The sequence below is a fragment of the Peromyscus eremicus genome, chromosome X (genome assembly GCF_949786415.1).
Source record: "Peromyscus eremicus chromosome X, PerEre_H2_v1, whole genome shotgun sequence".
Taxonomy (NCBI): Eukaryota; Metazoa; Chordata; class Mammalia; order Rodentia; family Cricetidae; genus Peromyscus; species Peromyscus eremicus.
Genome location: NC_081439.1, coordinates 28,273,718 through 28,562,075, shown reverse-complemented (window position 1 = coordinate 28,562,075; position 288,358 = coordinate 28,273,718). Strand labels below are relative to the sequence as shown.

General features: G+C 41.1%; 4 protein-coding genes and 1 non-coding gene across 13 annotated transcripts in view; 3 read left to right on the top strand and 2 right to left on the bottom strand.

Moving 5' to 3' along the window:
• Positions 1–33,247, top strand: part of Phka2 (phosphorylase kinase regulatory subunit alpha 2) — an 87,819-nt gene extending 54,572 nt beyond the window's left edge. The window contains exons 18-33 of one of the 2 annotated variants that reach the window (XM_059250061.1): positions 296–465; positions 1,963–2,136; positions 15,016–15,104; positions 16,492–16,625; positions 17,352–17,508; positions 18,247–18,326; positions 18,524–18,602; positions 18,716–18,845; positions 19,412–19,513; positions 22,861–22,979; positions 23,915–23,944; positions 25,458–25,511; positions 27,851–28,021; positions 29,954–30,007; positions 30,690–30,890; positions 31,488–33,247. In XM_059250061.1, the coding sequence (XP_059106044.1) occupies positions 296–465; positions 1,963–2,136; positions 15,016–15,104; positions 16,492–16,625; positions 17,352–17,508; positions 18,247–18,326; positions 18,524–18,602; positions 18,716–18,845; positions 19,412–19,513; positions 22,861–22,979; positions 23,915–23,944; positions 25,458–25,511; positions 27,851–28,021; positions 29,954–30,007; positions 30,690–30,890; positions 31,488–31,658 (1,915 nt within the window). In that variant the 3' untranslated portion in view covers positions 31,659–33,247. The remainder of the gene's footprint in view (positions 1–295; positions 466–1,962; positions 2,137–15,015; positions 15,105–16,491; positions 16,626–17,351; positions 17,509–18,246; positions 18,327–18,523; positions 18,603–18,715; positions 18,846–19,411; positions 19,514–22,860; positions 22,980–23,914; positions 23,945–25,457; positions 25,512–27,850; positions 28,022–29,953; positions 30,008–30,689; positions 30,891–31,487) is intronic. The other variant, XM_059250062.1, reaches the window with a different exon arrangement.
• A 30,320-nt stretch (positions 33,248–63,567) lies between these two features.
• Positions 63,568–189,829, bottom strand: Ppef1 (protein phosphatase with EF-hand domain 1). Of its 2 annotated transcripts, XM_059251016.1 has the most exons (18): positions 189,683–189,829; positions 172,290–172,389; positions 157,199–157,359; positions 129,358–129,485; positions 127,061–127,121; positions 117,276–117,439; positions 110,240–110,354; positions 106,335–106,381; positions 87,289–87,455; positions 84,234–84,270; positions 83,223–83,372; positions 80,555–80,707; positions 76,934–77,119; positions 74,981–75,123; positions 72,208–72,314; positions 66,989–67,152; positions 65,332–65,416; positions 63,568–64,181 (listed from the first exon to the last, which is right to left on the bottom strand). In XM_059251016.1, exons 3-18 carry the CDS (start codon positions 157,242–157,244, stop codon positions 63,982–63,984), a joined length of 1,953 nt encoding a protein of 650 aa, XP_059106999.1. In that variant the 5' UTR covers positions 157,245–157,359; positions 172,290–172,389; positions 189,683–189,829; the 3' UTR covers positions 63,568–63,981. The 2 variants fall into 2 exon arrangements, with proteins under 2 accessions (XP_059106999.1, XP_059107000.1); XM_059251017.1 differs by lacking the exon at positions 129,358–129,485.
• Positions 189,830–202,672: 12,843 nt separating this feature from the next.
• Trnav-uac (transfer RNA valine (anticodon UAC)) lies at positions 202,673–202,745 on the top strand. The gene has a single exon. It is a non-coding gene; the product is annotated as a tRNA-Val (tRNA).
• A 13,468-nt stretch (positions 202,746–216,213) lies between these two features.
• Rs1 (retinoschisin 1) lies at positions 216,214–229,502 on the top strand (the record flags this gene model as incomplete). Its single annotated transcript, XM_059251405.1, has 5 exons — positions 216,214–216,261; positions 218,808–218,913; positions 226,201–226,342; positions 226,791–226,986; positions 229,350–229,502. Coding segments are annotated over 5 exons (645 nt in total), but the record flags the coding sequence as incomplete, so codon positions are not given.
• Positions 229,503–232,886: 3,384 nt separating this feature from the next.
• The window catches only part of Cdkl5 (cyclin dependent kinase like 5), a 190,573-nt gene continuing 135,101 nt past the window's right edge, over positions 232,887–288,358 (bottom strand). For 5 of the 7 annotated variants that reach the window (XM_059251400.1, XM_059251398.1, XM_059251399.1 and 2 more), the window contains 11 exons: positions 285,733–285,922; positions 277,843–277,923; positions 272,820–272,971; positions 266,151–267,117; positions 262,591–262,692; positions 262,216–262,321; positions 261,246–261,263; positions 258,026–258,149; positions 251,762–251,861; positions 246,051–246,170; positions 242,655–243,046 (listed from right to left, as the gene is read on the bottom strand). In XM_059251400.1, the coding sequence (XP_059107383.1) occupies positions 242,660–243,046; positions 246,051–246,170; positions 251,762–251,861; positions 258,026–258,149; positions 261,246–261,263; positions 262,216–262,321; positions 262,591–262,692; positions 266,151–267,117; positions 272,820–272,971; positions 277,843–277,923; positions 285,733–285,922 (2,347 nt within the window). In that variant the 3' untranslated portion in view covers positions 242,655–242,659. Of the gene's footprint in view, positions 233,090–242,654; positions 243,047–246,050; positions 246,171–251,761; positions 251,862–258,025; positions 258,150–261,245; positions 261,264–262,215; positions 262,322–262,590; positions 262,693–266,150; positions 267,118–272,819; positions 272,972–277,842; positions 277,924–285,732; positions 285,923–288,358 lie in introns of those variants that run through there. The other 2 variants (XM_059251402.1, XM_059251401.1) reach the window with 2 other exon arrangements.

Here is a 288,358-nt window from a genome sequence, read left to right as displayed (position 1 = left end):
TAAATGTTTTGATGTTTTTGCTTTTTGAGGCACAGTCTTATGTTGTCCAGGCTGGCTTCAAACTTTCTGTGAGGCTGAAGATGGTCCCAGCCTTCTGGTCCTCCTGCTCCTACTTCCCAAGTGATCGAATTACAGGCGTTCCCCACCACGCCCAACTTTTGTATTGAATCTTTGGGTTTGTTTCTTGTCTTGATAGGGCCAATAGTTATTGACTCCTACAGAGGTGTGAACTAGCTGGTGAAGAGTTTCCCAGTGATTCTCCACCTGCATCCCTAACATAGTACCTTCTTGACAGAGTAAAACTAGGAAACCTAGCAGAGTTCCTCACTACCTCATTCTACACCTACCTGACCTTCCTGGATCCAGACTGTGACGAGAAGCTGTTTGATGACGTCAGTGATGGGAGCTTTAGTCCTGACAGTGAGTCAGACATAGGAGGATACCTGGAGGACAGCACTCATCCAGGTACCTTGCAGCGGGCCTCCGTGGATTGTTGGTTGAGTTGGTTTAAACCTTGACACGATGATAAAATTGCCTAAGACCCAAATACAGAAAACAGTTGACAAGTGAGCTAAAAGCAAACAAACGAAAACAAGGCTTCTGAAGAGTCTGCTCACTCAAACAAATGAAGTGCTGGTGTAAGAAACTAAATTACAGGGATGCCCTTGAAAGCAGGGTTTCATCAGCCCCATAGGAAAGTCTCAGGTGCAAGACTGCTCATAGATTGATACGTTAAAAAATGTCTCCCATTTATTTATTTACTCTCGCTGTCTCTGTCTCTCTATCCCTCTCTCTCTCTGTCTCTCTATTCCTCTCTCTCTCTCTCTCTCTCTCTCTCTCTCTCTCTCTCTCTCTCTCTCTCCCCGTCACTCTCTCTCTCTGTCATTCTCTCTCCCTCTCTCTCTCTGTCTCTGTCTTTCTCTCTCCCCTCTCTCTTTGTGTGTATGTGTGACATACCATGACATATATAACATATGTAGGGGTCAAAGGACAGCTTTGGGAAGGTGACTCTCTTGCTCCCCCATGTGAATCCTGACGATTGAACTGTGCTTGTCAAGCTTGGCAGCAGCAGGCACCATTGCCCACTGACTCATCTCACCAGCCCTCTTTTTACTTGTTTCTGTGTTAATGTGGTCCATTTGCCCCTCAGACCTCGGTGGTTCATTTGCACCAGCTGCTCTCGGTGCTCCTTCAAGGGGTTCGCACAGCTGTTTAAACTAAATCCTGAGCTGAGGGTGAGCCCAAAGCTTCATGCATGCCTGTACTGCTGAGCTGCACTACCAGGCCCTTACGAAATAGATCCGTAAAAGAGAAACACATTGCTTCACTTTTGAAAGGAATGGTAGGAATGACCTAGTTTTGATTAGATATGAGGGGTGAAACCCCACATGTATATAATGTGTCTTCATCTGAACATGGTTTTGGATCAAAGTGATCATTTCTACTTTGTTTGTTGTTTGTTGTTTGTTTGGTTTGGTTTTTTGAGACAAGGTCTCTCTGTGTGACAGCCCTGGCTGCCCTGGAACTCACTCTGTAGACCAGGCTGGCCTTGAACTCACAGAGGTCTGCCTGCCTCTCCCTCCGAATGCTGGACTTAAAGGCGTGCGCCATCACCACCACCGGGCTCTGTTTTTACTTTTAGACAGCGTTTCTAAGTGGCGCAGAAAGCTCCATAAGGCTTAGCTTATTCTAAGATTAAGACAGGATGTCAACTGCTGTTCTTCAGGTTGTTCTCATATTCTACTGCTTGCGTTGGGATGGTATGACTTAAACACTGCCTCATTCTGAATTTCCTTAGCCCACAATGAAGATTTTTAAACAATAAATTTATATATACATATGACATACCTGTCACTAGCTTTATCCTTTTAGTGTGAGTGGAGGTGCAAATTTATGTTTCTGAATGTTGTCTCCTCAACAGCTCGTTTTCATGGATTCTTTTCCTTGGTTGTCCAATTACAGAAAGCCAAGATGAACTTGACCAGTATATCAACCACCTTCTTCAAAGCACATCCTTGAAGTGCTACCTACCTCCTCTTTGTAAGAAGTCAGAAGACAGACATGTTTTCAGCGCTGTCCACTCCACTCGGGACATACTTTCTGTGATGGCCAAAGCGAAGGGTTTGGAAACTCCATGTATGTTATTAAGCTCTTCTGCCCATTAAGATACATTCTTTTATCAAAGTAATGTGTTAATATAATTTAAGTTGATCCTAAAAGGCAAGATGTGCCCTCCTCCCCCAACCTTCTACTTCAATATGACCACTTTCAGCTCTTCTAGATGTTTCTTCTGGCATTCCCATATTTCTAAAATAATGTGTTTACTTCTGTCCTTTGAGGTATCAATTTAGCCTATAATATTCTAGTGTGTGGATCAAGATTTAGCTGTCTTAAATTACCACTCCTCTTCTTTGTTCCCTAGCCTACAAAGGGAATTAACTTTAGTTAAAGCGGTCTTCACACTTTATGGTGCATATACAGATAGTATTCTTAACTGAACAGCATAGTGTACTATGATTACGTTCCTATTTTTACTTTCTGCTTTTCCTGAAATGAACATTGTCCTTTTCGCTTGCTTTTCTTCTTTCTAAGTCTTCCAGTATCCTCATAATAAAATTTCCACAAGGCGAGTCACATTAGTGAATCTCTTGAGTCTATTTCTTTCTTAGAGTCTGCAAAAAGTCTCCCCCTTTCTGGGCCAGCTGTGCTGTAGGCCTGCTCCCTTGACTTGCTTTCTGGGTTAGTTCCTGTTTTCTGGACCTCAATTTTCCCTCTTTCTTAGTGCTATTATTTTGGTTGAAGACATCCAGTAGCCTTCTTAGAAACAACAGGTAGTGGGTAACATTGAGCCTTTACGGGTCTGAAAATGCTTGCAAATGTCTTATACCCGTTTGACAGTTTGACTAGGTGTAGAATCTAGATTAAAAATACATTTTTCTTCAGATTTTTAAAAGCATCACTTCATAGCATTAGTTTGTGTATATGTGTATTTGTGTGCATGTACGTGTGTGTGTGTGTGTGTGTGTGTGTGTGTGTGTGTGTGTGTGTATGTGTCTGTATATGTGAGAAGGCTGATATTCAAACCTTGGGTGTTCCTCAATAAGGATGCTTGCTACCTTGTTATATTTACTTTGTTTTGTGTTTTTGAGACAGAGTCTCTCACTGGCCTGGGGCTCTCTGGTTAGGCTAGGCTGGCTAGTTAGCAAGTCTTAGGGATCTTTCTGTCTCCACCTCTAAAATATTGGAATTCCAGTGCATGTAGCCATGTTCAGCTTTTAATGTAGGTATGGGAACTCAGGTCCTCAGACTTGCGTGACAAGTACTTTTCTGATGGAGCACGCTTCAGTCCCTTGTCAGTATCAGCCTCAGATTTGGAATCCACAGCCTGCACATAAATGAAGGAGAACCATAGAATATGTTACATAAATATAGACAAGAAGATTCTCTCGGGGTAAGATGTTTGCTTTCTGATATGTTCTCACTTGGCTTTTCCAAGAGTTTGCCTTGAGCATACAGTTAGTTTTTTGATGAGTTCTTTATTGGCCACATTTAGTTTTAGTTACATTTTTTTAAAATTTATGCTGTGTGGGTGTAGGCACACATGTAGAGGTCAGAGGGCAGCTTGTAGGGATTGGTTCTCCTTCTGTCATGTGGGTTCCCAGGATTGAGCTCAGCTTATGTGGCTTGGCATTAAGCACCTTTATTCACTGAGTCATCTCACTGGCCTATGTATGATTAATTTTGTAAGTAGAGAAAAGTAAACAAATAATTAAACATAAATCACACCTTTTAGTCACCACATTTTTTAATCATTTATTTTTGAAGTTCTAATATAATTATATCATTTCCCCCTTCCCATTCCTCCCTCCAAACCGTCCTGTATATCCCTCCTTGCTCTCTTTGAAATCATGACCTCATTTTTAATTAATTGTTTTTATATGCATATATGTCCATGTCCCAGAAAGCAAGACCCTCAGCTCCATTAACATTTCCAATTAGTCCCTTCCCTACTCCCAGGCAATCAGTCTTTCTGTCTCTATATTTTGTTCATTTTGAATATATAGAACAAGCTGATGCATACCATATATGGGTTTTCATGATTGGCTTCTTATATATACATATAAATTTCTAAATATAACCTGCTCAATCTGTACAGTGTTACTTGTATGTATGTTTTTAGGGCCAACTGTTTGATATTGGAAAACCAATTGGTATATTCTTTCCTGGAGAAGACTTTTCTATAGCTCTCAACATTCTTTAGTTGACTATAGGGTTTGTTTTTGTTTGTTTCTTTGTGTGTGTGTGTGTGTGTGTGTGTGTGTGTGTAGGACTGATACTTCATGATCTTTCTCCTATTTACTTTTATTGTGAAATATTAGAATGAAGATGTGTTACATTCACTTATGCTGTGGAACATTTGTTTAATGATACAAAGATGTGTTGCATTATTTTATGTTGCATTTGTTTAACTCTGTGAAGCTGTGTTACTTTGCCTGTCTAAAATACCTGATGGTCTAATAAAGAACTGAACGGCCAATAGCAAGGCAGGAGAAAGGATAGGCGGGGCTGGCAGGCAGAGAGAATAAATAGGAGAAATCTAGGAAGAGAAGATCGAGGAGGACATCAGGCCAGCCACCTAGCTACATAGCAAGCCACAGAGTAAGAAGTAAAGAAAGGTATATAGAATAGAGAAAGATAAAAGCCCAGAGGCAAAAGGTAGATAGGATAATTATGTTAAGAAAAGCTGGCTAGCTACTCTGAACCTGCTAGAAGAGAAAGTAGGAAGTAGTCTTGAACGCATTGGCATAGGAGACCACTTCCTAAATAGAACACCAGTAGCACAGACACTGAGAGAAACAATCAATCAATGGGACCTCTTGAAACTGAGAAGCTTTTGTAGGGCAAAGGATATGGTCAACAAGGCAAAGCGACAGCCTACAGAATGGGAAAAGATCTTCACCAACCCCACATCTGACAGAGGACTGATATCCAGAATATATAAGGAACTCAAGAAATTAGACATCAAAATGCCCAACAGTCCAATTAAGAAATGGGCTATAGAACTAAACAGAGAATTCTCAACAGAGGAAACTCAAATGGCTGAAAGACATTAAGCTCAACATCCCTAATCATCAGGGAAATGCAAATCAAAACAACTCTGAGATACCACCTTACGCCTGTCAGAATGGCTAAGATAAAAAACACTGAAGACACCTTATGCTGGAGAGGATGTGGAGCTAGGGGAACTCTCCTCCACTGCTGGTGGGAATGCAAGCTTGTACAATCACTTTGGAAATCAATATGGCGCTTTCTCAGAAAATTGGGAATCCATCTCCCCCAAGATCCAGCTATACCACTCTTGGGCATATACCCAAGGATTGCTCAACCACACCACAAGAGCACTTGTTCAGCTATGTTCATATCAGCATTGTTTGTAATAGCCAGAACATGGAAACAACCTAGATGCCCTTCAACTGAAGAATGGATAAACAAAATGTGGTACATATACACAATGGAATACTACTCAGCAGAGAAAAACAATGACATCATGAGGTTTGCAGACAAATGGATGGATCTAGAAAAAATCATCCTGAGTGAGGTATCCCAGACTCAGAAAGACAAACATGGTATGTACTCACTCATAGCAGGATACTAGATGTGGAACAAGGATGACTGGACTGCTACTCACATCACCAGGGAGGCTACCTGGAAAACAGGACCCCAAGAAAGACACAGGGATCGCCCAATGACAGAGAAATGGAATGAGATCTACATGAACAGCCTGGACATGAGTGGGGGTAGTGAAGGGCGAGGTTCGAGGGAAAGAGAGCTTGGGTGAGTGGGAGATCCCAGCTGGATCAACAACAGAGAGGGAGAACAAGGAATAGGAGACCATGGTAAATGAAGACCACATGAGAATAGGAAGAAGCAAAGTGCTAGAGAGGCCCACAGAAATCCACAAAGATACCCCCACAACAGACTGCTGGCAGTGGTCGAGAGACAGTCCGAACTGACCTACTCTGGTGATGGGATGGCCAAACACCCTAATTGTCGTGCTAGAAACCTCATCCAACTACTGAGGGATCTGGATGCAGAGATCCATGACTAGGCCCCGGGTGGATCTCTGGGAGTCCAATTAGTGAGAATGAGGAGGGTTTATATGAGCGAGAATTGTTGAGACCAAGGTTGGATAAAGCACAGGGACAAATAGCCAAACGAACGGAAACACATGAAATATGAACCAATGGCTGAGGGGTCACCAACTGGATCAGGCCCTCTGAGTGGGTGAGACAGTTGATTGGCCTGATCTGTTTGGGAGGCATCCAGGCAGTGGCACCGGGTCCTGTGCTCATTGCATGAGTCGGCTGTTTGAAACCTGGGGCCTATGCAGGGTCCCTTGGCTCGGCCTGGGAGGAGGGGACTGGACCTACCTGGACTGAATCTACCAGGTTGATCTCAGTCTGTGGGGAAGGCTTTACCCTGGAGGAGATTGGAATGGGGGGCAGGCTGGGGGGAAGGTGAGGGGGGTGGGAGGTGGGAGAACAAGGAAATCTGTGGCTGATATGTAGAACTGAATTGTATTGCAAAATAAAAATTTTAAAAAAAAAGACACTCATAAGATACTGAGTAAGAGGAAAAAAAATGCATTTTTTTGACTCTTGGCCAAAATTTAGAAGATGCTGTGAATATCATTTTGAACTTGTGTAAATATATGAAAGAGAAAAAAAAAAAAGAAAAGCTGGCTAGAAACAAACCAAGCTAAGGCTGTGTGTTCATAAGAAAGAATAATTCTCCATGTATGTAATTAATCGAGAGATGTGTGGTGGGTCCCCCAAAGAGTAAAAGTAAAAAAAAAAACAAAAAAAAAACAACAACATATTTTGGCATGTCTGTTGTGTCGTCTTTGTTCATCTCGTGTTTAGGTAGTCATGTTAGTAAGACTTTGTGTGTGTAGCTTCTGACATAATAAGAGACAGTCTTGATATTTTAGGATTTATAATGCATTGCTACAGGATCATCTGGCTTTCAAAATTTTCTTAGATAAACAATTTAAGCTTTTATGTCTCTCATCCTTACATATGTTGCACCTCTTTTGTGAGTTTCTTTTCTGAATTTGGTAACAAAGAAAACTATAACTAGTTAGTCTTCAACCCCATCAAAGACCCAAGAAGGATATAATATTACCTGAGTAAACAGGAAGTGCAGAGCAAGAAACTTCTAAAACTGTAGAAACGACAGAGACATTTGGTTGCCTAGACAGTCACCCAAGGTTCCTCTGCAATGTTGGGTCATCCATCTTTGGCCTAAAGGCCTAGAATATCTGACAGATTTTTCTGTGAAGCAGGAATTTCAAAGGACTGTCCCACCTTGTCTTATCAAAGGTCAACAGTCACCTTCTTTTTTGTCCTGCTTGTCCAATTTGGACAGCATACTGTCAGCAGTCAAGACAAGGTCAGTTTTTTGCCCAGGAGCTAGCTTTGTTACAGTGGAAGCAGACTTCATATGGAGGTTCTTTGATGCCCATCATCCTTTTTGAAGTAAATTGGTGCTATCAGGAGCAGACATGCCATCCTACTATCATGAAAAGCTTTATGTTATTGAAACATTTTAAATGCTATAATCTGTAGGTCTCTGAAGTGTTTGAAGAACGTCTATCTAAAATATTATCTCTGTTTAACCTTGAAAACATACCTAACATGACTACAAGTTTGATTATTATAGATGACTATTAACCTGGATTTCTTAAATATACATTACATTTTTAAATGAGCTGTATTAGTACAATGCCTTAAATAAGAGTAGAAACATATATACAGTATGTTAAAACAAAAATAACCTTAAATTTGTATCAATATATGAAAATACACATCAATGTAAAATATTTAAGACTAGCAGTTGCTTTTTAGTTTAAAAGTAGATTCAACAATCTACCCTTTTTCCTGTCATTTCTATACAATATCCCCTTTTTTCTTTTCAGAATGACATCCCTGAAACTAATCTCCTTTGCTTAGTTTTCCTCCCTAACTATGACCAATAACAACTTGCAACCCCCTGCCCCAAACAATGACAAACATCCATACTCCACCGAATGACCAAAAAGCACCCACCCCAACTCTTGGGACTGTGGCATCATCATTGTTTTCTAGACTGCTTCTTGTTATCTGGGGATGATAACATCTATAGGGAACCCTGAGAAAATTGGGACCGTGGTCAAGTCCTGGGAGAGCTAACTGTATTATTTTTTGTTTAGTCTCTGTGTGGTGGGAAAGTGTATCTGAAAGTCTTAGCTGGATAGTTTGTGAGGATCATCTCAGCTAGCAGCTTTGAAGTTGCTCTGGATGCAGAATTTTGAGGAAACTGCAACAGAGGCATTCTGAGAGGCTGGATCACCTGGGCTACTTGTTTTTATTGATGTCTGGTTCTTTTTTTTGAAAACACACAACCTTTTAAAGGTAACATAAATATCTGTATTAACACAAGTATGGAATGTGGTGTGCACAAGTCAGCTAAAGGTGATTTTTTGTTCTATGTTTGAGCAGGTAAAAAGCATCTTTTAACTTTATAAGTTCTTTTGGACTGTATAACCAAACCTCTATCCATGCCATGTGAAAGGAAAGCATGTAATAATAAGTCATGAGGATTCTGTAGCCAACAAGATTTATCATGTCTCATCCAGTCTCGCAGCTGTTCCCATGTTGAGGGATCAGCATTTATGTTACCTGTCCTACAGTCTTTCTTGGCTTTTTTTCCTTTATGTCTGTAGCCAAGATTTTCAGGTCTCCCCCAATCAAATCTGATTTTCATTAATTTTGAAGGAATCCTTAGCTTTTCATTTCCTGTGGAAACAAAAGCCTAACATCTTCCAATGCAACACATTTTCTGACCTTCATTCTGAAGTTAAGACATTCTTAAAATATATAAATTGGTTTAATTTAGCATTTTCCATAATTCAGTGTCTCTCAGCAGCTATTGTTTTCCGTTCATTGGCATTTAAAAAGTTCAAAGTTAGCAAAGCACCATACAGGATCCAGACACCCTGTGTATTTCCCATTTTTTTTAAATTTTGTGTGCATTAGTGTTTTGCCTACATGTATGTCTGTGTAAGAGTGTCAGATTTTGGGGTTACAGACAGTTGTAAGCTGCCATGTGGGTGCTGGGAATTAAACCTGGGTCCTTTGGAAGAACAGCCAGTGCTCTTAACCACTGAGCCATCTCTCTAACCTCTGTATTTCCCATCTTTATGTGGCTTTTTCTTTTATATTTCTTTACTCTGTCTTTAAAGGCTTTATTTTATTATTTTGAAACTATTTGGTTTTCTATGACTGTCTATACCCATTTTTTTTTCAGCATCTAGCACATTTTTAAGCATACTCTACCTGTTCAGCAGTTTTCTTGGTCTGGACCTGGCTTTACTGTGTGCCTGCAGTGTTCTCTGACCACAGGAGACAAACCTTGTAATGGTACACTGTGTGGCCTGTAATAATAAGTCATGAGGATTCTATAGCAAACAAGATTTATCCAGTCTCAGGGCTGTTGCCATGTCGAGGGATCAGCATATATGTCACCTGTCATGTATAACCAAACTTCTATCCATGTCATATAAAAGGATGACATGTAATAATAAGTGGCACATGGCACACTGGTAGCTGACTCTACCCTCTCAGTTCTGTGAGAGCCTAGTCTTAAGCTGGCTGCTGCAGAGCCACATTTACCTGTCCCAGCTCTGGGAAGCTGCTATGTCCATGGTGCGGCAGGTGTTTCTATCTAGTCTCCTGCTCCAGTAGTGCACAGGCTACTCGAGCTCAGCTGTATTAAAGGGGCCATGCCTACCCAAGAGACCACTTTCAGGCCCTATGTGGATATTCAAGCCACATGGTGGACACCATATGAAGCATTTATCTAATTATTCTTTATCAATAAAAACTCTGGAGTGAGATATCAGAGTAAGGACCTGAATGATCAGAGAAGTGGCAGAGAAGTGACCAGTGACTTCCCCTTTCTCTCCTTCCTTGATCCAAAAAGGCCAGGAATCTTTCTAAGCCCCACCCTACTACTTCCTGTATCTCTATATGTCCTTGGTCCTCCAAAACTTCTAGGACTAATTTGGTCAGCTGGTAGCTAGCTCTGATCTCTGATTCAAAGTAAACTTTATTGATAGCCTCAGGAGTGTCAGAGTATGATCAGCTATCCCACAACATTGTAACTTGTGTTTTTTCTATGATATGCTATGGTGATTTTCTTTTCTGGTCTTTTCTATTTGGTGTTCTATGTGCTTCTTATACATGCATGGGTATGCCTTTCCTTTGGGGAAGTTTTCTTCTGTGACCTTCTTGAAAATCTGATCTGTGCCATTGACTTTGGATTCTTCTCCCTCATCTATGCCCATAATTCAAAGATTGGTCTTTTCATGGTGTCCCACACTTCCTATATTTTTCCCTTCCTTTGTGTATGTTAATTTTTTTTAATTCATGTTCCTTTTTATTTGGTCTCTAGGCTCTACTTTGTCTTTGAGTACTGATATTCTATCTTCTGTTTGTTCATTCTACCTGTAAGGCTTCCCTTTGAGTTTTCTAGTTAAATTATTGGCGTCTCCAATTCCATCTTCATTTCAGCTTGAGCCCCCCTCAGTGTTTCGTCTTCTTTCTGAATTCCATTCTCAAGTCCTGGATTGTTGGCACCATTTCTACCAGCCTTTATGTTTGTGTTTTCTTGGGCCTTAATCAGACGTTTATTCTTCTTAAGCTCTTTCTATTTCACTTCATTGAGCTGTTTCTTTGTGTTTTCTTCAAACTCCTTGATTGAAGTTTATGGTTCTTTTAAATTCTGTGTACTGGGGTGCACCTAGGTAACTCTCCTCCAAAATTCCTATAGGACTTGTAAGTTTGAGAAAGAAGATACTGGCTTGACCTTCCGTGTGTGTGTGTGTGTGTGTGTGTGTGTGTGTGTGTGTGTGTGTGTGTGTGTGTGTGTGTGAGAGAGAGAGAGAGAGAGAGAGAGAGAGAGAGAGAGAGAGAGAGAGAGAGAGAGAGTTCTTTTGTTAGTTCTAAGTCTGATATGGATAGAACAGCTTGGGACAGAAAAAAAGGATGTGTGGGTGTGATGGGCCTAGAGGTTGGAAATGGCTTGGGTGGAATGAAGTCAGATAGATAAAATATACTGCGCTGGCATATAGGTTGCACTTCCTGGCCCAACCCTGGAGTGTGAGTGTAGATCTAGCTGGGTGGAAAGGTTGGATATGGCATGGGAGTGGCCTTTAGGTTGGGAGGTAGGCAAGGTCCGTCCTGGTGGAAACCTAGAGATCGAATGTGGTGCAGGCTGAGGTGGCCAGGCTAGGCTGGAGCACTGGATGTGAGACCTGAGCTAGGTCTGGTGGGGTGAGAAAGGTAGGTGAATGAGGGAGAGGCTCACCAGGCTAGACCCTGGAGAAAGATGGGAGATCTGGCTATGTTGACTTTTGATCTTTCAAATATTAGCTGGCTTTGAAAAGTTTTAAGATCTTCTGGTCACAGGTTCTGAAATTTTAATTGTATGTCTTGACATGGGAATGTTTTCATCCATTTTATTGGGTACTTAGTGGGCCTTCTGATCTGAAAATTCATGATTTTCAATCCTGTAAAGTTTTTCTAAAAACTTTGAGTCATTTTCTTCCTCATATTATTCCTGTTCTTTTTTCATATATTTATTTATTAACTTCTTGGAGAGATTTTTATCATTTCTGTTCTGTTTTCCATATTTCTGATCTGTTCTGAGTACAATTAGCTCAACTTTTTGTCCTTCCCTTAATGGATTTTTTTCATTTTTGCTATTGTTTTAATTTTCATTCCCCAAATTCCATCTGTTCTTGTTTCATACATGTAATATAATGTGTTATGATTCTAAAAACATTAGAGACAGGGCTTTTTATCTTTATGTTTACACTTTGTTCTCCCTAATGGTTTCCATTTCCAGGGCACCTTTTCCTTTTAGTAAAGGTTCCACTTCTCACTTTAGAGGTCCTCCTGCAGTACAGGGTGGAACTTGTGGCCTTGGGCCTGTGAGATGTAGGCTGATTCTTCAGAGGTACTCTACTGTCTCCCGTTCTACTGTTCTCTTTCTGGAAGGGGAAAGAACTGTTCTTGTGGATCCTTGATCTGTCTCTCTAAGGAATGAACACCGGCCGGCCTTCAGATGTATTAATCAGTCTGTACCCAGGCTTCCTCCCTCATTCACTCTGCAGTCTTCTGTCCTCCTGAAAGAGAGAAAACATCTAGGGAGCTCACTACATCTCACACACTGTCTCTTCAGTCTTCTTTGTTTTTATTCCCTTGGGCTCCACCAGTTCCAGAAGTAAGCAGGACAGCAAATTCCTGAGATGTCAGAGGATTCTCTTAAGGCAGATCTGACTGGTTCGTTGATTCCCCATTGTGTTCTTGGAGTTTGCTGGCACTGTGTATTCTTTTTCCTTTTTTTCAAATTTTTATTTATTCTCTCATATATTACATCCCAACCAGTTTCCCCTCCCTCCACTCCTCCCAGCTCCTCCCACCTCCCCTCTCCCCCAGATCCACTCCATTTCCCTTCAGAAAAAGGCAGGCCTCCCAGGGATATCAACTGAATACGGCATAGCAAGTTGCAATAAGACTAGGCGCATATCCTCATATCAAGGCTGGATGAGGCAACCCAGTAGGAGGAAAAGGGTCCCAAGAGCAGGGAAAAGTGTCAGAGACAGCCCCCGCTGTCACTGTTAGGAGTCTCACAAGAACACCAAGCTACCACCACCCTAACATATATGCAGGTCCTGTGTTTTCTAAATCACTTCTCTTTCAACCTTTGTCTTTCCTATTCCTGAAAAATGCTTCTATTATCTTCTTTCCTGTTTTTAACCTGTTCTTGAAGATTTGTCTTTTTGTTTGGTTTTAGTTAGGTGCTCTTGTTTTGTTTAATGGTTGTTTTGGTTTTTTGGTGACAGTGTCTTGTTGTATCATACAGGCTGGCCATGAACTCAGCTATATAGTCCAAGCTGACTTTAAACTTGGAGTCCTCCTGCAGAATGCTGGGATTATAGATGTGAACCACTTTAGCTTGCTTTATGAATCCCTTTTAAATATGCATTAGTGAGGGAGCTAGAAAGATGACTCAGTGGGTAAAGGGCTTACTGAACAAGCACGAGGATCTGAGTTCATGTGCCCAGCACCCATGTAAAATCCAGGCATAGCAATGTGCATCTATAACTCCAGCACTTCATCTGTGGTGGTGGGAATGGCAAGTGGGGAGTGGGGGGTTGGCGGCAAATCACTGGGGCTGAATGAGTGAACTACAGGTTCAGTGAAGAGACCCTATCTCAAAAAATAATGTGGAAAAAAATTGAGGAAGACACTTAACTGTAGACAAATTTCTAAATGGTCTTATTAAATAAAAAACACAGCCAGTATAGGGGTGAAAGCCTTAGAGAGATCAGGGAAATAGGGAAAGCCACCAGCCAAACTTACCTCACTGCTGTGGATGATTGATTGATAAATAAAGTTCTGATTGGTCAGTAGCCAGGCAGGAAGTATAGGTGGGACAAGGAAAGAGGAGAATTCTGGGAAGTGGAAGGCTGAGGTAGAGAGACGCTGCCAGCTGCCACAATGAGAAGCAGGTGTTAAGATACTGGTAAGCCATGAGCCACGTGGCAACTTATAGATAAATAGAAATGGGTTAATTTAAGATATGAGAACAGTTAGCAAGAAGCCTACCATGGCCATACAGTTTGTAAGTAATATAAGTCTCTGTGGGTTTACTTGGTTGGGTCTGAGCAGCTGCAGGACTGGCGAGTGAGAGAGATTTGTCCTGACCATGAGCCAGGCAGGACCAGGAAAACTCTAGCAACACCTCACCAACTCTGCAGCTTCCAAATGCGAGTTACATCCTGTCTACTCACGTTTATATGCCTTTTGTGTTCTGTTCTCTCATTGGCTCTCTTAGCCCAGCCACATCACTTCCTCTTCCTATACAGCTCTGTCACTTTCTGTCTGTACAGACCTACAGGCCTCTACGGTTGATACTGGAATTAAAGGCGTGTGTCACCACCCGTGGCTCTGTTCCCTAGTGTGGCCTTGAACACACAGAGGTCCTGCCTGCTAAGTGATAGGATTAAGGGTGTGTGCTACCACTGCCTGACTTCTTTGTTTACTTAAAATGGCTTGCTGTTCCCTCTGATCTCCAGGCAATCTTTATTTATTAAAGCACAAATAAAATATCACCACATTTCAGCACAAATAAACTATTACCAGACTTAACACAAAGCCCTGGCTTCCCCATGTATGTGTGCACACATAAAATAGACATGAGCTACTTGTTAGTTTTCTGAGTTGTGATATAGCCTGGAAGACAGAGACATTGTACTGAATGACTACAAATAATAAAAGCATCCAGAGATGATAAAAAGTAAAACTGAGAACAGCCAGCAATGCTAGAGTGAAACTGAGCAGGAAACCCAGACACCTCCATCATAAAACCCTGTGATCTTGAGCCAATGTTCCACCTTCTGTAGGTCCCAGTTTCCTCATCTGGAAAATAAAAGAGAGGAGTGAGGGGCTGGAGAAATGGCTCAGTCATTAAGAGCACTGGCTGCTCTTCCAGAGGTCCTGAGTTCAATTCCCAATAACCACATGGTGGCTCACAACCATCTATAATGAGATCTGATGCCCACTTCTGGCATAAAGTCGTAGGTCCTGAGTTCAATTCCCAACAACCACATGGTGTCTCACAACCATCTATAATTAGATCTGACACCCTCTTCTGGCATAAATTTGTACATGCAGGTAGAGCACTCATACATAAACAATAAATGAATGAATGAATGAATAATTAATTAATTAAATGAAATGAAAGCCAGATATGGTGACAGAAGCCTTTAAAAAGAGAGAGAGAGGAGTGGAGTCAAGCATCACCTCTTTTACATCTGTTTGCAGTCCTGAAATGCCCTGTACCTACCAAAAGGGCTTTGTCATTGTTCTTCCTCACAAGAGCCTTCTTCATTATTTTCTTTTCCAGTTTTTCCAATGGTTTTGCCAACTAAAGTTCTGAGTGGACACCGGAAGTCACTGAATCTTGTTGACTCCCCTCAGCCACTCCTAAAGAAGGTAAAGTATTTTGAATTGTTTTGTTCTAATGTAAGACTTGATAATACTGGCTTAATCCCAAGAACTGTCTCAAATGGTGGCACTTAAAGAGCGTATTTCTTTATACCCAGCGTTTCACAGTTGAGACGTTGTACGTGTTGATGTGAATCCAGGCACTTAGTTGTCTGGAATGCAGTTGGCATCATTGCGTGCTCTGAGTTTGGTGCATACCTGTGTGTTTTGCCTGGAGGAAGAGGTGTCTTATTGCCTCTCTGCCTGCTCACCAGAACACAGGCAGTAAGAGAAGAAATACACTCAACTGCCTTCCTTTCCTCATCTGAGCCAGCTAGAGCTCAGAACAGAGTATGGGACTTTAGTACTGTATTACTCAGACCCTTGGGTTTGCTTTTTTAAGACAGGGTTTCAGGTTTGGACCCAGGCTGGCCTTGAATTCCCCCTCCTCCTGCATTGGCCTGCCAAGGACTTATTATAAACATGCACCACCACTTCTGGCTTCTTCATACTCTTAATGTAATGAGATTCCGCACAAACGTGAAATCTCACGGTGTTGGTCCTTTTTACTATTTTATTCAGACAGCTTTCCTGATTTTACCCATATGAATCAAAATATCCAATTCTGCCTATTGGAGAATATTTTAATCTAACTTCATTTTTAAGGTAGTTTTAAACATGCACTTTATGTTGTTTTACATTCTAAAAATATTTCATTGAAAGCTGGGTGTGATAGCATGTGATTGTAATTCTAACACCATGAAGGCAGAGGCAGAAGACTGCAATTTTTTCAGTCTTTTTGAGTTGCAAAGAAGGTTCTAGGGAAGCCTGGGCTGCATGATGAGACCTTATTGAAGAAAACAAACAAATATTTTATTAAAGTATAACATATAGACAGAAAAGTGCATTCACGAGTAGAATGCAGTGAATTGCCACTGAGTCCATATGCGTTGTCATTGGCCACTTTCTGTGCCTCCTCCTAGTTACCCCCATCCCATAGTCCAAAGATCCCTGCTGGGGCCTGGTGCTGTGACTCAGTAGTAGACTATTTGTCATGCAAGGTCCTGGGTTCCGTTCCCAGTACATGGTGGGGAGAGGCACGGCTGTCATGATCTGTAACAGTAGAAGTTGGTTTTGTCTAGTTTTGAACTTTGCATAAATAAAACTTATATATGTTTTAACCTGTTCAGTCTAGTTCCTTGCAAATGTTGACTGACATAGATCACTATTGAAGATAGTAAATGCCCATAAATAACATAGTACAGAAGATTTCCTGAAAAAAATGAAACCTAGCATAGTGCTACCATTCAAACGCCAAGTTGGTGTTTCCCTTTATGGTCATCTAAAAGTTCCCATTCTCAACTCGTTTCCCTACTTTTGACTTTCATGTGACCAGACTCCTGAATATGACTGCCAGTGGCCCAGAGACGACCATGGTGAAATGGACTGTGAAAAGCTGGTTGGGCAACTGAAAGACTGCTCAGACCTACAGGACCAAGCAGACATTCTGTACATTCTTTATGTAATAAAGTAAGTGCCTTCATCTCTTTGGGCTGCTATAGCAACACACTATCAGCTGCCATCCTAAAGAACAGAAGTGTATCTCACAGTTCTAGAAGCTGGAAGTCCAAGATACAGTGTCTGGTGACAGCCTACTTCCTCATGGACGGTGCCTTTTCATCCTATCCTCACATGGCGGAAGGGAGGCACAACAAGCTCTCTGGGGCCTCTCATAATCTGATGGATTATGAGGGATCTTACTCCATGGCCTAGTTACTTTCCAAAAGCTCTGCATCCCAGTACCATAACTCTGGGGTTAGGATTTTAGTATAGGGGTTTGAGGGGAACACAAGTATTCAGGACAGAGCAGTAAGTTTACGGGCTTCACCATGTTGAACTTAGTTCTCCATACTTCATTTTCCTGGTCTGTTGGCATTCCAACAATGCCAGGCCATGATCACGTTTACCCAAATTACCCAGGATCACCACACATGAGACTTCTGTCCTTTTCTCTGCCTCTTGATGCTGGCCTTCCAGAAGTCTGGGTGAGGCCAGGATACCATAGTGGTGTGTGAACACTAAGCTTTTGTTTCAGAAGACATGGTATAGAAATGTTTGCTTGGACTGAAGCCTCTTGGTGAGACCCAGAGTTACTAGAAATGTCCAAATACTTGGCAAAGTGTACAGCAATCCATGCGTCGTCACCCAGCCTTGACACTCTGACCTTCGTCTTTCTGTTTTCCTGCCTCCTTCCAGGGGGCCCAGCTGGGATACCAATCTGTTTGGACAGCATGGAGTCACTGTTCACAGTCTTCTCAGCGAGCTCTATGGAAAAGCTGGCCTGAATCAAGAATGGGGTTTGATCCGCTACATTTCAGGCCTGCTCAGGAAGAAAGTGGAGGTCCTGGCTGAGGTCAGAATAAGCATGCCTGCCGGGGTGTCTGTTTGTTCTCTCTAGCCCCATGCCTTCTTCTTCCAGTCTCCTCGTTGTGGAAGCTCAAGGCATGTGCCTCTTGTCAATAAAGGGACTCAGGGAAGCTGACCCAGCACTGGCCAGGCCCTCCACTGACTTTTCACTGCTCTGGAAGGAGAGGAGAGAAGAAGAAATTTTCAAGTTGATTAGTTTGGTTCTCTCTTAACCACAGAAAGCCTTACCAAGCAATCGCATGAAACAAAGTACTTATTTCCACATGTCACAGTACAGTGATCATGAATGTTTATATCCCTGAGGCCCTACAAAATCCAGAACCACTTCCTTTGGCTTTAAGCAAGTATTCTGGTAAGATGCCAGTCATTGTTACATGTGACTACTGAGGGGCTCCTAAGCTAGGAACACAGTGTGGCTAGTAACTCTAATCTTTGTTTTCTGAAGCCTCGACCTACCTTGTCGGAATAGCAAGAAGTCTGGAGTGTTTACTATAGTGGGTAGATCAGGTCTGGGACCACACCTGGGAGACACAAAGATTACAGGAATCCAGCCTATGTGGGTTGCTAAGCCTGGGTTTTAGGTTTTAGTTTCTCAGAAGGGCAATGTGGATTATGAAGTCCATAAAGGTAAATTTCTGGTACTGTTGGCACTTAACCTTCTCAGTTAGTTTTGCTAAATTTATGTTCCTTTGTACACCTTCCCCCCCACCAAAAATACATGCAGGCTTGTGCAGATCTGCTGTCCCACCAGAAGCAGCTTACAGTGGGCCTGCCCCCTGAGCCCCGGGAGAAGACCATCTCCACGTAAGTCCCTGCTGGGGGACCTCCAGTCTGCAAAAGAGCACCGAGAGAGCATTGCACTATTGGGGAGGGATGGCAGTGGCTTTGGAAGATACCCTGTCATGTGGGTGCTTGTAGTATAGAAAGCTGGAACTTATACTGAGAGCAAGGGGGCCCTGCTCTGAGGCACCCATTGTGTGTGACCTGCTGCTCTTTCCTAGGCCCCTTCCCCCAGAGGAGCTCACAAAACTCATCTATGAGGCCAGTGGCCAGGACATCAGCATTGCCGTCCTCACACAGGTCAGATGCTGATATAGGAAGGGCCAGCTGGGCCACAGCCTTCCTCATAGAGTGCTCATAGAGTGCCAGTAGGCCTCTCAGGTTCCCTGAAGCCCTATTCCCATCTGCACCAGGAGATCGTGGTGTACCTGGCCATGTATGTCCGGGCCCAGCCTAGCCTCTTTGCAGAGATGCTCAGACTCCGGATTGGATTGATCATCCAGGTGATGGCCACAGAGTTGGCTCGGAGCCTGAACTGCTCAGGTAAGTGGCCATAGCTTGCCACCCTTGACAACTCAGCCTTACCTCAGGGCCTTGGTATGCAGGGAGCCACACTCTAGCACTTCTGAACAGGCTTCCATCTGGGTGAGCTTAGGCTCTCCCAGGTTCCTTTGTGAGAGCTACTTGCTATTAGGCCACATAGCACAACAACGTTCCTCACTGGGGTGGGCAAAGCAGCTGCCATGTTTCCAGGAGAACCTTGGCTGTACCTGACAGCTAAGCTACAGTGATAGCCTCACTGTAAGATGTCACCCTCCACTTAATAACATCTTCACTGAGAGAAAGAAATGTCAACATCATTTGCAAAACACATCCCAACATCAGGGATCAGTGCAATGCGAAAAATTCTATGTCTGGGAATTAAATGCCTCTGTGCTGTCCTAAACAGAGGTGTTTGCATTTCCCAAGGACCAGTGCCTTTCAGGCCTGCAGCACCAGTGAAAGAGTCCTGAGCAAGGAAACCTGCCACCGCCTTCTATATCATCCTCTCCCATCCCGAACCACCCACCAGCCCATGACTAGGCCTCTTATAAGATGTTTGCTTGTAGGAGAAGAAGCTTCAGAGAGTTTGATGAACCTCAGCCCCTTCGACATGAAGAACCTCCTGCATCATATTCTGAGTGGGAAGGAGTTCGGTGTGGAGAGAAGCGGTGAGGACTTCATAGGGAACCCAAGTGCAGACCAGCACGAGCGTCAGTGGGTCCCCTATGAGGAAGGGATTGTGCACGTTCTCTACCAGTAGGAGGAACTGGAGCATGGGCTCTAGGTTCCTGCTTTTCGGGACAGGGAGCACCCTCAAAGGGTTGCATTTCTTGGTAGGTTATAGTGGTAGGTGGGTTAAGTGAACTGTACACCTTTGTACCTTGCATCTCCTAAGTGTCATGAGGGGAGGTGACCCTAAGGGTCAGGATCACAGGTCTGCCCTTACAAAACCCCTTGTGGCCTGGCCTTTGGTTTGCCTCAAAGCGTTTGTAGCCAGGCCCAATGTCACCTTCCGGAGAGTAGAAAGAAATGCTCTATGACCTGTGGGGTCATAGCCAGGCCACCCTTGACAACTTAGCCTTACCTCAGGGCCTTGGTGTGCAGGGAGCCACACTCAAGCACTTCTGAACAGGCTTCCATCTGGGTGAGCTTAGGCTCTCCCAGGTTCCTTTGTGAGAGCTACTTTCTGTTAGGCCACATAGCACAAAGCATTTGTAGCCAGGCCCAGTATCACCTTCCGGAGAGTAGGAAGAAATGCTCTATGACCTGTGGGGGCCCGTTCATTCGCTTCATCCCAGCATTACTCATTTAGTTTTTATCCATCTTGGAAATCTGCTTGCAGTGCTAAGAAATCTAATCACCCAAGTCCTGGTGTGCTTCTTGTTCCCAAATGTTCCCTAATTATAATTGAAGCAATTATCATTTCTCCTCCTCATAAAAAAGCTAAATGATTCGCAGACACATTGGTGAATTTATTTCATCAAGCCAAAGAAACACACTGTGGGCTATCATTCCTTTTATTTAATAAGAAGGACACTGGGTACTTTGTATTTTTCCTGAGTGTGTGCCAGCCTCAGACAAAGCCACCGCATGGGGCAATCAGCTGTCTATTTTCGGTTTTCTCCTTTCTGAGGAGGAGTGCTTGAGATCCATACCCAAAAGTAATTTACAGTTATTTCAACTACACAATCCTTGAAATGTAAATGGAAAAGATAAATATTTAATATGTTCTGCTCATCATAATAGTGTGCATGGCTTGACAGGTAATTGTCATTAAATGTAAAGCTGTATAGATGCTTACAAAGCCAAGACCTGAGGAATGTCATTTGAATGCCATGACATGTCTCATCATGAGTAAGGACAAAAGACATAGTATCTTTTTCAAACATAGCATTTCTTCATTGTCTTGGAACTTGTCTTAGGGTTTCTATTGCTGTGAGGAGACACCATGACCACAACAATTCTTATAAAGGAAAACATTTAATTGAGGTGGCTTACAGTTCAGAGGTTCAGTACATTATCATCATGGTGGGGAGCATGGTGGCATGCAGGCAGACATGGTGCCGGCTACATCTTGATCAGAAGGCCACAGGAAGTGGACTCAGACACTGAGCAAAGCTTAAGGGTAGGAAATCTCAAAGCCTGCCCCAACAGTGACACACTTCCTCCAACAAGGTCATACCCACTCCAACAAAGCCACACTTCCTAATAGTGCCACTCCCTGAGAGCTCATGGGGGCCAGTTACATTCAAACTACCACATAACTGTTTGGTTTTTATAAGCTAGGAAGCTGAAATTCTGACTAAATCCTAAAATTACTATTTCCAAAAAACACTCCCTCAGTCCAGTGGAGCTTCCCACACCCCATTTGGCTTCCATTTTCCATTTCTTGGACGCCACCCCTCCCTCTTGACCCATCGTTGGGTCTCCTTGGGTGCTTCCTCCCTTCAGCTGCCCTCCAGCTTCCTGGCTTCAGCAAGGTTCTATAGAAACTGACCTTGGCGTTGGGCCTACAAAGGGAACAGAGGGTTTCCTGCGGCACCAAAAAGATTGTTTAGGCTTTATCCCGAAGACAGATTTAGACTCAGGAGGACTGATCGCATATGCCTTTTAGAATAATCATAAGGGATTTGTCCTGAAGCTGATGGTATATGATGGAAAGAGGTGTGGCCTGGTGCAGTGGGAAGAGCCCCTGTTCCATAGCAAGACCACGTGTCTGGCTTTGGCAACTGCCAACCTCACCCTGAGCTCTCTAGCCAGCTCAACCCCTGCTTCCTCCCAAAGGCCTAAATTGAGATCTTCTCCCTGCCCCGAGCTCTGTCAGTCCTGGATGCTACTGCCCCTGTGCACCTGCACCCAAGCCCAGACAAGGCCTGATGAAGCGCCCTCAGCAGCTGGCCCACAGCCACAGGCACCGAAGTTCTAGCCCTTGCAGCACTTTTGTCCTTTTACCAGGGACAGCTGGCATTCCAGAGCTTGGCAAGGTCAGTAGGGATAGTACACACTAGTCAAGATGAACCCTTCCGAAAATCACCAATAGAATTGGGTGTGTTACTCATTCTGAGCTCAGATGTCATGCAGTCATTAGACATGTGAGCGAATGTAAAGCTGTGGAAAAACACTCATTACAATATTAAGTGCAGAAACAACCAAACTTGTTTACATATTATGTATGGATATGTCATGTGTAGAATATAAAGCTCATCTTTGTACATGTATGTGATGTTGTATAAGGTAAAAACATGTATCCATAGGGGAAAACTAGCAGGATAATGAGTGAAATGTCAACAGATGGTACTTCTGGCTCCCTTAGGTGGGCTCAGTTTTCCACAAAGAAAATATGTTTTGGATAAGTAAAAAAATAGTTTCCAAAACCAATTCAGTCAGCCAACAGTTTTCTGCCACTCTGTTCTGTGCTGCTAAAGCAGTACCCACATGTGGTAGTTTGAATGTAATTGGCCCCCATAAGCTCATAGGGAGTGGCACCATTGAGAGGTGTGGCCTTATTGAAGTAGGTGTGGTCTTGTTAAAGTAGGTGTGGCCTTGTTGAAGGAAGTGTGTCACTATGGGGGCAGGCTTTGAGGTCTCTTACTTAAGCTTCACTCAGTGTCACAACCACTTCCTGTTGCCTTCTGATCAAGATATAGCCAGCACCATGTCTGCCTGTACACCACCATGCTCCCCGCCATGATGACAATGGACTGACCCTCTGAACTGTAAGCTGCCACCCCAATTAAATGTTTTCTTTTATAAGTTGCCATGGTCATGGTGTCTCTTCACAGCAGTGGAAACCCTATCTAAGACACCACACTTTCACACAGCCCTTCCGGCCTCATGTGGTAAGCTTGTGCTACCCTCAGCACTACAAGCCCTAGCCTGGCTGGGACAGGTAAGGCCTTCCTCTCAAATCAAGTAGGGAAGAGATGTGGACCTCAGAAGCATGTTATCCATGTTGTCTCTCTCAAAACAGGTGCAATAGATTTCCTAAAACGTCATGTATGTGTTTCCCTTCCAGTGCGCCCAATTCACTCCTCCACATCCAGCCCTGCCATCTCCATCCATGAGGTGGGTCATACTGGAGTCACCAAAACTGAGAGGAGTGGTATCACCAGACTGAGGAGTGAGATGAAACAGGTAAGAAGGCCTTAGCGTGGCAGCCATAAGGGAGGGGTATAAATGGTTCTTCTGCCAGGGCTCACTTCAGAAAGCTTCAGAAAGACAAGGGCATGAAGCTTTGGCCTGCTCTCTGTAGAAGTCGTGGGATCTGAACAAAGCCCTGTATCCCAGATAGGTACCCCGAAGCCATTTACATGCACTCACGACCACCAATGTCTAGCCTTCATGTGATATTACATGTATGTACTAGTATAATCCCTTGTCCATGTTTGTTTCTGTAGAGTCATGGGGATGGAGAGATGGATCAAAAGTTAAGAGTACTGGCTGCTCCTGGAGAGGGCTGGATTCACTTCCCAGCATCAACATGACAGCTTTTAGCTAGCTGTCTGTGACTCCATTTCTAAGGGATCTGATGCCCTCCTCTGGCCTCTGCAGGCACCTGGCACATAAGTGGTACACATATAAAGCATGTAGGCAAATACTCAGACAACAAAATAAAAATAAATTTTTAAAAGTGGAATCATGTCAAAAGAGACAACCATTTCTCTATCAGATGTGTCCTTCATCTGAAATAGCCAGGAGGATGTGGAAATAGACTGTAATAATCATGATACCTGTATTTACCACCATCCACAGTTATCTGTTTTCTTTGTTCAATTTAATCTAACTCACAATAGAAATCCTTATGAGCTGACCCTCACAGCTCAAACCTTTTCAGTCCTCCCTCATGTGCCTGATACTGTGCTAGGACATGAACATGACCCCCACCCCACCCCCGAGAAAATCTGGTCATAAACTAGTCACATTGCCTCACTGGATTGGGTCTATGAGGTAATAAAGACCAGCCCCTGAGGCTGGACCAGCATGCCCTGGCTTAGCAGAGAGGGTAATGGAAGCCGTGGGGCATTTTAAACTGGAAACAGGCTTTCACTTTCTGGTGTTTGTACTTTCAGATCATTAGGCGGGCTAGTGCTGATGAGCAGGTGAAGTGCCTTGTTTTGTTTGTCCTCTGTGTTAGCTGCGCGCTCTTTCTGGCTTGAACATGGAAGATGAAGCTGCCAGTACAGAGTGTGGATGTGGGTGCGTGGTGGAATGGTCCAGTAGCTCAGGCAGGCCAGCCCCAGAGACAGAGGGCAGGATGAGAAGGCAGGAAAGAAGACTTTGCCCTGTGCCTTTAAAAAATCCATTTAGGGTAGCCAGTCCGAGCCATCTAAATGGGTGGCTTGTTTTGTTAGAGCATGGTACTGATCAAAAGAATTCCATTTCTCAAGCTCAGCCTTTGTAAAGATTCTTTGTGAAAGAGATGGGCCAGGCTCTGCCTCCACCAACATTTCTATTCTAAAAGAGGGGAATGTAGTCAGTAATCTCAACACTAGAAAGATTATGCCTTCATCCAACCTGGGAGGATTTAACCCTGGAAGGAAAAAATGTCAGGACCCTGTGTACATCACCCTGTGGTATACTCCTTCCCTTTAGAAAAAAATTGGACATTTTTATTTATAGATTTATTTTTGAGATGGGGATCTCCATGTAGCCTTGGCTGTCCCCAAACTCCCGGGCTCAAGGGATCCTCCTGCCTCAGCTTCTTGAGTAGGTGGGACTACAGATGCACACTGCCACATCTATCTTTGGATTCTTATTCCTAATGATTCCATGTCTCTATGACCAGAGAAAGTAAATGTATGATGGTACATAATGCTGATTGCAGGTTTTCTCCGAGCATAGACCCTACAGAAGAGTCTCTCATTTATGCTCCTTCTATGGAAGTGATTTTCCAAACATCTTCCTTCGTCAGCCACTCGGTGGCACCGTCCCTCTGGTTACCCACAGCTCAAAAGCCTAGTGGGTGAATATGGATGGCTTCTTCCATGTAGTGCTGCCCTTGCCTATGATGGGGGTGAAGTAATTACCTTCCTTCTCTGTTGTGTTCATATTCAGTCAGCCAGTACCAGTTTTGTATTTGGCCACTCGTGTCAAGAAAATGTTCTCTGGTAAAAATTTAAAAGGTGTCATGGTGTTGGGTCACCTCATTTTTACAAGCATACCACAGACACAGAGCAGTATGCAAATTAAGGGTGCCATCTAGATTCTTAGATGAGGAAAGATGTAAATGTCAAAGGTCATCAACCTGCTCCCCATGGACATTTAACAATAATCTATGGGATACCTGTTGGATGCCAGGTGTTAGTGGCAGTTAGGGCTATTTTGACCTCTCTGGATGTTCACAGTGCAACAGAAAACATTAGCATGGCACGGCCATGACTTTGGAACATGTGTCCTAGTTTGGTTAGGCCTGTCCCACAAAGGAGAAGGACCTGGGAACACTTGCTATTTCAAGCCAAGCTGGGCTGCAGGGGAGCAGTGGATGTGCCTCTGTCGCTGGTGCTCAGTGAGAACCTCTCTAGGCTTTGTCTCTGCCTTCAGTCTCTGTGCTTTTCGTGCTGCTGTCTCTTGGTGTCACTGCACGTGACTGAGTCTGTTCTTTTTGTTTTGTAGTTCTTTCCTGTGGGCCAGGCTGTGTCCAACAGTTTGCGTTCCTTCAAGTCTGCGGTAAATCTGTATTGGCATCGCACCCCTCCTCCCAGTCTTCTCCATGTCTGTGCTGTCCAAGTTCTCTTGTGGCCTTACCCATGCTCCCACTTCGTCCCCACTTACTTTTAGGGTGTGTGTGTGTGTGTGTGTGTGTGTGTGTGTGTGTGTGTGTCTACGTACGCATGCACATGCACGTGTGTGTGAGTTCACATGCAGTTTTGGACATGGAACTGAGGCCCTCACACATTCTAAGCAAACATTCCAGCACTAAGCTTTGCTACAGCCTTCATCCCTGACTTCTGAAGGTTTGAGTAAAGGTTAAGGCAGTGATTCTCAACCTGTATGTCACGAATCCTTTGGAGGGGTCAAACGATCCTTTCACGGGGTAGCATATCAGATATCATACCTGCTTATCAGATATTTACATTATGATTCCTAACAAGAGCAATGAAAATAATGTTATGGTTGGGGGTCACCACAACATGAGGAACTGTATTAAAGGGTCGCAGCGTTAGGAAGGGTGAGAACCACTGGGTTAAAGGTTTTCAGGTGATGCTGAGGGTATCTTCAACTATAAGTTTGAGAAAATTCTAGAAAAGTTTATATATTCTTGAACTGAACTTGGTTTTCCATCTCATGCTCTCAGATCTTAGCTTGTAAAACTCCTCAATAGAGTGTGGGTGAGGTGTGCTTACCTTACCAACTCCCCGGAGTTTCTAGAGTCTTCAGAACACTGCTTCTAAGGCTGTTACTTGTTTGTTTTGCAGTGTTGAGGATGAACTGGGATCTGAGCATGCTAGGCAGGCACTCCACCACTGACCCACATCCCAGCCCTCCTGCGTTTTTGTTGAGTGTTGAGCTGCAGCCCCCAGGCTAGTTAGCACTTTCTACTCTCCTGCCCCAGCTGAGCATGTGGCCCTCGCTCCAGTGGAGGCCCAGGAAATGTTCTAATTGCAGAGGCGAGTCTGAAGCTGCCTCCCAAAACCAGAAGGAGAAAATCAGCTGAGTCATTGATGAGTGTGGCTGTAATTACTTTTATTTGTAGCTAATTGTTGCCTTATTTAAATGGCAGTAAGGAGCCCGGCAGAATAACCCAGCCTAACTAACTGCCTTTTCAAAATAAGATCTGTTGAAGTCAACATGAGTTCTGAGAGAAGAATCCCACCTCCTGCCCTGCTAATGTGCTTAATATTTGGATTTTATTTTTAAACCTTTAAATTTGAGGTTGCAAGTTGAGAAACAGAAGTGCCAAACAGTCCAAACAAAAATGCATGTGAAGATGTGTGTTAGCCTCATCCCAACCTGAAGAATCCCTCCAAGGGCAGGTCGGTGGGAGCTTCCTCACCTGATCGCTGCCAGGTGGAAGTCTGTCCATTCTGCCCCCAGTGGTCAGCAGCCCTCCAGCACTTCCCTTGTGGAGTCAGAGAAGCCTAGCCTCTCACAAGGAAATGGAAAGATGTCGCCCTCTAACCCTGGTCAGCAGGTCTAAGCTGAAGGCCACCGTAGAAGAAAACTCAGGACCAAGAGCAGGACAGTAGAAATGAGGATTGAAAGGCAGAGGTAGAGCCCCCAAATCCAAGGAGCCCCACTGCTAAGCAAGGGTTCCTAGTTGACTTTCTGTCTTCACTCCTGGTCCCTTCTCCCTGTGTATGTATGCCATTCTCTGTGCTCTTTGTCCCGTGGGGAGGTGATGGTCACTTCTCCATGGCACCGCTGAAGGAAATCAGGCCCGTGGGCGTTTGCCCCTACCCCAGGTCGTCTCTCCTTCCCGTCCAGCTCATCTTCTCTGAGACCACCTCTCCAAGTACTCTTGTGGCTTGCTTCCCTTAAATAGGCTTTGCATGCCTGGCCAGTGACCTCTGAGGGAGTGGCCTTTTGGGTGACAGCTTCCCCCTGAGCAACAGGGACTCTCGGGGGTTTTTGTGTCTTCACCAAGTGGGTGGCAGCAGACAGCTCCCTCCGGGAGATTATGTCCCCATTGTATAGATGGACTGGTGATGCTAGCATAGAGCACAGGCAGCCTCAGCCCAGGTGCTGTCACATGCTCTTGAGCTTGGCTGTGGCAGCCTGATGGCAGAGCCCACACCTGGATCTCTTTGGCCTCTGTCCTGTGAGCTCAGGGCCCCCCGGCGTTATCCTACATCTTAGGGCCTGGGAAGAACTAAGCTAACAAAACAGAGCATGAAACCTAAATCCAACATCAAGTAGGCAACAAATTAGAGTTTAGGAGCCCTGTACCCCTGGCTGGGTGACATGTGGAGGAAGATTTTGACTAGTTTGCTGAGCTGGCCTTCAAGGTGGCCAGTTTTTCCCTGTGGGCACCTGCTTCTGAAGGCCAAATGGTATCTGTCTTGCAGAGGTCCAGTACCCCATCCTCCCCAACGGGCACATCATCTACAGACTCCGGAGGACACCACATGGGATGGGGGGAGCAGCAGGGCCAGTGGCTGCGCAGGAGAAGGCTGGATGGGGCCATCAACAGGGTCCCCGTAGGATTCTACCAGAGAGTGTGGAACATCCTTCAGAAGGTGAGGCGTGTGCTGAGGAGACAGACTCTGCCTGCCTTCAGGAAGCCCAGTGATGGTGCCAGGTAGCGAGAAGCTGAGGGCTCCAGAACATGCAGCCCCAACCTTGAATGGCTCAGCCTAGAGCAAGGTCTCTGTCCTTGGCACGTTAGCATCTAACACTAGGTGACTGTGCTATGGTACCACCGTCTTGTGCACTGTCTTACAGGAAGCAGTGTCTACCTACTGATTGCCAGTGGCATCTCCTTTCCCGGACATGGCCCCAAAAGTAGCTTCAGCATTGTCAAATGTCCCTGCAAGGCATGACAAAATAGCAGCCCTGCTTGTGTACAACCAACTTTGACATAGTTTAGGATCCTAGAAAACTAAAGATAGACAAAAAAAAAAAAAACCAGACAGGGCAGGGCAGACTTTGAACAAACATCGGTGCCCAGAGGACCTGCAGCATTACCTCTGGATCTGGCTTGAGGCTGAAACATGTGGCATGTGGCACCCATATCACTCAACAATGTGATGGAGCCCCTGCTTCCTGCTAGGCCTTAGGAGTACTGAGAAAAGATTGTAGCCTCACCCCAGGAGCCATGTGCCCTCAAGGCACACTCTCCTTCCTGCTCTAGGCTACCCCTGTTTCCATGGCTGGACAGGAGACCCCCCAGAGCCCCCACCCCTCAGGCAACTGCCCACTGCTCCTGTGACAGTGAGATAGGGCTGTGAAAATCTCATCAGTTTGTAGTGTGAAACCGACACGAAGTGACACATCCCAGACCACACTGTGCCCCCCCACACACACACCCCTGAATGCAGGAGGGCCTGCCTGTCTTAAACACCTGCCGCTGAAGTGGGGGTAGCCACTTTGTCCCCTCCACCCTACAATCCATCTTCTCCCACATTCATGCTCCCAAGGCCTCAACGGAGCATGTCATGCCTCCCCCATGGAGGGACAGCATGCCTCATTTAAAAGCTTTGCAAAGCAAGACAAATTTCTTTTTTCTCTGAACCGTGCCTTTTTAGCTCATTTCACAGTAGGAGAGGAGCGAACTGCGAAACTCCCAAATGAGAACATACTCCAGCTCCTTTGTGAAGTCACAGCCACTGTCTTCTTTCTGCAGCAGGTGCCCAGGGCCAGTCACAGAGCTTCAGTGGCTATGCTCTGTCGACCAAGGCCTTGCTCAAGACAGCTGCCGAGCGGGCTAGGAGGGCAGAGCCTGCAGAGGCCCCACGTTCACCCTTCTAGATTTTTGTGGGGAGCCCTCGGGCCAGCATGAGGGTAGGGCAGCTGTTGCCAACTGGAGGGTAGAAGATGGCCAGTTAGAGGAGGCCCATCTATTCCTCGAAAATCTCCTCAGTCTTCCTGGGGCACCATACACTTCCAACCAGACTTCTGTTGGCCCAATACCAAGATGCTTTTCTTACGAAAAAGCAGCATTTTGTGTTGCGCCCCATTGGTATTTATATACATGAGTGTGCGTGTATGTGCATGTGCTCCAGCCTTTTGTGATTGGTGCTTATTATAGAAGTCTCGAAAATAGATGGCTGCAAAGGCGCAGGAGCATAACTTCACCAATGGGAGCCACGAACATCTCCCTTCATTATGGCACCGAAGGGGGCCTGGCAGGCACCCGGGCCCAGTTGCCAAGTGCAACATAGAGCCTCTTGGGAGGAGGACGCAGCAGCTCCCTAGGACATTGTTCCTGCACTGATCTGAAAGATGCCTGCTGGTTTCCCTAGAATTGTGCCATCGAAAACACAGCCTGTGGGCAGTGAGAACAACACTCTAAAAATAACCGACAGTCTGGCATGTTCCAGCCCTTGTGCAGATTTCCAGGGCAAGGAAAGTTGTCTGTGGGGGGGGGGGGGGCACGCGCACGTGTGAGTGTGAGCACACACACACTTGTGGTCTGGAATTGGACCGAAATGTCTGTGTTCTGTTTCCAGTGCCATGGTCTGTCCATCGATGGTTATGTCCTCCCGTCTTCAACAACTCAAGAGGTAGGGTGACATGGCTGATTCTCCTGTGCCCCCCAAGTTTGGTCAGTGTAGACAGGCCATCTCTAGGTCACCCTAACCACCTCACCCTCAAAGTGTGTGAAGCTCCTTCCCTTTCTTATTCCCTTTTCTCGCTCATTCCCCTCAGAAATACCGTTTATAGACTATCGGGGCCCTTTAGACTCCGTGCAGACTCCATCCCCCACACACTAGACCCATGCAGGGGCCACTTCACATACAATGCATTCTGCCCTGTGCTGTATTTGCCCTCCATGCACTATGGGGTAGCTTTAGCCTTCCAAGCAGGAGGTACCACACCTGGCACCTCCAACCATTCCTTTAGAAATAGATTCGGTTTGGTTTGTTTTTTTTTTTACCCTGACCAAGGTACCAGGCTTTATGCCACAGAGAATTTCTCTTCTTTTTAGGAGATTCTTTCTATAGGAAATGGTCCCTGCTCCTTAGAAGTCAGTCCAGTGGGTAGACAAAAGGAACTAGAACAATGCCAGCTGGCTCTTGGGGAAAGCAGTCAGCCTCTGCCCCAGAGGGCTCCTGCTCCAGAGTCAAGGCAGTATCTAGAAGGAAGGTAGCTTTTGAGCTGAGCCCCAACAGCGCTAGGGGCAGTATTGATCCTAGGGCTCTGTCTGTCCCACATCTCACGCTGGAAACCTGATCCCTCTGGCAGATGACCCCGTGTGAGATCAAGTTTGCTGACCACGTGGAGTCAGTACTCAACCGCGTGTCCCAGCCCGAGTATCGGCAGCTGCTGGTGGAAGCCATCATGGTACTGACACTGCTCTCAGATACGGAGATGGACAATATCGGGGGCATCATCCATGTGGACCAGATTGTGCAGCTGGCCAATCAGTTGTTTCTTCAGGACCAGGTGGGTATGACTAGGCCACCCACTCACCCCGCTGCCAGAGCAGGGGAGTCAGTTTGGTTGCCATTTATCCCTGTTGGTGCTGGAGATGGGGTCCAATTGGAAGGCATGTACTCAAACCAGGAAAATGTCATCCCAGATGGTGAACAAATGTCAACCATTTGGTTAGGAAATGGCACAGTGGCCACTTGGGAAATCTAACAAGCTTTGGGGAAGCTGGTCTATGTATGTCGGTGTAGGTTTTATTCCAGACACTACCACTTGCTACATACCTGCCTCTTGCTAAACTGTTTGCCCTGTATACAAAATTGAGTCAGACAAAGAAGCTGTCCTCTCGAAGAATCAGTGCCGAGCAGCACCCAAAGGAGGACTCTGAGAACACGGCATCCACAGCAGAGGCAGAACATTACCAGGCGTTCTGTCCCATTGCCAACATGAGATACCTGCCTCTTGGCACTGGCTTCCTGCCCTGAGGCCTACCCTCCAGCTCCCAGCCCCACCCGTCTGTAGTCTAGCAGATCATCTCCGACATGCAGAGAGGTTTATGAAGGAAAAAGACAGATTCCACTCATTTTTTTCCCCTGCTTTTTCTGGCTGCAGGTATCATTTGGAGCCACAGACATCCTGGAAAAAGACCAAGCCACAGGAATTTGTCACTTATTTTATGACAGTGCTCCTAGTGGGGCTTATGGTACAATGACCTACCTAACGAAAGCAGTGGCTTCTCATCTGCAGGAACTGCTGCCCAGTTCAGGCTGCCAGATGCAATAGGGCCTTACCCATAAACACGACCACCCTCTGAATCTGCACTCGGTCCTATAGCCTCATTGGGAAGTTTCTTCTGCCTTCCCCCTGGGTCCCCTGCTCTGATCCCCACCAGAAAGCTTCCCGGGGAGGAGATGACAGTACTCAAGCCGGAAGCAATGTGTGTTTAAGCCACAGATAAAGCTGATGAATCCCCGCTCCCCTGAGAAGCAGCCTGGGATCATTTTCTAGGTTCATTTCACTGGAACGTTTCTCACAGCAGCTGGGCTCATGGACTCCGAAAAGGAACTGGAAATTGGTCTCTTCTGAGTGCAGAGTGAACGGAGAAGCCAGCTTAAATTGGCTCTCACCGAGAGTTACAGAAATAGGTTCGATGAGCTGGTGACACATGTTGAAGGTGGAAAGATCCTTCCAGCGACAATAACTAGACAAGCAGACCTTGACAGGGGCACAGCCCAACACAATGCAGGCTGTCTGAGAACCAAACTGTTTACCCAACAGAATAATTCGGTCTCTGGAAATCTTTCCTAACCCCCCACTCTATTGAGGTCATACAATTCTTCATTGCCCAGATGAACTAAATTGGCCCTAGTTAATATTGGCTCATAGTCTTCAGAGGATCTTATCCTGACTGTCCACAAATTACAGGAGTCTCCTCTCACCCTAGAAAAATTCCTTATCTTCCAGAATCCAGAACAAAACAACAACAAAAGGAAGGTGAGGCTCTGACTCTTCTGATAGCCAGACTGTTTTAGGAGGGGGTCCCGTGGAAAGAATGGCCTATGTCTCTGCTCCCCCTGAGATCACCACCATGCATGCTCAAAGCATGAGTCAGCATTTGCCATGGAAATTAGTGGTGTGTTCCTGCAGAAACAATACTCCCTTAAAAATAGCCTGGGAACCCAAAACAACTTTACAGAAGCACTCTCAGATGGGTATGGTTGGTACACTATGGCAGAGAAGGCTGAGTCCTGGCAAAGTCTGGCGAATCTTTCGCCATTGTTCTGGTGAATGGAGGTTCTTTTTAAGCCTTGCCTTGCCCATGTTGGGATAAATAACTGAAAGAGTAGTTTCTGTGAATAATCAGGCCTGAAGGACAAAGTCACCTAGTGGCCAAGTGCTACATTCCCATCTAGTTGTGAGAGGTTCCGATTTACAGTGACTCTTCACCTCTGAAGTGGAAACAAGGCTGCTTTATCATCTTCTCAAAGTCTGTGTGGAGAAGGGTCTTGGTGTTCAGAGGTGAACAGTAGCCCTCAGGGTGGAGATTTGGGGCTGACTTCACTTTATTCTCAAAACAGAAGGTGGCAGGGTGCCCTGCTATTCCTAACCACTTCTAGGCATTTCTAAAAAAATGTATTTACCTGTGTGTATCTGTGTGAGTGTGTGCCACCTGTGTGGGAGTCCCTGCAGAGGCCAGAAGAGAGCATCAGATCCCCAAGAGCTGGAGCTACTGGCATTTGTGAACCACCCCGATATGGGTACTGGGCCCCAAACTCAGGTCGTTTGGAGAGCAGCAAGTACCTGCTGAGCTATCTCCCCTGCCCTCTTGGATCTTTAAGACATCTTCAACATAAACCATCTTCAACATAAAACCAGGGTCAGAGTCATGTGGTTGACTGACAGGTTTCCTGGTAGGTAATTTCAAACATACAGTGAGAAAAGAACAAGGCTTGAAAGGCATGGGAGAAGTTCTAGAAACAGAGCCCCTCAGACTGGGCCCGGTGCTAATTCCGAACACTCTTAGCCTGCCAATGCTCTGGCTGTGACGTGAGAAGTGGCAGCTGCTGGGTTGGGCTCAAGATGAGCCACAATAAGCAATTCACTGCAGCCTCCCAGCCACTCTTTGAGATCTCTCTCCAGTGAAGTCCCGAAATAGGACTGCATTTCCACAGGCAGCAAGCTGCCAGCTTCAAAGGAGGAGAGCAGACTTCCGAGATGATCCCTTTAGTGAGCAGCCGAGGCCATGCCCAAGAGGGACAGATGTTTGAGAGGACGATGACAGTCCCATCCTGACATCATCCTTGCCTGGAGGTGCTGGTGGGGAGAAGGCCTCATAGCCCCTGTGGCCTCCGTCTTGGCCGGCTGTTCCCCAACTCCCAGAGGCATGGCAAGGAGCCTCTTTCCTGTCTTCCCTCCCAAAGCTGAAAAGCCAGTTTTTAACCTTTGCAGGGGACTAGAATGTGGTCCTAGAGGACACATCAGTGAATACAGGAGTTCATTTACTATTTAGCAGATCCAACCGAAAGGTGGCAGGCTGCCCTCTGGTCTGCTTGTCCCGGTTTTGCCAAAGGTAAGCTCTGCTGTCCTGGCACTGACACCAGGACTTGATCTTGGGTGAGGGAGTTGACCTTTGTGTGCCTTAGTTTACCCATCTGCCTAAAAGAGTAGGAGACCTCCTGACTGGTATAGAAGCTTCCTTTGGCAGTTAGGTGACCAGATATTCCCTAGGACCACACCAAGCCATCTGAAGCGAAGGAACGCTATGTCATGTCCAGGTTAGTCTACCCTCCTCAGCCATAGGGAAGTGTGGTTGGCAGGCATCAGCTGCCTAGATAGGAAGAATGCAAATATTTCTTGTAGAACAAAATGGAGAGCCCACCAGTCAAGAGGCAAAGAAACACTTGGCCAGTTGATTGATGCCATTGGTTTCTGGACAAGATGACAGGAGCCTTGGCCTCTTTCCATAAACTACAGTGGAGTCATCTCTCCATCCTGTTGCCTTGTGCACAAGTCCAACAAGTCACCTTTGACTTCTCTGCTTCCTTGTTGTCAAAGGGGACAACAGTCTCTCATCTCTCCCTGTGTGCCATTCTCTTTCAAGGTGACTCCAGCTTTTGAAGTCCCTGCCATCTGCCATGTGCAGCTCTGTACTTTGCAGGATGGAAGAACATCATGTTCCCAGGATGCCTTCTGTTCTCCAGACATGGCCATTGATAGTTCTGCTTGTGAAGAAAAAAAGCAGCACTCTGCCCTCACAGAGCCCAGTCCCCCTTGTCTCTCTCCACCAGAAAGCCAATTAGGAAAAGCCATAACCTTGAGTTACTGAGAGAATTCTCAGAGGAATGAGAAGAGCAGTTACTAAGATTAGCTTCCAATCTTAGACTGTGTGCCTGATTGATGGTAGGGAAAAATTCCATCAGAAAACTATCTTTCAAGAGAAGATATGTGTGTGTATTTTTAAGGGACTATAATGCCTTCTTAGAGAGACTGGACTCGGTAGAAACAATGAACTCTGATCGTGTGTGACTTTCCCCTTGCCTTACTGCAGTACATAACTGTTCTGAGAAATGAACAAATGAATCTGAAGGCATGTGCAGCATGCCTTCCATGGCCAGGCATCGCTAACTAAGCACATAGAGACTTGGCCATGCACAGTGGCAGATAACGAGCAGCCCACTCATTTCTGAAACCCTCAGAGGAAGGGACATTGACCAGGCTGCTTATCCGAGAGTTCTTCATGCTGATCTGTTGACATTCACATCTCAGTTCTAAATCTGGTGGCTGCCGAAGCCTTCCGCTTCCAGCTAGTGGAGGTGAGGTGCCAAGCTTTGCAAAGGACAGGGCTTCAGGTTGACCACGCTGCATCTGCACTGGGCACAAGGGATAACTGCTTCCATAGCTCTTTTGTGTGTGTGTGTGTGTGTGTGTGTGTGTGTGTGTGTGTGTGTGTGGTGTTGTGTGCAATTGTGCACATTTAGAGGCTAGAGGAAGACATTGTGTATCCTCTGTCACTCTCCATATCCTCTTAAATCAGGGTCTCACTGGATCTGGAGACAAGCTGAAAGCTAGCAAGCCTCCAGTCTCTACTCTCCCACACACCCCACTTGTGTGTGCATGCACCCAAACACACACATGATGCTGGAGCTAGAGGCACATGTGTGGCTGCACCTGACCTGTTTATGAGTTTGGAGGTTTAAACTCAGGTTCTTCTTGCATAGCAATCACTCTTACCTGCTGAGCCCAGAGCCACCCACATGTCCTATTCAGAAGGATCAGCCCACATTCAGGATGGACTTGCCAAGGAGAAATACCAGTCAGTAATTGACCCTTGGCTCTCATGGCCATAGTGTCACTTTTGGCCGAATGTCTCAGTTCTTACTTGCAAATAACAGAATCACACCCTAGCTCAGTAAATGTGAAAGATATTCCATAAAGAAGATTGACTAAGTCACATATCACCAGAACCAAATCTCTAGATTGCTCCCAGGCTCCCAGATGCCCCTGATGCAGGGTACTGCCACCAAGGCCAGATGGGCCCCCTCTGCCCTTCTGGAAACTGAACGTAGGGACTGCCACCTGTCATCAGCATGGACTGTAAACAGCCACAAGCTGCCAGCACAAGGCGTTGGGCAGGAATGCAGTATCAGCTGGTGGAAGAGGCCATTAGCTGATCTTCTACCTCTACAGTTGAGGCGGACTCAACCTCACAGTGTAGAGATAATGAATAGGGTTGAGGCCAGCCATCCTAAACAAATAGGATTTCAGCCAGGAGTCTAGTTTTTGTTCTTTGTCCAGAAAAGAAGGACCCCCCCCCTCCGTGTTTGAGCCGGAAAACTGGCTGTGGAAGTTGTGTGGAGAGTGAAGAGAGCACACAGGAACGTCGCCCCTGGCTGGAAACAGGACAATTGTATGTTCTCTTTGGAAGTACAGCTGCCAAGCCATGGTTGTTAGATCGCCACTGGTATCCAGGGGCAGCCTCCCCCACCACCACCACATAGCCCTCAGCTTCCAGTGATCTGTCATAAATCAGTCCAGCAAAGCTTGGGGGAGTTGCTGATGGACCACACATTCTTCGTGACCACAAGCCCAGCCCCATTAGGCTTTCTGGACCCTGAGTGACAGCCCATCTGGAACAAGATGCAAATGATTGTCACATCTTTCCTTCTAAGCCACTAGCCAGCTGGGGGATTTAAAAATAAAGAATTGGAACAGAATCATGGTATAAGCCTCTCTCCTGACAGTGTGAATAATTTTCCCCAGCTGTCACCAGGGCCTGCTCCTGCGTTCTTTTGAGCATGGGAGGCCCTCCCCTTGGCTAGAGGGAGGCACAGCTATCTAGAGGAGGCTTCCTCCTCCTCCAGCTCCCTCTCCTTGTCTGGAGAGGCAGGCACGAGCTCCCCTGCATTTCTTTCCCCATTAAGCACGAGCTGCTGAGCTCCAGTGCAGGCTGGCTGAGAGGTTTGGAGCGGATCCTGTATCAGAGGAGAAGCCCTCTCTGTGCAGGAGTTGAAGTAGCTACACTGAGCGGACCCTGTGACCCAGAAGAATTGGGCTCTTGTGGCCTGAGTCCCTCCTTTTCCTGCCCAGGGTCTGGGACTCATGGAAGACCTGCTCTACTTAGTGCACACAGCGGGAGGGTGGCACCAGCTGGCCATCAGCTTGGTCCTGCCAGCACACATGTATGCTGGTGCCAAGATAAGACAGGCTGGGGTTCGGAGGCCCCATGTCTAGTAAGGACACAAACTAGTCACCAGTAGGAGAGGGGTCAAATGTGGGGTCAGAAGGAGTCCGTTGCCTGAGCACTGTATCAGTGCTGGCTTGTCAGCGCAAACAATGCTAGGGCGGCAAGGTGTGAGCCTTGACAACAGAAGAAACGAGCAGATGCTGCAAGGCAGTCTGGTAGCTGCTAGCTCTAGGCCAAGAAGATGCACAGGTTTCTGGGGGTGGAGCACAGCCTACATCCCCTGTCATTCAATGCCAGGCATCCCACTCCTGGGCACATACCAGGGCAGCCATGTTTGCTCAGCAGTGCAAGAGGGTAAGGGAACCACTGGCACTACTGGGAAGAGTTTGCATGGTATCACGTGCACTGCTTCCTCCAAACCCTCCCTGTGTGATGGGTGCAACCCCCTGCAACAGGATTCCTAAAGCACCTGCAACAAGATGGGGACCCTGGAGCCACAGCTGCTTAACATCTGTCAAAGCACAGTGCTCTACAGATAGGACAGTTGGGTGAGGCCAGGCCATCTCTGTCTCCTGTAGTGTAACCAAGGGGGTGAGAGCCAACCCCAACCCCTCCCTCTCCCTACCCCAGGCAAAGGAGGAATGGCTAATTAGATGTGTTGGGGTGAGCTGGGCTGAGCCGTGGACAAGAATAAAGCAGAGAGGTGCAAGCCTGTGGTATGGGAGGATTGGAGAGCATCTCTGCTGAGGCAACACTTGATCCGAGCTAAAAGAAGTGAGGGCCTGAGCCAGGCAATGGATGGGGAAAGGGTGTTAGAGTGAGCAACCAGTGCAAAGGTCCTGAGGCAGAAGAACCCAAAAAATGTTCAAGGAAGCCAGGAGTAAGGGAGCATCCAGTTCTCTTTTTGTCTCAAGTCACTAGGAAGTTTTGAGCAGAGGCCTGACAGAAATACTTCCCTGGCAGACTAGCTTTAAAGGGAATTGGAGCAACGAGGCTAGCTGGAGATAGAGGGAGGAGAGGTCTGCTTTACACTCCACTGGGAGGGATCATGTCTGTGAGAAGGTCAGGAAGGGGCAAGTGCCCAGAGTGGCTGACCTTGCACCGCGTGTGAGATACCCACAGTTTCCAGGGGCAGTGGCTCTGGCTTGGCTGCTGTGTTGGGTAAGATACTGGCAGCCGGAAATGACCCTGAGTAGATGAAAGTGGAGAGGCTGGAGTCCTTCCTACATGCTTCACCCATCTTTCCTGCTCAGACCCCAGTGCTCCTTGTAACCTTTCCAAGCAAACATAGCCATACATGTCCACACGTGCATGCATACATATGGAATGCCTGGTCTGTGCCCCTCAGTGGAGCTGCAGTTACTATGTAGTCAAGGCAGCAAAGGAGACAGTGTCTGGGAACTAACTCTGGGCCCCTGTAAACTTCTGCTCCTTCCTGCCCTTTCAAGAGGTTTTCCTCTCGCCGGATGGACTTCAGACCTCTGATGTCCCTAAGCATCTGTGTGGCCTTCAGGTCAGGAGGCATGAGTTACAGACTTTGAACTTCTTCAATTTGCTCAAAGGCTGCTTCCCATACACTTTAAATAGATGTGCTGGGCTGAGTTTTAAATTTGATGCACCCCACTCTCCCCCCCCCCAAAAAAAAGGCATAATCAGAAAAACAAGAGAAAGCAAGAAAGAAATGTGAGGCACTCACTGAAAGAAGGGAGGCCCTCCCTGACCGAGGTGGCCATAAGGAACATTCCAGAAGGTTAGCCAGGAGCATGTACCTTGAGGGGTAGAGGAAGTGGAGATGGGCAGGAATAGTCTAGGACAAGAAGACTGGCTCTGAAGAGGCCCTGGAATAAGTGCCCTAGTCCTGTGAAGTGTTTTCCTGGTATTCCTTGGGGTATTGGAAAAGAGAGGGAGGCAGCGTTGGTTTCGTACATGGTACACATACACCACACACCCTACACCCTAAATCCAGTAGTCATGGTAGCAAATAAGCTACCAAGAGCACACACGGTGTCCTGTCATGGCTTATGACCCCAGCATGCCCAGCTTTTGCAGGCCTCTAATATACACAGAAACCAGGGAATCCTGGCTCCGTGCCTAGAGCTCTGCTGAGACCATTTCTCCAAGTTGTCCAGCATTCAAGTCTTGGGACAGCAGCCTAGTAAGCTTCTCTCAAATGGCCCACTTGAAGGCCAGAAGAAAGGTAGATAGTGTTTTAGAAACAGCCAAAACTCTTAATCAGGGTCTCAGATGTAATATAGACAAGTCACCCTAGATACCTTTGGCACTGTTGTTTACCATTTAGTTTCTGATCTGGGCCCTAACTTCACCTACTGCCTGAGTCCCATCTCCCATCCTGTCTTCAGAGGATCTGCCAGTAGACAGCACCTCTGAGTAGACATAGTCTCCCAGTGCCTCAGTTTCCTCCTCTGCGAACTAGGGTGATAATACAATCCATCTCTGTGTGTTGTGTCTAGAGGTCAGCAAGACAATGAATGCATGCAACCGTGAATGCGTAACCGTGCTATACTGTACGGGAATTGCTGGCCTACGGCAGAAGCTCAAGAACCAGTTGTAGCTGTCACTCCCTATGGCACCTACCTAGATCTGCAAGCACTTCGTGCTCTGCAAGGCAGGCCGGGATGCTTTAAAGAGAAATTTGCATTCAGCTCAGTGACCTTTGCACTATGACTATGGACGGTGACTCAGCTCTCCTAGTGTGTTAACTCAGAATGCAAAGTGGATGATAATTTGCATCATAGGAAGCTTTGGCTGGTCTCACAAAACAGCTAGTAGAAATAGAGTGTGAGAGGTTGGACTTTGGGAACCCCAAGCTGGCCGGCCTGGTGTGAGGCCAACTTAACCATCTGCTGTGAACACCTAGAATGGCCAAGGCCATGTCCTGCGCCTCACTCTAAGCAGGTCTCTCCCTGCAGCCAGAGGCAGGCCGTGCATTAGAGAAGGGAAGCAGTCCCTAAGCCCCACTTGCAGGTGTGACTGACGGGCTTTCTTCCTCTTGGCACTTGGCACCCAAGGGGCCGTTATTGCGGAGTGGACTGGAGCTGCCTGACTTCCTTGAGAGAAATAGGGATGCTCTTAAAAGGGAGAGTGGGAATGAGATGATCAGTGGGTAATGTGCTTGCCAATCAAGCAGGAGAACCGGAGTTTGGATTCAGGGCCCATGTAAAGCTGTGTGTTGTAGTGCCTCTGGAATCCAAGACCTCTGACAATGAGATGGGAGACAGATAGTAGAACCCCAGAAGCTGTTACGCCCAAAGATGCAAGGAGAAAGACCATTGATGAAAATCATCATGGCCAAATTAATTAAAGCAATCATTTTTAATTGTGTACATGGACTGCCTCCCCCTAAGGTGTTCAAGAGGTCAGCATTGGATGTGGAGAAGATAAGGCTTTTATAGCTCATGGGTAGGGGGCTTCCAAATGGGTTTGGCAGGCAAATAGGTGGAGTCACAGGAGCAGAACATAAACATAACAAGTTAGTCGTAAAGACCTCCTGAAACAATGATGTGGTTGCAAGGTGGTCATAACAACTTTTTGAAACAGAGATGTGGTTGCCAGTCCTGGAGCAGGCAGTGCAGAACCATATGTAGTTAAGGTTACAGGAAGGTCATAGCTGAATCCTTGAGAAACAGAGGTTGAATCATAAACAGGAATGAACCTAGTTTGTCTTTACTGTAAGACGGCTTTCAACCCTAAGATGGAGGTGGGCTGGTTTGTCAAATTCCTGGGCCAGGTAGCCTGGCAGAAGCAGCAGTGAACAATAAAAAAAGACCCTGACTCAAACAAAATGGGAAGCAAGGGCTGACACAGGTTGTCCTCTGCCCTCCACAGTATGCCTCAGAGCATGGGTGCCTGCATTCTCACGTGCACGTGCACACGCACACGCACACACACACCATACCCACAGAGAAGGAAAAGAACTGTAGGAGTGAACCTGGAATTTGTCAGGGAGAAGGCTGAGGAACCAGGCCTTGCCTTTTGTCTGGGCCACTGGGCACCCTTAGAACACATGGGATGGGGTGCTAGACTCACCTGCCAGGGCCAACTGCAACTATGGAAGGTGAGGTCATGAGCACACAACAAACAGCACTGCTTCTGTCCCCGCACCGCAGTCTTGGGTGGGGAGAACTGCCCAGCAGCAGCCGTGCTACAGAACACTTGGTCCCAGACCAAGGACACATGTTGCTGTGCGGTGGTTTGAATGAAAATGGCCCCCATAGGTCCACAGGGAGGGACACTATTAGGAGATATAGCCTTGTTGGAGTAGGTGTGACCATATTGGAAGACATGTGTCCCTGGAGAGTGGCCTTTGAGGTTTCAGAAGCTCAAGCCAGGCCAGTGGCTCATTCTCTCTTCCTACTGCCTGTGGATCCAAATGTAGAACTCTTGGCTCCTTCTCCAGCACCGTGTCTGCCTGCATGCAACCATACTTCCTGTCATGATGATAATGGACTGAACCTCTGAACTATAAGCCAGCCCCTTCAATTAAATGTTTTCTTTATAAGAGTTGCTGTGGTCATGGTGTCTCTTCACAGCAGTAGAACCCCTACCTAAAACAGGCTGCCTGCAGCAACATGGTGACTGGCTCTGTGATCACACCTGTCCTCCCTATGGTTGTTGCAAGAGACAAACATTAATATTTGTATAATGTGTAGATACCACTTGGCACATAGTAAATTCTAAATAAATGTTAAAATTTACAATATAGGAGGGATAAGGCTCCTGGGACCTAACAAACATTCATGAATTCCTTTTAAAAACAGCCCCAAATGCCTTCTGTCCCCTCCACTCATGGCAGTCAGCTCCTGCTGCCTCTCAGACACTCTAATAGCTGGAACAGGGAGTGAGGAAACCAGAGGTCCACTCTACATTTGGAAAATGATACCCTTCCCATGCAGGAACCCTGGTGTCTTCCCACTGCAATGGCAAAGTGCCTGTAAAGTGGATGGGACAGGGTTTGTTTTTTGTTTTCTGTCCACTGTTACCAGGCCTATGTGTAGAACCACCCCCAAGCTCATCAGGCAGCCTTGGGGTTCCCTCCACCCTCGCTTGAGGGAGCTTTGACTCAACCCTGCTTCTTTCTCTCAATTGATCACTCCAAACACCCACACTGGGCGCTTGTGACTCTCAACGCTACACAGAGGGGAAGCCCCAGCAGTACAAACACCCTGTAAGCACATGCTTTTCTAACACCTTTGGGGGGGTCGCCCCTCACTGAGGCCCCTGCAGTAGCTATCCACTGTGTCGTGTAACCGATAGAAACAGCAGCAAACCGTTTCCAGGGTCCTCTCCCCATCTCTCCCTGGGGAGACATTTTAACTGGCAACTCTGGGGGGTGAGGGCCGGGTGCCTCCGGGGCTCACCGAGCCAGTGGCAGACCTAGGCTATAATTAAACCAGACTGTGAACATATTGTTCATGGAAACCTTAGCAGAACATGAGTCATGTCGGCAAAGTGAATCACACAGCCTCAGAGTTTCCATTTATATTTGCTGCATTGGGGGCACTTTATGCTTCAGTTCAGGATGACTATCCCCTATTTCTTCTCCCTCAGGGACACAGCCTCAAGGGTGGACACTGCTGAGGGGCAGTTGGGCAGCCAGGAAGGAGAACTCTGAGACTGGGGCTTAGCAGACACCGAGGGAATCATTTCCCCAGTGACAGGCTTTCCTCACCTGGGGTGGATGGCACCCTAGGCTTACCAGAGACAGGAAATACGATAGGGGAAACCTGACCATTTTGACTATTATAATTTATGAAATTCTTCTCTTAACATAAAACTTGGAAAAAGAAGGAGATCGAGATTCTGGGCTCAAATGAAGTCTTGTGAATAGCTTTTGGGCAAGTCAGGGGCCAGGATGGTACCCAGCAGCATAGTGAGCACATGCAGCCCTCAGTCAGTATCTGCCTAAGCTCTCTGGGTCTCTATTTTCTCCTCCGTGAAGCAGGAGTGATGACAATCGTCTTTCCCTCACAGGGTGGCCATAAAACGTTAATGAGTTTCGGTATAAGAAATGCTGAGAACAGTGCTCAGAGGACACGCTGAGGACCTGCTGGTTTTCATCATTGACATCAGTGCCACCAGCCCTTCAGTGGCATCCCTGAACCCCGAGGAAACGTTGCAGAAAACCACGATCAGGAGACTGGGCAGAGGTGGCATTTGCAGGGGAGGGGAGCTGCTGGGGCCTTCCCTGAAGCCTAGCTCGTCAGTTTTTCTACAAAGCAAGGAAACACTCATTTGTATCACAGGCATTAGCAGCAAGCCTGAGCAGGGCTCCTCTATGCATTCTGCCACACTGGCATTCTGGGAGAAGCCAGCAGTTTTCTCCCATGAGGAGATTTACAGGGTAGGGTTTAGAGCAGATAGTGATGAGGGGAATTGTCTGACACTTTGGGCCGCACCAGCCTACGGCGTAAGAGTCCCTACAACCATGACAAAGCCAACCTCATCACTCAACATATATATCTGAGGCACTTCAAGTTCTAACACTGTCACCTCCTTTGGATCCCTCCATAGGCGGGGGCTGCCCGAACTGCAGATTCCCGGGAGCTGTTTAATCTACTCATAGCAGACATGCACGTAACCTCAAAGAAACCCCCCTCCCCATCCCAATGAGGGATTCCTTATCATCTTATATTTCCTATGCTTTGGAAGATTTTATGGACCAAGCTTCAAGTAATGACTTAACTTGTTCTCTTGTAATTTATTAATTGAAGATGAACATAATACCCAAATGAAGTTTCTATTTGCTGTGGGAAAAATGGTGTTCCCAAGCTGAGGAGCTGGAATTCTTGCCAAGAACAAAGAAATGGGACCTTTTCATTGGCCCAAGATAATCTATTGAAGCTCCGAGAACATTCTCTGACAGGCTTCTTTTAAGATAACTTCCATCCCAAGTGGTCCGGGGGCCCCAAGAAAAGAGTCACATGGCAGGGTAGGGATGGCCTCTGATCCCACCATAGGATATGCTTGCTTAAAGACAATAGATCCGTGTCTTCCTCTGGAGAGGAAGGATGCTAGGGACAAAGCCTAGAACACAAATCCAAGGTAGACTACTGACTCTGACAATCCAGGCCCCACCTCTTGGTGACAGCCATTAGAGGTTCCCCAGAATGTCTCCTTGGTAACCCTCTAGACACAGAGGTCTGTCTGAAGCTCTGCCCTTGGCCTGAGAAGCAGCAAAGCCCATGCTAGGAAAACACATTCCTAAAACATCCAACTGACTTATAATTCTTCCATACCAGTCATGTGGGTCCATTGAACAGTGGTGTTCAGCTGTTCCTACCGTATCTGCTCACCACCTATGACTGTGCTCACTTCCTGATATGCTGATCTCCAAATATGCTCTTAACCTAATATTCTCACTGCCTAATATGCTTATCACCTACTATGCTTCTCGTCTGATATGCTTACCACCTAATATGCTCACTTACCTAGTATGCTCAGTCTGGCTCGTCAGAGCCCCTAGCTGATATACCAGAGCCACCCTATGCTGAGCTAAACTTGAGCCAGGCTCTTTAATTAGAAATGCTTGCCTTGGGGCTGGAGAGATGACTCAGCGGTTAAGAGCATTGACCTGGGTTCAATTCCCAGCACCTACATGGCAGCTCACAACTGTAACTCAAGTTCCAGTGAATCCAACTCCCTCACAAAGACATGCAGGTCAAACATCAATATATATATATATGAAATATTTGTCTTTGCTCTGAATCCCCAATATTGTAGAAAGGGCACTTGGATTAGAGTCAAAGAGACTTCAGTTTGACTTTCTAACTCTACAAATTCATCTGTTACATTTCACTTCAAATGTCCAAACGACTTTTCAGAGCCAGACATGCCTGTAATCCCTAGCACTGAAGAGGCAGAGACAACATGATGTTGAGTTCAAAGCCAGCCTGGGCTGCATAATGAGTTCAAAGCTGGCCGAAGTTACATAGTAGAACTCTGTCTCAAGATAAAACAACAAAATGAAGACTTCAAACTTCATGAAAGGGTTATTTATTAGCCATGGTGGCACAAGACTGTAATGCCAGCACTTGGGAGGCAGGTCAGGAGGGACTGCAGCGTCTTTACCAGCCTGGGCTACTCAGAAAGATTCTGCCAAACAAAACAAAACAGAACAGAAAAGTCTTTGTCTGTAGTGTATATTAATAAGGGGAAAATAAAACAAATGACAATTTAATAAAACTAGAAAAATCCATCTCTAAGTAAAAACATATCAATTTACCAAAGGTGATTAGATTGAATTTGCCCAATAAAGGAGACTGTCAGAGTTCAAAATTAAAATCCAGATACTTAGAGAAAAAATGCATGAAATGATAGATTGAAAATAAAATGCCAAAAAAAATTTTCAGAAAGGGAGCTGGAACAATGGCTCAGTGGTTAAGAGCACTGACTGCTCTTCCAGAGGACCCCAGTTCAATTCCCAGCTCCCACATGGCAGCTCATAACTATCTGCAACTCCAGTTCCAGGGGATCTGTCGCCCTCTTCTGACTTCTATGGGCATTGCATGCATGTGGTACACAGGCATATATGCATGCAAAACACCTATTCAAATAAAAATAAGTAAATCTCAAAAAAAAGTTTCAATTCAGAAAAAAAAAAATTAGAAAAATGCCAATAATAAGAAAATAGCAAGGGCAGAGGTAAGGAGAAAGTTAAGGCTCAAAGCATACTCCAAAAGGACAACATATTTGACAGAAATACAACTAAAAACATACAATATTTATAAACTAAAAGTACTAAATACATAGATGTCAAAAGCATAAAGTAGGAAATCTGTAGAAATACAAACAGAACAAAATAAAACGTAGTTTTAGTGGGCTCATCCAGTTCACATCTTTTAGAACTACATATGCCTGGGGCTGGGGCAATGGTTCTGTAGGTAAAGTACCTGCCATACAAGTAGAAGGACCTGGGTTCGGATCCCAGCATCCACAGAAAAGCAAAATGTCAGTGTGATCTGTAACCAACAGAGTCAGGCAGACCCCCCAGAACTCATTAACTAGCTGGTGTAGATGAATACATGAGCTGCAGGTTGAGAAAGAGATCCTGTATCAAAAGGATAGAAAGCATTAGAGAAAGACACTCGATGTTGGCCTTTGGTCTACATATGGATGTACACATGCATATGTGCACACAGGTGTGTATGCATTAGCACACATACAGCAGAAATAAGAACTACCTATATCTAATAAGCAAAAGTTAGCAAAGGCATAAAATGATTGACACAACTAATAATTTATGGTTAAAAGCAAATGCCGAGTCTGTGTGAGCAAAAAATATTCTTTCTTTTTGCTCAAATTTAGTTTCCACTACCATTCTCTCACAACACAAAACAGTTCTGTTACCAGATGTTTGGGGAGGTCCCATACCCACCAAGAAGCAATTCTGTAGCAGACGCCATCTGGGCATCCTCTAATTCAATTCAATTCTGACACTGTCTACCTGAAAGTAGGGTTAGACTCCCCCAGGCTAAGGGCTCAGTCCCACAAGACTGTACCAATGCCCCTTCCAGATGCCACTCACAAGCACTTCTGACCCACCAGCTCCAAATCAGAGTTGCCACAGCCCTCTCCTTGGGTTTAATTAATATGCTGGAGTGTCTGACATAACTCAGTGCAACACGGTTACTGGTTTAATATAAAAGATGGCATAATGGATATGGAGAGATGCGTAGAAAAGGCCATGCAAGGATGGACATCTAAGAGACTCGACAGGTTTGGCTTGAAGAAACTCTTCAACCCTGTACTTTGGGGATTTCCCAGGAGACTTCATTACATACGCATAACTGATTAAAGTCTCAGCTGTTAGCTATGAATTTAACCCCTCTCCCCTCTCTGGAGCTTGGTGGCTAGAGCTCAAAGCCCCAGGACTCTAAAACTACCCTAGTCTTTTCAGAGTTCAGCTCCCAATCAGAAACTTTCTCAGGCTGCCATGCAGTGAACTCATTGGCATGCAAAAGGGCACATCACTTGAAAGATTGAAAGGGTTTTCAGAATTGTATGCCAGGAAATGGGGTGGAAACAAATATACATTTCATAATATTATATATTCTTCCCATGAAACACATTTTGTCTACATGAAACATTTATAATCATAGATTGGGTTCATGGCCACATAGATAATTAAAATTTGAAGGAAAAATCAAACTGAAAAATTTAAATATGGACTCTTTTAAACATGGAAAATAAGGAACTTGCTTACAGAAAACTGTTAGAGAGAAAAATCAAAAAGGGAAATTACTTCTTAGAAAATGGTGTAAAGGAGAACACTTCACACTAAAATTGATGCATGCAATGAAAACAGTGCTTAGAAATTGTATTACCTTTAATGCCATCATTATTTTAAATAATCTGTACAAATTAAATATCTATGACAATCTTACAAAATTAGAAAAACAGCAAAATTCTAAATCATCAGAAATCAGAATACAGTTTTTAGGGAAAAGATCTGAAGTGCTGGCAAGGTGGAGTATGTCTGTCACCCCAACACTTGGGAGGAAGAGGCCAGAGGATCAAGAATTTGAGGTTATCCTCAGCTACACAATGAGTTTGAAGGCAGCCTGGGCTACATGATATACTGTCTGAAAAGAAAGAAATGAAAATAAGTGGAGTAAAGAACAGGTAAAAGAAGACACCCTCCGTAGCTCAAAGGGCAAATAAATACAAATGGCGGCACTTAGGGTTGAAGTCACAATTCAGTTGGTAGAGTGCTTGTCACAGGGCCTTGGATTCTATTCCCAGGACCACAGAATCAGGGCGTGATAGTATATACCTGGAATCTAAGCATTCAGGAGGTAAAGGCAGGAGAATCAAAAATTCAAAGTCACCCTTGGTTACACAGTAAGTATGAGGCCATTCTGGGCTACAGGAGACCTTGGGTTTTTGGTTTTGTTTTTTAAGTGTTCTGAAAAGACTCGTAGTAGAGGATATTGGAACAGCCACTTAGAAACTGCTTTTAAGCTGGGCATACTGGCATAGGCCTTTAATCCCAGCATTCAGGAGGCAGAAGCAGGTGGATCTCTGAGTTCAAGGTCAGCCTGGTCTACAGTGTGAGTTCCAGGAAAGCCGAGGCTACACAGAGAAACCCTGTCTTGAAAAACCAAAAAGAAAGAAAAAAAGAAAGAGGAAGGAAGAGAGAGAAGAGAGGAGAGAGAGAGGAGAGAGAGAGGAGAGAGAGAGAGAGAGAGAGAGAGAGAGAGAGAGAGAGAGAGAGAGAGAGAGAGAGAGACTGCCTTTGCTGAAAAGTTGGGCCCATAAGGTATCTAAGAGCGGGATGAAAGGCTGGCACCTCTGCCTTCCTCCTTTCTACCTATCTTTAACTTGGAGTCAGATTCCTGCTTGACTTTGCATAGGCATGTTAATCCCTCCAAGCAGGTCTGTCTAAACACCCATTGACACCTAACCTAGTTCATTCCCTTTCAATGCTAAAAACATAGAAATAAGGTATTGCCTTAAACCTGCAATCACCTTGGACTCCAGGAACAGCAAAACCTTGTAGGGCTGTCCACACCACCCTGCCCAGATAAGGGCAGTTACCTAGAATAATGAGGCTGTAACCTAGAGAGATTATATCCTGAGAACTAAACTGGATAAACTAAGCTAACCTAAACTAAACGGCTGTAACAACATACTGGCCCGACTTACAGGATCAGTGCTGAGACAACAATGAGTATCATCAAGTCTTCACCAGGGCTGCTGAAGTCTGTATACCTTTTGCTCCTTGCTCAGATTCTTCCTCTGTTAAACCTAAATTCATGTCCGTACCCTGAAGGTGGACCTGGGGTCACTGGACCCCTTTATGTGTTCTTCTTAATATTGCCACATTTGTTAAATGTCCTTCTCCTTTTTCCAATACTCAACTCTTTGATTGGTATATTGGGATGGATCTATATTGGGTATATATGGGTATATTTGGGGTATATATGGGTATATTTGGGGTATATATGGGTATATTTGGGGTATATATGGGTATATTGGGGGTATATATGGGTATATTGGGGGTATATATGGGTACATATTGGATTGGGTGGCAGCACCTAGTCTGCTGGGGCTTACACTCCAGTTACAAAACCCCTCAAAAGCCAGATCAAGGAGAAAAAAGATTAAACGAGCAGAAGTTTACCAGAGGAGCCGAGGAACATAATTCAGCTAGAGGTTTAGTAAAAATGAAAAGAACTATGAGGACAGGTAAGAAATAAATCTGTACAGTTAAGAAGGAAAGGATGATTGCTTTGCAAAATTGAAGCTCCCAAAATTGACAAATGGACCAATTAGCACAGAAAAATTTTGAAAGGGATGTACCATTAAAAAAGTGTTCCGAGACCACACTGGTCCTAAATTGAATTCATCTGAGCTTGGTGGACAAACGAATTCAGGGCTACTTGCTCCTGCATCTCTCAAACTGAGTGTCTACCACAGAATCCAGAGCTCTTATTCCCAGCACCCATTTCAGTGCCTCACGACTGCCTGAAACTCCAGGGAATCTGGTGCCTTTGGCTTCCACAGGCACATGCACTCACATGTATACACTCACTCATACACACACACACACACACACACACACACACACACACACACACGCATGCACATATGCACACAAAAACATGTATACACATTGTGGAGGTCCAAATTACTCAGGGTCAGAGAAGATGAGCTTGCTTTGCCCGGCAGGGCTGCATAAGGGGATGATTTGACTATGGGCATGGTTACCAGGTGTTTGGAAGGGTCTACACTTGGCTGTGTGGTGTGCTTTGATCTAGCAAGGGGGAAGTCTTTTGCCCTGCCCCTAGGCATTGTTATAAAAAGCTCTTTTGAATAAATGGAAAAGGCCATTGGGTATTGACCCAGGTTCTCCCGAAGCTATCTTGTATTTCTATCTTTCTCCTCTTTGCTATCTTTCTAATATGTTCTTATCCCTCTCTCCTCCTCATAAGAACCCTTGAAAAGGTTGAAAAGGTGGGACTGGCCTACCACAACACATAAACTTAAAATAAATCTTTAAAATACATGATAAAATCAACTATTTAAAACAGGTCTGTTTGCCTTTAATTTCAGCACTTAGGAGGCAGAAGCAGACGGATCTCTGGGAGTTTGAGGCCAGCCTGGTCTACAAGTGAGTTCCAGGACAGCCAGAGCTGTTACCCAGAGAAACCTTGTCTCAAAAAACCAATAAAATAAAATAAAATGGGTCAATTAGGTAGTCATATAAAAGGCTTAGAGGCCATAGGACTGGACCCCTCCATACAACCAACTTCTTGTGAAAACAGAACTTTCTGGTTGGAGGAACAGGACCTGACTTACATCTGTAGCCTCAGGAGGAGTGGTGACATCTTGAATTGTCTGGAAGTTCATTAATTATTTTCTCAACCTGGATCCAAGATCCTCAAACCATGTAAGGAGGCTTTTTAATTTAAAGAAAGGCAAGGAGGGAGGGAGGGAGGGGAGGGGAGGGATGGAGGGAGGGAAAGGACAAACCGTTGCCCCTTCCTCTAAGAGTCAATCCAAATGGGCCTGCCATTCGCTTGGATAGCAGTGTCTCTGGCCAATGTCCACTCTCATTCTGTGAGTGTTTTCCTCCACAGTGGCCCCTATGGCCACTGCCTACTCTTACTCTATTATTCTGTAATAACTGTGCCTATCTTCACCACTATGTTCTGTATGCCTGCTCTGAATTCTTTCAATGGAAATGACAAGGACAGAGGAGCTGGGGAGTCAAGAGTGACATCCCAGTAACAGAAGCAGATGAAAACTATGTTAAACAAAACTAAAATGTGTTTAGTTTTTGGAGAATTTTGTACAATGTGTGTTTTGATCATATTTACTCTCCCTCCCCAACTCCTCCTGGATCCACCCCCCTTTCCTATCCACCCAACTTAGTGCCTGTCTTAGTTAGGGTTTCTATTGCTGTGAAGAGACATCATGACCACAGAAACTCTTAAAAGAAAACATTTCATTGAGGGGGCTCACTTATAGTTCAGAGGTTCAGTCCATTATCATCTTCACAGGAAGCGTGGTAGTGCACAGACAGACATGGTGCTGGAGCTGAGAGTGCTACATCTTTCAGGCAACAGAATGTCAAGTGAAAGTCACACTGAGGGAAGCTTGAGCAAAAGAGACCTCAAAGCCCACCCCTACAGTGACATACTTCCTCCATCAAGGCCACATCCACTCCAACAAAGCCACACCTCCTAATAGTGCCACCCTCTATGGACCAAGCATTCTAACACATGAAATCTATGGAGGCAATTCCTATTCAAACCACCACAGTGTCTTTTTCTTAAAAAGCCATCCAATCTATTTTTTGCTGCCCATATAGTCTTAGATGTGGAGCCTTCTATTGGAACATTTGACAGATTCTTTCGATCTTTATATTTTTTTAAGACAGGATCTCAGTGTGGCCCTGGATGTCCTGGAACTCACTCTGTAGATCAGGCTGGTCTCAAACTCACATAGATCCACCTGCCTCTGCCTCCCAAGTGCTAGGATCAACGGCCTATGCCACCACTCCTGACTTTTGACTTAGGTTCTTTTTTGTTGTTGCTTGTTTTTGTTTTTTGAGACAGGGTTTCTCTATGGAAAAGCCCAGGCTGTCCTGGAACTTGCTTTATAGCCCAGGCTGACCTTGAACTCACAGAGTGCTACCTGCCTCTGCCTCCTGAGTGCTGGGATTAAAGGTGTGTGCCTCCGCTGCCCAGCTTGACTTAGATTCTTAATGCATACTGATATTATTATTTAACATTAAGGCAGTGGCTTTCAACACTGGGTGTACATTAGAATATCTAGGAAACTTTTAAAATGTACATATCCCTAGTTAACCATCTAAACCTAAGGACTTGTCATTAGAATTCTTAAAAAACAGATTCTTGAGGCCAGAGGAGATCGGGTATGTTCAGGGTCTATCCTAAACAAAAACAGAGGAGGAGTGTATTGGGGGAGGGAGAGGATAGAGAGAAGGTGAAGAAGAGGGAGGGGAAATAAACAAATAAAAATAAAACCATAACATCACCAAAAGGGAAACATTTAATAAATATCTCTTGAATATAAACAAAGCAAAACAAACAAAAACCCAGATTCCTGGTTCATGCTAACATGCACCTGAGGTGAGAGGTACAGTCTTTATAGATTTCAGCAAATGCAGCCTAAAAAGAAAGTAAAATAGCTGGCATCATCACTGGTGCCTGATAAAATGCATGTCATCCAGATAAATTGGAATTTCAAGCTAACAATGAATTCTTTCCAGCATATGTCTCAAAAATAAAATAGGATAGAGCACACCTATAATACCAGCACTTGAGAGGCTGAGGCAGGAAGATTGGCAGTTTTCAAGTTAGAGCGCAGCCTGGACTACATAGTAAGACTTTGTCTCCAAACACAAAACAAAGCAAAAAGCACATACTTTCATTTAAAAAACCTTTTCATTGTTTACATGAATTTCAGTTTTCTGATCATTCTTTGTTTTTGCTAAATGTGACAACCTAAAATAAGAAGTGTAAATTAATTCTACTGATGTTGTATCTGATTAGCTTGAAAACGCAAGTGACACTAGAATTAATAGCAGTAATTGGTAAGGAAACTGGAGACTAGATAAAACAATAAACCAATAAACAGCCTAGTCCCTATTTTATTCTAACAGTAAGTACCTATAAATGCAAACTAAAAAATCCCCTTTACAATAGTGGGAAAATATAAAATATTTAGGAATAAATTTAATGAAGGAAACCTAAGACATAAAAAAGAAAACAATATATGAACAAATGGTAGGTATACTTGTTATCATAAAAACATTAAATTTTCTGAATGCAATATATAAATTGTATTCCATTACAATTAGAATCTTTTGGAGGCTTTTGTTTAGTTGGTTGGTTTTGTTTTTGGAGTTCCATGCTGGACTGGAATTCATTGTGTAGCCCAGGTAACACTCAAACTTGCCACAATTCTTTTGCATTACAGGCATGAACAATCACGACCAGCTCAATAACATTAGCGGGTTTTTTTTAATTTCATAAAGTTATATTAAACTTCCAATAGAGAAATAAATGTCTAGAAATAACTAAGAAAGCTAAAAAGGACAGTAGAAAAGTTTTGCATTATTAGAGATCATGGCAGTATATCCAGTCACTAAAATAGAATAAATATAATAATAGTATGAAAATGAACAGAAATTAATGAATGCATTGAGAAATTAGTACATGACAACAACAGCAATTCAGCTCAGGAGGAAAGATGTGGGCTAATCAGTAAATGAGGCTGGCATGACGGGGTACTGTATAGAATAATACAAAACTGAACCATAGGGCTGGAGGGGAGTGCAGCTAGATCAGGGGTAGATTGTTTGCCTGGCTCAAGGCCTTGGGTCCACTCCCCAGTACTGAAAAGGGGGAAAAACATAAAAATATAGAAATAAAGCACATATCGTATCATATAAAAATAAGTTATTGTACTATAAAGACTTGAATTAAAAACAAAGTTCTTGTGAGAACATGCCAGACAATAAATATATCCTCTACAGACATTGGAAACACCTTCTGTAAAAACAGAAATAATTAAAGAAAATATGGACATAATAACTATTTTAAAATATCAGACTTTTATATAGCCAAAAAATAATGTGAACAAAGTTAATAGGGAAATAATAGACATGGTAATAATTTTCAGTTAAAACAACTAATGTGTTAACTTTTTTTAGTTAGCGTCTCACTAGCTCAGGCCACAGCTTGCAATCCTCCTGCCTCAGCCTCCAGAGTGCTGGGATTATAGGTATGTGTCACCATACTCAGCTAGGATTAATTTACAAATTGGTGAGAAAAAAAAAAGATGTTTAAACCAAAAGAAAAACTAACCAAAACACGAAGAAACAATTTATTAAAGAGAAAAATCTAAGCACATGAATATGCTCAAATTCTCCAGCCATTCAAGGAATATAAGAACCTGGTATATATCATTTTCTAGCCATCAGCTTCATAACACATGGAAAGAGCTGTAACAGCTACTGCTAGTAGAGATGAAGGAAAAGGGATTTTCATACATTGTTGATGATAATACTATCGCCACAGGTTTGTTTTGTTTTGTTCTTTTAATATACAGTCACGGAACAGCTCTTAATTTTGAAAGGCAATTGCTGCACTGAGACAAATGCACAACTCACCAGAACATTGCTTAATTTTAATTTCCACATACAAAAAGCACACAGATCAAGAAACAGATTACCAGTTCCCCAGAATCACCATCACCCATGCTTCTTTCCATTTATCTCCCACCTCCCCAACGTAGCCAATTTGATCTAACCCACCATTAGGGATAGATCAACATTTCTATGCATGCTCAATATACATAATACTTACGGAATGTTTACCTTAGTGGTCAAGAACAGGAATTAAAATTAGTAATTTATTTGATCAATTTTCTCATTGCTATGATAAAATACCCGACAAAATCAACCTAAGTTCATTTTGGCTCACAGTTTGAGGGTAGAGTGTATCATGGCAAGGAAGTTAAGGAGACAGGAACATAAAGTTGACTGGTAACACCACATTTACATTTAGGAAGCAGAAAGTGATGAGTGCTTATGCTCAGCCTTCTCCTTTTTATGCAGTCAAGGACCCAATTCTAGGGAATAGTGCCACCCATGGTTAGGGAGGGTAGGTCTTCCCACTCCAATTAACATAATGTAAATAATCCCTTATAGATGTGTCCAGAGATTTGTCTCCAAGATGATTCTCGGTGCTTTCAAGTTGACAATCAATACAAACTATCACAAGTTCATCCCTTGCCAACTTGATACCCCAAACATATCACTTTTCAGACATCACTTTCTACTTCATGTCTCAATAGGCTCATGGTCACCTCATAATGCAAAATACATTCAGTTTAACTTCAAAATTACCATAGTCTTGAGCAGTTCCAACACTATTCAAGAGTGTAACTGCAGAATCTCTTCTGAGACTTTGCTGGGAGATGTCTTTCTGTATGCTGTGAATATGTTGTTCCCATTGGCTAATTAATAGGTTGCTTTGGCCTATGGCAACCGAGAAACATATGGCTACAAAGACTAAGGCAGTCTTTTAACTGTGAACTCCTTTTACATATTCCTAGAATACAATGGCACAAAGGAAACATCCCCATTCCACAAGGGAGGAACTGTGGACATAGTGTTTCGGAAAGATCAAACCCAAAACAAGATAGAAACTGAGATGGGAAAATACCAAATCCTACAGATTCACGTTAAGCATCTGGATGCTAATGAAATAGGGCTCCAAAAGGATTGAGTAGTTAGCTCCTCCTCTCCAGCTCTGCTGCCTGTAGCATATATAGCCTGTCTCATGGGTTGGCTCTACTCCACAGCTGAGGTTTTCCTTGGCAGATGTCCCATGACCCTGGCATCTCCAACATTCTGGACTCTCCATTTCAATTCCTGCTTTACCTTTACAGCTTTATGCAATGGGCTTTCAGGGCCTTCTTACAGAAAATCTGACCATGTTGGGCATTCTCTAGCCTCAGCAGCCTTCTTGAACTTTAGCACAAATTTCCAGAAGCCCCATCATCCTTGCATCTTTCATACCCATAAAACCAGTACCACATGGGTGATGATGCCAAATTCTGCTGCCAGGTTGAGATGCAGCCTAGTCCCCTTAGACCACAGTCACCATGTTTTCTATCTGAATCTGCAGTTGTTTTGGAGCAAAGAACCACTTCAGCATCATTTTCAGTTCGAACTCTCTCAAATGGATTTGCATTCTCATAACCCACAGCTTCAGTGTCTGGGATCTTGCCTTCAGGACACCTTTCCTACTGTCCCCAACTTTAAACTTGCTTATACCCCGTTCCTCACAGAATTTCATCTCTCTGTCTCTCTGTCTCTCTGTCTGTCTCTGTCTCTGTCTGTCTCTGTCTCTGTCTCTCTCTCTCGTGTGTGTGTGTGTGTGTGTGTGTGTGTGTGTGTGTGTGTGTGTGTGTTGTGTTTGTCCTCTCTCTACTCTCTCCATTTTTTCCTGAGAAAGTCTGTCTTTCCCCCTAAAACTCATGAGCTGGGCCTTCAGTGTTGGTGTTTCTTTTAGCATTCTTCTCTTTTAGACTCCCGTCAGAACGGACCATTGATCTCTGCTCAAAGTTCCAAATTCTTACACAGCTATCCTGTAACCCAGTTCCAATAGTGTAAGCACCACATGGTCAGAATTACCATAGCAATGACCCCGCTCTCTGTTCCAAGTTCCTGTATAAGCTACCTTTCTCTCTGCTGTGATAAAATACCTGACAAAATCCACTTTAGGAAAGAATGGGTTATTTTGACTCACAGACGGAGGATACAGTTCATCATGGCAAGGAAGCCGCAGGATCAGAACATACGGTAACTAGCTGATCACACTGCATCCACAGTTGGGAAGCAGAGCATGATGGATGCTTGTTATGCCCAGCCTTCTCCTTTTAATGCAGTCCAGGACACCAGCCCAGGGAGTGGTGCTGCCCACAGTTAACTTGAGTTTTTCTACCCCAATTAACCTAGTATAGATGATTCTTCACAGACATGCCCAGAGATTTGTCTCCAAGGTAATTCTAGATCCTGTCAAGTTTATCGTCAATATACAAGCAGCCCATTAATCAAAGCGGAGTGACTAAATTAAAGGTAGTCCTCCACAACACAGAATATTTTACAGTTGTTAAAAAGTATAAATTAATGAACAAAAATGTTCATGGCAGCACTGTCCATATGCTCCAAGGTCAACCAGTAGATAGATAAATATATTCTGATATATCCATATGATGAGGTATTATGCAGCCATTAGAATGAATAACTAAATGCAGGTGCATTATGAATGCTATACATAATGATGTTATATTATAGAATACTTGTTGGTTATGCACTGGTGCTTGTGGCTGGCCGCCGCCCACGGCGGCCATGCCAGTGGAAGAGAGTGCTGATCAGAAGAATCACAAGCCATGGTTACCTTTTTAGAGCTTTATTGGGGAGGGAGAGAGGGAGGGAGGGAGGGAGAGAGAGAGAGAGAGAGAGAGAGCGAGAGAGAGAGAGAGCGAGCAGACAGAAGGAAAAGAGAGCAGAAAGAGAAGGGGGACATACAGAGGGCCCACTAGCTTTTTAGGCTGGGACACTGTCGCAGGCTGGTGATGTAATTAAGGACAGAATCCTTACAACACTACTGAATGGTTTATTTTCTATAGAATCCCCCCAAAAAAAGGCTAAAGAAATTTATGTTGTTAAAGTCAAGATGATGAGTACCCTTAGGAAGAGTCATAGGTGGGAGAGGCTGGGAAACTGGTAATATTCTACTTTGTTTTAAAATCATTTTCATATTTATTTATTGTATACATGTTTGTGCATGTGTGTGAGTGCACACATGCCATGTACATGTGGAAGTCAGAGAACAATTTGGAGAGTAAGGTCTCTCCTGCCATCATGCAGGTTCCAGGGATCAAAGTGAGGTCACCAGGATTGGTGGCAAGTGCCCTTATTCTCTTAGCCATCTGGACAGTGTAGAGGGGCCCCCAAACAGCTTGACCACACAGCTGCCATGACAGGCTTAGAGGCCCAGACACAGCTTCCGTGACAGGCTTACTGGCAGGCCACACCCAGACCCAGGAAAAGCCATAAGCTGACCCCACCCAGGGAGGGCCTACATCTAAGGGAAAGTACCTGACATCCCAAACATTCCAACCATGAGATACGGTGTCCAAATGTTCCTGAGTTTAGCACACACCTATTTTTGTTTTACAGATACCCCTAGACAAATGTCAGCCAATCAGGTCCTCAACTCAGGAAATTCCTTCACCCCAACCTCTGCTATGATAAAAACTCTACCTTGCCTGAGCTCAGGGCTCTCTGCACTCACTGCTGCGTCGGACAGACAGAGAGACCAAGCCCCAGAGCTTGAAAATAAAAGCTCTTTGCTTTTACATATGGAATTTGGTCTCTGTGGTGGTCTTTTGGGGGGCCCCCAAGATCTGGGCATAACAACAGCACCATATTCTGTTTCTTGATTGGGTGCTGGTTGCATGTGGAAATTCATTAAGCAGTATATTGATGATTTGCACATTTGTCTTGGTCCATTTTCTGTTGCCTAGAACAAAATTCCTGAAACTGGAGAATTTAGAAACAATGGAAGTATATTTGGGACATGGTTTTGAAGGCTGAGAAGTTCAAGAGTACAGCCTTGGAGTCTTTTTTGCATCTGGTGCAGGCCTTCCTACTACAGTATAACACGGCAGGAGACATCACATGGCAGGAAAGCCCTGTACCAGCTGAGGTCTCTCTTCCTCTTATAAATTCACTAACCGCCATCATGGAGCCCTCACTCTGATGGCCTTTTCTAAATCTCCTTACTTACCAGAAGCTCTTTCTCTAGAAATAATTAACATATGAATTTCGAGATTAAGTTTTCAACACATTAACTTGGGGTGCGAGGGGCACATTCAACTGGATCACTATTCAAAAGATAAAAGAGCAGGAACTGCAGCAGCTCCCTGGGCCTTCAGCACCGTAGAATAGTGAAAGCAGAACGGAAAGATGATTATCCAATTCCATTTTCAATGCAACACAAAATAAAAACTCTGTGATTGTCCTGAAGTGTATATGAATACACACATATATGAGGACATAAATGGCTCTAAATAATTTATAAGCAGAGAATAAAAATATGGAAAGTCCTAAAGTGAGTTAATACGGCTTCTGTATGTGAGGAAGAATGGATGAGGGCCATGCTAATGCTGGAGAAGGAAAAGTGAAAAGTGAAAAGAAAAAAGGTGTGGCCTTGCTTTAAAAAAATATACAATATGATACCATTTATGCAAAAATTGTTACAGAAAATCAGAAGTCCTACCAAGGTTTTAAAATCTGTGGGCCAATAAATGACAAACATTATATAATCCAAATGCATTGCATATTATGAACATTTAATCATTGGATAAAATACGAAGTCTAAAGATTATTAACAAACACTAAAAACACAGTGCATTATCAGACTAAAGAATACAAAACTCTATTTATCACTGCTAGTAATATAGCAACTCAGACAACATGAAAATCCTTTTATTATAATCACCTAGATACACTGAGTAAAATCTCTCATGATTATTTTAAATGTACAACTAGGCTCACAAATAATAAACGCCAACCCCTAGGTGCCAGAAACAAAGGGGAAAAAGAAAAAGCAGAAGAGTGAATGCCTGAGATAACAGGGGGTATTTGTCTCCAGAAGCTAAGGGGTTGGGATTTAATACCCTACACAAGCACAGGAAATGAGGCTTTGGACTCTAGGGGGTAGAGAATTCAACTGAGAACTTCACATAAAGCCAAGACCCTCAAAGAACTAGTTTATTTATGAAAAGATTTAAAAACAAGAGAGAACACAGGGCAACTGGGCTTTGGGTGGGAAAATAATAAAAAGCTCTCTGAGAATTTAAAACCACAGGACTACAATTCATACTGCTAAACTCTACCCACATAATTCAGAGACTCCAGACTAAAAAGTTACATAAGAACAGTCTCTTAAGCACTGATACCCCTGGGAACAAGTCAAACAAAGACATGGAAGAAAAGCGCCCACATCCCAAATGTCATGGACTCTTCCAGACATACAGACATGTGAAATAACAACAAAGTGTTACTAATGATGAGTTCACAATGAAAAGTGAGAAAGCCCACAAGTGAACAATCTGGACTGATCAAGTGTCTGCTGCACATAGTACAAACATATAAATAGGTCCTCCCCCACAAATACACACAGATCACACAATAAACACATAAATCAACAGAAGAATAGAGAAGAATAAATCAAACCCTAAAAATAGAACTCTGTGAGTGGGGAAGATTGAAAAAAAATTGAATAATAACAATACCAAAAACTCACATGGTATATCTTGAAATATTTTTTTGAGATTATAATTACATCATTTCTCCCCTTCCCTTTCTTCTTTCCAAACCCTCTCAGGTTCTCCTCTTCAGCATAAATCTCTTGTAAAGATTATAGAAATGACAAAATTCTTCATTAAAGTAGGTAAACAAATTCTAAAATGATTGGAAAACATGTCATGTTTATGAGCAGGAAGAGTCACTACAGTAAAGGCTAATTTATAAATGATGCAGTTCCTCTCAAACTCCAATAGCTGATTCCACAAATTTGACAAGCTGATTCTAATGTGTGTACAGAGGGCAAAAGGACCAAAAAAATTTGAAGAATCCAGGTGAGGGCAGGGTTCATGGTACCAGAAAGCAAGAAAATTATAAATTATAAATATATAGTATTCAATACATGAAGCATTTGTAAGAAAATACCTCCACAGATCAGTGGATGATAACAAGGAGCCTAAAATGAGAGCCACATGCACGTAGGATCCTACCATATGACAGAAGTGTCATTATAAATGAATAAAAACAAACAAATTATTCAATAAATACCCCTAAGTAATTCACAGCAAATTAAGTGGATAGATGCCCTTGAGAAGCAAATTTTTTTTTTAAAAAAAGGAGAAAATTGTTGGGGAACCCACTTAATTCTCATTATTCATAGTATTTTGGATCTATATATTGTAAGTGAACACTAGATTAGCAAATACTGAACGAATGCTCCTTGGGGAAATATAGGGTTGGGTTCCTGTCAGGCTTTGGCCACCATTTCTATGAACTAATCAATATATACCTTGTTTTACAAGTATTTCTCTTTAAATATAATTCATTTACTGTGTATTGTCAATTCATTAACACTAAATTCATGCCAACAGTACTATCACACATGCTCGAATTAGTTTTATTTAACACACGTATTTTCTCTATAAGGTACCGCACAGCTTTCTTACACTTAAGGAATACTAGGCAACACTTCACTACTAGCTTGGGAGCCATTTTCAATAGCAAACTCTCTAAGACACACACACACACACACACACACACACACACACACACATACACACCCCTACATGAAAAGCGTGATGTGTAAGTTTATCTCTAGAAGGACACTTGGTTATGATCTGAAAGCTTAAACAGAAAGGCAGAGTGTCATCTTGTTTCACCTCAACTGGAACCATGCATTTGACTGTTTTTTCCACCACCTTTGCACATGATGATTGCACATATTAATTTTGGAAATAAGTTTTAGTGAGCAGGAAAATTGGTAAATATGAGCTCTGAACATGAGGATCAATTACACAGATTTGGTTTTTCTAGGGTTCCAGAAACAACTCTGAGAATAAATAACCAAATGATATTCACAAAATAACAAAAACGGTCATCTGAGCCTGCCTGAGGCTTTAGACATTTCTCAAACTCTGCATTATCAGTCAGTTTTAATATAAGAGGAAAGGAGTTTTGTACACTTTTTTTTACAGTTGTGATATGTTTTGTACAGTTTTAATATGAGATAAGAGGAAAAGAGTTGAAAACCTCAGGATTTTTTTTTCCATAGCTGCTGTCCAGCCCATTATGAGTGGCACCATTCCCTAGACAGAGGACTCTGAGCTATATGAGACAGGAGGAGGCTACGTGAAAACTAGCACACGCAAGCAAGGGTGTGTATATTCTCTCTTGCTCTTGACTGCAATGTGATGTGACTGGCTGTTTGACTTCCTGCCTTGACTTCCCTGAAAAGATGGGCTGGGACCTGGAATTTTAAGCCAAATAAACCCTTTCCTCCTCTGTGATTCTTTCAGTAAGGGTATTTTATCTCAGCAACCAAAATGTTTTCATGTAGCAGTTGTTGTTGTTGTTAAAATTTAGCATAGAGTTACAGAATTCTTGTGAACTTTTTAAAGTTTTATGATAAATCTATAGTTATATTCCTTTTTAGTCTCTGTTAATATGGCTAGCTTTTTATAATTATATCCCCTTTTAGTCTCCATTAATATAGCTAGCTTTTTACTTTTTTTCAGTACTGGGGCTCAAACTTAGGGCCTTGTGCCTATTTATTTTGAAATTAATTTCATTAGAATCAGAGAATATAATGTTTCTCATTGATTAGTAATTGTGGTCTATTTTGATAAATGTTCCTGTGTGCTTAAAATGTGTATTATTTAGAGTTGATCTTAAAAATCATGTTTCAAAAACTGATTTTAGTCCCATAAACGTGTTTGCACATGTACATATCTATATAGAATATACATATACATTCATACACATTCACATGACACATAGGTTAATTAGTTAGGCTGTCCAATCTTCCATACATCTATTTTATATTTCCATAACAAATTATTGAAAAGATATATCACAAAGCTTCCTCTATCAATTTAGCCTAGCACTTATGCAAATTTCTGCATTCATTTGAAAGCTTTGCTATTAGATGCACATACATCTAAAATTACTTTTTCTTCCTGGTGAATTACTCTTTTTAGCATTTAGTAATGATCTTTAAGTCCTCAACAGTGTTCTTTGTGTTGTGGACTGAAGTTCCCATGGGGGAGGGGAAAAAGAGCTGCACCCGTAATAAAGATTATACAAGGCCAAATGACTTCATTTTATGATTGTGGAAAATTCAAATGTTTCAGCCCAAGTCAAATTATTTTGGGCTGTTTTCAGTCCCTTTAAAAGCCATGCATTGCCCATTCCTAAGTTTGACAGAAGCCATGAATTTGAGAGAGAGCAGGGGAGGGGGGCATATATGGGAGAGGTTGCAGGGAGGAAAGGGAAGGGGAAACAGGATGTAATTACATTTTAATTTTCAAAAAGAATGAAAAAAACCCGTTTAGATGTATTTTTAACAAGCCACTAGCTTCCATCAATCCATTCTAATAGTGTTATCGATAGTGTGTGAGGCCTATGATGGAGAATTCCACACTTTGCTATAACCCTCATAACCGATGTTTCCACCAATGTATTAATGTGTTTTGATATATGACTTTCTTTTTTCTTTCACTGTAAAACTTTACGAAACTGTTGCTATGTTAGAACATAGAATTGGAAGTAAGATAGGTTTCTGGCCATGGCCATACATAGTCAAATAAATTATCACTTATTCTTTGAGGTGAAAGTTGCGTTTTTACATCGATAGCATTAAAACCTATTTTGTCTCATGCTAGTATTACCATGATTTCAATTATACCGTTTTCCTGCCCCTGAGGGTTTCTTTTGCTTTTCTATAAGATTAGATATTCATTTCAAAAGATATGGTACAGTTCATCCATTATTTCTGATATATGTAGCAGGCAGGCTTGTATGATCTGGATTGTTTCTTGATCTTGAGTTCTAAAGCTTTAAAAATAATGAAATATAGCCTCACCCTTAGACAGAAATAAATTGTTTGGTATACAATCAGAACAGCAGAATAAGTTGTATAGTGTACATAACTGGGGCCCTGTCTTATCAGTCGTTGTCAGACCATATTAATTATAGGACTCAACCTGAACATACTGACTTTATATTTCCAGCAAACATGAAAAATAGAGGTACTATCGCTCTCAGTCTTTCTCAGATTCTTATATGGCCCTCATCCCTGAAGGTAGTCCCCCACTGAAGATGGCTGGTTATGGAATCTCCAAAAATGATTACAGTTTGATGATGGAAATATTTTATTTCAATAATATTTTAGCATTCCTCTCCTCCTCAGCCACTCACAGATGTTACACCTAGTGCTATTCTCTCCTGCTATGCGGGTTCTTCAGGATGCTTCCAAATTGCTCTAGCCTCCTGATTAGGTATCATCTGAGACCAGCACTAAGCTCAAGCCTAGTTTATCACTGGCAATGTATGGATCCCAACACTGGAAGTATATTTCATCACGGATATTTAACCTAGTCTTACCAATAATGATTTGCTAAGGGCTACTGACACTCACACTGTGCATCTGCCTGCGGTGTGAATAAGGCTCTACTTTTCTGTACTATAATGGATTTCAAGGGCCCTGGTTAAGACTGGAAGTTGGGGTCAGCTGTTTCCAAGGAGGCTGGGAGAAGTTTTTGTTCATCTTAAGCAGGATGGCTGTCTGGCTTCTCATATTTATGTACTACATAGAAAGCCTTTAAAAACTCATTGAAGTCTATGCTTCCATCTTTGTTGAAGTCCATTGTGTTGGCAAGCTCATCAATTTGGGAATCATCAATATGAACATTGTAGTGAGTATTGAAAAGTTTCCACATGGTCCGGAATTCATCCATAGAGATCATACCTAAAAGGAAACAGGAGAAGGTTCAGTGCCAATGTTAAGACCCCCCTGAAAGAGTAGGGGGAAAGCCACACTGACTGAACAGTCCTAATTACAAGCTCATTAATATGCCTGAGACTCAAAACACTGAAGGAAACAGAAGAATAAGATCATATATGTAAGTAACAGTATGCCACTTGCAACTACCAAGGATCCTGGGAATATTCTAATGCCAGAAAGAGTAACAGGTGAAGAAATAGTGAGCAGATGTGGACAAAAGTGGTGTAGAAATTATAAGAACTAAAATCCCAGGGTGCAGGACACAGAAGGATGTCAGAATAGAGAGCAACATTAAAACAGGAGAAAGTATCCCGAGAGTCAATAAGATGGTGTGTGTGTGTGTGTGTGTGTGTGTGTGTGTGTGTACGCACAGCCCAAGCCATATTGCACATGCTGAGCTCAGAGGACAACTTGAGAGATGCGTTTTGGGGATTGAATTCAGATCATCATAGTCAGCAGCAAGCACCTTTGTCCGATGAGTCATCTCATAAACCCACTGCTGCTGTTTTTATATGCAATAATCTACTTTCATGGATCACTATTGATACTTTTTCATACTCAAATGTCTCTGCACAGAGGTTGGGGTGGTGGCAGGGTGCTGAGGATGATACCCAGAGCCTCATACACAACAGGCAATCTCTCTATGACTGAGCTATCTTCCCAGCCCTGCATCTTTAAGTTAGAAAATCAGTAATTATATATCAAAGCTAAATCAAAATTGATTTTCCAATCCCTTGAACAAAATTAGAACTCTTTTTCATATTAGCTAAGATACTAAAGCAGAAAGTGAATTATCCTTAATTGGTTCTCAGCCTTGTGGCTAAGATCAAGGAAGAGTGAGTTGTCTTTCTCATCTCTGCTGGTGGTTTATAGAAAGGAGCTATTCCAGTGAGACCAGTGACTTCAAAGGCTTCTGTAGAACGCTATGGTCTCCAGTACAGAATTTGTGGCCAAGCTAAATTACTAATGATCTTAAACACTAGTTTATCTTTTCTCTTCTTGTCTCCCCAAGTTTGGATGAAGAATGAAATTGGTGAAAACTGAGTCCTGAGTTCAAGGAAAAAAACCTAGCTTTTGCTTTGTATTACTCCTGAACCAATCAACGTTCACTTACCTGAGTGATCAGTGTCGATGACATTAAATATGATTTTCAGGTCAGATCGGTATCTGTACAAAGTTTCAATTATACTAGATTTCATCTAGAAGAAAGTTTTTTTTAGGTGTTAAAATACTAAGGATTAACAATACAGATTAATTTCAGCAAATGTAACAAATACAAAATAATCTCGCAAATTCTTTTTCCTTTCTTTTTATCTTTTTATGGTGCTAAGGGATAAACCCAGGGCCCCATAAGCATGCTGGGCAAGTGCTTTACCACTGAACTAGGTCTTAAGATCATGGACTCATACACGAGAAGGCAAGCCATCACTTGGCCTAACCACTTTGAGTTAGATTAAAGATTTGCTCATGTGCTCTACTGGGACAAAGAGTCAACACGACAGCACTTGCAAATCTACAGAAAGGTCTTCAGGGATTGTTCAATTTCATCATCTATGGTCTTTTTCTATTAAGAACATTTTTTATTCATTTTACATACCAATCACAGATCCCCCTCTTCCCTTTTCCCACTTCTCCAGCCTTCCCCCCCACACACACACACATAATTCACCCCCCATTCCCTCCTACAAGAAGGCAAGGCCTCCCATGAGGAGTCAGCAGAGCCTGATACATTCAGTAGAGGCAGGTCCAAGCCCCAGCCCCTGCCTCAAGGCTGTTCAAGGTGTCCCACCATAGCTAGTGGGCTCCAAAAAGCCAGCTCATGCACCAGGGATGGATTCTGCTCCTACTGCCAGGGGGCCTCTTAAGTAGATCAAGCTACACAACTGTCTCGCTATGAAGAGGGCCTAGTCCAGTCCCTTGCAGGCTCCACAGCTATTGATCTAAATTTCATGAGTTCCTACTAGTTTGATTTGGTTGTCTCTGTAGGTTTTCCCATGATCTTGATGCCCCTTGCTCATAGAATCCCTCATCTTCTATGGTCTTAAAGAACAGGGACAGAAAACAAAGAAGTAAAGCAACTTTCCCAGAGGTAAGGTAGCTACTGAGTGCTATTTGGATTGTAGCCCCTCTGTGCTGAAGCCTATGATCTGACTCATTGTGGTAAACTGTCTCTACCATCCAAAGCCTTCTTCCTATGGATAGTTTCCCATCTAGCCTACATGATTCTCTCTGTTCTTCCCATCTTCCCTGCAAATGATCACCCAAGTCTTCCTTCCCATTCACTGTGTTATAACTAATCGCTGATGAATTGCTCACTAGTTAGATGGAATCTAATCAGTGTTCATGTGGTATTGTCATTTTAATAAGATATTTTGTATCTTTTAATACTTTAGGGGATATTCTAGGACATGTCAGCAAGTCTGTACATGTATGTTGAGTATGTGAGTGTATTTTTTATGAGAGACTGTTGTTACATTGTTATATCTGCCCTTTTGCTGGACAGCACTTGAAACTAAGAATGTCAGATTTGATGTAGATTTGCTTACAAAGGTTTTGCTTTTTTATTTTGTCTGTTCTATAGAGAATGCACACATTTCCCAACCTCCTCACCATGTTCCTGGGAGATTCCCTTTTGGCCTTTCTTGAAACTGTCATTCCCATTCATTAGATAACTCCACCCTCAACCTTTGAAAGCATTATGTCGCTTAGAGGTTGTCCAAAGGGTATTTTGAGGGAACCCGATTTTTAGCTGGAACTAATATGTCACTCACCTCTTTCACAGGCTTTTCAATGTGGACATCCTGGAAGCTGGACATGTAGTCAACATTTCCATCACTGTCCATGTTTACCAGGTGTGACCTCAGAGATCTCCATGGTAAGTTCAGCCCCAAAATGCTCTCCATAGAAAAAGCCCACTGGGCCAATGAAATCTTCCCTAACAGCAACAACAAAAGCCCATATGGTTGGTGTATAATTTGACAAAATAAAGGTGCATGCTCTCTCGCAGAGCTAGTGGCAGCCTGCGGTTTTGAGGCCCGAGGGCCCCCTTCTCTCCTCCATGATCTATCTGACCAGGCTCTAGAGCCTTGAGGGAACGATAAGTAAAGAAAGTTTTTGTTCGGTAAATCTTACTATCACATGAAAGAAATTCCATTTGTAGCTGGGCACTTGGGAGGCAGAGGCAGGTGGACCTCTGTGAGTTCAAGGCCAGCCTGGTCTATAGAGCAAGTTCCAGGACAGCCAAGGCTACACAGAGAAACTCTGTTTCAAAAAACCAAATAAACAAATAATAAGTAGAAAAAAGAAAAAAAGAAAAGACCTTTTCCCCTTTATCTAATACACAAAGTAAGGTATTACAGAGGATTTGAAAACACAGAAAAAAGACGTACTTTCATTTTTAATATTTTAGCATATCATTCATCTATTTTTCCCAACTAATGATTTTGGTTTAATATTATATTGTAATTTGTCAAACCACAGATATTTTTATTTTTCTGATTATTGAAGATATATATTCATTTGAAGCAACTTTTTGTTGGGGATCAAACCTAGTATACATAATAGGCAAGCACTCTACCACCAAACTATATTGCCAAACCTTGGCTTTTGAGACAGAGTCTCAATATATAACTCAGGCTAGCCTTGAACTCACTATATAGCCCAGGCTGGCCTCAAACTTACAATCTTCCTTCATCCTTTCTGACAGGTGTGAGTCACCATGCCCAGCACTTAAATGCTTTTGAATAATCACTTTTATTATTTCTAGTCTTCCTACTAAGTATATCAATTTTTATACATAAATACATATATATAGTTTGTCTTTCACTATTAGACTTATTTTATGTGACTGAATGTTTTACCTGCATGTATGTCTGGGCACCATATGTGTACAGTGCCCACACCTTGAATACAATATGTAGCTGAAGCTGGCCATGAATTCTTTATCTTCCTGCCTCCACCTCCCCAGTGCTAGAATTACAGGCATGAGCCACCACATTCAACATTGATTCTTACTTGTCTAAATGCTTTTACAAACCATGAAACCAGGTCTCAGGATGGAGCTCAGTTGATAGACTGCTTGTCTGGGTTTGATCGCCAGTACCACATAAATTTGTCATGGTGGCCTAAATCTATAATCTCAGCACCCAGGAGGTGGAGGCAGGAGGATCAAAAGTTCAGGTATTCATCCTCAGCTACATATGGGTTTTGACGCCAGATTGTTGTAGAGACTTGTCTCAAAAATTTCCAAATAAAACTAAACCATAAAACAGGGTAAAATATATCAAATAATTATTTTTAAGTGAATTATAGGATATTTTTATTAAAATATCAAATTACACTGACTGGGTTTTGAATGACAAAACAACTTGGAATTCCCAGTATTCATAGCAAAAGCCAAATTTGGTTGTGATATTCTAATATTTGACTATTTCATTTATGTTTTTTCATATACATTTATCAATAAGATCAGCCCTCTTGCAGGCCACAAGAATACATTATAGAGATTCAGCTCTGTATTAAAGCTATACTTTGATGGACTAAGGGTCCGTCAAATGGGAAGCCATTTATCACAGAATATTTGATGTTATACAGCTTTAATATTCAGCTGCGCCTTGCTATGAATTTCTTGTGGGCCTGTATACCACCAGATCATTTGGCAAACAATTCTGCTTCTCAGACCTGCTGACTCTAGGTAACTAACTCCACCACTGAGCCTAGGAGACAAGCAGGCTGTAGATGCATAGCTTTGCTTCTTGTGCATCCCTTGCCTTCAGACCTAGTGGCTTTCCAGAGCAATCGACTGAGAACAAAGGAGGCTTTTGTATAACCAGGTGCAGTAAGGACTGGAGTGGAATTCCAGAGGCAGACACAGAACTGCATGGCCAGAGAAAAGAGAGGAAGACAGAGATTCTGTAGAGAGTAAGGCAGATCTCTTGTAGAGTTTATCAGGGCCAGGGGTAAGGAGCCAGGAAGGATAGATGGAGGAAGAAGGAACAGACGAGGAAGATGAGGGCTTAGTTATTACCAGGGCTTTGAGGGGACAGAAGAAGTAGGTACAAAGAGGAACTGAGACTCAGGATGGAACTGAAGCTGTATAGATAGAGTTTTGTCATAAAGGAATAAAGTAAATGGACAAAAGAGCGTAGTGTATATAGATTCCTTTCCCTCAGATACCCTACACCTGATGTAGGTCTTCCCCAAGACTCTGGGAGGAATTTTCTCAGGGCTGGAACTTGGGAAATTTCCATTACAGCCCTTCATTGTCCTTCTCCATATTCTTGTTAGGTTTAAGCACAAAGGTTAGACTGACCTCCTAAAATAGTCTGTCCTTAGTCTCTATAAAAGGTGGTGTAAGAGTTTTCTTCAGTGCTTGCTGTCATGCTGAATGAAGCTGTCTGAAATCAGGGATTTTTTATAGAAACTTCCAAATTTTATGATTCAGTTTCTTTAACAGCTACAGAATCATTAAGACTTTTGATTTATTTCTGTCTCAGTTTAGAATGTGTGTATAGATGTATCTATTTTAGGAATATGTCCATTTGATGTAAAGTTCTAATTCAGTGCTAGACAAATTTTCATAATGTATCTTATGATCTTAATGATTATAGATTCCATAATAACACCTCTTTCTATCTTACTATTGCTTAATTGTACTTGAACGTGTGTTCTCTGTGTGCTCGCTTGCTCTTCTCTTTCTTCATTTTATCAAGTTTTCCAGTTTCTTCAAAGAACTATTTTCTTATTAGTTGATAACAGTTTCTTTTTTTTAAAATACATGCATTCAAAGTGACCAATGTTTCTCTAATTTGTATTCTGTAAACTTTACATGGTGAATTTCCATTATCATTCAGTTTGGGTATTTTAATTTCTACTGTGATTTCTTCTTCGATTCAAGGATTATTCAAAAGTACATTTCTCATTTCCAAAGTATGTATGTGTGCGTGCACGCACGCACGTAGGTGTGTATTTTGTTATATATCACAGGCTAGCACCAAACTCGTGATTCCCTTGCCTCTGCCTTGAGTGTTGGGATTATAGGCATGTGCCACCAAAAGGGATTTTTATGGTTAGATTATATTGAGCTGTACCACTGCTCACTATGTCAGGGTATTATCTTTAGTCTGTCTCCTTTGGTTACTGAGGGAGGAATATTAAATCCCACTATGATGGCAGATTTTTCTACTTCTGCTCATTGCTCTCTCAGTTTTGTTTTACATATTTTGAGGCTATATCAGTAGGAACATAAACACGTAGAACAAATTTGACTGGCAAATTAAGTGTTTGCTATCTTGAAGTGTCCCTTTTCATGTCTACTAACATATATTTCCTCAGAGTCTACTTTGTTTGCTATTAAGAGTAGTTCCAGCTGTGTTTCTGTTAATGTTTTCATGCTATTTTTCTAAATATAACTTCCAGTCTTCGTATATATGATCCGCTATCTACTGGCTTTTTTTTTTCTCAGTTGCTGATTAGCCTATCAGTCTAACTGCTGTGTCTTTGTAGCAATGTGTTTCCTCTCTGCCTGGATTTGAATGTCCTCTCCCCTATTGGTGCTTTGCAGCTTCATTACAAGTGAATGCAAGTGCAGATCTAATTTTATTTATCGTGTTTGAGAATCATTGTTCCTCTTTCTCTCTAGGAGTCTGTCATCCATCCTGGAAGAGTTGCACACATTATCATGGTGACTATAGCTTGCCTCCCCTTCAGTCTTCCTTTCTGGTACCCTGATATATGTTAGAGTTTGATCCTAACTAAATATTTGTTAAACCTTCACATTTTGTTGTCCATAACAATTTTTTGAGACAGGGTGTAACTACATAGCTCAGGCTAGCCTTGGGGTTACTGTGCAGTTTAGGCTAGCCTTTAAGTTCATATCTCTCAGTCTAATTCTTGAGGCTAGTCTTCTCTTTAACTCATTCCTTATGAACACCCTCTTTCTCACTCTCCGGGGTTTTGTTTTGGTTTTGAGACAAGGTCTCGCATAGCTCAGCTGGCTCAAATTCCTGACTTCCTGTCACCGCCTCCCAAGTGCTGGCATTACAGGTATGCAGCACCAGCTCCGTTTTCCTCTTTATTTTAATAAACACAGTGTTATAAGTATTTGCTGCTTCTTCAAACCATATCATATTTCGAATCTTTCAAACACATATCCGTGGTTCTCCTTTGTTCCTTTCTTAGACATTTTATATTTGACAACTCCAACAGCTGATTTCCTTGGGGAACTAGCTCTGTTATTTGCTGGGTTTTGTTGTTGACTCTTAGTCATCATAGCTCACCTCATCTGTTTAATAGTCAGTCCTTAATTGCACGCTCACACTAATTGCTGTTAACCTCTGAATATACTAGTGGCTACAATTAAGGATGTTTTCCTCAAAGATGCAGTTGGGAACATGATTTAGCCACTTTGAAGGTACAGAAATTCAAAATTCACCTTTTCTCTCTTCCTACCATCCTGGAATTTGGTGTCAGGATGGTTGCTAGAGCAACATCAGCCTTCATGCCAGCACAGTCTAGCCTTCGGTGCTTACTCATCGTGTCATGCTTGCCATTCAAATCATCTTTTTGTTATGACTGTTGTTTTTCAAAGACAGGATCTCTCTGTGTAGCCCAAGCTGGCCTCATACTCATAATTGTCCTGCTTCAGCCTCAGTCTGGGAATCACAGCCATGTGCCGCTATAGCCGGCTCGACTAATCATTCAGAAGAATGACAGTCATGAGCCTAAGACACCGGAAGCTGACAAACACATTACAATTCTGCATCCTCCAGAATCTGTTTCTTCAAAAGAGAAGTCTAATTCAGGGCTGTTAGTCTCTGCAGTTCAAAGAAGCTTACTGTAAAGGAGATACGTAGTGATATTTTTTAGTGATTAATGGATTCTTTATTTTCCATCATTCCTTTCTAGCAACAAAGAAGATCTAAAGTCTCATTGAAGAAAACCTACTCTGCATATAGGCAGATATGTTGAGAAATGGTAAATAATTTATTACCTGATCTACTATAGTCACGGAGCTGGAAAGCATTGATGAGATCAGTTTTTCGTGAAAGCATTCTTTCTTTTAATATCTTGAAGGCATTGAATTCCATAGCATTCACCCTGTGTTAAGAGAACAGCATTTCAGTGAAACTTACATAAATCATCTGTTCTATTTAATTTTAATGTGCTATGTTATCACATATCAGTTTCCACTTTAAATAAATTATCTATGTTTATATATACTATGCTGCTAGATAGTAAATGTAACACATTGTGTGTGCATTTTCGAGATCTGTTAGACATTTGAAACATTACTATTATTTTTTTATTATTTGTATATTGTTCCTTTTTCACTTCTTAGACATTTTATATTTTGTATTTGACAATTGGATGTGGTGATGTGGTTGTGTGCAGTATATATGTGCAGATCAGAGGACAACTTTATGGAGCTGGTTCTCCTCTTGGACCTTTATGGATGTTCCAGGGCTCAAACACAAGGCACTAGGCTTGCACAGTAAGTGCTTTTACCTGCTTAGCCATCTTGATGATTTGAAAATTCTCTTTTAAAACAGAGCTTAAACTAGCCTACAATCCAAAATCCTCCTGCCTCTGACTCCCGAGTGGTGGGATTACATTTATGTATGGGCATGCTCAGCCATTTTGTTAATTTTTATTTTGCATTTTGTTTATGATCCAGTTTCACATTCTCACAGGGTCAGCAATTACAACAGCCACAAATAGTATTTTCCTGGATTTTTTTTTTAAGATTACAGATCTTACAGAGTTTTCTGGAATTTGAAAGATTCATATAAATAATTATTTGAAAAAAGGAACTTGTTATATGAGATATTGAAATTTACCATTATATTAGTGCTGTGGAGCAATCTTTTTGTACACTGAGAATATTTGTTGCTCTCATTAGTCTAATAAAGGGCTGAATGGCCAATAGCAGGGCAGGTAGAAGTTAAGTGGGACTTGTGGACAAAAAGAGAGCAGGGGGAAGAGAGAGGGCTGAGTTGCCAGGAGACACAGAGGGAAGCAAGGTAAATATGCTGTGCTGAAAAAGGTACTGCCACATGGCAGAAGGTAGGTAAGAAATATGCATTAATTTAAATGTAAGAGCTAGCTAGTAACAAGCCTGAGCTATCAGACAAGCATTTATAATTAATATTAAGGCTCTGTGCACTTATTGGGGAGCTGGCAGTCTCGATGAAAAACTGCCTACACATTAGTGAGACAAAATGGGTTCTGGCTGTGATAAAAGAAGATATGCACATGAGTAGAATATAACAGGAACTTCAAAAAATAGATCCAAGTATTATGAGAACACATACAGCCAACAGAGATAGTATGATTTAGTAGAAAAGACAATCTTTTGATCGATGCTAGAATACTTAGTTAACTACCTCAACATGAATTTCTACCTCAGATCATTCATAAAATGAGTTTGAAGGAGGAACAGAAGAACAGAATAGTCCTGAGACACAGACATCTTCAGTGTTCACGGAGTATAAATTCTAGGATATAAAATGGATTTTAAAAATCTGAGGCTTCTCTCCAGGACAGTCAGGGCTACACAGAGAAACCCTGTCTCAAACACACACACACACACACACACAAACAAACAAAAGGTAGTTTTTCAGAAACTGAATGATCCTAATTTTGCCAGGTGGTCATTGCTGAGTTTATCCTTTAGGTTTTGTGAAGGAAGTGATCTGGTTTCATTGTGACTTTTGTTCTCAGGGAAGCAAAGCAGACTCCCCATGTTCTGATAACCTCAGTTCTTCCCTAACTTAAAGCCATGTTGAGGGGCTCCACTCCCAGTTCCTGGGTCACAGTGAATTAACCCCTGAGGTGGAGCAAACAATGCAGATACAATTTAGAAAGACGTGCGCTAAGTTCTGTCTGTTGAGAAAACGGTCCACCTATGGAAAGTCGCCTTGACACAACAGTTCTGGTTTGATCAGTCATTTGTTTAAGTATGTATGCAAGGTGGATCCTGGCTGAGTCAACACTGCACTGTGGATACATATCTGTGTTTACATGCTATTGGACAGGAGGTACTGTACATAGGAGTGTTGCGCTCAAGCAATATTTGCAAAACATGCAAACTTCTGTATCTGGAAAAAATAATACAGGTTCTTGTTGCTATGTGTCAGTCACATAAAAAAATCTAAGGCTTCTCAATTTCCTCAAATAAACCAACACTGTATTTGCATATAATTGATGTACAACTTCCTATATACTTTAATTTATAGATTATTTATAATATTTAATTTAATATAAATAGTTGGTGTATTGTATTATTTGGGGGATACAATAAGAAAAATGTCTGTACATTTACAGAAAAGACTTTTTAAAAATATATTTTCAGTGTGGAGCCCACTAATACAGTGTGGGCTATGTATTAAAAACATAAAATGGCAGATTAAAATATGAATAATAAGAACATATGTAAGTAAATTAAGCAATCAACCAAAAAAGACAGAGATTATGAGACTCAAATGCGGCTTCAAAATGAGGAGTGTCATGCTAATAGGAGACAAAACAGACATTAGATGAAAACTGTAACTAGAAGCCATAACTGAAAACTAGAATAAAGGGGGCCACTTCTTAATGACAGAAGACAGCGAGCCTAACAGCAGAACCGAAAGCTACATGAAGCACAAACTAAAAGAAACAGATAACTCAATGACGATGGCTAGAAACTTCACTGGCTCTTAGTCACTCAAGACTCATTCTACTTGGTCACAAATACAGTCCTTAGTATTTTCAGAACTATATACCTTTGGTGAAGAGGGCTCAGGCATGATGTACTAGTTACTTGGTACTGGAAAAATTGTGGAGGTGTACCATAACCTACTCTGATGTAAGCTCCTCGGTTGCTGCCTTCTTCATAATAATTAGAAGCAGAAAATACAGTAATAACCTGATTAAAGAAAAAGGGGATCAAGTTCATTAAGTTAATTCTCAAAAGGTCATTCAATAAAAGCCAGAAATAGCTCAATTCTCAAAAAAAAAAAACACAAACAAACCTCATAATATCTGCAAATTATCTGGGTCTGACATGATTTCATATGATTCCCTTGGAGGAAAGGAAAGTCTTCAATCAGTGTCTCTAGTACTAACTCCTAGCTTTTCATCCAATATCCCCAGGGTATGGACCTGAGTTCCTACACACTATTGTAGTGCCAGACCTTAGAATTCTCTTTAATGTTTAGTTTTGTAAATTCTAATTTTCAACAGAGATAAATCCCATATTTTCTTACCTTATGATGTCTGAGGGTTCAAAATAAAGTTTGCTTACAAGCTCATTCTTGTTCTTTTGCACAAAGATGAGTGTTTTAGAGGGCCCAGAGCTGCACAAAACCAATGTTTTAAGAGCAGAGACATAATGGGACTATGACCATCACCTTAGGAAGAAATCAGCCTTGAAGGTATGGTAGGTCGATTACAGAAAGATAATACTTGTTATGAAGAACTATCCCAGGGCAACTGAAGACAAGAATCAGTTTCTTAGTCCTCACCTCTTCTAGCATTATTGACATAACTGAAGAACAAGATACTCCATTTTCATGGCAGTCGTTAAACTGACCACAGTAAGAAACTTGCTAGTGATGACCTCTCAGTGAATTGAAAGAAATGTGCTGCGTGTTTTCATTTTACATACCAACCACAGTTTCCCCTCTCTCCCCTTCTCCCACTCCTCCCCACCTCCCCCACATCCGCTCCTCAGAGTGGGTAAGACCTCCCTTGGAAGAAGAGAGAAAACTACATTGGAACTGCTTTGTAAGGAAAAGTGCTGTCTGTGGAAATTGCCACTGCATATTGTTAGAATTGGCTTGCAATTAGTGAAAAATGAAAAATTAAGTGTGTGTGTGTGTGTGTGTGTGTGTGTAACAGAGAGAGAGAAAGAGAGGGGGAGGGAGAGAGTGCATACTTAGTGTTACTGTTATGGTTTAAAGTGATGTATTTGGGTATCAAGTTGGAAAGAGGTATACTTGTGATGGTTAATTTTATTTGTCAACTTGATCAGATTACTGAAAAGAGCATAATTCATAATTCTGGGGGTGTCTGTGAAGGCATTTCCATAGAATATTAATTAAGGAAGGAAGATTTTCCCTGGATGTGGATGGCGCCATCACTTAGTGTGGGGTCCTGGACAGAACAAAAAGGGGAAAGCGGGGAAAAGGAAGGTGAACACCTTTAATCCCAGTATGCAGGAGGCACAGACAGACAGATCTCTGAGTTCAAGGTCAGCCTGTTCTACAGGGTAAGTTCCAGAACAACCAGGGCTTCATAGAGAAACCCTGTCTCAAAAAAAGGTGGGATGAGGAGAATGTCAGCTGAGCATCAGCATCTCTCTCTACTTCCTGGTCATCTGAGATCTGAGAAGTGGCCTGCCACCAAGTCCTTCTCCATCATATGACTATACTCTCAAACTATGAGTCAAAATATAGCCTTCCTTCCATAGGTTGTTTGTTGTTACTTGGTTATAACAACGAGAAGAGTAATTAATGCAATCACACATCAGAATTTCTGCTTCTGGGAGTAGTAAAGATGAGAAACAAGCCAAATATTTCTAAGGATAAGAGAGAGCTGAGCCCCTTCTGTCTTTGTTTTCTGTTTGGAAGTAGTGAAGATGTTGCATGGCCTTTTAGGTAGGACAATACTGTGTGGAGAAGACCAGGCTTGTGGCAAGGACATCTGTGAGAATTTCAGCCACGATGCTAGCTCACCTTTCCATCATGACAGATTTCATACCCATCGGGTTTACACTCATGAGACCTAATGAGCATCTTCAACTGGTTTCTGCTAAGAATCTTGGAGGTAACGTCTGGTCCAAAATAGCAGCCCCCTCCTCGGCTTGTGTTTGGATAACAGCCTTTTCTTCCTTTAGGGTCACTCCACAGAAGATCAATAATCTTGAAACAATAAAATAAATTAGGCCTCTACTTACAAGTAACAGTCTATCATCTTTTTTCTATTCCAACTTACTTGGCAGAAGTATTAATGGTATCTGGTGTTACAGACATGAACCACCATGCCTGGGCTAAATTCAGAAGAGAAAGCAGTGCCTTCCAGTGAACACATAGTAGGTGTTCTTAATATAGTCAAAGAGATTAGATAGATCTCCGACCCATTGGCCCAGATTTTTTGCCTGGTTGAACATAATAATGAGATCTAATACATGTTCATTAGAAGGTACCACTTTCTCTTCTGAATTTAGCCAGGCATGGTGGTTCGTGTTTCCCTAAGAACCTCCCCCAAAGCTTCTTTTGCTCTTTTGCCCACATAACGACGTCCTCCAATTCAGTAGTACATTCACCCATTGACTGGATTCCACCAGGTATTCTAAACCCACAATCATTTTTTTCAGCTTAATATTTCCTCAGGTGGCTAGAAAAAGCAAATGTAGGTCACACAATACCCAGGACTGAAGACTCAAATTTCTAAGAATGTGTAACACGAATTGCTAAATGGTCTTATCAATAAAAAAAAAAAAAAAAACCTGAGTAAAACCTGAGAAAAGCAGAAGGAAGCCAGCCATGTTCTTACCATTTGGAAATCCTTAGCCAAAGAGACCTACTTCCTGTATACCCATGCCTATATGCCTTTCTGTTCTGCCATCTCATTTCCTCTCTTGGCCCAGCTACATCACTTCCTCTTCCTGCCCAGCTCTGTCACTTCCTGTCTGTCTGTACTCAGACGGATCTCTGCCTTCCGAGTGATAGGATTAAAGGCGTGTGCTACCATTGCCTGACCTCTGTGTTTACTATAGTGGCTGGCTTTTTCCTCTGATCCTCAGGTAAACTTTATTGGGGTACATAGATAAAATATCACCATAAGAACGTTTTCACAGAAAATCAGAGGCTGTGGAGTATCTGATCTACATTGAATATTGAACTCAATTTTTTAAACTACTATTGTAACAAGAACTTAAGAAAGAGTAGTTTAAAAAAAACAAAACACAAGCCTTATTATCACTAAAGACAGTGACAACCTTGAACAAACCATCTGTGTCTCACTTTGAAAGTCCCTCAATCATGTATCAGGGGTCTAACAGACAATGATTCTAAAAGTCTACTATTTTCCATAGTTTTCTCTGTTGTTCTTATGTGTGCAGAGAATTGAATCCAGGGCCAAATGTAGGCCAGGCCAATGTAATACTTCTGAGCCACACTCCCAGGCCCTCCACATCTACATGTTTCTTTGGAGAAAAAGCATGCAACTGAAATTTGTATGTGTGTAGAAGCCAGGTCTACATCAGGTGTCTTCCTCAACTATTCTCCTCTCTCACTGAACCCATAGCTTAACAATTTAGTTAGACTGACTGGCCAACAAGCTCCAGAGATCCACCTATCTTTGCCTCCCCAGTGCTGGGATTACAGTTGTGGACTATCACAACCAACTTTCATGTCAGTGCTGGGGCTATAAGTTAGGAGCTCATGGTTGCCCACCAAGCACTTTCTGACCGAGCCATCTTGTCAGGTCTCTTCAATTGAAAACCTCTGGTTATTCTAGTAAGTTCAAATCAGGTCTTTAGAAGAGGTCCAGATACTGCTGCTCCACTCAACCGGGCTGGGCAACCATTTCTAGGTTTGATATAAAGGGAGACCTGGAGATAAATAAGAGAGGGGACAGAGTGGCAGAAAGAAGAGCAGAAGTGGAAGAACCATTCTGGGATGATCAGTACCTGGTCAGCACTAGAGATACTCTGTACCGGGCTCAGACCAGACAGGGAATTTCTGATGACTAGTTGATGTGAGAATTAAAATAGCCCAGAATCACTCCAAGCGTCTCCTTCCTTCTCACTGAATTCCAATATTGACACAATTGTATCCTACACATAAATATAATGTAACACCTTTAAGTTCTGGTGTTTATGACAAAAACACCACTTGCATTTCAAACCGAGTCATCTCTGGCTCTTATACAATGAACTCACATTGTGTGTGTGTGTGTGTGTGTGACTTGACCTGTAGTATAATAAAGGAGGAAACGTGAAACATAAGGGGTCATATTTTATTAGGAAAAGATTAAATTTTCAATCCCTACATGAACATAGGTAAAATTTCCTCTGGAAAGCATCTTAACTTACCCTTGAAGTACAGCATACATTATGTTATGCACGTAACCCTATATAGGAATATATATAAAATATTTTGTGTATATGATAATGGATGAATATTCCATGATAAATATATGAAAGTAAACTCTCAAAGCATCTTCTTTTCTTTTTTTCTTCCTTTTTACCACTACTACCAATACTCAAAATCTACATAAATTAAATATACATATGAGGGGAGCATGGAGGTATACCTTATAGGGAGGCAGAGGCAGAAGGATTACAAATTCCAGGCCAACCTGGGCTATGCAGCAAGTCCCTGTCTCAAAAAACTAAAGACTAACATATTATATATATATATATATATATATATATATATATATAGTAATATTAGAGTATTAGAGTGCCTACCTAGCCTACACAAAGCTTGTGTTCAATCTCTAGTACTATAAAAAAAATATAAGTAACATTATATGGACTGACCAGGATGTATACAATATTTAGGTCATAGATATAGATATATGCAACAACAATTAAAGCAATGGTTCTCCACCTGGGGGTCATGACCCCATTGGAGGGCTGAACAACCCTTTCACAGAGGTCTCCTAAGACCATTGGAAAACACAGATATTTACATTACAATTCATAACAATGGCAAAATTATAGTTATGAAGTAGCAATAAAAATAACTTTATGGTTGAGCGTCACCACAACGTGAGGAACTGTATTAAAGGGTTGCAGCAGTAGGAAGGTTGAGAACCACTGAATTAAAGGAAAAGAGGTCATGACTTTAAATGAAAGCAATGGGTCCATGGGAGAAGTTTGAGGGAGGAAAGGGAAGGGGGAAATAATGTTATTATAATCTTTAAAAAATTTAAATCATTTAAAAATACATATTTCTGGAACTCCATTGAGACAGAATAAGTACCAGCCAAGGGGCTTCTTCTTCAGTAGTTATTTATGTTACCTTGGGTAAATCACTTTATTCACTTGAGTCTTATTAACAAAACAAAGAAGTATCTATTGTTCATTTTTCATTGACTTAAAATCACAAGGGCTAACAGTTTTAAGAAATGAGTTTCTCTTTCAGAATTCATTCCATGAGTTCTAGATTTCTTTTTTCAGCCCAGAAATATACTTGGTTATATGTAAAACATTGAGATGGACTTAGAGAAGATGATCTATTGTGCTTACAAAGGCAAAGTCATTTTAACCTGTATTTTGTAAAGGACAACATCATCACTGCTGATGAGTTGATGTTACCACTCTGGTAAATGTTTTGGTTACCTACTTGTTCCCATTCCTGCTTTGTTAGCTGTTCCAAAGAGGACTTCTCTAATTCAGCCTTCCTGGGTACACCAGTGATCGAACCTGCTTTATTTCTCTTTAAGTCAATGGCTTGTTCTCGATTTATAGACATTGGTGGCATCAACACAGATCTCATCTGTAAAACATAGAGTTACTTTAGTTAAATACCATACGCAGGGACTTTAGTTCTGGTTGGAAATCTGTCTATACCATGCATCAACTCTGAAAAACCATGCCGTTTCCTTTTTCATCTCACTCATCTCATATGCATTGTTAATTTACTAACATCTGTAAGGTGGACTTATTAAAATGAAAAACTAAAACAAAAAAAAAGAAAAAGAAAAAGTTTTCAAAAATACAACATGATAAGCTCACTTGATTGTCTTACATAATCTGAGATTGGAATTTTGTTCTTGTCTCTTCTAAGCATTATACTTTCATTCAAAGAAATTAAAATGTTTTTGTACTTGTGTGTGTGTGTGTGTGTGTGTGTGTGTGTGTGTGTGTGTGTGTGTCACACTCCACAGAACATAATGGAGGTCAGAGGACAACTTGTAGGAGTTGATTCTCTCTTTCTACCATGTAAAATCCAAGGATTGAGCTTGAGCTCAGGTGGTTAGGCTTGGGGACAAGCATGTTTACCCGTGGAGCTATTTTACTGGCCCACAAAAAGCAACTTTAAATAATACTTCTGCTACACTGGTGGCCATAGTTCAGTGATGGACAACTCTCCATGGCAGATACTTAGCTTCTCCAATAAACCATGGTATGAAAATCTATTTTTATTTTTCAAAACTAAAACTAAGGCTTATTCTAAAGCGTCCTCATAAAGTTGGTTAGAAACAATCTCAGCTACTAATTACTGGTCTATAGCCTACCTTGCCTTCCCCAAGCAAATGATCTTAGGCCTTAGGCAGAAAAGAATATTCTGGGTAGACCTTCCAGCATTATGTCCACATAATTTTCTGATTAGCTCATTAGGCAAGGCCACATGGTCACTTAAGAACATGGAGCTCTGCAGTTCTCAAAGCTATTTAGGATTGGGATACTTTCCCTAGACCCCCATAAGGCACCACACCACCATTTTCTCTTAGGAGTCCTACTAACTAACCATCTTTCTCTATACTCCTGCTTGGAAATTTGAAGACTACTAAACCAGAGCCTTTGTCTTACAGAATCTTATTTCTTGACATTGACCCCTACTCTGCTCACCTTACGAAAGGCCTTTAATGAACTAGAATGGAGGCTGCCATCAGGCTAAATCACCTAGAAGTTTTTATTCTGTATTTTTGACATCTTGAGGCCTTGCTCATGGTGGAGACTGCCCCTCTCAGGGTATCACCATAGACCAGTTTTAAGAAAATCCCTGTCCACTTTTATTTTGCCCTGCTTTGGTCTTAAATTTCTAAAGAAGTATTCAACAAATAAGACATACTTACTACATCTCAGGTACTGGAGTTTTGCCATGGATTGGAGAAGCATGAGAATATAGTAAGAAAATAATATCACCATTCCCTACTTGAATTTGTTAACTTATGAAAGACATGTATAAAGGCCTAGAGAGTGCAGAAAGGGGACCTATCCAGCCTAGAGGTTATAGTAAGGTTAAAGTGAAAGGCCAATGAGAAGATGGTAATTTTATCATTCACATGTGTACTAAAGTAGGAAGGCTCCCAAACCTCAAGGTGCAACTGAGATCACATTCTGTCTCTATCAGATCAATACCAGCTTCAGCCCCACCTTTCCCAGAGTGACTGGATCTTTATTATGGGTCTTTAAAGATACTGGCTGAAGTTTCCCACTTGGACCATATACCATCCTCTGTTCTATAGCTACTATTGATCTTCCTGCCCTCTGGCACCTGGTTAATTTCTAGGCTTGGGGCTTCAGCTTGGCTCTGGTAAAGGAGGAAGATCTGGTAAAGGCTCTAGTTGTGTGTAAAGTACAGCCCAGGAACCCTTTAGTAGGTGTGGAATCTTACAGGCACCATAGAGCCAGTTCCCTGCGAGGGTCTACACAGGCTCTTGTTCTGGCTGTGTTGTATTGAATGATTGTTTAGAGTTAAAAGACTCTGAGGATAGTTATTCTGCTCAGTTGAAATAAAGGGGCAGGATGGCAATTCTATATGAAACAAATCTATATGAGTTACCTAGAGTTCATATGGAAAATGTTGGTCATCAGAGCCAGAAGGAGAGGGAAGGGGGCGTTACTGTTTTATAGGCATGGATTCAGTCAAGGAAGTTCTGTGAATGGATGGTGGCCACAGCGGTGACAGCACACTGGGAATGCACTCACTCAGTGCCCAGGAAGGTTAGACTTATAAAAGACTACAGTGCCAAATTGTGTTTCTTTTGCCACAATGTAAGCGAATGTGTTTAAACTTTACTTCTAAAACAATTCACTTTTAGAAACTATCTGATGTGCTAATGCATCCCCATTTTCCATTTTCAACAGGATTTCTTTTTTAAAAATGTACTGTATATAGAAAAACCACCTAGTTGTCATACAATCAATCACAGCTTTTCTTAAGACTTTTACTAATTTTCTCAGCTACACCACCAAAGCACATAACTATTTAAAATGACAAATGAAAAGAAGCATATGCCATTATAAATCTCTGAGACAAGATCCATGCACATAATACTTCTTACTTTATTTCTTTGTAAGCAGTGGAGTGTATTCAAGTCTGTGGACTCTGATACCCCTCCATGTATGATCAGGATTTCATCGTCAATAATTGTACCAATTGGGAGCCAGGTATAGACTTCTTCCAATATTTGCAAGATTTTTCTTCCATGTAGCTGTAAGTAAGAGCCCGAGTAAGTTTTATTTTCCTGATATGTCCTGTTAAGTAAATAGTCTCAATATATAGACAAAAGCCATGTTTTCCATGTCAACCAAAGGAAGCCGTCAGGGAGCTATCAACCAACCAGCAAGTATTTAGCATGGGAAGTTTTCATTCTGTATTTTTGATACTTTGGCATTTGGGGGCCTTGCTCAGGGAGGAAACTACCCCTCTCAGGGCTAATTCCTAGAGATCTTAAATGACTGTTTTCATGTACAAAGCAGCCATTTCAGATTCCACACTAAAGAATTCTTTTCTTAGACTCTAACTCAGGGCCACTACTCTGGTGTGCTCACCAACCCGGAGCAAGACAGTAGACAACTAGTGATAACCCTCATGCCCCACGGCTGGCTGCCATTGTTCACACTACTCGGCTTTCAACACTCAGGGGCTTTGCCCTTTCTCTCCCCTGAAGTCTAATAAATGTCCTTGTCTGTGTTTTCTTCTGGCTCCATCCGCCTCTGTCTGCCTCTGATAATTCCCCATGTGGTATCCCTAATGTGGCATGCTATGTCTCCTGCATGTAGGTAGCTGAATAAAACCCCCTCCTTCATATTGTTCATTTCTCTGTCTGCCTGTTGTGCTACACCTGAATAAAAAATTCTGGACGGGTACCTTTAAAGCAATACAATATATTCACAGCTATGCTGAAACTGATCCAACAGTCATAATGAAAAAGAAAATCTAAGATTCCTGCTGTGCTTATTATTTTATTGGCACAGTTTCTAACTAATTAGCCCATCACCTTTCTTAAAGCAACAATCTGGTCTTCATTAGCTCTTTTTTTTTCTCACAGAAAAACAAGTATGAGTCTTACCTTGTATTTATGTAAGACTTCTTTTGTAAAGCCGTACCTGAAAAATAGATTTTAAACTGTTAATTATTGCAAAAAGGAGAGCCATTGATGTCTCACTATTACCAAAGAGTAGGTACTCAAGAAACTAGAGACTTCAGTTAAAATGCTTAGCAGAGTCTCTCTGGAGCATCGTGAGAAAGAACCAAAGCGATCAATGGTACAACCTTTATTCTCAAGAAACCTAGAGTATAACCGGGGAAAGAGAACAGATCTTTGTGGAACAACTGTAAGACAACGTAACAAATGCATGCCATGGGCTATGTAAAGGCTCCAAGTATTTGGAGAAGTGTGCAATGACAGTTAGAGGAAGCTGTACACAGAAGACTTCTCATCTAGATAGCATTGCTCAGACATTGGATGATTCAAAATGAATGATCAGGAAAAAAAGAAGAGTGAAAAAGACAAAGAAAAGCACACAAGGCAAGTTGGGTCTTCATGCCTCCCCTGATATGGATCATGTGAATGAATGGTACTAAAGGGTTTAACAGAAAGTATCAGGAATTTTAATGCCTGGCTAAGAAAAGCTAAGGGAGATTTTTCAATTACTTTATAATATTGTGTACCCTTTTTCATGTACCCCTGCCTCCTGAGTGCTGGGATTAAAGGTATGCAATACCACACCCAGATAATAATGTGTACTCTTAATTCCCAACAGGCAAAGTAGGAACAAAGCACACTTACTCCTTATTTTCATACAAACCACATCATGTCAGGTTTCTCCAGTATGACACTGTATTTTTCAAGGTGAATTCCCTTCCTGTACTCACCAAAGGCATCACAGTGTTAGACCAATATACATCTTGCCATCTGTGATGGTTTGAATGAGAATGGTCCCCATAGGCTCATATATTTGAATGTTTGGTTCCCAGTTGGTAGAACTGTTTAGGAAGGATTTAGGAGGTGTGGCCTTGTTGGGGAAGGTGAGGGTTCAAAAGCCCAAACCAGGTCTATTCTCATTCTCTCTCTCTCTCTCTCTCTCTCTCTCTCTCTCTCTCTCTCTCTCTCTCTCTCTCTCTCCGTTTCTGTGTCTGTCTGTCTTTGTCTCACTATGTCTGTCTGTCTCTGTCTGTCTGTCTTTCTGTCTCTGTCTCTCTGTCTCTGTCTCTCTCTCTCTCTGATGCTTGTGTATAAGATGTAAGCCTTCAGCTACTGCTCCAGCACCATGCCAGTCTGACACCATGCTTCCCACCTGATGGTCATGAACTCACACTCTGACACTGTAAACAAGCCCCCAATTAAATGCCTTCCTTTATAAGTTGTCTTGGTTATGGTTTCTAGTCATAGCAACAGAGAAGTAACTAAAACAGCATTCTTACCTTTCTGGCCCGCTCTGAAACACTAAATATAATTGGCTGTAGTATCCTTCTAGAAAACTTCCTTTCTTCCATTTTGTGACAGTAAACTTTCAGGGTATTCTAAAACGACCTCACAAGTTATCTTCTTCCACAATTCTAACCTCTATTGTTAGAATTCTTTCATATTCTGTCCTAGGCTATCCATTACCTTCAATTTCTTCCTTAGTACTCTCACCCCTATCTAGTCAGGGTTTCAATTACTATCTAGTGTCAATACTATAGGGTGATATTCTGGGTTACACTTCACTTTTCTCTCTGGACCTATTTTCAACAATACACCAAATAAACCTACCTCAGACTCAATCCATTCCCATTCAGAATGATGCTGTTATACCCTTAAACTCAACCATGCTCATCCTCTTTCAAGGCCTCCATATCAAGGTATTGGGTGCTAAACTTTCATTGCCTAAAGTCTTCTTAAGTCTATTTTTTGCCATCTCCATTGCTATCATGTTAGTCTAAATAGGAAGCTACCATTTCTTCAACTACTTCCTAGTCAAACTCCCTCTATCCATTCTTGTCCCTCTTCCAAGTCACTCTTCTTTTAAAAACAGGTGTAATAGTCTTCAATGATATTCTCTTATCCTTAGTTGCATGCTCATATTCCTTCACAACACTCAACCATCTTTTACATCTCCAATTCTACCAGGCCTAGTTGGGTCTCTATTGCTGTGATAAAACACCATGACCAAAGGCAACTTGGACAGGAAAGGGCTTATGTCAGCTTACATGTCCCAATCACAGTCCATCGTGGAGGAAACTCAAGGCAGAAACCTGGACACAGAAGATCTCTGTTTGCTGACTTGCTCCCCATTGTTTGCTCAGCCTTCCATCTTATAGCACCCAGAATAGGCTTCCAATAGCACCTCTAGATTCTTGTTCTTTATAGATTTTGCACTTGGGAATTAGAACTGAAACTCTGTACTTGAAGACAAAAGTGATTTGCTAAAGCTTTGATCACAGCACCCAAAAGCCTAAGACCCAAAGCCTGAGACATCCCATAACCTTATTGTTCTAGAACAAATTGATTTCTGTTTTCCATAAAAAGAAAAGAAAAAGAAAGATGGGAACATTTATTACCTACTGTGCCTTTCAGACAGAATTCATAAACCATTTAAGCAGTCTTTATCCCTCAAATCTCCAGTGAGTCAGATAGTCCAAATGCTATGTTACAGCTGTTCTCAAAAATTGTTTATGAACAACTATGCCAGAAGCAATTACCAGGACACAAAAAATACACACAGCAATGTAAAACATTGTGCTCGCTTCTGAGACAGAATTTATAGCAAGCCAAGAGAAGCAACAGAAACTTCCATCTAAGTCTGCTCATACAAGCTACCAGACCCACAACCCTGACCTAACATGCCTACCCAGAATGCAGTTTGGACTGTGAAGGGTACGTATGACAGGAAAAACAAGAATATAATAGAGAGGAAGAGGAAACACAGGACTGGAAGAAGAGATAAGAGGAGAGCTTCAGAGCAGGTGATACTTAGCTGAAAGACTGGGGTTGGTGAACAAGGGTAAGAACTTAGAGATTTTCCTTGAGATTCATCTTATCTCTCCTTCTATACAGCTAAGTGTACACATATCTGCTGGGAACTAAACACAGCATCAATTCCAGAGTGAGATGAAAAGATGAAGTCCAAAGTTAATCTTACCTGAGATTCATCATAAAGTCTTCATGGTTCCCCCTGTTCAGGTGCACGTCAGTGGGGTAGACAAGAAAACTAACTAACAGGATCATTAGGACTTCCATGGAATTGTTCCCTCGATCTACAAAATCACCATTAAAAACATACAGATTGTTCTCTGAAGGCAGGCCATTCTGGGGAAGGAGAGGGAAGAAAACAAGGAGTTAAAAGAATGCTCTTTGAAAAGAAGGGCTATGTGTTTGTTCCTGCAGAAACAGAAAAGAGGTCCAGTCATTTCTTTTACTGGGAAGAATCTGCTCACTGGCTTGAGCTTCTTCCAGGGCACATACCAGCAAGGGACCTGGAACCAAAGAATGAGTTTGGGACAGGGAGATTTCAGGGAGGATGGGGATTGCTTATTCTACCCATCACATACCATGCGTTTTCTGTGGAAGGAGCTAGGATTTGTCCTGTCAAAAGTAGATACCCTTGTGGGAGAAGGGAAATTGTAAGAAGAATATATTGTATGAAAAATCCAATAAAAAAGAAAACACATAATGTAACTACCAAAAAAGTGTATAGTCTTATCCCATCCTTCTCTCTGAAAAGAGGGAAACTTCCACCCAGAGAAAAACACTAAATTAACAGTTGGAGCACTTTCATTCAAAGAGCCCTATATTTAACTTCTATGGGTTGCAATTATCTCAATCTACAAAATGGAGATGACAATACATCCCTTGCCAAATCACCTGTGATAATGGACATGTAAGAACTCAGGCAAGCTGGGCATTGGTGGCGCATGCTTTTGATCCCAGCACTCAGGAGGCAGTGGCAGGTGGATCTCTGTGTGTTCAAGGCCAATCTGGTCTACAAAGTGAGTTCAAGGACAGCCAGAGCTGTTACACAGAGAAACACTATCTTAAAAAGCACAAAACAAAAACAAAAATGAAACAAAATAAAAAAAAAAGAACTCAGGCAAGGGGACAGTTCTTTAAGATATGACTGGGACAGGACCGATATACCAGTGGGCAGATACAACCATACCTGGTACCTCTACTCAGTATGTATTCTGATTGATTGGTTGATGACCAGGCCATATCAGATATCAGCTACTTTGAGTATCACTCCTGAGTATGAGATACTATTTTTTTTTATGATTTATTTATTTATGTATTATTAAGATAAAAACAGTATTTGTATGAAAAGAAACTGAGAGCAGGGGAAGCACTAGTTTTAAAATAGCTATTAACTTGTTCAGTCTTTCACTACAAACTCTAAAACAAAACATGTTTAATATGACATGGTTACATTTTCTCAGTGTCATACTTGATAAGGAAATATCCAAGTGCATTCCTACTGCACAGCAAGATACAGTCAAATGTTTTGAAATGTATTACAAAGAGGAAAGTCATGTCAAAATGTACACTTTCCCCCAGAAATGTTATCTTCAAGAAAGAATACACATATTCTAATTATTTTACTGTTTCAAACTATTTTCAAATTCTTCTTTTGATAGATTTCAAACTATGTAAGAAAATCTTACTACTTTATTTCAACATTCTACCATTTATGGGCATTTTAAATTATCTATCTCAGTATAAAAAGTAATTTAAGCCGGGCGGTGGTGGCGCACGCCTTTAATCCTAGCACTCGGGAGGCAGAGCCAGGCGGATCTCTGTGAGTTCGAGGCCAGCCTGGGCTACCAAGTGAGTTCCAGGAAAGGTGCAAAGCTACACAGAGAAACCCTGTCTCGAAAAACCAAAAAAAAAAAAAAAAAAAGTAATTTAAAACAATTCAGGTTATAACACATGACTTAGGGATTCCCAAAATTATTTTTACAGTGTAATGTGTTCTGAAGGTAAGTGGGGGAGGGAATCAGTGGCGTATTGTAATAAGATGACTAATATCACAGTCCAGCTCCACCTATAACACAGTTATCTTTGAGAAAGTTATTTAACCTTTTCTTCGTCTGAAAAATGGGAATGAAATCCCTCTTTAATTACCATGCAATAACATTTGGGAACTCAACATTATATGTACAAACAATTCCATGCAAACCATAAACACAAAGATTCATTAATTATGATCTCCATGCTATTTCTAATTTTAAGATTGCATTACTTAACATTTTCTTTTTTAACTTGCTTTTCATTTATTCTTTGTGTCTTTCACATCATGCCTCCCAGTCCCCTGCCCCCACTTCCCTCCCCCCAGAATAAAACAAAATAAAATTTAAGAGAAAAAAGGAAAAAGGGGGGGGAAATGGAGGATCTCATCATGGAAGCTGCAGTGTGTCACGCAGTAAATCCTTTTATCCATACATTTTTACATGCGGGCGTTCATCACAAAAAAAAATCATTGGTCTGGTTCAAGGCCCTGGTCTCCGCTACACCATGGACACTAGGCCCTCACTGGGACTCTTCCTGGACATCCCGTTGCTGCCCTGTGTCTTGGAGATCCTGAAGCCCTGAGTTCACAAGACTGACTCCACCAACCCCTACCCTTGTGCTCCAGCAGATGGATATTGGGGTGGGCCAATACATAATCCTGGTTCTGGGCCTTAGTAGTTGCAGGGTGAGTCTTTGCCACCAGGGGGAGCTCTCCAGCATTGCCCTGGTGATAATTCACCACTTGTAGCAATGAGCAAGGGCTGGGCCAGTGCTCCTGCTTTCACATCCTAAAGGTCAGTTCTCCCACACCTACACGTTCAGGGCCGGCTCTACTGTGTTGCCCAGGTGAGGTATAGGGTGCACTCTCCCGAGTGCTGCAGCTGATGAGGGGCAGGGACAGCTTTTCTGCTCTTAGGACCTCAGGGTCAGCTCTCCCACCTGCCTCAGGAGTTGATGGGCAGGGGTGGGGGGTGGGGCATCTCTCCATCCCCTAGGCTGCCACATGACAGATGAGTAATGGGGACAGCTCTCCCATGCTCACATCTTCGGGGCTGACTCACCCACACCTCTGCCAACAGAGTCAGCTCTACTGTGCTGCCCTTTTTCTGAGTGGGCTGCAGCTTATGCCCTCAGGGCCAGCTCTCCCACCTACCTTAGGTGTTGATAGGGTGGGGGGGGGAGAACATTTTCTTAATGGGGCTCAGGTAGTGTAAACTGTTACAAAAATATAAGCTATACTCATCAAAACTTACAGAAAGAGAGAAGGATTCTGTACCTCTGATATTCTTCCTTCCCCCAGCCTTCAGCTGGTTGGAATAAAAAGCTGAGAGGACTGACAGGCTCTGCTGAGATGTACAGTCTCTGAGAGGTTAAGGAGTCAGCATCAGAGAGCTGTGAGGCAAGGCCATGGAAGGACTAAGCCTGAGGGAAAGAAGGAACCCATGACTAAAGGATGATTGCCTCACATGAAGAGGGCAGCCCTGGTTGGGGTTTATAGAGTGTTGGCTCTTACTAGGAAAAATGTGGGAACTGCTTTCAAGCAACAAAAGCCAAAACAAAGAGCGACTTAGTTTCAGAAGAAAATCGCAAGACACATATAAAGCATAAAAAGGTTTCAAAATCCATGGGAAGGGCTGGAGAGATGGCTCAGCAGTTCGCAACAAGTACTGCCTGATACAGAGACCCACAACTGGACAATGCACGGAGAGTGAGACCTTGAAACATCCTGTGCTAAATGAGATGTCGTCATCCATCTCCTTCGCCCAGGGCTCAGGAACCTTGCAGAAGAGGAGGCAAAAAGATTGTAAGAGCCAGAGAGGATGGAGGACACGCAAAGAAACAAGGCCTTCTAGACAGAACAGGACTAATGCACACGTGAACTCCCAGAGACTGTGGCACAGGTCCAAGCCAGATAGCGTTCCAGCAATGGGATGAGCTCCCATGTCTAACCAAGAAGATATCCCCAGTTGGCAACCTCTTGGAAAGGAAAAGCTAGTTTTCTCCAATGGAGTCTCACAGGGTATAGAAACCACACTTAAGGGGAGGCCCCAGGCCCAGCAGTAGATGGCCAACACAAATCAAACTCAATGGTGGTTTTATAGATTTTTTTTTTGTCTCATAGTGCTTATGGGGGGCAATTTTTACCTTACTGCTCTTTTCCTTTGTATATTATGGTTTCCAATTTTGTGCTTTTATGTGGTTTGTTTTTTCTCTTGGTGTGTGTGTGTGTGTTCTATGTGTGTTTCTCATGCTTTTTCTTTTTTTTATTCTAGTCCTTTTTCTTTTTGCCTATTTGTTTTCTAAGGAGAGAGGGAAAGAAGGCATAGAGTTGGATGGATGAGGATGTGGGAGGATCTGGGAGATGAAGAAGGGGAAACTATGATCAGAATATAGTGTGCAAAGAAAATATATCTTCAATAACAAAATATTTAAATAAGAAGTACTGCTCTTGCACAGGATCTAAATTCTGGTCCTAACACCACATCTGGTGGCTCACAATCACTTGCAAAACCAGCTGCAGGGTGATCTGATGTCTCTGGCCTCCAAGGGCACCTGCATTCAACTACACACACACACACACACACACACACACACACACACACACAATACAAATAAATCTTCTTAAAATTCATGACATTAAAATAAGGTATTTGAATTTTAAAAATTAGTGGATTAGAGATAACTAAAGAAGAGCTGAAATATATTACTGGCTTCAGAGAGCAAACAGATTTTTAAAAACCAAAAATGATAGAATTCATAAAGAATAAGTAGGAGCCATGCACGGTGGTGTACGCCTACAATCTCAGCATTTGGGTGTGAGATAGAAGCAGGGGTAAGAGGAATTCAAGGCCATCTTTGACAACATGCTGAGACCAAGACCATCCTAAGAAACACAAGGCCCCTCAAAAAAAGAAGAAGAAACAAAGGAACGAAGAAAAATAAGAATAAAGGAAAGAAAGGGAGGCAGGGAGGGAGAGAGACAGCTCAAAACCAAGAAACTAATATACTAATAATAGGCATTCCATGTTGAGGGGGAACAGATGGAGAAGAAATAATTCAAATAATACTAAAAGGAATTTTCTATGGCTAAAAGACTTCAGGAGCTAGAGTGACGGCTCAGTGGTTCAGAGAGCTTGTCTTTCTTGCAGAGGATCCAGCACCCATATTGGGTGTCTCAAACCACCTGTAACCCCAGAGGAAGAGAATCCAATGCCTTCTTCTGGCCTTTATAGGTGCCCATATTCATGTGCATGCACACATGTGTGCAGAAATACAAACACACAAATTAAAAATACAATTTTAAAAGGAAATTTCAGTTTGATGTTTGAAAGAGTTCATTACTCTTAGGCATAATGAGGAAAAAATTTCCATTACCTGTTAAAGGTCTTAGAAGATGCCAAAATAAAATAACAAAGGGAAAAGAAAGAATAAGCCTGGTATCATACTTATCATTTGAAGTAGAGGAAGGCAGAAGATGGTAGAATAAAAATCTATACTTTAAAGAGAAAAAGGAGACTATGAGACAAGAATTCTATATCAACAAAGACATCATTAACATCTAAGAATAGCAGAAAAATATTTACACAGATATGTGAGGGTTCAAAGGTTCTTCAGGGCAGAAGAAAAATATGTAGTGGTTTAGTACCACAAAAACAATGGGTATGTATACATGTATACCAAGCACAGTTTCAGGTGTGAGGAACAAACAAGTTGATAATACAAAGCCACTGTATTCAATGAGGTTGCACTCAGAAAGATAGCCCTCATATGTTTCACAACGGAAAGCACTCAACAAAATGCTCTAACCAAGTTACAATAACAACTAAAATGTCTTCAAGCCAGGGAAAGATTAAGAGGAAAGAGTACTGTTGTGGAGTAAACTTTTTGTACACATGAAGATGTGTCTTTGCCAAAGTGCTTTGTGATTGGTTTAATAAAGAGCTAAATGGCCCATAGCTAGATAGGAAAAGAGGTTAGGAGGGACTTCTGGGGACAGAGAGGTCTCAGAAGAAGAAAGGCAGAGTCACCAGTTGAATGCAAAGGAAGAAGGACATGTAGGAGGAGAGGTAAAAGCTACAAGCCACCTGGCAGCATATAAATTAATAGAAATGGGTTAATTTAAGTTATATGAGCTAGTTAGAAACAAGCCTAAGCTAAGGCTGAGTTTTCATAATTAATAAGAAGTCTCTGTGTGGTTATATGGGAGCTGGCAGGCAGGACTGAGAAAGACTTGTTACACATGGCGCCCAATGTCTGGCACATATAGCCACATAAGGCCTAAGAAACATTAAAAAAAAAAGTTCAGAGCCAAATGAGGCTTTCTGGTGACTGAGGTCTCTTGGGTAGGCTTGGCATACAGAGATGTAGCTACCGGCCACTGCCTGGGGGCTGGAGCCAGCTGTCAGCACCATGTGCTAAGCTGAGCTGCGCAGGAGCTAACGTGACAGTTTAAGATTTGTCTTACTCAGTCAGAGAACACTGAAGACAGATCCAGATGGAAAAAACCTCTAAACAGGTTACCGTGTGTTTAAAAACATGTGCTTAGGCTTAAAAAAGAAAAGAAAATGGGTATAGAGAGTCATAGAAAAATAGTTCATAAATAATAAGATAAAGTCTTTTAAAAAAGAATAAAATAATATAAAAAGGATAAGCGAAATAATGATGGAAAATACCATATTGGGTCTCTGATGGGTATTGAAGATTAGATAGTTATAGTTTTATAGTTTTCCTTGTTATCAAATTCAGAAAAGAAACTTACATGAAAGATACAAAGTTTATAAGGTTGAGAGACATAAAAGCTTAAATTGTTTATCTAAGAAAATGTTTTGAGGTCTAAAAAGATAGTTTTAAGATGGTAATACAAGCTATGATAGAAAATGTTTTAGGCATAAAACTTTAAATTCATCAAGATAAGATAGATAATATAGTATTTTCTCTGCAAAATGCAAATGGACTGGACATTATAGATGTAATTCTTATCTCATAATTTTTCTTATTGTATATAGTTTTACTATGTTAGAGTTAAAAATCTTTCTTTTTTAGACAAAAAGGGGGAAATATGGAATAATCTTTTTGTACACTGTGAAGATGTGTCTTTGCCAAAGTGCTTTCTAATTGGTTTAGTAAAGAGCTGAATGGCCAATATCTAGGCAGGGAAAAAGGTTAGATGGGACTTCTGGGGACAAAGAGATCTTGAGAGAAGAAGAAAGGTAGAATCGCCAGCCAGACATGGAAGAAACAGGATGGGCAAAATGGAGATGAAGTAACAAACACGTTGAAGAACACAGATTAAAAAATATGGGTTAATTAAGTTATAAGAGTTAGTTAGAAACAAGCCTAAGCTAAGGCTGAGCTTTCATAATTAATAATAAGTCTCCATGTCATTTTTTGTGAGGTAGTGGCCCAAAGAAAAATCTGTCTACAGAATACAACTATGAACAGTTAGCATTCAAATATATTATTAAACATAAGTCAATATGAAATTATCAAACTTGCATTTAATTACTAAGCAAGAATTCTAGAAACAGAAGAGGAAATTGTTTAAAATTACAAATACATTATTCAGATTCAATAGACAGAAATTAAAGTTCAGAATCTCAAAAATGGGGCTGGAGATGTAGACTGCTAGCTTAGCATGTGTCTTAAAGTTTTCTATTGCTGTGAAGAGACACCATGACTACAGCAACTCTTATAAAGGTAACATTTAATTGGGGTGGCTCGCTTACAGTTTCAGAGGTTCAGTCCATTATCATCATGACGAGGAGCATGATGGCATGCAGGTAGATGTGGTGCTGGAGCTGAGAGTGCTACATCTTGCAGGCAATAAAAAGTCGACTGATAGTCACACTGAGGGAAGTTTGAGCAAAAGAGACCTTAAAGTCCACCCCCCACAGTGACACACTTCCTTAACAAGGCCACATCTCCTAATAGTGCCACTCCCTTTGGGGGCCATTTTCTTTCAAACCACTACAGCACGCCTGAAGTCCCTAGTACCACACAATACTGAGCATGATGGCAGTCACCTGGAATTTCAGCACTTGAGAAATGGAGACAAAGTAATCAGATATTCAAAGTCATCCTCAGCTACAAAGAGAGTTTAACACCAGCCTAGGCCATATAACATGAGACTTGGTCTCAAAAATAGATAGATAGATAGATAGATAGATAGATAGATAGATAGATAGATAGATAGATGACTAAATAAATAAGTAAATGCATAAGAAATGAATAATTTACTCAAGTAAAAGAGAATCATGGTGTACTTGCTAGTATTATATCAACTTAACACAAGCTAGAGTTATCAGAGAGAAGGGAGCCCCAATTGAGAAAATACTTTTATGAATTCAGACTATAAGCAAGCCTGTGATTTCTTCATTGGTGATTGATGTGGGAGGGCCCAGCCCATTGTGGATGGTGCCATCCCTGGACTGGTGGTCCTGGGTTCTATAAGAAAGCAGACTGAGCAAGCCATGAGGAATAAGCATGTACCAGCCCTTCACAGTCTTTACATCAGTTCCTGCCTGCAGGTTCCTGCCCTGCTGAGTTCCTGTCCTGACTTCCTTCAGTGATGGACAGTGCTGTGGAAGCATAAGGCAAACCAAAACCAAAGCCAAACAAACAAAAAAACATTCCTCCCAACTTGCTTTTGATTGTGGTGTTTTATCTCAGCAATAGCAACCCTAAGTAAGAAAGATGGTATAAAAATAAATGTTTAACTATTTAATAAATACACACAATGTATTAGAAACATCAAGAATAGGAAGGAAATAAAAATAAATGGGAAAACGTTAAATTTTCAAACACAATTTTAGAAATTAGTTTTACAAACCAAAATATAATAATAATACAAAAGAAAATAATCAAAACAACATAAAGAAAAAACAAAACAAAGCAAAATAAATGGTAAAGAAAAATAGAAGGAAAAAATTCAAACATGTAAATGAGTTAAATTTTCACATTAAAATATGAAAGCTATGTTAAAACAAAAACTCAGGTAAATATTACTTCTGAAAAATATATACATATTAGGTTAGAGAAGATTAAAAACAAGTAGATATAACAAAGAGAAGATAAAAATGGAAATATTATCAGGAGACAAAATAGAATTTAAGATTAAAATGTTAACTGGGTGCTGTATCATAACATCTATAATCCTAGTACTGGAGAAGTAGAAACAGAAGGATCACAAGTGTTAGGCTAACTCAAGCTACAGAACAGGTTCAAGGTCAGCCTGAGTGACAGTGAGACTTTGACTCAAAAGCAGGTGATGGTGGTAATGTGCCTTTGTGGTAGAATACTTGCCTAGCACACAGAAGGCTTGGGTATGACCCCTAGCACCCTAAAAATTAAAGTGTTTAACAAAATCATAAAGTTTCATTATAACAGGATAAAAACCACTTCATAAACAATATACATTTTATGAACTTGTAATCAATATTCAAAGAAGGAATATTTGTTTCATATTCTAACCACAAGTGCAAAAATAAATTGTTTAACAATACAAAGGTAGTGAATATTTGTGTGTAATTATTGCTTTAAAATAACCTTCATAAATTCTTAACACTCTTTTTTTTAAAGGTAAAATCTAATTTTCTTCCCCTTGAGTGAGACAGACTTAATGACATGCTTCTAACAAACAGAAAAAAACAAACGTGATTATGTGAAACTTTAGAGACTTAAATCATAGAAGACAGTGCAGCTTCCTCTTTCTGTCTCTTAGATTGCTCACTTTGGGGAAAACCAACTGCTATTGTCATGAGAATGTTCAGCCAGCCTTGTAGAGAGGCCCATGAGTTTAGGAAGGAAATGAAATGCTGCACCTAGAGCCATATGAGTTAGCCATCTCTTTCTGTACTTTTAAAAGATTTAAAGATTTATTTTGTGCGTATGAGTGCTTGTCTGTACACACACACACACACACACACACACACACACACACACACACACACACACACACACACACCATGTGTGTACAGTGCTCTCAAAGGCCAAAAGAAGCCCTGAACTGGAGTTAAAATGGTTGTGCAGGGCCATGTGGGTGCTGGGAACCAAACATGGGTCTTGCGCAAGAGGAGTGCTCTTAACTACTGTGTTTTCTCTCTAACCCTGAGTTAGTCTTCTTGAAAATAGGCTCTTTTGATCTCTCAGATGACCACAGCCCTGGACAATAGCTTACCTAGAATCCCATGAGAACTCCTGAGTCAGAATCATGCAGCTAAGCTGCACCCAAATTTCAGACCCACATAAACTCTTAGATACTAAATTTTGTCATTTCAAGGCACTAAGTATGAAGGTGACTATTTATTGTAATATATAATACACATACTTAGGCAACTAAAATAGAAAAGATACACAAATTGAAAAAACAATAAACTTTAATAGATATATAGAAAATTTTACAAATACAGTATAATTAATTTTTCAGATGCCCATGCAAACTTGGTGAAAATTAACTTTATATTTAGCCTAAAAGAAATCCTTAATAAATTCAAACTGAAAAATATCTCACAGGGCATTTTCTTATATCACAATCCAATAATATTTGGAGGAAATAATACAATGTGACTTGAAAAATTCTTGCTCCATGAATTGATTCTTAGAAATTAACGGTTGTATTCTTGATAAGCAGTAGCTCAAAGAAAAAAAATAAAGCAAGACTCAAGTTTCACATGAGGGCTGAGGAGAAGGCTCAGTGAGTAAACTAGTTGTTAGGCAAGCGGGAGGGCCTGAGTTCAGACTCCCAGAACTCACAATAAAGATTGGTGTGCTGGTACATGTGTGTAACCACAACACTAGGGGACTGAGACAAGTGGATCCTAGGACTCAATGGCTATCCAGCCTAGCCAACACGAGAAACATCAAGTACTTTGAAAGACCCTGTCTCAAAATATCACATGGAATGTGATGAAGACACTGATGTCAACCTCTAGCCTCCATATATGCTAGCAGAAGTGAGCACATACACACACACACACACACACACACACACACACACGCACACGCACACGCACACGCACACACATGCATGCATGCACAGACACCACTACCACTTCCCCACTTCCACAATTAAAAAAAAAATAAGAAATCTTAAATGTATACTGACCTAACTGTTAAGCCTCTCAAGACAATGGCTTCAAGAAAGGCAAGATTTATTTGGATATATTTCTGTCTTGCTTGTTCAGGATTAGTCAAATTACTTGCATAATCTAAGTTAGAACACATTTTAATCTCCAAATAATAAAGGAACTAAGTCTCCTTAGTTACATGAGTCTCTAGGCTCCTGCTACTGAGAGCTCTCTCAGTTCCTTTCAAATGAGCAAAACTTCTTCACTCAGTTCCAGTAAACTCAGATTTGCGCTGTAGCTAATAAATAACACATCACTCATGACATGGAGATTAAGCCAAGAATTACAGAAAACCCAGGGTAACTATAGTTTTGAAAAGCACTCAGATGATCTGCAAGGGAAAAAAAGAAGCAGAACATAATTAACTTAAATAGACACACACAACAGATGAGATATTTCTATATTCTCGCTTACTTCCTACCGAAGCATTTGATAATAGACATCTGGAGGTTATTTCAACATATCTGGACATACCCTAAAGCATATCAAACGACAACATCTGGACTTTAACTCCATAATATTGCAACTTTCATTTTTCCAACCTTGATTTTCAAGATCTACTCTTCTCAAAAAGGAAATGACTTTATCCCAGTGGCAGCATGGAGTATCCCAGCGATGGGAATAAAGGGTTTGAGTCCCTTCACAGTGGGAAAGCTATGGGCATGGGCTGAGGTGGAGGAGTGTGGGGAAGAAAGGAAGAAAAGTGAAACAAGACAGCATGGAACCCAACAAACAGCATCCGTACGCTACCCACAGGGTTAAGAGTTAATTAGCTGCTCTGTGATCATGGCCAGCTCCTTTTCAGCTCCAGGAGCACCACTCTCGGCACCAATTTAAGAAACTAATTCACTAATACTTGATTTACAGTTCCAAGCTTTCCATTCAGTGAGGGAAAATGTCTTATAATGTTAGCAAGACTGAGGCTCTAAATGAAGTATTTCAAATTGGTCACTCCAATTAAGCAAAAGTGGCTGATTAGACTTAACCTTTTCAGAAAATAAAATCTAAAAACATGACCTAAACTAATGATATGTAAATTGCTTCACTTGATGATAAAATTACATTTGAAGACATATAAAGTGGAGGTGCCCTTTTAGCAAAGGTCTGTTGTGGTTAGGAGTATGGTACCTAGAGGGGAAAAATTCTTTCCCAAGCCAGATAGGATTGTGTGAGCTGAAAATATCTCAATATTAAAGTGCTAAATGACAAAAAAAAATTAAGGATAGTCAAATACTAAACAAACAAACAAACAAAAACCTAAGAACAATTCCTCAAAAATAATCATTGGTCTGAAATTGCAGTATAACACATGAAACTATATGACAAAGTCTTCCCTACCCTTCAAGAATTTCCTTCATGATTTGGGCCCTTACTTAATGATTAAACTTCCTTAAAAGACTTGTCAAAACTACTATCCCTTAACCCAGGTATTGTAGTACATCCCTGTAATCCCACAAGTATTCAGAATGCTAAAGGATAAAGATTTTGAGTTCAAGTCTAGCCTGAGCTGTATAGTGACATTGTCTCAAGAAAAAATAAAATGATAAATCAGGCGAGATGCTGCACACCTGGAATCCCAGCATTTGGGAAGTTGAGGGAAGAGGATTGCTACAAGTTGGAGATCAAACTTTGGTCCACAGCAAGATCTTGTCTCAAACACAAAAACTAGCCCCTTCATCCAGGAAGTCTTCAGTGAAGTTAGTGTCCTGCCAATATGCTCCTTTAGAACTTCAAATTTATCCCAATCATAATACACCTTCTCTCAATTATTTTTTGTTCCTTATGGTCCCCACCTCCATATCTGTGCTAGGAACTGATCCCAGGGTATCATGTCTTTTTTATCAATCAAATTTCCCACTAAACTCTGTCAAGGCAATAATTTCCTCTTAGTCATACTATGTTGCCAAATTTTAGCATATTATCTCATATATAACTGGTATTTAATAGGTATGAAATGAATGAACCCTATAGTCCATCTTAGGATGTTGCTCTAGTTTGTGCATGATGCTTATGCCTTCAGCACCACAGAGAGCAAATAAAAAGCTTACTAAGTGAATAAATTAGTGAAAAGATTCATTTTTTGCACATGATCAGATAGAATGTTAAAAGTTTTGTCCCTGAAATCCCACTACTTAAGAGGATGAGGCTGGAAGATCACGAGTTTAAGGCATGTCTGGGTTCTGGAGTGAGTCTAATGTCTCAAACATTTTTTTAAAAAAAGGAACAAAGGATTGAGGATATAGCTCAGTGGTAGTGTCTGCCTAGCATGTGGGAGGCTCTAGGTTCAATCCCTAGCATTGTAAAACAAAGTCTTGAGCCAAACCAACCACTTGGAAGGGAAAAGTAAACTGATAAGGCATTCCAGTAATGCTACTGTCTGTCAGACTCAGTTGACCTGGAACAAACCTGATATAGCCTTGCTCATATTGTAAGTTACAGAGGAACTGATGAGGAAGAAAGGTTATTGCAAAATGCCACCTGAGAGGTGAATAAGAATTTTTCATTAAAGCAAACCTTCTGGTTTCTTTAGGGTTGATGGAGAAGAATATTTTGGCCAAAGGAAGACAAAAACATCAGGTATTTCTAGCTTTAAAATTTTCCAACAGGATACAGTTGAGCAAACTGTTCTGCAAAATCCAAAATTTGTTTCCCTTAAAGCATAATAATGAAATCAACATAAGTTAAAGTATGACCACTAGCTAGCTCTAAACAAGCTTTGGAGATCAGGGTTCACACCAACATGACTCAACCCATAGCTCCTGCCAATGAGCTGGACAGGGATTCGGTGAACTCTTGTTGCACTGACTGAGAACAAAATATTGCAGTGAGAATCAGAGCCCATCACAGAAATCCTACCATGCCCTGAAGTGATCACTTAGCTCCTAGTTGTGCACCTGCTACAACCCTGAGTAGAAAACCTTTGTATCTGATGCCACAATAATATTCATTCATACTGTAAGCATTGTTTATATTCATTATCCAGGTCATGGAAACTTACTCCTTTAAAAGTTAAAATAGTTTGTGAGTTACTTTAACCTTCTTGGTTGGGAATTTGGAAAATGTGTCATTTGTTCATTTGCTTAACAGACTATATGCCACACAACCTAAAAATTTCTTCGTCACACAGGCTATTGATCTAAACATCCCCTCGAGTGCTTCTGCAAAGTCTAACATGCTTCCTAATATTACTCAGTTCATGGTAATATTGTTTTTATAATTACACACCTCCTCTTACCATAAGGAAGCATGTTCACTTTCTGTTGCTGCCATTGTAGCTGACTTGTACCTCATCTCTTCCTACTGACCAATTGCATGTGGGGTGAGTAGCAAGATAGGCAAATTTATGTGGACCTTGTGTGAGAAAATGTTTCTGTGATATATGATTAATGATCTTTGAGTTAGGGCCTATGGCCTGTCCCATGAATAGTCAAACGGATTCATGACTATTTCAAGAGGTCAAAAGATTAGATTTGAACCCAGTCCTCCGTTTGAAACCACATGAGTGACAGCAAAGAAAAGAACGCAGTTGTAAGTTTGACAGCCTGAGAGGGGAGGAATGCAGTTGTAAGTTTGACAGCCTGAGAGGGGAGGTATCCTTTTCCTCATATGGAAACACAGTTTCTAGAACAGTTTGTATTCTTGGTTTTGGGTAGGACCACCCTCATGCAAAGTGTTACCATTCTGCATTCAAATTACAGACCAAAATGAGACAGAAAGGGTCAAAACGCTGACTTTTGGAAATCAGAGAGTGCTTCTTTGCATGTGTCTTTTGTCCTGACTCTTCACTTCACTGTCTTTATCTCAGTACTCAGTTGTCATAGGCTGAGGCCCTATAGCGTCATCATAAGCTCTTCCTGCCATTTCTTCTCTCAGATACCATTAAACTGCATCTTCTCAGGCATTTTCCCCAATACGATAAAAAAACTTTATTCAATTAGTATAAATGTTTTTCAAATAATAATATGAGGCTTGGCATGGTGGCACATGTCTCTAATCTCAGCACTCAGAGGCAGAGGCAGGATCTCTGTGAGTTCAAAGGCAGCCTGGTCTACAGAGTGAGTTCCAAACCAACCAATGCAACATAGTGAGACCCTGTCTCAAAACAGTAATAATAATAATAATAATAATAATAATAATAATAATAAGCTGAGCATGGTGACTCAGATCTGTAATCTTAGCATTCAAAATAGAATCATCCTGAGTTTTAGGGAAGCCTGGGCTCATTAAGGGCAGTCTGGGTTACAAAGCAAGATCCTGTCTCAAAAACTGAAACTGTACACACACACACACACATACATACACACACACACACACACACACACACACACACACACACACGAATGTAAGGCTTCAGCACTTTTTCTTGTGCCATTGTTAAAAATACTAATGATATTAGTGCCGAACTCCCTTGCCCTCACTACCTTATCATAGTTACTCCTGACTTCCTTTTAAAAGTTTTAAAAGGTTATTATTTCTTTTAAAAAATTTTCTTCCTTTTAAAAGGTTATTATTGTATATGTTTCAGATATATAACATGATGTTACAGGCTACATACAAAGACTAAAAAAGGAACCACAGTGAAGGAAATCAACATATCTATCATCTCACATAGCTACTCATTTTTTTTTGGCACTCACCACTAAAATAAACTCATTTAGCATGAATATCAGACAGAGTAAGTAACTGAGCACAGTAGGTTCACATCTTGGCGAGCATAAAACCAAAACAGGTGTGACCAAGAAATGCACGAGAGGGAAGTTTGCTCCCTGTGGTAGGTAAGGGAACAGCAGACATTCTCTTCCAGTGAAACATCCTCTTCCAGTGAAAGCAGCATAGGGGTTTTACATGGGAAATCTCTGTAAGGGTGGGCATGTTCCTGGAACACTCACTCAGGGAGTACATTTCTGAGTATGTTCAATTTAAGAAGGAAAGAGAGTGGACACATTTTTGAGCATGCTCAGCTCAGGGTTATGAAGCACACATTTCAAAGGTTAAAATGGTAGACGGGGACACTTTTGGGTATGCTTAGCTTGTCTTATAAAGATGGCAGAAAGGAAAGCGTCTGGGCATGCTTACTTCCCATATATGGCTTTAGCTGCAGAAAGAAAAGGACACTTGGAAAATGCATTAATACAGGAGTTTGTCCCTAAAAGCACCTACCTCGTAACTCAGCAGCCAATAAACACAATTTGATTAATATAGTCCTCATGTTGGACATAGATCTCTTTGCAGTTTCTTCAAAGGGAAACCTCGCCATCATCAATGGTCCTTCCCTCCGCTCTCCATTAAGTCAAGCAAGTGATGTAGATGGTTCGTTCCAGGCCCAATCTGCATTTTACCTTCTCACCTTGAGCTTGGCAAAATTCTAACCCAGGGTTCTTATATATCACTCCAAAATGTCCCCCAATCCACGCTTCCTTCTCTGTTTCTTCAGGGCCTCTAATCTCCATTCCCTGAATAATGTCACTGGAGAACTCTTGAGATGTTTCTTGCTTCCATGTGAATGCTATATTTTCACCTTGAGTTCCTTTTATGCTTCTTACCGCCCACCGCCTCCTGTTCAGTCTTTACATTAGCACCTTCCAGTTTTATATGTTCCATGTCACTTTGCCAGTGCAATTAAAGAATGGTGTCAGAATACTCTGTTCTGACCTCTCTACTCCAGGACTCAGTGTCTGATCACACCCCAATACCTTCGGCTCCCCCTTAAAAATGTTTCTTTTCCAAATGCCTTGGAATTTAGAGACCACTTTCCCCATTTAACTTGTTCAACCATTTTCCTCTTTATGTATTTTCTAAAGTCTCTAGGTAAAGACTTGCCAGATAGTTTTGGTTATTGCCAGATAGTTCTGGTTATTGCCAGATAGTTTTGGTTGTTGCTTTCCATATCCCCATCCTCAGATCCTACTTTGGGACATTTAGTATGGGTTATTATGGTAAGTCAGAGAAATATTCCTCACATTGGGCAACCTGAGACTTCCCTTTACCACTCCATCCTTCATCTCCTACACCTTTCCAATCTGGCCAGGGGTATCCCCATATCATAGTAAATAAGCTCCCTCTAATTCACCTCATCCAGAAAGAATTCTCTGCACAATGTGGGCCTCCTTTAAGGATGCTGCTGGACCCCTGACTCCAGCATCACTCTGGAAGAAAAGAACCCATTTTCTGCAAGGATAAACACTTCAGGGTCAGGGTAGGGGAAGGTCTAACACTTTGCATGCCTCCTTTCAAACCCAGAACCTTTGACTAAATCTCTTGCTCAGCTCCTCAGCTCCTCCGCTCTAGCTAGGTCTATGGGGCCAACTCATTCAACACATATTTTTTGCCTGGTGCTTGCCCTCCTTGTTGCCGCCGATATTCTTTTACTCATCCTTGTAGCTTGCCTTCTGATTCTACCTCAGACCTCATATCACCTGGGAATATTGCTCCTGCAATTTCCCACCCATCCTGTTTCCTAAGGCCCTTCCAGCTACTCCCTGAACCTAGTGAGCATTCTAATCCTTCAATACTCCCATTCCTCCCACACTGGTCTCTTCCTTCCTTCCCTAGCTTGACTCCTATGGCCGATATCCAGAAGTTCTCTTTACTAACTCCCTCAGTTCCCTACCAGTAAGCCTTTGTCTGAAATTCCTATACCACCAACTGCCTAGGGAGCTTCCAACTTCCTATCAACACCCTCCTTGCTTAGGCTGCTGGAAGTCTCATGCAAATCTGCTCCAAAGTTCCAGATCCATTGACCTACTTCTAGTTTGGCCTATCCCATTTTCTTCCAAGTTGCCATTATGGATGAATAAAACAAAAGATTGCACTTCTGTTATAATGTAGTTCTTTAAAAATGCTGCTGGGTGAGCCAGGCCTGGTGGCACATGCCTTTAATCCCAGCACTCAGGAGGCAAAGGCAGGCAGATCTCTGTGAGTTTGAGGCCAGCCTGGTCTACAAAGAGAGTCCAAGGACAGCTAGGGCTGTTACATAAAGAAACCTTGTCTTAAAAAAACAGTAAAATTGCTAGTGTGTGTGTGTGTGTGTGTGTGTGTGTGTGTGTGTGTGTGACAGAGACAGAGACAGAGAGACAGAGACAGAGAGAGAGGCAGAGAGAGACAGAGAGAGAACATGAACTTGAAGTTGAATTGGTAGGGACATGGGGAGGATCTAGGAGAAGTTGGAAGAAGGAAAAGAATATGATCAGAATATATTATATGAAAAATTTAAATAAAAATACAATAAATAAGTATTAAAAAATAAAAATGCTCTTGGATAATTCCATTATTTTATCCATAAGATAATGTATGGAATGGAAGCCCAAGATAATATGGAAGCTAAAAAATTAATTGTGGTTAATCTTGCTAGTCACGAGGATAACATAGGTGAATAATAAATGCATCAAACAAAAAGAGACATTTAGAAGAGCAGTGTTAAAAGATAGTCCTGGAGTCCCAGGAACAATTTTCTAGATGTCATCATCCTAGAAGCAAACATTCAGGTAGCAACTGTTGGCTCGGAGAGAAGGGTGAATCCAGTCAAAGGGATCCAGATCTACTCCATGCCAGCCACACTATGTTATACCCTCCGTGAAAAAGATGACACACCACAGAGCCACTGAACTCAGAGCTGATGAATCGAGGGAGAAAAGACAGCAATTTGAAACTTACTAAAGGAATCTCTTTTCACACATAATTAGTGTGCAATCAAGGAGAAGACTCATTATGCGATGTGTTAATTTCCAAGCAAAATAAAACAGACTGCATTCCTCTTCATCCTGTACCAACCACTTCAACCTCTATGGCATAATAAAGGTACACATTCTAACTGATACACAGATAGCCACAATGTTGAACAAAGAATCTAATTACATTTTTTAGCAAATCTCTGAGATGTGTGAAAAAAATCAAAAGACATGTCTCTACAAATCTTTGAGCTTCTAAGATTAAAAAAACTGTTACATTACATTTATATTTGTGTGTACAGACATGCATACAACAAAACTAATATTGTTATATGCCCTAGGACTGCCCTCACTCACCAAAAGCCCAAATAGTTAGGAAAGCAATCATTTACCTTATAGAAGATCAGCAAAAGATCATCCAATTTCCCATGCAAATCACCTGGAATACAAATGAAAAAAATCATTATTCAGTAGGCACCAAGATGCAATGCTTACTTTGTTATGGAATTTTAAATCTCAAATACCCCAAGTATTCTCATGAGATTAGGTTTCCACCTTAAGTCGATGATGCTAATTCAATATGCAGCTTGCTTCCATGGACTCTTTCTTCCCCTCCTCTGGTGCCTAGAGGGGTGGGGGCAGCATCTGGAAATCTGGAACTGTTTGCTTCAGCCATTTATGTAGGGCTTCATTTATTCTGAGCTAAACTCTATACTAAGAATTTTATGTTTATTTTCTTGTTCAATCCTCAACAACCATTCTATGAGATGAGTAGTATTGTCATCATTCTTATATTCCAAAGGAGGCTCAGAGTAGTTACAAAACTTATCCAGTCACCCAGCCACCAAAATCAGAGCTAGAATTCAAACCCAGCATACTCTCAACTCAAAATTAAAACTCAGAGTGATTTCCACTGTATTGCCTACATTTGAATGCTCAGGAGAGCAAAAGTACTTATCACAGGGAGCATTAACTCTCCAAGGACCTACCATAGACCCTAGGAGATTGCAGGCACTCAATACGTGATATGCGTTTAATCACTAAATCCATAGCCATTCATTGTTGGGTTTTGCTTTATTTTATTTTTAACTTTAAAATTTTAAAAATTATGACTAGATAGTTGAGATTCTCATGATGAGACAGTTATAGGAAAAAACAAAATCCAACTAAAGCTATTGAATATATGACTCATTAATTAAAAAATGAGTGGCTATATGAATATTCAACATTTCTATTTGGATAAATAGTTTTAAGTAAAATATCTATCTTTCATAATCTTTTCTCAAAATTTGTTTTCAACTTAATTACCATATAATTTAATTTAGGAACATTTTTCTCAGTTTATTTAAAATCCCACAAACAAGATAAATCAAGTATATGTGACAGAAGACTTGAATTACACCAGAAATAATAAAGTTTAAATCCCACATCACCAGCACTTATAATTTATAAATTTATAATTTAACAATTTATAAAATTGTTATAATATTAACAGTAAGATAAAGGGTATATTGATGTGTCTGAATACTTAAAGGTCAATACCTTTAGATAGTCTCACTCAAAAAGTTAAACAATTAACTGTTTACTATATTTTGCTAATTATTTTGTTCTAATTTGCATCAGAGTCATTTGACTTTTGAAAATATCAGTATTTTGGCAGAGGAGATGATTCAGTGAGTATAGTGTTTGTTATTCAAGCCTGGCAATCTGAGTTTTGATCCCCATCAACTAGGTCAAAAACAAGGTGCATTGGCACCCACCTGTAACCTCAGTGCTGCAGGCAGCAGAGACAGGTAGAGCCCTGGAGCTCACTGGCCAGCTAATCTTGCCAATTAGTGAGCTCCAGGTTCAGAGAAATACCCTGACTCAAAAAGTGAAGTGGCCGGGCGGTGGTGGCGCACGCCTTTAATCCCAGCACTCGGGAGGCAGAGGCAGGCGGATCTCTGTGAGTTCGAGGCCAGCCTGGTCTCCAAAGCGAGTTCCAGGAAAGGCGCAAAGCTACACAGAGAAACCCTGTCTCGAAAAACCAAAAAAAAAAAAACAAAAACAAAAACAAAAAGTGAAGTGGATAGCAATGGAGAAAGACATCCCTCATCAATCGCTGGTCTCCGCAGGCATGCACACACATTCCCGTGAGCACACACACACACACACACACACACACACACAGACACCACCACCACCACAAACACCACCACCACTAATATCACCACATGTAGAGAAATTTGAATATGAAGTACTATGATAGCTGGATGCTAAAATATGAAGTTGTTTCAGCATATTAAAAGTTGAGGATCCTTGGTTCAAGTCACAGCAGATGGGAGAAAGGAAAGCCATACAAATATTTTTAGGGACTTAAGATCAACATGCCATGGGAAGGCAAATATAAAGATATTTTCACTGCAAACAACAACATGAGTACAGAATTGATTATGATTTATAACATGAATTGTAAATTAAAAACCAAAACTCCAAGAAGCTAAGGTAGAAGACCATCCTATATTACACAGTGAGTTCCAGGCCAGAGTCAGCAACATAATGAGACACAATCTAAAACAATTTTTTTTCTTAAAAATGAAGGGGGACAGAAAAAACTAATTTATGTTATGGAAATCTACTGGTTCTGGCGTTTTCTTTACCAAAGGTGCTATGCAGAGGGAAAAAAAATCTGGAAATAAATGCCCCAAATGTAGGGTTCCTTAAATGAATGGACTTGTCCAGTGTACCTGGTCTCCAGTACTTTTCTGTTGAAGATAAGAGAAAAATAGACAGACAAATACAAAGGTAGCACTCTCCTTAGTCTGGAATATAGAAGATCTCATTTTTAATCCCAATCCCATCACTGACTAGTTAAGCAGTTAGGGTACAGGGTACTACGTAGAAATGCATTGATGACAACACGTATTTCTCTCTGGGCCTCTATTTCACCCATATGAACAAGATATAGGGGCTGGGAATATAATTCAGTGACACAGTGCTTGCCTAGCATGTGCAAGGCCCTGGGTTTGATCCCTAACATGGGAAAAAAATTTAAAAACGTAACTTTCAGTAAAGGAACCAGTATATCTCTGTACGAGATTTTCAGTACTGGGGAATTCTAGGACCTCCATGCCCTCTAACTCATTTCTTCTTCTAGGGTGCAGTGGCACACATATGTAACCTCAATTTAGCTAGATCTGCAATGGCAACTGGAGGGTTAATGGAAAACGCCCAGGAGCAGATCCTAACATCTGGTTTGGACTGTTAAAGTATATTCTGCTAGAAAACCTAGCCCCTGGCTTCAGAGGCTTCACAGGTTGGCATGGTTTACTAAGCCTTATGACCCATAGTTCTTTCTTTCCATCCAAAGCAAAGCCTGCTATGGCTTTGAATAAAAGGTCTCTGTGCTTAGGTATATTATTATCTAGAGAGATCTGGTGGCCTGGTAAGGTTGAAATTAAACCATTAGAGACTCTTCAAAAACCGGAGTCAGGCCATGTCATGAAACATACACTGCTACATCAAGTCCCTGTCACCACTGTGAGATGCTGGGAATGGAAAGGGTTTAATTAGATTGTCAAATCCACTTCTACCTGCCAGCATAAGAGAACGTGGGCTAAAAACTGATTTGAAAAATAACAATCACTGTTTTGTAACCTAAAGCCTTAATTAGAAGTTAGGGAATTGCTGTTCCTTCCATGCACCCCACTCGCAGACAGTGTAAGCATGCTGAGCACCAACTGTGATGAATTTCAATGTGTACTGTTTCTTGAAGCAATATCCTGCCAGGCTGGCCTATAAGATAACAAAATCTCAAATCTTGTTATTTAGAAGAACAAGAAACAGATTTTGGGGACATTCCCACTCCTTTAAAAGCTGCAAAGACAAGTTGGAAAAATCCAAAACAGCAGCCAAGGGCAGAAAAGAATATAATCTCCACCCAGCCTTGGGTGTTTCTCTTCCCAGTAGAAGTGGCATGCACACAGAGGCCCACCTGGGAAAAGCAACATGGGACGTAGATAATGAGAGCTAGTCAGGGCAAAGAACACTTATTCTACCCATTAGTGGCTTTCCATATTAAAATGCTATCTGCCTTTAGAAAAAGCTACAAGAGTTCTTTAATTTCCCACATAATTAATTCCTGCCAGCTGGTATGCAAAACAAAGACAAGATGGGAACAGTATTATCATGATAGATAATTCTATATTAACATTTTCCCCTTAACACAATCCAATTTCCATAGTTTTCAAGTTAGGCAAATGATGCAGGACCAAGAGGCTCCTAAATATTAATGTGACAACTCTCCTCTGAAACTTACCACAGATTGTTACCTCTTTGCAGGGAAAGGTTTTGATGTGAGTGAAATTCGGCATTTGCTTCAGGACTTTCCTAGCTTCAAATAGCACCTCTAAGACATAATGAGCATGAAGTGTCTGTGAAGGGGAAGCAGAGGAAATAGAGATAATGAACGAGGGAGAAAGACATGACTGTGTAGAAAACTATAAAAATGAAGCATATGAGCACATTTTAGGTCGCTGTATATCAGGATAATCTTTATTCTCAAATAGATTATTCTAACATAGTGTCTAGTATATAAAAGCCCTCAGGAGATATTTGTAATTAAATAAATGAATGGGTCCTAAAATTATTTATAGTATCATGTTCTTTTTGGGCATTATACATTTGTTTAGAATATTTTTGTTTATTTTTGGTTTTTAGATTCCAAGAGGAGAAATGGGGAAAATGGGGGTGGGGTTCACTTGCCCAAAGAAAAGGTTTAGACAAAAGAGTAACAATAAGAATCATAGCCGGGCGGTGGTGGCGCACGCCTTTAATCCCAGCACTTGGGAGGCAGAGCCAGGCGGATCTCTGTGAGTTCGAGGCCAGCCTGGGCTACCAAGTGAGTTCCAGGAAAAGGCGCAAAGCTACACAGAGAAACCCTGTCTCGGGAAAAAAAAAAAAAAAAAAAAAAAGAATCATTTAAGGCTGCACGAGGTGTCCCATCATAGGTAGAGGCAGGGGGAAGGGCTTGGACTTGCCTCTACTGAATGTGCCTTCCCATGGGAGGCCTTGCCTTCTTGTGGGGGGGGGGATTGGGAGTGAGTTGGGGGGAAGGCTGCGGGGGCGGGAGGAGGGAAGAGGGGGATCTGTGATTGGTGTGTAAAATGAATGAAAAAATTTCTTAATAAAAAAAGAAAAAAATAGTGGACACGAGGAAAAGGACAAAAAAAATCATTTAAAAGGGAGGGGGAAGGAAACAAGGAAGGAAAAGCAAAGCAAAGAGCCTATGGCTGAGGTGTAGCTTTTCATTGGTTGACACGCCTTGCCACTTGCGTAGCAGGTGTTGCTGAGCACAGAGACTTCACTGGGGAACCACACAAGCTCCCAAAACTCCGAAGTATAGCTCCAGAATTGGGTGTACAGAATGCTCAAGACAGCAAGCACATTGTGATAAAAGTCTAACTAGAGAAAATGTTTCAATCTCAAAACACTTGGATTACTTCCTATTTATTACTGCCTTACCACACTCCTCCAGTTACAGCATCAATGGGGTCGTTGCTTTCTACAGACTTACTGTCCTCTCCCTTAAGCTTTTAAAAATCCAGTGTGTCTTTCTCCTTGGTTTTAAATTATGAATTTTCCAAACACATACTCCACAAGAAAAGATTAAAATATGTGATTATCACACAAACTTAACTGATGTCAACATAGCTTTAGTGGTCAGATGGACTTAGAATTGGGATGTTCACTATGGTAGCTATTTGCAATATGAGATAACAGAGTATTTGAAATGGGGGCTAGTGAGAATTGAGATGTGCTATAAGAACAAATTCCAGGCAGGGTGGTGGTGGCACATACACTGGGGAGGCAGAGGCAGGCGGCTCTCTGTGAGTTCAAGGCCAGCCTGGTCTACAGAGCAAGCTCCAGGACAGCCAAGGCTGTTACATAGAGAAACCCTATCTCAAACAACAACAAAGAACAAAATTCAAAGTGGATTTTAAAGACTTGGTATGGAAAAAAAGCACAAAATGTCTCAATGATTTTAATATGATTGTATATTAAAATGTTTAATGTACTAAGGTATACTGAGTTAAATATATTGCTAAAATTGATTTTGTCTTTTTTATGTGAATACTAGAAAATTGTAAATATATGGTTCATATGTTTCTATTAGACCATCATTTCCTGCCCACATAAGCCAATGGACTCATAAATCTTTTCCCCCTACAAACGTATTCTAAAGCCATTCAATTCACAGCCACATTTTACTACTTTTTACTTTTCTATTTATTTAGATTTTTTTTCATTTTACATACCAACCACAGATCCCCCTCTCTTCCTTCTTCCCACTCCCCCAGACTTCTCCCTCCAACTCACCCCTCATTCCCTCATCCGACAAGGTAAGGCCTCCCATGGGGAGTCAGCAGAGCCTGGTACATTCAGTAGAGGCAGGTCCAAGCCCCTCCCCCTGCCTCAAGGCTGTTCAAGGTGTCCTACCATAGGTAGTGGGCTCCAAAAAGCCCGCTCATGCACCAGGGATGGATTCTGATCCTATTTCCAGGGGGCCTCTTAAGTAGATCAAGCTACACAACTGTCTCGCTTATGAAGAGGGCTTAGTCCAGTCCCATGGAGGCTCTACAGTTGTTGGTCTAAAGTTAGATTTTTAACACAGGGCTAGGATCTCACTATGTAGCACAGGTTGGCTCAAACATCATGACATCCCTCCTGCCTCAGCTTCCCAAGTCCTTGAATTCACATTTTATTTATAGTTTTATATTTTCTTATGTATTTTATTGGGGAGCACATGCATGTCACAGCACACGTGTGGAGGTCAGAGGACAACTTATGAGAGCTGATTCCCTCCTTCCACCATATTCCTCAGCTTGTGTTATGTGCCTTTACCCATGATCCATCTCAATGGCCCCTGACTAAATATTTTTAAAGAATGGGCAAAAATGTTGCTGTTTAATGGCTTGTTTCTGTTTGTACATTTAATCTACAGATTTCTAATGCTGGTTTAATGTGCAATTGTAGCTTTTCTGGACCATTGTATCACTAATCAGAGTAACTGCATCTAAAGTCATCTTTATTTTCATTTTGTTTTCTAATGTTAACAAATTTCACTGAAAATACCTTGTAAACAGAAAATTCTTAATATTAATATAGTTTTCTTGAACATCCTTAAGATTGACTAAAATAACTTTGTTACTATTAGTACTTGCTTAGAAAGCTATATATCAACAGGATTATAATTGTTATGTTTATAACCAAAATATTAAATATTAAAAGTAGTTTATTCAAATGTTGGTTTTTACATTGATAAACATATCAGATAAAAGAACCACTTAAATAAAATATTAACATTATCGTAAAGGAGTTCAAAGAAGAAACTTCTACTTTGCAAGGATATTTTCCTCTTTGTGTGTGTGTTTGTGTGTGTGTGTGTGTGTGTGTGTTAATGTGTATATGTGTTTGTATGTATGAGAGAGAGAAAGACAGAGAGACAGAGAGGGAGATGAGACAAAGAAAGAGACTGGCTATCCTAGAACTAGCTATGTAGACTAAGCTAGTCTTGAACTTGGAGCAATCCTCCTGTCTCTGCCTTCATTTCAAGTTCTGGAATGCAGACATACGCTACCATGCCTGGCTTATTTCTGTTTTTAAGTTGTTTGTTGAGACAGGGTCTCACTATATAGCCTTGGCTTGCCTAGAACTCACTATTAAGACCAGGCTAGCCTTAAGCTCATAGTGACTCTATTGCCTCTGCCTCCCAAGTACTGGGATTAAAAGCATGTGTTACCATGACTGGCTCAAGTAGCTTTTAAATGACAAACAACACATTCTTTTGGCTGAAATAAAAAAATCATTAAAAAGGGGTAGAATAACAAAAAATTATTTTCCCCCTTCCCCAGACCTTTGTCTCTTAATCTCTGTCCCTCGAGACAGCTAATGTTGATAATGTTTTTAATATCTTTCCCTAAAATATTCTTTGTTTATGAGCATATAAAAATTAATATAACCACACATTAATATTCAAATGTAGGTATAAATGTTTAATTCCTTAAATAAATGTGATGTTATACATGGAAAGGAACCATACATTAACCTAAAAAATAGGAATAAAGCACTGGTTTATGTAACAACACGGATAAACTCTGAAAGCATTATGACAAGTGAAAGAAGCCAAACACCAAAGGCCACATATGTTCCATTAATATGAAATATCCAGATTAGTGACTGTCAGGAGCTGAGGGCTGGAGGAAAGAGAGTGGCTGCTAATGAGTATAAAGTTTCATTTTGAGATGACAAAACATTTGGGAAATAGGGGCCCTTGCCTGATGGGAGAATGTCTTACTGGACGCTGTGAATATGTGTTGTTCTGATTGGTTGATAAATAAAGCCATTTGGCCCATGGCAAAGCAGCTTAGAGGCAGGCAGGAAATTCAAAGAGAGAGACAAAAGGAAGGCTGAGTGAGGAGATGCCAGCCTGTCGTCCAGAGAACAGCATGTAATAACACACAGGTAAAGCCACATAAACATGGCGATTTATAGACTAACAAAAATGGGCTGAGTTTAAGTGGTAGGCTTGAGTTAATGCCAAGCTTTTTAATTAATATAAGCCTGTGTATGTTTACTTGAGTCTGAGCAGCTCCAGACCAGGCGGGACACAGGAAATTCAACTACACTTGCCTAGTATATACAAGGCTGAGGGTTCAATCCCTAATACTGAAAAATAATTTTTTTTTTAAAAAAAGTTCTTGAAATAAATAGTGGTGACAGTTGTATAGCATTTTAATATATCCAAAACAATATCTTAGTTACTTTTCAATTGCTGTGACAAAACAACATGACCAGGGAAACTTATAAAAGAGAGCATTTAATTTCAGAACTATGGTTCCAGAGGGTTCGAGTCCATGATTGTCATAATAGGGAGCACAGCAGCAGGGAGGCAGGCAGGGTACCGAGGCAGTAGCTGAGCACTCACATCTCCTCAGTCAACAAGAACTAGGCAGAGAGAATGGTTCAAGTCTTTTTAACTCTCAAGAGAGAAAAGAAAAGGGAAAGGAAAATAAAGCAAAATAAATTTTGCCTGATTTTTCAATTTATCTGGAAAGATTGGGCCTTGGAGTTTCCTACACCACCCTTTTCTCTGACATCATCCCAAACCGTCATTCTCCGATTAGGACACTGGAAGACACACCCCAGAAGTCAGAGTGATCTGGAAGTGATAGATTGGTTTTACTGGAACTGAAGCAGAGCTTTGAATCATCTAATTCCTAAAAATGATTTGAGATCATACTAGAGAGCTAGATCTTCGGGCCACCTGCTAACAGCAAATTTAAATTCTCTGGGAGAAAATAGACCTAAAAATATTTTTATAGTTTTTCATATATAATGTCCAGAACTCAGTATAACTGTAACCAGGCCTACGAGGATATAAAATACATGAAATAAAACTGAGGCAAATAATAAGCAACGGCAACAGACTGGTAGAATATTTAAATAATTACATCATTAGAGTCAGAGTTAAAACAAACATGGATAGTATGTTCAAGTAGACAAAATATGCAGCATTGATTCAAGGAACCATTATAGAGATGTTAATTTTATTTACATGTTAATGATCATTTTGGCTCTATAAATATGGAAAAATTATATAAGAGAAGAATCAAGGTTAAGCACAGTATATAATGCATTCTCATTTGTAAAAATAAATCAAGAATTATGTATATTTAAAGTTGAGATAAAATTCATATAAAAATTGGTCATTTTAACTATTTCAAAGTACATGCTTTGATGGTTGTGTTGGTGTGAATGAGAATGGCCCCCATAGGCTCATATATTTGACTATTTGGTCCCCTGTTGTTGAAGCTGTTTGGGAAGGATTAGGAGGTGTGACCTTGTGGGGAAAGGTGTGTCACTGGGGGTATATGTATAATATATGCATGTAACAGCAATTAGTGAAAAAGAGGCTAAGAAATTGAAGAGTGGGGAGGGACATATGGGAGGGTTTGGAAGGAGGAAAGGGAAGGGAGAGATGTTGTGATTACATTATAATCTCACAAATAAAAAATACAAAGTGAAAAGACAAACTAAAGAAAGGAGAAAATGTTTTCAAGTCATATATGTGATAAGGCACTTGTATCTAGAGAGAACTCTTACAACCCAATAATAAAAAGACAACTGATTTTAAAACGGGCAAAGGTTCTGCCTAGATATTTCTCCAAGGAAGTTATACAAATGGATGAAAAGACTGAACATTATTAATTAGAGAAACGTCAGTCAAAACTAGAACTAGACATCACTTCACATACATTAGGAAAGCAATAATCAAAATAAAATAATAAATGTCAAAAAGTGGAGTAAGTAGAACCCTTATATACTGCTGGTAGAAATATAAAACTGTTCAACCACTTGTAGAAAAACTTTAGCAGTTACTCAAAAACTTAGACATAGAGTTAACTATATAACCCCAGAATTCCTCTCCTAGGCACATATATAACCAAGTAAATGGGAACATGTCCATTAAAAATTGGATGTGAATTTTCATAGCAGCATTATTTATAGCAGCCAAAAGGTATAAAACATTCAAATATCCATGTGCTGATAAATCAGTAAACAACTATATAGTACACAATGAAATATTATGTAGCCATAAAAAGAAATGATGTATTTTTTTTGTTGTTGTTTTTCAAGACAGGGTTTCTCTGTGTAGCTTTGGAGCCTATCCTAGAACTCACTCGGTATACCAGGCTGGCCTCAAACTCACAGAGATTCACCTGCCTCTGCCTCCTGAGTGCTGGGAATAAAGGTGTGTGCCACCATGCCTGGCCTAAGAAACGATATATTGATACATGCTCCAACATGGGCAAATATTAGAAACACTATGTTTAGTGAAAGAAGCCAACTATAAAAAGTCAATTTAGTACATCCTCATTTATACATATGAAATATCTGGAATAGGCAAATCATCAGAGACTGAAAATGAATCAGTAGCTGTTTAGGGCAAAGGAGGAATAATAGAGATGGAGATGATGAGAATGTTCTATAATTAGATAGTGCTAGTAAGTATACAACCTTGTGACTACATTAAAATCTTTGAACCATATATTTTTTAAGTAACAAACTTTATAGTTTGTGAACTATTCTCAGAAAATGAAAAGGAACATGCTGTAGGCCTACAAAGAGGAAGTTACTGTGCACCCAAGGAAACATCTATTTATTAGGTTAAACAAAGACAGTAATTGTCACACAATGAAAAACATTCCCCATGGAAATACATGCTACAGCATTTTCATTCATGCATTTGATAGCTCGGAATGAGAACCAGAGCAGCTTCTGCTTGAGGTTACCTGCTGTTGCTTGAAGGCCTGAAGAAGTAAATCAATATCAGTAAACGTGAGAGGAAATTGCAGCCGAGGACCATCATAAGAGTCGGGCACTTCTATCAAACCCACATAGTCCTGTCTAGACTTGTTTTCTTGAATAGTGCTTTCAAGAAGTCGATTTACTAATGCTGAAAAGGAAAAACAAAGAGGTATAAGATGGGGAATCAACATTCTAATGCTTCAAAACACCCTCTTAAATATCTGTATCATACAAGGCACTGTGCTGTTATGAATGCCAAGACAAAGCACATAAAACTATGAGGAATAACTGATTCTGAAGCCAGTAACCACCATCGTCCCTTCCTGGAATCATGTTTTGTCAAAGCAGTGAGTCCATAATCAATGGGGAAAAGACCACGAAGCATGTAAAAATCTGCTCAGTGAAGAAGGTATTCTGATGTTTTGAAGTTGAAGCTCCAATTCTTTTGTCCACTCTTACTTATCAGACTCTTACCAGCAAGGCTAAAAGCATGAACAATGCACTGCATTTGGTTCCAACAGCTGCTGCTACTCATGATCTACACGAAATTAAACTGCAATATTCAATTTTTCCCTTGTTAAATACTTCAGAGGATTTTACTTAGCTTTAATTGATTTGTTTCTCGCTTTATGTACAATATTTCTTCTGTGATTTTCTCTTTTATTCTTGAGAACAAAGCAGATAAAACTTAAAGGACAAACCATAGGCAGAAATGACCAAAGGCCCCTCTCTCCCTTAGATATGTCTGTATAGTAACAGACTGCCTGCATTGCCCATTTACTAAGGCAATTTAGCATGGCTGAGGTCCACAATCATTTCTTGCCAAGTTGCCCATGAAACGGCCCCCTGAACAGAAACCTAGACAATTCAGGCAGAGAAAGATGCAAGAGGATATGGTAGACCAGCTGCAAAGCGGCCTCAATACTGTATCCTAACTTCTATCCATGCTTTTTAGAATGTGTTTTCATCAAGAGTCTACTTGCCCTCGCTTTCAAGATGAGCTAGGCTCATGACTTTATACTATCCTGAACAATGTGGTCCAAGAGCTACCTAGCAGCTCCAAGTCCAGGTCTCAAGAAACCTTATATGATTCCATGCTCTCTGTTTGAGAACATAGCCATTTCCACCCAACCCAGGCTTTTCCTTTTGAAAGGCCATGATTACAATGGAACAGAGCAGATAAACCTAGCCAAGGATGTCCTAGATCAGCTAACAGCCAGCAGACCTCTAAACACATCAGTAAACTCCAGCCAATATTCAAAAGTCTGTCAAATCAACTATGCCAATGTCAGAAGTGTTCAGCTAATTTGTAGGCTTGCTAGGAAAAAAACCCACTTTTTTACTATGTCACTGAGATATTGTGGCTCCTTTGCAGTATTATAACCGACCCAGAGGACAATGACATACACTTTAACCTATTAACACTTATTTATTATTAAGGCTATCACCCTAAGCTCTCTGAAAACAAAAGCAAAAACAAAAACAAACAAAACAAAAACAAAGATTAAAAAACCCAAAGCCTATCTTTTCTGAGTATTGAAAGTTGGTCACCTACAGAAAATAGGATGCTAACTGATGTAGATAGAGTATATGTTTTCCGTGATCAATTATGATGAGCAGTAGTAAGTCAAGAAATTTGAAAACTTGTTCTGAACTAAGAAATAACATTTAATAATTGCATTAAAATATATTCTACATTGTTGTGTAACCCCAGTATATTTTGGTGATAGTTGATAATGCTTTATACAAAGTGGAACTGAAGTATAATAACATCTGTATTCAATGTGGTCAGCAGACATCATTTTTCTCCTTTGGTTTTGGTCTGATATTTAAAAACAACTGAATTTTTCAATTTATGTTAGAAACCAGAAATGCAGGACATCCTGGTAAACTCAATTTCAGGTTCATCATGTAGACAGTGAAGCCTAAATAGTCTCCTTAACTATCCTTAATGATCATGCCATCCATTTCAGTTGGGAATTATCCTCCTGCAAAGGAAAGCTGAAATATTAGCAACTCTTAGGAATATAACACTCCTGCCCAGAGAAACTCCACAAGAATCCCCAACAGTTGCATTGTATCAGCTAACAGAGTCACAAATATTTTGTTATAGACTCTAAGAAAGAAAGTGAACATGGAGCACATGTGATCAGAACTGAGGGAGGGATCTTGTATTTTAGGTGAGGTATATTTATGGCATGACTATAGTGTTCATGGAAAAGGCTGTACTTGACTAAAACATGGATGCTGGCAGAAAAGAGAAAAAGTTGAATATATAGATTTGTGTATGCCAGTACATATAGAGACCCACACACTCATGCAGCCCCTTTCTAAGTCCTCAGAAGCTTGGCAACCTTGGGAGTCACTTTCTGTTGTCTGTATCTTCAGTATAATCCTCTCTTCAGGCTCTGTAATACAATAAAACATGGCCAAAGACATGGCTAATTTGAAACACTGTCCTTGGATCACATGTTTGCTTTTACTGACATTTTTACATTTATTGTTCCTAGTTTTTTTTTTTTCTACCCTTGGACAACCCTTACTTCTTTATCTTTCTACTTTGGATAATTTATATTCATCCTTCAAAACTCCACAGGATTCCCATGTTGAGTCCCAAACTCTACCTTTTCAATAACAAAATGATGATGATGATGATAGATAGATAGATAGCTTTAACTTACTAAATGCTTATTATGTACCAGGCAATGTTATAAGAAGGTAAGGATTGCCATTTTCTCATTATATACATGAAAATGAAGCAGAGCATCTAAGTAGAAAAATGAAATTGTGTCTCTAAACTCTCTGTGTGTCTGTGCATGTGTATGTATGTGCATACACATATACACATATGTGTACAGGTGAATGTGGAGACCAGAGGTCAACATCAGGAGTCTCCTTCAATCACTCTCATCTCATTTTTTTAAAAGATTTATTTAATATGTATACAGTATTCTGTTTGCATGCCAGAAGAGGGCACCAGTTCTCATTATAGATGGTTGTGAACCACCATGTGGTTGCTGGGAATTGAACTCAGGTCCTCTGGAAGAGCAACCAGTGCTCTTAACTGCTGAGGCATCTCTCCAGTCCTCTATCCCATTTTTTGAGACAGTGTCTCACTGAACCTGGAGGTCACTGATTTGCCAGGCTGATTAGTTAACAAGCCCCATGGATCTTCCTATCTTGCCTTTCCAGCACTGGAACTACAGGGGCACACCACTGTGCCCAGATTTCTATGGGAATGCTGGAGATCCGTACTCAGGCAGGTCTCATGCTTATGTGTCAAGTACTTTACTGAGTCATGGATCTAGCCCCCAAACTTTTAACCATTGTGATTTTTACTGTATATGAAAATACATTTATAGTATTTACATATTCTTAACTGATATATTAAGGAAACCCAGCTTTGTGAGACCTAAATAAGAAACATCAACAATAAAAACTGTTTATTTGTGCATTAACCAAAAGAATTCATTTTAATAGATCATGAAAAATGTTAACTTTTTTAATTGAAGGAACTATTCCATTTTCCTGGTCACTGCCTTCACACCTAATGCCATTTGTCCCCTTTCCATCGGCTAATAACAAGTACATTCTCTCAAGGCCAGCGATGAAAACTCGAGCTCAATAGTTTCAAGAACAAAACAAAATATTTTTTTTTAAATCAATAGCTCAGTATAGTTCTTCCTGCCAGAGATTTAAAAACATTTAAGATAAATTAATGAAAATACCACTTCTCTAAGCCAATTCTTCAGTAACACTATGCAACATAATTTATTCTAATTTTGGTTTATGTGTATGAATTTCTGCCTGCACACATGTCTGGTGCCCACAGAGGCAAGAAGAGGACATTGGATTCCCTGGCATCGGAGTTACAGAAGGTTGTGAGCTGCTATGTGGGCACTAGGAAATGAACTTAGGTCCTCTGCAAGAGTAGCAAGTGCTCTTAACTGCTGAGCCATCTCTCCAGTTCCTGATATGAAATATTAATCTATATTAAATCATTATCCTTCTGTCGGGTTTTTATTAACATGAAAATTAGTAACAGATTCTCTTCTAATAACTAGTGTGTATCATGTACGAAAATTAAGCTTTAACATTTCTTTCTTTTTCTTTTTTTTTAATTTTTTTTTATTTTGAGACAGGGTTTTTATGTGTAACAGCCCTGGCTGTCCTGGAACTCACTTTGTAGACCAGGCTGGCCTGGAACTCACAGAGATCTACCTGTCTCTGGTTCCCAAGTGCTGGGATTAAAGGTGTGCGCCACCATCACCCAGCAAGCTTTAACATTTCTAATGCATATATTGTCGTTGTGGCCCACAACTAATAAACAATAATTCAATAAATGTAAGCAATATATGAAGATTTGTGCAACATTTAATTGGAGCTAACCCTTAGTTATTTGATTTATAACTTTGTGAACATGGATCTAAAGTAATTAAATATAATAAAATATTAACAACCAAATGATACCTCTACGAGGTTTTTATAAGAAAATAATTTTTAAACCCTTGCCTTAACCCATGCTGCCGTTTCTCTTTCTCACTAGCTGATAACAAGTAAATTCCATCACTGCCAGCGATTAAAACTCAAAGAAAAGATCTTTTCTTTCATCTGAAGAGGAATAAAGTACATTTTTAGGGAAAAATTAAATCTGTAATTTTTTTCACACAGATAATATCAGCTTATACTAACCACATATTCCTTTGAAAACAAGGCCCACATGTTTCTGGACAAGGAGAAACACCATTTGACAACGTTTATAGTTATTTCATTTCCTAATTATAAATCTGAGTCAAAATCATTAGTGTCCATACATTAAATCCAATGGATGCCAAAATGACAGTTAATAAAATTAACCATCAATTTTTTATTTAAAAAACATGGAATGGAAGGATATATTCTTGACATAATTTTTTGACATAATTTTTAAATTAGATAAATAAGCGATATGGGTTTCCATTAAATCATCAACAAAAAAGGCTACCTACTTTTATTGGTTTTTAATATACTTCTGTTATCTCTAACTAATGCAATAGGACTTGAAGCTGAAACAAGAATAGTATTTATTATACAAAAATAGATAACAATAAAATCTGTTGATATGATTAAAAAATAAACTCAAGAAAAACTCTAAAAACTGATAAGAGAATTAAACACAATACAGAGATTAATTTCACAGGCTTGAATCATATTTGTATTACTTATAAGATAAATAACCTTGGAAGGGTACCCTCAAACCCTCAGATTCTACACTTATAAAAGGTAAATAATTAATACTAGTTCTCTTATTAGTTTGTCATGAATACTAAATGAAATGACATAAATTATGGTACATGGTAAAGTTTACTGAAAAAAATCAATAATAATATATATGAACTACTAGTAATATTCAGTAGAATCACAAGATGAGGTATGGATATAAAAATTTAATGGAATATTACAAATAAGTAATGAGAAGATAGCATGCTAGAAAATATCATATTCACCATAGCAATAAAAAAATTTAAATACTCTAGCACCACAAAGGTTAAAAATATAAATACATACACACAGGTAGTCCTAAAGAACATATATGCAAACTATGTGGTCTGAGGGGACATTTTGGCTGATAGGGAGGCAGAAGAAAAGTCTAAACACCACTTGCATATGACTCAGCCTACTCCCACCAGCCTCTGCTTAAACCTATGGCAACTTTTCCTTTTTGACTGTAGAAGGAATTGTTATAAAACACACACCGGGAACTTGTATGTGGATTCTACTCTCTCTCTCAAGTTTATGAATCTGTTTGAGCTCTGCAAGTAGAAGAACAGGGACATAAGCTGGCATGATTGAGTTTTGCATAAGATGTAGTGTGCTTGCCGGCACAAGTACTACGTTAGGACCCCTCTTTCCTTTGGAACCAAAATGTTTTGAGATACTCTGCATTTCAAAAATCACTCACTAACCTGGCCTCTTTTCTAGGGATGCTAAATAACTTTCTGGCTGCTAAGAGATCTTAGCACTTCAGTTAAACAGGTCAAAGTAGAGGTTGTCTAGAATCTCCCACCAAAGGTGTGAGAAATCAACTTACAAAGTATATACATAATGGCATATGCCTGTCACTCCAATGCTCAATATGCTGAGGCAGGATGATTAAGAGCTCAAAGTCAGCTTGATCTACATAGATAAAGTCACCTCACACATACTGACATTCTGCCTCAGGGAAGGAGAAGGAGAAGGGAGAAGGTGAGGAGGAGAGGAGAAGGAGGCAGGAGGATGGAGAAGGAGGAAGAGAGTGAAGAGAAGAACGCATGTTCACCCAAAGGGACATGTATATAAATATGCACAGCAGCACGACTGTACTGCCAAACTGAAAATAGCTCTAGCACTATAAACTATAGAATGCAGAAATTATAGTATCTGGGTAGAATGGAATGCTATTCAACAATAAGAATGACTAAATTACAATAACATGAATGATCTCACAAATACAATGTTGAGTCGAAGCTAGATTCAAGGTCTATTCTGTATGTTTCTACTCATACAAATAAATTTAAAAAGCAAGCATAATCAATTAACTTATGGTATAGACATTCAAAACTAGTTCCATAGTGTTGTGGAAGTTGGGTTGTAACTACAAGAGGCGGAAGGGAGGCTTCTGTGGCTCTAATAATGATTAAAGGGTGTATTTTTGTTTTTTGAGACAAGGTCTCATGTAGCAAGGATGACCTTGAATTTCTAATCCTCCTACCCCCTCCTCAAAAGCTGAGATTGCAAGTGTGTGCCACCATGCTTGATTTATGCAGTGCTAGGGACTAAGCCCAGGACCCCTGCATGTTAGGCAAGCACTCTACCAACTGAGCTCCATCTCCAGCCATCGTGTTTCATTTCTTGTTCTGAGTACCTATTTTCTGGGCATGTTTTCTTTGAGAAAATTTCAGTCATATATTATTTGTATACTTTCCTATAACATATTTTATATTTCAAGGAAAACACTCTTCCCTTCTTTGAGAAGAAACATTCTGTTATATTTTTAAATCATCTGCAATTTTTTTTCAAAATGCAGATTTTGAAAAATGGAGAATCTGAATAAATAACTCTGAGCTGTAACCCAGCCATATGTGGCTCTAAAACCCCATACAAGTGACTATAATCGAGTCTAGGTTGAAATATTAGATCATTAGCAGAAAGAGTCATGTTTCATTTCATCATTATTATATTTTCTCCCCAAAACATTTTTGACCAAGAACATGAAGCAGAAACGACTGTCTTCAAAATGCAGCTACCTAAAATGAAGAAAATGGCAAAGTACCCACTTCTTTGCAATTTCCTCTCATCGGGTTTGGCTATTCCACCACTCAGAAAACCTCTATGGATCCATAAATGCCTTCATTATTTTCATACAAATATACGCCGTGTCTCAAACCATGCCACTAAAATACCACTTTTCTTACCACTTTAAAGAGTATTTACGGGCTGAGGAGATGGCTCCGTGGGTAAAGTGCCTGCTGCCAAGCCTGAGGACCTGAGTTTCATTCCTAAGATCCACATGGGAGAGAGAACCAAATCCTGCAAGTTGTCTTCTGACCTCCACACACATGCCAAGGCACATGTGTGAACTCTCATTCTCTCTCTCATTCTCTCATCCTCTCATTCTCTCTCTCTCTCTCTCTCTCTCTCTCTCTCTCTCTCTCTCTCTCTGTAAGAAAATTTTAGAAAAAAGTATTTATTGGCGTATTTAAAGATGCTCTTAGGGGGTTAGGCAGATGGTACAGTGGGTAAGAACACTTCCTGTGAAAGCTTGAGGATCTAATTGTGGCTGCATGTGGATTCTACGCTCCCACATAAAAAGCCAGGTGTGGCTTCACACTTCTGTGACTCCATCACTGGTAGAAGCCAGAGATATGAGGCTTGTTGGCCAGGCAGCCTACCTGAAAAAATGGTGAGTTCCACATTCAATGAGAGACTATGTTAAGGGGATAAGGTAGAGAGGGATAGAGCAGGTAACCTTAGATCCTCTGCTGGCCTCTGTATGCACACACACACACATACACACACAGAGGCATATGTACACATGCGCATGCATATACGGGGATATGTCCTAAATACTTTGCGTGTTGTTAGAATTAAAAATGGTTTGCTCAAGGTGGTTTTTTTTAAACAGCTTTTAAGTTTGGCATCTACCTTGGAAGTAACAGGCAAATTTTATTTAGCATGAAAAATATGTCTTATGAATAATTATAATTTTAAACTCCTATACTGCCTGCATCAATTCAAAATGATTACATAGATGATAGACAAATAGATGATATAAACACATCACACCAAGTACCTTAGTCTAGTTTTTGCTATTATAACAGAATACCACAAACTGGATAATTTAAAGCAAACACAAGTTTATGAATGGGCCTAGTTGTTTTTGGATTCTTTGACATTCTGGTTCAGACAAAAATCAAACTAAAATGAGTTCACATGTACCTTAAGTCTGAAACTGTTGGCAATGTTTAAAGGGAATTATAAAACCAATTAGCATATATTACAGAATTTTAAAAATTCAGATATAAATGAGAAATGAAATAAAAATCACCCACAGTCTCCATACCAAAAACCAAATTACTGTCTAAGGGTTCTAAAGTCTGGGAAATCTAAGACCCAGGAGAAATGTTTGGTGAGGACTCATGCTGTAAGTCGTAACATGACTGAAAAAAATCACAGCAAATGAACAGGTGCAAGGAAGGGGAGTAGGGGTCCATACTTTACAAGGTCACCACTGTTCAAATAACGAATCCATTATGGGGGAAGGGCATCTAACTTAAACAGCTCTTACAGGTCCCACTTTCAACATGTTGCATGAACTTTAGGGAAAAGATTGAAGACACAGCAGACATACAGAGTGGAGAGAGGGGAAGAGATTACATTTTCACCTACACTCCACTGCATGAAATATTCAAAATACTTTGGTTTCTTTTTTCTTTTTCTTTTTTCTTTTTTTCCTTTTCTCTTTATTTTTTCAAGATAGGGTTTCTCTGTGTAGTTTTGGTGCCTGTCCTAGATCTTGCTCTGTAGACCAGGCTGGCCTTGAACTCACAGAGATCCACCTGGCTCTGCCTCCCGAGTGCTGGGATTAAAGGTGTGAGCTACCACTGCCCGGCTTACTTTGGTATCTTAACATAAAACTTCTGTGGGTAAAACACAAGATACTTATTACTAAGCTACTGTTGTGTATCAACAGATTGTGGTTCAAGACAAAATATTTAACAAAGGAATGCTGAATATTGTTATTTTCTAATTAAATACTGATTTAACAAATTCCATCCATGCTGGTGTGTGTGTGTGTATGTGGTGGGGAACAAGTTGAACCAAATTAAGTTGCTAGGTTTCACACAGACAAGAAAGGTGAACATTTTTTAATTGCATAGCATCTACCATCTTCATTTACATTTTTAATGAAGACAGTTCAATATACAAAACTGCTTTTCAAAAGACCACGCTTTAGAAGTGGAATGATTGTTTGGCACTTAGGAGTACATACTATTCTTGCAGAAGACCAGAGTTCAGTTCCCAGCACCCACATTGTGTGGTTCATAACCTCCTGTAACTCCAGCTCCAGAGAATCTTATGTCTCCTTTTGGCCTCCACGGACTCTGTACTCACCTTCACACACACACACACACACACACACACACACACACACACACACACACCTCCCCACTCACTCCCCTCCCCCACATAATTTAAAAATAAAAGTGAGTAAAACCTTAAAAGGCTAAACTTTTTTTTGGTTGCTTACCTGAATCTTCCTTGGGTGTCTTGGTGTAGTTTTCCAACATGAAGGAAAAGAAGTTGGACAGCTGCACAAGATAAAATGATATAAATCATTAATAAAGACTGAGGAGCTGCTGCAGCAAATATCGGAGGTCTATGCAAGTCCCTTGTTCTCCTGCTGTACTCATCTTCCTGCTACAGCACATGCCAAGAGTCACAGATGGGCAGCACCACACTGAGCTGCATAGAAATGATATATGCACCCCTCCTGGGAAGCTGCCCATACATGACTGACTGAAGCAAAAGTGTAACAACCCAGTCCTCCATCTCCTTGCCATGCATGGGACAAACGATGGTCTAGTTCACATTTAAACACTTCTCATGGGATCAGGCTGAAGTTAGACTTGTCCAGAAAGTATAGTTCTTCCTGGCTTCTTTGTTCCTTATGGTCTCCTTTTTATCTCTTTGGTAGCAAAATTAATACTGTTTAAATTGACAGCCTACATGGGTTTGGAGAGATTGCTCAGTGGCTAAGAGCACTGGCTGTTTTCCCAGAGAAACAGGGTTCAACTTGCAGTATCCACATGGCAGCTTACAACTATCTATAACTCCAGTCTCAGGAATCCAGTTCTCTCTTTTGGGCACTGAACACACACGGTGAACAGACATACATGAAGGCAAAACACCTATACACAAACAAACAAACAAACAAACAAACAAATAAATAAATAAATACTTGAAAAAAGACAGCCAACACTATGAGCTCCTAATAAAAGCAAAGGGAATATTGAATACCTGTCTCTTTTGTTGTTGTTGTTGTTGTTGTTGTTGTTGTTGTTTTGGTTGTGGTTGTTTTTGGTGGTGGTGGGTTGTTTGTTTGTTTGTTTTTTGAGACAGGGTTTCACTGTGTAGCCCAGGCTGTCCGCAGACACACTATATAGACCAGGTTGGCCTCAAATTCAGAGATCCTCCTGCCTCTGCCTCCTGAGTGCTGGGATCTAAGACATGCACTACCATGCCTGGCCTAACCTGTATCATTTTAATAGCTACCAAGAAGAGATTTGCCAACTTAACTCTTTATGAAATTTGCTTAGTTCTTTTTAAAGACTATAATCTGATACTTAAATATGCTTGTTAAAACTTTAACCAATACCAAAGGACCATGACATCTCTCTTAATATCCCTACCCACTCCTCAATGCCACCCTTGTTCCAGCCAGCAGCCATTATGCAGAGTTTGCTGTGTATCTTTTTTCAGAGTTGGTTGAATGCTTAATTTTCTTTTACAGGCATGGGACAAACTCTAGGTAGTACTCTGTAAGTTGGTTCTTTCATTAATAACTATATTGAATATTTTTCAAGATCATTTTATGGTTAAAAGGTACTCATTTTTATTAGTGAGTATTAAAGCTAGAGTTATGAATTTGTGCCATCATTTTATACAGGACTTCCACATTCACATATTTTCTTTTAGAATTTTCATAGGCTTGTTCCCTAGAAAACCTTCTCTATTTAAGACCTAAAAGTAGCCTGTCTGAAGGGCTTTGGAGATAACTTAGTTGGCAAAGTGCTTGCTATGAGGACCTGAGTTTGATCCGCAGAACTTATATAAAAAAGCCGAATGGTGGTATTTTTGTAATCCCGGAACTGGGGAGGCAGAGATAAGAAGGTCCCAGGAATCACTTCCCTAAAAGCCAACCCAACAGGGTGGTATCCATTTGTAATCCCAGAACTGGAATGGCAGAGATTTTAAAAAGTCACCAGGAATCACTTCCCTAAAAGCCAACCCTATTGGGAAGTTTTAGATCTCACTGAAAGATCCTATCTCAAAAAGGCCAAGGTGGACCGCTCTTGAGGACTGATACCCATTCCACACACATACACATGGATGTGCACACGCTCCTGCACCTACACACACAACATATGCAAACACAACTATTTTTTCTGGGCTGAGGATATGGCTCCATGGTATAGTGTTTGCCTAACATGTACAAGGCTCTGGTTCAACCCTTCCACTTCCATTTTTTTTTAAAAAAATTCCATTTATAAAGTAACAATTTTATTTACCATTATGGAATATGCTCAAGAAATAGAAAAAGACTATTTTTATTAGTTAGCTAGACATCTGCCATTGCTCTAAAAAATGTGAACTTCAAAACTGAGAAATACCATCTCCCTAAATGACAATCCCTTAACAACTAGTTACAAAACAATGTCATTACAGCCTCTAAGAAAGCATTTCATCAAGGTTCCTCAGCTTCAAACAGATCCACAGTTTCATTCCTTCAATAACAAGAAGGGGGTAGACACTTGCCAAACAGACCTGCATTTGGCCTTGCTCATCAGCATATTCGATAGACTGGAAGATGGCGAGGGCATAATGTTGTCTAACCCTCAGTCGGGCTCTGTACCGTCGGTACCAGGTTTGGATGATTAATGCGGCTTTCAGCGCTGCAGACCCACAGGATATGAAAGGCAGAGAAAAACAATTACATACAGCTTTAGGGGAAGCAGGTGTTTTAACAAAAAACAATCAATTTCTTAGTCCTAGAAAATAAGAACATTATAAACAATGAGTTTGACCTTTATGCTTTTTATAAAATGTTCTTAAGTCTCAAACACTCAGAGAGCTCAGAGAACAATGATGTCATAACCATTAAGGGTAGAAGTTTTAAAGTAAGATTGCCTGAATTTGATGCTTCCTGGCTGTCAGTCACTAGGAAAAAAAGTGTAGACTTGCAGTGAATACATACCATGGAGTATCTTGCCACCATTAGAAACAATGAATTAAATAAACCCTTGGAAATATGGGTGTGCTGGTTGCTTTTTGTCAATATGATAGAAATCTAGACATATATGGGAATAGGAGAAACTTAATTGAAAAAAAAAAAACGCCTCCATAACGCCATAGGGCATTATCTTGATTCATGATTGATGTGGGAGGGTTCAGACCATTGCGGGTGGTGTCACCTCTAGGCACGTGGTCCTAGGTTTTATTCTAAGGCAGGACAGAAAGACAGGGATGTGGAAGGGAAAGGAGCCTCTCATCCTGGAGTCTAGTTAAAGTCTTCAGCCAGCTGAGAGTCAAATACTCCACAGGTATAGGATATCTCCCTATGGTCAGAGAGACCCACAGGTATAGGATATCTCCTTATGGTCAGAGAGACCCCAGAGGCCCTCCAAATAACACAGCCTATTGCTATTATTCTTGTTTACTCACCCAAACTAGATGATAAGAACCTATTTCTGGAGGCACAATGTGTATTTGCTACATCATGTACGTAATTCAGTTGGTAAATCAAGTTGGAAGCTTCCTCCCTGATGGCTAACTAGTTTAGTGCTGAAAGGTACTATGTAGAATTTGGGGGGAGAAAAGTCATCCATAGTCTTACCCAACTGTGAACTGTGAGGGCTACAATACACTACCCCAAGCAAGACATGCTCACTGGAGCAAGAATGGCATGATGGTTATGGGGGTAACCAGTTTCTGATTGGATTTGAGGTCCACTCCAAAGGAAGAAGGCATGCCTGGTACTGTAAATCTTGCTGATAGCTCACAGCTGAGGAGGTAATAAGGCCCCAGGAGGAAATTCACTACTATTATTTGACTAAATGGACATGATATCAAACTGCCTTCTAAATATTTGTGTTTATACCCATAGATTGGTGCTACCTTTAGTCTGGGTAGGAGAAATTTCTGTGTACAGTGGGAAATGATTAATTCAAAGACTCATAACTAGTCAAAGTGCTAATAATAAATGACTTTTAAATGCAAAGTCTCATAACTAATCAAAGTGCTGATAATAAATGACTTTTAAAAGATATTTAAATTTTTATATGTATGGGTGTTTTGCCTACATGTACATATGTGCACCATATGTATGCCTGGTGCCCACAGAGGTCAGAAGAAGGTGTTGGATTCCTGAAACTGGAGTTATGGGTAGTTGTGGGTCACTATGTTGGTGTTTAGAACCAAACCTGGGTCCTCTGTAAGAACAACAGGTGCTTGTAACTGCTGAGCCATCTTTCCATCCCCATAAGTGACTTTTGAGTGCTCATCCCCAAATGGGACATCTTATATTACCCCCTCCAAGGCTAATGAAGCATCAACTAAAAAGGAGTATAAAGAATGTAAGTGCTAGAGGATGGAGAAGAACATCGTGAAATGATGTCTTTTGGACTTAACTGGATGTTACATCCATGAACTCACATCAGTGGGGATTACCTGCACATGACTGGGCTCATCAACATTCCACCATAGATGGAATAGGAGTCCCTGTAGTCCCACCCCTCCATAAGGAGCTATATTCAGTTAATGACTGCTATGGGAGGGGGAGTCATATTCCTCAATGGTATAGCCACTGGTAAGTTGTTCTCACTCAAGTAAATAACCCCCAATCCATGCTCATGCAAACAACCCTAATTAAATCTCTCTCTCTCTCTCTCTCTCTCTCTCTCTCTCTCTCTCTCTCTCTCTCTCTCTCTCACACACACACACACACACACAGAGACAAGAAAGTAGGAAGGGGATTTGTAGGGGAAAAGAAGTTCAGTGTTGGGGGGATAAGAGAGAAAATAGGGGGAATATGACAAAATATATTTTAAATGAAATATATTATTAAATAAATAAAAATAGTTAAAACAAAAAAAAAAGGAAAGAAAGAAAGAAAGAATTCCAGCACAGATCACATTTACTGTGAAGGTTGCCTACAGAGAGAAGGCATTCCTCTTATATAGGGATGTTTCTACGGAGAGCAGTACAAGATATGATGAGAATGGGGAATGTAAGGTGAGCATCATACAGAGCCATTCTATGTGCTGCCTTGTGACTTGTGGCTGATCCCAAATGCCATGTTGGGTTCTATAGCACAATGATCATGCACCTAAGTTCTAGATTAGAGATCTGAGTCTTGCTCTGCATTCTCTCACTGACAAGCAAGGTGACCACAAACAATTTATCTCAGTTGCCTTATTTTGCAAACTATGGCTAATGACAATTCATAGGAAGGATTAAATCAAATCAAGTTATCTACATCATGATGTCTGCACAAAGTAAATGTCCCTGATTTGTCTTGCTCACCCACCTCTTACCTGGATTTTTTTTATTTCTGGCAAAATGCCACAATAATAATCATCACCAGAGACAAGAATCTATTAAAAAAAAAACAAACAAAAACAACTTGGCAATAGAAAAACCATTCATGCTGGGGGAAAAAAGTTGGATAGGTAACTTACTAAACCCATGCTGTTGCTTTCCAAGGGATACATATGGCAGTAACTCTTTTCTCCTCCTGCATAGGATTAATATGATCAGGAAGACAGACCGTCTTACACATCGATACAGCAAGATCTGAAGCAGCTTTAAGCTATACAACAAGGTGAGAGCTAGACAACACAGATCTCCACCTCCTTGGGCTGGATGTATCAAAGCTAACAACCCCTCGGGTAGTCTATCACATCTGGGTTCTACCTCATGCTACTTTGGAATTTTCCAATCCAGAGGAAGGTCATCAGTTGGCTAGTGTTGCCCTGCAGTGTGTAGCTGGACTCTCAGACACCAAATAAGGTTTTAGAGGCCTGCTGTTGGTATGCCTACTCCTGCCCTATCAATCTCCTAACCTCTCCCCTGGAGAGGTTTCTGAGGAAGTTGAATGCTCAAAAAGACAACAGTAGGGTATGGATCAAAACCCATTTTATTGGTCAACTGTGGCCCAAGTATTCAAAATACCAGTATAGAATTCTAGAAGGGCCTGACTTGGCGGACCCAGGAAGTTGAAAGCTTGAGATCTAAGCAGGTCCTGTTTTTTTTACTCCACTGACATTAGCCCCCACCAAATGCCCTCCAATTCCAGTCCTCTCCCCCCATACTTTCTCCATCCATTCCTCCACCACCACCTGATCCTTCCCATTCCCATCCCCACCCGCCCCTACTTTACCCAGGAGATCTCTTCTATTTCCCCTTCCTAGGGAAATCCATGCATTCCTCTTTGGGCCCTCCTTGTTACCTAGCATCTCTGGGGCTGTGGATTGTAAAATGGCTATCCTTTACTTTACAGCTAATATCCACTTATGAGTGAGTACATACCATGTTTGTCTTTCTGGGTCTGGGTTACCTCATTCATACATTCACTCTTTCTATATGTGTTTCTCTTTATGGTGAATGGTAGAGATGTCTTATCTTGCTTGGTTTTTGTTTTTCAAACAGGAGCTTCCTTGGCAGGCAGTTCTTTAAACCTGACGTTTCATATTTGGAATGATAAGGCATTCAGACTCTGCTTTTGAAATTCTGCTGGCAAAGGTCTTCTGAGGAAGCACCAGGATGAGCAAATTGCTAATGTACTTTTAAGGAGCCTGGCAGCCAGTCAGGAAGACATGGAGCACAAGTGCAACAGAGCTGATTAAAAAGAATTTAAATGAATTGGAAAGAGAATGGATCCTCTAGTGGCAAAAGGCTTTAATTGAGAAGGAAACACACCCATTCCCTCAACTGCTCAAAGCATGGTTAAGACTAGAGTATGGCTCACCTCTTTCTGGGACTACAGGTGTCATTATTGTTAGTTTTGATTATCTATATTCTATAGCTGCCACCTGCAAGAGAGCGAGGTTATTCTAGTCCTTCTTCCAGCTCCACTTGTGAGAACATTAAGCACATGCTTTGCAGACATGAGATGGCCGCAAAGCCTACTTCTTGAACAGTACCATGGTTTCTATGTTAAATATCATAGTCATACAAAGCATGGTGATTCACACTTGTAGTGCCAGCACTTTCAAGGCTAAGGCAGAAGATGACCGTGAGTTCAAATCCAGCCTGAACTACACAGTTAGTTCTAGGCCTTCCTGGGCTACAGAATGGATCTCTCTCTCTCTCTCTCTCTCTCTCTCTCTCTCTCTCTCTCTCTCTCTCTCTCTCACACACACACACACACACACACACACACACACACACACACACACACTAAAACAAAATAAACCAAAAAAAGGATATGATTGCTAGCATGACAATATTAAGAGATAAGACTTCCGGGGTGTCCTTAGGTCCCTTGTGAATGAATTAGTCCTGTTATCTTAGGAGTGGGTTCCTAAGGAAAGGATGATGCAGCCCCCATTCTTCTCTCTGCATGCACAGGTTCTCTGACCATATGATGTCCTTAGTCATGTTATGAGGCAGCAAGAAGCCCTTCATCAGATGTCAATACCTTAATATTAGACTTCCACTTCTCCAGCACTGTGAGAAATGCCTTTTCTTTATACATCACACAGTCTGCAGTATTCTGTTACAGCAGCAGAAAATGGACTAAAATAGGAGGCAAGCAAAGCAAAGAGCTTATTGAGCCCCGCTCGTCCACAGACTCTGGCTTCTCTGCAGAGGAAGGGACAGTCCTGAAGGACACACTTTTACATTTTTAAACTACACTTACTTATTTACTGCTGCTGCTGGTGGTGGTAGTGGTGGTGGTGTGTGTGTGCAATAGTACACATAAGGGAGACAGAGGACAACTTGCAGGAGTCAATTCTCTCCTGTCATCATATGGGTGCCGGGATCAAACTCAGGTCTTCAGCCTTGGCAGCAAGCCCTTTACACACCAAATCAGCTTGCCAGTCTCTGAAAGGCATTTTTAAAGGGTTTTTTTGAAGTGTGTGTATGTGTGTGTGTGTGTGTATGTGTGTGTGTGTGTGTGTGTGTGTGTGTGTGAGAGAGAGAGAGAGAGAGAGAGAGAGAGAGAGAGAGAGAGAGAGAGAGAGAGAGAGAGAGAAGTGCCTGTGGAGACTAGAAGCATTAGACCCCTGGAGAGGGAGGTGCAGCTGAGCTGTCTTACACCAGTGCTGGGTACATAACTCCATCCCTCTACAAAAGTACTGTGTGATCTTGACCACTGAGCCATCATCCCAGCTCCAGACATTTTCTTAAAAAAGAAACTAAATCATGAAGCCCAATCTCCAAATGATGGTAAGTGTTTTAAGACCATCACATCAAGTGACAATGGAGATGATAATTTTATCTTTGTCAGAAACCCCTGGCTTTCCAGTTAGAGAAGAGTAAGAATTAGAAGTCATTTATATTACATTTTATTTACTTGTTCATCCACTTAACAACCCTATCTATAAGAGTTTAAAAAAAAAAAACAACGAAGTTCTGAACTTGTACTTAGAAGACTTCCATTTTGGTCTTTACTGACCCAGGTGCCAGCTGTGTAACTTCAGGCAAATCACGTAACCTCTCTGGTCATCATTTCTCCTGTGAACACTGACAACTTCGGGTTTCTGTGATCTCTAAGATCCTTTCCAATTAGAAAATATTCAAACCATCGGCTTTTTTAGTGACACAGCTGCAGCCAACCTATTATTGCAAAGTTGAAAATAGCTGTCGAAGGACAAAAGAGGACGAGTAAAACTTAATGCTCAATCAGAAACTTCTGGAAAAACAAGACAAATTCCACAGGCTACTCAAAACTAAGAAAAACTTGATACAGATGTAGCCTAGTGGAAGAACACTTGCCTAGCATGTATAAGACCCTGATTTTCATCCCTACTACTGCTAAATAAAACTAGATAAACAATGAATAAATAAATTATCCCTGTAGAAAAATATAAGTAAAACTACAAAAACCTCTTGTTTTGCCATCAAGTTGTTTCAGGAAAATTATTTTTTTCATAGTATGACCTTTTGTCTCAAGTCTTGTTTTATTTTGTTGGTTGTTTGGTTTATGGCAGGTTCTCTCTCTATAGTCAAGGGATTTGCAATCCTCATCTCTGCTTCTAAATGTTGAGATTACAGGCATGTGCCACCACTCCCAATTTACCTCTTTAAATACTCTAAAGTGTGATTGCCGGGGCTAATCTGTTAACTAGCATGGTCAAGGGTGGGGAAGGATAAATGGAGAAGAAAATTAAGCCCAGAGGGAACTGAAACCAACAGCCACACAGGCAGAGCCTAAGGTATAGAGGTTTCAATGTAGACAAAGAGATAAGAGAATGAGACAGTAACTGCAAAGATATCAGAGGTAAGCCACTGTGGCAGGAAATGAAAGTAAGCAAATAAATCTCAGTAGTGGAGGAGGCTGCTAAACTCCGGAGATCAAAGAACTGAGGTGTCACAAAACATTTTAGGGGCAGGGGAGGGTATCAGTATGATGAGGCTTGGAGAAAATTCTTGGAAGAATTAGAAGTTAAGGGAAATTTCCCCACTGAACCATCTCTTCAGCCCAACACTGAAATTATTGAAGAGTATAGGATAGTTGTTTATAAAATATCCCTCAATTTTAATTTTTCTGCTATTTCTTCTCAATTCTATTTGGGTTATATATTTTGCTAGGATAAGCAATGTGTCCTTCTTGGGACAGTTATATCAAGAAGCACATGATGGAGCCAGAAAATTGGCTCAGTAGTTATGAGCACTTACTGTTCTTGCAGAGGACCAGGGTTCAGTTCCCAGCATCTACATGATGGCTCACAAGCATCCATGACTCCAGTTCCAGGAGATCAAATACCCTCTTCTGACCTCCCTGGGCACCAGGCATGCACACAATGCACATGCATACATGCACATAAAACTACCATACACATAAAATAAAAAGTGAATCTAAAAAATGTAAAAGGCAACCTTTAAAAACATAAACACACGATGTTCAGTCTCATCAATGATTATGCTAACTTGGATAACTTGGTAAAGGTGGTATTCAAAGGACCAGAAATCCTCTATCAAAGATACATACACTGTTTTGTATCCTTTTTTTTTTTTTTTCTTTTTTTGGTTTCTCGAGACAGGGTTTCTCTGTGTACCTTTGTGCCTTTCCTGGAACTCGCTTTGGAGACCAGGCTGGCCTGGAACTCGCCTGGCTCTGCCTCTCGAGTGCTGGGATTAAAGGCGTGCGCCACCACCGCCCGGCCTTGTATCCTTTTAATAAACAATTTGCAGTAACATGCTTGGAAACTATGTATATAGTCTGTCCTACAAAGTATCAGAGTTTTGCTTAAAGCAATTGCTTCTGTTGTGGTCGCAGAACAGTCATGTTCCAACTCATTCTTTCTAGATTTATTAGGACTTGGATTTTTAAATACTCCATTTAAAGCCCCATTTTATCTAATAGGGAGATGGCACAATGCCATCTTATGAAAGTTTATATTACAAGTGTAATCCTTGGCTACACTAATGTAGGAAAATGTGAAGATGTATCTAGGTAATACCAAAATAAAACAAGATAGCTCAATAAAACACTCAGAACAGGACAAAAGCAGTATCAAATTTTCTAAAAGAATCATTATTGTGAAGATATCTAATTTGTAATGCTATTATATTCTTAACTATCTAAAAGAAATGTAGAGAAGTATCAACATCATTTTTAATTATTTTAATTTTTTTCTCATAGGAAATGTACCCTATGCAACAGTCCAGTAATGATCTTCAATCTTACTTAGAAAAATATTAACTATCTTGATAACAATTCTGTTTTGTCTCCCTTGCTATTAATTACTAATCTGAGTTATATTACCACATTTGTTATTCATAGGTCAAATACAATTAGCATTTTGTCATTTACACCTGCTAAAAGCCTAATAGACTATGAATCGCAATTATATAAATGTTCTGATTATGAAAAATAACTGGCAACTGGAGCTTAGGTACTGGCCTTTATTAATTTGAAATATGTTCTCTCTGCAACAGGATTTTCTAATGATTAACAGGATGCAGCCATAGAGATGGCACATTGGCCTAGTAAAAACTTGAAGCTCGTGAAAAAAAAGTTACTTAAATAGATAATGCCACATCATTTAAGAGGTATTTTGTTTTCTGCCTTCTAAAGACTCCTGATTCAAAAAAAATGATACTTAACCTCTGTCAGGGTCTGAAAATAATGAGGATTTTAAAAGCAAAGATGGGCTAATCACACAGAAAATAAAGAAAAAAGTGAAAATCCATTTAATTGGTATACAGAATAAAAAGGTTGTTGGAACTAGGCTGTTATTTTGGCTTGATTTGGGATTTTTGCCCATTTTACTCAGACAATAAATGTTTGGAATATCAATCCTACACAAGTCTCGAGGCAAACATATTACCATATCAAAAAGTGATTGATTCACTATTATTGAGAGGGACTACAATTTGAAACGGAAAAACAAGTGATCTCCTTTTACAAAGAAAAGTCCTTATGATAATTCTCAGTAAACTAGGAATATATGATGTGGTGAAAAATGAAGACTTATGATTAAAGTCATAAAGCCACCAAAGGGGAGTATAAGGGTGACAAAGTAAGAGGCCTAAGAGAAACCCACAGGAATTTCAGTATTTAAAAGTTGGAAGAAAGTGGAGCCAGTGTGAACATTTAAGACAAAGACATAAAAGGAAATCCAGGAGAAGGTGTTGTCACTGAAGCCAAGGGCAATGGCTATTTTAAGAAAGGGGTGTGCAGGAATGCCATGTTCTGCCAGGAAGTTGAGCAAAATCAGATCAGACATGCTCCACTGAATTCTGAAGAGATTTAAGAATCTATCAGATCATTTTCCCTGGTCTAGGACTGATGAGGAAGAAGGGAGACAGCAATTTTGGACAACTGGGAAAGTCTGAATGCAATGTTATCTATTTGTAGATATCACCGATGTTAAATTTCTTCAATGTGATTCGGTTTTGTAATTATGTAAGAGAATAGCGCTCTTTTTAGGACATTCATAGCGAAGTATATATAGGTCAACATCATAATGGCTCTAGTTTTTTTTTTTTCTTTTCAAATGGAAAAGAAGAGAGAGGATGGACAGAGAGAAAGGATAGCAAAACGTCAACAAGTGAAGCTAGCCAATGAGTATATGGGGATTCACAGCCCTTGTAGGTTTTAATTGTCAAGAACAGGAAGTTAGAAGGAAAGCAAAGTGAAGCAAATGAAAATTTCATGAGAAAAGGAAGGGGGCCGGAGTGATGACTCAGCAGGCTAAGAGTACTCACAGTACAAATCTGAAGAGCTGAGTTCAGACCTCAGCACCCAAGTTAAAGACCAGGTTGAGCTGTACTTGCCTGTAAGCCCAACACTGCAGGGAGTGGACACAGGAGGATGGGGTACGCATCTCAGCTGCCAGCCTAGATCCAGATTCACCAAGATACCTTGTCTCAGAAAAATAAGTCAGAAAGAGGTAAAACAAGGCATACTCTATGTAATCCTCCTGGCTTCCATTCATGCAGAGGTGTGTACATGTACACACATACACACATACCACTCACATACATACAAACACATACACACAAAAAAGAAAAAAAAATTAAAGAGCAGGAACTTAACATACCCAGAGGCTTATGGGTAACAGCTAGTGAGGGGACAAGCAAAAGAGGCAGAATGGGGAAAGCAGTGTCCGTGCAGCTCTCTGCAGTCCAGCAGAGTGTCAGTGACAGACACCAGTTACAACGCATCTTATCTGGTGTCTGTATTTCATGAGGAAGGGAAACAAGGGAGGTTCCGGCGACACTGGCTGCTGCTACACTTCCCAGTGCTTATGGCAACTACAATAACAAATATAACTGGGGAGAACATTCTTTAGGGAATGCCAAAGAAATATCATAATTCATTTTCCATATGGTCCTAAATTTAAATATACATTTATAATGGATAGCGAGGGGCTGGGGGACATAGGGCTAGAAGTAACCACAGAGAATCCCTCCAGCAGTTGTGAGCAGCTTGTGAGATTTTTAAATAACTAAATTTAACTTTAAGTTAATGAACTCTTTTTTTCCTAAATTTATTTTTTAAAAAATTATCAAGAATTAGAGAAATGTTTGGTGTGCTACTTAGTATTTTTCAGATTTTAATTGTGTGTGTGTGTGTGTGTGTGTGTGTGTGTGTGTGTGTGTACGTATACATGCATATGCATGTGTGTGTGTTCAAATGCACCTGTGTGGGTATGTGTTCAAATGCATGTGCATGCACGTGGAAACCAGAAATCAGCAACAGGTATCTTTCTTAATTGCTTCCTGCCTCATTTTTTGAGACTCAGTGTCTGGCTGAATCTGGAGCCCACTTATTCAGTCAGAATGGTTGGCCTGTAAGCCCCAGGGAGATCCTTTCCACCTCTACAGTGCTGAGATTACAGTAACTTGCCATTCCATTTTTCATATGGGTGCTGGAAACTGAATTTAGGTCCTTGAACTTACATGGCAAGCACTTTATTATGCTGTTGCTCCAGCCGCTCCCCATTTTTTCAGATTTCTAATGAAAAACAAAGAACAAATAGTTTGATAAAAAAAAATAATCTCCATTAGAGAAATTTTCTGTTATAGTTTAAGCATCAAACTTCAAAGCCAAAGAGGTGTTTGCTTTCTGATCTTTAGCATTTAATGAGATCTATTTCTAAGTGGTTTCAAGGGCAGAAATAAAACATATTAGTGCTCTTAGAGTGCTCTGTGTAGAACAAAAAGCAATAGATCATTAGCTGAAAGCCCATCAACATAAAAGTTTAAGTGCAAAGTGAATTTCAGCAGAAATAAATTATATTTAATTTCTGTTCATTGCATAAATTCCAGTTCTCCAAGTCAGGATAGCATATGACACAGGACTTAAACGTTGGGACTGGGATAATAGCCCAGTCACTGTAAATGTATGAGGACCCAAGTTTGATACCCTAGAAAGCTGGGCATAATGGTATGTATGTACTTACAATCTCAGAGCAGAAGAGGCAGAGACAGGCAGATCCTCAGAACTCAATTTGTCCAGCCTAACCTACTTTGTGAGCTCCAGGTCAGTCAAAGACTTCATCTCAAAAATAACATGGATGACATTTGAGGAACAACAGCCAAAGTTGCCTTACGGCCTCCACATGCATATACATACATGCACCCAAACACACACAGATGGAATTAAACTCTGGACACTGTAGAGCTGGCACTAATTCAGCCTCTGCCTACAACTAGTGGCTAATACTTAATAATTCTCTAATCCAAGTCTAAGTTTCTTTGTCTATGACTAATCAGAACTTCCTTTAAGAGTTTTAGTGAAAATGAATGAATGCAGTAAGTATTCAATGAATGATAGCTATGACTTGTATTCTCTTATCTATTACATATCACAAGAGAAGCAAAATAGTAACAATAATAGCAATAGTACAAGTCTAGATGCTATTTATGTGTATAGATGGTGCCTAACCCACAAGAAGAAAATGGCTTTGATTTTTTTTTCTTTTCTTTCTTTTTTTTTTTTTTTTGGTTTTTCAAGACAGGGTTTTTTGTTTGTTTGTTTGTTTGTTTTGCGTAGCTTCTGAGCCTGTGCTAGAACTCTACACAGACTATTCTTCCTCAAAATTGCCACAATACACCACAGGCAGAGTACTGTGATGGAGCTGGGTGATTACACAATAAAACAAAACAAACACTTAAGCAGTCAGACCCCAAGAAGTAAGTATTAAGTTTTGGCCATGGCCGTGACAATTATTGAGCAAATCAGTTTCCCTCTCAAAACCTCAGTTTCCATTCTGACAAGAATAAACCTTCATACCAGGTTATTAAGATCAAATATACATAAAAGGGCCTGGCCTATAAGTAAGCACTACAGAAACAGAAGGTATTTTTACATAAGTAAACTTAATGAAAGCTAATTTTAGGGCTGGAGATGTGGCTTGGTTGGTAGAGCACATACCTAGAATGTACAAAGCCCTGAGTTTGATCCTCAGCGCCAAGTAAACCAGATTTAGTGGTACATGTCTGTAATCTCAACACTCCGGAGGAAGAGATAGAAGGATCAAAAGGAGTTCAAAGTCATCTTCAGCTATACAGTGAGTTTGAGAGCAACCTAGACTACACGAGACGCTGTCACAAGAAAACAAAATAAAATGAAAAGATCATTTCTGAAAGGAGCAACTGTAGGGGGCATAGGAGGGTGGCATGGCTGCAGCAAAACCACTTTGTAGCAAAAATGCACGAGCTCTAATCCCAACTCTCATAGTTGAAAGCTGTGCAATTTTGACAAGTATTTGCCATCAGCTGCTTCAACTATACGAAGAGGAATAATGAAACTTTACTCAAGAGCAGGGCTTGATGGCTCTCGCATAACTCACAACACTCTGGTAGGCTGAGGCAGCAAGATTAACACAGATTTGAGGCCAGCCTGGCCTACAGAGTAAGACACTGTCCCAAAAGAAAAGAAAATTAAAATATTTTCAGGTTTACTATAAGGAGTAAAGAAAACGAGTAAATAAAATGCATGTGCAATATGGTGAACACTTTCTAGAATACCCAGGAACTAAAAACTATTTATTATTTTCTATCAAGAGCTTTCAAATTATCCCTAGCCTTTGACACAGTAATTTCATATCTAATCACTTGATTGTAGAAGTAATCTAAAATAAACAGCTTTGCATGAAGAAATTCTTCCAAGTGTTATTTAGCATAAAACTGCAATATTAGAAAAATACTTCAGTATGTATAATTTATCTCTGAAATGATATATTTATCAATGGAGAAAATGTTGTCTACAAAACACTTATAAAAATTGAGAAATATTTTTATATAGCAATATTTTGTGTTGCAAGCAAGGCTTCAAAAAAACTAACATTTAGGATGATTAAAATACCTCAAGAAAATATCTGGAGCCCGTAATCTATGGGGAGCAGAATGATGAGTCCTAGTTCTATTTGCTTTTATATCTTCCAACATTTCTAAAAATGTGAACATTTATGGGGACAGGGTGCTGGTTCAATAGGTAAAGTGTTTGCTCCCCAAACAGAAGGATTGAATTTGGATCCCCAGCACTTACACATAAAGATAAGTATGGAGACAGAACCTGTAACATCTCTTGTTCAGGAGGTGGAGACAGAAGGATCTCTGAATTGGTGAGCTACAGGTTAACTGAGTGATCCTCTCTCAAAACCTATGGTTAAAATGACCAAAGAAGACAAAGAAAATCAATCTCTGGCCTCTACACACAGGCACACGCACATGTGCACACACACATCACAGATGAAAAAAAATCTTTTTTTAAATAAAATGTTCATCTATGGATAAATGGGGGTAAACAGCATTGTATTAGCATTTCAGATAGTTATTATATGAAGTCATAATAAACTTTGAGTAACACATTGAACAGGAGATAATGAAAGAATAAAAAGAATTGTAAGTAAATAGCCTTGTGGTGGTTAGTGTGGTCATCTTGACAGAATCTAGAATCACCTGGAAAATGGGCCTCTGGATAGGCCTATGGGGAATTATCTTGATTACTTTAATTGAAACAGGAATATCCACCTTAAATCTGGGCAAGGGATCTTGCTCTGTACAAACGGAAAAGAGGAGATGAACTGCACCATGCATTCAGCTCACTCTGTTTCTTGTCTGAAGATGCAACCTGAGCAGCGGCCTCAAGCTCCTGTCTCTATGACTTCCCCACCATGATGGATGGCAACCTGGAACTGGGAGCCCAAACAAATCTTTTCTCCCTTAAGCTACTTCTCTCAGAGTATTTTATAATTAAATTATTATTTAAGCATTGAAATTCATTGCAAGTATTAAAATTTATCCCCTTTCCAGACTTACTCTTAGTCCAGAGCCCTCCTCCCACACCACCTCCATACCCTGGAGAATCACATTTTGGCACAGACCCAGGGTTTCCCTAGATTTTCCCTTCAGACCAGCTCAGTCTTCCCTTCCAGCCCATCTCCATTCCTTTGTGTTATCCACTGACCCTGAGAAACACTCTACCAGGAAGCCCACAGCCCTAAAAGCTATTATTTTCTATCCAGAGCTTTCAAATTATCCCTATCCCTTGACACAGTAATTTAATATCTAATCACCTAGTGGTGGAAGTAATCTAAAATACTTGGCTAAGATCCAGAGTGGGCAACAGCAATCAAAGAACAGAACACCCACCCAACAATGACAAAACCAGATATCTACACCAAGGAACACCTCAAACATCATAACTCCAGATGCCTAGATCCTGGCACAAAACACAAACATAAACAGTAAAGCCAATATGCTGCTTACAGAAGCCAGTAACATTATGCAGTAGGCCTTGAGAAAAGCAATTTAGCTGAAGCACAAGACAAAGACTTAAAAATAGCAATTGGGAATATATTCAAAGACATTAAAGAGCATATGAATAAATGCCTTCATGAAAACATAAGAACTGAATAGAACAATGAAAACAATTCAAGCCATGAAGGCAGAATTTAACAAAGAAATAGAATCCCTAAAGAAAACTCAAACAGAAAAATACAACTGGAAATGAAGAATTCAGACAGTCAAACAAAAACCTCAGAGGTAAGCCTCACCAACAGATTATAAGACTTGAAGACAAGGTAGAAGAAAGATAGCTCAGCCAGAGAAAATACTAAATCTTTAAAAAAAAAAAAATACAGGCACAATAGTTCCAGGAAATCTAGGACACTATGAAAAGACCAAATCTATGAATGATAGGTATAGAAGAAGAACAAAACCAGGTTAAAGGCACAAAAAATATTTTCAACAAAATCATAGAAGAAAAAATTTTCCTAACTTAAAGAAGGAGATGCCTGCCCACCCATCACAGCCCCCCAGGAGCCGGTCAGCAGGTAAGACTTCTGCAGTCAGGCCACTCCACCACCCCTGCCACCCATTGGACCCTGTAACTACAAGTCCCACCCCAACCCCCAAACACGTGGGACCCATCATCCTCCCCACACACACACACAACCATCCCCCATGGCTTCAGAGGCTGCCCGGATACACAGGCTCCACCTGCTATGATTGGAGGAAGAGCAGCCCCCCAGAGGTACAGGCACCACCTCCACCAATTGGAGGAAGAATCAACACCTGTATCTATAACTACCCCAACCCAGATGGTAGATGGCAGTGTAAGAACACATTCAACAACATAAATAGCAATATCCTACAACAGCAAGACCTGAACATACCAATGCAGGTGAAGCAGAAGAAAATGACCTTAAAAAATAACTTTATGAAGATGATAGAGGTCTTTAAAGAGGAATTGAAAAATTCCCTTAAAGAAATGGAGGAAAATGCAAACAAAAAATTGGAAGAAATCAAAAATCCCTTCAAAAAAGCCAAGAAAGCCAAGAAAAAAACAATCAAACAGGTGAAGAAAACAGTTCAAGACTTGAAAACTGAAATAGAGACAATAAAGAAAACACAAATTGAGGGAATTCTGGAACGGAAAATCTTGGTAAACAAACAGGAACTATAGAAGCAAGCATAACCAACAGAATACAAGAGATGGAAAAGAGAATCTCAAGAGTTGAAGATACAACAGAGGAAATAGATTCATTGGTCAAAGAAAATGTTAAATCCAAAATATTCCTAGCACAAAACATCCAGGAAATCTGGGACACCATGAAAAGACCAAACTTAAGAATAATAGGGATAGAAGAAGGAGAAGAATTCCAGCCAAAGGCACAGAAAATATATTCGACAAAATTAAAAAAAAAAAAAAAAAACTTTCCCAGTCTAAAGAAGGGCATGCCTATGGAGGTACAAGAAGCTTATGGAACACCAAATAGATTGGACCAAAAAAAAAAAAAAGTCCCCTCGCCACATAATAATCAAAACCCAAACATACAGAATAAAGAAAGAATATTGAGAGCAGAAAAGGAAAAAAGCCAAGTAACATGTAAAGGTAGACCTATCAGAATCACACCTGACTTCTCAAACTGAAACATGAAACTCTGAAAACCAGAAGGTCCTGGACAGACGTTTTGCAGATGCAGACACTAAGAGGCCATAGATACCAGCCAAGACTACTATACCCAGCAAAACTTTCAATCACCATAGACGGAGAAAACAAGATATTCCACAACAAAACCAGATTTAAACAATACTTATCCACAAATTCAGCACTACAGAAAGCACTAGAAGGAAAACTCCAACTCAAGGAAGTTAGCTGCACCCATGAAAACACAGGCAATAGATAATATCACACCAACAAATCCAAAAGAAGGGAAATACACACACTGCCACCAACAAAACCAAAAAATAACAAGAATTAACAATCACTGGTCATTAATATTTCTTAATATCAATGGACTCAATTTACCTATAAAAAGACACAGGCTAATAGGATGGGTACAAAAACAGGATCAATCCTTCTACTGCATAAAAGAAACACACCTCAATTTCAAAGACAGACATTGCCTCAGAGTAAAAGGTTGGGAAAAGATTTTCCAATCAAATGGACCTAAGAAATAAGCTGGTATAGCTATCTTAATAACTAACAAAAAGACTTCAAACTAAAATTAATCAAAAGAGATGGAGAAGGACATTTTATATTCATCACAGGTCAAATCCATCAAGTTGAAGACTCAATTCTAAACATTTATGCCCCAAATACAGGGGCACCCACATTTGTAAAAGAGACATTAATAAAGTTAAAAATCACACATCAAACCCCACACACTAATAGTAGGAGACTTCAACACCCTACTACCACCAATGGACAGGTTTGCCAGACAGAAACTTCACAGGGAAATAGGGAACTAACAAATGTTATAACTCAAATGGATATAACAGACATCTATAGAACATTTCACCCAAATACAAAAGAATATACCTTCTTCTCAGTACCTCATGGAACCTTTTCTAAAATAGACCACATACTCAGGCACAAAGCAAATCTCAACAGATACAAAAAAAATTGGAGTTAGCCCCTGTATTTTATTGGATCACCATGGGTTAAAGTTAGGATTCAGCAACAATACAAATTACAGAAATCCTGCAAACACATGGAAACTGAACAACACCCAACTGAATCACCAGTGGGTCAAGGAAGAAATAAAGAAATTAAAGACTTCCTAGAATTCAATGAAAATGAATGCACAACATACCCAAACCTGTGGGTCACTATGAAAGCAGTGCTAAGAGGAAAGTTCGTAGCACTAAGTGACCACATAAAGAATTTGGAGAAATCTCACACTAGCAACTTAACAGCATACCTCAAAGCTCTAGAACAAAAAGAAGCAAAGTCACCCGGGAAGAATAGACACCAGCAATTATCAAAGTGAGGGCTGAAAACCAATAAAATAGAAACAAAGGGGACAATACAAAGAATAAATGAAACAAAGAGTTGGTTCTTTGAGAAAATCAACAAGATAGACAAACCATTATCCAAACCAACCAAAAGGCAGAGAGAGAATATCCAAATTAACAAAATCAGAAATGAAAAGGGGACATAACAACAGACACTGAGGAAATCCAGAGAATCATTAGGTCATACTTCAAAAACCTATACTCCACAAAATTGGACAATCTGAAAGAAATGGACAATTTTCTGGATATGTACCACATATCAAAGTTAAATCAAGACCAGATAAACTATTTAAATATACCAATAACCCCTAAGGAAGTAGAAACAGTGGTTAAAAGTCTCCCAACCAAAAAAAGCCCAGGACCAGATGGTTTCAGTGCAGAATTCTACCAGATTTTCAAAGAAGAGCTAATACCAATACTCTTTAAATTGTTCCACACAATAAAACAGAAGGAACATTACCAAATTCTTTTTATGAGGCTACAGTTACCCTGATACTCAAACCACAAAAAGATGCAACAAAGAAAGAGAATTACAGACCAATCTCCCTCATGAACATTGATGCAAAAGTACTCAATAAAATACTGGCAAACCGAATCCAAGAACACATCAAAAAAAGCATCCACCATGACCAAGGAGGCTTCATACCAGAGATGCAGGGATGGTTCAACATATGAAATTCTGTCAATGTAATACACCATATAAACAAACTGAAAGAAGAAAAAACACATGATCATCTCATTAGATGCTGAAAAAGCCTTTGACAAAATCCAACACCCCTTCATGATAAAGGTCTTGGAGAGATCAGGGATACAAGGAACATACCTAAACATAATAACGGCAATTTACAGCAAGCCAACAGCCACCATCAAATTAAATGGAGAGAAACTCAAAGTGATTCCACTAAAATCAGGAACAAGACAAGGCTGTCCACTCTCTCCATATTTATTCAATATATGCACTAGTACTTGAAGTTCTAGCTAGAGCAATAAGACAACAAAAGGCCATCAAAGGGATACAAATTGGAAAGGAAGAAGTTAAACTTTCACTATTTGCAGATGATATGATAGTATACGTAAGTGACCCCAAAATTCTACCAGGGAACTCCTACAGCTGATAAACACCTTCAGTAATGTGGCAGGATACAAGATTAACTAAAAAAAAAAAAGCCCTGATAAATGGGCTGAGAAAAAAATCAGAGTAACATCACCTTTTACAATAGCCACAAATAACATAAAATATCTTGGGATAACTCTAACCAAACAAGTGAAAGACCTGTATGATAAGAACTTTAAGTCTTTGAAGAAAGAAATTAAGAAGATATCAGAAAATGGAAATATCTCCAATGCTCTTGGATAAGTAGGATCAGCATAGTAAAAATGGCAATCTTACCAAAAGCAATCTACAGATTCAATGCAATCCCTATCAAAATACCAACACAATTCTTCACAGACCTCAAAAGAAAAATACTCAACTTCATATGGAAAAACAAACAACCCAAGATAGCTAAAGCAACCCTGTACAATAAAGCAACCTCTGGAGGCATCACCATCCCTGACTTCAAGCTCTACTATAGAGCTATAGTAATAAAAACAGTTTGGTACTGGCATAAAAACCGACAAATGCATCAATGGAATCAAATTGAAGACCCTGACATTAATCCACATGTCTATGAATACCTGATTTTTGACAAAGAAGCCAAAATTGTACAACGGGAAAAGGTAAGCATCTTCAGTAAATGGTGCTGGCATAACTGGATGTCCACATGTAGAAGAATGCAAATAGATCCATATCTATCACAATTCACAAAACTCAAGCCAAGTAGGTCAAAGACCTCAACATAAATCCAGTTACACTGAATGTAAGTGCAAAGTAGCTTTGAATGCATTGGCACAGGAGATCACTTCCTAAATATAACAACAGCAACACAGACACTGAGATCAACAATTAATAAATGGGACCTCCTAAAACTGAGACGCTTCTGTAAGGCAAAGGACATGGTAAATAAGACAAAATGGCAGCCTACAGAATGGGAAAAGATCTTCACCAACCCCACATCTGACAGAAGGCTGATTGTAGTTGTAACCAACCGTCTTATTAAATAAGAAACACAGAGCCGATTCAGAGAAGAAAGCCAAGAGGTCAGAGCTAAGAGCCTCACCCTTTCTGATTCAGCTATCCTCTTCAGCCAAGAGAGCTCTCCGAAAGGGACCTACTTCCTGTGTGTATGTCTTTATATAGTCTAGCTGTTCTGCCTTCTCATTGGTTGTAAACCCAAACACATGACTGCCTTGTCACTGCCTGTATGTACCGCCCTCCAGGTCCTTAAAGGCGTGCGCCACCGCTGCCACGCACTTGCTATGGCTCTAATAGCTCTGACCCCCAGGCAACTTTATTTATTAACATACAATTAAAATCACATTTCAGTACAAGTAAAATACCACCACAGCTGATCTCCAAAATATAAAAAGAACTCAAGAAACTAGACATCAACAAACCAAATAATCCATTTAAAAATGGGGTATGAATCTAAACAGAGAATTCTCAGCAGAATAATCTCAAATGGCCAAAAGACATTTAAGGAACTGTTCAACATCCTTAGCCATCAGGGAAATGCAAATCAAAACAACTCTGAGATACCATCTTACACCTGTCAGAATGGCTAAGATCAAAAACACTGATAACAGCTTATGTTGGAGAGGATGTGGAGTGAGGGGAACATTCCTTCATTGCTGATGGGAGTGCAAACTTGTACAGCCACTTTGGAAATCAATAGGGCAGTTTATCAGAAAATTGGTAATCAATCTACCTTAAGACCTAGCAACACCACTCTTGGGCATACACCCAAAGGGTGCTTAATCATACCACAAGGATACTTGCTCAACTATGTTCACAGCAGCATTATTCATAATAGCCAGAACCTGGAAACAACCTAGATTCCCATCAACCAAAGAATTGATAAAGAAAATGTGGTACATTTTCACAATGGAGTATTACTCAATGTTAAAAAAAAAACCACTAAAACAAAACAAAACAAAACAACAACAAAAACAAAAAACCAATGAAATCATGAAAGTAGCAGGCAAGTGGATAGAATTAGAAAAAAATTCATCCCAAATGAGGTAACCCAGACCCAGAAAGACAAACATGGTATGTACTCACTCATATGTAGATATTAGATGCAAAGCAAAGAATAACCAGGCTACAATCTAGAACCCCAGAGAAACTAGGTAACAAGGAAGACCCTAAGAGAAACATGCATGAGTCACCCTGGGAGGGGGAAATAGATCAGATTTCTTGGGTAAACTGGGAGGGGGGAGAGGATGGGATGAGGGATGAGAACATGAGGGATTGAGATGGCCGAGTTGGGGGAGGAACAGTGAGGCAGAGCAATGAAAAAGATACCTTGATAGAGGGAGCCATTATGGAGTTAGGGAGAAACCTGGTGCTAGGGAAATTCCCAGAAAACCACAAGGATGGTTCCAGCTAAGACTCCTAGCAATAGTGGAGAGGGTGCCTGAACAGGCTTTCCCCTGTAATCAGATTGGTGACCACCCTAATTGTCATCATAGAACCTTCATCCAATGGAAGCAGATGCAGAGATCCATAGCCAAACATTGGACTGAGTACCTGGAGTCCAGTTGAAAAGATGGAGGAGGGATTGTATGAGCAGGGGTGGGGGTCAAGATCATGATGGGGAAACCCAAAGAGACAGCTGACCTGAGCTAGTGGGAGCTCATGGACTCTGGACTGATGGCTGGGGAACCTGCAGGGGAAAGAACTAGGCCCTCTGCATGTGGGTGACAGTTGTGTGGCTTGGTCTGTTTGTGGGGCCCCTGGCAGTGGGACCAGGATTTATCCCTGGTGCATGAACTGGCTTTTTGGAGTCCATTCCCTATGGTGGCATACCTTGCTCATCCTTGATGCAGGGGGGAGGGGCTTGGGCCTCCCTCAACTTGACTGCAAACTTTGTTGACTCTCCATGGGAGGCCTTACCCTCTCTGAGGAGTGGGGGGGGGGGGGTTGCGTGGGGAGGAGGGAAGGGGGAGCAGCAGGAGAGAAGAGAGGAGGAACTGTGGTTGGTATGTAAAATGAAAAAAAAATTAAATAAAAAAGGAGATGCCTATAAAGGTACAAAAAGTTTATAGAACACCAAATAGACTGCATCAGAAATGACATTCTCCACAACACATAATAATCAAAACACTAAATGTACAGAAGAAAGAAAGAATATTAAAAGCTGCAAGTGTAAAAGACCAAGTAACATATAAAGATGGACCTATTAGAATAATGAGAGAGAAAGAGAGAGTGAGAGAGAGCACAAGCCAGCATGTAAAGTTGGGTGGGTATGGATATGTAGGTGAGGAGGATCTGGGAAGAGTTGGGGGGGGGGGAAACATGATCAAAATATATTGCATGAAAAATTAATTAAAATAAAATAATGTATTCTATCAAATCTCCAACCCATGGGATTATGCTACCCACATTCAAAGTGGGTCTTCTTCTATCAGCTAATCCATCTTGAAATGCCCTCAAAGATAAACACAGAAGTATGCTCAGTCTACTAAGTGATTCTAAATCCAGTCAGGTTGGCAATGAAGACTGGACAATACAAGGAAATTTACCCTCTTGTTTCTGTTCAGTATTTAAACAAAGTATCTGGCTAGAATAATTAAGCAATAATGTAATATGAAAAGCATTGGAAGAAAGTAAAACTAACCCTATTTTTACATGAAAGGACATAAATAAAAATCCCTAAATAACTAGCTCTTCATGCTAATAACTCAAGTTAGAAAAACTTTGGGGGATACAAAATTTAGTTATTAGTCAGGTTGCGGTGGCGTACACCTTTAATCCCAGCACTCACTCTGTGAGTTCAAGGCCAGCCTGGTCTATACAGCTAGTTCCAGGACAGCCATGGCCACACAGTGAAACCCTGTCTTGAAAAATAATCTGTTATTTTATACACACTTGGCATGAATATTTTTAAAAAGTTAAGAAAATAATTTTTTTTGTTTTTGTTTTTGTTTTGTTTTTGGGGACAGGGTTTCTCTGTGTAGTTTTGGTGCCTGTCCTGGTTCTCGCTCTGTAGACTAGGCTGGCCTCGAAATCACAGAGCTCCGCCTGGCTCTGCCTCCTGAGTGCTGGGATTAAAGGCGTGTACCACCACTCTTATTTATAGTAGCACCCAAAACTAAATAAATGGGAAGACATACTATGTTCATAGATTTCATGTTTCAGTTGTTATGCTGGCAATATTCCCCAGACATATTCAGTATAATCCCCCCGAAACATTTCATATGGATTTTTAAAATATATTGATAAATTAACTATAAAATCCTTATGAAAATACAAAAGACCCAAAATACCTACAATAACCTTGTAAAAGAGAAACAAAGTCTAAGCGACAGCTTTCATATAAAACAAGCTGGCCTCAAAATTGCAAGGTAGCCAAGGATGACCTTGATCCTCCAGTATCTGTCTCCTAAGTGCTGGGATTATGGATGTGTGCTCTCTGCCTGGCTTTATAGCACGCTATTGATCAAAAACAAGACTTTGTGCATGCTACACAGGTACTCTACCAACTGAGCTACATCTGAAGTCCCATATTTTTTTCTAGTGCTGAATACACAACCCAGGACTTTCACACACACTAGGCAAACAGTCTACCACTGAGCTACATGCCCCAGTCCTCCAGTTAATTCATTTTGTGAGAGTGTCAAGACAATTTTAAAAAGTAGTCTTTTCAACAAATGGTATTGGGAGAACCAGATATCCACATACAAGGAATGTATTTATACCCATAACTCATATATGTGAAAATAACTCAAAATGGATCAAAAAATCTAAATGTAAGAACTAAAACTACAAAGACCTTATGGGTTAAACATGAGCATAAATCTTCTTATATTTGGCAACAATTATTATAGGTGACATCAAAAGCAAAAGAAACCAAAAATTAAAAATAAGCTATACTTGGTCAAAATTGAAAAGTTTTTCACTGCAAAGAACACTATAAAGAATGTTAAAAATCACCTCTGCTTTGCAGAGAGTCTTTCTCTCTGTGTGCTTGCTGCAGGCACACATGCCTCACCCCTAATAAAGGCCTTTCTTTAGCAGATTTCTTTAGCAGACTGCTGTGTTTGAGAATTCCCCCCATTGCTACCTATTGAGCTTGAGTTTTTCCCTGCCTTTTAATTTCTTAATTGGCAGAGAAGATGAACTTGATCAAGACCCCTACATGGTAACAGAACTGACCTCAGGATTCAGATGTAGAGTGTCTGCAGCCCCAGTCCATCATATGCCCTATAGGAGGAGGTGGGTTCACCAACCATCAAGTGTGGGGCTTTGGAAATGGAGCCTTTATTCTATCTTAGTTCTTTAACTCATAACATTTCATTTGGAATTACTTTCTGGTATTAAACCTATATTGAAATCCAAAAGATTTCAAAGATTCCCTTCAGGAAAAAAAAAAAAAACGGATTCTTTGTCTGTGTGCGTGCGTGTGTGTGTGTGTGTGTGTGTGTGTGTGTGTGTGTGTGTATGTATGTATCACACACATACACACATACACACACACACACCTACCTCCCCACCAGGGAATATAAACCTGGGTCTCCAGGCTGACACCACTAAACTCACAAGGGGGGCAGTTAAGTTAGATGGCAGCTAGAAACCATGCGCTGCTCTTTGATGTTATATTTTAACTGCACAGTAAAGGAATTTAAAGAGGAAGAGTTGATGAGTACCAGGCCCTCCCTGAGATCTATAGGCAGTTAACAGTTACAGAAGAGAGAGATATTCTTCAGCAGTATAGCCACTGATAAATGGTCCATGCTTCTGTAAATATCCCTCACCTGTGCTCCAGTAAGTAATCCTAATTAAGCATGTTGGTTCACAAACTAAATGAAGCAAAACACTGTTATTTCTCAATTCAAAAGAAGAGGAGGATGAGTAGGGGGAAGAGGAGAAGGACGAGGAAGAAGAAGAAGAAGAAAGAAGAAGAAGAAGAAGAAGAAGAAGAAGAAGAAGAAGAAGAGGAGGAGGAAGAGGAGGAAGAAGAAGAAGAAGAAGAAGAAGAAGAAGAAGAAGAAGAAGAAGAAGAAGAAGAAGAAGAAAGAAAGAAAGAAAGAAAGAAAGAAAGAAAGAAAGAAAGAAAGAAAGAAAAATCGAAAAACGCATCATGCTAGTAGGCAAGTGCTAAAAAATACAAGGCATAAAGTTCAGTATTTCAAGACCAGCCTGGACCATGCCTTAAACCAGACATGGTGGTGCACACTTGGGAAGTAGAGGCAGGCAGATCAGGAGTTTAAGGTTATCCTCAGCTACATAGTAAGTTCAAGGCCAGCCTGAACTACAGGAGACCACTTCGAAAACAATAACAAAAAAAAATATTTGAAGACAAGTCATTGAGTGAGAAAAATACTTACAAATTATATATTGAGTGATAGGTGGGTGAACACTGATAAGCATAGCTGCTTTCCAAATTATATATTTGATAATAACTTTGTATATAGTATTCATAAATAACTCTTACAATAAAATGGTATAAAAATAACAATTCTTAAAGTGGGTGTTTGGACATGGCAGCACATGCCTATAATTCCAGTACTCAGGAGGCAGTAACAGAGGGCATCTATATTCCATAGCAAGTTACAGCCCCATGGGCTCCCTAGTGACATCCTGTCTCAAAAAATTGGGAGTGTAAATGTTCTTAATAGACACTTATCTAAAGAGACTGGTACAAATGGTCAATAACCACATGAAAAGAAGCCCCAAATCATCAGTCATTAGGCAAGTACAAATAAAAACCACAATGAGATGCCTCCTGATACCCACTAGTATGGTTATTATTTTTTAAAAACACAATAAAAATGGAGCCAAGGATGTGGAAAATTTGTTGCACTAACATATTGCTGGTAGGAACACAGAATGGTGTAATCATTTGAGGAAGTAGTTTGGAAGTTTCTCAAAATGTTAAGCATTTTGACCCAGCAATTTTACTCACTTGTATATTCCTAAGAAAACTGAAATCCTTTGTTTACACAATAACCTATACATAACTGTTCATAGAAGCATTGTTCATAATAGCAAAAAGGGGGTAAAGCATAAACAACTTATAACCTAGTATCTACTAATTAATAAATGGGATAAACACAACATGGTCTATTCTCACAGTGAAGTATTATTCAACAATAAAAAGGAATGAAATACTGATAGATGCTACAACAAGAATGAAGCCAAACACAAAAGGCCACATAGTATATGGTTCCATTGCAATCAAACATCTGGAATAGATAAATCCATAGAGACAGATCACAAATTGACTGTTGTTATACATTGGAAGGAGATGGAAATAGACAAAAACTATTGGGGTTTTACCTTGGAGTCGTGGAAACATTTTGGAATGAGACAAGAGTGGTGGTTATACAATATCATAAATACACTAAATGCCACTGAGTCGTTTACTTTATGATGGCTAATTTCATGTTATGTGAATTTTTACCTCAATAAATTACTTAAAAGAAAAAGCAATACAAAACCTAAGCTAGTATTTCCATTTATAAATAACATTTTAAAAGTTGAAAAGCAATTCAAAGAGCTAGAAGTCACTTAGGTCCCCCAGAACTGGAGTTACGGATGTCGAAGACAATATGTGGGTGCTGGGAAACAGGCCTGGGTCCTCTGGAAGAGCAACAAGTGCTCTTAACCACTAAGCCATCTTTTCAGCCCTTAAATATATGATCTTTTAAAAAGATTTATTAATTTTTATTTTATGTATATGAATGTTTGCCTGCATGTATATATGTGTACCATGAGTGTATAGTGCCTATGGAAGCCCGAAGAGACCATCATTTTCCCTGGAACTGGAGTTTCAGGTGGTTGTGAGCCACCACATGGCTTCTGAGAACCAAATCCAGGTCCTCTGCTAGAGTAGCAATTCCTCTTAACCACTGAACCCTCTCTCCAGCCTGAGCTTAGTGTTTTATTAACCTAAGAAATCCGACAAACTGTGAAGGAGTAGGCAGGAAAAGGTAATATGAAGGTGAATATGAGCAAAATACATATGAGTATGGCAAAGTACATGATGTACATAGAATGGTATCATAATAAAACACTTTATTTGTTCACTCATTTTGTATAATCAAATAAGGTAATAGTCTCCTCTGTGTTAATAAACTACTACCATGGAATTAGTTTGTGGTACACTTAGATTCCAAACAGTTAATACACCTGTCATATTCCTTCCTAATATCAGAAATTAGCCTACAAACCTAGCACAATTCAGCTGATGAGAACAACAGTTGACTCCCCAAAGAAAATACCCTAGACTAACTAGCATAGAATACTCCGCCTCCTAAACTCTCTACCATAAACCTGGGTAAACTTTGAACCGAGATATAGAATAAAAACCAATGAAAGAACCCGTAACTTAGATAACAAAAGAATGGAGCTTAATAGCAAAGTGTTCATATAATTGTCACAGCTTGTTATTTTAGTTTGCTTGCAGAAGCTAGGTGTCTTAAAAACATGCAAGTGAGTTTCAGCTGGATTCCAGTAGCTATGGAAAAGTATCTCTGTACAAAATAAACAAAGGCAACATTTAAGTCTCCAACTACATGGAGGTAGAAGTGGGTATGTCATCTATGCAGAAGCAACACACTTCTTTTGGAAATGAATATCTGGCATTCTCACTAGAATATTTTAAAAACATAAGGCAAATCTCATGAAGTTCTACATTGAATAGATATTTTTAAAATGTGATCATTGAGCTATAAAATCCAATTAAATTCAATGCCATCACTAAATGTCATATAGGTATAGTATGCCTATTACATGAGTATAGAAGAAGTAGATATATAAATTCCATTGTCTTTCTGGTTCCTTGTCACTGAGTTATAAATTGATACTTTATACTGGAACATTTTAACTGAAATGAAATCAAACACATCTCTTAAATAATACTTTATAGTATATCATAATCTCAAAGCTGCATCTTTCTACAGATGGTTTCCCATGTTCCCCTAATATTTCACCTTCAGTCCACATAATGATGTTTTAGTACAGAAACACACAGGGCAGCTTGAGAACCATGGGAATAATAAACAAGAAACAGGAAGGAGTGTGCATTCAGCTTGATCCCTCTTTTTCATTCATAAAAACAGGCTTGTACCCAGCACTCACCTTTCTCGGTGTTGTTAATTTTTATTGAAGAACTGCCACAGCCCATGACTCTAAATCGTATAGTGCTTACAAATTCAACTTCTGGCTCCAAGATTGAGTGTGAAGTCCCTCCCTTTGTGCTTCAAGAAGCCGCTTAACGGATTCCCTTCAGCACATGGATGCTAATGAGGAAGACAGAGCAGGGAGGGAGAGAAAGCACCAGTTAACAACATGGTAGCTAAGGGCCTGCTCAGCAGGACTCACTTTATGCTTCTGAATTGCTGTTCATCACTTGATGTGAAAAGTGAGCACATATAATCTGATCCTTGTTTATTTTTCAAACCACAGGAATGGCCACAAAATAGCTGTAGATAGTTTTTGCTGCTACACCAAAATGATAGTTTCCCATGTTCAGGTCAGTTCAAGCTTTGTGTAAAATTGGGCACTAAAAATGAAGAGAAACACTGAAATGCAAGAGTGTATAATTTTCTAATTAAAATACAGGGGATGGAATATGGAGGAGCTAACATAATTCAGTTGTTTTGGCTTTAAAACTGAAAGTAATTAAATCTATCTAGGCTTTTAAGCTCAAATTGGAGGCTATGAGACAAAAACAACACATTTAACTATGCCAAAAATCAAATCAAAGTGAGTTTTTGGCAATATTCCTTAGAATCAGTCAAGAAGGGCCTTCCTTACAAAACAGGAGACTCAAGACCTCTCCTAAAACTTATAAATCATAATTTGAGTGTGTCCTTAAACAAGCTTCCAGATGTGGCAGAGGCAGCTCCAAAGCCTTGCCATCTCCCCTCATACTTACTACATCCTTCAGAGAAGGCCACCCAATTAATCCTTTTGGAATCACCAGATGAAGGCTTCCAACAGGGTTCCTCTGCAGAGCATAGCATCTGCTCATCTCATCCCATTGTTTGCTGGGGGGCAGGGAGGGTATTTCTTCTATTTTGTGATACATTCAGATGGCCTATTTACATTTATTGATAAGAACACAGAGAACAACTGTATTTTTTCTTTTACTTCTACACTAAAAGCTTAAAAAATTTTTCAACTCGGAGGCCGGTCCCCAGCTCCCATCTTGCCCCGGACTTCCCTTCTGGAGCTCAGGTGAGTCCCCTAGATTGCCCCGGACCCCATCCCTGGGCATCAGCCACTCCGGGGAAGACCTGCCCAACTTGGCCCCTGGTTCTGGCCACCGGGCAGGTTCCCTTCTAGCCCCACCAGGAAGGATCCCCTTCTCCAAGACCCCTGGCAGACCCTGCAGTCTCCACACCTTGCCCCCACGCCCATCCGCCCGAGCCCCAAGCCTCTTCCTGAGACTTAGAGACGGGCCCCCAGCTCCCATCTTGCCCTGGACTTCCCTTCTGGAGGAGAGAGAGAGAGAGAGAGAGAGAGAGAGAGAGAGAGAGAGAGAAGAGCTCCCATCCTGCCCCAGACTTCCCTTCTGGACAAGAGCTCCCATCCTGCCCTGGACTTCCAATTTGGACAAGAGAGCTCCCATCTGGACAAGAGAGCTCCCATCTGGACAAGAGAGAGAGACTCCCTGAATCTGTCAGCTCTGTCTGAACCAAGTGTGCGGATAAGGCCAAGAATGAACCACAAGGAGATGGGCAGACGTCAAGGCAGAAACGCATACAACAAAATGAATAGCAATACAGCATCACCAGGCCCTAGCCCTCCTCCAACACCTAGACCTGAACATCAGAAATTGGAAGAAGCAGAAGAAAATAGCCTTATGAATGACATCATGAAGAAGCTAGAGGCTTGTGTAGAGGAAAAGACAAAAAAATGTGAAGAATGCTGTAAACAACTAGAGGAAAGGGCAAACAAATTAGAAGAAATCAATAAAGTCCTGGAAGAGAACAATAAAATACTGAAAGAAAATCAAGAAAAATCAATGAAACAAATGAAGGAAACAGTCCAAGACCTGAAAAGGGAAATAGAAAAAATGAAGAAGACACAAACAGAGGGAATGCTGGAAATAGAAAATCTGAAAAAACGATTGGGAACTTCAGATGCAAGTATAATCAACAGAATGCAAGAGATGGAAGAGAGGATCTCTAGTGTTGAAGATACAGTAGAAGAAATAGATTCATCAGTCAAAGAAAACACTAAAGCCAACAAAGTCATGAACCAAAATGTCCAAGAAATTTGGGACACCATGAAAAGACCAAACCTACGAATAATAGGGGTAAAAGAAGGAGAAGAATACCAACTCAAGGGCACAAAAAATATATTCAACAAGATCATAGAAGAAAGCGTTCCCAACTTAAAGAAGGAAATGCCTATGAAGATACAAGAAGCCTATAGAACACCAAACAGACTAGACCCCCAAAAAAAGTCCCCTCGCCACATAATAATTAAACAATTAAACGTATAGAATAAAGAAAGAATATTAAGAGCAGCAAAGGAAAAAGGCCAAGTGACATATAAAGACAAACCTATCAGAATAACACCCGATTTCTCAATGGAGACTTTGAAAGCCAGAAGGACCTGGACAGATGTAATGCAGACACTAAGAGACCATGGATGTCAGCCTAGACTAATATACCCAGCAAAACTTTCAATCATCATAGATGGAGTGAACAAGACATTCCATGACAAAGCCAGATTTAAACAATATTTATCCACAAACCCAGCCCTACAGAAAGCACTAGAAGGAAAATTCCAACCTAAGGAACTCAGATACACCCTCGAAAATACAGGCAATAGATAAAGCCACAGCAGTAAACCCCAACGAAGAGAAGTACACACACATCACCACCAAAAAATAACAGGAATGAACAATCACTGGTCATTAATATCCCTCAATATCAATGGACTTAATTCACCTATAAAAAGACATAGGCTTACAAAATGGATACGAAAGCAGGACCCATCTTTCTGCTGCATACAAGAAACACATCTCAAATTCAAAGATAGACACTACTTAAAAATAAAAGGCTGGGAAAAGACTTTCCAATCAAACGGTCTTAAGAAACAAGCGGGTGTAGCCATCCTGATATCCAGCAAAATAGACTTCAAACTAAAATCAATCGAAAGAGATCAAGAAGGGCATTACATACTCATCACAGGAAAGATCCACCAAGATGAAGTCTCAATTCTGAACATTTATGCCCCAAACACAAGGGCACCCACATATGTAAAAGAAACATTACTAAAGCTTAAATCACATATAAAACCCCACACATTAATAGTGGGAGACCTCAACACCCCACTTTCACCACTGGACAGATCCCCCAAATCGAAACTTAACAGAGAAATAAAGGACTTAATTGATGTCATGACCCAAATGGACTTAATCGATATCTACAGAACATTCTATCCTAACAAAAAAGAATATACCTTTTTCTCAGCACCCCATGGAACCTTCCCTAAAATCGACCACATACTTGGCCACAAAACAAATCTAAACAGATACAAAACAATTGGAATAACCTCCTGTGTTCTATCAGACCACCATGGTCTAAAGTTGGATTTCAACAACAACAAAAACTACATAAAACCTACAATCTCATGGAAACTGAATAATACCCAAATGAATCACCAATGGGTTAAGGAAGAAATAAAGAAAGAAATTAAAGACTTCCTAGAGATCAATGAAAATGAAGACACCACATATCCAAACCTATGGGACACTATGAAAGCAGTACTAAGAGGGAAATTCATAGCACTAAATGCCCACATAAATAAGCTGGAGAAATCTCACACTAGTGACTTAACAGCACACCTGAAAGTTCTAGAACAAGAAGAAGCAAAGTCTCCCAGGAAAAATAGATGCCAGGAAATTATCAAACTGAGAGCTGAAATCAATAAAATAGAAACAAAGAGAACAATACAAAAAATTAATGAAACAAAGAGTTGGTTCTTTGAGAAAATCAACAAGATAGACAAGCCCTTATCCAAACTAACCAAAAGACAGAGAGAGAGTATCCAAATCAACAAAATCAGAAATGAAAAGGGGGACATAACAACAGACATTGAGGAAATCCAGAGAATCATCAGGTCATACTTCAAAAACCTCTACTCCACAAAACTGGAAAACCTAAAAGAAATGGATAATTTTCTGGATAGGTACCACATACCTAAACTAAATCAAGACCAGATAAACTATTTAAATAGTCCAATAACCCCTAATGAAATAGAAACCGTCATTAAAAGTCTCCCAACCAAAAAAAGCCCAGGACCAGATGGTTTCAGTGCAGAATTCTACCAGATCTTCAAAGAAGAGTTAATACCAATACTCTCTAAATTGTTCCACACAATAGAAACAGAAGGAACATTACCAAACTCCTTCTATGAGGCTACAATTACCCTGATTCCTAAACCAAACAAGGATGCAACAAAGAAAGAGAACTACAGACCGATCTCCCTCATGAACATCGATGCAAAAATACTCAATAAAATACTGGCAAACAGACTCCAAGAACACATCAAAACAATTATCCACCATGATCAAGTAGGATTCATTCCAGGGATGCAAGGATGGTTCAACATACGAAAGTCTGTCAATGTAATACACCATATAAACAAACTCAAAGAAAAAAATCACATGATCATCTCACTAGATGCTGAAAAGGCATTTTACAAAATCCAACACCCCTTCATGATAAAGGTCTTGGAGCGATCAGGAATACAGGGAACATACCTAAACATAATAAAGGCAATTTACAGCAAGCCAACAGCCAACATCAAATTAAATGGAGAGAAACTCAAAGCAATTCCACTAAAATCAGGAACGAGGCAAGGCTGTCCGCTCTCCCCATACTTATTCAATATAGTACTTGAAGTTCAAGCCAGAGCAATAAGACAACATAAGGAGATTAAGGGGATACAAATTGGAAAGGAAGAAGTCAAGCTTTCCCTATTTGCAGATGACATGATAGTATACTTGAGCAACCCCAAAGATTCCACCAAGGAACTGATACAGCTTATAAACACCTTCAGCAACATAGCAGGATACAAGATCAACTCAAAAAAATCAGTAGCCCTCCTATATACAATGGACAAAGAAGTGGAGAAGGAAATCAGAGATATATCACCCTTTACTATAGCCACAAATGACATAAAATACCTTGGGGGTAACACTAACCAAGCAAGTGAAAGACCTATATGACAAGAACTTTAAGTCCCTGAAAAAAGAAATTGAAGAAGGTGTCAGAAAATGGAAAGATCTCCCATGCTCATGGATAGGCAGAACTAACATAGTAAAAATGGCAATCTTACCAAAAGCAATCTACAGATTCAATGCAATCCCCATAAAAATATCAACACAATTCTTCACAGACCTGAAAAGAATAATATTCAACTTCATATGGAAAAACAAAAAACCCAGGATAGCCAAAAGAATCCTGTACAATAACACAACCTCTGGAGGCATCACGATCCCTGACTTCAAGCTGTACTATAGAGCTACAGTAATAAAAACAGCTTGGTACTGGCATAAAAACCGACATGTGGACCAATGGAATCGAATTGAAGACCCTGACATTAATCCGCACACCTATGAACATATAATTTTTGACAAAGAAGCCAAAAGTGCACAATGGAAAAAAGAAAGCATCTTCAACAAATGGTGCTGGCGAAACTGGATATCAACATGTAGAAGGCTGCAAATAGATCCATATCTATGTCCGTGCACAAAACTTAAGTCCAAGTGGATCAAGGACCTCAACATAAATCCAGCTACTCTGAACCTGCTAGAAGAGAAGGTAGGAAGTAGTCTTGAACGCATTGGCATAGGAGACCACTTCCTAAATAGAACACCAGTAGCACAGACACTGAGAGAAACAATCAATCAATGGGACCTCTTGAAAGTGAGAAGCTTTTGTAGAGCAAAGGATACGGTCAACAAGGCAAAGCGACAGCCTACAGAATGGGAAAAGGTCTTCACCAACCCCACATCTGACAGAGGGCTGATATCCAGAATATATAAAGAACTCAAGAAATTAGTCATCAAAATGCCCAACAGTCCAATTAAGAAATGGGCTATAGAACTAAACAGAGAATTCTCAAGAGAGGAAACTCAAATGGCTGAAAGACATTTAAGGAATTGCTCAACATCCCTAATCATCAGGGAAATGCAAATCAAAACAACTCTGAGATACCACCTTACGCCTGTCAGAATGGCTAAGATAAAAAACACTGAAGACACCTTATGCTGGAGAAGATGTGGAGCTAGGGGAACTCTCCTCCACTGCTGGTGGGAATGTAAGCTTGTACAACCACTTTGGAAATCAATATGGCGCTTTCTCAGAAAATTGGGAATCCATCTCCCCCAAGATCCAGCTATACCACTCTTGGGCATATACCCAAGGAATGCTCAACCACACCACAAAGAGCACTTGTTCAGCTATGTTCATATCAGCATTGTTTGTAATAGCCAGAACATGGAAACAACCTAGATGCCCTTCAACTGAAGAATGGATAAACAAAATGTGGTACATATACACAATGGAATACTACTCAGCAGAGAAAAACAATGACATCATGAGGTTTGCAGACAAATGGATGGATCTAGAAAAAATCATCCTGAGTGAGGTAACCCAGACTCAGAAAGACAAACATGGTATGTACTCACTCATAGCAGGATACTAGATGTGGAACAAGGATGACTGGACTGCTACTCACATCACCAGGGAGGCTACCTGGAAAACAGGACCCTAAGAAAGACACGGGGATCGCCCAATGACAGAGAAATGGAATGAGATCTACATGAACAGCCTGGACATGAGTGGGGGTAGTGAAGGGCGAGGGTCGAGGGAAAGAGAGCTTTGGGGAGCGGGAGATCCCAGCTGGATCAACAACAGAGAGGGAGAACAAGGAATAGGAGACCATGGTAAATGAAGACCACATGAGAATAGGAAGAAGCAAAGTGCTAGAGAGGCTCACAGAAATCCACAAAGATACCCCCACAACAGACTGCTGGCAATGGTCGAGAGACAGCCCGAACTGACCTACTCTGGTGATGGGATGGCCAAACACCCTAATTGTCGAGCTAGAAACCTCATCCAACTACTGAGGGATCTGGATGCAGAGATCCATGACTAGGCCCCGGGTGGATCTCTGGGAGTCCAATTAGCGAGAATGAGGAGGGTTTATATGAGCGAGAATTGTTGAGACCAAGGTTGGATAAAGCACAGGGACAAATAGCCAAACGAACGGAAACACATGAAATATGAACCAATGGCTGAGGGGTCACCAACTGGATCAGGCCCTCTGAGTGGGTGAGACAGTTGATTGGCCTGATCTGTTTGGGAGGCATCCAGGCAGTGGGACCGGATCCTGTGCTCATTGCATGAGTCGGCTGTTTGAAACCTGGGGCCTATGCAGGGTTGCCTGGCTCGGCCTGGGAGGAGGGGACTGGACCTACCTGGACTGAGTCTACCAGGTTGATCTCAGTCTGCGGGGAAGGCTTTGCCCTGGAGAAGATGGGAATGGGGGGCGGGCTGGGGGGAATGTGAGGGGGGCGGGAGGGGGAAGAACAAGGGAATCCGTGGCTGATATGTAGAACTGAATTGTATTGCAAAATAAAAATTAAAAAAAAATTTTCAACTCAGCTAAAGAAGGGAAACATTAAAATGACAAAACTAGAAATATAGCTCAATGGTATAGCATGTTCGTGGCATTCTTGATGCTCTAAGTTCAAGTCCAGGCACCAAAATTAAATAAATAAAATTTAACTATAAAATTATTTGCAATCAATAATAACCTTAATAACCAGACTTTCTATTCAGAACTGATTTCATTATGTATTGAGTTAATCAACCTTTCTAAACATTGGGTTATTTCAAGTTGGATGGGAATTTCTTTTGTGGATTGTTTTGTTGGTGGTAGTTTTGTTTTTGCATTTTGGGACTTGTCTTATTTCATTTTGAGATTGAGTCTTATGTGGCCCAGGGTTGCCTCAAATTCCCTATGCAACCAAGCATTATCTTGACTCCAAATCCTCTTGTTTCACTTCACACGTACTAGGATAACAGATATGTACCACTCAGTTTATTCAGTGCTGGAGGCTTCATCCATGTTAGGGAAGCACTCTACCAATTGAGCTAACATAAATCAGATGCTTTGGCTTTAAGCTGAGAGTAATTAAATCTATCTAGGCTTTTAACCACAAATTGGAGGCTGACTATGAGACAAAAAAACATTTAACTATGCCAAAAACCAAGTTAAAGTGAAATTTTTGGCTGTTCCTTAGAGTCACTAAGGAGGAGGCTCCTTACAAACAACAACAACAAAAAACCCCAAACAAACAAACAAAAAAAAAACAAGGCCCAAGACCTTCCCCAAATTTATTAATTATAATCTGAGATCCTCAGTTTCTCCTTTTGCATATTTGTTTTCTAAATCATGGTGTTATATAACAGTTTCCTCCAATATTGAAACATCATATCCTGCAGGGAAGCTCTTTAAGCAGGGAGGTAAACAACTCAAAATAGCTTCAGGAAGTCCCTGAAACTGACTAGATTCACTAGGCTCCTCTCAGCTAGAGTAAGCAAGAAAGACTACCAAGAGTCACTCTCCAACAAGCTGCTCACTCTCAGAGAAGCCAAACAGTAAAGACTCTGAGACCATACCAGCTGCCTAAAAGAGGTTTAGACTGACTGAGACATCTGGAAAGGACACCTTCCAACTTGTTGAGCTGCCTGTAGACTGTGCAGTATACTCCAGGTTCCCAGCTTTTATAAGTTGTCACTCATGCTGGGGTGGGCTTTGGTGATGCAGCTGTCTTTGAGTCATTCCTGCTCTTGTAAGTAACCCTTCACCCATAATTGTAAGTAACCCCAATTAAATTCATTGGTTCACCAAGTTGGACTTTGGTGGTATCCATACGTTGGTCTACCATGGGCTTGTGTGTTGCATCTCCCCAGGAAAAGTTTTATCACACAACACATGGATAAAAATGTTAACAAGCTCAAGTTCAAAGGCTGAACAAGCCTTGTGACACTCCACATCATTCTTCAGGATCACCACAGATCTACTACATTCATAATCTATCAGCCTAAGCTTATTTGTTTAGGAGGTGGGGAGGAGGAAGAAGAGGAGATGAAGAAGGATGTGGTCTGGGGAGGGAGGAAGGAAAACAGTCAGTTTGGAGAGATTTTAATGAAGGAATCACAGACATTTAAAGATGTGAAAGATCTTTACAATTAGTATGTATACACAGTGCAAGAAAGTTAAGCAACTTGCTTAGTGTCATACAGACCTATAGTTGTCAAAATTTGTTAGCAATTAGAATTATTGAAGGGGCTTTTTAAAACTCCCAATCTCAGCCTGAACCATTAAATCAGAATCTCTAGGAGTTTAAAAAAGACTGATGCCCAGGACCTACCAATTGAGATTCTCATATGATTGTTACTGGATGGGATGATTGAGCATCGGATGACGGGGTTAGGGAGATGGCTCAGTCAGTAATGTTCTTGCTGTGCAAGTATAAGAACCTGAATTTCATCTCCAGTACCCGGGTTTAAAAAACAAAACAACAACAAAAACCAGGTATGGTAGTATACATTTGTAGAGCAAGTAATGAGGAGGCAAAAAATGAACAGACTCCTATGTCTCAGTGACCAGCCAGCCTAGCCTAACCAAGGATTTCTAGGCCTGTGAGAGACCCTGTCTCAAGAAAACAATGTGGACAGCGTCTGAGAAATAATACATAAAGTTGTCCTTTGGCCTCCACAGCACATACAGTATACCTACACATAGATGAACACACACACACACACACACACACACACACACACACACACACGAATAAAAATGCTGTTAAAGTTTTCTAAATACTTCTAATATGCAATAAAGTTTGACAGTCTCTACTAGAGGGCGTGTGTTAGCAAACCCTTGATTCTACCTAGCAATCATTTTCCTAGAAGTGCTTTCAATCCATCTATTTGAAGCTGAATTTTGCAGTCATAATTACAAGCCTGTAGTTTGGGGCATCTATTCTTTTCTCACTTTTTAAATTAGTGTACCATTTCCACTCTCAGGAATTTCCCAAAGGTCATTTGTGGTTACCTATGAGAAAGCAAGTTCTTTCATCCCCCTTTGAAGTTATTATTCCAGACCTAGCAGCTTTCTCCAAGTCAGTACTTTCCAGTGAGGGAGAGGGGTTAAGACGCAGATTCCCAGGCCTTACCAATAAAGCTAGACATCTTTTTAAAACCTAGGGTCTTGGAATCTGCCTTGGAACACAGCCATGGGCTGGGGGTGTAGCTGAGTGGTAGAATTCTTTCCTAGCACGCCCAAGAACCTCAAGTTGAATCCCCAGAAGTATAGAAATAAACAATAAAGTGTACCCTTCAGGGAACTTTGATGTTGGCAGTCTACATATCGCAGATCAAAAACCACTATCTTCCCATAGTATCCATATTTCCTTATGCTACTTCTTCTATCCATTTTTATGAATTATAAGAGTAGGGCTTTGAGGGGTTGGAGGCATTGGCTTAATGGTTAAGAGCACTGGCTGTTCCTCCAGTGTATTCTGGCTATATTCTCAGCATCCACATGTTGGCTTACAATCATCTTTAACTCCAGTACCAGGATTCAATGCTCTCTTCTGGCCTCCATGGGTACCAGGCATGCACATGGTACATAGACGTACATGTAGGCAAAACACCCACAAACATAAAATAAAATAATTTTAAAAAATTTTAAAGAGTTGGTCCCTGAGCAGGCAACAAACACTGATTGGATAACAGGAAGTGATATAGTTTAATCCTGATGTTTTTCTTGGCCAGAAAAAAAGCAGTGCATCTCCAAAGACATTTGTATCAAGGCCCCCTCAAAGTTAATTCATCACATAACAAATTTACATTAGGAAGCTGGGCACAGTAACACATGCCTATAATCTCAGCACCCAGGAGAGGGAAAGAGAAGACTCAAGTGTTTGGGGCTCTGGAAAGAACTAAAGCTGTCAGTACCCAGTCCCAGGTGGAGGATGGGCACATGAAGCCCATTTCCTCACAGCTGAACCATTGGCTACTGAAGGATTCTGGATGAGGTCAGTCATTGTCTTCACCCATCAGGCTTCATCAGATAGCTCCAGACCCAAGGACACACCAATGGCCCTGGTTAACCTCAGTGGGTCACGAAACAAAATAAAAAGACATGAACATGGTAAAGGGACCAATAGGGAGAAAGGAGTTTGACAGGGGTGGGAAGGCAGAAAGAGACAGTGAAGGTGAGAGTAATCAGAGTGGATTCCACGCATGTCTGAAACTCTCAAAAAGGGCTGGCAAGATGGCACAGTGGGGGAAGGCACTTGCCACGAAGTCTGAGGACCCGAGTTCAATCCCTGGAACCCACACAGTGGGAGAAAAGAACTAATCTCACAATCTTGTCTTCTGACCTCCACATACATGTTGTAACAGGTACCACACATTTACACAAAATAAATATATGCAATAGAAAATTTTGAAAGAACTTGTGAAAGAAGAAATTTCATTAATTTGTAAAACTAAGAGCTGGAGGCCATCCTAAGATACAGAGGAAGAGCCTGTCTCAAAAATAAAAACAAAGCAAAAGAGTCACTAGGAACTTCAAAAGCACGAAACTTGAGTTCATTTCTGCACACTGTGAGCTCCATACTGATAACTTTCTTCCTGAATACCCTCTGAATCTCCAGCACCTGTACAGTGCATTCCCATAGAATGTGTTTGATAAGCGCCGAAAAGATAAGTAAAGAAATGAATATTTCTAAGCTAGAGTTCCTTAAAAATTAATTACTAAAAATCATTATTATTGCATCATTGCATACACAGATATGTGCTATTTTGATGGTATAAAAGCTTTTTATTAAAGTAGAAATAGGTGGTGCTTATCAAGCCTTTGTTAAAGCATATTTTAAAATCAGGATGGAAAGAAATGGTAATTGTTCTAGAATCATTTGGTTGTCTGTTAGAAACAGTAATTGACTGCTAGAATTGTATGTTATTAATTATTAAATTATTTTAAATCTATTATTCTCTCCCCATTAATGGACGGAGGGAAAAGGGAAGGGAGGAAGACAAAGAAACAGAGTTCTGTTTAGCTCTCACCAAAACATGAGCCAGTTCAGGATTGGAAACGCTGTTTTAGGCTGCCCAACCTAGACTTTGAAGCAGAGGGGGAAATAATTTGTGAGCCGTGCCCATGTGCCTCTGAGGACACCTCCGACTGTATAGCTGATAAAGATGATGGAGAGATTTCCCACTCCTCAGTGCAGCCTAAGCTGCTTCTAGCCCCACCCTCTGCCAGCATTAGCAGAGCACTTAACGCACTAACAAAGCCTGAAGAAGCGATTCCCTGAGGAGCTCTCGGGCTCAGGGCGCCATGGGTTTCTCAGGGCTTCCTAAAGCCCTGCTCGAGTTGACACGTTGTATCATGAAAATTTCTCTAAAACCATACCACGGATGGTTTTAAAGAACAAACATAAAATAGTGAGTCATCGGCCACTGGTGGACAATCTGTAAAAGGAAAGGGTTCTATTAGAAGGTTTGTACAGTGTATCCAGGGGAGGTCTGGAGGGGGGAACTGCTGGATGGTGTTCATTCTTCTCACTTTACCACTGTAACTGCAGAGCTGAAACTGTGCAGAGAACAAAAGATGGCCCCTGGAGGCAGCATCTTCACCTCCAGCTCTAGGGGCTTTCCAAGTGTCAGCCCAGCCTCCTCAGCTTGCTCTTATTCCGTCTTAGCATTCTTTTTATTACAAAGTGCATCTCTATCCAACTCCCACACCGTGGCTCAGCCACCCTGATAGAAGTCCACTTCTGACAATGCCTTAGATGTCAGCTTTGCAGCTCCCCATGTCAAAAATTCAGCTTTTCCTAAAGGTGTTGGTTTTGTGAACAATTACTACACAAGCTCTGGCCCTACAGAAGTAAAATCCGGAACCCGACTCTGTCCTCAAGTCCTTCCTCACCAGCATAGTGGGAATTCGGCAGGAAGGTGTCATTCATCCTCCATGAAATGAGTAGACATTCTCTGGGAAGAAAGAGGGACAGGTGCCTCATCAGGCCGTGCATTTTTATTGGCACTTGCTGCAACGGCAGTTCTGAGCCTGCTGTCTATGGCCTAAACATACTTAATGGAGATAGGGTGGGGTAGAGAAATGGCCATCAGATGCCACTAAGTACGTCCTTTGCACAGCTTTCTTCTACCAAGAATTTGCCTGTGTCCAGGGTCTTAAATGAACAAGGAAAGACATGTAAGACTGACGTGGTAATTCTTCCTTGATCCCATCAGATGAAACGGTAGAAAAAAAATAAGAAAACTTCTATCAACTGTCAAATGCCTGAAAGTACCTGTTGGTGCATCTGAAATTATTACAGCCAGGCAGCAGCTTGCACTGGCAGCATGTTGTCCAAAGTTGGACCGTCTCTGTAGTTTATGATTCTAGAGATACAGGTGAGGCCAAGGTCCCCCCATCTGAGAAGTTCAGGAAAGGGCAGGTTGAACAGGTTTCCTTACTGTAGGACTTCTCACAATAATAGGCATTGTGAATCTCTAAGCAATCCACTGTTTTCCAAAGAACTCTTGAGGGAAAGCATCTCACAAAACAAACAAACAAACAAACAAACGAACAAATGAACAAACAAACAAACAAAAAACTGTTGTTCCTAACTGCTTAATGCTGGCTCAGGGAGCCTTGGTTTTAGAGTCTGACAAACTAGAATTTGAATTCAGCTTGTCCTTAAAACCCCTATAGCTCAGATTGTGCGTAAGAAAACTGGGTAAGAGCACTTCACCTGATGGGACATGTACTCAGTACTTAGTGAAGAGCTTCCGGAAGGAATACAGAACCGGCTCGAACAAAGAGCAGCCCTTCTTAGTGGGTGTAAAGTTAGGAGGGGCTGTGTGTGCAGGTACCCACTGTGATTGCTCACCTCACTTCCTTCAGAATGACTTGTTTGGGGTCTCTCAGAGGCTAAACCCCCAGGGGTAGCTAGGGAATCTGGGATAACTGAAGATTCACAAAGAAATGGGCTCTCCTAGTCCCCACCAGGGTGCTAAGTTCTGAAACAATGCTATTCTAACAGTAATGATAGTAGCTAAGATCACTACTATATACTCACCCAGTGGTGCTTTATGGTTAGAGTATTCTAGTGAATTTTCAACACATCTTCAAGGTAGTATCATCATCATTCCATGTTACGAAGAAAATAAGGCTCAAAACTAAATACCACATTCCCTGGCACAGGTTATTGGTGGCAACACTAAAACCTCTTAGCAGTCATTAAAGAGTGATAGCTGGGCATGGTGGCCCATACCTATGATCCTGGCACTTGGGAGGTGGAGGCAGGAGGATCAGGAGTTTGCAAACAGCTTCAGTAACACAGAAAGTTTAAAGCCAGAGTGTTCTACATAAGCCATGGCAAAGAGGCAGGCAGGGAGCATAGTGAGGTGGGAAGAGTAGACCTACACTGGACATGGTGGTTCACATTAGAATCCCTGAACTTCAGAGAATCACCTGAAGCTCCAGGCTAGCCCAAGCTACAGTGGAACGTCCAGGCTAATCTGAGTTATAAAGTGAGACTGTGTCTGGAAAACAAACCAAAAAAATGAAATACAAGCCTACTAAAGGATAGCTAGGTCTTGGTTTCAGGATCTGGTCTATCATTCTATATAAGAACTAAATCAGTAAACAGAATTCTTGACCACTACAAGGTACTAGTACCAATTCTTAACACACAGATAGAAATGTGGTGGTCTACTAAGATTATATGAGGACAAAGGAGAGAAAGGGAAAATTCTACACATGAAATTGTATAGAGGAATGTGGAAAATACTCCATGAAGGACCTGCCTGGAAGGTTCTTCCCTCATTTATCTCTTCCTCATTTCTTAGCCTTCACCCAAGGAAACCATAGAGTTTTTCCAAAAATCAAATTCATTTGGAATAGACCACAACTCTTCAGAGTGCAAAGTCATCTGCATATTCTTTTTAAATGATGCTACTTGCTTTACAAACAGCAATGCTGAAAAAAAATCACCCTGAGAAATTACAAAACCATAAAACAAACTGTAAGGAGTACATATTCCCTCTTTCCAGATGAGATATGTTTATAGTATATGATTTCACTGACCCATAATGCCTAAGTACAAAAAAAATATTACCTGTATCTTCTGCTTGACCAGTGTAGAAGTTTTCCTCACTCCAGGTGTTTTGGGAGAAGCAAAGATGAGAAAAGCCTTGTGTGTGAAATAATTCAGAGGTCTGAAAAGAAAGAGGTACAGTTTTAGAACTCTCTGGAGCGCCCCTCACACGTGTACACACAAAACCACACTTCACATCTTTGGACGGAAAGTTCTTGCTTAAATAACCACAGAGACAGAGAGAGAGAGAGAGAGAGAGAGAGAGAGAGAGAGAGAGAGAGAGAGAGAGAGAGAGAGAGAGAGAATGAGCAATAGCTAGAGAAGGCCCAAACTACTGTGCCTTTCAGTGTGGAAGAAAAGCCAGGATATACACACCCTGGGGAAGCTGATCAAGCCTCTAAGGCGTGGCTGTCTGCCACAACCCTGCTGTTACTGGCCTGGACATAATAGGGCGTGCCCAAGTAATGGTCTGCAATCTGCAGTCACATGACTACTTCCAAGGGGACCATACTCCATCCAGGCAGGACCAGACTGCTGTTTGCAAAGGCAAGCCACATCAGCATAAAAGAGAAAAGAGAAATTCAGTAAATAAGGGCAGAAAAATTGTTCTTTGTGTCCAATGAAGGTGAATTTTAGGAAGCATTGATATAATTTGTATGTAATTAGGAGAAAGAAGTAGGAAAATATTCCTTAAGACTAGAAAGACGTGAGTTTAAAGGAAATGCATTTGAGAACACTCAAACACTATTTCATATGATCTTTATATTGCTTCAGCTGTTCAATTAGCTCCTTTTTAGAGAACCTACCTATGAAAGAGACACAGTCTCCTTATTATCAAAAAGGAAACAGAAAATCGATCTGTAGTTCTGCAGGGTGGGTTTTAGAAGGAAGAGGTGGAAGGCACACGTGAAACCTCAAGCAACAATATCATTAACAGATGCCAACGGCAGCAGCTCATCTACCTTCTGGAACAATTCAAGGCCCTTGTTCCCAGAGACTCTATTCCCAAGACTCATGCTGGCTTCAGGCTACATCACCAGCAATTTTTCTCTCAAACTCTCACGAGGTGGTTACATCAGTATATGTTTTCACACTTAAGTGTCTTTAGGCTTTGGCAACCAAGATTGACAGGACTCTGGATATAACCATTTCGTAACCCTCCCCAAACTGCTCTTTAGTCCAATATCTTTCTACAATTGAGAGCCACAGGAGAGTTAGCAAAATAGTGACTAGTTTGCTATTTAATCTAATGGAGTCACTTCAAAAATAACTGGGAAGGCAGTCTGAAGTTTCTGTATTTTATTAGCATATTTAATATTACCAGAGAGTCTCCTTATGAGGCACTACAACCATACAGGTTTTCATGGCAGGAATGCCAAAGCTAGGATCTGATGAGGCTGCCACACACATTGTAAATGATAGCATAATTACCCAGGCTCCCCCGCAAAATTGTGGACCATGTAGCTCCATGGGCAGCTTTCCAGCCAAGTGCCTGTTGGATCCACAGTGAGTAAATGATGGCTATGTCTAGATGTAGTTGTTCAGATGTCACCTCCTCTGTGTGAAGCCTTCTCTGAATCACCAAAGGGGAATTAGTCATTCTGTCTCTTGTCTCGAAAAGCCATGGGCGTGTCCAATCACAGAGCTTCCCAAAGTGTGCTCTAATTTGTCCTTTACAAATTAAACCCTAAAGAGAAAGAATTCATGCTAGTCCTCTTGGCATCCATAGGCTTGGATACACAAGAGGTACTCAATAATTATTTGTTTAATCACAGAAAGAAGGAAAAGAACTCGGATGGTTAATTTAACAGCCAGCCTCTGCACCATGAATTAGATTAGCTATATCTTTAATATAATTTAAAAAAAGACATAGGGTGACTTCTAAGGTAGGATAGGAGATTAGAAGCTGCCTCCATGGGAGGAGTAAATGAGCACAATCAGGGTGACAGAGAACAGACATGAGAAATCACAAATAGGATAATTAGGGCAGCTGAAGAGTTTGGAGAAACAGAAAAGGAAAATGAGTGACCACCACATGGCTCCCAGCATAACTCCCAAGAGGGGAGGGGACGGAAACCTCATATAGAGGCAGTTTGCCTTTGCCCCAAGTGGTCCTTTATGCACATATACATATATTTGTGTATACACACATATGTAACAAAATAAAGAAAAAGAGGCAGTAGATTTGAGAGGAACAGAGGAGAGGGAATGAGCAGGGTTAGAGGGAGGAAATGGAAGGGAGAAAATTATGTAATTATATATTTTTTATTTTATAATTTAATTTAATTTTACATATCAGCCACGGGTTCCCTTGTTCTCCCCCCTGCCGGCCCCCCCCCCACCTTCCCCCCAGCCCACCCCCCATTTCCATCTCCTCCAGGGCAAAGACTCCCCTGGGGATTGAGTTCAACCTGGTAGTTTCTGTCCAGGCAGGTCCAGTCCCCTCCTCCCAGGCTGAGCAAAGTGTCCCTGCATAAGCCCCAGGTTCCAAACAGCCAGCTCATGCACTGACAGGACCCGGTCCCTCTGCCTGGATGCCTCCCAAACAGATCAAGCTAATCAACTGTCTCACTTATCCAGAGGGCCTGATCCAGTTGGGGGCTCCTCAGCTATTGGTTCATAGTTCATGTGTTTCCATTCGTTTGGCTATTTGTCCCTGTGCTTTTTTTCAATCTTGGTCTCAACAATTCTCGCTCATACAAATCCTCCTCTTTCTCGCCAATTGGACTCCTGGAGCTCCACCTGGGGCCTGGCCATGGATCTCTGCATCCGGTTCCCTCAGTCATTGGATGAGATTTCTAGCACGACAATTAGGGTGTTTGGCCATCCTATCACCAGAGTAGGTCAGTTTGGGCTTTCTCTCAACCATTGCCAGTAGTCTATTGTGGAGGTATCTTTGTGGATCTCTGTGGACCTCTCTAGCACTTTGCTTCTTCCTATTCTCATGTGGTCTTCATTTATCATGGTCTCTTATTTCTTGTTCTCCCTCTCTGTTCTTGAACCAGCTGGGATCTCCCGCTCCCCTAAGCTCTCTTTCCCTCGAACTTTGCCCTTCATTACTCCCACTCACGTCCAGGTTGTTCATGTAGATTTCATCCATTTCTGTCATTGGGCAATCCCTGTGTATTTCTTAGGGTCCTGTTTTCTAGGTAGCCTCCCTAGAGTTGTGATTAGCAGTCTAGTCATCTTTGTTTTACATCTAGTATCCTCCAATGAGTAAGTACATACCATGTTTGTCTTTCTGAGTCTGGGTTACCTCACTCAGGATGATTTTTTTATAGATTCATCCATTTGCCTGCAAACCTCATGATGTCATTATTTTTTTCTGCTGAGTAGTAGTCTGTTGTGTATATGTACCACATTTTATTTATCCATTCTTCAGTTGAAGGGCATCTAGGTTGTTTCCATGTTCTGGCTATTACAAACAATGCTGATATGAACATAGCTGAGCAAGTGCCCTTGTGGTATGATTGAGCATTGCTTGGGTATATGCCCAAGAGTGGTATAGCTGGGTCTTGGGGGAGATGGATTCCCAATTTTCTAAGAAAGCACCATATTGATTTCCAAAGTGATTGTACAAGCTTGCATTCCCACCAGCAGTGGAAGAGAGTTCCCCTAACTCCAGATCCTCTCCAGCATAAGCTGTCTCCAGTGTTTTTGATCTTAGCCATTCCAACAGATGTAAGGTTGTATCTCAGAGTCGTTTTGATTTGCATTTCCCTGATGATTAGGGATGTTGAGCAATTCCTTAAATGTCTTTCAGCCATTTGAGCTTCCTCTGTTGAGAATTCTCTGTTTAGTTCTATAGCCCATTTTTAATTGGACTGTTGGGCATTTTGATGACTAATTTCTTGAGTTCTTTATATATTCTGGATATCAGCCCTCTGTCAGATGTGGGGTTGGTGAAGACCTTTTCCCATTCTGTAGGCTGTCGCTTTGCCTTGTTGACCGTATCCTTTGCTCTACAAAAGCTTCTCACTTTCAAGAGGTCCCATTGATTGATTGTTTCTCTCAGTGTCTGTGCTACTGGTGTTCTATTTAGGAAGTGATCTCCTATGCCAATGCATTCAAGACTACTTCCTATTTTCTCTTCTATCAGGTTCAGAGTAACTGGATTTATGTTGAGGTCTTTGATCCACTTGGACTTAAGTTTGTGCATGGTGACAGATATGGATCTATTTTCAGCCTTCTACACATTGATACCCAGTTATGCCAGCACCATTTGTTGAAGATGCTTTCTTTTTTCCATTGTACAGTTTTAGCTTCTTTGTCAAAAATTATATGTTCATAGGTGTGCGGATTAATGTCAGGGTCTTCAATTCGATTCCATTGGTCCACATGTCGGTTTTTATGCTAGTACCAAGCTGTTTTTATTACTGTAGCTCTATAGTAGAGCTTGAGGTCAGGGATCGTGATGCCTCCAGAGGTTGTGTTATTGTACAGGATTCTTTTGGCTATCCTGGGTTTTTTGTTTTTCCATATGAAGTTGAGTATTATTCTTTCCAGGTCTGTGAAGAATTGTGTTAGTATTTTGATGGGGATTGCATTGAATCTATAGATTGCTTTTGGTAAGATTCCCATTTTTACTGTTAATCCTACCTATCCATGAGCATGGGAGATCTTTCCATTTTCTGACATCTTCAATTCCTTTTTTCAGGGACTTAAAGTTCTTGTCATATAGGTCCTTCAATTGCTTAGTTAGAGTTACCCCAAGGTATTTTATATCATTTGTGGCTATTGTAAAGGGTGATGTATCTCTGATTTCCTTCTCAGCCTGTTTGTCAATTGTATATAGGAGGGCTACTGATTTTTTTGAGTTGATCTTGTATCCTGCTATGTTGCTGAAGGTGTTTATAAGCTATATCAGTTCCTTGGTTGAATCTTTGGGGTCACTCAAGTATACTATCATGTCATCTGCAAAGAGGGAAAGCTTGACTTCTTTGTAATTATATTTTGATTGAAAAGATTTTTAAGAGAGAGTAGATTGCTAGCCAGGCCTGATGGCACAAACCAGTATTCCGAGCAGTTTTTGTAGGCTGAGTTAAGAAAATGGTCAAAGTCTGCCTGGCCTACAGAGTAAGCTGAAGGCTAACCTGGGCAACTTACTGAGATATTCTGTCTCAAAACAGCTGAGGATACAGTACAGAGGTAGAGTGCTTACCTGGCATGCATGAATAGCTAGGTTGAATCTCAATACTGGGAGGAAAAAAAAAGAAATTTCTAGGTTTCTCACTAGTACTATTTCCAAAAAAGCTAGATAAAGTACTCAAGCCAACACATGCACAAATCACAACACAGAAAAACAATAAGAAAAAGTATACAACCTGATCCCTCCAAAAATCATTATTGAATCCAAAGATACTGAAATGGTTGATATACTGAACAAAACATTCAAAAGTCTGTTTTATATAATTAATCAATGATGCTGAGTGTGGGAACATACACTTTTTAATCCTAGAGCTTTGGCAGCGGAGGCAGGAGGATCTCTGTGAGTTTGAGGCCACCCTGTTCTACATAATGAGTTCTAGGACAGCCAAAGTTATATGGTAAGACTCTGTTTCCAAAAAAAAATTGATCAATTATTTCAAAGAGGAAACTAGATGAGTTAGGTAAAGAAGTCAGTTCAAGACATGGATAGGTAAGTCAGCAATTGTGGTGGTTTGAATTAACATGGTCCCCATAGACTCATAAGTTTGAAACGGTTTGGGAAAAAATAAGAGGCGTGGCTTTGTTGAGGAGGTATGACCCTCGGGGTAGACTGGCACCATTCCCAGTTTTCTCTTTTTGCTTCCTGTTTGTGGATCAAGATGAATGCTCTCAGCTGTTCCTGCTGTCCTGCCTTTGCTCTGCCAGCATGGGCACTAATCCTCTGAAATTATAAGCCCAATTAAGTGTTTACTTTTGTAAGTTTCCTTAGGTATGGTGTTTTACCACATCAATAGAAAGTAACTAAGACACAAGAAAAAGAAACTAGAAGTAACTAAAAGAAAAAGAGAAAGAAACATGGATGAAAATTTCATCAAGGAAAAATGAGCTTGGAGGTAATATTGAAAATTGAAACTCAATTTACCAAGCAAAATTACAATGGGAAGCATCACTAATAGGCTAGATAAAAATGTCAAAAAGAATATTAGAGATAGAAGACAATGGCAAGGAAATATTGCATTAACACATTGACAAAGAAAAATAAACAAATGTGACTACAATGATCAAGAACCCCGGGACATGAGAAAAAGAAAGAAGCCAGACATGAAGTAGAAAAAGGAACTGAGGTAAAAGCTAAAGAAATAGACAATCTATTCAATGAAATCATCGTATAAAATTTCCTAAGTCTGTGGATATTTAAAACCCTAAATAGGCATGGCCAGAGAAGAATGTCTGTCTTAGTTAGGATTTCTATTGTTGTGGTAAAACAGCATGACTAAAAGCAACTTGAAGAGGAAAGGATACATTTCCACTTACATTTGAGATTACAGTCCATCATTGAAGGTGGTCAGGACAGGAACTCAAACAGGGCAGGATCCTGGAGGCAGCAGTGGATGCAGAGGCCATGGAGGGGGTGCTCCTTATGGCTTGCTCTGCTCAGTCTGCTGCTTTGTACAACTCAGTACCACTTTCCAGGGGTGGTACCACCCAAGGTGGGCTGGGCCATCCCATATCAATCATCAATCTAGAAAATACACAAGCCAATCTAATGGGGGCATTACTCAATTAAGATTCCCTCTCCCCAGATATTTCTAGGGATATATCCAACCAGCACACTATCCATGATGCTAAAGTGACACAATAAATAGTTAAAGGCCACAAAAGAAAATTCATAAAAGCAGACCTATCAGAGAAACATCTGGCCTTTCATCATAAAACCCCAAATCCAGAAAGCATGGAATGATACCTTTCAAGCTCTGAATGTAAATCACTACTAACAAAGATTATTCCATCAAACAATGGTATCATTTTAACGTGATAGCGAGTCAGGCTTGGTGGTGCATGCCCATAATCCCAGAGTTTGGAAGGCACAGGTAGGCAGATATCTGTGGTTTTGAGGCTAGCCTGTTCTAAACAGTGAGTCCCAAACTAGCCAAAGCTACAAGTGATACAAGTGAGAACTTGTCTCAAACAACAACAACAACAAGTGATAGTCTCCAATTAATCAGTGCTGGGGAGATTGAATATACATACGCACAAGAATCAGATTGGATCTCTATCTTACACTATACACAAAAAGTCAACTCAAAGTGGATTAAAATCTTAAATGAAAGACTTGTGTCCATAAAATTCGTAAGAAGAAAATAAAGAAGAACTTCTTGGAATAACAACAAAAGTTTCAAGATTTTAATCTTGACAGAGATTTCATAGATGTGATGCCAAAAGCACAGGCAACAAAAACATCCAAATGGGATGGAGAGCTGGACATAGTGATACACACCATATGATTGGGAGGTGAAGGCAGGGAGTTGGGAGTTTAAGAGCATCCTGTATACATAGTGAGTCCCCAGGAAAGCCTAGACAACATGAGACTCCCTCTCAAAAGACAGACAGACAGACACAGAGGGAGCTAGTTCACTCAATTATGCTGAAGGAAAGGACACAGATGGTAACTAAAATACAGTATTTGGTGGAACAAACACATAAGTAGATGAGAAATGGCATAAATTTACAAACAAAAATCCTCCTTACTGTTTTATGAACTTCAGGTACCTCTAATGGTGAGGGGCACAAAAGCAATATTACATCAATAAATAAAGTGATATGGTAAGATAGAATACCTAATAGGACAAATACAGGGCACTTCAGGGGCACAAAAAACCCATAGAGGGGGATGTGAGAAGGCTTTCTAAAAGAAGAGACACATGACCTGAAGACTGAGAAGAACTTAGAAGAAGTGAGAATAAGAGAGCCAGCCCCGAAAATGTGACCATGGGAGAACTGTCTCCACTACCTATCTGGTGGTGGTGACATGGGCAGGGGAGAAGTGCTCCCCCACCCCCCATCAACACCTGGGGCAGGTAGAAGAGCTGGCCTTCTAGTCATAAGTGCAAGAGAACTGTCCCTGCTCCCCACCAGCTGCAACAGTTGGGAGAGCAGTCCCTGCACCTCACCAGGGCAGCACAATAGAGTCAACGCTGTTAGTGCAGGTGTGGGTGAGCCAGCCCCAAAGTTGTGACCATGGGAGAGTTGTCCCCATTTCCCATCTGGTGGACCAACCCTGCAGCTGCCTAGGCCCAGACCCAGGATTGTGACTTGGCCTGCCCCAACATCCACCCCATCTATGATCTGCTGAAGCACATGATAGGACCTGACCCACAGACCCAAAGCTGCAGGATCTCCACAACACAGGGCAGCAGCGGGATGTCCAGGAAGAGTCCTAGTGGAGGCCCAGCATTGACAGTGTAGTGGAGACCAGATGCCTCGAACCAGACCAATGACTCTTTGCAATGAATGAACACTTGCAAGTAGAGATGTATGGACAAAGGGGTATGTAGCGTGACTTGTTGGGTGGCACTGCAGCTTCCGTGACGAGATTTTTAATTTCTTCCCCTTTTTATTTCCTTTTTTCTCTTGAATTTTGTTTTATCCGGGGGTGGGGGAGGGGTGCAGGGGCGGAGGGCGGATACAAAGGGATGGGAATAAATGGGATCAAGATACATGATATGAAAAACACATAGAATTAAAAAAAAAAGTTGACTGTTCTCACAAACATGCACATTCTACAACACTTAGCAATGAGTTTCTCTGTGTAGCTTTGGAGCCTTTCCTGGAACTCACTCTGTAGCCCAGGCTGGCCTCGAACTCACAGAGATCTGCCTGCCTCTGCCTCCCAAGTGCTGGGATTAAACGTATGTGCCACCACCGCCTGGCATGAACTGCATTCTTGATAATAATAATAGAAAAAATATCGTGTCCATCTCTACAGGAGGAACTGGCTCTTCACTGTCTCCCTCTTCTCACTTCTCCACTCCCCTCCTGGCTTTCCTTTCACCTTACAACTAAACTTCTTAGACAGGCATAGTGGCTTGCACACACACACAAAACTTTAAACCCAGAATTTGAGATGCAGAGAAGCAGATCTCTGTAAGTTCATGGCCAGCCTGGTCTACATAGTGAGTTCTAGAACAGCCAGGGCTACATGGAGGGACTGCACCCTAAAAAAAGCCCACAAAAAACAAATTTATTATCCTAAAATGTTGGTTTCAGGCTCTGCTACTGAGGGACCCCAAGCTAGGATATTTGGTTAGTTGGATGGTAGTAACAAACTCCAAAAAGACAGAAGGGAATAGAAAATGTTGGCTAACAGCAGAGGCAAGAGGGGGCATTGCAGGAAAAGCTCTCTTATTTCACTTCTTGGAACTGGCCACAGCTCTAATTTCTGCCAAGGCAAAGTACTTCTAATAGGTATCTGCCTTTATTAATCATGACACACCCTGAGGAATATGGTAGCATCTAGGCACAGCAACAGGTTTGAATAGACTGAGACATAACAACATTCACATATCTGCTTAGCTGGGAGTGTTGAAGGAGTCTATCTACTCATGGTCCCTGTTACCTTCAAGTTCAATAGCACCAAAGTGATGAGAAGTCAGGACAGGCTTCCCAACCCTAGTAACTAGGAACTATCCTTCTAATTCTGGGGCCACAGTAGTATGCAATCACACCCAATTAATACATCCTGATTCCTAGTAGTTTCCTAATTGGGGTGCTTTTCCCAACAAATGCACAGAGATCTGTTAGTAGAAAACAAAATATTAAAACATGTCTTTATCCGTTTTCTTTATCACTAATTTTTTATTTCCATGTGCATTTAATTATGTATACAAAATGTGACTTTAGTAGTCTAGCTGTAAATAAACATAAATGTCTATATCATAGGTCCATCCTCAGAAAAAATTTACTGCAACAGGGTTAATTTATCCAAAAACACAAAGAATTTTTATATAAAGGGCCTGCTTTCTTTTGAAGAGACTAAAGGAATATCAAGTAATTGTATTTAAATAAATAAAATGGCTCAAGCATATCTCTAAGGATGAATTCTAGGTATTGAACAAACAAGGAGACTGCAAAAGACAAGGGAGAGGTCATATTTGATTAGTATTTAATTACAGGAAGTAATTAAAAGAGCTCTTGCCACTGACAGGTAAGGGCCCTCCTGAGACCCAACCATTCACTTTACATTCCTGGTCCACTGAGCCACAACCCCACAGTAGGTAAAGGCCCCTGGCACCAACAACTCTGCCCACACTACTCGGGCAACCCAGTTTCCAATACCAATATGTAAGTAATGCCCACACCCAAACCAGTGGACTCAAACTTTCCCTATCTGCCCAGCTCCTGGTACTGACTTATAAGCAGTCCTCTACCTCAAACCAATTGTTCACACCTCTGCAGTTCCCCTAGTTCCTAACACTGAAAGGTAATGGTTCCAAGACCATTAGCCCCAGCCCCACACTCCCATTCAAGCAACTAACTCCAAATGTACAAATCTCAGTCCAAACTAGAAACATGAAAATCCAAGAAAACATGTCTCCTCCAAAAATTATTAATCCCACAATATGGACCCAAATGAGAATGACTTCAAAGAACTCTCAGAGAGAAAGATTTCAAAAGAATGATTATAACTTTGTTCCAACAACTCAAAGAAAACAAAAGCAAAGAGACGAATGAAATAAAGAGGTCAATACAAGATTTATCAATAGAATGGACCTTGAGGAAAAGAGAGTATCAAGGTTGGAAGACAAGGTAAAGGAATTGTATCAGTCAGTAAAAGACAGTAACAAATTTATAAAAATCTGTGAGCTGAACATGGGAGAGCTTTTGGATACCACGATAATCCTATTACCATCATAGAAATAGAAAAGAATACTCCCATGCAGAAAGGTATGGAATATATTTTCAGTAAAATCATAGAAGAAAATTTTCCATACTTAGAAAAAGAAATGTCAATCTAAATACAAGAGGCCTAGAGAACTCCAAATGGCAGGGCCAGAAAAGAAATTCCTCATGTATCATTACTTTTCTAGTGCTGTGAAGAAACACCATGGTCAAGGCAACTTGTAGAATAGTTTACTGAGGCTGACAGTTTCAGAGGATGAGTCTATGACCATCATGGTGGGGAACATGGCAGAAAGCAGGCTGGTATGGTGCTGGAGCTGTTGCTGAGAGCTTATATCCTTATCAGCAAATAAGAAGCAGAAACATGGGGGGGGACTAACTAGGAATACCCTGGGCTTTTGAAACACTCAAGCCCACTCCCAGTGATTGTCACACTCATCAAGGCCACACCTCTTAACCCTTCCCAAACAGTTCCACCAAGTTTGCAAACATATGGACATAAGGAGATAATTCTCATTCAAACCACCACATCATGATATATTATAGTTAAAATACTAAAAACACAGGATAAAGAATGGGTATTGAAAGTTGCAAGAATGATCAAGTCATTTGTATAAAGGCAGACCCATCCGAATAACATGATTATTTAACAGAAATCTTTAAAGACGAAAAGGCCTGGAAAGATGTATTCCAAGTTCTGAAAGATTACAATTGTCAACCCAGACTATTATAACCAACAAAACTGTCCATTAAAATTGAAGGAGAAATAAAAACCAATGATAAAAACAGATTAAAGGAATTTATGACCATTAATGCAGCACTATAGAGGATACTTGAAGGAATACTTTAGTGTGAAGAGGAGGAGAAACACACCCAATAGGTCACAGACAAAAATAAACAATACCAGGAAAGTCAATCAAAAAAAAAAAAAAGGTCAAAGGAAACACCACAAAATCAACAAAAGGATAAGAATTAACACTCATCATTCAATAATAACTCTGAATATTAACTATCTCAATTACCCAATAAAAAGACACAGACTAGCAGATTGGATCAGAAAGCCATAAGTAGGCACAACAAGAAACCACCAAATATAGCCAAACTCATTGGAAAAGAAATAGCAGCTTTAGTAGAGAAAATTCCTGGGTCTCCTCGGATAGTACAGGACAGTGCTCAGCTAGGAAATCTTGTTGGGTTATATAGGGACAAATAGGGGGAGGCGGCATCTCAGATACTAGAATAGCCAGGTGGGTTAGCACGGAGTTGCAGACGAATTTCTAAACAGTCTTATTACATAAGAAACACAGAGCCAAATACAGAGGTAAACACAGGTTACACAGGATGGAGACTCTGTCAGACAGAGGAGATGGGGCAGTTGTGGTCAGAAGCGTGCAGGTATGGATAATAGGAGTACTCAGTCAGCCATTAAGAGCTTTCCAAGAAATGCTTCCGGTTTCTGATTCTTAGCAAAACCAAGTCTCCTTAGTAGGGCCAGGCCCTGGTGTGTTGTTGTTGGTTTTTTACTCTTTTTTGATAGGCCCACCACCCAGCTCCCAAATAAATCATATACAGAGGCTTATTCTTAATTATAAATGCCTGGCCTTATTTTGGCTTGTTGCTTGCTAGCTTTTCTTAAATTATCCTGTTCTCTTACTTCTGTAAATCTTACTCTTACTCTGTGGCTTGCTGTGTAGCTGGGTGGCTGGCCCCTGGAGTCTTCCTCCTTCTTTGGCTACTTCTTCCTCTTTCACAAATTTCTCCTCCTATTTATTATTTCTGACTGTCAGCCCTGTCTATTTCTCTCTCCTGCTTTGCTGTTGGCCATTGAGTTCTTTATTAGACCATCAAGTGTTTTAGACAGGCACAGCAACACAGTTTCACAGAGTTAAACAAATACAACATAAACAAAGATAACACACCTTAAAATAATATTCTACAACACTTGTGGGACCTGGACCACCACCCTAAATATGGCCATCAGCACTGTCATTTGGGGAGCCCTGTCTTGAAGGCCTAATAAAAACAGGATCTAGCTTTCTGTTGCCTCTAAGAAACACACTTTACCGTCAATGACAGATACCAGTACCACCTTAGGGTGGGAAAAGGATGTAAAATCAAACAGGTCCTGAGAAACTTAATCTTGCCAACTACTAAATGATCTTAAAAATGAGTCCTTCTTCAATCAAGCCTTCAAATGACTGCACCTCAGCCAACTCCTTGATTGCAAGAGCTCACTTTCTGAAGTAGAAGACTGGATAAGCTGTGCCTGAGTCCTAACCCACAGAAACAGTGTTATCATCAGTTTGTGTTACTTTCAGTCACGTCTTAGTTAGGTCTCTACTGCTGTGATACCCTGACCAAAAGGAAATTGTGGGGGAAAAGGTTTATTGGTTCATCACCAGGGGAAGGTAAGGCAGAAACTCAAGCAGGAACCTGGAGGCAAGAACTGAAGCAGAGGCTGTGGAGGAATGCTGTTCATTGTCTTACTCCCCATGGCTTGCTCAGCCTGCTTTTCATACTGCCCAGGACCACCAGCCCAAGATGGCACCACCCATAGTGGGCTGGGCCCTCCCACATCAACCACCAGTCAAAAAAGAAAATGTTTTACAGACATGCCTCCAGGCCAATCTAATGGAGGCATTTTCTCAATTAAGATTCCCTCTTCCCAGATATGTGTAGTTTTGTGTTAAGTTGATAAAAGCCAACCAACACAGTTACCGAAATGTTAGTCTGTTCCTCTGGAAATTAAGTAGTAAAAGGTAGATTAAGTCAACAGATCAGTTTGAAGTGCCTCTGAGTTTGCCTTGTTTTCTCTTTCAGTTCTTTCAGACCGGATTCAAGGCATCAGAACTTAAAATTTAGACCCCAATAAGATACACTATTCACCTACTAGTATGGTTCATTTTTTTAAAATATTAACAATGCCCAGAACTGACTAGAATGGTAAATAACTGAAACTTTAGTACCTTGCTGGTAGAAATGCAAAGTGGTATTATCCTCTGAAAAAGAGTTAGGTAGTGTACCTGTTAGCTTTTCTATTGCTGTGATAAACACTATTACCAAAAGCAGCTTGAGGAGAAAAGGGTTTATATGGCGTGAATGCCAGGATGACATTAGGATGCCAAGGTAGGGACTAAAGCAGGTCAGGAACTTGGAGGTAGGAACTGAAACACAGACAATAAAGGAACACAGCTTCCCATGGTCTGCTCAGCCTACTTGCTTAGATAACTCAGGACTACCTTCCCAGGAATGGCACTGGTCTCAGTGGACCGGGCCCTCCTACATCAATCATTAATCAAGAAAATGCCCCACAAATTTGCAATCTGCAGGCTAAACTGACAGGGATTTTCTCTTCCCTCTTTCCTGATGACCTAAGCTTGCGTCAAGTTGACAAAAAACCCAACTAGCACAGATAGTTATTTATAAAGCTGAACATATACCTACCATATGACAACAATTTTACTCCAGAGCAGTTCCTCTAGAGAAATCAAATGGCTCACACAAAAACCTGTCTACAGGTTCAGATAGCAAATACTGAAAACAACCAACGTAGGCAGCCAGAGTAACACACGACTGTAATTCAAGCAATTAGAGAGTGTGGACGCAAGACCAGGAGTTTAAGGCTAACCTCAACTATATAATGAATTTTAAAAAGTCAAAACAAAACAGGCTGGAGAGGCAGCTCAGTGGTTTAGAACACTGGCTGTTCTAATAGAGGACCTGGCTTCAATTTCCAGCACCTACGTAGTGACCCACAACTGTGTGTAACTCCAGTTCCAGGGAATCCTATGCTTTCTTCTTACCTCCAAGGACACTAGGCATGTGTATGTGATACACATACATGCATGCAGGCGAAACACCCATACACATAAAACAAAATAAATAAATCTTTTTTAAAAAATTCAATGCAAAAGAAGAAGAAGAGGAAAACCACAAGGAGCGCAGCCCATCTTTTTCTCGTCTAACAGATACTTGCTGGATCTGTTCCAGCTATGAAACAGTGAGACAATGATGAATCAATTTATGGTGCTCTCCACTACATACTCACAGCAGGATGAAGGGCATGGGCAGGCACACATTTTAAAAAAATGAGCATAGAAATATGCCCACATACTACTGGAGTCCACAAAGAAATTAGCTATGCCTGGGAAAGCCAGGAAATGTTTCATGGAGCATAAAAGGTAGGAAAGCCATCCCAAGGGTCATGAAAGCATCTTAATATGTAATTCTTCCTGTGATTAAGGAATAAAATGTGTATAGAATGTGGGGACATTAACCTGGGGAGGTAGGTTAGTGACAACTGTGAGCATTCTTATAAATCACAGCCAAAAAAAAAAAATGGAATTAACCTACTGGTCAGGCAAGGTAATTTCAGGATGTTTAATGGGGCTGGAGTAGATAACAGCCTGGCTAGAAACTACAGACGCTGCAGAGAATTTTTTATCTAAATAAGGCAGCCGCTACTTGCCAACAGCTCCATCTCAGGCTACCATCCAGAGATTTTGGCCCAGTGTTGCCTAATGCAATTTTTTTTTCAAGAAGAGCTAAGCATACTTCTATATGCATGATCTTCTATTTTTAAATGTCCACATGAGTACATTTCAGCACAATCGGGATGCCATAGATGTCAGGGTACATCACTACTTTATGTACTAGTAAGAAAGAAACCCATCAGCAATCAAACTATGACACTGTCAGTTTCAAGGCATTCCCAAATCAGAGATGCTAAAATGTGAAAAAATATGCATCTTAGAATCAACAAAATACAGTAATTTCCCTTTCCTCAAAACCATGAATAAACTGTTTGGATTCATTTTGAAGCTGCCAGATTGCACTCTGTTTAAGTCCAGGGGATCCTGAGGGTAATCTGATTAAATTCAAGCTTTAGGACTGTCACTCTGGGGGTCAGCTGGTGATGAACCAGGAAAAAGCTGGCAGCAGGAAGACCAATGATGAGGCTCCTGCAATAATCCAGGAGGCTGAATTAAAACCCCAGTTGTGGGCATGAAGAGGAGGGAAGGGTCAAATGTAAGAGTTTTGTGTAACAAGTCCCACAAGTCTACAAGTGAGGACGGGAAGTGAGGAAGACAGAAACATCATGGAGGAGTCCAAGGTTCCTAGTTTGGAATATACAGATTCATTATTTGTCCAACAGTATTTACTAAGTGTCCACCATGTGCCAGGTGCTGTGGGTGTAATGGTGGGTGGACAAACATGTATAACTTACAGTCTAAGAGATAATAACTAGATTTGGGTGCTGGTGAGACTTCACTGTTCCATGTCCCATAGGTAGTAGAGGCCTAGGTTTCAAGGCCAGGAAAGTAACTAGGTCTGAATAAGGAGCTCATGGGTTGTAGATAACAGCTGAAATACTTAGGGAAAATAAGATGGCTGTGAAGAGCATGGATATAATAGGGTGAAAACAGAACACTAGGGAACCAAGACGAGAGAGAGAGAGAGAGAGAGAGAGAGAGAGAGAGAGAGAGAGAGAAGGAAGAAGAGGAGGAGGAGGGAGGGAGGAGGAGGAAGGAGCAGGAGCAGACAGGGAGGCTAACAAAGAATAATCTGCAGATAGGCTGAGGCAAGTGGTATCTGTCAGCCAAGGGAGACTCTCAGTACCGTGTGAGTGACACCTACCTTTATCTACAATTCAGCACAGAAGTCATTACTTGGCAACGTACAATTCCAATTTTCAGAGTCCATGGGTGTTTTGCCTGAACTCCAAGTAAGCTTATCAGAACTGCTTCTTATTTAAAGAGCTATGATATTTTAAGTGTTGCTACAATCTGTTCCTTTATCCTGTAAGTGCTTACATTTTGCACGTATCTCAGTTTGACATCTAGAATATGAGTCAATAGCAGAGTGATGGTAATTCCCTATTTCTTCTTATTTTCCTTCTGTGGGAGCTCAAACCTGCCATTCCAAGACAAAATCGAAGCAGAGCTTATGCAGGAAGGCATGTCCCTTTCATGTGAACACAATAGGCAGAAGTGACTTAGGCACAGACATCAAGGTAGCATTGCAAGACCATCATGACAACATTCTTGTACCTGAGATGTGAGGCTACTCTGGTCCTTCAGACATCAGGAAAGCCCTCAGACATCTCCAATTCAGAAGAGTGAAGAAGCAGGCCTAGAGCTCTGTGGGTAAAGGCATATGCTGCCGAATCTGATGACCTGAGTTTGATTCCTACGATCTAGATGGTAAAAGGAGACAGCTAACTCCCACAAATTGTCCTCTGACCCACATGCACTTGGGCTCATGCACAAGCGTGTGCACGCGCACGGACACACACACACACACACACACACACACACACACACACAATTTAAAATATTAAAAAAGAAGCAGGCCTAGAGAAGTTACAAAGATTCTCCAAAGTCAAAGTCTTGTAATTTAGTAGCTAGTTGGTACTTTTTCCATCCTATCAAGATGATGCAATTTCTGTCCTGTACATATACATTAAAGCATATACTTAAAACATAAAGTTCACAAGAGTTGGGTCCAGTTAACCAGAGAGGAAGCAGATTAAAAGCTCAAATGGTCCCTTGCCTCACTCACTGCATCTGTCTACTAAGGGCTCTTACCATTCCCTCTAGGTTTTATGTTCCACACAATTTCAAGGAAGCTAGACTCCTAGATCTTCATTTTAGCGGTGGCGGAATCTTTCAACCTGGAGGTTCAGGACACAATCCATCATCACGTTTACAGGTCTTACTTAGGTTTCCCTGGCCTTGTTTGGATCTTTTTGAGAAGAATTCTAGAATGACTCTTTAATAGGTTGCCTTGGCAACCCCACAATGTGGGGTAGAGCTATGACAATATCTGCCAATGAAATATGGGCAACATAACCCAGATGAGAGAACTACTTTTGGCTTATGAAAAGGTTCCTTAAGCTTTCTTTGCTCATCATTACCTCCCTGTCAACCATGTGTGTGTGTTTGTTCATGAACATGGAAAAATAAAGAACAGTTTGTTTCTTAGGAAAATGTCAAAACCATTAGTTAAAACATGCCCTATGGAAGAGCCATAGCTTTGTGTTAAAAATTCTTTCTACTTCTTCAGATGACTAAGAGTTTATGACAAGGCCTTTGAGAAAGTTTTTAAAGCATTTTCTTTTAAAGCACTTATTCTTGTCTTGGTGTCATTCATATATTCATTCAACAAGTATTTGTTGAGCATCTTTTGTATGCTGCATACTGTTGTACCCCCTAAGGTAGAACAGTTAATAACAATTAACAAGGTCTCTTCCCTCTTGAAGTTTAAAGCCTTGTGGAGAAAATACATATTAAATAATTAAAATTTGAAGTTGCAAAAAAAAGAACAAACAAATCAGGGATGCATATTGCAAGACTAAATTAAGAGCTAAGGGAAAGCTGTGCATGATGGCATACACCTTTACTCTTAGCATTGGGGAGGTAGAGGCAGGCAGAGCTTTGTGAGTTCAAGGCCAGGCTGGTCTACAGAGCAAGTTCCAGGACAGCCAACGTTACATAATGAGACCCTGTCTCAAAAATTAAAAAAGAAGAAGAAGAAGAAGAGGAGGAGGAGGAGGAGGAAGAGGAAGAAGAAGAAGAAGAAGAAGAAGAAGAAGAAGAAGAAGAAGAAGAAGGAAAAGAAAAAGAGGTAAGGGAAGACTCCTCTGAAGGATGAATAGGGTTTAATTAAGTGAAAGGGATGGAGTAGAATGCACACACCGTAGGGGAAAGGGGCCAGCTAAAGAAACCCACCCTGACCCTGGAGCCCAGAATCAGGGAAAGAAGTACAGCCTAGATTTGGGACCTGAGCCAGAGGAAGAAACACTTTATCCCTGAACCCAGAACCAAAGAATCATGCCCTGACTCTGAGACCATTACCAAAGAAACACTCTTTGTCCCTAGAATCAGAGCCAGTGAAAGGAATATGCCCTGGCCTTAGAATTAGAGTCAAAAAGCTAAGAAAGGCCCGTGAAAGAAACACAGTTTGGCTCTGAGATCAGAGCCATCTCTGCCCCTGGTCAACTGACCAGTGAAACCAACCAATTACAGAGCAGGAAATCAAGCACCCTGACCCTGGAGCCCAGAACCTATGAAAGAAACACACCCTGGATCTGAGACCTGAGCCAGAGAAAGAAACACTTTATCCCTAGACCCAGAACCAAAGAAATGTGCCCTGACTCTGAGACCAGTGCCAAAGAAACACACTTTGTTCCTAGAATCAGAGCCAGTGAAAGAAATATGCCCTGGCCTTAGAATTAGAGCCAAAAAGCTAAGAAAGGCCAGTGAAAGAAACACAGTTTGGCTCTGAGATCAGAGCCATCTCTGCCCCTGACCAACGAAAGTAACCAATCCCTGAGCAGGAAAAACTAATCAATCCCTGAACAGAAAATCTTCTCCCTGGAGAAACTCTGTCCCTAAGAAATCCTATATAACCACCCTGCTTGTTCAGCTGTGGGCTGTTCTTTCCCACCCTGGTAGAGGCAGCCACTGTCCTGGATTCCTCCTTCCCAAATAAATCTCAGTCTCAAAAGAGTCTTGGGTGTGAACGTCTTCATTTGCTGGTGCAGAGAAGAACCTTGGTAAGATGTCCCTTAGTAAACTGCGCAGAAAAAAACTTGCAGAGACATTCCCTTAGCCAGGGCTGAGAAAGGGGGACCTGAACAGGAGAACCTTGCTGAGACATCCCTTAGAGGACTAAGCAAGGTGAAGCAAAAAAGTAACAACTTTTCAGAGCCGGAGGACATAGCTACATTCCTGCAGGGGTTTCCCCTTTAACAGAGTGAAGCAAAAGAGGCAACATCTTGGGCCGGAGAAGGAGCAGAGCTCTGCTAGGAAGCCCCCTTAAGTGGGGGCTGAGCAAAGCTTAGCTGTAGTGGCTCTCCAGGAGAGGAACAGGATTGCTATATAATGTGGGGAGACCATCCCCCACCGCACCCCAACTCCAGGTATAGCCTGACTCCGGAACAATCAGGATACCTTTCCCTCCAGAGCTGAGCTATCCTAGCAGCTCAAGCTATTGCCTGATTCCCCTGAACAGTCAGGATTCCTTTCCTTCCAGAGCTGAGCTGTCCTGTTGCAGCTCCAGCTGTCAGAGCTGTCCTAGAAGCTTGAGGTGTCACCTGACTCCTGGAATAGTCAGGATACCTTTCCCCCAGAGTTGCAACACTCACCTACACACACATGTGTAATGAGTCTTTTTCTGTCCCGCCAGCCAGCTCCCAAATAATATCAAGACTTCTTATTAATTATGAAATCTTGGCCTATAGCTTGTCTCTAACTAGTTCTTCTAACAGATTAACCCATTTCTATTAATCTATGTTCTATCACATGGTGTTACCTCTCTTCCATCTTACACCTCCTGTTTCTTCTCTGTGTTTTCTGGGGTCTCCTGCATGCATAGATTCATCTCCTACTTCCTCTCTCTCTGCCTGGCAGTCCCACCTATACCTCCTGCCTAGCTATTGGCTGTTCAGTTCTTTATTAAACCAAATCACAGCAATATAGCTTCACACAGTGTACAAATATCCGACAACACATAAGTCAAGGCCTCTAACCTGGCGCAGGTAAATAGAGTCTCTAATTTGAGGTCTTTCAAGGAGGATGTTTTCTAAGGCTGAATTGTTTGTTTTCCAGTATGGGAGGGTTGAATCTAGGACGTATACATGCTAGATTAGCACTCTACCACCACCACGACCTCCACCCCCTCCACCCCCTCCCACCCCCACCAGTGCTTGCTTGCACTCTCCCCTCCCTGTGGATCTCTGAGACAAGATCTCAGTTGTTTTCAGAGTGTTGAACACTGAATGTTCTCTGAGTTCACTCAGGCCATTCTCAGACTCACTAAGTAGCACAGGCTTGCCTTGAACTCACAGTGATTCTCCTGTCCCAATCTCCCTAGCTGGGACTGCATTTCCGTAGTACACAGCATGTCCATCTTTTTCATGACTTTTGAAGTCAAAGTATATTACACAATTGTCTTGAGAAATGTTACATTGTATAGTTAATCACCAAAATAGGGTATTAGTAATGTTTTGAAACTTCATTAATTTGTCCCAGTGAGATGGACTGTCATTCTTATTCAGTGAAAGGCTCAATTTACAAAATAGTTGTAAGGAAATGGAATATAAAGTAATCTGATGTTATTAACTGCTAGAAAGCTCCTTATATTTAATGACCTGTTCCCCTTAACAGGCCCAGAAGGGCTACTGGTAACTAGAACTTTCATTTTCTGGATGAAGCTCTGATTTTATGAAGCTAAAAGAAATGGCCCTTTAAATTGTTTTGTTTACTAAGGGTCTTGCTGTGTAGGCCTCGCTAGCCTGGAATACACAGTGTAGCCTGGGGCTGGCTGAGACTCATTGCAACCTTCCTGCTTCAGCCCATCTAGGATTAGAGTGTGACCGACAATGCCTGGCTCCCTCTAAACATTGTTACACTTATTTAGTGTGTGTGTGTGGAGGGGGGGGCATGCGTCACAGCATGAGTGTGGCAGTGAGAAGACAACTTGCCAGAGTCTGTTCTCTCCTTCTACGATGTGGTTCCCTGGGATCAAACTCAGGTCTTCAGGCTTATAGTGAAGCGCCTTAACTCACTGAGCCATCTCTTGGGTCCCTCACCTCCCTTACTACTGAACACAGTTCCTACTAATGTGCCATGTTCTTACTAGTGTGGCAACATGAAAAGAACACTATGCAACCAAGTTGGTAAGAGATTCAAGATTTTTTTCTTAATTGTTTTTCTTTCTAAGAAGATCATGAAGTTAATAAAGAGCCTAGACAGATCTCTGTGAGTTCGAGGCCAGCCTGGTCTATAAGAGCGAGTTCCAGGACAGGCACCAAAACTACACAGAGAAACCCTGTCTCAAAAAACCAAAAATAAACAAACAAACAAATAAATAAATAAATGGCCTAGAACAAAATACTGTCTTTTTTTTTTAAATTAAGATGAAGTTCATAGTACATGAACAAGTAGGAAGATTAAGAAAGAGAACTAGAGCCGAGTGGTGGCACATGCCTTTAATCTCAGCACTCAGGAGGCAGAGCCAGGTGGTTCTCTGTGAGTTCAAGGCCAGCATGGTTTACAGAGCAAGATCCAGGACAGGCTCCAAAACTACACAGAGAAACCCTGTCTCGAAAAAACAAACAAACAAAAATTGCCACTTACAACCTTTAACAACTTATATAATCCCCTCTGGGCCTCAGCTTCCTCATTTTAAGAATGAGCACTGGCTGTCTGTGCAGAGGACCTGGGTTCTAGTCCCAGCATCCACATGGCAGTTCACAACCATCTGTAACTCCAGTTCTAGGGAGTGCAACACCATTGTCTGGCCTCTGAAGGCACTGCATGCCCATGGTGCACAGACAGACATGCATAAAATAAAAATATTTTTAAATGAAGATAATATTTAAAGAGAACATTTTCAGTAGAAATTTATTATAAGTGATAAAGTGCCACATATGCCTCAGATATTTCTTGACTTCATATCACATAGGATTAAAAACAACAACAACCCTTTGGTGTTCAACTTCTACTATTTTATTATTTGAAGCCACATACTTCCTCTAACCAATATACTTGTAAAATGGTGTAAGTAGTACCTTGTTTATATTAGTCCATAAATACAATTATTGTTATAAGACCAGCGAGTATTTCCTTGACCTCCTTGCAATAGAACCTCAATTTTCCTTTTTGAAGTCAACCTTGTCCAGATTCTCAGATGTATGTTTTTGCATTAGATTAATACCACTCCACACTAACTGTGGGTCCTGATGACTTATGCCAATTAATATACTCCACTTCCCAAGCAATGCCAATTGTTCAAGGCTGGGCATATATCTCAGACCTAAGGCAGTTAGCACATCCTCTTCTACTAGAAGGTTTGGACAAAGCACCTAACTAGAGAGGGAACATAAGTGAATCTCAGGGCTCCTGAAAAGAGAATTGGGACCAAGATTCAATGTACTCAGCCAAGTCTGGTGCTCTGAGCATTGCTGCCACAATAAGGACAGTCCACTGAGAGGGTAAACTTGATACTTGGGGAAGGGAAGACCAAAAGAAGGCCAGAGAAATGGAACTGGCTCATAAATCTCTGCATCAAATCTTACCTTGGGAATTTCAAATCAGATTTTTTGAAACTTGTTTTGCAAAGTCAGTTGGGATGGGATGTCCTTTCGTTTGGAATTACAGAAAGTGCTGTACTTGTATGTGTAAGATCATGCATGTGCACATGTGTAAACCAGGGTCAAAGTCAAACATTGGGTGTCTTAATCATTTCTCCATCTTATTATTTTCTAAAATGTCTTCTTCTTCTTCTTTGTTGTTGTTGTTGTTGTTGTTGTTGTTGTGTGTGTGTGTGTGTGTGATGAGTGTGAGTGTGGTGAGTGTATGTGGTGACTGTAAGTGTGTGTGGTGAGTGTGTGGGGGCTTCCATGTGCCATGGTGCATGTGTAGAGATCAGAGGACAACTGCATGGAGTTAATCTCCTTCCACCTTTATATGGGTTCCAGGGGTCAAACTCAAGTTGTCAGGCTTACATGGCAAGTGTCTTTACCTGTTAAGCCATCTCACCAAGCCTCCATCTTATCTTTGGAGAGTGTCTCTCTCTGTCTCATCAGCACTAAGACTACAGGTGCACACCACTACACTATTACAAGAAATCCAGAGTCTGTTTAAAGGGTAAAGGGATGTATTAGGAAGGAAGACTCACTACAGAACAGACGTAGGGTCCTGGAAGGCCAGGGTACAGTCCCATGCTGTTCTTCTGCCTGAGTCCGTCCCAGCATCCAAGCCCACAAGAGGGAGAAGACAGCAGCATCCACACATCTCAGGTCTTAAGGGTAGCCCCGAGGCCACACCCCGGGGGCAGGTACTTCAAGGTGTAGGTAGGTAGGACAGTTACCTGCTACATCTCTAGGGCGGTGCTTCAAGTGCTTCAAGGTCATAGCTAGAACAGATATGAGCTACACTGTATCAGGCTGTTTACATATGTGCTAGGAATCCAAACTCAGGTCCTCACGCTTGCATAGCAGCACATACTTTACCAACTGAGCCATCTCTTTATCCTCAAAATCTATTTTTTTAAACACATGGACTGCTTGTCTAAAAGGAAACTTCCTTAACTCTGATCGAGTGCACCTATTTAATGAAAGCTACAGTTGAGCTCAATATAAATTTATGTCCAAATCACCTTTTCCAGGAGAAAAGTAAAAATCAGCAATGAAAATCCATAATCAATTTGCAATTGTATATATTCATTCAAATCTCTCTTTGAAAGGAGAGCGCCAGCCAGTTGAAAGTGTGGTTTTGTTTTTTGTAAACATGTCCAGGAGAACTCCATTAAGAATGGATGTGCATCTGGGTTTTAGAATGAACATTGGACCCAGAGGCAGCTACTGGAAACTAATGACGAATAGTAAAATAATATTCGCAGACAGTTGTCATGGCAGCTGGCTCATTTTGCACAAAATAGAACCCATTGCATTTTAGCAGGCTTTAGCAGAAGAAAACTGCTAGCCTGAAGACAGCCTTTAACTGAGTTTTTTTGTGTTTTGTTTTTAATCCATCCATTGATCTTGGTTTTATTATTGCACATAGCTTTCAGACGATACTCTAATTGTATTTTTAAATCCCAAATATTTTAAATCACTAATAAAAATACACATATGATTTGGGTTGAAGAACACCTGCACCCCTCTTGAAATCTTTCCATCAGGCTATGGAGATCAGTTTAGCAGCAGGTTTGACTGTGTGCACAGTTGAATTCCTGTGGACACTGGAACAAGGCAGTACGTGCTGAGGAAGTAGAGGGACCAGCATATTTCACTGGTTGCTTTCAGGTGTTGCCCTTTAAGTCGTGCTCTATGGAACTGGGGAGTAGCCAATTTTTCTTGTGTCTCCTTACATGGTCCCGGGGAGTGACCTTAGGAATTGGAGGTAGCTCAAGACAAGTGAGAAAGGGGGTGACGAAGTATTCGGGGATGATCTATTTCTAGAATGTCTGTTTATATATAATCTCATCTCATTGAATGTGATTGTAGATAATTTTAAAAATTATAAATAGCTAGTCTGGAGAGGAATATGATACAGAGTACTTCACTATTAAGACAGGCTCTTGCCTATCAATCACACTGTCTCCTATCCCATCTGCCTTTTCCTCTTTGCATTTCTTCTTTCAGATAAAGGACACATGACCCTAATTATTATAAAAATCAATTTATCATTCTAAATTAGGAAACCCATACAAGCCATTATCTTCCATTAACATCTTAGAACAAATTAATCCTTTGAATTAACTAATGTTCTTTAAACTTCTTGAAATGGGCCATGTCCGAGGCTTAAAAAAAAAGCCCTCCCACACCATCCAACACTGTGATCCAAGACATATTCCCCACATAAGCAAGGACACAAAACAGTCCATCAGCAGCTGGTGAGCAGATTAAAGACAGGGTCAAAGTGATATAGGAAAGAGCTACCAGTGGGAAATGTGGGAATCATCAATCATTAGGGTTGGATTTTCCCTCATATAACTGAAACTCCCACTAAACAGTGAAATTACAAATTAGGGGGTTTTATTTTTCACCATATAACAAGGAGTCTGCTAGTAGGAAATGCAGCTGCTTTCCTTCTTTCAACCAAACCATGTAGTTTTTTTCTTAATACTTGTCCACACATGATCACAAATGCCCATCCGCTGCCAGCATGACATGCACATTCTGGACAGAATGAGAATGGCCACTTTTAGCAGGATTATGTTTTAGTTCACAGCGGTTCTCATACAGCAAGGTCAATGTGCAGAACTAATGCAAAAATGGCACATGCCAATAGTTTACTTCCTTTTAAAGAAAATGTTTTGGACGCCCACAGTCCTCTGATTGGCCAGAATTATGTCACATCATCTCTCCCAGCTGTGAGGGACATAGGAAATCAAACTGTTTTAGTGAAACATTGCAAAATCAAAATTAAGCTGTGTAATGCCAAAATGAAACACAGCTTAGGGAATTTAAACATGGCCTGGTTTTCAAACCCTGCTCCTTTATTTATCAGCTGTGTGACTGAGTTGAGTTGTCCAGTTATTCTGTGCTTTAGTTTTTTTAGTAATCGTTTTTTCCTAGGGCTGTTGTGAGAATTAAAGGAGTTAATTCATTCTCTGACCTCTGCCCCCCCCTCTCTCAATAAATAATGTTTTTTCTCCAAAAAGAATGAATACAATTTATCTAGAGCAGGGTTGTTCAACTGTGACACTTCTGTCATTGAGGCCAGGTAACTCCTTCTAGTGAGGAAATCTGTGCTTTGGAGGATGTTGAACAGCATCCTTGCCCTTTATCCACTAGATGTTAACAGCATAACAGAAGGATCCCAGGCATTAGCAAAGAGGCCTTATAAGACATCCCCTCCCCCAGGGCATTTGAATTGTCACAAGGAGGTGCTGAGGGTGGGTGCTGTAGTCATTCAGTGAATAGAGGCCAGGGATGCTACAAAACACATTAATGCTTATTACACAGTCCAGTCCATGGGGCTGTGATGAGAAAACACTAAAGAAAGAAGTATATGAGACAGGGGCAGGTGGTCCTTGTAGTTCTCTTCGGATTGCTTTCATTTTTTCTCTCTCCAGATTTGGGGAGGAGATACAAGTGGCATAGGGAGAGGAGACTGAAACTGTCTTGTGGGGGAGTGCCTTAGTTACTGTTCTATTGCTGTGAAGAGACACCATGATCAAGGCAACTCTTATAAAAGAAAGTATTTGACTGGGGACTTGCTTACAATTTTAGAGGGTTAGTCCATGATCATCATGGTGGGGAACAGACAGGCATGGCACTGGAGCAGTAGCTGAGAGCTTTACATCCTGATCCACAGGCAGCAGGCACAGAGAGAGAGAGAGAGAGAGAGAGACAGAGACAGAGACAGAGAGAGACAGAGAGAGAGACAGAGAGAAAGAGACAGACAGGACAGACAGACAGACTAGGCCTGGTGTGGGCTTTTGAAACCTCAAACCCCACACTCAGTGACACACCTCCTCCAACAAGGCCACACCTCCTAATCCTCCTCAAACAGGTCCACTAACTGGAGCCCAAGAATTCAAACATATGAGTCTATGGGGGCTGTTCTCATTCAAATCACCATAGGGAGGTAGAGAACAAATGCCAAAAGCAGCCACCATGCTGGACTACAGGGCTCACTTGAGGTATGTAATAATGAGTTTAATATAAAACTACTCAGCCTGGGGTTATGTTTTTCTTGGACCAGAGGCAGTGTATCAAGTTGAATTGAAGAGATTCTACTTTTGTCAAAAGTTTAAGGAAGCAGCCCAGTGTACACACCTGTAATCTCAACATGCTGGAAGCAGAGGCAGGTGTATCAATGCAAGTTCAAGGCCATCTGGTCTTCATGTCAAGTTCCAGGCCAGCCATAGCTTTACAGCAAGACCCTGTTTCAAAAAATAAAAAAGAGCCAGGCATGGTGGCACACGACTTTAATCCAAGCACTCAGTAGGCAGAGTCAGGTGGTCTCTGAGTTTGAGCCCAGCCTGGTCTACACAGCAAGTTTCAGGCTAGCCATGTTTGTATAGAGAGACCCAGTCTCAAAACACTAATAAAATGAAAACATGTGTGTGTGTGTGTGTGTGTGTGTGTGTGTGTGTGTGTGCGTGCATATATATCTGGAAGCAATGAAGCAGACAAGAAGTGATAAAAATGGCCAGAGAACCTGAGCTGAATAAGAAGACAGATATAAGGGACTGTGGAAAAATGAGACTCAAAAGCAACAAGAGTGTGTTACAGAAGGTAGTTTCAAGGTGTTTTGAACATGGTGAGTTAGAAGAAATAAGGTAAGCTCTGTCATGCTGTAGCAGTGATTTGCTTTCCCGACTAAATTCTCAGCTCTCATTAAGGAGGGAGTGAGACAGTCTGCAAAGGCAATTGGACAAACTAGGCTTCCTAACTGGGGCTAGGGTTTCTTAAATGAAATTGCTTTCCATCAATAAAGCCAAACACTAGGGAAGTAACACAAACCATTGCGAAATCAGGGAACTTCAAACAAACCTCTGAGGTGACTTCTAGTCTTCATTATTAATTTATTTACATATTTTTTCCTATATTTGTTCAGATACTTGTAAGTACACATGGGGGTGTCAGGTCTCACACATTTAACTTACAAAACTGAAACTCCAGGCAAAACTATCACCGTTGGTGACCTCACCAAGTTAAAAGTCACGAGCAATTGTTTTAGTATGCTCATAGTTCCTATTTCTGAGAATCTCGTTTAAAAATTGCAAAAGAATAAAATATGCATCTCCACTTCCCTACTTCCACACAAAGAAAATACACAAGAGATCAGACCACTCTTAGGAGAACTTGATCCTTACACAGCCTCTTAAGCATCAATCAGCAGTGTGAGTACCAACCCAGCCCTACCACTCATCAGCTGCAAGGTCGTGGACAAGGCACTTCAACTCCTCTGCTTCAATCCCTCCAACTTAAAAATGGAGATAGTAATGCACGGCTACCTCACAGGGCTATCACCCAAGAAAAATGTGAGAGTCCTTTGTAAGCTATCTTGTACTTGGCTGATAATAGTCATTGTGACCACACTTTGAGAGGGACAGGGAGTGTCTTCCCTTCCAGCTAGAATGGAGAAAAGAAAGAGAAAACAGTTTCTGCAAAGGCACAAATCTCTATTGCATGCATTAGTGGAGCTCCGGCTTCATTTGTCCACAAAGTATAAGTGTAGGGACGTGGCTAAAACTTGCACCTGGCAAATGACCCTTATAGACAAGGGCAGAGTTGGAAATCTGGGGACAAAGCAAAGCATTCCCTAGAGATACAAACTAAAACACAACTGGTAGGTATAATTTTAGGGCCAATCCTTGGCCATCTTATTTTGAATTAATAGAGGGTTTGGAAATAGGTGGGTCATAGCCACCAAGGAGTAGGAAGAACGGCTTCTGCAAACTCATTCTTCAGCTGATGGCTGGCCACTCATGACTATTTCATAGCTAACAACTAGGCATCAAGTACTCAAAAGGCCTCACAAAAATGTGTCAAAGAAAAGGCAAGCTGGAGTGGAGGACATAGCTCAGTTGGTACAGTGCTTGCCTAGTATACATAAGGACCTCATAAAACTGGCCATGGTGGCATGGGCCTGTAATCATAGACCCCCGGAGGTAGAGGCAGGAGGATTGGAAATTATCCTTGGCTACACAGCCAGCTTGAGGGCAATCTGGACTACATGAGATCCATCCTTAAAAACAACAAATTCAGATAATATCACTAACAGTAAGCTTGCCTTTAACTAGGTCTGTGAAGAAAAAAATGACAGTCTTCATTTTTCTGTCTGGAAAATGAAGCTGATATTTAGATTCACTGTGAAAGTAGAGATGTCTAGTCCAACCCTTGTATTTCATAAAGGAGATGAGAATTAGCATGTTGAACTGACCATTTTGTGTGTACAGCTGGTGAATAGCAACAAGGGGACTAAAACTCCACTCATTCTCCACATTTATGTTCGGCCCACCCTCATCCCCACCCTACCCCTTTTTTTCCCCCTTCAGCGTTATCAGAAAAACAAGGGTGTTGTTTATAATCAGTATCCTATCTCCATTATCCTGCCAGCCTCAGAGGAAGATGCTGAGAGAAAGAACAACTGCCACTCCACAGGTCATGTCCACCAGGATGGCTGAAGACATCTTCAAATGGTTTTTAGTAGGTTTTCAAGTTTGAGGGTGGTGAGCAATCCTACGATGGTGACGAAGATCCACTCAGAAGCCCTAAAGAAGGCAAAATGCACAAATAAGCAAACAACCCACCTGAGATGGGGATGGGGAGTCCCGAGATCTTAGATTCCTTGAAGCAGGGTCAGAGCGCTGGGTGTAAGGCTGTGTGGTCCCCATTTGAATTCTTCATAACCTAACAATCACGAAATAATCATTTTCATTTGGCACCAGGCCTCTCAAGTTATGTGATGTGGCTGGTGCTCTTTTCCTCTGTGACAACCACAAAGAGTTGGCCTGCATACAACCACTGCTTCTAGCCCTAGACAAGCGGGACCGAAGGAAAGCCCTGAGAATTTGATCCCCTTGGTGACTTCAGGAAGGGAATAATGTTGGGAAAGATAAGGGGGCTGCAGCCTTGGACCATTTCCAATCCTGGCAAGTCAGATGCCATCATAAACATGACCCCAACCACACTCTGCAGTGCCTGATTCTTCAGCTTGGGCAGTTGTGTTCTGGCCTCATGCCCAGAGCTAAGAGCCTAGACGCTGCCGCCAGCGGCGGACTTTTTGATGACTTCAGTCCGGTCGCTCTAAGTGGGAAAGAAAGACACAGCTGAGGATAGGTAAAACCCCACCCTTCGGAGGGCCTCGCCACTGCGGAGGGAAAGTTTGGAGTCAGGAAGTTAGAGGGACCCAGGTTTCAGGTGGCCGCGACGCTGGGGCCACAAGGTGGGCTATCTGCTAGAATGCCTGAGCCTAAGGGTCAAAATCTGGCTTTGAACTCCGCGCCTCTGAAGAGGGGCGGGGCTACGGCAGAGGGCAGGGTTTCCTGTGGTGCTGCTGCGTGTGGCTGCACCCTCTGAAAAGGCTTGTAATCAAAGGAGCAGGCATGTGGGTTCCATAGTGTAGCGGTTATCACGTCTGCTTTACACGCAGAAGGTCCTGGGTTCGAGCCCCAGTGGAACCACGGTAGCGATTTAAACGTTTTTCATAAGTAGCCTGCATAAAATAAAAAACCGGAGACTATTTTTCTCTTTCATCTACCTATATTATTCCTAACAGCTTTATATCGCAGCCTCTATCGCCAGATCCGAGGAATAACCCAGAGTGGAGGCAGGGCGGCTTGGAGCCTCAGCTGCTGTTTATGTCACCTCCGAGGTCTGGGATACTTCACCAGGAGCGCCCTGCAGCAGCCTTTCTTCCTGAGCCAGAACAAGTTGACCGCCAAAACTTCCCACGAAAATATGTCAACAGAGCCACGCTTTGATTGCAGCTGACGTTTTTAAAGGTTGATTATGATTAAGTATTTAATATCTTATTAAACTCTTTAATATCTTATTCAGCTCTAAAATACAGAGCAAGAACAGTGTAGCTGGAGGGTTAGTGGAATGAATATTCCTCTTTTTAAGAATTCATATACAGTTTAGAATAAGTGTCATGCTTTTAAGTTTATTAATTAAATGTAGTTTTGGACAATTTCATGCATGTATATAATGCATCCTGATTACTCTCACTCCCACCCATGTGTTGATTGATGATGAAATATTTCTCTAGTTCATCTTTGCTCCCATTATTACAGTTCTGTTGCAGGGAGAACTTCTTTCGAGGGGGTGAAGGGACGTTTTTATCTTTGACAAAAGTATGAGTGAAAGGTTTCTGGGGTCCTGGGGGTCAAGGGTGAGATGATGGTAGCAGAGAACTAAACGGGGAAAGAGAAACTTTTAGGTTTTTGTTTGTTTGTTTGTTTGTTTGTTTTTGTTTTTTCTTGGCTTCTCTTACCCCCAGTTTTGATTATACAGTATATGAATTTACATCTTTTTCTAACTCAAAAAAAAATAGGTAATGTGATTTTCTGGTTAACAGTCAATTTACTCTTTTTAAAACCTCAACCATTAAAATGCACAGTTAGTTACTGTTAAGTATTCAGGTTGCTGTGAACTGATTTCCAGAAATTTTTCTTGCAAAACTGAATCTCTACATCCATTCACCTTGTTCCTCCCATCAACTTTATTTTTAATGGCCATGTAATAATGGTAGCTGAGTAAGCCAGACATTGACCTAAGTACTTTGTTTTGTTTTGTTATGCTGAGAACCAAATGCGTGCCGTCCCCCATATTCCTTCCAAACAAGGCTCTCCATCCTAAACTAAGGTACACCTACAGCCTTACTACGTGTTTTGTGGCATCATCTCATTTCAACTTCAACAGAATTCTGTGAAGTAGCTATTATCATCATCATTTTACAGACAGAAAATTTGCCTCGAGGTCACACCATTACAAGTGGCTGCTATGGGATTTCCTCACAGATCAACTTGGGAATCTGTGCACTTAGCCAGCTTCCTAACCTTGGACGTTCTGATTATTTCCATGTTGTCATTCTCGTAAGTAACTCAACACTGCACATCCTTGTGTAGAACTGAGCCGCCACCACCAAAAACAGTGTTTTCCTGAGTGAGCGGGTGTCAACATAGCACCGTGTTCTCCTGGGAGAAAATACTATGACACTTCCCTGCAAATAGAGTCTGTGAAATTGTTCAAGGTCACTCCCTAGAAAATGATGTCGGAGAAAGAATTAGGGACCCACGTCTGACTATAGTTTCCATTTCCTTCCATTACTTGTTTTACATTTAAAGGGACTAACACCAGTCTCTTCTTGCTAAACCAACCTTCAGGCCAACAGTATCTTCTGAGACTTCCTGTTGAGGCAGGGAACTATGCGGGTTAACTAGAGGGGGGCTGAGTGGAATAAGATGCTTAGTGGGGCCAGTGGCTCAAGTTAATCGCCTGCTCCTAGGCCAGCTCCCCACTTCAGTTAGGCAGAGCTGTGGCCAAGGACAAGGAGAAAATGCAACGCAAGATTGAAGGCTTCTTCTTATTACTTCTCTTTGGCTATGAAGGTATGTGCTATTCTGCCATTGACATTTATTAAATATTTAATAATGTGATTTAATAGAAAGTAGTTGACAAATAGAAATACAAACTGAATAATAAAAATTATTGGATAACAACATGTAATTAGTTAACAGGTTATTAATTTTAAAAGTCATTTTTGTGTGGCTATGTTTGTCACTGTCTTGCTACTGGCTTCCTGGTTCCATGAGGAGCCCTCTAAAGTTCAAATGATGTTTATAATCCAACAGAAAGAAAGAAAGGCCTCAAAATCTGTATATATAAAACAAGTATAAATTGGGACAATTAATGAGAAATCGTGTATTCTTGGAATGTTTAGGAGGCAAAGTTAGAGCAATTGTAGAATTTAATATTCTAAACCTGGCTATTACTGAGGGTTAAGGATGAAGCTATTAATAGCTCTGCTGTGGCAAGGGTAAACAAGGACTGTCCCTGGCAAATCAGGACAAAGGGTCACCCTAGTTTAAATATGGATTAGCATAAGGCCAAGTACCACTGGAGTCTAATAGAAGTCTAATAAAATAATCCAAAGAGAGTCAATAAAGCCTAAATACTCAATATACTCTGTCACTTTTAAATTTCTAAATGTGGCCCCGGCAGCCATGATATACTTAAATAAGAACAGATTAAAGCCATGTCAATCAAATAAACTTTAAATTCTCTCTCAATCTTAGAAAGAATACTCTTTCATGCCTCTCTCAACTCTCAAGCACCCATCAATTCAGAATTCTTTTTAAAGTTCATACTTTCAAATACTAAAATTTGGTTGAAGGGCTGGGGATGGAGCTCAATGGTACAGCCCTGCCCAGTCTTCATGAGTCCCTGGGTTCAATCCCCAGAAGTACTATAAAGCAATCAAACAAAAGCCCTATTTCATCCTTTTTCTGGGGTAGCTACACATACTTGCAATCCTAGTACTGGGCAAACTAAAGCAGGAAGCTACTTTAGTTTGAAGCCAGCCTGGGCAACCCGAGACCCTGTCTCAAAACAGGGAGGGAGTCTAGACTATATAGGAAGGTCCTGTCTAGGAGGGAGGGAGGGAGGGAGGGAGAGAGGGAAGGAAGGAGGAAGCGAGGAAGCAAGGAAGGAAGTTGGTTGAATTACTTTTTGTGGACATTGTGTATTTATGAGTGTTAGAGGGAAGAGAAGGCCTCACTCCCCTGCAAATGACTTGTCAGTCTGACAAGATGAATACACATAAGGGTCAGAATTCCTGGCTTATACCATTCTCCTCTGTTTTCTCCAAATATAAATACACAAATATAATATATATATAATACATATATATATTATATTAAAGTACCCATTTTCATGAACTATCAATCTTGTGACTTTCATTATCTAGTTGTATTTCTAGTGTTTGGAAGGACTTATGAAAATAAAATCTCAAGGTCATACTACAAACCCTAAAATATAGGGCTTTTTTTTCTTTAATTCTTGTTGTTGTTATTTGGGGGCAGGGTCCCATACAGAAGCCCAAGCTAGCCTTCAACTCACTGTGTAGTCCAGGCTGGGTGTGACTTCATAGCAATCAGCCTGCTTCTACCTCCTGAGTGCTAAGATTACAGGCGTGAGCCACCACACCCAATTTCTAAGATGTTTTTAAGGAGGGTTCATGCAACCAGTTGTCAGAATTCCATCCTTGCCCTTTGCAATTAAGAGTCAGAAATTTGGGCCTTTTATTTATTTATTTATTTATTTATTTATTTATTTATTTATTCATTCATTCATTCATTCATTTATTTGGTTGGGCATGGAGATGGAGCCCGGAGCCCCAGGCATGCTAAACAATGGCTCTATCCCTGAGATATATAGCCCATTTTCCCCATGAACTTTCCCAGGCTTTTAGATATTTTCTGTTTTTGTTGCTTCTCTTTTGTTCCTTGTCCTTTTCTCACACACAAAAAAAGCTCTAAGCAAAGTCTTTGATCCAGACACCCCTGTTTCTCAGACAGGAATTCACAGTGCTCACACTTAATTTCTCTTACAGACAAGCTGGCGTTGAGATTCATTTGTTCACTACTTTGTTCTTTCAAGAGCCTTTTGTCTGGGGTTGGAGAGAAGCTTAGTCTGTGAAGTGCTTACAGCTCATGCACCAAGGGTTCGATCCCCAGAACCCTTGTTAAAAAAAATCCAGGCATGGGAACTAAAAAGATGGCTTAGCACTTGTTGGAGAGGACCTAAGCTTGGTTCCCAGTGCTTTCTAACTCCAGTTCCAGGGGCTCAGACAGCCTCTTCTAACCTCATCTGTCACCAGGCATGATGCATTTGTATGCAGGTAAAACACTAATACACATAAAATGAAAAATAAATAAGTAAAAAAAAAGCCAAACATAGTAATACATGCTTCTAATCTCAATGCCTGAGCCTTGCAGGCCTGCCAGCCTAGCCTACTGGGTGAGCTCCAGGCAACCCTGGAGAGTCCCTGTTTCAAAAAATGGGGTGGAAAGTAAAAGATGGCCCCTGAGGAATGACATCCACAATTGTCCTCTGGCCTCCACAGGTATAACACAAACCCATGTCTGAATATCTGTAACAGGGTAAACAGAACTTGGCACTCAGAATCAGAATAGGTCCCCTTCTCTGACAACGCTGCTCATTGGCCCTCCCTGCCTGTGTAAGTTACTTTTCTATTGCTGTGTTAATGCACCATGACCAACGCAACTTATAGAAGAAACATGTTATTGGGGGCTTACAGTTATAGAGGGTGAGTCAATGACCATCATGGCAAGGACTTGGCTGCAGGCAAGCAGAGTGCTGGAACAGTAGCTGAGAGCTTATATCTTGAGACAGTCACAAAGCTGAGAGATACCTAACTGGGCCTGGTGTGAGCTTTTGAAACCTCAAAGCCTGTCTTCAGTGACACACCTCCTCCAACAAGGCCTCACCTCCTAATCCTTCCCAAACAGTTCCATCAACTGGGAACCAAGTATTCAAATATATAAGCCTGTGGGGGCCATTCTCATTCAAATCAGTACACTGCCCCAATGGGTAGAAGTCTTCTAAATGTCTGTGTGTGTGTGTGTGTGTGTGTGTGTGTGTGTGTGTGTGTGTCCCAGTGATCGGATCCTCCTGTGTATGTGTGAATCCCAGTGAGCTGATCCCCCTGTGTGTGTGTGTGTGTGTGTGTGTGTGTGTGTGTGAGAGAGAGAGAGAGAGAGAGAGTCCCAGTGAGCTGATCCTCCTGTGTGTTTATGTGTGAGTCCCAGTGAGCTGATCCTCCTGTGTGTGTGTGTGTGTGTGTGTGTGTGTGTGTGTGTGTGTGTCCCAGTGATTTATCCCCATAGCACTGGTGTTGCAGGCCCAGCTTTTTACATAGGTACAAGGATCCAAACTGCAGTCCTCATAGCTGCACAGCAAATGCTCTTAACCAGGAGCCATTTCTTTAGCCCCAACGCATCTTTAAAGTAGACTCACCCTCTCATGATCAGTAACAAAAGACAAACTGTTGAAAGCAGAAGAGGACAGGACTTTGACCTGTTCTACAATTTACTACTCCTGATGCATGGCTGAGGAGCTCCAGATATGTCTACAAAGACCATAGATAGCATCTGTCCAAGTAGAAGGGTTGAGTGGGGAATGTTGGGAAGTATACATTTTCTTGCCCACCTAACCCAGGCCCTCCACCCCTTACCCCACTTAGAAGAAAATAAGCCTACCCCAAATGGACAGTGTGACCTGGTGGCCTTCTGTGCACTCTACCCAGAGCCAACATGGATATTGTGGGAAACAGGGAAAATACAGGACACAATGACGGCACTTACTCAGTTTATAGTCCAGATGGAGACATAAGCCAACACACATGGGAAAGACATGTTCCATTGGACAGTGGGAACCCAAGCACAAAGGTTATTTGGCTCATTTATTCTTTGCTGTTTCTATTCTTTGGTGACAGCAGCTTCTTATTATTGTGAAATAAGATCAGTGGACGGGCTTTGTTTCTGCACTAGAAGAAGGTTCATTTGGAAACACACATGTGATCACATTAAGACAACCACTGATGTCATAGAACTAAGTTGGGGTCCTATTTATCTTCTACTGTGCATTGTGGACCCTATGCTCTTCATGATTATTAAAATATCCATCCTATTAAAATGTGTTAGTCCATTATTTGGTTATATTTATTGTACAAAGGCAGAGGGAGCTATCTAGCTCCATTTTACAGGTAACTGTCCCTTTTGAAGGTGTAACAGCCATCAGGCATTGCAGATCTTTGTAAAAAGCAACTTTTTTAAAGATTTATTTTTAATTATGTGTATGGGGAGCGGTACATGCATCTGCAGATGCCTGTGGAGGCCAGAGGCATCGGATCACCTGGAGCTGGAGTTCCAGGCAGCTATGAGCCACCAGACATAGGTGCTAAGAATAGAGTCTCCTACAAAAGCAACCTCTAAACCTCTGAGTCATCTCTCCAGCCAAAAGCAACTTTTTTTGAGATGTGGTTTATGTGCCATTTAATTCACCCACTTAAAGGGTACAACTCAATAGTTTTTAATATACTTACAGGTTTATGGCATGTAAGATCTAATTTTAGAACCTTTTCATCACTACAGATATTAAATACTCACTCCCTGTTCTCCCCACCCCACCCCCAGTCCCAGCCCCAGCCACTGGAATCCACAAATTCCCCTTCTGTCTATAGATTTGCCTCTTCTAGACTTTACACTGAAATGGTATTGCACGACATGTGGGCTTTTGTCTTTTTGCTTGCTGTGTGCCTGTGAGGTTCATCTGTGTTGAAGCATGAAAGGATAACAGATTTACCCATGAATATGCCTGTCGCCTAAAATAGCAACACTTTCACACCAGAAGCAATTTCCTTCTTTCTTCTTCCCAAGAGGGACATTATTGCAGCCTGCTGCTTTTCTCCTGTGTCTTTATTCGTGTTTCTAAAGTAGATTAAGGGGCTGGTTGCTTTTTTTTAATCATTCATAGTTTTATGCCTTTCTCCACTGCTTTGTCTGTTTCTATGGGGGTGAATACGGTATTTGGTGATACCCAATCAAAAAGAGCAAAATGATTTCTCTGTGTCTCTAATGTACACCTTTTCTCTTGGGCTTTGCAAGGTCCAGAGGTGTGCAGAGAAATAAGCATGCCTTGATTTACTTTTTTGTTTTGGTGGTGGTAACAAGGGTTTCCCCTTTGGATAAAAAGGGCACACTAGCCCATATTGCACACATCTAGGATGAACAAGTGGCAGACATCACCTTTAATCATGTGCTGGGGGCATGAGAACCGCCAGAGTGGGCTGAAAAGGATGCAGCTAGCTACATGATAGAAATGATGCCTTTTCTTCTAAAGGCCTGCCTCCCTCCCTTTCTCTCTTTCCAAACAGTGTTATATTCTGCTCTACAGTGTAGACAAAAAGAAAAAAGCCTTGTGCTTTGATTCCCCAGTTGTTTTGGTGATTAAATCATTTTGGGGGAACTGCACAGCTACTTTCGTTCCTTGCTCCCTTGGTGACAGCGTTTTCTGTAAAATGCCTGCTGTTCCTTCTTTCTCTGCTCATTTTCATAGGAATCTGGCACCTTAGAATCCCAGGCTGCCTGCAGACAAATGCTTGCTAAGAAGGGGAGCCAGTGGGTGGGGGAACCTGCAAGAAATCAGCCCCCAATTCAATGAACCATGGGAATAAGCTCCGACACCATACCTGCCTAGTGGCTAGGTCCCACCCCTACCCCTCCAGGCATAAGGAAGGATGCAGAAGTCCCTGAAGGCCATTTGCTGAACCTCTTGTGAACTGTGGGTTGGCTCACCTGAAATTCAGTAGCTGTTCTTCAGTGACAGATTTGGGCTTTGATGCTCTCTTCTATCTCTCCACAAAAGTCTTGGCAAACTGACATTTGTGCAACCAGCAGGACTTCTGGGAAGCTGTCTCTTAGCTATCCCAGCTTCATTTGAGGGTGGGAGGTAGAGCACAGTGCCTCCTGACTGACAACCCCTAAGTCAGACAGGTGCTAACCGCTCATTCTCTGGTGCTTAGGGACACAGCTCAGTGGTCTCATATAGCTCAAGCTGGCTGCAGGCTGGTTTTGAATTCACTATGAAGCAGGGATGGCCCTGAGCTTCTTGGCCCTCCTACTTCATCTCTCAAGTGCTGGGATTATAGGAGTGAGTGCCACCATGTCCTGTTTATGTGGTGCTGGGATCAAATCCAAGAGGTCTCTAGCTTTCTGGGACCTCATATTCAAGCACTCATTCCATTGATGAAGGCAGACAGCCTAACCACAGCTCCGGAGTGATTTAATCACCTCCCAAATCCTCCATCTCCTGATGCTATCTTATTGGTGAACAGATTTCAACATAGGAATTGAGCAGGAGGGAGGCAAATCCAAACAATTAGAACACAATGAGCACTATGGTAAACTCCTACAAAAATGGCCTTCACAACCCCAGCTGCATGTCTGTAATCTCAGCCCTCAGGAGGTAGGTGCTGGGTAATTAAGACTTCAAAGCCAGCCTTGGTTACATAGTTAAGTTTGATACTAGCCTGGGCTATATGAGATCCCACATCAAAAAATCCAACACAGAAACAACAAAAAATGGCATTCCTCCACTTCCACTACTACCCTAGAGGGTCAATTCTGCCTGTGCCAGATGACTAACAGTGGAGGACTTGAAGACCTGGAAGGAGATACACCAGAGGGCACTGCCCATGGTGTGTGCTTTGATGCTGAGGTTGTAATGGAAATCAAGGAAGCATATCTCTTGAATCCAGTAAGATTCAGGATCAGCAGCTTCACTGGCAGCCACCACATTGCTAGCTCTTCTAGGACCTTGTTCCACTGTAGCAAACTTATGATGCTCCAGTGCCAGACTCACAGTGAGTGCACCAATGTGGCCACAGAACAAGAAACTACGTATTCATTAACTGGTAGCTTTTATAATCAGGATGAAAAAGATGAGTGTCTACTCTCAAGCTCTAAGTTTTCCATGGACATCAGATTCTCTTGTTAAATAGCAAAGAGGATAACAGAGGAGCTTCTAGTTCCCATTGTCTACATTCAGGGTTGTTTTTTAATTTTACAGTAGGTATGTATTGTTTTCTAGTCAGAACAGAAATAAAGGGATTTGTTTTGTTGAAAAGAAGTGGGGCTTTGGCACCAACGAGGAGAAAATGAACATATTTTACTTATTCCTTCTAAGGTTCATGGCTGAGACTTCTTATGAAAAATGACAGATTAATAAAAGCATGCAAATTTAGGCTGATGAGAGCTCAGCCGACAAAGTTCCTGACATGCAAGTATGAAGACCTCTGTTCAATCCCCAGAAGTCAAATAAGAAATCTGGGCACAGTGTGGAAGAGGAGACAGAAGGCTCCCTGGGGCTTACTGAACAGCTAACCCAGCCTATATGTCCATTTCCCAGACCACCAAGGGAACGTATCTCAAAAAATATAAAAAGTAGCCGGGCGGTGGTGGCGCACGCCTTTAATCCCAGCACTTGGGAGGCAGAGCCAGGCGGATTTCTGTGAGTTCGAGGCCAGCCTGGGCTACCAAGTGAGTTCCAGGAAATAGGCGCAAAGCTACACAGAGAAACCCTGTCTCGAAAAACCAACAACAAAAAAAATATATATATATATATAAAAAGTAGATGGCTCCTGAGGAACATCTGAAGCTGTCCTTTATGTTCACAGGCACATGCACAGTACATACAGGAACACACGCAAGCATGCAAATTTACTTATTAAGTTGAGTAGGGGAAGAAGAACACTTATTCACTGTTGGTGGCTGTGTAAACTGGTGTAGAAATCAGTGTAGAGGTCCCCCCCAAAAATAAAACCCCTTAAACTAGAACTACAATATGATCCAGGTCTACCACTCCTTTTACCCAAGGGATTCTAAGTCAACCTGTGACAGAGAAACCATATACGAGTAGGTGGTGCATGACTTTAATCCCAGCACTTGGGAGGCAAAGGCAGTTGGATCTCTGTGAGTTTGAGGCCAGCCTGGTCTACAAAACTAGTTCCAGGACAGCCATGGCTATAGTGAGACCCTGTCTCAAAGTGAAACCATGACATTTACAAGAAAATGAATGGAACTGGAAATCATTATGTTAAGCAAAGTAAGTCAGACTCAGAAAGACAAATACTGCATGTCTTCTTTCATAGGAAAGGCTGAGAAGAAAAGGAGAGAGATATTGGATGGGGATAATGTAGAGGCCCACAAAGGTTTCCTAGTGAGAGCTGAGCTTGCTTTACCCACCAGAGCTGCATTAGAAGATTGCTTGACTATGTGCATGGTTTCTAGGTGATTGGAAGGGTCTACACTTGGCTATGCTGGGGGGAGGTCTTTTGCTCCACCCCTTGGCATTCCTATAAATAGCCCTTTAGAAGAGACAGGAAGGGCCGGTGGATAAGGAGGATCCAGGCCCTCCCGAGGCTATCCTGTGTTTCTATCTGTTTCTCTACCCTCTATTCTTCTATCTAAATCTCCTATCCCTCTCTCCTCAAGAGTACCCTGAGGTAAAAGGTGGGAGCCAGTCTCCCAGCTTGGCTCCCACCAGATAACAGCATATATGTTGACAGGAAAGCAGAAGAGGAGTTAGTTATTGGAGGGTTAGAAAGGGGACCAGGGGCATGAGGGGAGCAGAAAGTATGAGAAGGGAGTGAAGGAGGAGGGCCAAAAAAAATGTATGGGGCTAGCTAGGTGTGTTGGTGCATGTCATTAATCCCAGCACTTCAGAGACAGAGACGGGGAGAGCTCTGTGAGTTCAAGGGCAGCTTGGTCTACACAGTGAGTTCCAAGTTTGCCATGGCTACATAGTGAGACCCTGTCTCAGAGAGGATGGCTGGGGGAGGGATGCTAATGCTTACAGTTTACTTTAGCCCCCATAGCTGAAGGACTCAAACCTGTTCTTGCTAAATTTGTACTTTCCACGTCCCCAGATTACTTGTATGGAATTCATATTTTATTTGGTTTAGTATCTCTTGTATACCATAGACAAACCTCAAGAAGGCCTTCTAATAGCCCAACCCAAAATAACCATTTGGTTGTTGTTTTACTTATTTTTTTTTATGTGTGTGGGTGTTTTGTCTGAATGTATGTCTGTGTGCCACTTGTGTGCCTGGTACACTCAGAGGCCAGAAGAGGGCATAGGGTCTCCTGGGACAAGTTATAGATGGTTGTGAGCCACCATGTGGGTGCTGGGAATTGAACCTGGGTCCTCTGGAAGAGTGCCCAGTGCTCTTAATTCTGCTCCCAGTTGTTTGTTTATGAGACAGGATTTTGCTAGGTAGAGCAGGCTGGTTTTCAACTTTCTTTTTCAATGAGACAGGGTCTCCTGTGTCCCAGGTTTGCCTCAGACTTACCTACCATGCAGCTGAAGATGACTTTAGCCCCTACAGCCTCCTGCCTCTTCCTCTTGGAGTGCTGAGATCACAGTCATGTGCCACCACACCAGACTTTTCTTAACATGAATGTGGCACAGTGAGGGAAATGGGAATCCATCCCTGGGTAGTCTGTTTAGGCAGATGCTGGAGGAGGAGGAAAAGGAAGAGGTGGAGGGGAGGAAAGGCAGCAGGGGGAGGAGGAGGAGGAGGAGGAGGAGGAGGAGGAGGAGGAGGAGGAGGAAACAAAGGTGGAGGAGGAAGACTTAATCAGTAAAAGAAAAAGGTAAAAAGAAAAGGGAAATAGAGAAGAGGTTCTCAACCTGTGGATCATGATCCCTTTGGGAGTTGAACAAACCTTTCACAGCGGTTGCCTAAGACCATCAGAAAACACAGATATTTACGTCATGATAGTAGCTAAATTAGTTATGAAGTAATAACAAAAATAATTTTTATGGTTGGGGTCACCACAACATGAGGAACTGTCATCAAAGGGTCGCAGCATTAGGAAGGTTGAGAACCACTGGTTTAGAGAGTAAACTCCCCAACATATTTTTTAATGATGTAACTTCATTATTTATTGTGCATACATGCCACATTTTCTTTCTCCATTTCTTTGTTGATAGCCATTTAGACTGGTTCCGTATCGTGGCTACTGTAACTAGTGCTCAATAAAAGTGGGTGTGCAAGTGTCTGTGGTATGTGGGGTGACCAGCTGCCTCAGGATCCTGCTACCACGGCTCTGCTGCTCTTACCACCACTACACCTTGTGTGCCATGATAGACTGTACCCTCAAACTATTAGCCCAAAGAAAGCTTTCCTTAAGGCGCTTTCTACAGGAGTTTTGGTCACAACAGTGAGAAAGGAGCAAATGCAGATCATTTTGTTCAATGACAGGTCTATACCACTAAAGAAGAAGAATCAAAATTTCTTCCTGTCCCATATGTCTCCTGAGACTGTGTTGATTCTGATTCACCGTTTAATTCCCGACACCAAATGTATGTTTTAAAATGCACACAGAAAACTGTCTGAAGGGCTGGGGATGCTTGCCTAGCTTGAATGAATTAAATCTCCAGGACCACATAAACCAGGTCTGGTGGTGCATGCCTTTAATCCTAGCAAAAGGAGGGTGGAAGCAAGAAGATCAAGACTGCAATGTCATTCTTGGCAAAAGAGCGAATTGGAGGTAAGCCATGCCACATGATACATGCGACTCCGTCTTTCAAAAAAGTGAATAAAGGAAGAGAGGGAGAAGGAGAAGGAGGAAGAGGAGGAGGAGGGTGGCTGAAGGGGATGAGGATGTAATTCAGTGGTAGATTGGAGGCTTAGCATGTTCCAGGCTCTGGGTTCCACAAAACAAACCAAGCAAACAAAACTAACTGGAGGCAGCTGAGCAGTGAGCAAGGTGGCCTGCCCCAGGGAAGAGCAGTCCAGTGTCAAACAGTCAGCCCTGAAAGCATACATACGAATAACATCATACAGAGCAAACAGGTTATATTTAGGAATGTATATGTATATATACACATCTATGCACACAATAACAATTAGTGAAAAAGAGACCATGAATTTGAAGGAGAGTGGGGAGGGGTATATGAGAGGGGTTTGGAGAGAGGAAAGGGAAGGGGGGAAATGATGTAATTGTATTATCATCTTAAAAATAAAAACAAATTTAAAAAGGCTTTTCTGACAGAAAGGAGGGGACTGGAGAGCTGATATTGGGATGCTAATGGTGTTGACAATAGCCATGAGAAATAAGGTGTGCTGGGGCTGTTAGATGGCTCTGCAGGTAAGGCCAAGGCCGATGGGCAGAGTGGAGTCCTTGGAATCCACACGGTGGTAGGAGAGAAGCAGCCTTCTGCAAGTTGTTTTTCCATCTTTACCCTGGTGCAAAAGTCCCCTTACTCCCCTACACATAAATACATTAATAAACAAACAAATAAACAAGTGTACTTTACAAAAGAAAGGTCTATTGTGTCCTGCTTTATTGATGTATTTTCCATAATTCTATAAGGAACAGCAATAATAATTGCCCTCCTTTTCTTACCTCATCTCCCAGCATCTGTGCAAGTTTCTCCTGGTGGACGTGCCCTCAGCCAGAATGAGCTTCTAACCTTTCATGGCATTATTTTCATTTTGCTTTTCCATGCAATTAATGATTCTGTGGAATTTCTATCTTTCTTTCCTTAATTTCATTTTTTCTTCTCCTGTTCTTTTGCTCAGCCACATTGGGATTATCATCGACAGAGGTACGTTACAGTAAGGAGGCTGGATTTTCCATCATCATTATTGCCTTTGAAGTAAAACTAATGGATGAGTCCAGCACTATTTGGGGGAGAGTGCAGGGGTGAAACCTAGGGCCTTGTGCATGCTAAGAAAGTGATTTGCATTGAGCTACATACACCTGAAGCTTGGGAGATTTTTTCAAATGTGTATTATTTTGTATGTGGGGTGTGAGGGGTGTGTACATGAGTATAAAGGTGCGCACACCTGTGCACATGCATTTGAAGGTGAGGGGAAGACTTTGGATGTCGTCCTCTATTGTTCTATCCCTCATTACCTTGAGACAGGTGCTCTCACTAAACTGGAAGCTTTCTTTTTTGGCTGGGTGGGCTGGCCATGAGCTACCTAAATCACCTGTCTCTATCCCCTAAATAGATTTAGGGGATACAGGCATATGCAGCCACACCCAGCTTTCTACTTGGGGGCTGCATATTTGAACTCAGGTCGTCCTCATATTTGCACAGCCGAATCCTCTTACCCTCAGAGGCATCTTCCCAGCCCCTTTTCAAAGGTATTTTTTAAAAAGTTTTAGACTGAGATTAGGCCTATCATTCAGCACTCAGTAATCAGAGACACTCAAGGCTAGCCTGGCTACACAGTGGGTTCCTGGCCAGCCTGGGCTACAAAGTAAGACCCTGACTCAAAAAGAAAAAAGAAAAAAGAAAAGAAACGAATAAAGAAAGAAGAGAAAAAGAAAAAAGGAAAATAAAGGAAGGAAGGAAGGAAGGGTGAGGGTGGGGGAGCAGTTAGGAGCATAACTCAGGTGTCAGAGTGCTTATCTAGCATCCATGGTCCAGCACTACATTAAACTGTATGTGGTGGTACATGTCTCTAATCCCAGAACTCTAGAGGTAGAAGTGGGGTGTCAAGGTCTTCTTTGACTACAGAGAGAGTTCAAGGCCAGCTTGGAATATGTGAGAACCTGTTTCAAGGAAATAAGAAAAACAAAAACAAACCCAAAAATCTAAAAAACACCCACCTAGACCTATTTTAGGTACCTTTGCTCATGCTAGGCAATGATTTAACACTTAGTTACACCCCTAGTAAGATTGAGGGGCTTCTTTGTTCTTGGGATAGGATTTTTCTATGTAGCACAGATACCATACCCAGTTAGGTTGGCATCTGTTTTGCTGTTGTTATTGTTCCTTTTTTATTTTTTTTTTATTTTTTATTTTTATTTTTTTTTTTGGTTTTTCGAGACAGGGTTTCTCTGTGTAGCTTTGCGCCTTTCCTGGAACTCGCTTTGGAGACCAGGCTGGCCTCGAACTCACAGAGATCCACCTGGCTCTGCCTCCCGAGTGCTGGGATTAAAGGCGTGCGCCACCACCGCCCGGCTGTTCCTTTTTTAAAGGCAGATTCTCATCTAGCCCAGGCTGGCCTGGAACTTGATATGTAGCTGATGATAACCTTGAACTCTTGATCCTCTTATCTCTGTCTCCAAAGTGCTGGGATTACAGTCATGTACTACCACAGGTAGTTTTTAAAATTGGATGCCTAAATAGGACCCTCCAGGGAGCATGATGAGTCCAATCTTGTATTGGAACTCCATCCCCAAGGTGAACATTACCCTTGTGTACAGAGGTAGTCCTGAGAGATAATTAGCTGGTTGCCTATAGCGACAGGCATTTACATATTTAGAGTCAAAGATGAGAAGGGAATGGCGGAACATGCCTTTAATCTCAGCATTTGGGATGTAGAGGCAGGAGGCTCAGGAGGCTCAAGGCTATCTTTGGCTACACAGAAAGTTGGTTAGTCAGCTTATGCTGAATGAGACCCTGGCTTGAAACAATACAAAAAGGGCATAGGAGGATGGCTCATTTGGTAAAGTGCTTACCTTTCATGTACAAGGACTCGTGTTCAATCAATAGAACTCATAAAAAAAATTCTGGGGCATGTTGGCAGGAGCTTGTAATCCCAGTGCTGGGGAGGTGGAGACAGGAGAATCCCAAGCCAAGCTGGCCAACCAGTCTAGCCTAATCGGTGAGCTCCAGGTAGATAAGAGACCCTGCCTCAAAGGAAGTAGATGGAATTCCTGTGAAAGACACCCAAAGTTGTTCTCTAGCCACCACATGTATGAATATCCAAGCACACGTGCACCTGAACATGTGCACATGTACAAACACATTTTAAAAAAGTAATATAGAGCTGGGGTGTACCTTAGTTGGTAGAATGTTTGCTTAGCATGCATGAAGAAGGTCTTGACTTGATCCTAAGCACCATATAAACTGGACAAGGCATCCATCTATAAACCCAGCACTCACAGGTAGAGATAGGAGGATCAGGAGTTCAAGGTCATCTTCTGCTATGTAGTAAGTTTAAAGTCAGCCTGCGATACATGAGAGAGACCCTGTCTAAAAACAGCAGCAGCAGCCACAACCCAAGTAATACAGAATCAAAGAGGCACACACTGTAAGGAGTGAGTCTGACCTTTGCAAACAAACTTCTTGTGGTGCACTGGCCACTTGTCTTTGACTATGACTTTTGTGACTTGTGCCACTCTGGCTACCTGCAGGATGAGGTCGAGGACCCCTGGTACCACAAAGCATGCAAGTGTGATTGTCAGGGAGGAGCCAATGCTCTGTGGTCTGCGGGAGCTGCCTCTTTAGACTGCATTCCAGGTGAGTGGCTCAACACCTGAGCATTCCTCCTCCCCAAACCCAGTCCCTCTGCTCTGCTTGTGTTTCCTCTCATGCTCACTTGTCAGCTTCGAATCTCACACTGGCCACTGCTTCAACATGCTCCTTCCCTTCCTGGCTTGCCTGAGATGGTCAGGTGAGACCCAACTGTCAATGCAATCTGAAAATAACTCAGAGTTGGGGGAGTCCTCTTCTTATGGGTATCAGAGGAAGGGGCGGGTTCTATGTCCTGTGATTGATGAGTAGTCTATAGTATGTATGGAATCAGGCTGTCTCCAAGTTAGCTTTGAGAGTAGGGAGAGTAAGAATCTGGAAAAACAGGTTGCTTCAGTTCTAGAAACCAAATTATTATTGTTTCATGGATTGTCAGAGTTCAGCTAAAATAGAGGGGCTCTACAAATGGTATGGTCCTGGCTGACACTTAATTCTGCCATTGTGGGTTTGGAAGTAGCCACAGACATTATGTAAACACATAAGCATGGCTGTGTCCCAATAACATTTTATAATAAAGCAGACAGTGGTGAACCCAGGCATGGTGGTACAAGCCTGTGATCCCAGCACTTGGGAGGCAGAGGCAGGAGGATCATGAGTTTGAGACCAGCCTGGGCTTCAATAGTGAGACACTGTCACTAACAAATAGGTGATGAGTCAGACTTGGTTTAGAGGTTACAGCTTGGTGACTCTGCTCTGTGGGGCTGTTAGGAGGAATAAATAGGACAAGGCATCATTGTGTTGAACTTGGCCAACTTCAGCCTTTAATAGACATTGGTTCTTTTGTTTTGTTGCCTCCTAGGAGTTCACACTGAGAAATTAGGGCAGACTTGCAGAGGCTTGCACTGTCCCTGCAAATATTTGCAAGGCTTAATCCTTTCCATGGCCCAGGGCCAATTGTGCATGAAGCTGGCCTGGCCATCCCTCTCCTGGTTATGACAGTGCCCTTCCATCTGGTTTTCTCAACATAAACTTAGTCTCTACAGAGAACTGTGAAGTCAGGAAGGGAAACTGGGGGACAGGAAGGCTGTTCAGTGAAACTGGGATTTTCCTCAGGGATGTCGTCCCATTATGTTTGGTGGCAGGGACTCCTGCAGCTGTTAAATGTTGTGATCTGCCCAGTCTTAAAGGACCTTCTCTATCTGGTCAATGACTTTAACCACACACCTACTGTGTGCTGGGCACTGATAGGAAGCCAGGAACCAAGGCTTTGGCTCCACCATGGTGAGATTTACCATTTGGTGGAGATGGATATTCTTTTCTGCTGTGAATGGGAAGATATGCCTCTTCCTGATGGATGATCCTCTAATCCAGTGATTCTCAACCCTCCTACTGCTGCAACCCTTTAATACAGTTCCTCATGTTATGGTGACCACCCCCCCCAACCATAACATTATTTTCATTGCTACTTCCAAACTGTAATTTTGCTACTGCTCTGAATCAGAATGTAAACATCTGATATGCGACCCCGTGAAAGGGTTGTTTGATTCCCCAAATGGGTTGAGACCCACAGGTTGAGAAGCGCTTGACTAACCCCACCTGCTGCAGCACTCTCCATTCTTGTGCCCGAAGGGGGAGAATCACACTGGGGCACAGATAAAGGTGCCAGTGGTCACTAGCAAGCCAAAGGATGTTAGAGGGTGAGGAAGCAAAGCAGAAAGGGAGTCCACCCTCTAGAACCTCCTGCGGTGACAAAGGGCTGTTTCTATTGTCTAGTCTTCTAAGTCTGGGTCTACCATTTCCTTGCCCTTGCCAACCCTTGGGGGTAGCCTGAGGTAGTCCTTTTCCTGTAATAAAGAGTTCAGTCTGCTACACTTAGATGCAGTAATATGTATAAAAGTATAACCACCCATAAAGTGAGAAGCTGACTCGGGAAAGAGCTTTTGCTGGAAGCCGGCTGGAGTCTGTTGTTTCCCTCAGAACCCTGTCCCTTCCTTCTCTTATCTGGTCAGCCTGACTGTCACACACACACACACACACACACACACACACACACACACACACACACACGCTGCTGTCAGCACTCTTACTTTCTCATTGGGACTGACCTCTCCATTTTGAGCCTACCATCTGTTTTAACCAAAACATTTCCAGTAGAGACATGCGATCTAATGGAATTTCACTCTTAAGAAGCTTCTTGGAAAGGAGACAGAGGGCTGGGGATGTAGCTCTGTTGTCAGAGTGCTTGCCTAGCACATGCAGAGCCCCGGGTTCCATCTTTGGGCTCATGATCCCAGCACTCTGGAGGTGGAGGCAGGAGGACTGTCACTTCAAGACCACACTCAGTGCTACAGAGGGAGTTTGAAGCCAGCCTGGATTACGTAAGACACTGTCAGAAATAAATGAAGAGGGCCAGTTGGCTAAGGTGCCTGCTGACTGGACTTACACAATGGAAGGAGAGAGAGACTGCTTCAAGTTGTCCTCTGACCTCCACATATGCACTGATTTCCACATGTGTGCTGTGACGCACTCCCCCTCCTGCCCCCCCAAATAAATAAATATATTAAAAATACAGAAGAAAGAAACCAGAAAAGAAATTGGACAGGGTCTGTTTATGGAGATCGGCTTTATTAAGTCAATCAACTGAGGAGCTGAGAAGGTCCTACTTTGGCTATTTGGTCCCTTATGGAGTTGCCATGAACTTGAGGTTCTAACATTATACTGTATCTTAGCATAAGTGCTCTCCTTACAGTGTTTATTTTTTAACAACAAAGATACTTCAGGGAGGAAGAAAAAACCACGTCAGTGTGAAAGAGTTGTTCACTGTGTTAACTGGCTGTTCTGTGACTGAAAAGATTCAAGGCAGCAGGACTAGTCTCAAGCTTCCAGAAGTCATTTGTTGGTCACTGTTTCAGTTTCTCGTGGAATGCCAAGAACACGACTTTGTCTGGATCTTGATATTGAGTGCTTCCATCAGGGCCTGCCTTAGGAGGGAAGATCCTAGAAAGCACAGAAGCATGGGTGCTGTCACTCAGAGATGCCCAGAGATCCCACAGGGGTACTTAGGTTAAAGTCTAGGGGCTCCACCCACAGACCATAAGGCCAAGGACCTGTAGTTTCAGGTGAAACTATTACAAATACCAATTCTTCCTTCTCCACAGGCTGGCTTGGCCTCCTGAGGATGGGGTATAGCAGGGTGGGGGCATGCAAAAACCTAAGAAATCCAGGGGTTCAGGCTGGGGATCTGCCCTTTGAAGGTTGCAACAACTGCCTGGTGGTGAGGTACACAGGCAGTGCACAGCTGGTTATGGTGGAACCTCTCTCTAGGCCACACTTCCTTAAAATCTCTACATGGTTTCCTGGGGGTGTCCAGAGGGCTAGTTCACCCTTGGTCCCATTCCTCAGTGGAACCATGTCTCCAGTGAACTCAGGCCTCCCTAAGGTCCCTTTGGCCTTAGCCGAGGCTGTCACCTCATCATTCAACTCCCTAATCCTGAAAGATGCTGCCAGTTGGGTAGGTGGAGGGGAGGACAGACAAGCACAGGGGTGTTGGATTTCTGCCATGGTTAAGTCCAAAGAAAAACATGCAAAGCCAAGAAAGAATCCATCTAGCTTCATGAATTTACCCCACACCACCAACCAGTATTACAGCTTGCTTCTTTTTACCTAGACACTGTATTCTTCGAAGTCTACAGTTGCCAAACATGATTCCACTTTATCTTTGCCAAGTGTCTCCAGGCAATATTACTATGATGCTCATTCACAGGTGACGAAACATGCTCAGAGGGCGTTAAGAGCTAAGTGCGCTGGCACTGGGCAGGCCTCCTTATTCTTGACTGCTCACTATAATCACCTGTGACTCTGGGGCCCTACTCCGCTTCAATCCCAGCCAACAATCTACGGGAATGTGTTGGAGCACTGGAATGCCCGAAGCTCCGTGGGTGACTAGAAGGTGCAGCCCAGCCTGAGCCCTCTTGGTCTGTAGCCTTTGCTTTGTGGATTAAAAATGTCAAGGCCTGAGACCAGACAGGAAGTAGGATGACACAGAGCCACTTTGGATTATAAAGGACACCAAGCTTCTTTGGGCTATCCAAGTGGAATTATTCAAGGGATAGCAAGACAAGGCTTGGAGCCTAGCAGTTGGGCATAGGATCCTGGAGACCACATGAAGCCCAGTTACTTACCCTGGAGAGTGAGTGCAGCCTAGATAACTGTGTCTGTATTTGCTTGTTTTCTTTTCTCTTTCTCTCTCTCTCTTTTTAAATTTATTTTGAGACAGGGTCTCAGATATTCCAGGCTGGCCTTGAACTCACTATGTAGCCAAGGATGTCTTTGAACTCCTCTGTCCCCCTGCTTCTAACTCCCATACAGGCGTGTCCAACTATGCCCAGGCTCTGAGGATGGAACCTAGGACTAGGTAAGCTAACAACTGAGCTGTATCCCAGGCCTCCAAAACACGTCTTTAGAGCACAAGTGAACCACTCAATCTTGGCAGCTGGAGCAGCCCTTCCAGGTCCGGGAGGACACTGCCTCTGTAGGTCTTTAGCTTATTCCTGTCACATGGGTGATGTGGGAAACAGCAAGAGAGTCAATGAAAATGGAAAGAGCAAATGGAAGGAGCAAACTGCCCCAAACAGGGACTACAAAGTGCTACCAAGTCTCCTCCTTTTCTGTCCCCCTACCCCCACCTCCCAGCCCTTGGCCCTGAAGAGAAAGGGTGAAAAAGCAAAGGAATTTGGCCATTGGATGTTCAAAGCAGAATTGACTTAGAGATAACTGGTTAGAATTTGACAGAGTAAGGCTGCAAATGTAGCTCATTTGGTAAAATGCTTGGCAAATTTGCCTTCATGGCAAACAGACAAACAAAAAAATCCTGACAAATGAAAGAACCTGAGGAGGCGGGTGGGTGTATACCTATAATCTCAGCATTTGGAGGTGACGGCAGGAAGACCAAGGCCAGACTTTACTACATAGCAAGGGTTCCTAGTGAGTTTGAGGCCAGCCTGGGCTACACGAGACCTTGTCCCTTCAAACCAAACCAAACAGGTTAAGTGACAGGTGAAGAAGGACCATTAAAACCCTGTTTTCTACCCTTGGGATCTTTTCCCACCTTCTGGTAGCTTGACACTGTCTTGCAGGCTGGAGGGCTGTTAGGGGCTGGGTGTTTGGCTCTCTCAATCCACCAGCCCACAAAATGCCTTCCCTGGCAGGTGAAAGCTTTTAAAATGCACTTGGAAAGTATGCTTGTTAAAAATACTCCACTCCGGGAGTGGAGTCCTAGACACTGCATTCCTAATAAGCTCCCCTAATGATTCGGCCACACCAGGTGTGATTGAGTGGCTCATAAAAGCACCGAGCCTCTCTCCCGAAAACTGGCATGATTTTAATAGACTCCAAGGCTTTGAGTACTTGATAAACTACAAATGCTGTCCCCTTAGCCCTGGCCCCGCTGAGATGTACATACAGGTAGAAAGGAAGCTGAGCCATCCTGGCCTGAAGTCTGCAGCTATTCTGCTATGGCATCCTAGGACAGGGCATGGCCATTTCTGAAGGTGGGGTGTGTGTGTGTGTGTGTGTGTGTGTGTGTTGGAGATGGAACCTTGTGCATGCTACAAAAACACAACTACCACCGATCTACTAGCCCAGCCTGTTTTACTGAATTTGGGAAGCTCATCCCCAAAGAAGACTCAAACATTTCCTGTTAGTTAAGGTTCCAGGTGATGATGCCACAGCAAATGCACATCTTTTGCTTGAACTTAGATTTACACATGGAGAACATAATTTCATTTGCCTTATTTGGAATTTATCATTCCCAAGTAGAGGACTAGGTGAATGGATGTATATAAAGTTATCTTTTGTTTTCTATAGGACTTCAGTTAGGAACTGGATTAGGATTCCAGTAAGAGGTTGCCTACATAAGTAGCTTATGCTGTAAAAGGACTAGGGGTTAGAGAGTTACCTAAGGATAGCAGGCCTAAGGATCCTGCAGGCTCCCTCAGAGTGCAAGTGACCTGCAGTGGCACCAGCTATCGTGACTTCCTTCTGTCTAGGCAACAGAAACAAAAAGGGGACAGAGAGAAAACTTGATCAGACAACTTTTACAATCTCTTATATTAGACATTACGTCATGTAGTCACTCCTAATTTCGAAAAAACTTTGGAAAAGACTTCAAAATTTGTGTATGTGTTTCATCTATTTATTTATTTATTTTGTTTATTTATTAAACAAGTGATATTGCTGCCCTTAATAATATTGTTTTGTTTTTGTCAAAACAAAAGGGAGAATAGATGCTTGGTTGTCAATTGGCAAGGTAACCCAATGCCGTTTTTTTTTTTTTTTTTTTATTTTTAGGGTTTTTTTGTTTGTTTGTTTGTTTTGGTTTTTTTTTTTTTCGAGACAGGGTTTCTTTGTGTAGCTTTGCACCTTTCCTGGAACTCACTTTGGAGATCAGGCTGGCCTCGAACTCTCAGAGATCCGCCTGGCTCTGCCTCCTGAGTGCTGGGATGAAAGGCATGCACCACCACCGCCCGGCTCCCATGCCAGTTTTAATGTGAGGACTTACTTACAAAGAGAAGGGACTAGTAGCAGGCAACTAGCCTATAAGGACCACTTTGGCTGTCCCCGTTTGGAACAAAGTAATCCCCTTCAGCTGTTGCCTGTTCATAGTCGTCCATTATTTTCCTTCAGACAGCGAGAAAATGACAATTTACAAGTAGGAAGTCAGTCTCAGTATATAATTGCCATTTTTGTTGCTCACCATTGTTTTCTTCCTGTAATTGGCTTCATCTACTGCTCAAGAACAATTAGAGACCCTAATGTTCTTATGCAGCACAGTTCAACCTGTGATAATGAGGGAACTAAAGCTGGATGCCTGGCATTTCAATATGCTATTTCGCTGAGCACCTCTTGGCATTTAGGTCTCTAAGTTGATGAGGGAGGCGATGCTTTTCTCATACACCCCCATGAGGTTGCCATAGAACCAGCTCCCCTCCCCCCACCTGCTTTTATGGATGTTGAGTGAATGTCTCTATGGCAAATCATCTACTTCAGTTCACTGTCATTCCATGTGAGCACTTAATAGAAGCAGGTCCAGCTCTCTGCATCCAGTACTATGCTGAGAAATGAAATGTCCTCCACTTGCGAAGTGCCAACATTTCTGCTTTGTTCTTTAAGCCATTTCCTGTTGGAGTTCTGGGATAAGGGGTTCATACCTTCTTTTGGATTTTGAGATGGGATCTCCATACTTTCTCAGGGCAGACCAGAGGACCTGGGACTCCACACATACACATGCCACTACACTATTTGGGTGTTTGAGTGTGTGTTGTCTTTCCTCCTCAGAATGTCCATATCACAAGCCCCTGGGTTTTGAGTCAGGGGAGGTCACACCGGATCAGATCACCTGCTCCAACCCAGAGCAGTACGTGGGCTGGTATTCCTCATGGACAGCAAACAAGGCCCGGCTGAACAGTCAAGGCTTCGGGTAAGTAGGGCAGGCAGCCCAGGTGGAGTCAGTCATTCTTCCCTTTATTTTTTCCTTAAAGATGAGAAATTAGGTCTGTCTCATAAACGGAGGGCAGAGAAAGCACTTATTCAACAAACCTTGACTGAGTGCCTTGTTGTGCCAAGGACTGTTAGCACAGTGGTGGCAGGATGGGTGAGTTCCTTGACATTGGAGGCACACACTGAAGAGGGGAGACAGAACTGTAAGCCCATCTCTGCACACCCACTGAGCTTAAGGGATGAACACTGTTGGGAAAGACCCCATCAATTAAACATGCCAGGGAAGTCTTTCCTAAGGAAAAGATCTGAGGATTCCCAGAGTTGGCATGACCTCTTGGTGCTAGTAACCCCTCAAAATCCGGCACCTGTGGGCTTTTTGCAGACATTTATAGAGGATGGCTCCTGGTAATTTGGTGTGTTCCCGGCAGGTGCGCTTGGCTTTCCAAGTATCAGGACAGTAGCCAGTGGCTACAGATAGACTTGAAGGAGATAAAGGTGATTTCGGGGATCCTTACCCAAGGACGCTGTGACATAGATGAGTGGATGACCAAGTACAGCGTGCAGTATAGGACTGATGAACGCCTGAACTGGATTTACTATAAGGATCAGACTGGAAATAATCGGGTAAGTGGGACTCACTCCAAGTCTTCTCCAGCTCACATCCATTGAGACTTGCCCCAGACCTAGGCTCCTATTATCCATGTTTGTGTCAGAGCACTGATCTCTCTGCATGTTGGGTCATCCATGTTCTACCTCCACTGTATGATCTGTTCTCTTTCCCAGATATAGCCTGGGCAACTAGTAGTTTATAAATGAATGCTGCTCTTTTGTGCAAAAGAGGTATTTTTCTAGTTCTCAGTGTTAGCCTAGAGTCATTTGAAAACACTACCCTGGCTATTTGGACTGTTCCAAACTCACTGGATCATTGACTGTGGGGCTTCATGGGCCTGACTTACCTGTTATCACTCATTTGTATAGTTATGGCCTCTTCTTACTATTGACTGAGACTGACAGCTGCAAAGGAAGCCCAGCAAGTTAGCCACTTTGATGCTAGAGAGATGGCTCAGTGGTTAAGAACACATGCTACTCTTGCAGAGACAGAGTCCAGTTCCCAGTACCCAGATCATAACGTTCTGTAACCCTAGTTCCAGAAGATCAGATGCTTTCTGGCTTCCGAGGACATCCGTACTCCCTTACACATAGCTACACAGAGACACACACGAATACACATAATAATAAAAGCAATATTAAAAACAAGTTTGAAAATGTTAGTAATGGCTAATATTAAGATGAACTAATATTAATAGCCTAAATGGCTATTTAAAAGATGGTGTCAGTCCAGACACACTTAATCTATTAATCCTTGCAGACTGAGTTCTAGATCTTCACTAGGAACTAAACATATTAAGTGCCTGGCTGTCTTTGCAGTCAATAAAACTGAATCAAAAACTCACTAGCTGTTTGGAAATGCTAACCCATTTTTTTGCCCAACAGCAAGGGATTCTTCAAGCTATTTCCTTATCTTTCTCCTTCCCTCTCAAGTGCAGTCCAGGCTGGTCCTGATTCTCTTGCCTCACTTTCCTGAATGCTGGGATTATAGGCACATGCCACCACTTCCAGTTCTCCTCAGACCATGTTGGACATTTAATCAGATTAGGTAGATATATGTGACTGATAATCAGAAGGCCAACAATTTGCTCAGTGAGACAGTCATAGGTTGAATTTTGAGGAGTTTGACACAATGGGAAAAACCATTTGATGCTTATTTTTTTGAGACAGGCTCTCATGTATCCACGCTGGCCTCCAATTTGCTATGTGGCCGAGGATAACTTCTGCTCCTCCTGCCTGCATCCATCTCCCGAGTGCTGGGATTATAGGTTTATGTATCATGGACAGTTTATGTGGTGCTGGGAGCAGAACTCAGCACTTTGTGTTTGTTAGTCAAGCACACTACCAATTGGGCCACACCTCCAGCACCTCCTAATTTCAGTTTCTGGTCTTCCTAGTCAGTTACGTCCTCCAAAAGACATTAGAATTCTTTGTTAAGCCTTGTGCTTGTGAAGAGCTCGATGGTGCTCTGAAGGAGACACTCCACTCCATTCATGAAGTCTCAGGTTGTATTCCATCAACTCCCTCTTCACCTCCTTCTGACTTGAATATGCTCAAGGACAAACAGCTTAAAGAGAAGGCAGCTCAGGCCTTGTTGCTAGGAAGAAGGACAAGATCACTGCAGACAAGGCCCTCTTATTTTGTGGCTGGATAAAGCTAAGTGCAGCAGTTAAATACTTTTAGGAGAAAGTTACAGGAGGAAATGAAACGCTTTTATGCCATGGAGCAGAACACCATGACCCTGGAAAGAGTATGAAGAATTCAGAAAGTGTCAAGTACCTGCCACATTTTACGTTGCTTCCTGCAAAACATTAAGTGAAACTTTTATCTCTTTATGTCAATACCACCTTCTCCATGCCAGAATTTCCCCTCTGGTTTTTGTCTGTTTGTAAAAAATATTTTTCCAAGCCTAAAAGGCACTTGTCACTTGGAACAAAGTAGAAACACACATTTAAGCTTTGCCTTCCAACTTCAGAGCACAGGTTTGACTTGAGTGCTTCCTGGATATCTTCAGAACATGTGAACACCTCTCTTGTGTGGGATGGACCCTTTCAAACTTTTCTGTCGAAGTGTAAAGGATTAAAATGGAAAAGTGGTGAAGAGTCAAGAGGCATATTCTAGCAACTATCCAACAGGACTATCTGTGATGACAGAAATACTCATATCTGAACTGGCCACCATGGTGACTACTGGTCATGTGGAGCTGCTGACCACTTTAAATGTAGCTAATGTGGGCTGGGCATGTGGTACTGTGGTAGAGTGCTTGCTTGGCACATTCGAGGCCATGGCAACACACACACACACACACACACACACACACACACACACACACATTTGCGTGTGGATATTATATGACCAGACTTCCTCCCTCTGTCTAGGTCTTCTACGGAAACTCGGACCGGAGTTCTACAGTCCAGAATTTACTGCGGCCCCCCATCATTTCCCGCTTCATCCGACTGATCCCTCTTGGCTGGCATGTCCGAATCGCCATCCGGATGGAGTTACTTGAGTGTACCAGCAAGTGTGCCTGATGCCTGTTTCAGCTCAGTCAGTCCTGCCACAATGGGGAGAGCTTGGTGGAGGTGGGGGGCTCCTGACATGCCATTGTGATGAACAGGGCTGGAGCTTATAAGCACTTCCAAATTCAGATCTTGGTAGAGAATATTTCATTTTTCAAAAGATATAGTTTCCAATTTCAGTGGAAGAAAGAAAAAAAAGAGCATTTCCTCAACTCAGCCAAAGAAAATAAGAACAAAGAAAATATCCCTCCAACCAATTTTCTTCCATAAACCTAAATAGCAAGGGTAATTTGCTGCTCTCGCTCCCTCTCTCTTTTTCTTTTTGTCTCAGTGACACTGTCAAAGGTGCAGACCCGGGGGAACACAAAGCAGCTCTGATAATTTGAAAATTCTTTTTGGCTCTTACCACATTCAGAACAGGAGCATACGATTTTGCAAAGCCTCACATGAATGCTGAAGGCTTGCCCTTAAAACTTTCATTAAATCCCGACTAGAGAGGACTGGAGACAAGCAGGCAGGCATGAATAAAGCCGAGGGGAGCCTGTAGCATAGCCCAAGAGTCCATAAACAGCAACCAACCAACCAACGTACCTACCAGTCAAGGCTTCCCCCTCTTGTTTTTGCCTGGAAGGGGTTTGGGCTTTTAGCCATAGACCTGAGGGAACTAGGGCCGGCTGGAGTTCCTTTTACATATAGTTCCAGTCTACGACCCATTCAGCAAGCTGTCCATCTGTGCTTACCAGGAAATGAATGCAAGTAGCAGGCTGCATGTGTGTGGGTAGTGAGGCTTCCCTTACATAGAGGAAGCCCAAATGACTAGACTATATCACACCTTCTTTATCTATGGCTACAGTTTTCCAGAAATTGAACATACTTTGAAAACAGCTGAGGCAAGACATATCTCTGACTACTGGGAGAGCATGCTTTGTGGGAAGGGGTCAGAGCTCATGTCATAGAGGGCTGTGTGGGGATGGCTCAGTCAGTAAAGTGCTGGCTGTACAAGCATGCGGAAGTGAGTTTATATTCCTAGAATCCATGTAAAAAGCTAGGCATGGACAGGTATGGTGGCGCACGCCTTTAATCTCAGCATTTGGGAGGCAGAGGCAAGCGGATCTCTGAGTTTGAGGCCAGTCTGGTCTACATAGCAGTTCCAAGCCAGTCAAGGTTACACAGTGAGACTCTGTCCCAAGAAAAAAAGCCAGGCATGGAGGGCCATCCCTGTAAATCCTACGACTAGGAGGCAGGTAGACGGGAGGATTCCTAGAGCTTGCTGATCAGTCTAGTTTAATCAGTAAGCTCCAGGTTCACTGACAGACCCTATCTCAGAAATAAAGTGAGGAGCAACTGAAGAAGACACCCGATGTGGACTACACACACACACACACACATGCAGGAAAAGAAGAGCCTATAGCTTCTCTCTGAGATGCTTCTCCCCTCCAACCTCTGCCTTTGAAACTTCTTTGGGTAGAAATGGACTTGGCTCATCACTCTCTGGCTGGAGTAGCTCATTTAGCGAAGAGCTTTGGAGCCTGAGAGAATGACTACTGGTCTTGGTCTCATTTGCCTCACAGCTCATGCTGTGTTTGAGGCCCATCTCTGGGAGAGGCACGTAGGGAGAAACTGACAATCCACAGGATGAGGACCCTCCAAAGACAAGGGCCTGGCCTCACACACACAGTGTAGCCTTGGCTAGCAGCTCTTTTCTCTGAGATAACTTTCCATTTCCAGATATTAAAGGGATTTCATGGACCCACACTAAAATGGCTTTGGATGGCTGGACTTGTTGGCTTACATCTTTAATCCCAGCACTTGGGAGACATGGACAGGTGGATCTCTGTGAGTTCAAGGCCAGGTCTACAGAGCAAGCTCCAGGCCAGCCAAGGCTACACAGTGAGACTGCCTCTCAAAAATCAATCAATCAATAAAATGACCTTGGATGTCACATTCTTCTCAGTGAATGGAACAACTTCTCAAAAGCCTCCAATTTCCTACCTAGTGTTTTGGAGTTTCACAGGTGTGTGTGTGTGGGGGGGGTGGCATTGCACAATGACATTCCTAGTATTACAACATATGTACAAATCCATTTTGGATGAAATTCCTGAAAGCAGACTCTTATTTGGAAAACTGAATTACTTTGTTCACCACACTGAGTAATTTGTCAGAGAAAATGGCAATAACTTAAGAGTACTGATCAGGGAAAAATTAAACAAAAGGGTATGAGGCATGGATAAAGACTTGTCAAATAACAGTTCACATCATAAATTTAATAATACTTTTATTAAGTTCACATAAACAGCCCTTATCCATTTGAGGTGTATAATTCAACGACAGTATATTCAGACTTGTGCAATCATTACCACAAGTAACTTTAGACTATTCTTATCACCCCAGAGAGAATCCTCAACCATGAGCCATCAGCCACACCAGCCCCAGGTTACTTGTAATCCATTTGCTGTCTGTATGTAGATTTTTCCTGTTCTGGGCATTTTCCCACATAAATGGAATTCTATGATATATAGTAGTTTGTGGTTTCTTATACTTACCATGTTTTTTGTGTTTTTTTTTTTTTTTGGTTTTTCTGTGTAGTTTTGGTGCCTGTCCTGGACCTGGATCCCACTCTGTAGACCAGGCTGGCCTCGAACTCACAGAGATCTGCCTGGCTCTGCCTCCCGAGTGCTGGGATTAAAGGTGTGCACTACCACTGCCTGGCACTTATCATGTTTTTAAAGTCCATGTGTTGCAGAAGTACTTCTTCCCTTTTTGTAAATATCATTCCATGTAGGGATATTCAATTATTATCTAGCCATTCATCTGGGTGGTTTCCACTTTGGGGGCTGTTAAAAAAATAATGCTGCTATATGAATATTTGTGTGTAAATTTTTCATGGACATGTTTTATCTTGAGCATACACACAGTTAGAATTATTGGGTCACTTGGTGACTCCATGCTTATCCTTATGAAGAACTACTTTACCAGGTGGCTGCACACACCATTTTCTGTTCTCACTAACAATGTATGAAGGTTCCAATCTCTCCACATCTTCAGCAATGCTTCCTGTCTTCCATTAGATCCATCCTAGCATGTATGAAGTGGCATTCCATGGTGATTTTGATTTGCATTTCCATAATAACCAATGGTGTTGAGCATCTTTTCAAGTAACCATTTGCATACTTTTGGAGAAACATTTATTCAGACCCTTTGCCCATTTTAAAATTTCAATTCATTGATCCATTAAGAGTTCTTTGTATATTCTACATACAATTCTCTTATGCATACATCTGTTCCATCCTGTTTTTGTTGTTGTTTTGAGACAGGATCTTACTATGTAGCCCTGGCTAGCCTGGAACTCACTATGTAGACCAGGCTGACCTGGAACTCACCGAGATCCTTTTGCCTCTGCCTCCCAGGTTCTGGGATTATGGATCACCACATCTGGCCTTTCTTTTTTAAAACTCTCTTGGTGAAGTCCTTTGAAGCACAACACATTCCAAATTTTAAGGAAGTTCAACTTTCCTGTTACTTCTTTTGGTGTATTATCTGCTGCCAAGTCTAGAGTCAAGAAGGTTTACTCCTGTGTTTTCTTCAAAAAGTTTTGAATTCTTTAAAAAAAAAAAAGAGACAGCTTTAAAGCACGAGCCGAATTCCATTCTTTGCATGTTAATATGCATTTGTCCTGGTACCTTCTGTGGCAATCCTTCCCCTAATGAATGGTCTTTGTACCCTTGCCAAAACCAACTGGCCCAGAATATGAGATTTTTCTTCAGGCCTCCTAATTCTATTACTTTATAGTCTTCATTACTGTATAGCACTGTAGGAAGTTATTCTGGTCTTTTTCAAGGTTGTCCTGGCTATTCTTAGTTCCTTAAATTTCTAAATAAATATATCTGAAGCCAGCCAGGGGTTTCACAATGGAAAATGCTTACAATTATAGAATTTAATAGAGAGTGAGACACTACGATCCGCAAAACATGTATCTGTAGTTAATTTACTTTCAACAGCACACAGATTATTTACTTCATTAAATTTGTGACAGGATATATTAAAAACTAAACTATTATTGAAGGAAACCTGAAGCCTAACAATCTTGCTATTAGACAAAAATATGCTTGCAGTAGCATTTCTTTTAGGGTGTAATCCAATAAAATTATATAATGGAGCAAAATCACTCCCATTTTAGCATATATTGTTTATTTATTTATTTATTTTTTGGTTTTTCGAGACAGGGTTTCTCTGTGTAGCTTTGTGCCTCTCTTGGAACTCACTTGGTAGCCCAGGCTGGCCTCGAACTCACAGAGATCCGCCTGGCTCTGCCTCCCGAGTGCTGGGATTAAAGGCGTGCGCCACCACCGCCCAGCATATTGTTTATTTTTAATACCAGACTTTGGGCTATATGTGGGGGATTGTTTTTTTTTATGATTTTGAGGACCTAACCCAGGGTCTTCATACATGCTAGGCATATGCTCTACCACTAAGTTCCATCAGCAGCCTGCAGATTAAAACAAAATAGTAAACCACCCAACATTTTGCATACTTTTAATTAATTATGAAGCATTAAATAATTCTATTAAGAAAAACAATTGGAAGTGATCCTTGTACTTGACGTGGGAGGTTATATGGACAAAGCAAAGGTATTTCAAAGTAGAGGAGCCGCTATGAATCCGGTTTCAGAGCCAAGAAGACTACATCCCACAAGGAAGCTTTTGAATGACTGCTGACAGCGTCCACCTCTCTGACTACATGAAGTGCAGCGGGATAGGACAGCTGAAGAACACCTTATAAGGGCTTCTGCTTCCCCTGCAAGTCCAAGACCAGCCCTAAGTTGGATCTGTTTTTTTATATGAAGAGCAAATAGAATACATGTACCTAATATACTAACCACAGAGATGTCTATAGCCAGCTTTCCATAGTCAGTGAAATTTCTTCCCAGTTTCTTTAAGATTGACGATTGATTGATTGATTGATTGAGAGAGAGAGAGAGAGAGAGAGAGAGAGAGAGAGAGAGAGAGAACAAATGTGTGTGTGTGTGTGTGTGTGTGTGTGTGTGTGTGTGTGTGTGTGCATGTATGCATCCATGGAACCCAGAAGAGGATATCCAGATCTGGATCTGGAGTTATAGGTAGTTGTGAGCCACACAATGTGGGTACTAGGAACTGAACTCAGGCCTTCTGGAGGAGGAGCAGCAAGTGCTCTTAATTAGTAACCATCTCTCCAGCCTCCCTTCCCAACTTGGGAACTAGCAAATGAGGCACAAATACAAAACATGATGTTATACTAGCCAACATTTACCAAAAATTCTGTTAAATGTTTGGCAGCATCTCATTAAATGCTCACAACAGCCCTATGTTATAGATACCAGCAGTGTTTCCATTTAAAGGCAAAGAAACTGAGGCACAGAGAAGCTAAGTAAGTATGTTGCCTCAGGTCATATCAGAATTAAGTGATAAAACCACTAAGGTCATCTGTCTATTTAACCACTTCATTAGCATCCCTAGATGTCCAATAAGTTGTTTCATTGAAGAACTGTTTCATTCTTATATCAAATCAGTCACTACCAGCTGGGAGATAGAGTGGAAGATGGCACATGAATTGGTGTGAGCTTTTAGAAAAAAATTGTTATGCTGGGCATGATAGCTCATGCCTATAAACATGGGAGGTGGAGGCAGGATGATCAGGAGTTCAAGAGTATTCTCAGATAATTGTGAATTGAAAGCTAGCCTGAGCTACACAACATCTTTCCAAGATGAAACAAAACAAACAAAGAGCCCCATACACTTGTTTTAGTCTTCCATTTCTTATGAAACAGGGCCCTCTGACTTCCACACACTTGCTGTGGCACATACATGTCAGTGACAGACGGACACATAGAAGATGAGTTCTGAGTTTCAGCTCGTAACCCCTTTTAAAGAAAGATATTTAAAACTGGAGAATAACTGACATATAAAGTACCACGGATTTGAAGTTTCTGTCTCCCAACTGAGAAGTACACAGTTATAAACTGAAGAGGTGCAGCCATTGTGACTGTATTTATCCTGTCTCCAGTAGCATCCCCTTTGGCTCAGGAGAGTATGCACGGTTGGCCTAAACCTGGCATCAGTCAACTTGCTTGTCCATACTATCTAGCTGTCTCTGTGCTGTATGCACAGAGTTCTGTGGAGTCAACCAAGTTCTTATGGCCCACAGAGCCCATTTACTATTTGACCTTTCTGAAAGAGTGCCAACCCTTGCTCTAGAACAAGAAGCAATCTTTCAGAGCTGACCATCTTTTCTTCATAGCACTAAGCACACCAGGTTAGCATCTCTCTTCATCTTCAAATTACCAAGTGAGCACCAAACAATACAGATGACAACACTCAAGTGTGAAAGAAACCAAGGTTTTCACAATGCCATAAGGGGAAAAGAACTTTATAAATAGGAAAAAAACATTTAAGTAACAGGATTTGCTTTGCTTTACATTAATTTCTCTCCTTGAAACTGATTACAACTTCAAAGGCCCATTGCCCCTCATTTGAATTCAAACACATTCATGTTTACAAAGAAAGAATTAAAATGGAGCTGCTTTCGTATTCAAAGGCAAGAAGGACCACAGTGCTCAAGATTGGGAAAGCCTGGCAGTCACATCAGTCAGTGCAAAATCTGCATTTTATTAAAGACATGTGGGAAGATCCATTCAAAAATACATTGTGCTCAGTAAAAATTAACTGTTTCATGCTGTTAATGAAGGTTACCACGGAGTAGATATTTGTAGAATATGTACAGCAACAATAGAAATTTTACAGAAGTTCAGAATGGAATACATGCCAGAAAAAACTTGATAAGATGTACCAACACATGATACAAAGAGTTATAGAAACACTTTACAAATGGTTCATAATTAGCTTGTGAGGAATTTTAAGTATTCAACACTTTAAATTCAGTTTGGATTCAAAAATTAAAAAGATTAACAACCACATCACACCCTTGCCACAGTAAAAAGTATGGAATACATTTTATATAATGAATTATAAAGTCTGTGCAATTAAGAATGTCCACTGATTCTTTATCTACCACATATCAGATGGCATATCCCTCTGGCTTATCCCTATTTTTTTATTTAAGAATGAACAGGGCTCTCAATGTTACCCTGTCCTGTGCCTTCCCAGATTACCCCCTTCAAACTTAGTAAAGATTGAAGAAGTTCTGATAATTGTCTAAGTATATACAGAATAACTACCTGAATTCAGAATGGCACAAAGCAATTCTTGGAGCTTGAACTCTGGGGTAACTATTTTGTTTGGCTTAATTGTCTCTGTTCATCAATGCAAGTTTACAGTAAGAATTTACTTCTTTCTACCACCACATCGCCACTCCTCCCCCAACCCAACTCCATCACTGACAAGAGAGTAAACAAGGAGAGGGAGAGAGACTGGTGACTAGAACCCACTGGTCATCCCTAGGGAAAATGGATTTTCTGCGGCGAGCTTTACTTTCCACTTTTGGAAAATCGTAGCCAGTGTGGAGAACACACATTCTCCAGAAGGAAAAGCATCGTCTTTCTCACGAAACTCTACTGAGTTTAACCAGAGCTTTTGATGATTCTGGCAAGAAACACTTTAATCCCCGAACAGGGACAAAAGTCAAGGCATCTACCTTTTCGATTCCTGGGTTTCTTCGGATTAGACCTGAAGCACAGCACTAGGACAAGCCTGTCTATGCCTGAAATGACTCACAGCAGCCTTCCGGGAAGGGAAATTCCCAACCAAAGGAAGTCCTGAGGGATTCTCAGCAGCTCTGCCAAACAGGAGGGGACACGGAGGAACAGATAAGGCCTCTTTCTCCCTGATACTCTGCCTGGGAAGAGCAGCAAACAAGGCAACTTCTAATCTGCATACAACACGGAGACTGATTTCAGATTCCCAAGGAGGACCAATTGGACCGAGGATCAAAGGGGGTGGAGAGAGCTTACCCTTGTGAGAAATGAAGGGCCTTAGAAGTGAAACCAGTTTCACTCCTGGCAGGTCTGCTGGCCCTGTAAATCCAGCCTACAGACTATGACAATTTCATTTTTTTTTCTGGCAAAACAAGAGACAACCCTCCCTTAAATGTGGGAGTGGACAATTGAATGAAAATACAAGGCAGGTCAAGATCATATTTAACAGCCTACAGCAAATAGAAAGAAAGATGGATCATGCCCAGAGAGGAGAACGATGGAGTAGGGACCAGGCCAAATGCTGATGAATTAACAAAGCACTGTGGGCAACGATGATTTATGTAAGTAACTGGTTTGCACAAAGTCTACCATCTTGTATAGCTACATTCAGTTAAAAAAAAAAAAAGAATCGCATGGGCAATAGGCCCAGAGTTTCCTAGCCACCTGGCTTTTCCCTTCGGGTGTATACAAACAGATAATGGGCTTGATTTTCTTGCATGTCTCCTCATTCATTGTTTCCAAGATTGAATTTTTTAATCAGTTGAACCAGACCTCAAGATAGTCTAGATTTCAGCTGGTCAAGAAGCAAAAGAGGAAACCACAACCACTTACAAGTTTGGATTTTTTTGTTCGCTTGCTTTTTATTTTCTGGTAATCTGTCCTTTTATAATTTGGTAGGGACCTTCTCCTAAGAGACTGGTCCCGGGGAATAGTGACATCTGTACTGTCTTTTCTGCAGTCGCTTTTCAAGAAACCAGAACTGTTATTTCTTAAACCATAAATGAGCTTCAATGAACTTTGATTAGTGACGAACTAAAGAAGGCAAGGATTAGTTAAACATACCACAGTCCCAGTTCACAGAAGTAGGCATCTATAGATCTTTACACCCACATAGTGGAGTTCAATGGCCCACTCTAATGCAGTAGGTAATGAACTTCCAGATGCAAAAGTAACGGCACCCAGAACATAAGTTCTGAGCATAAGAGAGATGCAGTTTTGCTGAGTCTCAGCTGAGCCCCAGCAGTGACTTCCAATGAGCTATTTATTGTCCTTGCCAAAAGTTCTGTCACCACCAAGAGCTAGGTGAACAGAATGGACAAAGCCTTCTACACACTGGAAAAGTAATCCTCTGGCCTTTGAAAAAAAATTATACACATATGAGTTATTCTCAATACATGGCTAGAAGAAAATAAATGGCTTTTTTCCTTATTTACTCTAAAGACTAGTTTAAGTGAGGATACTATGATATCAACTAAGAGGTACTGGGAAGGGAAAATGGGATAGCATTTCCTAGTGGAGTCCACTAATTTTCTGATTAGGAACATGCTAAACTGGCTAAATCTACAACCACAACATACTTTTATAAATACACAGCATGACTAGAGACTGACCAGCATAGGTCTGCTTAGAATTAAAGTATACAACTGCATATGGTGAGTCTTAAAGCATGTTTTAAAACAGATTTAACCAAAGCATACAGCACAATACTTCTAGAATAGCCACATCACAACCACCAATAAAGAGTTTTGCTTCTAATCAGTCTGCCATATGCTAATATTTGTAAAGAGCTATTAAATGACTTGAATAAGAAAACAAAGACATTTTCTTTCGGTAGACACAGCTGAAAGCCATGATGCCTTTGAGCAGTTGGTAAAAATCATGCCAATCTGCCAGGCTGTTGCTTGCTTCTAAATATAAGCCTCATGGCTAAGAAAGATTTCCTAAGGCTGCTAACCTAGAATTTAAGTTCTCAAACATATGTAAAGTAACTCTGGTTTCCTCCCAAAGTGTGCACCTTTTAGAAGGTCCAAGACAATGGAAACGAACAATAGGGTTGTAAAGATTTGAGAACAGCAGTAGAGGATTCTTAAAGAGAATATGATGTTGAGGAATTCACTCTTGCAGTTATGTAGCCTGGAAAGCCCAGGGCCAGAGGCAAGTTCTGCAGAGTGCTTTGCCTGGACTGGTTTTGGGCAAGACTTCTAAATGTTGGTACTGTTTATGGGCCGGAACACTCTGGAGGATGTCTAGCAACATCCTTGGTCTCTACCCACTAGATGCTGGTAGCAGCCCAAGACAACCAAATGCCTCCAGACATTGTCAATTGTGCCCTGGGGGACAAAACTGCCCTTGGCTGCTGTAAAGACAGCTCACTTGAGCCTCTTGGCATGGGGCACTCTCTTCTGGTCTGGGGCTCTGGAGAAAGTCCTAAACTTCAGTCACGACCGAACAAAGATTAGTTAAAGTTTACTTAGAACTTCGGAGAAGAAAAAAGAGGATGATAGAGAAGAGAAAATAGAAAAACAGCAGAGCCAAGGTTCTTTTCAAAAGATCAGCAGTGATTTCCTAATGCTAAGTACTCCATAAGCCTTCAGTTCAACCTGTGTGTCCTTTAGGATGTCAGGGCAGATAACAGAACATGGATGTCATCAATTCCCCCTCCTAAAGAAAATGTGGGGGGTTTGTGACTTTCAGTCAACTCCTTCCTGCCATGGATGGCATCTTTTGGAGGCCACCTAATGACCTACCAGAGGGGAAAGTGACAGTTAAAAGCTAAGAGAGGGCCCATTCAATCTGAGAGGAAATGTTACTGTCCCCATCTGTGAGCAGGAAGAGAATAAACGGGATTGTAGATTCACTTACAGCTTCTTGAGGATCAAGGAAAAGTCAGAACAGACAAGAGCTAAGAAGGATAAAAGAGCTAGCTCAAAAACACTGGTTGAAAACATTGTAGCTATTTTCTGGCTCAAATCTGGGAATGTAGGAAAAGTAAGTATTGACTTCATCAGTTAGGATTAGTTTGTTCTAGGTAGAAGGCAATTATTCTAGCCCTTCTTTGAAGAACCACCATGAATATAAATGTTCTGCAAACATCTGAGATCCCAGTGTTAGCAAAGATGACAACATGGGAAACCAGCCCCTTGGTGATGACGAGCCACTAATGCCACAGCATGGCAATGGGACCTCACAGTTCCTAAGCACACAGCACAGTGAGAAGTCTTTCCAGAGGAAACAAAATGTAGTTTCTGGTTTGCAGGGGGAAGGGGGGAAGGGGATACAAGGTACAGATCTAGTATGAAAAAGAAGAGTTAAATATACACATTTTTAGTGTCACTATATCCAGGCAAAAACTGCTGAGGGTCTACCTCACTTGGATAATCAAAGAGTTGCCTGGGAAAAGCCAGAATTCAGAGCTACCCAGACAGTACTGAACTGGTAACAGAAACGAGATAGGAAAAGAACTCAAGAGCATGCAAAATGAATCAAATTGTTTCCATGATAGTACCCAGTTGAGTTTCATTTTAGTGCCTATTATACTTATTAAAATTAAATAAAAGCACCTTAAAATGACCTCTATATATAATCAATACACATCATTATAGTATTTATATAAATATGCAATATGCACACAATTTAAGCTTCAAAGAATCTAAGACCTTTATAATCTTCATAATCATCAGTGCTACGATTCTCAAAATCTCAGGGAAGGGTTAACAGTAACTCAGCATATTTCAGTGACAGCTGACTTTATTTGGGGACTGACACTCTCAGAATTCTGGAACAAGTAGCAAATACTGAAAAGTTACCTCTTTGAGGGATGGGAGTGATCTCTAAAAGTCTTATTGCTAAGAGACTACTTTCAAAACTATGACTATTGATAGATGATGGTGTTGAGGTGTTTATTTTTGTCAAAGATGGTCCAGAGACAGGTGGGTATAATGCTTGCTGGCCAGAGGCCTTGATGATACTTGATACTAACTCGGGAGTTGAAAGTGATCAAATGAGGGAAGGATAGGTCCTGTTCTGATGGATGAGGTGTATGTATATACAGGTGTGCACGATGACCTTTTATCAATGGACAGTCCCAGGAAGGAAAAAAGGATACAGCAATTTTCTCTACATCTGGAATTGCTTCAGGAGCCTTTTAAATATATTAGAAGAGCAACAACAACAACAAAGCATTTAGAAGAAGAAATGCCATACACGTAGCTCATATCCCACCTGGAAGCAAGAATCTCCAGGAGGGCAGACAGCATTCAGGAGCATAGAGCTGGTTTGCAAGATCCGCAGACAGGTGCCTCTTACAACCTCACAACAAGGAATGTCCACTGGCAAATCTTTGGTCTACACTCTAACACTAATGCTAAGTGGAAGAGCACATTCTCTGTAAAGACCCATGAGCACCACTTCTGTCTATCCTCTCGTGTGCAAGTTAATGTCCCTGGACACAAATGAGAGCCAAGTGTCTGAGGACAGAAGTGAGGCCTGCTGGGATCCTTACTGGCTTATCTAACGTTCTTCTCCTGTGGGCCTGGAAAGAGATGCTGCATTTGTCTGCTACCAAGGATCATGTCTAGAGGCTACTGCTGGGGCCAAAAAGTTGAGCAAAGTTCATACTGTTACAGTCACATGTAGCCACAATTCAACTCCCTTTATTATAAGTATAATACTCACTTCATATCACAAATGTATAAAAATATGGCAGATAGTGTCATAATGATACTTTCTTTAAATGAATATATTTATAAAACAGACAGTTATTTACCATATATATTTATATATATAGAATAAAATACTCCTGATGCAATATATAAATGTTACTGTTTAGTTTTTATAGAAACTACTGTAGCTGTCCCACTGCTTCACAATGTTCCAAACAGCTCAAAATAACTTTACATTATAACATAAAAGGTATGATTATAACAGTACAATATTAATTATAAATAAATGTTACAAATCCTATCAAATATGGAAGCTTAGAAAACAATTTAAGACATACAGTTCATCTGCTAACCCTTCAAAGGGATACTCCTAGATTACAATAAACCCCACATTTAGTCTAGTCAGAAAAAAATATGTGGGAAGGGCATCGGTCAACATGAATTTTCTATCCCTCACAGCCAGGACATACATACCCTGGCTACCCCAAGTTCAACAGAGATTGCACAAAAGCTGGAATGTAACGGGGAGAAACTGGCAAGAAGTTCTTCTTCCTCAATGGCACACTCTATCCATTCTCACACAAGACCTGTGGGGAGTGGTGATCCCTAAGGAACTCCCGAGGCTCTAAGATCCCTGACTAGCATTTGTGGCTGCGAGGAGCCAAATGGCACCCTCCACACACAATATTGCACACACCTTCATAAAGCTGAAAATACTGGCTTACTACCCTGGCCCAGCCCATTTCCCAGCCCACCCTGAACCCTCCCCTCCCGACTGTCTTGTCTCCCCCCCACCCCCGCCCCCCCCATGCCAGCATAAATTACAAGGCTGTCTCTTTTAAATCATTCAGATTTGGCATTCGTGAGCGATTTGTTCTGTTATAAGGGTGCCCGTTTGGCCCACTCTTGGCACCCAGCTGTTCAGAATAGGAAGGCCCCTCTGTGGCACTCCTGGTCACAGAGGACACGTGCCATCCAGGATCCATCTGACCTGGCAGCTGAAGGGCTGGCCTGCCCTTTGGTGTAGGCTCCTGCCGGATGTTGCTGCTCCCACCAGAGGCCTGGCTCAGGGGGTGAATCCGAATTTCTGAGAAGGAATTTTTGGTTTGTTGAGCTGTTAAGGGCTGGAAACGAGGATCTGAAGAAGCCGGGTGATTGGTCGATGAAGAGAGATGCAACAGCTTGCGAAGGGATTTTAGTGGTTGGCTCTGAAAGAAAGATTAAGGTGCAGACAAGATTTCATTTAGAGTAGGTGAGGGAGCTGTGAGGACATGGAGCTCAGGTTCAAGATAAGATAACTAAACAGAGCTGGGAAGGGAGAACATGTGGCTGGAGGGGCAAGTCCAGCTCTACCTGGTCTCTGGGTTTCCTCAAACAAGATTTTAGTCACTGCCTTTGAAATGAAGGTCTAGAAATCAAGAGAAAATAACTAGAGCTACTCAAAGGTAGCACATGAAAGTCAGGGCTCCTTTGATCTGGCTGCTTCCTGTCTTTACCCAGAAAGGAGAAGCAACAAGAGATATGCCTCTCCTTTTTCAGAAGACTTCCCAAATAAGTCTTCCATTTATAATTCACCGGTGTTAGGATTAATCTTAATTGTCAACTGACTGGATTTAGAATCCCTGTGGAAATACACCTCTGGGTGTGTCTGTGAAGGTGTTTCCAAAGAGATGTAACTAAGGTGGGAAGATCTACCCTGAATGTGGGTGGCACCATCCCATGGGCTGGTGGCCTTGATTGAATAAAAGGAGAAAGTAGGCAGAACACTGGTATTCATGACTCTTTTTCCTGACTGTGGATACAATGTGACCTGCTGTCATGCCTTCCCCACTGTGATGGACTGTACCCTCAACATATGAAGGTATTTTGTCACAGCAATGGGAAAAGTAATTAATACAAATTTGATAGAACTTGGGCATATAACCATATTTAGCTGCAAGAGAAGCTGGGAAAATGCAGTGTTTCAGGTAGCTTGAAACAAGTTAAAAATAGCACTTCTTTCTTATTTGTTTAATGTTCCTTTTCTCTTGATACTACATCTTTACATTCTATGCTGTACTTTTACTTTTTCATTTCCATCTTTTTGAGGTGGGAATGGGTACATTTTGGACACTAAAAATACAAAGCATTTATTTCAACTGCTCACAGAAAAACTGGCTAATGGGCTTCCTGCCTGCAGAATGGCTGCTGGTCAAAGGCTCTACAGGGTACAGCACTGTGGAGGGATACTGGTGTGAAAGTAGAAGGCCAGGTCTTGGATGAGACCAGCCCCTCACTGGCCAACTATTTTCAGGTAAGTCCTAAGCCTTAAGTTTCTCAATTGTGAAAGGCAACCCTTTCTCCTGTTCTTCTACCTTTAGCACGAGGTGCAGGAGAGTCACTATCAGAAAAGGCATAGAAAGCCAGGTATGGTAGCATATGATTGCAATCCCAGATAGATACTTGGGAGGGTGAGAGAAGAGAATCACAAGTTTGAGGATAGTTTGAGTAACTTCTTAAGATTCTCTGAAAAACAAAAAACAAACAAACAAAAAACACCACAGACACATACACAGACACACACACACACACACACACACACACACACACACACACACACACCAACTAACTTGCTGTGAAGCACCTCTAGCTAGTAAACCTCAGAGTACTTTTATCCTGAGTGCCATGGTAGTATAAGCCACATGCATTTTAGCTATCAGTCAACTTTGAATAACACTGATGGTCTCTAGGAAAACTGCAAGATTTAAAGAAACAGGGTGCTAACAACCAAGGTAAATGAATTGAGAATCAACTCAAGGAGAAAGAGCTTCTAGAGATGTACCCTCCAAGAATCCTCCAATGTTTTTCCAAGAAAGCTGTGAGGTCCCCACAGGAGGTGGCAGAATATTCTACACACCAGAGATACTCAAAAGGGCTCTTTCTCTACAATCATCTCTTTTATGTTGCCCAGGGTAGCCTCCAACTCTTGATCCTCTTTGCTCTATGCCTTTATGTAGCCCAGGCTGGCCTGGATCTCTGTACAAAGCCCAGACTGTTCATACTCCTGTCTCCAACTCCCAAGTGCTGAGACTACGGTGTGTGGCACCATTCCTGACTACTTTTTCTTTTTTATTAAAAGGATGAAATGAGTCTTTCCTAGTGAATTTTATAAACCTATCAAACAATCATAATGATCCAGAATCAGCTGGAGATGTGAAGTTCTCAGTTTGAATAATACAAAAAATTAGGATATCTGACTCTCTATGCCCCCTTAACCGTCAGAATAGACCATGCTCTAAGTAAAAGATATAAATGGCCAGGCAAAGAGAATGGCAGTTCTGGGGAACTCCTGTTACAGCTCCAAGTAACAGACTACAGCGAAACAAATCAGATCTATAACCCTACAGGTGGGATGGAAAGCCAGTAGGACTGTTAGTTCTAGGACAGTCTGGGTTACACAGCAAACTACAGGCCAACCTGGACTAACAGCTGAAATGTTTTCTTAAGAATGAAAGAATAGAACACAAAGCCTATAAAAAGTAGAGCCTCTGCTTCTAAATCCCTCAAGTTTGGTTAAAATAAACATGGTAGATTATGTTATCATGTTTATTACAGAATATTGAAGGGATCCAATACTGAAACATTTCTAATTAGAATAATTGTTTAAAATTGATACATTAGTTATTTGAAAAAAAATTAAAGTTTCCCATTATGGCAAGGAATTATAACCCTATGTTACTATGTAATATGTAATTCCTAATATAAGTGTTTGGGTGTCTTTATAGAAAAAACAGTTTGGATTTCAGAAGTTAAAATGTTCTTTCAAGAATGCTTCTAGTATCTGGTTTTCAAGGCCCAATTTATATGCTAGCATCTTTAAGGTTAATCCTCTCATGACCTCGGTTTATCATCCCCAATAATTCATAACATACCTTACTTTTTACTAAGATCTTCATGAATCTTTGTCTCCTGAGCTGCAGCCTATTTGTGGGCTAGGACCATTTCTTCTTCATCTCTCTCCATTGCCCCACTGCCCTCCACAGCTAGATGAAGGATAGTGGGGACTAGCTGTGCCCAGTGGGAAAGGAACCACTGACAGGATTCATCCTGACTTCTAAAATGCATCAAGGCTACTCATTAGGGTCTATTTGGGGGAGGCTATAATTTTTCTTCTTTGCCCTCCCATCCCAGGACACACTGTACGTAGCATGAAAATCGGTGAGCACAACTTACCTGGGTCTGTAGATCTGAGAGCTTCTCAGGTCGCCACTCCTTTGGTCTGCTGCTTGCAGTGCTAGAAGAATGAATGGCTTTCTGTAAAGTCAGAAGATCGGGACCATCAGTATTGGGTACCTAGAGGGAAAGATGGAGAAGGACTCAACAAGCATACCAATAACCCTAATTAAGATATACAACAACACCCAAGAGGAGACCCAAACCGAAAAGTAAATTGAACTAAACCAAAATTCAAAAGAGGGAGGAAAAAACCAAAAAGACCCAGTAAGTAAACCAAAAGTCTCCAAATGTCCATGATGCAGGTGGTGCTAGTTAAGTTCTGCTGCCTTCTTAATAATTTTCCCTGCATTAGGAAAAATTGGCAGATGTCATGCAGCTTGGTTAAAACCTTATCCCTTAAGGCATTCCCATGCTGTTAGTTTCAGTAAGCTGTAAGAGAGAGCAGTTAAAGTGGACTGGACCAGGAACTGCTATTGTATCCTCATTCCATACTGTAGTTAGGTTATGAACCAGTTCAATAAAAAAATGTTCATGCTGGGAATATGATGCAAACTCTGTATTTGATGTTGTCAAAGAAGTCTAGGGGCCTTTCAGGGAGAGAGAAGTGGGGAGGTATGGTTTGAATCATAGCCCCAAACTGCCCAGTAAATCTGGGTCTGGCATTGTACACTCAGAAAGTGCTAGAAATTTATGCCACAAATTCCAAATGAATGCAATTGGTCTATTCAATGACTCTGGTGGACAAAGGAGAGTTGTGCCAAATGCCAAGCAAAAGCCATGGCTTTACACCTAGTGACCAGCAAAAGCCAGAGGCAAGGAAGGAAAGAGCAAATTATCAACTAGTACAAGCTGCTTTTTTCATGGAGCCTGCTAGCGCAAATAATTTGGTCAGTTCGAACTTGGTTTCAAAGAAACAACTGCCAACCCAATGGTAAGAAAGCTCGTGTGGTGAGCCAAGAGCAAAGACACTTGCTGACTGTAAATGTTAATCAGATCCTTTACAGGAATTAAAGGACTTCATGAAGGCTGTCTGCCAACAACTGGCTAATCAGTTCATTCAATTCAGACTTACTAGTTTGTTTAGCAGGCTTAAACGCTTTGGCATCTTTAACTGATGCAGAAAACCCAGACTAGATATAGATATATAATAGATATCAAATATATGTATTATATATATCCATATATCCCAGTGAATTTATGGAACTGGCTCAGGCACTTAACTAGCACAAAGAGAATATGACCCCATGAAAATAAGACATGCTGATGTCATCAGTAAAACAAGTTTACTGGAGCAGTTTTCAGGGCTACTATATGTAAAAACGGGTACCATGGGTGGAGTGACTACAGGAAGCTTTTTCAAAGAAGAACTATGCTTTAAATGATTCTTTGAATTAAAAAGAGGAAAGAGGGATTTCTTGATGCTTGGATTCTCCCCGTTGGTGGAGTCTGTCTGTAATATAAGATACAAATGAGCTAATTGCAAAAAGAAAAAAAGTAAGTAAAATAAATAGGTGCTTTAGTTGAAACTACTAGCCCTTGGTGGTCCTCAAATGATTAAATATTAACACCCATGGAAAGAATCTCTGTGCTATGCATCTAGAGAGATTACTTGTTATTTTTCAACTGGAAACAATAATGTAAGTTTAGATAAGCACAAAATTTTCACAGCCTATACCATGGTTTTGAGCAATAGTCCAGGAATGCCTGGAGACCTTTGGGCATCTGCTTATATTATGCTTACTTAAAAATGTATTTATTATAAAAATAAGACTATTATGAAGAATTGTGTTTAATGAGTTAGTGATGAACTTCAGTCATTTTCTAATTGTTAGGACTTCAGTAACTAAGAGATTCTACCATATGGCTCGGTTATTATACAAGAAAATATACTTGAAGTCACTTTGAACTGATTGGTCACTTATTTTGAGGCAGTAAATATCACGTGGAAGGGGATTACCACTGTTGTGGGATACTAAGGTTAATTAAGTAGCCATATTCTACACTGTTAGAAATATATACCTCACTTAAAACATCTGGCACAACTCTGAATTCTGGTTTTCCAGCAAAGAGACAAAAGTTTAATCTTCAGGACTGGTAAGATGGATCAGTGGGGCACTTGGCAACCTGAGTTTGATTCCCAGAACCCACATAAAGGTCAAAAGAGAGAACCAACTCTACAAAATTGTCCTCTGACCTTTATATAATGTGGCTCCTTTGCACCCTCCTCCCCAATATCATGCACATACACACACAATAAATCCTTTTAAAAGTTCAATCTTCAAACTGAAGTATCATTTCAAGTTGCGATACTAAATAAGATACAATTACCAAGTTGGCAAAGTCACCATATGCTCTGAGGGCTTATGTAACTCCCTGGATACACAACTGAAGCCAGATTCCCCAAGGCAGTTTCCATCCAGACTTCCTTGAGTCAAAGCAGGCAGCTTTACAACACAGAATTCGTTTGGGCACCTCTTTTCTCTCTTTCGGCTGCCTCGATTGTCAGAGAACAAAAGTGGATAGCAATGCAGTCGGATCATCTTCTCAGTGGTGTGTGTATGAAGGCGTCTGGGTCAATGTCTGCGTTTTCCCGCGTTAATGATACTAACCCTGTATAGGACTTTAACTTGGACTGCCAAGAAGGCCAGCAGGGAGCTCTCAGAGACCGTTCACAGGGGAAGCCAGTTTTAGTCCTTACCTCTCATTGTGTGACTTTGGACAGGTCACCTCTTGCCTGGCTCAGCTCCTATACTAGTAAACTAGATTTAGGATACACCTGAATTTAGGATGAGCGGCATCAGATTTCAATTTCTTGGAATCTTATGTAAAAGTTTCAATGCCTTCAATTTTTTTGGTTTGCTCGAATTAGTTTTCTTGTTAGTAACCTTTGGAAAGTAAAAGCAAGTTCTCCTTAGTTACAATTGAATGCTCATTCAAAGGAAGCAGAGTTAATTTAATGCTAGGCCTCAGTGCTTGAGGTCTGGCATTCTGTATGTAGTGCTCTTTGAAAATCTGACTCTAATAGACTCCAAAGCCCTTATAGTGTTTCTTAATTAAAAAATGGAGAGGTTTGGAAAATTTAAGGTATTATGATCTACAGTTAGTGTAAATATTTAATAAAAACTTTAAGTGGAGAGGATGCTAGTGAATAAGAATTTTTCTATTACCCTAATTTATTTAACTATTTAAATATCTAAAATTTGAACCAAATCCTAAATAATCAAGTTAGGCAAGATGTAAATACTTTGCTTAGCCACAGTCAGGCAAGGGCTTTAGGTTTAATGTTGGTCTAAGGCAGACAACCATTAAAATCCAAATATATATACAAGACAGCCTCAATTCTTCTATCCTTACTATTTTCTACAACTTAATCATATCACAGGACTGTAAGCATGTAGTTAACAAAAACTCACAAAATTTACAGCAGTGACCAGGAAAAAGTGTCTGAAGGGTAATGTTTAGGATAGATAATATGTTCTATAGACAATGAGCAGAGTTTAAATGTTTTTAGCACTTAAAACTTTTTAAGCATCCTGAAGCAAATTCAAGCCTATTTCTTCATTTCTTTACCCAGTTTCAGCAACAAATGTAGTTGAGTGGCATTTTGACTTGACATTTCAATCTAGGCAAGTTTCAGTAAGAGATATAAGTACCCTTTTCTACCCCCATGAACATTTCAGAAATACCATGTAACCATTAAAACAAATAGGTAAAACACACACACACACACACACACACACACACACACACACACACACACAGAGAGAGAGAGAGAGAGAGAGAGAGAGAGAGAGAGAGAGAGATAAAAGCCAGAATACAAAATTGCACTAAGATGGGTACTATTATTTAAGACAAACCACAGACATTAACTAACACACACACACACACACACACACACACACACACACACACACACCTTTCCTTGCTTTAGTAAAATATTGTATTGTTTAGTCCTTACATCTCACTGTGTGACTTTGGACAGGTTACCACTTGCCTGGCTCAGCTCTTATACTAGTAAGGTAGATTTAGGATATGTATATATACATATACATACATATCCTAAATGTATACATAGACTAAAAAGCTTTAGGGAAATACTAAAATCCTAATATTATTTGTGGTAGATTTGGGCAAGATTTAGAATGATGTTTTCTTTTTTCACATTTTCTTTTCTATAATGAAATCTGCTGCTGCTGCTGGTGGTGGTGGTTTGAGACATGGTTTTCCTATGTAGCTCTGGCTACCCTGAAACTCACTATGCAGACCAGGCTGGTCATGAACTCTCAAGAGATCTGCCTCCTTATGCTTCCTGAATGCTGGGATTAAAGACTTGAAATATCATGCCCCAAGCCCACTCCTGGCTTGAAATCATTTATTTTGAATGAAATACTTACATTTAATAAGCAAGTGAAAGAATGTTTTACCAAGGTCTAGATGTAAATGGGCCTTAAAAATACTTTTAGGGGATGGAGAGATAGCTCAGCTTTTAAGAGGTCTTGGCTGCTCTTCCAGAAGACCTAGCTTTGAGTTCTAGAACCTATTTGGCAGCTCACAAAGGTCTCTAACTTTAATTACAGAGAACCCAATGCCCTCTTCTGGTTTCCATGGGCACCAGGCACACAAATAGTGAACAAACACATATGCAGGCAAAAGAGCCAAACACTTATAATAAAAACAAACAAACAAACAAACAAACAAAACTTTTAACATCTTTTAAACATCTCTGAGACAAATCTCCTTACTATGAGATACATACTTTCCTACTGTTAACTAAAGAAGACATCTTTAGTCACCACTAAGCTATAACTTCTAATTTTCACGATGGCTTGAAGGGCCTCAGAAGCACCTACTAATCTTATAGACAAAGTCAATGAAGCTTATGTGAACAGGTCATTCTGGTTAGGCAATTTTCTTCTTAAATGAATGAGAGTAGATCTTGTGTGAAGTAAAGCTGAGACCCAAACCCAAACCATTGACAATGGCTAACTCAATGTCACTTCGTTGTGAGTGTACCATGACATGAAGGGAAGCAGGTTTCTTTTGCGTGAACTGCCCCTACTGCTCTCCTGGAGGCCTGTTCCTCCTGCCCACTTTCTCTTGTTACTAGCTAGCTGAGAATTTTTGCTTATGTGGTTCCACACACTGGTAAATACAGTCAAGTGGAGCTGGCCCATTGTGCAGATGCAGAGCTTCTCGGATCTGAGGTGCAGCCTGTCTCCAATGCCCTCATAAGTGAAACTCATTTTCTTACTAAAGCAAGTGCTGGAATGTAAGATGACATTGTATCTCTGTGACTAGACAGTCCAGAAGTCAGGGAAGGATAAGGGATGATGGTTACTTATGAATTTCACAATTTAGATGTAAGCTAAAATCATTTCCTAAGTTTTGCATATCTTTATGCTCCCAGAGAGAAACAAATCCCATGTCTCCATAGTTTTTACAGGAATCTAAAGTCACATGGATAAGTAGTTTATTGAGAGAGGCCTGAAGCATTTTCTCATCCAAATTAAATTTCTTCTACTCCTTGAGAGTCTGCTGAATCTAGAAAAGGCTTTTGCAAAGGACAGTAGTGCAAGACTTCAGAAAGAGGTAGCTACAACATATTCACATTAAGAAATTAAGTCTGATTGTTCCATGCAGAGTATACAATGTACCCACAGAATAATACAGAAACTGAGGTCATATATAGAAATTAGTCATGTACTTACTGTTTGAGATTTCTTCTTTTTCTTTTTCATTGACCTGAAAAAACCTTGCTTCTCCTTTTCTTTGAGTTGATCAGAATGACTAATATTTTCAGGGCTTTTCCTAAATGAGAAGACATTTTTGTCATATGGATCTTTGAATCATTCTCTTGCTACTGTGTGACAAACATAATGAAGGCTGAAAACGTGTGATACTAGATTCAATCAGCCATGAACAATCAAGCCCACAGGTAAAGGTCCTCTAAAAGGCACAGGAGGAACCAAGTCTAATCAGCATGGGGAATGGCTGTTCTTTAGCTTGATCACACTAGCAATTTGAGCATTATTACAAATGGTCTGTAACTGCACGATGGGACCATTTTCCTGGTGTTGTTAGTCTCTGAATTAGAGATTAGTAAAATGCATGGCTTAGAGAACACCTCTCTGTAACCCTCCAAAGAACAGAAACATTTTCAAAACCTTCAGTTTTTTATTTACCTTTTAAAAACAAGCTCAACAAGTTTATTATTAGTAGCTTGCCAAGTCACTAAACACAAAAAAATCAATGCTGCTATAGAAACATTATAAACAGAAGCAAAATTTGCCCCAAACTGGAAAATTCCTATTTATTTATTAAACCTTTAATCTGTTACACCTAAATAAAAAAAAGTACTCAAGGAAAAAATGTAGACACAATGAATGCTCTAACATAGTATGTTGGGGGTGGGGGAGAACCCTTCTACCTGAAAATCCTGATGTTAAGATTGATACCACAGATAGCACTAGGTATTTTAATAAAAATAGAAAATACTCAAAATAGGAAGCAAGGCAGGTGTGGTGGCATATGCCTGCAATCCCAGCACTCAGGAGGCTGACATGGAGAGAGTGAGTTGAGGGCTAGTCAGGCTATCTGCCAGGACTGACCCTGAAACAAAAACCCACTTTTCAAAAAAAATCCTAAAAGAGAAGGAACAAGAAAAAGGAGAAAAAAAGGGGCAGTGGTAGAGTGGGGTGTGTGTGTATGTGGAGGCAGAGAACATCCTGGCTTTTGGCTTACACTCTTTAAAAAGCAAATCAACTGGTATTATTCTTGAAAAAAAACACCTCACATATTTACATATTCCCTAAAAGTAAGAATGGTAGAATTGTTAAAAGTGACAGTTAATTTATATTCATGGTTTCAGAATACCTAACAGTGATGAAGTGATTATAATATCTAAGAAAATATGAGCAAAGCAGCACCCAGCTTATTTTATTAAAATATGTAAGCCAGAAAACTTCTAAATAAACCATTACTGGTTGCATGGCAGAAAACACAATGAAGCTATTAAAAATAAATCACATCTTCAAAGAATATTCACTGACATGAAAGAATATTTAAACTAAAATATTAAGCAAAAATAATGATTTCAAGCTTTCTACATCAGATAAGTCCAACTACATGACAATATAGGTTATACACATTCACTTTCAATATTATTTGTTTATTTAATTTTTAAAGATGTATTGTTTGAGTGTTCATTCTGTCTGTCTGTATGTGTACTCCTTGTGTGCCTGGAGCCCACAGAGGTCAGAAGAGGGTAGGAGATTCCTTGGAACTGGGGTTAAGGATGGTTGTGAGTCACCATTTGCACTGGGAACCAAACCTGGATCCTTTGCAGGAACAATGAGTGCTCTTAACTCCTGAGCCATCCCTCCAGCCCTTAAATGCACTTTTTAAAATGGAGGAAGAAAGTACAATAAACATCTTGGCTGGAGATGTGGCTCAGTGGAAGGGCATTTGCACAACATTCACAAGACCCTGGGTTCCATTGCAAGCACTGGGGGACAAAAATAGGCTCGGCCTTATGGCATATACTTGTATTCCTAACTATGACTCAGGTGGGAGCACTTTAGTGCATGTGTTTGAGAACAGTAGGTAACAAAGCGAGATTCCCCCTTCTCAAAAAAGACCCCCCCAAAACCCTTCAAAGCTCTATCTATATAATAAACTTATTGATATTCTTTTTTAATTTCTGAGAACAAATACATCAACGAAGTGTTATATAGCACAGACTATTTCAGGGTTGGGAACATAGCTCAACTGGTGCTGATGTAGCTCAGTTAGTGGAATGTGCACCTAGCATGCACAAAGCCCTGTGTTTGACCCCAGAACCACAAAAACCAGACATAATGGCACACACCTGTAATCCTGGCACCCAGGAGCACCCCAGGTGTTCTGGAAATCCGTTAGAACTTATAATTTTAAGCACCACTTAATAAGTTCCAAGTTCTGAAGCACAAGTTCTGTGATTCAATCCAGCCATACTGTAACAAATTTGGGAACTCAGAACAGTGCATTTATCACTTGGAAAGCTAGAAGCTTTAGATGTGGTTGCATGGGTGCGAATGGGATGATGGAAAGTTACAAGTTCTCTGGATGCAGTTGGTGTGTGGTTGGGGAAAACACTCTCTTCATGAATGCAATCTCAGGGGGCAAACTGGCATCAGGGCAGAATTTTAGTGCTAGCAGGAACAGAAAGAAGGCTGGAGATGCCATTCCTAGGAGGAAGTAGAATTCCCCCTGGGAAGATAAAAGTCTAGCCAGAATGAAGTAGAGAATAATATGCAAGTGAGAGGCTGGAGAAGTGGAGGGGAGGAAGAGGAAGGGGCAGGAAAACAGTTCAGAACTTGCACTTTGGCACTGCAGAGTTGGTTCTGGGAAAGAGAAGATGGATCAAAGACCATCCCCAGGGTCTTTAAGGCACTGAATAAACTACAGTCCAGGTGGGGCAGGAGAACTGAGTTAAACAATTTTCAAACTGAAGCAGAGCAGGTGGTAGGGCTGAGAGGTAGGCAGGGAAAGATTCTAGGGGCCAAAAGAAAAAGGGAAACACATTACCCTTGAACGAGATGAAAGCTACGACTGGAGCCTGAGTATGTCTGCATCACAAGGGACAGAAGAAATTAAGCCTGAGCAAAGAAGGGGAGACACAAAGAACAAAGCAGAACTGCACAGAAACATACAGAGAAAAACCAAAGCAAAAAGCCTGAGCGAGGAAGAGAAAGGGAGAGCAGCTATGGGGAACACAGGCACTTGGAAGGCTGTGTGGCACACAAAGGAAGAAAGAGCCTCGCACAAGCAGCACTGAGCCAACCAGACAAGAGTGTGGCAACTATTGCCCTCACTGTCTGGATTTGGGGCCTCTCTAATTTTACCCAGTACAGTGGGCAGCTTTGGGTGTCACACGAATTTCAGAGATGGAAGCTTTGAGAAGAGTTATGTATCCAGTCACCTAGCTCATCCCCTTGGGTAGTAGCTCTGATCAAAATAGTATGGCTATGGGGTGGAGGGAGGACACACGATAAAGGATGAACAGGAGTCACAAAACTGTGACTCCTACGTCATCTAGTCCAAGAACTATTCCCATTAAAGGAGTCAAGACAAAGGAGGGAAGTTCAAAGACTCACTGCAATCAAGGAAGGGAGGAATTAAAGTTGATCACCATTTACTGAGTATTGTATTAGGTATTAGAGATAGAGAGAACGCGATCAAGGAGCTGACCTCTCACTCAAACCGCTCCCAGACTCATGGTGCAGAGCAGAGGGGATGAGACAGCAGGGCCTCTGGACTTCTGTATAATCCCTCTGGGAGCAGCATAGACAGGGAGTGGAAGAGGTGGGGAGCATCGCTCTGTCACTTCCCCTGCCTCATCCCCTCCCCTGGCAGTAACTAAAGTGGTCAGCTCTTGTGTGACACAGGAAAGTCAGACAGACTGCCAAGTTATAATGGACACAATATATTCATAACCCTGTTAAAAAAAACCCTGTCATTATTCAAGTGAGCTTCACAGTTCGTTACTTCACCAGCTGGATTTTTAATGAACTTAAAGTATCAATTTTTAACCCAATTTTGATGGCAGTTTTTCTAACCCATTTACATACTTTGTATTTATTTATTTATTTGTTTGTTTGTTTATAGTAAATGTCATTCATTTTATGAGCATGCACTCTAAATAAATACCTATGATGCAGAGGATTTTCTCAGGTCTGTGAAATGATGAAACGCACCTGCTTTTACCCCATAGCTATTACTTGTGACCCTTCTCCCCTCTGCACACTGTGCTGTTAGCTGCAACCACAACTCATTCTAACGACCTCAGTTCAAACCGCTAAAACTGGGCAGAAGGAGGAATAAATAGCTTCCAAGTGAGGATTGAAGTGTCATCCTATTAGTAAAGATGATGCATCTGGCTGTATTAAGTCTATTTTTCTTGTTCTGAGATATTTTGGCTTATCTCCCATTTCTTAAGTGGGTTCAAGACAACCGAGATGGCCAGAATAACAGCTCTGGGTGTTAAACTACAATATCTATTTATTGTTTTTTAAGTATGACATAGTACCTTGATCATTCCATTGCAGAAAATATGTACACTGTACAAATACTCTCTTCCCAGAAGAAATTTAAAGTGGTACTATCAAAGAAAAAGACTGGCCTGAGGTTATGTGATAGTTTAAGAACAGGATTTTACCATGTTTCTCTAATAAGACTTTTATGTTTGTGTTATCAAATGCATAGTTCTTTCAGATATAAAAAATATGGCAAACCAAAGAGATCTTAGTGAAGAAAAAAATCAAGATGAGTCAAGCTTAATTAAAGATTAGATCATGTTAGATGTGATGCATAAAGGAGACATGCCATAGAAACATTACCAGAAGGAGTAGGGAGCCAGTTCACAGCTGGGAATTCTGGAACCTTCTTGAACCACATAATAGCAATATTAGAGTAAGGATGACTTGATGACATCTTAGCTAAAGATTAACATCCCATCTGTACTTCTGATTCTTTTCAAAACAATCAACTATGTATGTATGTATATATATATATTATATATACACACACACACACACACACACACACACACATACTCATCTAAAGTTCTATTCAGACATGTTAGAACACATGGTTATCATATACTAGGCCCTACATTCAAGTCCCCATAACCAAACCAAATCAAACCCCTAAAGCACACACACACACACACACACACACACACACACACACACACACACACACACACAAACACACACACACACCCCTGAGAAACACATTGCTAACAATGCCTACCCTACTTTTAGATTTCCTTTTTTGGAGGGGGATGGCATTGAGATAGAGTCTCACTACATAGCTTGGGCTAGCTTTAAACTGGCAATCCTCCTATCTCAGTTTCCCAAGTGTTGGAATTATAGGCCAATACTACCATGCCAGGACAGTCCATACTTAAATTTTGATCTGACCAACCTAATTTTTAAAGGACTATGCTAGTCTATAACTGATACTGTTTTAGATTGTTACCACCTCATTATTCAACAATGAAGCAAAAACAGTTCCCTCTGTGCATCTGTATTCTGATACTTCAGATATTATTCTCGAGGCTTGTCCAAGCCACAACTGAAAACGTCAACACTGAAAACTAACAAAAGCTCTACCTGTTTGCTCATATTTTCTACACACTAGGGAGAAAAAAAAACAGTCACAAAGAGGCATGGAAGTTTATGAGCAAAGCTAGAAGCCAAATGGTCAACAAACCGTGGAAAGATTAAATGACATTAAGCATAATAATCACAGCTACTAATATAATGAGCCTTTACATTGTTTTAGGTGTCTTTTATATACACTTAAATTTTTTTTTTTTTTTGGTTTTTCGAGACAGGGTTTCTCTGTGTAGTTTTGATGCCTGCCCTAGATCTCACTCTGTAGACCAGGCTGGCCTCGAACTCACAGAGATCGCCTGGCTCTGCCTCCCGAGTGCTGGGATTAAAGGCGTGTACCACCACCGCCACCCGGCTACACTTAAATTTTACACCACTTAAATACCCTAACAATTCTAGGTGGGAAGTGCTACTGTCCTTTGTCCCTGACCCCTGTTACAGGGGTTTAGTACCAGTTAGGTTCTCTAACTTTGAAGCTTCAGTGTGTATGGAATGGGAATAGCCCCCACCTCAAAAGGGGCAACTATGAGAACTGAGACAATGCAAAGTGACAGTATCAAGTTCACTGTCAATAAAAGAATGAGTATGATAAAAGACTTATCTGATAATTAGAGTTTTTCTTTTACATGCTATTTAAGAGAAATTTCGAACTTGAAAAAAATTAGCCGCCCCACCCCCCGCAACATATCATGTTTTCCTTATTCTTAAGAAAGACCTAGTGGGTGAAAAAACACTAAAAAGTTTATCCTGCATGTCTTTGAATTCCCAAATCTACAATTAGTAAAAGGAAGAGTAAGAACAAAGCAAAACACTCACCATGGATCGAATCCTGGTTGTCTTTTTGAATGATTGGTACCAGAACTGCTATCAGATGGCAGAGAAGAAACCCGGGTAGATACATTATTTTCATGGAAAGAATTGTCTGGTCGTGGAGATGGCACTGAATGAAGGAGAGAGAAAAGTTATTGAAGTACTTTTCTGCTTGAAGTAGCTCTAATGTTATTTCACTGCATTTTCTTTCACATAAACAAAGTCAAAGTCCTCAACTGCCTTTCCAGAACTTATTTTTTCCCTGAGGGTGGAAGTGGTTCAGATAAGTTTCTCTCCTCAACTCCTTACATATTAACCTGCAGGGGTCAGTTATAAAGATTTCCAAACAGAACCCTGGGCTGTCAGCTGATACACAGCAGAGCATTTGAAGACAGTTTTAAATGGGACATCATTTAAAGTATGATTATTGTAGCCACCCCAACCTCACACCATGGTTTTTGACATTCTTTGAAGTTGAGTCTTTCTTATTACAGATCCAACTATGCAAAATCTATTCTTAGCCCAATATCATCCTTAACAATATGTGTACTGGGACACACAAATTACAGTTTAAGCCCTGACAATGCAATGGTGTGCTACTTAGATCTTTAAATTATAAGGAAATTTGGTCATTTGCACAAAAATACTATGCATTTTCTATACATTCTCATGCAAAAGTAAGCAGAAATAGAAACTATAATGTACTGAGTGATTTTTTGCTTTGGGGAAAAGGGTAACCATGTTTTTTTGTCAATTTCTAAAGTTAGCTGTATTGTAAATTTCATTACAAAAATAATATGCACATTGTATATCAAGATCAGTGACACCAAGTAAGGAAGGGCTGTATGTAATTACAGTGCTCAAGAGGCTGAGGCAGGAGGATTGACATGAATTCAAGGCCAGACTAGGTTAGAGTAAGTTCCAGGTCATCCTGACTGGGTTATAATATGGGATGTTGTCTCAAAACAACAACAATATATATGTGTATTTATATAGTGAATTACATACATGTATTGTAGTTTTTTAGGTAAATAGTTAATAGTATGATTCCTTGTCACTTTTTCAGATGTTATTACTGCTATTTTACCCACCTTCTTCTGTATTTACTTCAACTCTCCCTCCTCAAAGAGGCCCCCTTTTACATTTCCCTGCTCAGATCACTTATACCCTGCTCTTCCCTTCTCTACTGCTCCCTAACGCTCCTATCTTGGCAATGGTTCCATTTTAATTTCCTAGCTGCTGACCAGAGCACAGAGATCTGTGAGCTGGAACTGACCTAAATGCCCCTCTTTGAAGACAAGCTTTCACGGTATCAGAAGATGCCATCTAAGTTTCCAAAGGAGCACCAACAGTCCTGCTGTAGTGGTTTGAATAAGAATGGCTCATAGATTTGAATGCTTCGTTACCAGGGAGTGGCACTATTAGAAGGTGTGGCCTTGGAGTAGGTATGGCTTTGTTGGAGGAAGTGTGTCAATAGAGGATGGACTTTGAAGTTTTCATATGCTCAAGCCTATTCCATTTCTCTCTGCTCCTGCTGCCTACAGATTCAGATGTAGAACTCTCAGCTATCTCTCCAGCACCATGGCTGCCTGCATGCCACCATGCTTCCCGCCATGATGACAATGGACTAAACCTCTGAAACTGTAAGCAAGTCCCAATTAAATGTTTTCTTTATAAGAGTTGCCGTGGTCACAGTGTCTCTTCACAGCAATAAAATCCTAACTACCCCAACTAATTATCCTAAAAATCCCAACTAACCTAACAGCTACCCAGCTATAATGCCTATGAATCACATCAAGGACCAGCATTGCACAATAATCCCAAGGATGCAATAGTGGTATGCATACCTTGCCAGTAACCAATAGCTCTCTAATTACACTGAAGACTGGCTCAACAAGAGGAAAACCATGCCTGGTACTAGAAACCTAGCTAACTAATGAAGTGCTAGTGAAGTAATAGTTATTGGAGGAGAATCTACAACCACTAATTTACTAAATCATCATAACCCCTAACAACAATCTATAAACATTTGTTCTTACACCCACAGAGTAGTGTAGTCTTTACTCCTCATCAAAGAAACTTCTCTTTGCAATAGATGGAGACCACTACAGAAAACCACAACCAATCAAAATACAGAGTTGTGGAGCCTACTCTTAATGGATACATCTATAATACACTCCTGAACCTGATGCTTCGGAAATATTGTAGAAGAGAGGGTGAAAAGATTTTAAGAGGCAGAGAATTAGGAAATCTGCTGTGAGATTATGTCTCCTAGGAACATAAGAAGCTATACCCATAAAGTCTCACCAACGTGCCTAAACATGAGTTGAACAATGACAACACCAAAGGACACATTAAAGTGGACGAGGAAAAGCCCAGGAGGCCTCGAGCCTACACCAAGAACTATAGGCAACTGAGGAAAACTGGGAGCAGGAGAAGTGCCAAAAGGTCAGCCCTGAAAACATATATACAAGTAACATTATAGGACTGAGCAGGCTTTATTTAGGAGTACATATGTATATACACATACATATATACATACAATAACAATTAGTGAAACAAGAGACCATGATTTTGAAAGACAGCAAGGTGAAGCATATGGGAGGGTTTGGATTGAGGAAAGAGAAGGGAGAAATGTTGTAATTATAATCTCAAAAATAAAATAAAAACAACAAAAAGTGACACCATTTCATTTGCCTCTGGATAAGAAAGAATGAACCTATTCTAGAAACATCGGTCTAGATATATCTGGAAATATTTGTCATTTTTTTAAACCACTATTTTTCTCTAGGACTTCCCAGTATTGTTGAAATAACAGATGTTTCCAGGTGTTTCATTTAGTTGAAACTTTCCTCTCTATTTCTGAACTTTTAAAAATTGAAATGTTCTACTTGCCAAATTTCCAAGTAGATTATAAGATAGATAAAGAAGGTATTTTTCCCATATTAACCAATATAATCCATTTGTAACCAAAATAGTATTTCCAAAAGTCAAAGACTAATTCATTGATTTAAAACTCTACTTCCACTTTATTTTAAAGTATTTCCTCTACGGGGCCTGATAGCACACATCTATAATTCCAGCACTTGAAACATAGAGACAGGAGGGTAGAAGTCAGCTGGAGCCCAACCTGGTCTACATTGTTAGACCCTCCCCCCAAAAGGATATTTTCTCCAATCATCTGTAGAAACAACGAAGTATAGGATATTTTTGAAGAAAAACTTACTTGAAGATGTTCTTACTCCTGTATAAGACAAAATTTTTTAATTAACTTTAATCTGAATTAAAAGTTCAGCCTTCTAAGATTCTAAAGTCATCATGGAATGGGGGCAGTCATTAAGAAGCATATTTGATGCCTAATGCTTTTCCAAAGATAGAGCTGGGAGGGACCATAGTAGCCTAATCATTTAATACATATATATTCGTGAATAACACTTCTGTGTATTCATTCAGCTCAGATCCCAAATTTTAACAACCAAACAATTATCTGTGTCCCCTCTGACCCCAATTTCTGACCTTCTCCAGTTGTCTCTGTAAGACACCAGAAGGAGCAGGAAGTCAGGGAATGTGAACTTAAAAGTCAAGGCTGTGCTGAGTCTTACAGGCTTTGTACAGCTGAGCCTCCTGTCCATTTCTCCACCAAGGCACTGGGATTCTCAAATATTTGCTACTTTATCATTGCACGGTTACAAGCCAAAGGGGTTGCCTTTCTCTATTAATTCTTTCCTAAATTCAGAGGACCTCAAAAACATCTGTCTTAGTTATCTGTTCAACAACAAAGTACATTTTTAAAGCTATGTAAATATTCTTGAATTTCTTCTTTAACTCAATTAATAAATATTTTGAAGCTGTGTGAGGTCGTCAGTGCCTCCCTCTTTCCTTTCCTCCTTCCCTCCCTCTGTCAAATGAACAAATTGGCATGGTGATTATCTACCTTCAGAAGGGTCGTTCTGAGGACTGTTTGGATGGGTACATGGAGACAGAGACCAGTCAAGGGCTCAGACAGAAGAGACAAGGGACTGAACAAAGATGGCGAGACCAGTGGCCAAGAGAACTGTTAGATGGTGGTAATGCAGGCAAGACTGCTGTTGGTCCAAAGTCCACTGGGGCAGTGAAAACATAGCGGTGGACGAGGAAAGGAGATGTACTCAGCAGAAAATAGAGGAGGACTCTAGGAAATATGGGGGGTGGCTTACCTCTATAAAAGCTACCAACTCTCCGTGGAACAGGATCATTGTACAGATGCCGATTTTCTTTGGGAGCCGTGCCATCGTCAGAGTGTGGGTCATGGTACACTCCAGCCTGAGGCAGGAAACAAGGTTATCAAAACTAAACCATGGATTGATGATGGTGCTGCTTAGAACAAAGTCTAACCAGTGTCTACTATTTTTTTTTTATTGTTTTAAAGGAAAACTTGGGCTTATGTCATGAAGAAAACTACTTACTTTCTAAGTCAGTTCAATTTATTTATGGGAAATTGGGCATGGATAAAGTTTAAGTTAGGCTGTAATGCCACTGAGTGAACAGTCCTTACAGATCACTATAAGATGTAGCAACTCTAAAGCTCAGACCTCAGACTTCTGACGGGTGTGGAATGAAGAGGTGCCTTCTCTGGAGGACTCTTTAACAGAAGGTCTTGCCACAGTCATCTCTGGAGGGAGCTGTTCTCCAGGCTGCAAGTCAAATACAAAAAGATTTATAGGAACTTCCTACCCCTAGGGAAGACTCATCTTCATTTAATATAGTTAGGACCTAAACATCTAAAATAAAGATCATGGGGTGGCTTCAACCTAACCCATTTCATAAAAAAGTAAAGTATCTGATGGATGTAAAATAAGGCCAATAAATTTTAACAGATAGAAAGTGGGTTTCTCATTAAAGTTAAGGCAAGTAAAGAATACATTAGTCTGAAAATAGTTCAATTAAATATTTAAAACAACAAAAGAAATCACCTTTCTATCTAGACAGTTACAGCTCCAAGCAGCAGTATGCTTAGAGAGTCTATCCGTCAATCTAAAAGTGCTCTTATAGACTTTAGGCTGAGTTCTCCAAAAGGAAAGATGCAGAGACAAAGTATTTTCCTAGGAGACTAACACAGTAGATGCAGATGAAAATGTTTTTTTGTGAATGCAAAAAAAGAAAAAGAATAATCCCTCTTAATGATTTTTGTCTTAAGAGTCCCCAACTCCTATAGTCTCTGGTGCTTCCTGCTCCTTCATATGCTCCAGGACAGCAGCTTATCTGTTCAATTCGTGGTTTAGGAATGATCATGATGGTGCCTGTCTCTAGAGATGCTCCTACTTCTTAGCTCCTTGTCAATTAGGTGAGTCACAACCCCAGCACAGCATTGGGTCCTCAACAATACTGGAGGGAAAGACAATAAATCACATTTTCTACCCTGGATGGGAATTAGAAGGAATTAGATGCATTTAGCATCTATATATTATGCACAAAAATTATCTCAAGCCTAGATGATATACATAAAATGTTTTAATTTAAAAACTGAAATAAGATTTGGTATTTTTCCCCCTTCCTTCCCACCACTGTATTTAGAGGATTCTGGAAAGAATTTCATTTGGTATAGCCTTTCTTCTTTCTACTTTGCCACCTGTACTATTGACAAAGGCCCAGAGAAAGACATTATTTTTTTAAAGAAATGAGTTATTTACAATCAAACAAAACTCAGTAAGGGTCCCCATGCTTTTGAAAGAGGCTATAATAATTTACATAAGAATGAATGCCATGATTTACTCACCACTCTTGTTACCTTTCAAACATTCCAGCCACCTTCTAGTCTTTAATTGTGGCCTTTCTTAAGGCTTGGCACTGCACCTCTTGAACTGGACTTAAGTAACAGCTGGATCTGTGCTAAGCCCTAGCAATTGTTTATAATTAGTTTATGACCACTATGTTCAGAAACTCTGCTTTCTGAATTCCCAGAGAGCCGGTCAATTCTCCATTTTCCAAGGGAGACTGCCTTTTGTTTTTCTTTTCTGTTTGACACTTGCCTAGATGCCAACGCAATCTGCTTGGTTCTGACCACCAAGTCCCTCCTAGGAGCAGTGGTCAGGTCCTAGAGATCTTTCTAGATATTCCAGGTTCTCTTATCTCTGTAGTAAGTTCTCAAGGCCTCTTTGTCCATTCCCATAACTCCATTTAAAGCCCCTGCTAATACTCATCTCCTGCCCCACCCTTAACCAGGCACCAGGCCATCCTGCCAACATTTTATACTTGGGGACCTGAAGACTGCCTCAGAATCCCAGTTCCACTTTGAACTACTAGTTGGGAAAAGTTGGGCAGCTCAGCCATCTCCTGTGAGCCTCATCTAAGAGGAACAATGATGGGTTAAGGAGCTCATAAATCCCGGTTCCAACTCTGAAAAGGAGCTCCTAGGAAAAAAACCCCGAAGGCTTCCTTCAACACTGCAGTGGACAAGTCCTGTTGTGTCTACTTTTGCACAGTCCTTGAGATCCACTCCGCTTTCATACTGGCACTCAATCCTGAATACTCTTCTCTTTACTCGTGTGAGAATTGTGCACCTCTTACATTTTCATTTCAATAGCGTGAAACTTGTTGGGATCCATGTAGCAGCCAGTCTCCTTGGAATATTTTCTCTCCCTTCAATCCTCTTTCCTGCCTCTATCACTTTCCTCCCCAAGTGAAATCACAACCTCCTCAGAAGTGTCTGCTCAGATTCTACCTCCTGTGGGAGCCTCCAACAGGGCCCAGGCTGGACGGACAGAATTGCTTCCATCTTTCTTTTGACACACAAGCACAGTTCTGCATGGCTACTGGAATGAAGTTTTACAGTATTCGAATAAATCATTTGTTGCCAAATGTCCCCTGCCATTTAACATACTTCAAAATGACAGGGACACTTTAATTTCATCTTTCCAATTAGGGCTTCCTGTGGTGCTTAGCTCTGCTTCACTCTACATCCATTCATCTGTCTACACAGGGCAGATGGTTAGCTGCACTGACGCCCTTTCCGCCTGTTCCTGCTCACAGTGATTTCTCCCTGTTTTCTATGCCTATGTGTAGTCAGTACACTATTAATGTAGGCTTTAACGATTTCATAATTTAGCAGGTAAAGTGCATGTCATGCAAACCCAATGGACTGAGTTAGATCCCTAGAACCCACATAAAAATGGTCGGGGAGAACCAACTCCACAAAGTTTTCCTATGGCTTTCACACGCATGTCATATGTACATTCCTTGCCCCATGTCAGAGACATGTACACAATAATGAAGAAATACATAATTAAAAAAACCCCAAGGGGCCAGAGAGATGGCTCAGCAATTAAGAGCATGAACTGCCCTTGCAGAAGACCTGAGTTTGGTTCCTAGGACCTATGATGGGCAAGCTCACAACCACCTATAACTCCAGTTCCAAAGGTATGCGGCATCTCTGGCCTCTACAGGTACCTGCACTTATGTGCACATACCTAGACACAGATATATACATAAATACATAATTTAAAAAATCTTTTAAAAATAAAAAATACTGGGGAATTATCATTTACCCTGGCCTGAAGTTATACTTGTCTAGTTTAAGATAAATTTAAAATTCAATTAAGATATTTGGTATTAACAAAAAAGTTTAAACAAATGTGGTTTAGAAAGATTATAGAAAAACAATGCAAAATTTTGAAATAACTAAAAGCTAATCCATATTTCTAATTTCAATAAAAAATGGTCTGTCAGCCAAATATGTCAGAAAGGAACATTTAAAAAATAGATTACTAAAACCAAACTTGAGATGCCTTGAGCACTCAACAACTGATTTAAACATTTAAATAATAAAAATTATTATTATTGAGACAGGGTTTCACTGTGTAGCTCTGGCTGGCTTGGGACTCACTATGTAAACAAGGCTAGCCTTAAACTCACGAAGACCTGCCTGCCTATGTCTCCCAAGTTCCCAAGTGCTGGGATGTGCCTTTGTATGTGCTACTACTACACATAGATACATTTTATTATTTTTTTTAACAGAAATAATCCAAAGATTGCTTTCATTCACTGTCCCAATGAAAGCAAGGCTGATTGCGGTAGGAAAAACTGCATAGCAACCTTATAAATATTCCCTGTAACACTTCCCCAAGATAAGTCACCGGACAGATCAAAGTGGTACCTGGGGTGATAAGAGCTGCAAGCTGTTTGCTCTGGCCGCCATCCCTTGCCCTATGCTCAAGCTTCCATCAAGGCCTTTAGCTCTCACTTTGTCCCGGGTCACATACATGGAATGCCTGTGAGGACGTTGCTGAGAGGAGAAGGGGCTGGTGTAGCCTAGCCCATAAGAAAATGATTCATGAGGTGCAGACAGCGAATGTGAATGGCTGCTGTCCATGTGTTCAGGCAGCTTCAGCTCTTCCATGGTTTTTGAGTGTCTGGTGGTAGTTCGGCGTGAGTCCAGTGTGCCCTCGTTTCGGTTATTTCTACCTGAAGGGCTGAGTAAAGTTCTTGTGTCACTGTGCCTGGTGGGGGTTGGGCTGGTGGGAGAGTTCAAGTCCAAGCAACTGGATGGGAAGTATCTACTGGTATTGGTCTCCGTGATTTGGGCTCTGGCTTCTGAAAGGTTGCTCACAGACTTGGAGTCACTCAACGCCCCATGGCTTTTGGCCTTCGTCCTGTAGGATGGACTCCTGGAGGACTGGGGAATGGTGTCGATATAGCTGTGCCGACTCTGCTTCTCACTAGGCTGCAGCGTCCCAGCTTTGCTCTGGGAGCTTTCCATGAACGAGTGCCTGTTCTGCTGAGATCTGCTGCTAGACTTGAGGTACTTGGTGCCTGGACCTTCTGAAGGCTTTGGGTCAATATTGAAGTCAAACTCTGTTTTGGACTTGGCTTCTTTTGGGCTGAGAAGGTGTGGTATGTTGTTGTTTGTGAGATCTTTGCTGGAAGACCCAGACTGGGTGCTTGCTTGGTAGGTTTTGGTGTGCATCGGACTGAGAGTAGCTCCAGCAAGGTTCCCATTCAGGAAGCTTTCATTTGCAGGAAGGCCTTCATCAGCCCGGGGCAGACCCACACTTAGGTTCTGAATGTCCTTGCTGTTGGATCTGTGGTGAGTCTGTAAAGCGGCACCCTTGCTGGACTGGCTTCTATGTTTAAAACAAAAGAGGCACATCAGTTTCCTTCAACAGGGGGCAAACAAGCATACTGCTGAAAACAAATAAGCAAGCCAACAGTAAAGCCAAAGAAAACATACTAAAATGACTGGAAAGGCTTAGGAACACTGCGAAGGAAGGAGTGGAAAGAATTTAAGAGCTGGAGGATGTGAAGGAGTGCTGCTTTCTGGATCGGACATGGCTGTTCCACTATAATCTTCACCCGGAGAGGGCAAAGAGAAGGGGAGTCATAGTCTTTGATGGGGTAGCCACTGGTGCATTGCTCCCACTCAAGCTAACAAGCCCTTACCATGTTCAGGAAGGCAACCCTAATTAGATGCAGTAGGCTGGGCCCACACATGGCATGAAAGTCAGACAGGGACTTGGGAAGAAGGGGGTTGTTAAAAGGAGTAAGAGGGTGAGGAGATAATAGGAATATTTTGATCAAAGAATACTGTATGTGTGTGTGTGTGAGAGAGAGAAATGGGGGAGTGGGAAGGAGAGACTGTAAAAGAATAATTTTCTAAAGAGGTGAAAAATGACTAAAATCACTAACCCTCTTGAATATGTCTCTATCAAGAACAAGCTAGTTTCTCAGACTAAGTCACTCAACAATAAAGCACTTCCTATGAAATTGTTTTGGCATCTTTAAACGCTCGTCTGCCTTGCTGGCTGCCAACACAGTCACTGAGAGAGTCAGGTAAAACATGCTTTGGCTAGGAGGGTCTAGTCCAGCACAGCTAGTAAGATTAATAAGACAGTCAGCGGGCTGCTGGCCACGCATCTGCTCGAATGGCAGAGGGCAACACTCAGACTGGAGGGTTATTGTCTTCCTTGAACTTCACTTTGTTTGTAGACCCTGGAGGCTGCCTCAGGTACACACTCACAGTACCTACAACACACATGCCAACATCTCCATCTTCAGCTTGTATGGTCAATGAGGGAGAATTCTGATGATGTAGAAGAAAATGACACTCTGAAAGAAATGTGAACTGACTAGTGAGGGTTGTTGGAAAACATGATGACCTGTGTTTATGTTTTAGAGAAGTGGCAGTTACTTGGGGCTCTTGAGACAGCTCCTTGTACATTAAACAGAAATGCATCACTAACGGTTCAGATATTTCTGTGTAAACTAAACAGGAATCCTATACTGGAACACAAGGTCTTAAGTGCTAATTGCTTGGTAAAAGACACAATTTAGTCTCTTCTTCATTTCACACTTCATTATTCCAAAGTGACTGAGCCCTTCTTTAGGACTTGAAGCTTCATTTCCTACCTAGTGTAATATACAAACAGTCACCCAGAGAGAACCCTTGTCTTCTGTTTGAAAGCCAAAATTGACATTCTAGAAGTCAGCTTGTTCTATTATAACTAACCAAAAGATGAGATTGTGGGCTTGAGATAGGTCCCAAAGTTAGTAATGATTTACAAAATTCCATTTTTTTACTATGAATTCAGAAAATGTTGCAAGTATTACTACTGGTGAAGATGGATGGATTTGGAAGAATTTTTTTCCCCATCAGACACTAATTGGAAGAAAAGTCCTTTTGGGCTGTTGTTACTATTTTATAAGAATGGCAAACCACAAAACTCTGCCTTCTCATTTCCCCAGATTTAGAAAGGAATTACAAAGCCTAGTTAAGTTTTGTTTTCTGTTAAATGATGTACAGAACGATCCTCTAGATCAATAAAGTACAGTGCCATACATGATAGTGTCTGCAATACTGATTCCAGGGATAGTAAAAGAATTTATCACACATATACACACACAGTATGGGGGTAGAAAGAAAGAAATGAGGGGGTTATTGAGGTACATTACAAAAAGTACCTTGGGCAAGCTCTGGGACAGACAGGATCTAGTGTTGGAATGAAGGATAAGTTTTTTTTTTGTAGCGTCAAAAGGAAAGTGGCTAGGTCTTATTAGATGGTGTATCTGTGTCATATCTAGATGACTAGTGCACATTTTATAAATTCGCTAAGAAATAATTGTGTTTTTATTTAATGTTGAGCCTAGCCCTTAACAGCTGAGCCATCTCAGCCCAGCTGTTCCTTCTCCTTAATATTGGTTACCTATGTAAGGACATTGGGCATTACTAGGAGCCAGGCTCTAGATAGTTTGCTCTAAGACAGAGTGGAACTAGGGCTTATTATGCTTATTATGGTGAACTCTGACAAGATAATGGTCCTGCTTGCAGACAGACAACAGTCTTTTTCTGAGCTCCACCTGCTCTGATGTTATAATAGCTCAGCAGTGTACTCCATCCAATAGCATACAGCCAGTCTATGTACCCTAAAGGCATCAGGTTTTAAACCACCAGAGTTGCCTGATTACTTACATCTTGGTAACCCAAATATCTCAGCAACTTCTCAAAAACTCAATTATGATATATAGTCTTATCCACAGATACAGCTGGGTAAGTATGCTGGCTATTCTCCACTCCTCTATCCAGTCCTAGGCCCCAAGAGAACAGCACTGGAGACTAGGCCCCTCAGGCTCCTGGCTGGCTATCTTCTGGAAGGGCTGACCAGGGGAAGGAAGTATCACAGGAAAAGGGAATGGAGGCTGGGGGTGGAGGCTGACTTCCCTCTGTCTTCCTGACCAGGCACCCTTACTCAGGTCCTAGTTCAATCCTTCCACAGGGCTCCTTGTGCCAAATTCTAGCTCCCCTGGAATCATATTTTCTTCCTTTTCCCTGCACGTGAAGATACATCAATGGCAGAAGTACTCTAACTTCAAAAGAGGACCAGGAAGGGGTGAAGAACAGTGAAGAAGTCTCTTAGAGCTGCAAGAACCCTTAGAAGTACTACTACATGAGACTACATGTGATCTTACACACACTTACAGCAACAGAACAGAAGGGAAGCTATAAAGTAAGGTGGAAACAGTTGTTAAAAATCTAAACTTGTCATAAATAAACAGCTACTCTTCATGTTTCCATCTCAGGATTAATTGGAAGCTACTGAGCTTTAGACATACAATAATTTCTATGTAGAAAGGGCATCACATTATCTTCACATTGGAGTTCTGCCAGAGCACAACAACAAAAAGCAGCTTTGAAAATTGCATAGATCTCATCAACACACACTGCGAAGAATCTGTATTAAACTGCCAGCCACTTAAAAAGATTTCATGTATAAATCACTCAATCACTTGTTTGTTTTAGAGACGGGTACTTGTGTTGTCTACATTAGCCTCAAACTGCTCAAGGCTGGCCTTGAATTCACGATTCTCCTGTTTCCACTTCCTGAGAGCTGGAATTACATGTGTGCACTACTTGTGGCTATAAATCACTCTCAGATGGTTGGCAGAGTAGATAAATGGATAGACAGTTAGTGTGTTTATTTAAAATAAGTTTAAAAGCAAAAATAGCCAGGCATGGTGATATAAACCTATAAACCCAGCACTTAGAAGGCTGAAGGATAGCTGCAAGTTCAAGACCAGATTGGTACATCCCATAAATGAACAAGCAAGCAGAGACAGAGGCACAAAACTATATTAGTAGGGAGCAGGTGGTAAAGCAGGACCATTGAGAGGACTCACAGTCAAAATGACATCACACCATGCACAGGGTGAAAGGAACCTTAGAAGAGCCTGCAGGTGACATGCAGCGACTGAAGAATGATTGAGTCTACTGCCTCCTAGAGAGAAAATGACTTGGGATGTGGGGTGACAGTGCATCTCCAGGGACAGGGTAGAGGAGTATGTGAGCAACAACCAACAGATAGAGTGTTATGAACGCATCTAAAATGGTCTTAGAAGGCCTGTGTTGAGACACCAGCTAGAATTCATATCCCTGGCAAGATAGGCTTCTGTGGAGTAAGTATGGACCGCAGACTAGAGTGGGGAGAAAGGCATCAGATGATGTAAGATTACTAAAAGAGAAACCACTCAGGACTTGCCCTTTTGATATATTCAACATATCACCGAGACCTGAAAACGAACTCTTCTAGAAATCTTTCTTTCCTTACGATTCCTACTGTCAAGTTAGTCTTTGCAAGACTAACAACATACAGGTCTCCGTTCAGACGACAGATTATACCATTGATGACTACAGTACAACTCACAAATTTATCACTGCTCTACCAAACTTTACATCATTGGGATCATTTTCTTTGTAAATGTAAATTTGAGAAGTCATGTGGCAATTCAAGTAGAAGGGAGACTAAAAGCCACAAACCAAGCCAGGCATGATCCCAGAGAAGATACAAGAATAATGGTAACCAGCCAAGTGCAAAGGAGCAACCAAATGATGACAGTTACTTTGAGGCTTAGTATACTACAATCTTGCAGATGGGAACAGTGAACAAACCAGGTAAGAACAGCTGAAAGCTGTGCCAGAACAAGTAGCTGTTTCGAAGAGGGAACAGCTCTGCACCAGTTGGGCTTTCATGGCTGAGGAGAACAAACTGGGGACCAAGGCTTCTCCTAATTTATGCATGCCCTCCCAGGCCTCAAAGTGCTAGTTCTTGGCCTTTCAAAATTCCAGCCTATTAAGAATAATTTTCCATATACAGAAGGAAAATTTGTGTGTGTGTTTTTGGGGGGGTAGTATTCAAATTTTAAAAGCTTCATTGTTTTTGATTTCTTACGTGAAATAAATTACTTCTACATCCCATATATAAAAATCCTCAGATGCCAAAATTGGGTTCTAGAGGATGAAGGAAGACAGGGAGGTTGCACAGAAGACCATTCTCCTGGAACGGCAGTGACAGAATTGGGGGATGTCAGCATAGGAAAGGCAATCTAACTGATCCAATAGAGGGGAGGAGGAGGAAGAAGGGGAGGGAGGGAGGGAGGGAGGGAAGAAGGAAGAGAGGGGATGGAGAGAGGGGAGGGACGGGGGGAGAGAGAGAGAGAGAGAGAGAGAGAGAGAGAGAGAGAGAGAGAGAGAGAGAGAGAGAGAGGGAGGGAGGGAGGGAGGGAGGGAGGGGGAGAGAGAGGGAGAGAGAGAGAGAGAGAGAGAGAGAGAGAGAGAGAGAGAGAGAGAGAGAGAGAGAGAGAGAGAGAGAGAAACAAGTTTTCAGCCAGATGTGGTGACAAGCCTATAATCCTGGCACTCAGGAGGGAGAGGCAGGAGGAACCAGCCAGCCTGAAGCCTGTTTGATTACCTAATGAGTTTCTCGGGGCTAGGATTACAGGTGTGCCCAGGCAAGAAACAAATATTTAAAAATACTATGCTCAAAAAGCGATTTTTAAAACATACTACTTTTAATTATTGACTTCGCTCTTTTCATATACTTATTTTTATAAAAAAAAAACAAACCCTTATTTCTCAACTCAATGACTGAAAGGCAAGAACAATCAAATCACAAAACCCTTCTAAAGAAGCTTCCTATTTGGTTCAGTTGCACTGTCCCCCACATATGTGTTCAGTGTCTTCTTTTCCTTCCCTGTCATTTACACAACATCTGCTAGGTCTTAATGCTGGAAACCTCCTGAGTTGCTAACTCAGTGCTACCTTTCCAAGGGAACACATAGGTTTTCTTCATCTACTTGTTAAATACAAGAAAGTCTTTAAGAGTCCCACACGACTCTTTAATTATAGTTCTGAATCATGTAATAAGCATGCAGAAGCTATTTTTGAATAAAGAGGGCTTTCCTTCTTTTCTCTAATTGCATAATTTTAGCAGCCACCTCCTCCACTTACTTATAAGACCACGACTGCATTTGTATTTCCTTAGAAGGGAATATTTACCTATTAGACAGTGTGCTGCTTTCCACATGATAAGGTTTCCTTTTCGTTGACCTTGAAGGAGACCGATCCAAAAGTCTCTGGCTTTGAAATGTAGGGTGATTCAAACACTGTTCTGTCAAGTATCTGTCAGCTGGGTCCAACTTCAGTAAATTCTTAGAAAATAAAAGTTTAAGAATGGAAAGAACAAAGTTGAATTTAAACTCTACCAAATACCTTTTCCTCCTAGAAAAGAAATATGTAGTCACTGCAAAATACTTAGCAACAATAGCTCAAGGAAAGAAAAACATCATCCAAATCACCCACAGTCTCACAATTATAATCCTCTCGGTAGAAATCTTTCTAGCCCTGCTTGTGAATACCATATATAGTCTTTCTGCTATAATACCAGGATCATGGTATACACTTGTTTTTATATCCCATTCTTTTCACTTACTTATAAAAAACATTTTTGCAATATAACTTCAATATTTAAAAATCTTTTTAATAAGCATATATTTATATTCTTCATCTTTCTACTGTCTTCAAGATACCCAGTTATTCTCTCTGGAGACAGCTCACATCACTAGTTCCCTGTGCATTATATGAAGGATATATATATATATATATGGTATATTCTGCACATACTTTCATCTGATTGTTTTCATTTTACCACAGTAGTTTAAGCACATAACTGTATGTATTTAGTTTCCCTTCCACTTAGCACACAATGTTGAGTTCATTCCATAAAGTGCAGAGCTTTAACTCTGTGTGTATACTTTATACTTTGTATCCAGAATTCCCAAAAGACAAATAGTCAGGTTGTTTCCTTTTCCTGAACCATCTGGCAACACACTATCTTAGAATATGCTTTTTGGGAAGGGTGGAGTGCATTACAACTAAGCTACATCCTCAGACCTTTCAAGGTTTTCAATGATTGTGTAGAAGCTTGTGCTATGGATCTATCATGATTTACTTAGGAAGCATCCTACTACTAGACATTTGACTGATAGTCACTTTTCACTATTATGATTAATGCTATGACAAAAAATACTTGAAACCTAGTGGATTCTTAAAGGTGGCAATGGTAGGTATGCAAAGCTTTAAAGAATCTTTCCTCCATCCTGCTAAATTACCACTTAGGAAGGTTGTCTCAAATTATGCTCCTCTCACAAAGTATAGGAGCCTATCAATTTCTAGACACCCTCACCAAAAATAGGCATTCTCATTCTTCTTAGTAGTTGTAAATCAGATGAGGTATTTTAAAAGATACTATCTCACAGCTGTTTGTTTAAAATTATTACTTTATGCGTGTGTGTGTGTGTGTGTGTGTGTGTGTGTGTGTGTGTGTAATTGCCCTCAGAGGCTGGAAAAGGACACGATCCTCCTGGAACTGGAGTTACAGGTGGCTGTGAGCCATCCAATATAGGTGCTAGGAACTAAACCTGGGTCCACTGCAAGAGCTGCAAGTGCCTTTAACCCTGAATCATTGCTGCAGTCCCTCTTACAGACGTTGTACCTCCTGTCTTTGGCTGTTAGCAAGGCTGAATACTTTTACATGCTTACCAGTTACTTACATACTCTCTTCATGTACTTTCCTGTGTCTGCAGCTATCTTTCCTTAGTTCTGAATCATCTTTGTTCATTAAGGCACTAACCCTCGTTTTATGTTGAATGCACTAGAACTTTCACAACTGAAATGTTTTCACCCAAAATTGTTTATCTTAGCTAGATAGGATTTTTTATTTTGATTTATAAAATGATCAAATATCTTTAAAAAAATAACCAACATACACAGCATAATGAAGTACTGAAATTCACTCTTCTAGGTATTTGTTATTTTCTCTCAGAAAAAGGAGGAAGGGTAAAATTCCATCATTTACAAATTCACTTCTAGTTCAGTTTGATCTTATCCATAATTAACATTTTTAGTTAACTAGTGAGAGCAAATTTGCTCCCAATAAGCCAGACTTCAATTTTAACCGAGCACCACAGAACATTTCAATTCTGGTCCTACCAGATACTGACATATTCATTTTGATCCAAAGATTCTAATTATTGAAACTCAACCACTAATTATGCTCCAGTGAATTTATGTCCATATTAATTCAGACACAATTGTGAACTTAATTCTTTCCCCCCTTATTACAGAACAAAAACTGTGATGGTTTTAACTAGTATTTCCATCAAATATAAGATGCCGATTAAAAAGAAAAATCAGCCTCCAAAAGTCTTTTTCAATTCAAAACACCAATGACCTTTCAGAAGTGTTGGTGCTGTTTTAACTTACTTGATAGCATGTAGAAGTTACTATACATATAAAAACTGAATTCATATGCCATGAATGCAATTACTCTAAAGCATGAAGACCACAGAAGCAAAGTATGAAATTTATCTAGCTAACAGATAAAAAAAATTAGCATGTGTGTGGGGGAGGCATCCTCATTTTTTAAACTAATGTAAAGCAAATACAATTATTGTCGTTATTTTTTAAATTATTAAGGGCATTGGTGTGCATTAATTCCAGTGCTTGTATCTTTACTAAAGTGGCAGCTAGAAAGAGGCACAAAATGAGATAAACATTTTAAGTATTAGATGTGGACACTGTTAACATACACTTAGGGAGCAGCAAAGAGGCTAGCTGACAGGACAATGGAGGCTCTCCATCTCTAAAATTCACCTCCAAAAAGAGATAAAAAGAATGGCGATATTTGTGTGTGTGTATAATTCTATAATAATTAGGCAATATTAATCAGTGACAGAAATCAAAATCATGGTTTCTGAAGGAGGCAGAGTGGGCCAGGATGGTAAGACCTAGGAAGGACCCAAAGGAGGCTTCTAGGATATTAACTAAGTTTCTATGTCTCAATCCAGGTAAGATAACAAAAATATGCTCACATTTATAAAAACTCAGAGATGTAGACATAATTTGAATGTGTAGTTCGTGTGTGTGTGTGTTTGTGTGTGTATGTGCATATGTGTGTTTTGCATGAATGTATGTGTGCACACTTACTTGTACAGTGCCTGCAGTGGTCAGAGGGTATCTGATTCCCCAGAACTGGAGTTAAAAATGGTGTGAGCTGCCATGTGGATGTTGGAAATTGAACCTGGGTCCTGTGGAATAGCAGTCAGTGCACTGAGCCATCTCTCTAGGCCCCTGAATTTGTATTTCAATAAAAACACTTGCTTAATTTTAGAGAGCAGTGACAATAAACATATTAAATAATAGGAATTAGAATGTTTACTTTCCAAGCCCTTTCCTCCTTCCAAACCCTTCCTGATAGCCCTCTTCACTCTCCTTCAAAGTCATGGCCTCTTTTGCTCACTAATCATCATTGCATTTTAACTAAAGAAAAAAGTCAGGAAACATAAAATTGTATTTAATTCCATTTTTCTACTCTGTTCTAGTTATATTTTAAAAGTTACTAAATGAGTAAGGGCCCAAATTGACAAGTATTGGCTACATGAAAGAAGGTATTGACAAAACCAACTGATTTTCCTAATAATTTATGTTGAATTAAATTGAAAGAGTGTTGAGGGGTCCTTAGAAAAAAACTAGCAGTTCTCAATCTGTGAATAACATCAGTGCTTTATTAGAGCTTCATACAACACAGTATTTGGTATTTAATTAAATTTGGGAAATGTTGAAATAGAAATGCTTCACTGTAAGACTCAGAAATCCTTTATAGGTTAATAAACTCTGTGCATCTCTAGAAAGGTTATATGGTATGTGGCTTCTCCTAAATGCCAGAGCCCTTCTTCCACATCTGCCCCCACACCTACTTGCAATGTTCACTGGGACAGATGTGAACATACCATAAAACACAGCAAAGTTCTAAGAACACAGCTCAGTAACTTGCCACCATGCTAAACATGCCTTTTACAGTTTCTGCACACAGTGTAGCTGCCACATTTTGACAGCTGAATGAATGAGCATAAAACAAAAACTGATTCATAATCAAGCATTGAAGTTCTACTCTGAAACAATCAATGTTTGCCTGTACATTTACTACCTGCAATGGAAAAAGGGAAACTAGGAAAAATAGTTTGCACTCAAGGGACTACCATCTACTGAGGTGGAAATATCTTTATTTGCTTGCTTATTTTTGAGACAGGGTCTTTGTAGCTCAAGCCAGCCTCAAACTTAGAGAGGCCTTCCTGTCTCAGCCTCCCAAATTCTGAAACTACAAGCATGTGCTACTATACCCAGCAAGAAAATCTTTAATAAATAATTTTGGGGCTGAAGAGGTGGCTCAGTGGTTAAGAGCACTGCCTCCTCTTCCAGAGGACCTGGGTCTGATTCCTAGCACCCACATGGCAGCTCACAACAGCCTTTAACCCCAGTCCTAGGAGATCTGATGCCTTCTTTTAGCCTCTGTAGGCACCACATGCCATGGTGTAAAGACAGATATGCAGACAAAACACACACACACACACACACACACACACACACACACACACACACACATCTTTAAAAAACGGGATTTTGAGGATTTTTTAGTAGTTTGGAGTAGGATGTCTTTTGACAGGAGGAACGAACACTCAGGTCATGATGTTAGTAATGATCCTGATACATCTAAAAGAAGTCAGAAAGAGCAATCTTTCTAGGGGAGAAGAGGCTCAGTCAGAGAACAAAAAAGCATTAGATTCACTGATTAAATCTGCATAAACCATGAGGAGCCTTCAGTGTTGGATAAAAATAATTATAGAATCTTTTTGTCTTACAACATTCACTTTAAGATTTGTTTTAAAATGTAAACGTGAGTAGTTCTTGAGTGCCAACAGATTTTCATCATTCTGTCCATTTTAGGAAAGTAATTTAGGGATTACATGCTCTTCTCTAGATGGACTGAGACAACACCAGATTTCTGTTGCAATTACAAACAAATTACATGCCTTTTAACATGACATACTCCCCATTAATCATCTACTAACAAAACATTTAATTCATAAAAGCAGGCTATGGTCCCAAGTAGGCAGAGGAGAATTCACAAACCAAAGGGCTTTTTTTTTTTTTTTTTTTTTGTAGAAACATATACTTTTCTTACCTTCATAAGGTCAAGTAAAACACTATTTAAAATTCCAAGGTATCTTCTCTCTAATGACTGAGGATGGTTAACAGCCGGAAACTGTAAAGACAACACAGTATGGATATTAGCATTTGGGGAAGTATATGTGCACATACATTTGTGGGGGTTACACAAGGCAGCATTTGGACAGAAATCATTGCCCTTGTGTCAATCCAAGTCAAATTACTATTTGTATATTACTTTTTGTATCTATATATTTTAGATATGAATTAATAGGACCAAATATTAAATATTAGGAAAACTTACAGGTGAAAGATGATACCGAAAGCTAGATAGACAATATTAAAGCTCAAAAAATGAATGAAAGTCTGAGCCTGTATATTTAATAGAATCTTGTCTGCTTATACAACTTGCTTCTAAAACAACTTATAGACAAACTGTCTGTTTCAACAGACAATTATCAATACTGACAGACTGGAGAACTAACAGAAAGGCCATGATATGATATCATATAAAGATGTATTGGCTTTTCCACAAGAATATGTAATTTACTCCTGAAAATGGAGATATAAGAAAGGAAAAAAGGCAGCAAGAGGCCAGAACCTGAAAGGCTCCATTTGAAATGGTGAATTTAGACACATGTCCTATTATTGTTTTTAATATACTCTTCTAATGATTTACATTAAAAACCTTACGTTAAAGTTGTAACAGAGGGCAAACATAGGCACCTATATCAACAAATGCATTTCTAAATAAAGTAAGGGGTTGGTGCTTATTTTGATGCTGTTTCCTTTCTTCTACCAATTCCCACTTGGCAATACCTTGAGTGGTATTGAAGCAGTGGGTAAGACACTGGCAGAAGCCAAGCATTTATACACCTTCCAAATGTTGAGTGCTAGTTTGCTTACAATACATATTTCCTTTATACCAACATAGGAACAGTTCAAAATACACAAATCTTTAAATATGCTGAATAGAAGGACAGAGGAACTAATTCTATAGTAACATCAAACAAAATATTAAGAAATATTTATGCTACCATTCCCACATTATAGTCTGTAGGGCAAGAGACACACTTGAGAAATTTGTTGCCTGGTTGAAAAGAAATTAACTGTGCATCTGTAAAAGAGAGGCTGAAGACAGGGATGGTAGCATACACCTGTAGTCTCAGAGCTCAAGTGGTTGAGACAGAAAGATCTTGGGTTCGAGGTCATCTTGAGATACACAGTGAGAACCTATGGCTGCAGAAGAACCTGTGGATATCTTGAACTCGTGTACCACATACGCTTCTTTTCTTTCCCCAGGAATGACATTTCAGTGATAAGAAAATTAATTATGAAAGCTCAAAGGTCTTAGAAAGATCAGAATAAACAAAATTGACCAGGACAGGGAGTTTTCTGTGAGATTGTGTCTCCTAGGAATGTCAGAAGCTACATGCATAAAGTCTCACCACCATGACTGTCGAAACATGAGTTGAACAAGGAGGACATCAACAGACATGCTAATGTGGACAAGGAAAGCTCACATGGCTTCAGCCCTATACAAGGAATTACAAGGAACTAAGGAATGTTGAGAGCAGGAGAAACAGGTTTTCCTAGAGAAGAGTGCAAAAATTAGTTATACCATACCAAACTTTGGTGAGCCTTGAAAACATACATACAAGTAACAATATATAGATAGAGCAGGTTATAAATAAATATACACAGACACACAGACACAGACAGACAGATACACACACACACACACACACACACACACACACACACACACATGCACGCATATCCCAACAATTAATGGAAAAAGAGGCCATGAATTTGAAAGAGAGCAAGGACTGGTACATGGGAAGGCTTAGAGGAAGGAAAGGGAAGGGAGAAATGATACAATAGTTTGGAGGGAGGAAAGGGAAGGGGAAATGATGCAATCACATTATAATCTTAAAACATATAAAAAATTAAATTTTAAAAAACAACCAGGCAAACTCCCAACTTAAAAAAATATAATGTATATGCTGCTGAATGAAATCTGTTATTCTAATATGAGATAATTCAACAAAGAGCCAAAGCTCGAGCATACAGTTTAAAACTATATCCTAGGTTTTTTACTTTACTAATCATTTGGCTAATAAAATACAATGTGAGAGAGTACCTCTTTACTGAGCACTATCTATACGCTGCATGCTGGTCTGGGAATTTTGTTCATTTTCAATGCTAGAGATGGAACCCAGGGCTACAGGCATGCTAGGCAAGCACTCTATTATGTAGGTATACCCTGGCACTTAGGGGATTTCTCATAGATCATTTCATCTTCATCACAGCCTATCACTATTTCACACGTGAAGAAAAGAGAGACACAAGAGAATGAAATAGCTTCTGGAAGTTATTAAAGGTAGTAAATATGGGGACTCTAATGTTCTCCTTCCATTATGGTACATCAATAATTACTTTTCCAAATAATGAATATAAGTAGAATGGCATGTTGTGGATTTTCCAGTCTCTATACTAGTGGATCCAAATCCGCATCATGCTGGATTTGTTCCTGGTTTGTTCCTGGTTTGCAGCAAATGCAATTCATAGACCCTATGTGCTTTGCTATCTATCACAGACAGTCTCAAAATATATCATAAAGGAAAACTTTTCCCTCAAAAGATATTTAAACCTCTAAAGAGACTGCACTAATTGTGTTAAGCCGCCATGAACACTTCAGACTGAAATGCAAACATAGTAAAGTCTATATAAAAATCCCTCCCTGAAGCAGCAACCTCCCCAAAGGCTATTTACAAACAGAGCTGTCACATGCTATCTAGCCTTCTACAGACATGTTGTTTAGGAGGAGGTCTGTGAACAGACAGGACTACAGACAAAGAGAAAAAGATGATTTTTGTGGGTCCTCTAAATTTGAATGCGGCCTCTACTTCAAATGTGATTTATTCTTCAAAGATCCACCTTAAATTTCAAATCTGCCATAAAGCTGTTCTAATGAAACGCCAGATATGATTTCTAACTTTCCAGAATGTGAGACATGCTCATGGTCCAAAGCACAGTGAAATATGTTAGAAGCAGAATAATGAAGTGGAATGTAGTGTATTATGCTTTCCTATAAATTTCTAGCTTACTAATTGATGCAGTATGAAATTCTTTTTGTGCTTTATACTAGTAGTTTGGGTTTTCTTTTCCTCTGTGAAATTCTCATATCTGTGCGGCATAAGCACAGCCTATAATACCTGCACTGGCGATGTTGAAATCATGAGGGCAAGGCAGTCTGAGCTACATAGAGTTTCAGGCCAGCCCTGGATATTTAGTAAGACTCTGTCTCCAAAAACCAAAAAGAAAAATCTAGCATCTATTAAGAACTAAAAAAACAAAAAACAAACAAAAAACACTAGACATCCAAACCCCAGATCATTCAATCAACAAACGGGTAAATGAACTGAACACATTTCTCAAAAGAAAATATATAAAAAGCCAATAAATATTTTTTTAAAATGCTCAACAACCTTAGCTATGAGAGAAATGCCAATTAAAAGTGCCTTGAGATTCTATCTTATCCCAGTCAAAATTAAGAAAATGACAGCAAATGCTGGTGAGGATGTGGGGAAAAGGAATTCATAGACACTGCAAATAGGAATGTCAGCTTCTGCAGCTATTATAGAAATTAGTATGGAGGGTCCTCAAAAAAGCTGAAAACTACCATCTGACCTATCAGCTATATCACTCTTGGGTATCTGCCCCAATGGAATTGACAATGGCATACCACAGAGTTACCAAAATATCCATATTTAATGCAGTACTATTCACAATTGCAAAGATACAGATCCAGCCTAGATGCCTACCAAAGATGAATAGAAAAAACATGACATATATGTACAATGGAATCTTATTTAGTCATTTTGAAATTGAAACCAAATTGAAACGATGTCAGCTGTAGAGAAATGGATGAATGGAAGATAATCATGTGAAACAAAATAAGCCACATTCAAGAAAGCAAATACAACCTTTCCTTTCACACGTGAAATGTAGATTTCACTATGAGGCAGAAAGAAGCAGTCTGGACAGAGCAGGAGATGAGACAAGCCAGGATAGTGGGGAAAGAAATAATATATCACATGTTTTCTCTTGTATGCAGAATCTAGATGCGTGCGTGCCTCTGTGTGTGTGTGTGTGTGTGTGTGTGTGTGTGTGTGTGTGTGTGTGTGTGTAAAAAGCAAGAAGAGGACTATTGGGGGGGTAGGTCTGCTGTGGATATTGCTCTGTATGCTGTGAATGTGTTGCTCTGATTTGGTTGATAAATAAAAATGCTGATTGGCCAGTAGCCAGGCAGGAAGTATAGTATAGGCGGGACAAAGAGAGAGAAGAATTCTGGGAAGAGGAAGGCTGAGTCAGGAATCGCCAGCCAGACACAGAGGAAGCAAGATGTGAAGGCAGAACTGGGAAAAGGTAACAAGCCACATGGCTAGACATAAATAAGAATTATGGGTTAATTTAGGTGTAAGAGCTAGTCAATAGTTAGCCTGAGCTAATGGCTGAACAGTTTTAATTAATATAAGCCTCTGTGTTTTTACTTGGGACAGCGGGGCCACAGGAGCCGGGCAGGACCAGAAAAACTGCAGTTACATAGGTCAAAAGGGCCAGCAAGAGAGGGGATGGGGAAGGGCAAGGAGGGTGGTAAATAAGAGCAAGATACAATGATACACATGCATGAATACATTTTATAAAATTATTTTACATGCGAACTACAAGAATAGGAAAAATAAAGTTGGGTGGGGGGAATAAAGAAATAAATACATCTTAATTCCTTAGTTTCTAAGTTATTGGGTAGACCTAGAAATGTCAAAATCTGCTCACCATTCAGATTCTGTGGCACAGACCTTCTAACCAGGCCTGTAATAAATCAACTAGCAGACCAAATTGAATGACATTACATAGCAACCAACTATTTATTCAATACTATGCAATCTAGGTGATACCATTTTAGGTGTGCTATATGAATGGAACAGTTTCTTTCCTAAAGAAAGTCATGAGTCTGGTGAGGAGGCATATTTGCAAACAGCTACTTAATTGAGTATGAATGGGTATGACAAAAAAGAAAAATGTGATTAGAGTGCTATAGGAACTTAAAACAGCCTCTAGAAGAGAGTCACAGGCTTTGAGGTCAGTGCCCGGAGCACTAGAGATGTGTAGTGCAGCACTACAGGAGACACATGTCATGCCAAACAAATCGTGGGAGGTTCCCAGTGGCCTGAGAACATAGGAAAGAAAGTAGGACAGGTGATGATGAGGCCAGAGGGCCTTTACTGCCACCCTAAAGAGTCTAAACTTTTAACAGAAATCACAGAAAGTTTTAAGCAAAAGGGAGACAGATTTAAATGTGTGATTAGAGAGAAAGTTTAAGAGATCAGTTTGGAAATAACTCAAAGCTCAGGTAAGGTTGATGGGGTGAAAGGAGCATTAGAGGCAGAAAGAAAGGAAATGCAATTGAATTTGAGTGCTGATGGCACAGACTGACTCAGTCATTCAGTGAATATCTACCACACACATGATGGTTAAGTGTTCATTGTCAACCTGACAGAAATCTAGAATTTCCTGGAAGAAGGGCCTCTGGGCATATCTGTGTGAGTTATCTTGATTAACTTAATTGATGAAGAAAGGCCCATTTTAATTGTGGGCATGACCATTCCTGGACTGGATAACATGGAGAAAGGGAACTGAGCAATAGTTTGCCCCTCTCTGCTTCTTGACTAAAGATAAAACATGGCCAGCTCCCTCAAGCTCCCCCAGTTGTGACTTCCCTACCACAGTGGACTGTAATCAAAACTGTGAGCCAAAATAAAGGCCCTTCCTTAAGTTGCTTTTATCGGGGTATTTTATCACAGCAACAGGAAAAGAAACCAAGACAATGTATACTAGGCTCTATGTTTAGTGTTCTAGCATCTAGTATAACATTAAACATTAAACTGATAACATAGGCGATTTCTGTCCTTGGGAAACTTAGGAGCTAGTAGAGGAAAACCTGACATTTATAAGGAACAATTAAGCAAACAGATGAAATAATTCCATGTTATGTTAAGTGGTGTGATGGGAGAAAAGAAAGGTACCATAGGGGAGAGCATAGAGGGCTGTCGAGAGAGGAGAGACTCTTTGGGTTGAAATCACAGAACGAGAAGAGGCCATGCAAGGCAAGAGTGTTCCCAGGAGAAGAAAGCACTAGTCCCAAGTTCATGAAGTACCAAAACCTTGGGATGCCGATAGAGGTCAAAGAACAGGCAAGTGTGGCGAGAATGTGAAGGGAGGTGAATGGAGACAGGTATGAGACATGGTCAGGAAACCAAAGGCCCCCATCATACAAATCCTCACAGGCTATGATAGAGAGTATGGAATGCTTCTCAGTGAAAACAGAAATTCAGTCATCATGACTACCTTTATGTTATTTGTGAATATAATACTTGCCTTTCAGTTAGACCAAGAACAGGTCCTATTTATTGACACATTTTCAGCATTTTCTAGTATGAGAAATGTTCCATGACTGTTAAATTAATTTGATGAACTACATACTATTTGTAAACTAATCAATGGCCACAATTTGGCTAATACAAGCAAAAATAAAAGGAGAAAAACTAGTCTTAAGTAACTTAGGCACATTTGGAAGAGGATGTGAAAGGAGAAGGAGAGAGAAGAATGAAAAACTATTATATATACACCTCACTTTGTTCACTTCTTCCAAGTGTGCTGATCTCAGCAGGAGCTGGGGCTGTGTTGTACATTCACATGTGAGCAGTAGTGTTCTTAAACAGAAACTGAGGTCCAGAAAGTCAAAGACAAAAAACAAAGTGCTTTACAAAGGGTAAGTGACATCATGAACTTGTCATACCATGATCGTTGATGGTTGCTGAGGGAAGAAGAGTCACTTTCCTTTGGGGACATAGCTGCTAGTAAGTCACTCAGACACACATGGGAAGTACTAACTGGACTCAGAGGGTGATCAATAACAAGGACAAAAGTAACAAAGGACACGAAGTTTAGAGGGAGGTAAAGTAGGGAGACCCTAGGGCAAGCTGGAGGGAGGTAATGGTGGTTGGACATGATTGAAATATATTGTATGAATATACAACATTTTCAAAGAATAAAAAATATTTAAAAAAAGTAGCATGGTTTGAGAATTATACATTTGCACTGGAAAAGAAAATAAAAGACTAGGTATGATGAAATTGTTTATTAGTGTCTACAATGACTACAAATTGACACATTGGCAGCTTTTGGGGTAGATGGAAATGAGGAGTAGTCTGTAAATCACTTATCATTCTGATGAGGTACCTCTGGCAGTTATATGTTCCTCATTTGGGCAAAGTTCATGGTTTTGAAAATGGTTTCCATTATATTTTCAGCAAACAAGTCTTGCACTAAGGTAGCAAGTCTAAGAAAATCTGTCCAAGACAGACTTCTACAGAGATTTAATGTTCCACTGTCAATGTACAAGAAGTATCTGTGGAGCAGACCCTCTAAATGTGTAGGATGCAAGTATTCCTGGCCATCTTCAAGTCACCACCAATACAGGCACCTAAGTAAACAGCAGCACATTTCTATCTTTTGGAGATGCTTAATATTTTGAATAAAGAGACAATATGAGATAAAGGTTTGGAATATAATAATGTACATACTAAAAAGATTTTGAAAAACCAAACTTTACAGATTAGAAAAAAAGACATTAGCAGCTCCTGCTTTCCAATTGTGGCTATTTTTAAATTTCACAATTACTATTTAAGATTCAGAAATAAAATATTTCAGTGAGAATTAAAAACACTGTGATGGGAAGGGAAGAGTGTGCAATGTATAGCTTAGAAATCCACTATGCAATGAACAGCACGTTAAATACTGCCAGACTGATTCCATTTTGGATTTTAGCAAAGCCTCTTACCCGGAGCCCATGGAAACGAGGATTACTATAGAAGAGCTTCATCTGCTCAGATGGAAGTGGTCCTAGCACCTTCTGAATAGTAAAGAGTTGGTCAATTTCACTTTCTCCAGGAAATAAGGGCTGTCCATCACTAAGCTCCCCAAGAATACAGCCCACTGACCACATGTCCACAGATTTTCCATAGGGAGCTCTGAAAAGCAAAAGAAGAGACGAGCTTAGCAACCAAAGACACAAAATGGTTTAATAATTCTCAACTTAATTTAGACCAATTTATGATTTAAAATATGCATGTACTTAAGGAATTTAAAAGGGCCACTAGCAAAAATGAGACTAGAAATAAGGAATTAGAGCTATCTACATAAAAACTCTGAACACAAGTCTGTAACCCACCCTCTAAAAGAAATCAATTTAAACACAATTGAGTTAGTATATACTGATTTGAAATCTAGGTCTATCTCGACACAAATGGCTTTAATAAACCCTAATGTAGTGTACACAGTGGGTGAGAACACCTCACTTAGGGAATGAAATGTTCCCAAGAAATATTTTCAAATAATGATACTTTAAGCTCTAGTCTGGTACAATGTGCCATTGCCTTATATACCTTAAACAAATACTGGATGTCATTTTACTTCTGATTGCTCAGTATCACAATTTCCAACAGCTAAGATGAGTTATGTGAATATAACTATTGTATATAAGGCATTCTGATAGTTACTTCTTTCTTTTTTCTTTTCTTTTCTTTTCTTTTTTTTTTTCTAGACAGAGTTTCTCTGTGTAGTTTTGGTGCTTGTCCTCTGTAGACCAGGCTGGCCTCAAACTCACAGAGACCCGCCTGGCTCTGCTTCCCAAGTGCTGGGATTAAAGGCGTGCGCCACCACCGCCGCCGCCGCCGCCGCTGCCACCACCACCACCACCACCACCTGGCTTCAAATAATGTTTTCATGTACTTAAGGGTTTGTAGCTCTCTTTTAGGACCTAAATCCCTAGAGAGAGAGCTTTACAAAGAGAGTTTGCTACAAATGGAGGCCATAAATGAAAATCTAAGGCCTTATAGCTTGGTACCTAAAGCCTAACATAAATTATTTATGACAGATTAAACAAAAACTATATATACAGTTTCAAACATAAATAATCCAAGCCTAAAAAGGGAAAGCCAAAATAAGATATATGAAAAATAATTTCAAATGAAATTCTAGAATGCCATAATAATAATATAAAAATTTAAACTAAAGCACTATTAGCATACAGAATATATTTAGGTTAATGTAAGTTACTGCAACAATAACTCAGTATTTCATTTATCTCATTTCCTTCTCACACAAAAAAAATATCTAAAACTATGAGGAAAGCTCATTTAGACATTTTTGGTAGCTTTCTGGGCAATTAAGCATATTGATTTTAAAAATACTATTTGAGATAAAGAAAACCTGTCATATGGTACTAGATTGAGAAACCTATGGAAAAATCTCATGCTCATGACAAGCTATTTTAATCCTATCATCTAATTTGAATACTTTATGCAGCTGAAACTATTTTGGATATCAAGGACAAAGTCCTTGGAATGTATAAACATGTAGACTCTTAATATAAAACCAAATACCAAGTGATTTCAATGAAATTTTTACAGAAATAGTATGGTACTTAAACTAGAACATGACAATCAATTCAACTGAGCTCAAGTTGGCTGTGCTGTGCTCATCTAAATTTAGCAACTATCAAACATATCTAAAGATAACGTCAGTTTTCCAATGGGTACCATTAGAGAACAAACGTTCTCTAAAGATTCACGATAAAGCTATCCTCACAATACACTCTGCGGGTCTATTTTATAGATGAAAATCACATTTTAAAGACTTCTTCTGCCAGACTTGGGCTCTTGCTTGCAGTTCTAAGAATGATCTACTTCCTACTCTTCATTGGCAAATAGTGTCCTGTAAATTCAAATTACAAATCCCTCAAAAGAGTATAATACAGTCCAGTGATCCACACAGGTACTCAGGAGAAATGCAGATGGATACAAAGAAAAACAATCCTAAGTCCAAGATCAAAAATCAGCACAAGAAGCTGAGACGATGGCGCAGTGGGTAAAGTGCTCGCTAAGTAAGCATGAGAACACGAGTTTTGATCTCTAGGACCCACATAAACATCTGGGTGCAGCAGTGGATATTTGTAATGCCAGCACTGGGAAGCAGAGACAAAAGGATCCTGGGGGATCACTGGCCAGCCAACCAAATGAACCAAAAGACCCTGTCTCAAAGAAACAAGGAGAAGAACAATACAGGAAGACACCCAATGTCAACCCTGACCTTTCCATATGCACTCATGGTGGCATGCACACACGTGCACACACACACACAGATGCACCCACAAATTAACACAAGTCTAAAACTTGGTCCATTCAAATGATGGGACAATATGAGGACTGACCATAATTTGCTTTGCAGGATAAAGCAAGCTTTTGATTTAAGAGAATAATAAAGGTTTTTAAAACATCAGTAATTTTTATTGACCCTAGATCAGCAATAAATCAAGAATTGCATCAGATGGTGGCTGGTAAACATTAGAAAATGAATAGTTAACATCCAATAAACTCTCCGTGAGTAATACATATAGTCACTAGTGC

Coding starts and splice junctions, on each gene's coding strand:
- Ppef1 (XM_059251016.1), bottom strand. CDS start 157,244: ATGGGCTGTGGCAGTTCTTCAATAAAAATTAACAACACCGAGAAAG. Junction 127,122..129,357: donor ATGAGCAAGGCCAAATGCAG/GTCTGTTTGGCA, acceptor TATCTTGTGCAG/CTGTCCAACTTCTTTTCCTT. Junction 72,315..74,980: donor CTGAGCCCTCTTCACCAAAG/GTATATAGTTCT, acceptor CTCTTAACACAG/GGTGAATGCTATGGAATTCA.